Source organism: Lepisma saccharinum, chromosome 30 (genome assembly GCF_977018435.1).
Source record: "Lepisma saccharinum chromosome 30, izLepSacc3.1, whole genome shotgun sequence".
Taxonomy (NCBI): domain Eukaryota; kingdom Metazoa; phylum Arthropoda; class Insecta; order Zygentoma; family Lepismatidae; genus Lepisma; species Lepisma saccharinum.
This window is the reverse complement of record NC_139258.1, coordinates 6,688,321-6,976,678: the sequence shown is the minus strand read 5'-3', so window position 1 is coordinate 6,976,678 and position 288,358 is coordinate 6,688,321. Positions and strand designations below refer to the sequence as shown.

At 38.6% G+C, this 288,358-nt stretch overlaps 3 protein-coding genes across 5 annotated transcripts; 2 read left to right on the top strand and 1 right to left on the bottom strand.

Moving 5' to 3' along the window:
* Positions 1–68,640: 68,640 nt before the first annotated feature.
* LOC145981872 (uncharacterized) lies at positions 68,641–93,028 on the top strand. Of its 2 annotated transcripts, none has more exons than XM_083115331.1 (4): positions 68,641–68,825; positions 71,168–71,256; positions 73,564–73,960; positions 90,663–93,028. In XM_083115331.1, exons 2-4 carry the CDS (start codon positions 71,215–71,217, stop codon positions 93,008–93,010), a joined length of 2,787 nt encoding a protein of 928 aa, XP_082971457.1. In that variant the 5' UTR covers positions 68,641–68,825; positions 71,168–71,214; the 3' UTR covers positions 93,011–93,028. The 2 variants fall into 2 exon arrangements, with proteins under 2 accessions (XP_082971457.1, XP_082971458.1); XM_083115332.1 differs by having other exon boundaries at positions 68,642–68,825; positions 73,694–73,960.
* An 18,288-nt stretch (positions 93,029–111,316) lies between these two features.
* LOC145981718 (uncharacterized) lies at positions 111,317–112,273 on the bottom strand. Its single transcript, XM_083115124.1, has one exon. The coding sequence runs from the start codon at positions 112,271–112,273 to the stop codon at positions 111,317–111,319; it is 957 nt and encodes a 318-aa protein (XP_082971250.1).
* An 11,140-nt stretch (positions 112,274–123,413) lies between these two features.
* Positions 123,414–256,090, top strand: LOC145981752 (uncharacterized). Of its 2 annotated transcripts, XM_083115158.1 has the most exons (21): positions 123,414–123,510; positions 128,958–129,105; positions 132,514–132,595; positions 135,034–135,110; positions 138,417–138,466; positions 139,786–139,840; positions 143,950–144,127; positions 153,355–153,529; positions 165,636–165,768; positions 171,404–171,613; positions 173,204–173,413; positions 184,351–184,911; positions 193,560–193,596; positions 206,777–206,865; positions 210,659–210,783; positions 220,950–221,149; positions 230,635–230,783; positions 233,404–233,444; positions 240,088–240,310; positions 254,330–254,563; positions 255,666–256,090. In XM_083115158.1, the coding sequence occupies exons 2-21, from the start codon at positions 129,007–129,009 to the stop codon at positions 255,726–255,728; spliced, it is 2,991 nt and encodes a 996-aa protein (XP_082971284.1). In that variant the 5' UTR covers positions 123,414–123,510; positions 128,958–129,006; the 3' UTR covers positions 255,729–256,090. The 2 variants fall into 2 exon arrangements, with proteins under 2 accessions (XP_082971284.1, XP_082971285.1); XM_083115159.1 differs by lacking the exons at positions 123,414–123,510; positions 135,034–135,110 and having other exon boundaries at positions 129,051–129,105.
* The last annotated feature ends 32,268 nt before the right edge of the window (positions 256,091–288,358 follow it).

Sequence of the window (288,358 nt, the reverse complement as noted above, 5' to 3'; positions counted from 1 at the left end):
AGAAGAGACTTAAAGACAGGTTAAAGCAACACATGGATGATGTGAGATTGAAGAGAGACAGGAATGCCATATTCAAACATACTAGAGAAACAGGACATGAAGTTGAATGGGATTCGGCTAGGCGAATAGGAAAAGAGAAGAGAGAACTAGTGAGAAAATGGAAGGAGGCCAAAGAAATAGAAAAGAAAGGAGAAGACATCATGAATTGGAATGGAGGAATCAAGATAAACAAAGAATGGAAGAGTGTGTTAGAGAAAGTTGAAAGGATGAAGAAAAGGAATGAAGAAAAAAGAAGTATGAAGAAGGAAGAAAGAAGAGAAAAGAAGAAGACCAGAGGAGGAGGCATTCATCCATAACCAAAAAGGCAGGAGGGGTGGGGGAGTGGTAAGCAGGTGATAATCTTGACCTGCCAATCACCTGTCAGTGTAGTAGACCCATTAGTCAACAACTGTCAGGAGGTGATATGTTTAATTCCTTTGGAGAAATCTTCATAGATAAGGACTGTCACCTTGATTTGTTGTTGTGTGGCTTGTGACCCTGCTATGTGTATGTAATCTTTCTGTATGTAGTTTATTTCATCATTTTAGTTTAGTTCTTCGTCTGAGGAAGACCCTGATACAGGGTCGAAACGTTACGTGTTAAGTGTTTTATCTTAATAAACTGCCTTGGTCAGCAACGTATTGGTTTTATGTAATTTCAGAGTTAATTATTACGTCAACCTTCGTGGCGGAGTTGTTAGTACAACGCGCTACGACGCCAGGAGCCTCCGGTTCGAATCCTGTCCTGGACAAGGGTGTTCTTTGTGAATGTCCAACACTTTCATCATGATTCTCATAGTCGCGATTTGCCAAAAGTGACAAAAGCGACGCTAAATAAGCAAGTCAAGAATTACTATTTTGAGATTATTTGAGTAAATTATATTAAAAGGATTGGAACGGGCTAGCGACGGTAATTGGCAACCTGAATTCTTAAGAGTTGGCAACCTGAATTATTAGGAGTTGACAACCTGAATTCTTAGGAGTTGGCACCTGAATTTGAGGGCGCGCTCAAGACCTGTAAATGGACACTGACTTAGAGAAGTGAAAATAGACATTTGGTATTAAGTTGAAACATCTCAGGGTATTGACTTGTTATCCAAGAAACAATCATATCCCGCATTAGGGAATTACTTGTACTTTTCTTGAAATATTACGTTTTCGAAAATAATTTGTTCTTTTGCTGAAAATTTATCTGCACCTGTATTGAAGAAGCAGAACCAGGCCCGTAGCTAGAGGGGGCAGGGGGGCAACTGCCCCCCTCAAAGCCTGCTTTGTCCCCCCATCCTGTGAAAAATACAGAACACATTCCTACTTGGAATTCTCACTAATCTTTACAATTATATCTTGTATTACTCTAGCAACATAACAAGGACACTTATTGATTTTGTGATTTATTAGGGTGTATGGAATTCCGTATAATGTCGTATAAGGATTGGAAGGAAATATTCCCTTCTAGATTCAGACTTCGGGAAATGATTTCGCAATTTTCAGTATCTATAACAGTTGTAACATTTTGAGTAGTCTTGTATTAAATGTGCCCTAATGTATTTGATGATTTTCTTGAATGTGTTGCTCTGAAGTTTGAACTGCTTAAATTTTTGTTTCCCAAGTATACCTTTTGGTAATAGTGATTCATGTGGTAGAGAGAGGGAGTGGATATTTGATTGTTACTTATCGTTGCTTTTCTGCCACTTCTAGCTAATGGCAACAATGAGTGATGACGTGAAATTGATGAAGAGACATTCATAAACAGTGCCGCAACCACAGGGGGGGATTGTCCCCCCCCCCCCGACCTTGGACGGAAGTCCATTCTAGGGGAAGCAAACATTGAAGTTAAAAAACAAGACTAGAAGAATCTAAGAATAACAGGACAATTGAATACTCATGATGGAATTAGTTTTCACGTGTTCCTTGCATTTTTCTTCCAGGCGGCCAAGGGCACAGAGAGGAAATTGCCCCCCCCCCCGATTTTAAATTTTATGCAAATAAATATACATTTCGTAAAATTTTCTTGCTCGCTCCGCAAGTTCAGAACCAAAGCTTTGGGGTGGCAGAAGTGGCCCTGGGAGCCAAACGATCTATATGAAAAAAAAATGTTAAAGAGAATGCCATGGCGTCCCGTAAAATTACACTGATTAACAAAAAAATAATTTCGGCGGATATCTTGGTATCGAGCACGCGTTCTAAGACAATTGAAGCATGCTGATTCAATATATGCAAACCATTTGTCTGTAACACCCACCATTCTTGAGATATACGACATCAACCATTTATATATGTTTAACATTGTATCAAGGCAAACAACTCACAGACATAGGTTTCACTAGAGCACTTTTTGCTACATAGAGTACTATTGAACATGGCTTTGGCTAAGTAAATAATGCAAATGCATCACATGACACATATACTATATAGTAACATCTAGTTGAAGGTATAATACACATATAAAATACATACATATAGAAAATACTTCCTTAATTTAAGGTGTTTGGTTTGAATATCTTGGGTGTAGAGTTCCGTTTGTGCTGAGCATTTGGCATGTCGCTCTGAAGCGTCCAACAGTAGTCCGCCTACATTGCTGCACTCCACCGACACTGAAAACGTGATTCCATCACCGAGATGTCCTGATGAAAATGTTCACCATGTTCGTCGCTGACTGAATCTAGGTTCTCGGGGAAGAAGTCAAGATGTGAGTCGAGGAGATGAATTTTGAGGGACATGTTGCAACCCAGCTATCTTCTGTACGCACTAATGCACTTCTGCACTACATTAACATAGTCAGCAGATTTATAATTTCCAAGGAAATTGGCTACGCCAGACTTGAATGCCACCCATGCATCTCTTTCAGTGCCACCCACTAAGTCTTGGAAGTGGCTGTCAGCAATGATCTTTCTGATTTGTGGACCTATGAACACACCTTCTTTCACTTTCGCATAACTCAACTCCGGAAACTTGTTGCAAAGGTACCGAAAAGCCTCTGAGTCGTTGTCTAGTGCCTTCACGAAATTCTTCATGAGTCCCAGCTTCAAATGAAGCGGTAGCATGATAACTGTTTCACTCTCAACCAACGGCACACGAAGGACGTTTTTACTTCATGGCTGCATTCTATCTCTGATCAGCCAATTCTTCTTTATGTAGTGGGGTGTAAGGGGTGCTCCTTCCACGTAGTGCACCCAATAGTCAACCTCACTTCCACGAAGTACACCCTGGATTGCAGACTAACGAGGCTCTGGTGACTGGCCCCATGGCCAGTATAATTTAGTTTGTTTTGTCCTTATTTGTACTGAGTGCTCCTTTACAGCATCAGCTTTTAACGAAAGTAAGAAGATTTTATTATTTTATATTTTATACTTTTAGTTATGCAACGTTCCCGATTAATGTGACGGGTGCAAAATAGCCTTAGTGCTGACGCACCCAAAATTTTAAATTCAAATTCAATTCTTTATGTAGTGGTGCTTCCTATCTCTGCTATCCCACTCGCAGATGAAGCAGCAGTACTTCTTCGCCTTCCTTATCCAACCGCGCAAGTTGCGTGCACATGTCAAACATATGAACTGTGCTGCCCACGACTTACCACTATCTACCTTCTAATCAAAGTATAGTTCATATGCTTTCTTCAGAAACTGTGTAAAAGTCTTCCGATGGGATTTCTGTTACACAGCTGCACACGTAGCAAAACAGATCTGGTGAATTTATGCAACCTCTGGACGCCATAATCTACTGTCACTCAAAATAAAAAAGAAACAAATGAAAGTATAGTAGTGCGATCTCGAAAATATTTCGACGTATTACATTAAGCATAACTGTGTTCACAAACGACGAAAAAAAATTCGGTGTTGCACGAAAAATAACTAAAAACGACGATTTTTTATTTTAGGAACGGTATTCCATGGAAAATAAAATTTTGTCGATATCTTCAAAACCTGACGTGATAGTGCAAAATGGTTTTCAGATTTCAAATCAGCATGAAAAACTACATTAGAAAATGTCAACATCATGTAAGATATCTACGGCTTGTTTATCAGTGTTATCTGCGCCCTATTAAAACAATTTATTTCTATGAAACTTAATATGAAATATTAATGATGACACTGTAATCCAAGAAGTCATTGATCAATCAAGGAATTTTTATTTGTTTGTCGGGTGTCAAAGACATGTATTTTAACAATAAAATAATACAATTCATACAACATTTTGTAAAATGGTTACCGTAACCAGTAGGCAAACATTGTCTGTAGTGATGCAAGAGTCTCCTCTTTGAAGGAAGTAGAGTCATGGTGGACTAAGGGACCTGTGTTTTAATGTTTTAGCAAGTACAAAAAAATGTATTACAAATTTTTACACAATTCATCAAAGTGTAGATAATATGTAACCATTATTATTTAATTAATTCGATTTTTCTTGCAACACAATGGTGTTGTTGGATTCTCGTTAGATTCCTTTCTGCGTAAAATCTTGCATGCTGGGAATCATTATGAAGCATGATTTATAAAGGGCTCCCTTAATCAGTTTTGCAGAGAGGCCCAAAGCTGTTGGTACATATTAATCGTCTATTAACATTATCGACCTGTAAATATCAAGTAGATACAGTCCCTATTAGCCTATTTATGTTAAACTTTATATTCTTTGGCAATCTGGAAAGGTAACACTAGGGAACATGATTTTTGCCCCCGTGAAAGTAATGACTGTTTCTAATGTGCTTTGTAGTGTAGTAAGCGAAACTAATACTCAAAATTCTCCTACACGTAAAAATTTTTCATAATGTCAATTTTTAATAAAATAAAATTTAAGGTATAAAGTATACGAACATTGGAAAATAAGGCTAGATGTTTGCCTGGAAAAGAAAGGGAAAGAATTACTTCATTCGAAAAGTTGTTATGTAAATTTATATATAAGAGACCGGTACACCACAGAGAGGAACTAAAAGTTCCAATACCCCCACGCACATAGGTTGTGCAAGCACCAGATGAAGATACCGCAGACGAGCCGTCAACATCAATCGACGTAGAATACCATTGTGACGAACAAGACGATGGTGTGCACCTCATTATGCATGATGAGCTAAGTGATCTTATATGCGATTTATATTTGGCAAAAAAGAAGCAGAGATTCTTGGTTCAAGGCTTCAGCAGTGGAAACTCCTTGCGAAAGACAAAAAATTCCAGTTATCGAAACCGTCACGAACAGTTTTCCAGGTATTTCACAATGAAAGAAAATCTGTGCTTCTGTGTAGATATACATAGTTCGGTGTTCGACATTCAGTACCCGATTGGAGACTGTTCATAGACTCCTCAAAATTAAGTATGAAAGCTGTATTGCTGCATAATGGCAATGTTTTACCATCAATTCCTTTATTCGATGCTCTAAATACGAAGGAAACATACGAAACAATGTCTGCTTTGTTAGCAGCTGTAAATTTTAATAAATATGAATTGGAAATCTGTGCTGATCTCAAGGTCATTGCCTTGCTCACAGGATTACAGGGAGGTTTTACGAAATATTGCTGCTTTTTGTGCCTGTGGGACAGTCGCGACACAAGTCGTCATTTTGTGTAGTTAAAGATTGGGGAATGAGGTATGAATACCAAATTGGATAAAAAATGTGGAATATGTGGCGCTTGTTGATCCAAAGAAGATTCTTCTCCCACCACTACATATTAAATTAGGATTGATGAAGAACATCGTGAAAGCCTTGAATAAAGATGGCAGTGGATTTCGTTACCTCCAAGACCTTTTCTCGAACTAGACAAGCAAAATTGAAGGAAAGTATTTTTGTGGGACCACAAATTAGAAAACTCCTGAAAGACAATTTTTTTTAATCAAAACTCCAAGGCGTCGAGCTGGCAGCGTGGTGTTTCTTCAAAGCTGTGGTGAATGGATTCCTGGGAAACAAAAAAGAAGAGAACTATGAATTTCTAGTTTCAGAGCTACTGAGGTGTTGCAAAGAAATGGGTTGCCGAATGTCTTTAGATATTCATCTTCTACATTCTCATCTTGAATATCTTGAATATTTTCCACAGAATTTAGGTGATGTAAGTGATAAACAGGGGGAAAGGTTCCATCAGGACATTTCTGACATGGAACGTCGTTACCAAGGACAATGGGACCCAGCCATGTTACGGGATTACTGTTGGAATACGAAACGAGAAAGTAGTACTGAATATAAGAGACGTTCATTGAAAGGTAGACATTTTTTACCTATTCTCAAGTAAACGTATGCTTTTGTATTGTTCAAATTTCCTTATCTGCAGCAAGCTAATTACTTTTGACTAGTGGTTGGTTACTAATTTCCTTATAAAATGATACTATATATTATTTACATATACTTACATGATGTGCAATTCATGGCTGTGTACATTTGTTACGCATGTTTCCATGTACACTGAAATCTACCTGTAAAAATAAAATCTTGCGTGTTAGAGCATTTTTTTTGTTATTTTTGAATTCAGCACACTTGTTTCCATAAGAGGCAACTTATTTCGCTCTGGAGGCAAAAAAAAATATTTCATTTGTTCCCTAGTGTAATTATCGAAATATTGCTATTTGATGTTGCTCGAAGTTTTTTTTTTGTTCGTTTGAGTTTCAAGATATCATCTCTTTTCTGTTACCTATCTCTGTGTATCCTGCTATATCTGCTAATGCGTGACAATATATTAAAAAATTGCCCCTCTAGGATTGACTCCCCCCCTCCCCCCAACAAAGAATTCCTGGTTACGGGCCCGAGCAGAACCTTGTATTGAAATCGTATAACCATTTCACAATTATAGTAATAAGAGCGTATAGCCTCCGTCACTTTATGGTGCGTGTAAATACGAACAAACTGCCTGGCAACAAACGCATTATCCGAACCTCTCTCAAAAGCATTTTAATGTATTGCGTGACCTAACAAAGCAAGAGACTATAGATCAATGCCTCAAAACTACTATCACATTTCAATCCATGCGGGACACTCAGTTTGTTCTCAAACACAAATGGAATTACATAATAACATGTTGGGTCAATGTAAACTAATGGCGTGGGATGACCCGTAATGGAGCAGAGTGGTGGCGTATTATTTCATTCCTGTTGTTGCCTTAAATGGAATTGAATGGTTTTGATTCTAGGAAAGGCAGTGTGAGGGTTATTTCTCTTGGAAGTGTATTAGCTACGACCGTGTATATCGAATGAGGACTGTCGACTCAATGTAAGGTATTGTGGAAGCAATAGTGAAATGAATGCATTCATGTACAGTCACAGACAGTTCTGTGTTGTAACAACCCCATTGACTCGTCAGTGGAGTCCAAGGTGGAGTGATTTAAATCAGGTTGATTTAAATCACTTGAAATAAGTAATTTATAGAATAATGTACAGTGGGATCTATGAGTATTACCGTGCAAACTGTCCATGACTATTTTCATTAATATTTCTTTTACATCCTATGTGTTTTAAAGCAATGGATTTTTATGTGTGCTGGTACAGAAGTTGTCAACAGCTTGTTTTGAGTTTTCTTTTAATTCTTGAGGCTCTTATTTGGTCAAATAAAGTGCACGAACATGGTGATGGACAATTTGCACGGTAATCCTCATGGATCCCACTGTACATAAGGATTTTGTAGATATCAGAATGACTTTTTGTGAAAGTACATTAGTCTTGTAATCAGTGCTGGATCTACAAGCCGCAAAACCCTGCAGTGCGGGGGGGGGGGGGGGGGCGGAGACAAGTAAGCATTTAGGGGGCCTCGGCCATTGACATAGTAAAGGGTTTGTATATGCGTATGTAAAAAATGAACGTAGTTACTCAGGGATACAGAAACAAATACAATATATACAGGCACAGACTAAGAAGTAGGCTATATACTTTTTAGTCTGTGATACAAGTAAAGGAAATGTTAAAGTTCCCTGTGCATGGCACCGTGCCATGAAGACACATTTAGGGTATGTGGGGGTAAGCCCTACATATTTTCGATGTCGACCATCTTGGAGGTGATGTGATCAGTACCACACTGCGGCCGCATTTACCCCCCTCCCCGCGTACCATTTGATTTGAGGCTGGGTGGGCCCTACAGCGTTTTCTTGCAGGAACAAAGCCGGGTTTCCTGCATGGCAGTGGTGAAGGTTTATTCAACCTATTAGTGTCATATACAGATATGAGTCATTCCATGCCAAATCAACACAGATATGTGCAATTTTTAACCTGACCATCTTCGATTTTCATGAAATTTGGGGAGTTGAAACTATGCATAGAACTTAGTAACTATGAAAATTTTTAGTCTCGTGCGTCTTGTAATTGTTAAATTATTCAAGGTCAAAGTTTGCAGAAATTGCCTTTTTTGAGCCCGCTTAGCTATACTAAATGTGCTGTAACTCCGCCACTATCTTGCCTAGGAAGCTCAAATAAAGCTTATTGTACAGGGAATTGAATAAGCTTTCCAGTGATATATAACAAGCCTACCTTTGGATAAAATTATAATTTTGTCACGTGACCTTGACTTTTGACAATGAATATCTCAAAACATGTTATCACCAAAAATCGTGAAAAAAATATATTTGGTCCCTCATGCCATACTCTAAAACATATCAAAAAATCATTCTGGAACTGCAATGGGATCAGAAGATACAAAATAATATGTGTAACTATGTGACTGATAAAAGCCCCATTACATGAACTATGAAGTCAAATGTCCCTTAGCACTCCCTACAAAATGTGAAGGAGTTATCCTGGGTATAATTGGTCATAAAAGAAATAGGTTAGGCACAGGGAGATCCCTAGCCGTGTGTGTCAAGCGCAGGTCCGGCATATTGTTGACCGCCATATTGAATTCAACGCAAAAATTTCAAAGGAAAAGGGGTGATGTGATATATCAAATCAGGCTAGAATTTCACGAGAAATGAAGTGACGAAGGTTTATCCAACATATATTTAACCAGCAAAAATTTATTACTGCATGCTTGTAACCATTTTCTCCTTTTCGAGGTGTTAAAAACAAAGCATTGGAATGCTCCTAACGTGTTAGGAACTCATCGAGATCACTCTGACATCTTGGGAGAGAAAGAAGTATACGCACCATTGCATATGATTTTAATCAGCTACATTCACCAAATAGGTGCAGAAAACAAGTGCAGATGTTTTCACCTAATTTTCAAATTAATATTGACATTTTTCATTTGCTTATTAAATTAAACTATTTCCCAGCAGAACGCACACGATAATACTCAAATAACACGCCGCTCGGCGCTACGCACGTATTGAGTTCGTCCCAACCCAAGAGCAAACACCGCTAGGTTGCGGAAGACTTAGCCGGTTGTCATGGCAACGGTGACGTCACCTAGCGTTGGCCTTGAACATGGTGTCGCCCTCTACGTGAATCAGTTCTCTCGTCGGAGAAAACATCGCATCCAGTGCTTGTGGCAAAATCTTCGCGTTCTCGCGAGATCTTGTTCCGCGTGTGTGTTTCGCGTTTCCTATCGTGTGTTGTGTTCATGTGTTGAGCTGTGGTTTCTACAATGAACCCAGTAAATGACTTAGTGTGTAATTTGTTGCAGACACCATTTTCCAGATGGACGGATGAAGACAAAAAAGGCGTTTTAAATTGGGGGGGGGGGGGCACTGGCACTTACTATTTGTTTTCATTGCCTATAAATATACTTCTTCACCTGTTATTTTAGGCACGAGCCGCTACTGGTGAATAGTGAAGAATATTGGGAAAAGTATCTCAAACAATTACGTGACACTTGCTTTGGAATGAAAAATTCTTCAGTGACGAGGATAATTTTTATGTTCACGGTGAAGTTAATAAAAATAATATGCAATACCTGTGATTTGCTCAGTCGAATGGTTGTTGCTGGTAAGCTAATTATGTGGTATAATGTATAGCGAACGGAAATGGTTGGTCCATATTCAACAACGGAACCTTAAATGGTGAGATCTTCTTGGAATTGTTAAGTGAACAGGTTTTTTCACCCTTGCTTACGGGATATGGCACTTTTCGAGAGTTTTGAAACAGGACAGAGTGTGACCACACTATGTGGACATTTTTGCAATTTCTTCATGGTAATTTTCTAGGTAGATTGATGGGCACACGGGGATCTATTAAAAGGCCTGCACATTCCCCAGATCTAACATCTTAGGAGGACTTTTACCTTCAGCAACATTTGAAGAGAATGGTGCATGCACTAAAAGTCCCTGATATTGACCATCTGAGAGAAGGCATAGTTGCTGCTTACGATGTTGTTGCACCTGCTACATTGCCAAATGTTCTATGCGAGTGTGAGAGACGTCAACGAGAGTGCTCACAGGAACATTGACAACATTATAATGTTTATATATCGTAAGTGAAAGATATGTGTATAACTTTTTGCTGGCGTAAGATACGTTGGAAAATCCTTCGTCACTTCATTTCTCGTGAAATTCTAGCCTCGTTTGATATATCACATCACCCTCTTTCCTTTGAAATGTTTGCGTTGAATTCAATATGGCGGTCAACAATATGCCGGACCTGCGCTTGACACACACGGCTAGGGATCTCCCTGTGCCTAACCTATTTCTTTCATGACCAATTATACCAAGGAAACTCCTTCACATTTTGTAGGGAGTGTTAAGGGACATTTGACTCTTCATAGTTCATGTAATGGGGCTTTTATCAGTCACATAGTTACACATATTATTTTGTATCTTCTGATCCCATTGCAGTTCCAGAATGATTTTTTGATATGTTTTAGAGTATGGCATGAGGGACCAAATGTATTTTTTTCACGATTTTTGGTGATGACACGTTTTGAGATATTCAGGGTCAAAAGTCAAGGTCACGTGACAAAATTATATTTTTTATTCAAAGGTAGGCTTGTTATATATCACTGGAAAGCTTATTCAATTCCCTGTACAATAAGCTTTATTTGAGCTTCCTACGCGAAATAGTGGCGGAGTTACAGCAGATTTAGTATAGCTAAGCGGGTTCAAAAAGGGCAATTTATGCTAAGTTTGACCTTGAATAATTTAACAATTACAAGACGCACGAGAGTAAACATTTTCATGGTAACTAAGTTCCATGCATAGTTTCAACTCCCCAAATTTCATGAAAATCGGAGATGATCAGGTCAAAGGCTGTGTTGATTTCGCATGGAATGACTCATATATCACATCACGCCCTTCCAAATTAAAAATTTTGAGTTGCATTCAATATGGCGGCCACCAATATGGCGGACGTCCGCTTGAAACACGCCAATGTGATTCCCCCCATTCGCGATTAAAATTACCACCTGAGCGCTAGTGTCGCTTCCAATATGGCCGCTCTAAGTAGGATAGATCTTTGTTTACATTCAGCAGTAGTACAAAAGAGCAGCGTGTTGTCATGACTGGTATGGTAGAAAACGTTTAAATTACGCATTATTTTTAAATATTGCGAATGCGATGTGAATTCCAGGTACTCTAACAAACGTGAAGCTGTACTGAGAACGAAGCATTTAATTATGATAGGCAAAAATAACACGGAAAATGCAGACGAAACTATGTATACGCACTGGTTGTCCAAAGCAGTGCTGTATCATCTGCACGTCATGTAACTGGGGTTCTCGGAAATTATTTGAAAATAAAGGAATTGAAATTGACCTGTACTTGAAAAGCTGGGACAGGAGAAAATTGCGAACATATCGTTGCAGTTCTTTCTCGAAAGAGAAAGGCTGGTTTAATAATAATATTCACGATTTCATGACCAGGCTATACTCACTGAAAAAGGACATCGTACTGAATGAAACAGTAACATTAGCATATCCACTTTTTTTTCTGGTTACATTTGACATTAATTCATTCTCAAATTATTTTCATCTTCCCTCTTAATCGACTTGCACCTGTTCCAAATTTCACACATACGTAACACCGGTAATACATGGACGCATTGGTTAAGACGCTTCATAATTTTTCGGAAAAAAAAAGCTTTATTTATAAAGTACAATTTAAAACTTTACTTTCATGGAAATATATATTTATCTCTCGATAAATAAAGTAAGCAGACTCGTGCATTCTTCTTAATTTCCTTGCCGAATTACAGTGTTATATCCCCCATACCAATCTTCTGTCAATTACGTTTTCCCTGATTTATTAACAAATTTCATTTTGTTGATTCCACGGGGTGGAAACACATGAAAACTTTTAATTTGTTCTGACCCATAAAACTATTTAGAGCAAAAAAAAAAAAACCTGAACAGTAGACCTTACTTTCTCGCATATTCACCATGCTTTAAATGACTTCAACACAACGTATCCTACTTAGAGTACTTCCTGAAAATCCCGGCAGATGGCATATCGGTTAGTTTTAATCGCGAATAGCCTAACCTGTTTCTATCATGATCAATTGTATCCAGCCTAACTCCTATACTTTTTATAGGGGAGGTTAAGTGGCTTTCTTAATCATCCTCTAGGCCCTTATATGTGACTTTGTCAACATGAGATCAAGAATTACAGATACACACATACATTATATGTGTGTATGTGTGTAAAGGTACGTAGAGTGGGGCCTTTGGTAATATTTTGCCGGGGGAGCAAGATGTGTAGATCCGGCAGTGCTTGTAATCATTTAATAGTGTTTATTAGGTCCTAAGAAAGCAAACAAAATATATTTACTGATGGGATGAAGCTTATACGAAAAGAAATGCAACATGAAAACTGCACACACACACTTGAATTTCTCTTGATTTAAAATTAAATTATTTATAGGCAAAAATAGCAAATGTTTTGTGTAGAATAATATACAAAATACTAACCGTGTATAACCGTCAATAGTGTCATTACACTGGGGAACAAAAAAAAGATTTTATTTTGCGGCATAAAGTTTAATAACAGTTTCAGCACACAAAACAGCTGTGATTGCCAATTGTATGATTGGTTCAGTTGAATTGACTCCAGTTATAAAAATAAACACACCATGGAAAATGTAGGAGGTAAAATTACTCTACGCTTTTCTCGGTAATATCAAAATTTGATAATGGGATCAAATTCCCATAAGAAACTTATTTATTTATTTGCAAATTGTTGCTAGGCAACTTATGAAGCATTGCTAGGCAATATATCGGACACTCAACAAACCTTAAGGAAAAATACCAAAACATAAAAATGGTTTTAGAAAAAAATTGAATATGCTGAACATAAGTGGCTCGTGTGTGTGGATTTGAAGATGGTGATTTATTTTTACTAGGACAGCAAAGTGGGTACACAAAGTATCCCAGTTTCCTATGTTTGTGGTATAGTCGTGCTAGAGAAAAGCATTAGACGATAAAAGTTTGGTCCCCAAGGGAAAATATTAGTGGGAAAAGCTAATATCATTCATGAACCGCTGATAGATAGGGACAAAATCATCCTTCCGCCACTGCATATTAAACTTGGGTTGATAAAACAGTTTGTCAAGGCCTTAGATACAAGTGGTGATTGTTTCAAATATATATGCCACACTTTTTCAGGACTAAGTATTGAAAAATTGAAGGCAGGAATCTTTGACGGACCACCACAAATTCGTACACTTATAAATGATGCAATTTTACAACTTACATGTCTTACATCGAATCTGAGGCCTGGCTGAGCATTGTGTCCGTCGTCAAAAACTTTTGGGGGTATCACAGAGCAGAAAAGTACCCCGATATAGTTGGAAATATGTTGAAAAATGTTGAGAAATTGGGAGCTAAATTGGGAGTGTGAAGATACATTTCCTACATAGCCACATTGACAGATTCCCTGAGAACGTTGGTGATTTTAATGAAGAACGGGGAGAAAGGTTCCATCAGGATATAAGGATAATGGAAGAAAGGTACCAGAGAGTGTGGGATCGCCACGTGATGGCCGACTACTGTTGGAGCTTACAGAGGGATTGTCCTAAAAAGCAATACAGCAGGAAATCGTCTAGAAAACGTTTCACATAGTTTGTTACTTCATTGTGTACATATTTTCTTAATTATTTTGATCATAGGCCTATATAAATTTATTTTTATACGTAATAATGATTGTAATCACAAAACGAAATATTAAATTGTTGTTGGAAGTTGATTTATATGTATGTCTTATGTTTCCGCCATTTTGGTTTAGTTGCATTTATTTCATAAATTAGAGCCAATTCAGGAAATATATTATTATATTATTATTCAGCAGCATGAAATTGCCCTAAATTAGCTCTCAAACACTGTGCCGCAATTTCACTGTTCCCCAGTGTTATCATTAATCTGTAAATAAATGAGGACTAAAAGTGGTAAACGTTGTAAGTGCCAAAAGCGAAAGTGCTGGGATATCGCATCGTTCGGCACATCAGCCCGTAAGAACGTTCACACTAGTGACCTCTTTACACGCCCTTTGAACTACTTAGAGGGCCACCAGCCACATTTCACGTTTACCACATTATCACATTTCACAATTTAACGTCGAAAACGGTGTTTGAATTATTGTGGCACTTGCAGCGTTTACCAACTTTAGTTTTTAAATGTGGCAACTGATATTTTACCAACCATCATTTAAAAAATGCCAAAATTCAGCTACAAAAACTGTAAAAAAAATGTCTTAAGTTACAATTATAGAGTACATCCAGAATGTTTGTTCACTGGAAGAAAACTTACTAAAATTATTATAGTTTCATTAACACATTCAACATACATTTCCATAGTAGGTTCATGTACACAGTATCAGAAACAGAAAATGAATATTTACATACATATTTTTTATTTGCTTTGATCAAACTGTTCAAATATTTTACAGGGCCGGTTGCCAGAAAAAGGCTTCCTATGAAAAACACATATATATATATATATATATGGTACCAAAAAACATGCAGACAATTTTAAGGGTGTTTTTTTTTTAAATTATTAAATCGATTTAAATCAAATATAATCAAAAATGATTTTTAAAAATAAAAATCATTATTTTTATCCACCTTGGTGGAGTCGCTACGACACAGAAATGTCCGTGTCTGTACAAGTGTCTCCAATGTGTTTAGCTAGATTTAAGTTTGACATGAGCAGCAATATGAAGTTCTTGGCAAAATACACAAAAAGATATTCTAAAGACGATGTAGTGTGTGTATATACGCACACACATATTCAAATATATATACATATATGCACACACACAGCAAAAGGGATGAAGTTGATGCTGTAAAATGTATATATAGGCATTTACGAGAGTGTATATGTTAGTGGCCCTTATGTTTTGTAATTTCGGTTGAGTAACATAGGATGTCTCAAAGTCGTCACACGCACAAAGATTTACACAGCTTGGGACACCATAATTATTATTACATCTATCTGACATAAAATTTAATTTTCTCCGTGTTAATAAGGAGGTAATGAACTCTACACTAAAATAATATAAAGGTAAAGCGATATCACGATACAAAAAATATCCCATCGTATTGTAAATGGCGATATCTTGCTCAAGTTATATCATAATTCTAATTCCTGATATCACCAATTTCTAATTACGACGAGAAAAATTTAATTTTAGCATAAATAAATAATGAAGAAAATGGTAAATAGTATTTATTCAATATGCCGATAAGTACATCTTCGTCGCTTCATACTTATGAGAGAATAACAACGATGTATTATTTCTGTAGAGGTCGTACTTTTTTGATCCGTGTCATTCATTTCTACTTGATTACATGTCTTAATATGAATGATAGAATGAAAGAATGTAGGTGCGTATTTACATTTTCTTTCACTTGTTGCCAGGATATTATGTGTCATCAGCGTATAGATTAGATGATGCACAGGAGTATTGAACGGTCTTGTTTGAACAGTCACATCGGAATCCAGAAAGAAAACAGCACGCGTTAAGAAATTGACATTCTGTTCAAGTGACCTTGTAAGCATTCGATAGCTACTAAGTGTCATCTACAAAGTAATTATTATGTTTTGAATTGGGTACATGAGTTTTCGTATTCAAAAAATATCTCCCCAGTCTCTTAAGAACTGCCTTGTAGTCAGATTAGATTGTAAGTGTTATTGACGGCTCTTTATTTTAAGCATGGCCCTAGTGGCCCCAAGCTTGTAATTTTGCAGTTTCATAATGATAAATAAGCAGCTAGAAGTGTGAGATATTTTGGATTACGAGGTAAAGAAAAAAACATGATCAATTTCGTTAAGGTGTTGAAAATTTTGGCAATGAACTGTTACACAAAAGTTACATTAGTTATTATTATTGTGAAAGTTTGTTTTGAACCTACTTTATACACAGTCAGAGGCGTGTCCCGGATTTTTGAAGGTGAGACGAGTTACGTTTATTTTTTTAGTAGTCGACCCTTATTTTGCCATATTTTCATGCCTTTGGCGTTCTTTCGGAAAACTGAGACAAAAGAGAGGTGAATCCCCCATTGGCACGCCACTGTAGTTAATATGATCAGTTTAAAACGCAATCATTGTGAAATGTATCCACGCAGAATATAACCCTCTGCCTCTTGACTATAAGGCAACTATGTCTGCCACCACTCTATCAATAAGGGTTTAGTTTATAACATTCAAACATTATTTTTTGCTGTCTGAGAAATCTCAAGAAAGAAAAAGTAATTAAATGTTTAATTGGTTTTCCTCGGGCAGTGGTTGTTTTATATTAAAAATGCGTACAGGCCCGTACTGCACGTAATTGGATACTTTATAGTTTCGCTCGAAAACATAGGTTTGCAATCTAAACAGCCAAGACCGTCACGACAATTTAAATCTAAACGAACTCGCAAAGTCGTCATATAATAAGAACAGAATGGACAGCAGCACTCAATAAGTCAATAGTGTTTCGAGAAAAGTGAATGACCTGAACTCGGCAACTTTGGCTAGAAATCGCAAAAATACGCGGTGTGAGCCAAAAAAAATTAAGAAGAAGAAGGTTAATGAGACTGTTGCATAGCTAGAGCCAGACCTCGGAAACGATGCGCTTTTGTTTGAAGCCGCGCATAGCCAGGGATCGCGTAGAAATATGGCGGAGCTGCGCATTGTAGCTTGTTATTGTTTTCATATTTATGAAGAAATTACTCGTTCTCAGTTCTGGAGTGGAATATGTAGTTGCATCCTTCTTAGTAAACTTAAAATTTGCAATTTTGTGTGGTGCAATTATTCACAATCTTCAAAATAGTTGACACAAATAGAAATATGAAGGTATGCTCGCCACCATGATAGTATCTCAATCTCTACGAGATTTTTGGCTTCAACTTAACTCATGTTAAGAGACCTACATTTCGAGTCTGGTATCTAGAGGTCTGTGGCTAGAGCATTTTCATGATTTTCAAAACTGGGTGGAAGGGAGTACGTATACTTGTTTCAGTAGGTTTCATGTGACGTCAGAATGCGCACAGCCGCCATGTTTTCAGCCAATTGTATTTGTCGTTTGCAAGGAAATATCCACCACGTAGCGTTCGTTACATCTGCACCAACTGCACGTACGTTTTAAATCACGAATGTCTGTGTTGGTATCTACCGCTAGCCCGCTTGAATTCCATATGCTTCCTAGAACTGGCCTCAATCATGGCTGCTCGATCCCAAAATGCAACAGTTTGTGACGTTGGTGAAACACACCTAAACGCAAATATAAAGCATTTCTTGCACTAATGAATCAAATAAAAGAATTATTCTTGTGGCATCTCATATCAAATGCGTATCTGCACTGGAGAATTTCCCTCCATATGGAAGGAAGCTCACATAATTCCACTAGCAAAGAAGAAGAATACTCAAAGTCTTGATGACCTTAGGCTTGCTGCTTGTTGTCTCCAAAATTATTGAAAAAGTTGTGTGTCAGCAACTTACCAAATTTGTTGATTCGAACAATATATGACCAGAATTACAGTCAGGTTTTCGCAGTAAACCTAGTACAGCCACTGCACTCACAAAAGTAGTAGATGACTTCCTTCATTTCATAGATGAACGGAGTGCAGTCATACCAGTCCTCCTAGACCTCAGCAAAGCCTTCGATAGTGTACGGCATGATCTACTTTTAGCTAAACTCAGATATTATAACTTCAGCCCATTAGCAATCAAGGGGTTCAACTCGTATCTTACAGACAGACACCAGAAAGTACAAATGCCTGGCACTCCACTATCACTTTCAAAATCTGTTCCAATAAAAACTTGGGTGCCTCAGGGATCAATATTGGGGCCATTATTGTTTACTTTATACACAGCAGACTTATCGAAAGCAATACAAACATGTACATACGAGTGACAATGAACTATATGAAATAAAACGGAAATTAGTGACAAACCACGTAGTACACAAACTGTATTGCACATGTAAACGGCACTACAGACATTCGGATTTAGGTTATGACATGTTCGATATGTCTGCATCTCTGGCGATGACGTGGCGTAGACGAAGAGTAAAATTCTGCATGACCCGCTGAAGTGTCGAAACATGGATGCTGTCGATGACCTCCTGAATGGCAGTTTTCAGCTCGGCAATGGTTTTGGGGTTATTTCTGTACACCTTGTCCTTAACATAGCCCCACAAAAATGAGTCATAAGTGTTCAGATCAGGGGAATATGGCGGCGGCCAAGCGAGTCCCCTTCCAGTGCCCTCTGGATATCCCAGAGCCAGAATGCGGTCCCCAAAATACTCCTCCAGGACGTCAAACACTCTCATGGTCCGATGGGGTCGAGCTCCGTCTTGCATGAACCACATCTTGTCGAAATCAGGGTCACTTTGGATAATGGGTATGAAATCATTTTCCAAAACTGTCACGTATCGTGCAGTAGTCACCGGGCCGTCAAGGAATATCGCACCGATTATTCCATAACCGGACATTGCACACCACACCGTCACCCGTTGAGGGTGGAGAGACTTCTCGATTGCGAAATGCGGATTCTCAGTCCCCCAAATGCGCCAATTTTGCTTATTGACGAACCCATCCAAATGAAAGTGGGCTTCGTCGCTAAACCAAACCATATTCACATCAAATAATAGGCCTTCACAAGTGATATACGCTCCTGCACGTTGTACCGTGACAGTTTCACTTGCAAATGGCCGACATCAACACGTTGCGTGCGCATGCGCATACGAATTCCCATCATGCCCTGTGGCCAGCCACGCAGTTTGGACGTCATCACGCGAACCGTTCAGAAATTATGACGGTTTTATTTCATATAGTTCATTAATTGTCACCCTATCTTCTCTATGCTGATGACACACAAATATACCTACCTACCACGCCAATTACAGTTAGACTTGATGTTATGGTCCTCAACGATGAATTGGAAAGAATTTCCACCTGGTGTGATTCCAATGGACTAATATGAAACCCCAACAAATCCACGTACTGTTACTGGGGAACAGACAAACAATTACGAACAACAAGTATAACGACATAGTCTTGAAGATACGTGGGACGTGCATACCGCATAAAACAACATCTAGAAACCGGGGTTTGGTGATTGATAGTTCTCTTACTTGGACAGAACACATCAATGGACTGTGTAGAAAATCATTCTACATTCTCAGAAATTTATATAGGTCTCAAAATTATCTACCAGAAAAAGTTAAACTGAAGCTCGTTGAGCTCTTATTGTGGTCACTCTTTGATTACTGTGATGTAGTTTATGGTCCTGGGGTCTCAGTCAGAGATAAAAGGAAAATTCAGGTGATGCAAAATTCTTGTATACGATTTGCATTGAACATAAGAAAATATGAACATATCCTGCCTCATTTGAACACAAAGGAAATATTAACAATGGACAGAAGAAGGCATCTGCACTATATCACCTTCATAAACAAAATTTTGAAAGTAAGTAAACCAGATTATCTATTTAGAAGACTTAAAATAGCCACTCAAATACACTCACACTCCACGCGAGGGCATAACAAACCTTCTACATGTCATTGCAGTAATGCCTCCTTCAAATCATCATTCTCGGAAAATGCAGTTTCAACCTGGAATAAATTGCCCATAACAATAACTAACCAATCAACACCGCATGTTCTTAAATCCGAAACAAAGGACTATCTACTATGTAAACAGTTAGAATCTAGAAGCACACATGAATAACTATACATCCCACAATGGATTAACGTCAATGTATGAACTTAATATTACTTCATGTCAAATACTTCTCTTCTTGCACCATTAAACATTCACTAAAATATGCAGTGAGCAGTAAGTACTCCTTTAAAATTATATGTATAATTGGGTAGAAAAATCACCCTTGACTAACTTTTACATTTATATTTTCAGAGACAAGTTCAAATGATAGGTGGAAGGAAAGTCACAGTGCTTCTACTTCTCATCATTGTTTCTGTTTCGACTGCAGAAATGAAAGGTTCGCTTAATCCTGTTGTGGACGAACAAGAAATTCAATTACAAATCGTTGCCAGCATCATATGCCATTATTCCCAAGAGAAGAGGAGCGTGTCGTTGATTGCTATTTCCAACCAAGAAACATTTCTCAATACGTTCCAGCAACAAGTACGAAAAGAAAAGTTTTTGTCTCTAGAAATTGCGCAGTTGCCACCTCTGGAAAAGAATTTTCGTTCCTCACTTCAGGAAACTATAATGTTTGTGAGTAAAATGGCTGATGGCGATATATTTGTCATTGTCGCTGATGGAATTAAAGTCTGCAGTGACATGCTTCAAGCTGCTACAAGTCTCGGTCATTTTCACCCAAGGGGGAAGTTCATAATCGTCCTTACGAAGTATGGCGATCATCGTCAACAGGAAAAACTACTCAAGGTTGCTTGGAAAGTGAAACTGTTAGATGTCTCAGTTCTAACATGGAAAGAGTTAAGTTTTAGCAAGCATGAAGTGTCTGTCGCCGATTATGGAGTGGAAATTAGTTCATATAATCCATTTACTGACACCTTTCAAACTTACAATGTTCAATCTGAAAACGTTTCACCTTCCTTGCTTCTATTTCCTAATAAACTGTTGAATCTCCATCAACACCCTGTGTCAACTAGTACACTCAATCACTATCCTTACTTCGTACTGGAATCAATTCAAGGTCAGATCAAGTACTCTGGTTACTGTGGGATGTTGTTCCAAACCCTAGCTTCGCACATGAATTTCACACCTGTGCACAAGATTAAGTACGATGGGTTCGATTATGGAGTTGTCCTTCCCAATGGTTCTGCTACAGGTGTAACTGGAGACGTTGTGCATGACAGAGTCGATATGTCACCTATCGCGTTGTTCATAATGATCGAAAGATATCAGGTAATGGATTACACTGTGACCTTCCGAGTTTCAGAACTGGATTTTCTTCTACCAAGAGTTACCGTTCCTCACTGGAAAATTTTGTTCATGGTCTACACTCGACACGTGTGGCTAGCAATTTTATGTGTATTAGTTATATCTGAGTTTGTTCTTCTTGTTTCTCTGAAAGTCATAAACGAAGATGGCCGCATTCTTAAAGTTAGTAATTCCTGCTTTTACGTGTGGTCTATATTTCTTGCCGTTTCAGTGAACAAGCAACCAAGAAAATGTACATTTCGAATATTGTTTCTGATTCTAGTACTATTCTGCTTAATCATTCAAGCCATTTACCAAGGAACTGTGGTCGAAATGTTAACAATACCACAGTATACAAAAGATTTGAATACCATAGAAGAAATATCAAAGACGAGCCACAGAGTAACAACCCCATTCGATTCGATAGAGAACATGATCATGACATCTACAAACGCACATTTGCAGAACATCAAACCGAGATTGACTAAGTTCTATGGAATTGAGATAACAGTACGAGATATGGTACTCAAACGCGATGTATCGTTAATCGCCGTAAGAGAATATTTACAGACGTTAATTTTTCAACAGGTCTTGCCTCAAGAACGCTCCAATTTGTACGTTGCTTTGGAGCCCATTGGTGTATTCAGTTTAGCATTCGGTGTGAATAAAGGTTCGCCCTATTTGCCAAGAATGAATGCACTTATTTATCGCATTGTCGAAGCGGGTTTCCTTAGAAAGTGGTATGTGGACAGTATTCATGAAGATACTCATGAAAGGGAAATACAAAAACAATTCTCTCTGACTGTATGCGATCTCCAGGCTTCATTCTTTTTACTTGCTATAGGACTAGCGCTTGCTTGTATTTGTTACTTGGTCGAAAAGTGCTCAAGGTTTTGTATATAGAATGTCCTAAAAGTCATCGAAGCACTGGTTACACACAGAATTAGCTTGACAAGACAACTGAACTCCATGAATGGCCTTTCATCATTTATTTAATGTGTGTAGTCCAGTAACAATGAATAAAGTTGTTCTTTACATTTTTATTTTCATTCAACATGTTGACAAACATTGGTGCCGAAGTATACCATCTTCAATAGAGCATAGTCGGCAAAATAAATTAACATAATGCCATGCAAAAACATGTGTTGTTTTATTTTCTTTTAATCTGTAGCTATTCCAGATTCAACTTACCACTGTGGCGCTGCCACTATGATCGCGGGTCTAGTGCGAGGCACATCCAGCTGCTACCAAACGCTAAAATAAATGCTAAGACCTCTAAACCTGGTTGTCATAACTTAACCACATATGCATTATTAGTCCTAATTGTAAGATAGGAATTGCAAGGAGCTGGATGTGCCCCGCACAATACCCCTATTCATAGGCGTGCGAAGACCCTCTGATTAGGGGGGCAAGGGCCTAGATGAAAGTTCAGTCGGGAAAGAAAAACTGTTTTAGTTTCATTGCATTGATGGCTCGTATATACAATTTTTTGCAAAGTGAAAACATTATTGATTTCATATGACGCAAAAAATTTCATGGGGAGCCATGGCATTCTTTTTTACAATTTTATTTATCATTTCGATCGTTTGGAGCCCAGGCCCAACTCCCGCCGCCCCCTAGCCACGGCTCTGAACTTGACAAGGTTGTAAGAAAGCAGATATTGCAAGCAAAGCGAGCAAGAGAATTTTACAAAATATAATTTTATTTGTATAAAATTTTATATCGAGATGGCAACTTCTCCTTTGTGATACCCTGCAGGTGCTCTTGTCCACCTGGAAGAAATTATGCAAGAAAGACGTGAAAAGTAATTCCATCTTGAGTATCCTTATATCCTGCTACTCTTAGTTCTTTTACCCCAATGTTTGTTCCCTAGAATTGATTTCCATCCAAGGTTGGGGAGGGGCAATGCTTATTGACACCCCTGTGGTTGCGCCACTGCACCCTCTTCCCCCGTAGTTGCTTTGAACTTTAATCGGCTTGAAAATACTATATTTTCTTTAAGAGTATAATATAGTTTAATAACGGCGATAAGATTCCTCTACACTAAATTTCTAGGAGAAAGTAATAATGTATGGACGTCTGCTAGGGTGAGCAACGATGGCCACACCTCCCCCTTAGTAATCAAATGTCAACCTATAGCTGGAGGTATAAATTTCACATGTATAATTTGATTTCAGTCACGGAGGACAGCGACTCGACCGAGTGAACGCTTTCTGAAGACAGTATAGAGTCTGTGTTGTGTTGAGTCTGTGAGTGTCCATGGAATTTGTGGATTATAGATAGGAACAAACAAAATAAACTATGGGCGTATGAAGTTTGCAACGTCCTGCTCGAGAAAGGTGCCTACTACACCTACACGAGTACGTCAGCGGGATGCAAGTCTACTAGCTTGGCAACGACCAATCAGTAGTACCAAACGGACTGCAAAGTTTTACCCATTATGCTAACCTTTTCTCCAGCGGTGGCATGAGACTGTCACTCAGGGTTCGGGAAAAAGTACACTGTCTAAAGTTAGAGAAAGTTTTATGACTATAGCTGGATACACTGTAAACGTTGTAAGTTTAATTTATTTCATCTATAATTCACGTTTGCATTTACATGCTGTGATATTGAACATGTCAGTCAAACATTACAATATACTAATACAATGAAATAAAATAATGTACGAGTAATATACAATGAAATGATACCTTACCCTATTACAGTTTTATGCTGTAAGGTATGTAAAAGTTAAAATATACAAAACAGTAATTTTGCCTGTAGTATTATATGGATGTGAAACTTGGTCCCTTACATTGAAAGAGGAACATAAGTTGAGAGTATTTGAAAATAAGATCCTTAGGAAAATCTTTGGACCTAAAAGGGATGAGGAGACAGGTGAGTGGAGAAGGTTACATAATTTAGAACCACATAATTTGTATTCATGTCCAGATATTATTAGAATAATTAAATCAAGAAGACTTAGGTGGGCAGGCCATGTGGCACGAATGGGAGAGGAAAGAGGAGTTTACAGGATTCTTGTTGGGAAACCTGATGGTAAGAGACCTGTAGGAAGGCCAAGACGAAGATGGAGGGACAACGTTGAGATGGACCTAAGGGAAATCGGTAGGGATGGAAAAGAGTATATAGAACTTGCTCAAGATAGGGAAAGATGGAAGGCCTGTGTTGCTGCAGCCATGAACCTTCGGGTTTAAGAAGGCTAGGGAGTTAGTTAGTTAGTTAGCTGTAAGGTATGTACAAGGATTATATATATGATTTTATTTTATTTGTTGTTTTAAGTCCATTTTATGCACAGTAAGGCTAATCGGGACTGGGCCTACAGTTTAAAGTGGGATCCGAACCACTTGTGCCTCCACCGGGTATCGAACCCGGTACCCCTTGATTACAAGGTGAAGACGCTACCAGTGCGCCATTAGGAAGGATTATGTATATGAGGATAACCCAGCCATGGCGAACGCGGAGATCACTAAGAGGATACGGAAGTTGCTATACGACATTTCCGTTGGAGACGGAAGTTGCTAGCGCCATCTAACCGCTTGGACGAAAACTAACAACCCTGTCGAAATTGCCATTAATCCATGATCAAAGGCTAACTCAAAAAACTATCGTATAAATTCAAGGGATGTACAGTGGGATCCATGAGTATTTTCGCGCAAATTGACCACCATCATGTTCGTACACTTTATTTGACCCAATAAGAGCTTCAAGAATTAAAAGAAAAATCAAAACAAGCTGTTGACAACTTCTGCACCAGCATACATAAAATCCATCGCCTAAAAACACATAGGATGTAAGAGAAAAATTAATGTAAATAGTCATGGACAATTTGCACGGTAATACTCATGGATCCCACTGTACATTATAAAGTATATTTGTATTAAATTTATGTAGTACTGCGTTACGTCGTACATATTCAAGCACTTGAAACTTTTAATGAAGTGTTGTAAATATTTTAGACTTTCATGGAAGATTGTGACGTATTTCACTATTCTCAAAGTTGGTTATTGACTAACCTATGGTAACGCATCGTGGAACAAGTTTTTGTTATAAGAGCATTTCGATTTAGTGGGCTATATTTTACTTTTTGAACAAAAATTTAGCTTCATTGTGGATAAATTTAAAGTTTCCGTGATTTTCCTTATTCTATTCCTGGAATGTTTATGAATTCAGTGGTGATTGGTTTTGTGATTAAGCCTGGTGCTGTGAAAGACGTGTTTTATGTCTTATGACAAGCATAGTATAGAATAGGCTAGGAAATGGGTATTCGTGTTTAACGTAGATATCTCATTATAAAACTCTCACATGCGTCTTTTACCTTCTATATGGATTAAATCCCATCCTCTAAGAAGTCTCAAAACACACAGGTTGAGTTTGATCGCTCTAAGCAAAGGTAGATACTCTACATATTTTATGTGCGTGTGTAATTTAAATTCATGTAGAATTAAATTTAAGTTTAGTTGGAAAATAAATATTTCTTGTATCCTACAAATGAGTTTTGGCTGCATACGTGAATAGTTATTTTATTATTTTAAAGGAAACATAGACATATTTACAACATTTTGGAATAGTAAATTATTTTTAATTAATGCCAGTAACAAGAAGACAATGTGCAAGGTCAACGTTGCCGAATCAAATAATAAAAAAAATATATAGTCAACGTTACAAATTCTTACATTTCGACATTATGTGGCTAATTCTGCCTCTATATTTGCATACGATGAAATTTCATTGTTTCTCCGCAGTACAATATTTCTTCTTTGGTAAATGTTCCGCGTTACGGGTAGTTTGTTATTTTAGTGCAAGGGGGAGATATTTCGGTTCTATTATTGTTCATCTCATTGCATATCACGTGGATTGCAATCATTAAACTCCAAGGTAAATAATAGAAAAATCCTGCAATCAAATACACTAATGAACCATCAAGTAAGATTTTTAGTGTAAGAATTAAAATGTTGTTTCTTGTCTTGAATTTTACGAAAGCCAGAAAATAACCCAATATCATATACATATGTTTAGTAAATGTATAAGAAATTAGAATATTTTCCAGATATTTCCTTAGGACAATCCAAGACCAGAATCCACAATTTTAGTTATTCCTTTTTTAAATTTATTACATCCAATAAAAAAAGTCGATTTGCTTTCCAAGTATCGAGCTCAAACATCGATATGCGTATTAATCGATAGTTCATCACTGTTCGAGTGAGTTGTCTTCTCCCGCCAGATGGCTCTGCTTGTACTGGGTATGAATATTCTGTGGTTTATAAAGCCTCAGAAAAGTGTTTGCACAAGTCAATGGAGAATATGCCGAGTGTCCCATCCTGTAATAGATAATCCTTGGTATGTATTCCTATAAGTGATACAGTATATACAAAAGAGTAACACCAGTAATATATGTTGAGGTTACTATATAAAAATAATGTGTATTCTGTAATGGATGAAATATTAAATGAAATATTGATATATATATATTGGGTTGGTGCGAATGAAATGTCCGGCCCAGGCGCGTCATTGCCAAAGGCCAAAAAATCAAAACTACAGTACCTGGTTAATCAAAATAGTCGCCGTCTGCAGCCACACACACTTTTGCCATCGCTCAGCCAACAATTGGATTCCATGGCGAAAGAAGTCTGGAGTCTGCGACGCAAAGAACTCCTGAACGCCATGTTGCACCGCCCGATCATCAGCGAAGGTCTTCCCTATCAGGAAGTGATCGAGATGCCGGAAGAGATGGTAGTAAGGGAGAGAGGTCGGGAGAATATGCTGGATGAGGAAGGGTTTCATATTGCAACTCATGGAGAGCCTGCGCCGTCCTTTGCGCGACATGTGGGCGAGCAGTGTCGTGCAACATGAGAACACCATGTCTGTGGACCATTCCTGGATGCTTGCGGAGAAGTTTGCGGTGCATTTCATGGAGTTCAGCACTGTAACGATCTGCATTGATGGTTTCACCTCGCCTGAGAAAGACATGATGGATCACACCCACCATAGACCACCATACCAGCAACAACACCTTCCGTGTGTGGAGAGGTGGTTTCGGAAACCGTCCTGGACGTTGATCACGATCCAACCATTGTCCTGAACGTTTACGATTGTCATAGCAGATCCATGTTTCATCTGAAGTGACAATCCGATGCAGGAAACCATCCCGGTTATTCCTTACACTCAGAGAACTGCACACCTCCAGACGGTGAGTCTTGTTGACCGATGTCAAATCATGTGGTACCCATGAGTCCAACTTTTTCACTTTACCGATCGCACGGACCCGCCGAACGGCAGTGGTATGGTATATGCCTAACTCGTCTGCAATGGCACGAACACTTTTCCGAGGGTCCGCTTCCACGGCGTTCCTGAGGAGCTCATCCGAACATGATGTTGGTCGATGGCCACGCGGCTCATTTTGCAATGCCGTGTCACCGGAACGAAATCTGACAAACCAGCGGCGAATGGTGCGTTCATTTGCCATTGCTGGCCCAAATACACTGTTAATGTTTTTGGCGGCTTGCTGAGCAGAATGTCCCAGTTTGAATTCGTAAAGAAAAATCACTCGCAATTGTGTGTTCTCCATGGTGCACTTTCAGACGACCCTGTTCAGCAACATACTGCCTCCTGACTGTCTGGGTGCTCCAGCCTGTTTGTTGGACGTATACAGAGTTTATGACGTCAGACACGTGACCTCAGTTAGTCCCTGTGTTGTGTTGTTGAGCTGAGTTTCCCACCAGACGTCAAAGCGGACATTTCATTCGCACCAACCCAATATATATATGAAGGTAATATGACATCATAAAATGATACTAGAAATTGAACTTGATTTTCTAAGTAGGTAAAACAGCATATTTTCCCAGACGATCCAAGGAACTAATATCCCATATAATGACTTTACCGATTTAAGCCCTGACCACAATCTGAAATTTCTCCATCCATAAGTCGTATGAATAGGGTGACCAGACGTCCTCTTTTATCCGGACATGTCCTCCTTTTTAGGTATCTGTTCGGCGTCCGGGCGGATTTTTTAGAAATCTGTAAATGTCCACCTTTTTTGGAAAGAGTACAGCATCGACGAAAGCAAATGTGCTGCATAGAGAATGCTTTAACACATAACGATCATCATATCACTTGGGGCGCGTTAAGTATTCGAGTAATATTCACCTAGCATCTGGGAGCGGAACACGACCACTTTCTCGACTGAGTCATTCGTATTATTCTAACTCGTTGTTCGGCCTCCGAGCGCATTCCAGACTGCTGGAACGCATATAGTCTGTCAAGTTCCTTTCCGATCGATTAATTTGGTTTATTTTACATCGCTTTTCTGCCACTTTTGGCTAATCGCGAAGCTGAGCGATGATATTATGATTTAGATGAAGGGGCATTCACAAAGAACAACCATGCCCAGGCCGGAATTCGAACCCGGGACCCATGTTCTAATCACTTCACGGAGGTCGGCCAGTTCCTTTACAAGTTATACATAGGGACGTTAAGTTTTCGTTTTACTGCAATTCGGTGTTATTTTTCACGGTTTAGGGCAAAATTCGGTGTTATTAATTACTGTTCCTTTTCTTGCTTACGATTTTCACATTGTCTTAGTTCTGGAAAATTGAGTCAAATTTTTGTTTTAATGATAAAACAATTATGGCTGACCTTTGTGAGAAATTACCAATTGGCTTGTGTTTGGAAAACTATTTCATCTCATCAGCCAATAAATATGAAATGTTTTTTGAATGATAACATCCAAATCTTTTTAACACAATCATACACATGACATTTCCTAACAATGCCAGAAAATCCCTCAGCGACCTCAAAATACAGTTTTGTGTACACACACGCGCGCCCTTCACCCCCCAGAAGCACAACAGGTGCTTCTCCCTGAAAATTTTCCAGTTTCTACTAAATTTCCCTTCTGGGAAGACCCCCCCCAAGCGAATTCTATTTCAGGACGAGGTTAAACACTGTCAGTCGTGTCTGCACCAAACTACAATAAATGAAGCGTGATAATCTCTTTTGAATCTCCCTATCCCCAGCTAGACTACAAATGACACAATAGTACTTAAGGCAGTTTTTCTTTAAAAAACAAAGAAGATTTATCCCCAGTTTATATTCCATATTTCGCGGCGTTTTTCGCGTTAATGTATAAAATTCAGTGTTATCTTAAAAATTGCACAATTCGCGTCATTTCGCGATTCCGAAACACCGAAAACGTGCCTCCTTTATCTACCCAAATACATTTTAAAAACTTCATTTTGCTTTCCTAAACTCTTCGGTGTTATTGTTAAAACGAAAAGTTCACGTCCCTAGTTATACATAATATGTGATACAGAAACGTGTAGTGAGAATTTTGATTAAGTAATACTTACTTTTATGAAATAACGAAGCGAAACTGTAAATTCAACAATCATCTTACAAGAAAATATCCAGCTTTTAATGGATGGAAGACACGAATATGAGGTGGGGTGTAATGGGTGACCTTCCACGTAGTACACCCAAATGTCAACCTTACGTCCATTTTAGTACACCCTGGACTGAAGACTAACGAGGCTCTGGCGACTGGCCCCATGGCCAGTATAATTTTGTTTGTATTGTCCTGTTGTCCTTATGTGTGCTGAGTGCCCCTTTACAGCCTCAGCTTTTAACAGAAGTCAGAACATTTTAAGATTTTTAATTATGCAACGTTAGAGTTGTTCTTTGTAATGATAAGGGGCTGGCCCCCGTATAATGTGACGGGAGCAAAATAGCCTAAGTGCTGACGCTCCCACAATTTTAAAATCAAATTCAAATTCAAAATTCAAACGAATATGAGGTAAAGTGTAAGGTGGCGGGCTGTCACTTTCCTCTACTGTTGAAAGAGTGCTGGAAATGTTCGTGGCATTAAAATCATATTTCTTGACACAATCTAAACTACCTTTTTTTTTTTTTTTTGGATATATGTTAAAGCGAAGCTAACTTGTTACATTTTCATTTTTATGGGGATATTTCATTCTAATATCCAAGACTTGGAAATGGAGTAAAATTCTATGCTTCAAATTATATATATTCGTAGTTATGATTTCCATGTGTTAAATAATAGATTAGGAGATTGCTTTCGTTGCTTAAAGGTAAGAGCAAATTATTGAAAAAGATCATCGGAGAAGAAGCTGTGAGCAAAGTGTTGTTGAGATTTCTGCGAGTATATTGATTAAATTATGAGTAATGGCAAATAGTTTGCCATTTTTTGAGGTGTCCTCTTTTTTATGGCTTTGTCCTCCTTTTTCCCTATGCTGTGTCCTCTTTTTTGAATGTGTATGTCTGGTCACGCTACGTATGAATCTGTTGGCACTACTTTGAAACGGCGATCTAAAAAACACCTTTATTGCCATAGCTCTCACTGGGCACTTGAATACAATTTTTCACGTGTACAATCCACCTCGTTTCTCTTTGAAAGAGGCCGACCCTTGACCCCAGGTTTTCATTTTCCACGCAATCATGTACAGCTTCGATCGCATACTACAATTTTCTCATGCACTGTCTTGATGTCACGCCATCACGGTTATTGACACAAATTGAGTAGGGTTTGTTCATTAACAAATCGTTCACTGAGAATGTAAATGTTCTATGTCCAATTTTTCCTTTTTTCAGGAGAGCCCTTTAAAGTTTGACATCATATATATATTGGACCTTTGTCACGACTGTGCTGAAAGTTTGTGCCATTCCAAAGGCTGTTATATTGAAGCTTCTCTAAAAATAATTTGTTGTTTGGATAGGTATTTATGCTGTAATTCATTATCGAAATTTCAGATAGAACAATTTCAGAGTTCCAGTGTTCTATCTACCAGATTTAACACTGCATTCTGGAAACGAGATGGAGATGAAACAATTTCATTAAAACTATGTCATTCGGTAGCAAAGTAAAATAAATAATTCATATTTTGGGAAATCAATCAACTACTTTGGATCCACTATTATTCAAAATTCTTGTCTGTTAACCACAAAAGTAAGAACCGAAGACCACTACCATTGTTAAGCATATCCCACAAGTGACTGAGGTTACAATGTAAGTGGTTTATCTCATACTCTGATGGCACTTGTAGTTGGTGGTTCAGGAACATGTCGGAAGGTTTCATTGGCTGTTGGAGTTTGTATTCTCGTGAATGTTTCCAAATTCTGCACATGGACCAAAAAGACACTCAGTCTCAATATATCAATATTGGTTGTATGTAGGCACCAGACGATTTCAGAGATGAAACAATTACATCCTAAATAGACTACAGCCAAAATACCTCCATTTGTTTACAATTTGGAGATAGAACATTTGCATTCACAATGGACGAAATGTTCTACTGACTTCACTTTCATACTTGGCCACTTTTTTCCCACGATCTGTCATTTTAACAGATGTCAGGCAACTATTACAGTTCATAACGTAACAGACTAAAGCCATGAAAATAATCCAGTCAAGGTCACGCCACCAACCTACAGTGTTGCCAATGTGCAAAAATTTCAACCGACGAAATCAACCAGATACGTAAACGCGCTGTGTCGACTGAGCAGCTTCGAAGAAATGTGGTGACCCTGGAGGGTCAGGGGTGTGGAGGAGGCAAGGGCAAGGTCCGGCCTTGACTGATCTATTTTCGTGGAGAGAGCAATAATATATTCAAAGATGAAAGCACTGCATTAATACACCCATTAAATTTTATCACTACTACAACTAGGAAACAAATCATGGCACTTTTTTTAGATCACTTCGTAATATGTGTCCTCCATACATCTGTAAATAGTCGTGTATCTGTTGAATTTCTCATGGCGAAGTTAAGGCTGTGGTGGGGGCCTTCTATAGACGGTGTTAAAGGCGGCGCTACTGCGGAGCATGCGCACTCGTCTGGTCCCCCTCGAACATCCGGTTATCATTACAGTTCTATGGACGTTAATATGAAAGGGCAAAGTGGAGATTCTTTTACAAGGAAATAGGGTGTCAGCTGTGTAGTATATGGTTGTACAGTTCGATCGGGAACAAATTTATTGAGTTAAGTATCACTTCGTACGTTTCCGAAGGACGTAGAGAGACGAAACCTGTTGATACAAGCAGAACGAAGAAAGGACTGGTACCCGGAAAGGATTTGTACGACTTGCATTTTGTTACAAGCATGTTGATCGCTTATCTGTGTATTGTGTTGTGGTGAAAAGCACGCCTCTTAGTTAGGTTTCAAACCGAAGCGACGCGCGACAGCAGTGGTTCGTACCGAGGTGACAAGCGACACAGGCCCATTTAGTCTATAAATAAGCATTTATCGCTCATGGGAGATCAAGTCACAGGCGGCACAATACACGCCATTGGAAATCTAAGCGACACGTGCAGCTTGTCGTGTCGCTTCGGTTCGAAAAAAATCATTGATCACTGAGGATTCACTTTTAAGTGGCACGGAGATTACACACCGAAGCGACAAGCAACAGCCCCTTTACTCTAAAGGAAACAATTCACCTTGCATACGAATACAACTCTGGGCTGAGTTATCTTCCCAGAGGCAGAGCTGCATGCCACCAGGCGCGTCCCCAGGTTGCGGATAGGAGAACGGCCAGCAGATATGTTGGCTAGCTGGAAACAGTCGCGGACAAGCAGCAGCAGGATTGGAGGAGGCGGGGAGATGCGGAGTGGCAACTGAATCTCAGCAATACTGCAAGACTCCGATGAAAATCCTGCGATGTGGCGAGGAGAGCCGCCACTAAATAAGCTCAGCTACTGCTGCCTTGCAGTTAGGGGAGGGATACCCAAAGGCTAAGGGAAGGAAAACCCTAACAGAAAACCAAGGGCGGGAGGAGCTCAATAGGCATAGAGAAGCCAATCTTCCTAAGGGAAACAACCCTAAGAAAAATCCTGGTCCTCCAAGGTATGGGGGTTGGGCGCGAGGCCAGCACCCTAGCACCATAAAAATACCACCCGCTAGAAATTCTCAACAAGGAAAAGCCGGACAGATTCATGGATGCCGAAAAAAGCATGTGAAAAGGACTAGGAATACGTTAAACATAGGAACTTGGAATGTAATGACACTCCTGAAATCAGGAAAGATGCAAGAATTGTCTGAACAAATAAAGAAAACACAAATTGAAATATTAGCTCTGCAAGAAACCAGATGGAGTGGATGTGGTGTAATAAACAAAAAGGACTATACAGTATTCTATAGTGGTGCAAGAGATAAAAGAAGGCTGGCTGGTACAGGTTTTATTGTGCAAAAAAGAATACAAAATCACATAATAGGATTTGTGCCTTACAACGAAAGATTATGTAAACTGAGAATTAAGGGCAAGGATAACAATATAACCCTAATCAACACATATGCACCAACTGAAGATAAAGAAGAAGAAATAAAAGAAAACTTTTATGAAAATATTCAAAATATGATAGACAGTGTTCCAAAAAGTGATATAATGATTATATTACGAGATTTTAATGCAAAGCTGGGAAAAGAACAAATATATAGTAAAATATCAGGTAGGCACACATTACATGATGTAACAAGTAAGAATGGTGAAATATTATGTGAATTTGCAGCTGCAAATAACCTGATGGTTATGAGAACCCAATTCCAACATAAACGAATACATAAAGGAACGTGGATATCACCTGACCAAAGTACTATTAATCAGATAGACCATGTCTTGATTAACAGCAGCAAAAAGGATTTGATAAATGATGTAAGATCTTTAAGAGGCCCAAATATTGACTCTGACCACATATTGGTGCTAGTAATCCTAAAACAGACTATCCCTGCAATGTATAAGATAAAATCTTCGCCAAAAAGCAAATGGGATAAATCAAACCTACAAAACCCGAAAAAAATGAAGGAATATCGAGCAGTATTACATGAAAAATTGAAAAATCTCCAGGGAAGCAAAGGTGTTAACGAAGATTGGGGTAACATACAAACTGCGATAAATGAGGTAGCTAAAGAAGTTATACAAAAAGAAAGAAATACCCCCGAAAATGAGTGGCGGGATGAAGATTGCAGAAGGATTATTCAAGAAAAGAACAAAGCAAGAAGGAGAACATTGAAACAGAAGTTGCACAAGCTGATATTAAGTGTATGGAATGATGAAAAGTTACCAACTCAATGGAATGAAGGTATAGTGTGCCCAATTTTCAAAAAGGGAGATAGATTAAATTGTGATAATTACAGGCCAATTACACTCCTAAATATTGCATATAAAATACTTGCTATAATACTAAATAAAAGGCTATTGGAATGCACTGAATACAAACTTGACGAATATCAAATGGGATTCCGAGCCAACAGATCAACTATAGATAAATATTCATAGTAAGACAGATTTTTGAAAAAAGCTCTGAATTTAATATTGGACTCTACAACTTGTTTATAGATTTTACCCATGCATTTGACTCAGTGCACAGGAACAAAGTAATAGATGTTTTAAAATCATATGAAGTACCATCTAAACTAATCAGACTAATTATGTTAACCTTAACCAACAATAAAGGAAGAGTCAAAATTAACAGGGAACTGAGTGAAGAATTCGAAGTAGAAGGTGGAGTCAAGCAAGGTGATCCCTTATCTGCAACTCTGTTTAGTATAATGATAGACTCTGCATTGAAACAGATGAAATTGAGAGGAAACATATCAACAAGATTAAAACAATGTATTGCATATGCCGATGACATCCTTATAACAGCAAGGACGAAAAAAACATTAATATAAACATTTGAAGAACTAAAAAGTGAAGCTTTGAAATTGGGGCTCGTAACTAATATGCAGAAAACTAAATATCTCAGATGTGTAAAAGGTAAAAGCAGATTACAAGACCTAATTATAAACGACGAGAGAATAGAAGAAGTGAGATCTTTCAAATATCTTGGATCAGTTGTAAATGGCGACAACACAATTGAAGAAGAAATTAGAGAGAGAATTATTCTAGGTAATAAAGCATACTTTGCCAACTTAGCCCTATTTAGGAGCAAACTAATATCTAAATCTGCGAAACTGAGACTTTATTATAGCATAATAAGACCCATAACCACATATGCATGCGAAACTTGGACCCTCAAAGACTCCTGTAAACAGAAACTCTCAATATTTGAAAGGAAAATCTTAAGAAGAATTTATGGCCCTCTGAAAGAACCTTATGGAAATTGGAGAATACAAACCAACGAAGAACTCAACAAGTTAATCAGGAATGAAAATATCATAAATTTCATAAAATCACAAAGACTAAGATGGTTTGGGCACGTAAATAGAATGTCTGATGAAAGATTAGTAAGAGAAATATATAAATGGAAACCACTTGGGACACGAGCCATAGGCAGGCCAAAGAAACGGTGGGAAGATGAAATAATTCAAGATCTGAAAGACATGAAAGTAAAGTTGGACGAAGAGCATCTAGGATAGGAAAAAATGGAGAGATGTTGTTGAGAAGGCCAAAACTTTCAATACATGAAGTCGTAGCGCCTCAAGAAGAAGATACGAATACAACAGACCGAGGCGACACGATGCATGGTACTGAGAAAACAACAGTCCAGTTCAAGCGACACGTGCATTGGTTCGAAAGGAAGCTTTCAGACTGCAGCGATGTGTGTCTCTTGGAAAACAACATTAAAAAATAAACACCACCTTCCGAATTAAAGAGAGGCGACAAATTGCAGGTGTCGCTTGTCGCTCGGAATGAGCCGATTTATCAATACCGTGCATTGTGTTGATTCTGCCTGTTATTTTCGCAAGCGTGACTGATGAAGGGTTTGCTTTAGATCGAATGCTTCTGTACGAAATTCCGATATCGCTTGTCGCTTCAGTCTGAAAACTCCCTTGTTGTTTGAAGTAAATTCGTGCAAGTGAAAGTAGCATGCCATATCATAGGTTTTCCCTAAATCCCTCAGGCGGAAAGGAGACGTTGAAAGCACATATATTTGCTAGCATTTGTTATGTGTCATTTGATTACTTCTGCAGATTTGTTGGCAAAGATTTACTTAAGCATAATTTGTAATATAATAATATTACTAGTTTTATAAAATTATCTTTCCCTCACTTTTCCATTTACAAAATGATTGAATATATCTAAACTTTCGTACGTTTTGAGTTCGCGTGCGTGTACACGAGATACATGTATGTAGTATGCTATACAATTGGCGGCCACAAAGACACGTCATGTTTCAATAATCTGCTCTGCAGTTGATCATCCGACGGATTCTAGACGTCCACTCCTTCACAGTAGAACTTTAACAATCTTGACTATCGTCGCACAACTGATGAAAACAAACGCCCATTTCTTACTTCGTATGCCGGTGAATCTGCACTGGCAACAACGGGGACTGGCCCAAACCGGAAGTTCCGAGGGGACCGGGCAAGACCTCGCCAATGTTTATGTTTACCTTTTTAACACGGTCTATACTACTTACCATGATTACATCTACAGTTTTCGTTAATACAAGCACATAGAAGGAATGAAACCAATCAGAAATAGCAAGAGAAAAATAAGCACAAGAAAACAAAAAGTACACACAAAAAATATAAACCTAGACGAAGACATGCGTGAACACAGCATACATACGCACATATATACATACATACATACACGCACACCTTATAGCGGAAATGGTCCTGATCGCCTTCTAATCAAGGGATCAAGGGTTCGATTCCCGGTGGAGCCACACGGATTGCAGAGTGGTTCGGATCTCACTTGAAACTTTAGGTCGAGTCCCGATCAGTCTTTCTATGCATAAAGTGGACTTAAAACAAGAAATAAGCATCATCAACAAATAATTTCGGAAATATTCTGGTAATATTGCATTTTAAAATGTTGACAGATGTCAGTGTTCTTTTCTGCATTTCATGTGAATTTTAGATTCAGATTTAGATATTGCTTGCAAAATAAATCCGGTTCCAGAGATTATGTACAACCATGCTGTGAATTAAGGTACAAATCAGCATTTAGAACCAATATCTGACCTATGCATTTGAGCATTTTTCAATCAAACAGCTCAGACATGCAAGTACAAGGCCAATTACAAGAAAATAGAAAGCTGCTTGTAGATCTTCTAGAGTTAAAGCTGTGTCATACTGAAGGGCAATGTCTTGCAGATATTCAAGAAGTGTAAACGTTTCACTGTAAAATTTCCTAAACACACCCGATTCCACAATCCTAAGAATAATTTCATCCACTCTTGGCAAATATGGAGAACCCTTATTGAAACCAAACGTCAAAGAGATAACACCAATCGGTTCTCTGGCTATGTATAATTTCGAACGTACTTCAGGTGAGTTTTGTTCCATAATCATTGTCAGCAGCGATTCTCGTACACCAAGTACTGTTATTCCCCCGCTTAGTACCATGTCACGAACAGTTTTGTCGATTCCATAGAACTTGATCATCCTGTTCTTCATATTCTTAAGATGTTCGTTTCTTGAAACTTTTACCATATCTTCCACTGCGTCAGAAGGAGTTGTCACTTTATACTTAGCACTTGATATTTCCTCTAGGGTGTTCAAATCTTTGAGATATTGTGGTACCGATAGCATTTTGATCACCGTGCCTTGGTACAGGGACTGAACAATTAGACAGAACAATAAGAAACACATGAATATCTGGCGAACAACTAAAGTCTTTGGTACTTTGTTCACTGAAACGCCAACGAATAAAGACCAGACATAAAAAATGGAGTAGGTAATGTCATAAGTCATTTTCTCTTCACTTAAAAATTTGAAACAAATTAAGAAAGTGAATTGAACTATCATTATGATACCTAGAATGCTTAACCACACATTTTCTTCATACACCAAGAAAATAATTTTCCACTGAGGAACTTTTAGTTTTGCCAAAAGACAAGATATCTCTGTCATTGTAATTGCTACTGACATATCTATCACCCGGTACCTTTGGATATTTTCGAATATCGCATTGGGTGTCATATCAGCTCTCTCATGCACCATATCTCCAATCAAACCAGTGGCAGAACCATTGGGAAGGACAAATCCGTAATTGAATGTGTCGTATTTAATCTTGTGCACTGGTGTGAAATTCATATGAGAAGCCAAGGTGTGGAATAATTTCCCAGTGAAACCAGTGTACTTAACTTTCCCATCATTGGAGGATTCTAGTACAATGTAAGGAAAATGATTGTTAGTACTTGTAGAAATAGGATATCTATGAAGATTCATTAGTTTGTTAGGAAATAGATCAAAATGTACTGAACTGTTCTCAGAATTCACGCTGTAAGTTTCCAAAACGTCCACGAATGGGTTATATGAAATAATTTCCATTTCGTATTTGGACCTGTCTTCTTTACCGAATCTTACTTCCTTCCATGAGAGAAGCGAAATATCCAGAAATTTCAATTTCCAGGCTGTCCTGAATAGTTCGTATTGTCCACTGCCATCATAGTTTGTGATAATGATTAGAAATTTCCCTCTTGAGTAAAAATGGCGAAAAAATGTAGCTTTCTCAATTATATCACTGCAGATTTCAGTTCCATCAACGACAATAATGAACACGTCACTCTCGTAAGTATTTCTTAACCATGTTAGTGATTCCTGCACTGTGCGTGAACGGTTTTCTAGCAAGGATGAAGGGTGGACAATATTCAAGGGCAAGGATAATTCTATTTGGAGTTGTTGTACAAATGTCGCAAGGAATTCTTCTCTCTTTGAAAAATATATTACAGTTAATTTACTGCTATGCATAAAATGTCGATTAACAACATCGACAGTGAACTGTAGTGGAAATTTGGATTCGGCCTTCAGAATTTCCAGAAAGTTGTTATCCAAAGCAAGTACAATCTTAGAACGAATAGTCAGAAGTAGAAAATATACGAATTTCTCCTTCGTATGCATTTTATTTTCTTCCTGTAAATAGATAATTATAGGTATGATAGAGAAAGCATTCATCATTTTATTATATTTATTAGTGATATGTTGTAGACAATAAAACTATACAAATATATTGGTTACACAATAATTTAGCAAAATGGTTTAGGAAGTGTGGAGTTCCTACAGTAGCCATTTAATTAAATTAAAAGCATGTGTGAAATTACATAAATGTAGATATTTGTGTGATATAGTAGATGTGTTATTTGTATTAGCGACAACATTAAATTGAATAGCTATTTCAGATTTCAATGCAGGCATGTAAAAATCTTAGATGAATTTGCATGAAAAGGGTTTCAAGATATGTGATGTTCGTCTGCGGTGTTCATCAAGGGCGTTGCAGTCAGAAAGAAATAGATATGTAAGTTGATATGCAACATATATAGATAATACTCAAAATTTTTAAGACGGGCATATTTAAATGGGTAGAATAAACTATACGAGATAACACACACACACACACATATATATATATTGTGGAACGATTCAAGGGAGAGACTGTACAAACGGTAAAATCTCTCGCCAGACATTAGTGCTCGGTCAAGCGACAATTTACAAACACAAGTTAACATTACACAAATAGCGGAAACACATGACGTCAGGAGACACGGCATTCTTCGATACTACCGGGTTCAAGCCCGCCATCGGCTGGCAAATACGGAAGTGCTGTCCAAGCAGCTAGGAAGTATTTGCCAGCAGCTTAAAAGACCTAAGCACCAGAATTCGGGGCGCAGTCAAGTCTCAGAATTCAAGGACCACCAAAAGAATACCAGCTTCCAGGCGAAGACCTCGACACCTTTCAGGTCTCAGCCGGCTCGGGAAACCGAGACGAAGCTTTCGCCTAAAGACAACCGCAGTACGTTCGCGAGTTGACTATCTTCAGCACCACGGCCTGCAACTTGTAGCCGTCGGTCAGACCATCGTCCCGGCGTCTTTTCCAGGGCCGATACTCCAAGACCAGCGTGTGCTTCGTCGCCAGCCACGGGCAAGAAGACCGTGGTCCGTCGAACTCAGGACTCCGTGCTCTGTCGCCTGACGTCCACACTCAACCGCTTGGCCCAGAGGTAAGATGTACGTCGTCTACATCCCTTGAAATCATTCCACTCCCTGCCAGAAACCTGTCAGCGAGATTGTATGGGGACCATAAACGTAACCTAGCTCTACCATCTGACCCCTAAAGCGTTCACAGTAACGATCCCCGTAGTTTAAGTAATTGAAACCAGTGAACGCATCAATATAAGGTGGGTGTGCGCAATTTCGCCATGTTTTCAATTCTGCCAGATACCTGTATTTCCCAACACGTCGGCCTAAGTCGGCAGATGGTGCTAGTGTATAGGTAGGTAGCGCACGCTGATCGTGTTTTGTCTCATTTTGATAGGGAGGAGCTAGACGGAAAAGACAGGCAGCCATTGTGTGTGCGAGACGTAGCGTTGTTATAAGATCGAGAGCAACAAAGTGCGGTCCTTTTGTCCAGGAAGGAGGGTTCGAAGCTATGTAGCAAGTATTGCATTGTGAAGACGAACGCTTTCTGCCTACAATGATATGTGTAGTGTTGTGTCGTATACATTGAGAGTCATATTTTCACCCCATTTGTGTAGTCATTGGAAGTGCTTGCAATTTCGCCATGTATCGCATGCCTACCTTCCTATTTACAAAACTGGACTTGTATCCAAGATGGCGGCTTTCAAGATGGCCGCCGTCAAGGGCACCCCCCCCTTATTACTTCCCCCTAGGCCTAATGTGGTCACACATGGTTGTTATTCATCAATTTCCACTAAAACGATTTTTACAAGGGGTGGTAAGGGACTTTTGGCCCACCCTGTATATTATGTATGTCATTACTATCTATACTTTTTTCATTATATTCATGGGGTGAAAATATGTTTGTTTTGTAGCGCGGTTTGTCCTGTCCCCTCTGTTTACAGTGGGTGGCAAAATTGTGTTCAGGGTGTATGCAATTTCGCCAGTTGCAAGGTTTTTTTCTTTTGTCTTTTGAAGTACCTGATTAATAGCGCATGAACGTGATTTTTTTTCCACACATACCGTAACATATATACTATCAATTTCCAGTACAGACGTTATCATCATACTTATCAGGAATTTGTAACGGTCGTTCAAAGCTTAACGTGGCGAAATTGCGCACACCTACCTTATATATATATATATATATATATATATATATATAAAAACAATTTTTTCAAACCTTTTTAACTTCGATATTGAACCCATGTCGCTTGTTGCACCATTTTAAACAATTTTGGGTGAAAAAATTTGCACTATTACATAACGGTTAAAAATAAGTAACGCAAGTTCAAAACCCTAGAAAAGCAGATGCAGAATTGCAATTATCCGAAAAAAAATAATAGTTAATAATAAATCCTACCACAATTTAGAAGCATAATTTCTAAGTTTAAGCAACGCTTTTTATTATCGTCAATCCGCACGAAAGGGAAGGGGAAGAAAATATAAATTCTTGCAAAATCTGAAATATCGTCAATGTTATTTTAGTCTATTTTTATAGTTTCACATTTAAATATTTCGTAGTTCAAAGTGAGGACCAAGTGCCCCTTGCCACACATTGAGCATGGGCCTGCAGCTAACATTCTAAATGTAATGGGTAGTACGTACAAGCAAACCGTGTGAATGTAATTGAACCCATTTTTCAAACCTTCCTCGGTTTTCCACAACTTCTTCCTACACTCCGAAGGAGCCACGAGTCACCACTGCGGACAATGTCTTCCAGCAGACGACAGACCACAGAGCAACGGTAGCGGTAGCAGGATGCATCTTTTGAGGTGTAGTGACGATGAGTCAGAGTACGAGGTATCTGACCCAGCGGCGGCTCTAAGGGGAGAGCCGTCGTGCATGGCTCTACCCTCAGAAAAAGAAAAAGCACTTGCTTTGCCAAAATATAGTTAAATTAATACATTTACGAACGAGGAAGTTCGAATCTCGGAAGCGTTTCAGCTTACGACCGCTTCAATTCCTGCGCCGCATCCCCAGCTGTTCTCTCACTTGCTCTGGGCCAGCATAGTCTGGCCTGTGCGCAGAGGCATGCGCGGAGGCATGAAAAAGTCTCCGCAGTTAACGAGCGAGGAGGTGGTAGCCCATTGGTAGCCATAAGACAACCAGTCGTGCCAGCTCGCGTCGTGGCACGACGCGAGAGCTTTCGTATTGTGTTGACATAGTTGCAAACTTCACAGAGAAATGACTAATCCTGACCGATTTGTAATACTCGTTGGAGAAGTAATTCTCGAGAAAGATACTTTCCTGCATACTTGGCAAGAACGAACGTAATATCTTCCCCAAATTTATATAACCATTTAGATAGAGGCGTCTAAATAGCCATTCAGACTTATTTGTTATCGATTTCTTCCTTAAGAAAAGATATATCCCTTGCTCTCACGCACACAGACACCCACGTGTTGCAACTGACGTTGACAACATTCAAGACATTTTCTGTACAAAAGAATTACCTAAATATCAAAGGGAATTCGCATCACCAGGGGATTTTTTACTTTAATATTTGTAAAAAAATCACACGGAAAATCTATCAGTATAAGAATTTCACTTGGAGATATAATTAAATTTCTTGCATTGAATTCTAAAAATTGTAGATCTACAGTTCATTTAGCAGATAATCATATTTCAGTTGTTAGTAACACCGATCGTTGATGTACCGTCTGCCGTGCTGGGGTTGCAAATTATAAACAAAGCAAGGCGAGAATACCGTGGTCGACTCGGTGTCTCTAATTGTTCAGTGTTTTTCTTTTTAGTGAAGTGAAAGTGTCCGATGGTGTGTGAAAGGAAGGGTAGTTAGTAAAGATGAGTCAGATTAGAGCACTATTACATACACCGTTTTCCAAGGTACTATACGATATTAAATTAAAAGTTAAACAACTTGGCTGTCCCACGCCAGATTTAAACATCAATTCTATTTAAAAATAGAGGCAGGGGGGGGGGGCAGTTGCACCACCTAATCATGGACATCTGCAGATTTTTCAATGGAGGGACAAGCAACGTATTTTTCCATGGGGTATATTACCCCGACGATAGTGTTGCCCCCTCAAAAATCAACAATTGAATTTGAAATTTTTGCATTAATGTAAATGACTATACTATGACTAAAATCAAATTATACGTGTCAAATATTTTAGCTTCACATACGATTTCTAATGTCATCCTTGCTCCCCCCCTTCCAGATGTACATGTCCATATATTATTATACTTTCACCTAGAAATTTTGTGTAGAGGAATCTTTTCGCTGTTATTAAACGATATTATACTCTTAAAGAAAATAAAGTATTTTCATGCCGATTAAAGCTCAAATCAACTACGGGAGAAGCGGGTGCAGTTGCGCAAGCACAGGGGGGGGGCGGCAATGAGCATTGCCCCTCCCCAACCTTGGACGGAAATCAATTCTAGGGAAGCAAGGGGGCAAACAAAACACACAATTATTCAGAAATGTCCCTTGTACATATGCATGAACGGTAAGCATACTGGTAAACATTTTACGTGCCTTCTTTTTTTGTCAGTGATTATTTGGAAATAGTAGATTTCTTGTTTGCAATGTCACATTCACATCAAGGCCAAAATAAATAACTTGCAATATTTACATATTATTTAGTTGCCATGGCACAGCAAGTTAAGTTATGCATGGTGCATATTTCGTGAAATGTTCTCTTTTGTTGAGGAAAATTGTTATAGCAAACACAAGTTCATTTCCATCTTTAGGCCTCTTTCGAAATGCAATTTTAATATAATTAAATTTATCAAACTTCAAACAGATTACCCTAACCTAGAACAGTAATTTTTATTTATAGATTTATGATCTTGTACTGACTCAATAAAATCTAACTTGCGAAATTACAATGTAACTGTTAATCCCAATACATAACATTTTCGGAGTGCGGACGTAAATACCTAACTAACATTCATTTCTTAAACATATATTTACGTGGTGATCACATTACTTTATTTATTGTTGTTCCTGGGATTTCATATACAAAAAGTCCAAAACAAATGTTTCGGAAGAACGCGCTTACGCACAGCCCACTGTCCACGGTGCAACCAATGAAAACGTTGCATTTCTCGTATCAAAGTATGAGAATAGCAAGGCATCAAAGCAAAACGTCTTTAACATGTCGTTAGTTAACGGTCCTATAAAATCGCTTGAGCGAACATTAAAAGTTTAACAGGCTGCTAAGATTTTAGTGATGCGTTAACTATCAGCTCGTTAAGAACGTTTTAACGATGGTTGAGCGAACCGGGCACAGTAGTATCAGGACAAAAGGACACTCAAGATGATATTAGTTTCAACGTCTTTCTTGCATTATATCTTCCAGACGGCCAAGAGCACAATTTCTACTTTTCATACAGTCTTGTCAAGTTCAGAGCTGTAGCTAAGGGGCAGCGGGAGTTGGCCTGGGCGCTGGACGATCTAAATGAAGAAAATTGTAAAAGAGAATGCCATGGTACCCCATGAAATTTTTTGTGCCATATTAAATCAATATTGTTTTCAGTTTCCAAAAATTTGGATCTAACAATTTTCTTGCTCGCTTCGCTCGCAATTTTCTTCTTTTATGTAATGCATTGTAAATTGCCAGAGAGAAGTTATAATTACTGAGTACTTCAGACTCTTGCTGCTAAACAGATTTGTTTTAAATGCATCAACACAATTATTTGGAAGAAAGGAATCCCGGCATATTTCAGAGACAATATATTTATTCGTCATGTTGCCTCTATGTTGCTGCATATATATATATATATATTGATGGGTATATATATATATGTATATATATATATATATATACATATATATATATACCCATCAATGCAATGAAACTAAATGGCACTCGCTCGTGGTACACCTGGAGGAAATCGCTGTCAAGTTCGAACACAAAAGGGCATAATTACGAATAGTTTATGCAAATAAAATATAACAACACCTTGCAAATTTCTGTGAAATGAGCGAAAATTATGGAATCTTGCTATTTTCAGCGAAAATGTGTTAGTCACATAGAAAAGTGGTAGCTTGAGCAATCATCAACATGTTTGAAAGCATTTGCTACAAGCAATGTTGTAGAATATTGATAAAATACTCGCCTCACAAATATCTTTTTCCAAATATTTAAGGGTCGAGGGTTCAAATCCAAAGCTCTCCAATTTTTTTCTTTCGTTTTTTTTTTTTGCAAGTATGGTATCACATACAATTGAGCATAGAGTTTACTAATTAAGTTGAATAATTTTGTTTCAGAATGTTCGCAAAAATAATTTGGTGTTGAAAATGACGATTGTTTCCAGCAGCTCAATGTATTTTTTTCTTCTACCTGGCACTAACATACATCAATTTGGATCGAAAAAAACCTAAATTGTTGTATTGCAACAGTGCAAAGCCACTATTGTATTGTAAGCATCAAAAAAGACATCGTCTCCATTTAATATCAATAAGAAAACATTGTTGGAATTCATTGTTGAAGGGCACTTATTGTACTGTACCGCGGCGCGTGCCTTTTCCGTCAGGCAGGGTATATATTTCTTTTGGGTGGGGGAATGGGGGGGGCAGTTAACCTCTATATTCCTCAATAAGGTTTTTGAGGGGAGTTCCTTGATATGGAGTAAGTAAATTGTTCGAACAATTTGGAATAAAATTAACATTCTGATCAAGATATCTCTCCAATGAGCATTAAATACTCACTACGTAGGGATACGAAAAATCAGCAACATATGGAACAAATTACATGAATAAAAAAAAACTCGAATACTGACGTCGGAACCCTATACGCTTGCAGTAACTAAACTTTGGGTATATACTGGAATGATTAGGAAAATGTTACACTGCAGTTTCTCTTCCATTGTCAATGAATTGAAAGGCGTAGATATTAAAGTTTCTACATGATTCAATGTCATATTCACCAATTATCCACTAATATCAATAACTAACTAGGAAGATGATGCAGCGTTAAGTTCAGTTACAACACTTTACATTGGCCATGTACCCCCAAAAAGTTCGTTTATACTTACGAAGATATTCTGCATGTCAAGTTGCTGGAACACAGACACAATTACACAAATAAATAAAGACGTACAGTAACTATAAACTCGCGAAAAACTAATTATTTTATAATCGACCAATACGCACAGACGGAACGCAACGCAAACTCACACACTAACTCAAATCCAAATCCTACTCCGTATTACAATGGGAAGAAAGGAGGATCTTTTTGAAAATACGAGGGACTATACTGCAGGAGGCCTTAGAAAGAGCTCTTCGCGGGCTAACAGCAGACGTCGCTCGCACACTATTGCCGATACTCTCGTGTCGTCTGTTCCTCAGCTTAACAAACAGGCCGAGGTAGCAAGAGGCAGAGGTCACTCACCCTTCCGGAAGGGTGCAGCGAGCTAGCTGTGGCAACCGGTCTCGCTCATTCGCGGACCTGATTGGTTCTCGCAGACACACCCCCATATTGTGTCTGCTGCAAGCCCGCGAAGCGATCTTTTTAAGGCCTCATGGATTATAGTTTGTGCAATAAAAAGTGTTGTCAACTGTTCAGGTCGCCGGAACAAGCGCGAAGAAAAGCATTCGAGGGATTTTTTTCTATCTTATTGCTGCAGGCTGGAAGAACGAATAAACTGCCTGCCAAGCGTTGGAAACACTGAACGGTGAACGAGGCAAACATGAATGGGCAGGGCACCTCGTTCACTGCCCAGAAACGGCTACGAATTTTGCGCTACTCTATTGTGAGGGGACCGTCCCTTGGGTTCCTTGCCTATGCTGTAAATGTTTGAATCAGTAAATGACGTCACGTCTTCGGACAGAGCTGAGATTGGACTCTCTCCAACAGGACGGAGAAATATATTAACCTCGCACAGGGTGCATACCCTGTAAGTCTGGTTGCAGCAACGTAGGGGTTGAGGGGATATACCGATCGTCTCTTCAGATGAACTTTTTATGTTAAAATTGTTGTGGGGCAGTGCCCTAGTTGCCCTTTATGTAGCATCGCCACTACCGACAACACTAGATGGTGTATATTGTTACAATGTTGTTTACTACTGTAATGAGATGTAATCATTGCTTGGTTATATCGCCGTAAATCAATTTCGATGATACCCAGTTCTTAAATAACGAAAAATAAGAAATGTGAATGTGGCTGGGAAAGTGCAGATGCACGACATATGATACTGGAGTGCTCAAAATATAATAGAGAAAGAAATATCTTGTATAAAACTTTAAATAATCTAATTCCAACAAATTTGTTAAGTTTGGTTGTTAATCCAGATGGGCGGATTCGTTATAGTTTGTTATCATTTTTAAGGAAGTGTAACATACAATTGTAAAAGGTAAAGTGTTCTTTCTTTTAAAAAATCTAATATCTTATTAAAGATATTAAAGAACATAAACTTGGATTAAAATTTCCCCCTAACTTTTAAAGTTTTTTGGAACCAGGTTTGTAAAAGATAACAACAAAAATAGAATAACTACGCATTTTAATAACTGTTATGAAATATAAACGGATAAAATTAAAACAGATTAGAAAAGCCTCCCCAAGGACATATAATGATACATTTGGAATAAAATGTATTTATTTTATTTATTTACTTAAAGTTTCAGATACAGTACTAAAATACCATTTTATACTGAAACTGTAGTAACAAGAAGAAAATAAAGATAATAATAAAACTAAAAGTAATAACAACAGAACAAGACAATACAAGATGGCAGAGGTAAAAAAGAAATTGTTACACGTACATTCTTAGCGATTGTCGGAAACTGTGTTCTGACAAGAAAATATCGGTATTTACAGCCAGGTTATTATATAAGTGGGGGAGCCTATTGTAAAGAGACCGCTGTAGGAGAGAGAGCCTTGTAGCGGGAATGTGAAAGAGCTTCACGTTGCGGGTTGACCGTGTGGGTACTTGTAGATGAAATTGATTGACAAGGAATTCAGTTTTAATTTTGCCATTAATGATTTTATGCAAAACTTTCATGTCTGCTAGTTCGTGGCGAGTGTGTGGCGTCTGGATCTTCAAAATAGACATAATATCTGTTTTATGGAGGTGTCTGAGAGAAGAAATTCTATGGCGAGCAGAGGAAAGAGCTGAGGACAGAATCAATCCAAATTAGTTTATGTTATAATATTCATTACTGTATAATAATCATCATATCATAATCATGATGAAAATAATGTAGGCTATTATTATTTCTACTGTGCAAGTGTTATCTGTGGCTAGACCCTTATACAAAATCTCCGGGACGTCCAGGCTTATTGAAAAATTGCTTGCTTATGAATAGACATGTAAGACACTAATTTATACTCGTACCTGTGACAACCTGAGGAAAAATATTGGTTCTGACGCTGCAAGTGTATGGACCGACCTTACAAAATAAGGTCAAAGTTACTCAAGGCATGCATATAGCTACTACGGAACGACAGGATCAATCAATACCTATGTAAATATTATATCCATTGCATGTCAGACTTCTCCGTTGTTAGCTAATTAGACATTTGCTGTTCCTTTTGTGACAGTTGCTCAACTAAGATGTTATCCGACATTGTGCAAATTATGTGCATGTATGTTCAGTTTTCTTCATGTGAATTACGAAAACAGAATTTAATATTATGTAATCTTCCATTTGCGTGAGAATAAAGTTGGATACAATGACTCTCCAGTGTATTATAGTTACGATTAAATGCCGTAGACCGCAAGTCTACATGCATTGGCTGCATGTAATTTACGGTAAATTATATTGACTTATGGTTAAAGACAATCATTATTTAAACGCGATAACACGGAAAAATTGTAATTGTTGTAATAAAATGTTCATGTGTCTGCGGTGGGATGTACTACACTAGCAAAGCATAGTTAGTTCTCCTCTTCTTTTAGTTCTTTTTGTTACTTGCTTAATAAACAAACAAACTAACTAACTAAGCAACGACGACAAAGCAACGCAACAACGCAGAATCGCTCCCCGTGACACACCTGTCACCTAATTTAACATTACATGAATTATAATACGGTCAGGATAAGTGCCTACAGTCGAAGTCACCGAGAATAAACCTATGAGGATTTGTTTTCAAGTACCTGAAATGACGTTACATAATACTACGGTGGTTCAGAATATACACATATATTAAAACACATATAAATACACAGTACATCTTGCCCTCTTTCACTCGATCTCTCACTCATACACACATTCCGTGGCATATTGAGACAATATGACAATTACAAAGGTTAGATTAATTAATAAATAAATACTCATGCTATTTCTTGGCTACATTGCCTTTTACAATTTATCGTTTAGGGTTTTAAGTATAATGTGAATAATTGTTCTTTGTGGGAACCCTTTTATCTTTTCAGAAGGTACAAATATATTTCAATGAACTATTGTTTGGCTGTTAATATAAACTCTGATCTATAACGTTGATTAGTCCGCCGGAATAAGGATGTCTAGTTATGCCATAGCACTGATTTAAGTTATGCAATGTTTTGATTTACGCAGATTCGCGGTAGCTTGGCGTCATCTCTCACACACACGCACATGGTTGGATCTTACCTTCGCTGCATTCCCTCTGACCTGGGTCGGGTGAAAGTGGTCCTACAGTTTTGGAAGGCGTCCACACTCCAGCGATGTACTTCGCGGTTATCCTGGTTGGCGAAAATGGATCACTCGGCAATTCCATCTGGCATCATCGGATCCTGGCTTCACTCGTTCACTTCGCTGGCACGTCCATGACGGTACACATACACTGTCGACTCCCTACGACAACTAGCGCAGTAATAGGTCAGTCCTTCGCTGTCACTTGTACGTAGAAACTTGGCTTAGGCGATGAGACGAACGTACGCAATGAGCCATTCGCGGTTTCCCATGGACACACATGGATATCAAATGTTATTAACTTTATTATTGGCCGTTATGCACTTCGGTATTAACTCTGCTATCAATTGTTATTAACTTCTACTCCTTAGGACGTTGTTTCGGACGATTGACACAGGCGGGCGTGTCTGGTGTTATTGTCACATACCACATGTATGTGCACGGATGAGTTGACGGCGAGGGGGAAACTAGCCCCTGGGTCTACTCTGCTCTACTCCATGGCTCTAAACACTCACTCGAGTCAAAAACAAATCCAGACCACGGGTCTGATCGCGAAACGGAGCTAGGTCGCGCGTAGCTCACACTCCGGTGTCGATTCTAGGCAAGACTGTGTCTGGCTATTCCGAATCATCCCTTTTATTCCAGATTTGAACGTGGTGACGCTCTAGCCTCTGTGTTTATTGTTTTTGGTGCTTTGACCGTTTTCCTCCTATCCTGGTCGCAGCTCTGTCCGGTCCTTAACCTCTGGTAGCAGCCCCTCGTGCAGAGATTAGGCTAAATCCTCCGCTATTGTGTCTCTGGCACGGACAGCGAGGGCTATCTCCACAGGGTATCGTCTTCCATTGTATCCAGCGGTAGATCTTTAATAATTCATAACTCCCGTAGTTCTGTTCTGATTATGCTGAAATTCTGGAATCTGTACTTTCATGAGGTGGTCTTTCGCTGGTTAAAATCTCATCCAAATCGGTCCATTGGTTTAGAAGTTGCTCTTTTCCAGCTATTCTCCATATTAATGCATGTAAATCCGGATTCGGGCGAAAAATGGTGGTTGAGCAAGCTACCGTTGGCTAAGGCAGTCGCTAGACACCTTTATTCGCGACGGATTTTAATACTACCAATTGTAATTAATTCTCAATAACGGGCAATTAGATTAATTACCTGTTACTCAATATTTGACCGTTATATTCTCATTTTCTCTCTTTTATTCTACTCTCAACTCCTTTCTTCTCGTCTCCTCCTCTCCTCTCAAACCTCCTCTTCTCTTATCTCTTTCCCTCTTCTCTTCTCCTCTTTGCTCCATTTTCCTCATCTCTCCTCGCATCTTTTCCCTTTCTCCTCATTACTTCTCTATCCACATCTGTCCTATCTTTTCTTCACTCCTTTACTTTTCCTCTTCCCCTTCGCTCTCTCCTTTCCCCTCTCATTTGTTGTCCCCTTTCGTTTCCTCTCTCCTCTTTTCCTTTGTGTAGAAAATCGATTTTCTTTCTTTCAGAAAGTAATTCTTATTTGCTACAAATGTAAATCTGATATTTTTTTAGAGTTTTATACAATAATACTTGGTTTTATTTCTTTCGCGTATTTCATAAATATCTATTGTGCATATGGCAACCCTGAAATTGAGCCTAACTCTACACGCAACCCAACAGCGCCTTACGTAATTTGGGTTGCCTAGTTTAAAATGTCGTTGTCCTAAAACTTTTGAGTGCGACTGTACCTGTCTTCTTTACCGAATCTTACTTCCTTCCATGAGAAAAGCGAAATATCCAGATGTTTCAATTTCCAGGCTGTCCTGAATAGTTCGTATTGTCCACTGCCGTCATAGTTTGTGATAATGATTAGAAATTTGCATTGAAATCGTGAAGGTTGACTTCAAATGCGAGTTGTGGCCTTTTCGGGAATTTCAACAAATTTTGTCCTTAATAAAATAAAAATACCGTGAAAATAAAATATTCTTGTGTTTTAAGCTTATAAAATTAAGTGTACCATATTTACGCAAGTATAACGAGCACGATTTCCAAAATTTTATTCCCAAAAAAAACAACTGGTGGGTGTTATACATGGAATAATTCCAATAGCTGCAGGAAACCACGTGTAAATTCATATTTCTCACGATTTTTCACTTGTTTTGGCGGATATCGAGTTTGAACCTACCGTCATGGAAGCCATAACATATCTATTTGACACATGTGAAATAATGGAAAATAGGGGAGAGTTGCCAAAGTCGGGACACTTTCCAGATACAAATTTATTTACAAAATACAAGCTTTTTAATAATAAAAGTAATGCATACAGCGAACTCTTTGGACATTCTTCTCCACTGATATGAAGTCCCAGTAACTTACGATAATAACAAAAAAAGATATTAGGAAAACCTTTACCATTGTCCATCTTAGGAAGTAGGTTGCTTAAGTTGGGACAAGACATGTCTAAAGATGGGACATCCTGCTCATTCCGAATCATCACACTGAGCACAGAAGTACACATCTTCAGTTGCACCTGAACGGGACATACGACTCCACCTGGTACATCCAATGCATTGGACCCATTCTTCAGTCGAAGTACTATAAGGACCTCCGTACCCCAAACAACGCCATTCCTTTCTTCTGTTGGAACAACGCCTGCCTACTTTCTGCTGCGTACATACCCCAGAAGTTGAGGGTTGGTTAAAATCGATCTTCCTTTTGACATTATTGCGGCTCGCTTTTGCAGTCTTTGTTGTACGAAATTAGTATCATTGATTTGACGTCCCAGGATCTTTGTGCATGTCCCGTCTTAAGAATCCGTCTTCCGTTACACTTGTTCTCACCTTTTACAAATACCCCAGCTGACATGGCGTCACAATGCTTTGTCTACCTTTCTGGAACTACAATCTATGTACGTGCAAGAAATAGTTTCTGTAAGTGTCCTTAGACAGCTGTAAACACATTTTGCATGCTTTAGAAATATTTTACACAATGTGCTTCATAATTATATGTTGCTTTTGTTCTTGTTTTCTTTTCTCGCAGCTCGCCGCTTCTAACGTTGTCCACGCTTCTCTGGAACTCTTCTTACTGAAATCACACAATCGCGAACCGATACAGTTTTTACATCTTATGAGCCGTCCCATCTTAAGATACTCTCCCCTAACTATCTCGAAAATTATTTCCTATCATAGGCGTGCGCAGACCCTCTGATCAGGGAGGGGGGCAAGAGCCTATTGTACGGACGCGATAAGAAGCGGCGTGCAATCAGAACGTGACCAAATTCTGTCTCCTCGTTGGCTGCCATGTGGCTGGGGGGTTTCTACGTTGCCACGTTCGCACAAACACACGGACAGGCTAGTCAGCTGTTGGCAAGCTCGGGCATTCTGGCAAGCATGAAACATTTTATCTTCCTGCTCTACACAGCAACCGAAAACCTTCACTGAAAGAACCTTTGTTGTGTTTTTATTATGGTACATTGCAAGCATCAGCTACCGGCATCTTTTTACTTATGTTGTATCGTATCACAATTACCAACAAAAGAAAATGCGTCTTCTGTTATGAACAACACTGTGGCAAATCGTTCTCCTTTGATTTCATGCCGCCTCTTTGTCACGCCGCGATTGTTGAAGCTTCAGAACGTACAAATGAAATGTATTTCTTGAAAATTATGGCAAATTACGTATAAACAAATTACGTATTGTACAACTTCGTTTCGTTAACACGTTTTTAAATTATATTTTGAGGAACCTACAAAAATTCACCTCCAAAACAGAATTTTACAGAACTGAGTTACTGTATTACGGAGAAGAATTTATCAAGAACAAATCAATTGTGTGTGAATTGATTGATTGAGTTGGTGTTTTAAAGTCCACTTTATGCACACTACGGCTAATCTGGAATGGACATACAGATGGAAGTGGGATCCGAACCACTATGTGCCTCGACAGGGTATCAAACCCAGGACTACTTGATTACAAGGCGACAACACTTACCCTACCACTGTGCCATCGGGGAGGCACATGTGGGTGTGTGAAGTGAGATAATTTGGGAGCTATATGAGAATACAGGCTCTGGAAATACAGAGTTCAATAAATTACAACGAAACGCTTGGCAATTGCTCGATTTCCTTAACATTAATGATACATTTGGTACATGTGTTATTAATGCTTTGAGCTACCTGTACGTAAAAACATAAAAAATGAATGAAAGAACAGAAGTAGTAGTTAAAGAATCAGTTGCTTTTGCTTACCGGCTACCATTGCAGTGGCGCTATCCCAAAATCATCTTCATTGTTGGTTGGTAAAGGAACATCTTCATCTGAGCTGCTACTGTCACTGTTGTCTTCCCGCCCAAGTGAAATTACAAAATCCTCCATTTGCTGTTCTTCAACTCCCTCCTTTTCCCATGCTTCGGAAATAATCTTCCTTGTGTGTTCAATAGCCGAACGCCACCTATCTGCTGTCACATCCCCGATAGCCTGTTCTGTCAATTGCAAAATTTTAGACGGTGTAAAAGGTGGCAAAGTGTTCCTCTGTGCTACCAGCCCTTTGACCTGTGCCCAAATAAGTTCGATTGCATTGTACACACAATGATAAGGCGGGATACGGACCACCGTATGTCCCGCTTCTTCTGCAAGCTTGTCTATTCGATATATGGGGAACTGGGGTTTGTGTAACATAAGGAGCTGCAGTAGTTCAGCCTTCCTCATGTTTCTGTGGGCTCGCAAGATTCCTGAAGTAGGTCAATCCGACAACAGCGCGTCGCTACCAGAGTGGGTGGTCCCACGCCGCTTGCTAGCGCGTCCCGACTGTAGTGTTGCCCACGAGACGAGACTTTGGCCTGTCTCGTCTCGTGCTCGTCTATAGCTCTTTTCAGTTGTTACGGCGTGCGCTCTAGAAGCTGGCAGGGGAAGTGGAGAGCGGGGAAACGACCTATCCAGCGCAACGAGACAGGCCGGTTAGAGAGAGAGACTGCAGCGTTGCCAGAGTAGCGGGAAAGGAGAGTTGAAATCGAAAGAACCATGAAATACAGACGTCCCATTGTTCGCGTATGGCCTAAGAATGCGTATTATCCCCATCTTGTGGTCAGTAGAATACCGATAAGTGTATGATATCAAGTGTATACGTTGTAGGAATTCTTTCCAACTGTACCGAATGGTAGCTAGCATTGTCCATTACAATCACTGCGTCTTTGATGTTCCTTTCGTCAAGCGTATCTAAAAACTGCAAAAAAACACTGAAAACTAATTTACATTCCTGTAGAAAACCAGTGTGACTGGAACCTACGTGACAAACAATAATGCGCCCACCTTTACCCACGGGCACTTTTAAACCCCCTGTACCCTCTTTATTTTGCCAGACTTTCGTTGGAGCGTAATTCTGATGTATGTACGTTTCATCTAAATGAAATACCTATATAGGACAAAGGTTCCTTCTTTTTTAGAAGATGCATTTTTCGCAAAAACGTTACTCTGGCTGTAACTATATCGGCTCTCTCCATCAGAAATCATCTACCGTCGTTGTTCTTTTTGTACATGATCCACATAGACTTCAGTATCCTCCATAATGACGAAACTCCCCACTGAAAGCTTATTTGTGTACGTAAATCAACGAAAACTTGTTCAGTGTTGTATATTCACCCTTTACATAATACCCGAGGATAATTCTTCTTATTATATCTTTATCGCAACCGTCGATTGCCTTTGTGGTACTGTTCCTTTTGATTCGGTTGCGCGGTGATTCAAATGACGTGGAACCCAACGCCTCAAGACTGCCTTCCCTAACAATACGCTGCACAGTTCGCGTACTCACTCCAAAAGCTTCCAACACTCTCGATTGCACTTTGTGCACACTTACCAAGGGACCACTGTTTTCTGCTTCCTTTTGAAAATATCCATGAACCCTACTGATTATTTTCCTGCCTTGGCTACAAACTACTTCTTTCCTGTTCGCCATCGTACGATACTTACTGCGTTAACAAGCACAAAACTCCCTATGGAACAACGAGAGTACAAATAAACGTCACATCACATGCCACATACACGTTTATCGAAGAAACAATGCAGTTAGGCAATACACGACGCGACAACAATTACTCCCATGTATGTTATTCCTACATTCCGGTCATAACAAACAGGAATCAACACTGGGGCAAAACACCATCAGCAACGCGGTGAATTGGCAACACAGCAACGTGCAGAACGAAGTTAGCGCTGCAGCTTCCTCCCGCAACTGCGTAACTCTCGGCTCCACCGCTAGGTGGTCTGTTCTCTGGTTGGTCAGCGGCATGTTCCCCGGTCCCCACTTCCCCTGCCAGCTTCTAGAGCGCACGACGTAAGAACTGAAAAGAGCTATAGTGGAAATGCTGTCTCGTCTCGAAAATATTCGTTTGTCTCATGACTCACGGTCAATCTCGTCTCGTCTCGAATTTTTAAAAGCCTGTCCCGTCTCGTCCCGTGGGCAACACTACAAGAGCCTTGGTGAAAGTTAAGTCGGGGAAGAAAAACCTCATTTTATCTCACTGTTTTAGTTTCATTGCATTGATGGATATATATATATATATATATATATATATATATATAATTCAGCAACATAGAGGCACCATAACGAATAAATAAATTGTCTCTGAAACGTGCCGCGATCCTTTGCCTCCCCAAATTGTGTTGATGCATTTAAGACAAAACTGTTTAGCAGCAAGAGTCTGAAGTACTTGGTAGTTATAACTTCTCTCTCTGGTAGTTTACAATGCATTACAGAAAAGAAGAAAATTGCGAGCGAAGGGAGCAAGAAAATTTTTAGATCCAATTTTTTGCAAACTGAAAACAATGTTGATGTAATATGGCACCAAAAAAACATGGGAAGCCATGGCATTCTGTTTTACAATTTTTCCATTTAGATCGTTCGGTACCCAGGGCCAACTCCTGAAGCTCCCTAACTACGGCTCTGAATTTGACAAGACTGTAAGAAAAGCAGATACTGCGATCGAAGCGAGCAAGAAAATTTTACGAAAGGTATTTTTAATTGTATAAAATTTGATATCAGGAGCAATTTCCCTCGATTATTATAGCAAGTTCGTCATTAAACGAATATATGGTCAATGGAAAAGCACAACTATCATTTTGAAGTTTGGCAATGCATTAAATAATTAATTCTGATAAATTTATTTCTCCTACACCAAACTTAAGATACGTTCTGTGAAACTTACTTTGAGATTCCCTTGCTAGCCTCTGTTATAGCTTATATCTGTGCTCTTAAAATAAAATTGGTCACAATATTAAATAAGATATAATTTTATGTACGCCAAACACAAATGCATTTTCAGTTTCTGGCCGTCTACTAATTATTTAGTGCATTTCCAAACTTGAAAATGATAGTTGTGCTTTTCCATTGATCATATATTCGTTTAATGACGAACTTGCTAAAAGGACCATGTCAGGAAATTTAAGAAAGGAGGAGAAAAATAAGCATCAAAATTAAGGAAAATGTAACCAAAAAAAGGCAAAAACTACTGAAGATGATCTAAAAGCCAAAAGAAGGCCAACAAACGCAAAGAATTAATGTTTTCTGGTTCTAGCTGAAGGCAAAACTGATATCCGGTTTAGCATTGTTTTGTAGGCTCAGAAATTAAGATGATTCTTCATCAATTTCCAAGCCCTAGTCAGCACATTCCTTGTTTGACCAAATATTAGCTGTTGGAATACAACAATTTAATTATTTTTCGATCCAAATTGATGAATGTTAGTGCCAGAAAGAAGAAACAAATACATTGAGCTCCTGGAAACATTCGTCGATTTTAACACCAAATTATTTTTTGCTAACATTCTGAAACAAAATTATTCAACTTAATTAGTAAACTCTATGCTCAATGTATGTGATGCCATACTTGCAAAAAAAAAAAAAAAAAAAAAAAAAAAAAAAAAAAAAAAAAAAAAAAAGGAGGAAAAAAATTGGAGAGCTTTGGATTTGAACCCGCAAAATGCTTTGAAACGTGTTGATGATTGCTCAAGCTACCACTTCTCTATGCGACTAACACATTTTCGCTGAAAATAGCAAGATTCCTTAATTTTCGCTCATTTCACAGTACTTTGCAAAGTGTTGTTATATTTTATTTGCATAAACTATTCGTAATTATGCCCTTTGGTGTTGGAACTTGACAGCGATTTCCTCCAGGTGTACCACGAGCGAGTGCAGTGTTTCCAACCTCACAATAGTTTCTCTGATTCCAATTTTAACACGCCGAATCGCAAGTATTCTCTTAAATTATTCCTCATACTTGAGTTTTCGGTTTTGTTCTCTATTAATATGTTGGGCGAATATAGTTTCTGACTTCATATTACTAAAAATAATGTAAATCTTTCACCACGGGGTTTCTTGCCTAGTAGAGGGACCTGCAGTAAAGTTGGCTACTCTCTGCTCGTTCTCAAGAGCTATGTTGCCAAATTAACGATTTCTGGACTTAGAAAAGTTTCAGGGCGGTCAAGTAACTTTTGGAGAAGTTTACAATATACTCGGAAAAATCTCAACATGCCAACCCAAGAAACTCCAAATATGTAATACAGGGTGGCTCAATAAGTCACTTAACACCCCCAGTACAAGGCCACTGGAAATGGTGATGACCAATCGTTATCAGGCCAAGGGGGAACCACATTGACGCCACCCACACGGTCGGCGGCCATCTTGAATTCAACTTCAGAATTTTAAATGGGACGGGGGTCGTGTGACATATCAAAATGGGCTAGAATTTCACTAGAAATACAATTGTGAAGTTTTTTTTATGTATCTTTAACCAGTAAAAAGTTATGACTGAATTCTTGTACCAATTTGCTCCTTTTCGAGGTGTTAGAAAAATGCCTTAAAATTTGTTTAGCGCATCGGTAATGCATCGAGATCAAAGTGACGTCTAGGGAGAGAAGTTCGCATGCCATTGGACATTATTTTAATCGGATACATCCATGAAGAGCTGCGCATTATGAATGGTTGTCGCGAACAATTTACAGTGTGACGCTTCCATTGAATTAAAAGTCCTTCACAGTGACAAGGCTAATGTTTATGTTTATAAGGAAGTTTATAAACAGAATATATGACCCTTGACATCTGATAACTAACTTTGGACAAAAACTGGTTTATAACGTTCCCATAAGTGTTCTGGTGTTCTTACATATTGAAAAAAAACTCTGTAAAAAGTACCTTCTTCCATAAGCAAGGATGAAAAGAAACTGTTTATTTAACAAATCCAAGTAGCCCTAAGCATTTAAGGTTCCATTGATGGAAAATTGACTAACCAATCGTGTTCCACACAGCACGCCACACCATTAACTTACCAACACTAACCATTCAGCTTTGATCTGTCGAAAATGGGTTATCAGATAAAAAACATCGAATATTCTGTTTATGAACTTCCTTATGAACATAAACATTAGCCTTGTCACTGTGAAGGACTTTTAATTAAATGTAAACGTCACACTGGTAGTTGTTCGCGACAACCATTCATAATGCGCAGCTCTTCATGGATGTATCCGATTAAAATAATGCGCTAAACAAATTTTAAGGCATTTTTCTAACACCTCGAAAAGGAGCAAATTGGTACAAGAATTCAGTCATAACTTTTTACTGGTTAAAGATACGTCGAAAAAACCTTCACCATTGCATTTCTCGTGAAATTCTAGCCCATTTTGATATGTCGCACGACCCCCTTCCCATTTAAAATTCTGAAGTTGAGTTCAAGATGGCGGACATCAAGATGGCCGCCGACCGTGTGGGTGGCGTCAATGTGGTTCCTCCTTGGCCAGGCAATGATTGGTCATCGCCATTTTTACATTCCATGCCGCAGTGGCCTTGTACTGGGGGTGTTAAGTGACTTATTGAGCCACCCTGTAGATAGATTTTGTAAACAAAACCTATTTTGACTACCAGTATAAGTCTTGGTACTCACATACATTAACCCATTTATGTTTATAATTTATATTCATTGTAACATATGCAATAAAATAAACTAAACGGGGAACAGGTAAATTTTGAGCAAACTGACGCCCTGGATTATATATAAAGTCACCAGGGCAAAAAGCGCATTATGCGGGTGGAAGGGGGTATTCTCAGGGGGTCCCCCCTTTTAAAAAATATCCATTCATCAATTTCATCATATCGTCACTCATCTCAATTATCCAAAAGTGGCACAAAAAGCGAAGTAAAATAAAGCAAATCAATCAAGCAATCAACGTACATTTCTGGGGATGTTATGATCTCATTGATTGTCAGGCTTATTGCAGGCCAGACGTTACTGTAAAAAAAAAAGCAACATGAAAATAATATTTGAATCCGAACCACTATGAGTCTCCACCAGGTATCGAACCCAGGACCCCTTGATTACAAGGCGACGACGTTACCACTACGCCATCGAGGAGGAAATTTTTCTTGTTTCGATAGATTATGTAAATGAACGTTTTTCATTATTGCATACGTGTGATGAAATTCTTCCTATTTGAATTCCTACGAATGAAAATCACATAGGCTCACATACCTGCAAAATATGAGGAAAGTAGCTTGTGTTTGGGAATGCGCGTGTATTGGTCCACACTCTGAGGTAACTTGCATGTGGATTTTTGTAATGCTCGGTGTTCCATTTCGAAACTAGAGGAATCAATCCTTGTAACAGTCGTGTCATATATTATTTAGGACGCATGTGCCATGTTTGCGAATTATTTATACGTAGATAGTCAACAAGTAGATAGCAATCGACCGGTCGACCTAACTATTCAATATCATAGAATTTCAAAACAAAGTATATTCACAACAATTCACAATCAACGTGTCTTTGTGGCTACCAGTTGTACAATACCACGGGCAGTACACGCACAACCAACTCAAAACGTACAAAAGTTTAGATATATTCAATTATTTTGTAAATGGAAAAGTGAGGGAAACTGGTGATATTGTTGTGATGTATGCTGAAGTGAATATTTGCCAACAAATCTGCAGAAGTAATGAGTAATACAAATACTAGTAAGTATATGTGCCATCAATTTTGCCTTGGCGCCTGAGGGATTTAGCAGGGAAACCTATCATGCCACTTTTACTTGCACGAATTTAATTCAAACAGTAAGGGAGAATTCACACAGAGAAGACAAGCGACAGCCGACACGTGTCGCTTGGGAACGAGCCAATCAGCAGCAACGTTTCATACCATAGCGTCATGTAGGTCGCAGAAGTATGCGTTCGATTGGTGAAATCCTCATGTGGCACGTTCTGCCTGTCGCATCGGTGTGAATTCTCCCTAAGGAAGGTTTCATACTGAAGCGACAAGCGACATGGGAATTTCACAACGAAGAGACAAGCGACATTCTATCTAAAGCAAACCATTCACAAGGCATGCACAAACAACAGACCAAGACGAAGAGATGCATGATAGTGATAAAACGGCCTACCGATCGACACGCAAACGACAAGCGAGCCGTGCAACTTGTCGTGTCGCTTCGATTCGACAGGTTTTGTTTATAGTGGGGTCGGAACGGTGGAAAATATTTCACTTCCAGCGAAGAACGTGCCCTTTGGGGGGCGGATACTACATAAATTCCCGAACCTAAAACGCTCCAGACCCTAGGTTTTTAAACCCTCGTTTGTCTGTAATGGCATCTTCAAAATGGCGGTCATGAGGAAGATTCTATACCTGAGACCTGTTAGTTTATTGCAGTTATTTATCATTCATGCCATCTTATTTTCACCTAATTTGCAGTTTATAACTGTATTATGATAATAAGAAATTAAAAAGACCCCTTTATCATATACAACCTTGGTGACAATGAAGTTCGACCAGAAAGGAATACGTGATTAAATGCACAGAGGCATAGGCGGTGGAATGGGTGACCCGCAGAAGTGAAGCATGTGTGTAAGAGGAGGCGTGTGAGCAGGCAAGAATCGTGATCCCAGCATGTTGCACTCAAGGTCACGTAAAGACCGAAAACGGGGAACTATACGCGTGACATTGAAGTTCGATTTGATTTGATTTGATTTGATTTGGTGTTTTAAGTCCACTTTGTGCACAGTAAGGCTAATCGGGACTGGACCTACAGTTTAAAGTGGGATCCGAACCACTTGTGCCTCCATCGGGTATCGAACCCGGGACCCCTTGATTACAAGGCGACGACGCTACCACTGCGCCATCGGGGATTGAACTTCGACCAGGCACCAGACCCATACGGATAATTCCAGATAATGGCGCATTCGACGGAAGCATGACGTCACGGACACGATAAGGGAGTCCGCCGTATATAAGCGCGTGCTGTGCACCGAGGAACCGCAGTGCATCATCACCATGGCCAGGGGCAAACCTATTGACAACACCGTGAGGAGAATAGTGGTGGAGTTGCAACGGGATGGACTCAGTGAACGGTAAATAGGGCGCCAACTGAACTTACCCAAGTCAACCGTCCACTGCATCATCAAACACCACCAAAATACGGGTACTACAGAGCCAGGTAAGGCCCCGGTCGAAAACGCCTGCTGAGCGTGCGTGACCTACGGATATTTAGGCGCTATATCCAGACCAACAATCATGTTTCTGTGGCCGAATTACGACTGTGGACTCGAGAACGCTTTCTCATTGAAGTGTCAACCAGAACCATTCGCCGTTACCTACAGCGATGCGGTTACCTAGTGTACAAGGCGAAACGTAAACCCTTCCTTTCCATGTTGAACAAAGGCAATCGACTACGATGGGCACGAATGTACCGGGGATGGACATTTCGGCAGTGGAACAGGGTTTTGTGGACGGACGAATCCATTTTCAATGTTGTGTACGGGAAAATACGGAAAACAGTCATTTGTCGGAAGGAGGAACAGAATGAAGCAAAATGTTACGCACGTCGGGTACAGAAACCTGCGTCAGTGATGGTATGGGGATGCATGACGGCATCTGGGGTTGGCCCACTACACGTCTGTGAGGGCATTGTGAATGCACACGCCTATACACGCATACTGGATCGGCATCTTCCCACAGTGCGAAGGCACCTGTTCCACAGGCGGCGTCTCATCTTTCAACACGACAATGCCAGGCCTCATATAGCGCAGCTGACAAGAGAATGGTTGACTCGCCATCACGTGCGAACTCTGCCATGGCCACCATCGAGTCCCGACCTCTCGCCCATTGAGAATGTGTTGCGTGTTCTTAAGCGACGTGTGCAACAGAGGGGACCCACGACGGTGGCTGCTCTTATCGCCTGCCTGCAGGAGGAATGGCACCGCATCGATGTGGAATACCTTGAACGACTCGTCCGCAGCATGCCCCGACGCATTGCCACAGTTATTCGCCGACGGGGCGGCGTCACACCATGGTAAGCAGGATCCCCTCTAACAGTGGTCGAACTTCAATGTCACGTGTAGATGGACGAAAATGTTTTATTTTGTGTGGACACCATACATTGCTGCGTTGCAGCGGAAATTTATGTTTTCCTTTGTTCCATGTAGCCTGCTGAATAAAATATGTTCATTTGCATGTGTTCTCCTTCTTTCATAACGCACTCCTATATTTGTGACTGGTCGAACTTCATTGTCACTAAGGTTGTAATATTAGATATGGCGGCCAATATGGCCGCGAAAAGTCTAAAAATAAAGTTTACAGCTATTTGACCATGTTTTGGATCAAACCTTATGTTTTGGATGTGTCAGAACTCAACGATAGCATCAAAAATAGTGTCAGACTAAGCCCATGAAATAATAATAGTTCAACTTTTGACAATCTGTATATGTGCAGGGTGTTTCAAAAGTTTGAGCTTCGGGAAATTTCGAACATTTTCCGTCTCGAATGTCTGGATTTAAAAAAATTCCAGCACACCCCTACTTGGCTCAATAAATTTGTTTCCGATCGAACTGTAAGCATATGCTACACAGTTGACACCCCTTTCCCTTGTAAAAGAATCTCCATTTCGCCGTTTCATATTAACGCTCATAGCACCGTCAGCTTAACCGGAAGTTCGAGGGGAACCGGACGAATGCGCATGCTCCGCAGTAGCTCCACCTTTAACAACGTCTATTGTTTTATATGAAGACCACGTTCACTGAATATCTCGTCTGATTCAAATAACGTTGAACGTGACTTAGACACAAGATTTGAACAATACAATCTACATTAGGGCCGGTTGCACCATCGCCACTCAATCTGGCACTTTACAAAGTGCTGGATAACGACAGGCGGGAGATTTAAGCCCGCATCACACGGAACTGGATATCCAGTAGGTATGCCCTAGTTAGCGCTGGACTGGCTACCAATTTGCTAGTTTTCGCCTCACACGATACTTATCACCGTACTTGTCGATAGACTTTTGTTCCCATACGAGGGAAGTTGTAATGGCGGCCGCGTGAGATGTAAACAATGTACGTATCACTTCACAAAAGCCGATAACTATTCCACCGAGAGGAATAACGTTTCGTATAAAACATTATTAGGTACAAAACAATGGCACTGCTTAACTATATATTTTACAACGTTTACTGTACAGCTATGGAAGAATATTTTAGTTGTTTCAAATGTAAACACCGTGCACTCAGCATACATGGTGTCACTCAACGCGCCTTTCATGCTGTATATGTTATACATTGCTGGAGTAACACTCGGAAAGCACAAAAGCGCTCCTTTGTACACTCACAGATTATCTTCACATGGCCAAACTTTGCTCTGATTGGCTGTTCCACAAAATCCAGTCGAGGAAAGCAAGTAGCAATTAGAACATGTCCTATTCCTCCAAACCAGTCAGCCAGGCAGCCATGATTGCTACCTAGAAAGTTAGTTCAGCGCCAACTAGGGCATTCCTACTAGAAATCTAGTTCCGTGTGATAGGGGCTTTAGGCGGCTGTGGTTTGCACCAAGCATTTTTATCCTCCGCCTTGTAAGGTGGAACTTTCTCCTGCTTGCCGTACGACCTGGCAACAGAAACTGGAGAAAGTTGTGTTTTGTTTGTTTATTACTTGCTAATGTCTGCTTGTCAATACCAGATGTGTTTAAAATGAACGAAATATTTATTGCAATAAAATGAAACAGCTGATCGAAGTATGTAATGCATGTGTCTTACTCTCATTTAATATCAAATATATGTTATATGACACAATATAACACGTAATCTTTCGAAGTAGTGAGGAGTTATTCTTACAAACTTTTCAAATTATTTTTCACGTAATGTATTATTATTTATACGTAGATAGTTAACAAGTCGATAGCAATGTACCGGTCAACCTAACTATTCAATATCATAGAATTTCAAAACAAAGTATATTCACAACAATAGGACATAACCTAATACCGTCTCGGAAAACATTGCAGGAACATTGTAATTTCAATCTATACTCTGTCCCAGCTAACTGTGAAGTGGCGAACGAAAAGAAGTCTCTGCGCAAGTAGTGACGCGAGACGGCTCCGCCAATGAACACGTGAGAGGAATGGAATTGCGTGGAGTGGGGGAAAGCGACTGAAGATACCAGCCTTCCCAGCAGCTTGTACTGCTTTGCTCTGGCCAATAGATTTCCTTCGCTTCTCTGACGCTAGTCGCGGCCTTGCTCCACAGTTAGCTGGGACAGGATATAGAGTAGAGTGCCTGTTGAATACCTCGTTCCCCCTCTTCCACCTTTGGATAAAATCCTGCGAATTTTCATGATCATCGCTCTTCTTTCCATGTGCAGTGGGATGCACAAGTATTGTTCGGCAATTTGTCCACGACTATTTTCGTTAATTCTTCCCTTGCAGCAACGGACTCTTGCGTGCTCTGGCGTAGATGTTGTTAACTGCTTGTTCTCTTCCAATTCTCAAGGGCATGCGGTACAGTTTCTTATGGGCTCTTCCCAAGCTCTTCCTTCCGGGTAGTGTTGCCAACTTAGCTCTCTTGGAGCCAGATCTGGCTCTGAACTAGGGCGCCCGTCCCCGTGCCCCACTATGATGCCATCACTGGTTCTGGCCGCATAATTCCCGGCATGTCTTTGTCGGGGAGAAGGGGTTTATGTTCGGGGGTGGAGTCTCCACGGGGAACTTTACTTTGTCTGGCTGGTTTGAATCCTCCAAGTCATCCCGGTGTCGTTTTTGGGTGTTTTTCTCCGCGCTTGACTGAGGGGTTGTTGTGTGGTTAGACTTGTTTGACGGTTGAAGTTGCTCTGTTGTAGCCATGGCAAAAGCCAGGGTTTCGTTCCCATCCATGGCCGTTCGGGCTGTCTACCCGGATGGATGTATACGTAGCACTTGTTCAATTATATCACGCGGTATACAATACCTGTTCACTACACTATCACTTAGGAATATAGTCACGAGAACTATTGAACGTGTACTAGTGATGGGTTACGGCAGTTCCTTTTCGGGAAGCAGTTCACCGGAGCTCGCTCACCGAAAGGAAGCGTTCACAAAAAGTCATTCAAAGGAACTACGAGTCCACGGAGCATGCTTTGCTCTCGGACGAGGCAGTTCCTTCTAGAAAAGCAGTTCACTGGAACTTCCTCGTTGAAGGAGCCGTTCACAGGAAGCGCTACCATACCAACACAGCTCGAAGTTGGCTTCGTTGGGCGGAGGATGGGATGTGGGAGACTGCTTCTGGAGTGGGTGAAAAGAATTAGAGTGGAGGAATCCGCCTTCGCGCACGTATTAAACAGCTAATGTATCGACTGACCGACCGAGGTTCGGGAGCTGCTTTCAGGGGAGGGGTGTGAGTGAATTAAAATACATTTTAATGGATAATTGAACCTTAGCGGACAGAAAGTCCTCATCGGAAAGTCGAAGGCAAGCCTGAACAAAGCGGTGCCGTTAATAAAGGAAAAGTTGGACACGTTATATTCTCCCCTCCTCCATTCCAAAAATGAATTCCTACCTCTTGTTGTCGCAGTGCATTACAGCGCATGGTGATAGATGAGGAAAAATAATTGTAAATATTTTAAACATGGACGTCCGCTGTATTTTTTTCCAGGGAAGGGCAAACAATGTATTTTTACAAGGTGTCAAACGAGGCATATTTTCTTTCAAAATAGTATAATCTCCTAAAAAACTTAAGTTTGAAGTTAGCATGCACCTGTAACACCGTTCTAATAATTAACATAAATTGAGATTGAAATGAAATTATATGGGTAAAATGTACAAATTTTAGGTTGAAATTTATTTTCTAGGGTGGCCGTCGCCCCTCCCCACCTTCCCAGACTTTCATGCAATTAAATGGATACACGGTCAAACAAAACACCCATAAGAGATTGGAAGAAATGACGCTAAACCTTGAACTACGAAGAATAGCATTCGTATTTTTCAAGCACTCTCCGCCTACCGGTTTACGATAATGGAAAAGCACGGAAACGGAACGTTGTCATAAGTTAGATATGATGATCTTCTATCTGTCAAGTTCCTTCTACAGTTCCTTGCAATGCGAGTTGCGAAAACATGCCACAAAAAGGGTTAAAAGTGAATTACTTGCCCATCCCTCCCTCATTGTTGAATTTCTGCAGCATTGCTGTAAACAGAGTGGCGCTCATACCTGTGTACCCACTGCACGAGGATCTGCGTCACGAACTACAGGCTTCCCTGGCCAGAGTTTCAAATATTGTAGTGGAACTATACTCCCATTCTCTTGTGGAACATTCAATTGTAATAACAAAATTTATAACACTGATTAAAAAATGCCGAACCGGAAAAAAGAATGATTTGGATCCATTGCGTGGTCGATTCGGCTCAGGTCTCCCTTATCGCACAACACGAGAGCAACCTTGCGTTCTGGCGTCATAGGAGAATGATTGGGTCCGTTCCGAAAGTCGCACGAGTTTAACGCGTTAAACGAGTTATGGTAACTGGCTGTCCCATAAGTGCTTCCGTGCGTTTCGTGAGTTTCATTATGCTGTCCCAAAAGTCACATTCCGTGCGTTTTGTGCAAGAACGAGATTCACCAAAGCACAGGCCAGGAGGCTGGTTTGTTCGGTGAGATTCGTCTGCTGCTTTCAGATATCGCGCGTGCTGATGGATTCAAACTGCACTAGTTCGGAAAATGTATTACAATTTTAACAGAGAGCAATATGAAGCAACACGCAAAAGATGAGTATGCCTTAACCGTTCTTAGAATGTGATGAAAATGAGTAAGAGTGTCCACAGTAAAGTTTATTTTTGCCATAAGGACATTCCTTCCGCTGGACGCCATGTGGAAACTTCCTCTAAACAAAACGCTGCACCTGCGCTTTCGCCTAGAGTGTCCCATAAGTCTAAAATAACTGGTTTCACCAGATTCACGAGGCCAGTTATTTTCGTTGAATGCGTTCGTTTCGTTAAGACTTTCGAAACGCACCCAATGTTAGGTTAGCATAAATAATAAATTTTTAGTCTATTTATGCTAAGAGAACCAAACCTAACAGGCCTAACCTAACAAGAACAACGTAGGCATTCCTCGTCTCGTCTCGTCTGACGTCAGAACGCAAGATTGCTCTAGTGTTTTGCGATAAGAAGACCCATATCTGCTTTATATTGGGCCCGTTCCGAAAGTCGCACGAGTTTAACGCGTTAAACGAGTTATGGTAACTGGCCGTTCCATAAGTGCTTCCGTGCGTTTCGTGAGTTTCATTATGCTGTCCCAAAAGTCGCATTCCGTGCGTTTCGTGCAAGAACGAGATTCACCAAACGCACGGGTCAGGATGCTGGTTTGTTCCGTGAAAATCGTCTGCTCCTTGCAGACTGGATTCAAACTGCACTAGTTCGGAAAATGTATTATAATTTTAACAGATAGCGATATGAAGCAACATGCACAAGATAAGTATGGTTTGACCGTTCTTAGAATGTGATTAAAATGAGTAACAGTGGCCATAATAGAGTTTATTTTTGCCATAAGGACATTCCTTCCGTTGACGCCATGCAGAAACTTTCTCTAAACAAAACGCTGCGCCTGCGCTTTCGCCTAGTGTGTCCCATAAGTCCGTAAAATAACTGGTTTCACCAGATTCACGAGCCCAGTTATTTTCGTTGAATGCGTTCGTTTCGCGGAACGCACCCATTGATATTCTAACTCGTTGGTCGATACCTCAAACAGAATAATCGACAATATTCAAGTATTTGTACTATCGATCGATAAATCGACTTTAATTGTGAAAATTTGTGTACATTTCCTATTTCACTTAGCCTTCAAAGATATATGTCTTTTTTTGTTTCTGTAACAGTTACATTTCAGTAACCTAAGGAGTACATGATTGTATCGTAAAGTAGTGGAAAGTTTCACTTAGTGTGTCCATAAATTCACAACTGACAACTATGCTGATTTTACGGTAAGGCTAATAGATAATTAGTTTGCATAGAGGCATACTCGCACTGAAATAAAAATAAACTTTTATCATTTTTTTTATGTTCGGATTGTAAAGATACAATAATACACGGTCATTAGTTGATTGTTTTTTTTTTTATATAGATCTGTCCCATATTTATTTTCCTACTTAAGAAGTACATGAAACATGAAATAGTTTCTCCAAAGTTAATCTTTTCCGTGGCTTTAAAAAGTTGCAAATTAGTTTCTCCCAAACCCTGAACTTCACTTCCGATATACTAAGTGTGCCTGCCTTATATATTCTCCAATACAAAGGCGTCCAGAAGGGGGACATGCCCCCTTCCCTGGTAAATGAGTGAGTTTTCGTTTTAAGTTAACATTATCACTGGAAGGCTAATCTCGGGACTGGTCCTATAGTTTAAAGTGGGATCCGAACCACTTGTACCTCCACCGGGCATTTTCTTAGTCCTTACCATTCCCGAATTACAGTGGATTGTGCGTTACTTTTTGAAGTGAGAAATATCCTACTCAAGTATTATATTTTATTCTTACATTGTACAGAGCTCTACCAGTTAAATACATTTTTATAGCTTTGATTTGAATATTTTTCTGAGGGATTAACTTTAATTTGTTTGGTAATTTATTGTAGAATATTGTACCTGCATTTGTCGGAGCTAACTTGGTTATGTTAAATAAGGTTCAGTGTTTTCCTATGAAAAGCTGCTTTTTGTCCATTATTACCTGTTTAGTATTGGGACAACACCTCTCACTCGTTTATTTCATAATTTTTAACATTCATACTTATGTATTGTGCATTGCGAAACATTCTTTTACGTGGGATTTTGCTTTTCTCACGAAAATAATTTCAGTTTTTGACATTAGCAGTAATTATTGTTCTTCCTTCTTTCACTTCCGTAACACACAATATGGCGGGCACAGCATTGCCTGTTTGATATCGGGAAAACACATTTGGTACTATTATAGTATAAGAGAAACACCTATAAATCATATATTTCACACTTTTTTACATTCCTAACATACTATTCTGCATTGCAGAACATTTCCTAAGGTGAAATAATGAATTTCTAATGAAAATAATGTCTATTTGTTACATTGACGAGTACTTACTGTTGTTCCTTATTTCCCACAAACCATCCACGGGTAGCCCCCAAAACCATTGATGTTAGCCCAAAAATTCACAATAGCCTCATGAACCATCACGGGGACGAGGTATGCCTACTAGGTTAGGTTAAGGTCAGGATGGTACGTCCTTACATGTATGGTTGGCAACTCTGCGCTTTCACCACTCGATTTTCCTCCTCTGCCGATATGCGTGGCCCTGCTCTACAGTTAGCTGGGACAGGGTATAGCCCTGAGTTTTGTTTAAACTCCACTTTTTGCACAGATAGGCTGATGGAAATTGGGCTTAAAATTTCAGGAATCCAAACTGCTATTCACCTCCCCCAGGTATCGAACTTGGGACCCCTTGATGATAAGGTGGCAGTGTTACACATGGTGTTATAGAAATTCTATTAATATTTTTTGGTACTATTATCGTATGAGGGAAACACCTACGAATCATATATTTCGGACTTCTTTACATTGCTAACGTGTTATTTTCGAATGTGGAACATTTCCTAAAATGAAATAATGCATATCAATGTCTATTTCTTAGATTTACGAGTACTTACTGTTACTTGTTTCGAATCTGTAACACATTATGGCCGTAATAGCGTACTGGTTTAGGGGGCGTTCTGAGAGTGTTTTGTCGATTTATGCAGTGTTGCAACCTCGTTCACCAGAAAATATCTACTTTCGTGCCCGGATTTGAAATTATGCTAATACGTCGCAAACCATTGACGTTAGCCCCACAAACCATTGACGTTAGCCCCAAAAACCATTTCCATAAGGTTAGGTTAGGTTAAGTTAGGTTAGGCAAGCATAGTTAAAAAAAAATTAAAAATACTCGACACGTGATGATCTAGTGAAAATACGGCAAGACTGAAACACTGGCTACGAGGTTCCATCATCTTAACACACGGAACATTACACTCTCGTGCAGAAAGCAAATGGCGGGAGCAGAAACAGCATGTCGGACAGAGATTTTCGATGAAAACAACACGCATTCACATTAAAATGGATCAAATCTACATTCAGGAACTTCCACAACGCTAAAGAAAATGATTTCCGTAAGTACTTTCTCCTGTAAATTTGAAGGAATCCGTTTCCCTCATACGATGATGTTACCCATTTTTATTTAGTTATGTTGTCCTGAAGTAGCTAGGAAATTAATATAAACTATTTATACCTACGAGTTGTATGTAATAATCTTGTTTTCTTTTTAAGGAAACTCCAAGTGGAACTGTGTGGAGTTGCACAATAAAGAATACATCATGGATGTAGAGGGTGAATCTACGGTGGATATGGTACAAGGGGTTAGTTTCTAGTTATTTAAAATTACCTTGATAATGTTATTGGTACTAGTTTACTATCCTTCAGACAGATTTCTTCATTTCTACAGAAGAAACTACTTACTGTAATAAGTTCCTATAGTATTGTCTAACATCTGGAAGGTGTTTTGTGTGATGTGGGAATGTTTCATAGCGGAAATTCAACCATTGACGCGTAGCCCCACGAACCATTCATACATAGCCCCATGAACCATTTCCGGTAAGGTTAGGTTAGGTTAGGTAGGGTCACGTATAGGTTACAATAGTTAGAAATTGGTTTCGAAAAAAATATGCGTAGCCCCACACAGCATTCTCGCATAGCCCTATGAACCATTGACACATAGCCCCACAAACCATTTGCAGAATCGTACGTTCTTCAGTTACAAAAACACTTTTTTAAAAAAAAAATTGATCAAAAAAATGTGAATACACGTTAAAAAATGATCCGCGAAGCAGATAGGTAAGTACAAATGTCAAAAATTGACGAAACTCAGAAGTTATAGGTGTCCAAAAGATAGTAAACATTTACCATGTTATTATTAGAGGCAGGATTTTAAAGGAAAAAAAATACTCTAAAAAGGACAAAAAAAGAGGGTGAAGTGCCTTTTTTTTTGCACTCAATTAAAATTGCTGTTTTAAATGAGAGCACAATATATACCATTCATTTATAAAAAGGGATACATTAAATCACAGACACTTTGATTAGTCCCCAGACAACACAAAGCCAGGATTATCAAAAAACTAAAACTTAGCGACAATTACAGGGGTATTTATACCCATGTTCTGCAATCTCATGCTGCTGTCTTGCATCTTTTATGACATAATCTTTTAATTTGTTACAAAAAAAGTGGTTGAATATACAGGGTGAGGCAGTCAAACGGGAAGATTTAAAAAATTCACAAAATTAGAGTAAATATTATGTATTTTTTTAACATGAATGTACTGTACATGAGTGGAAATTACTAGTGTACCTGAAAAATGTTCATTTTTTGAATATGGTGTCCTTGGTTTTGCACACATTGTCGGAGTCTCTGAGTAAATCCACCCATGACATTGTGTAGCATCTCCAACGCAATGTTGTGGATCTCTTAAAGAAATAAGTCAGGAGCTGTCAAGTCGGGTGAATGGGCAGACCACGGAATATCGCCGAATCTGCTGATGAGACGACCAGGAAATGCGAGTCTAAGCAAATCCATAGACACTGGCAGTATGACTAGTTGCACCATCTTGCTGGAAGAGTGTTTCTTCATATGGGTCATAGTCATCGAGAGCAGGCAGGAAAAAGGTTATCAACATGTCAGCATAACATCTAGGGTTTTCCATCACCATGTTACTGTGTTTATTTCGAAAAAGTAGGGGCCAATGATTCCATGAGATGATAATGCACACCTCACTGTTACCTTTTCTGAAAGGAATGCACAACATTCTGTTGGAGATGCTACGCAACGTCATGGGTGGATTTACTCTGAGACTCCGACAATGTGTGCAAAACCAAGGATGCCATCTTACTGACACCATAGTTAAAAAAATGAACATTTTTCAGGTACACCAGTAATTTCCACTCATGTACAGTACATTCATGTTCAAAATATACACCCTGTACGTTGGTTAAGTGTCTTCACATATCTTTTTGAATTAACAAATCTTTATACATCCAAAATTATAAATTTTAAACTTACCGTCAGTTCGATACATACAGGTTACTACCTGAACGCAACTTAAATTTCAATTGGTGTTTGTTCGTTTACATCACGATAATTAGTACATGCTTGGCTGCGGTGGCTCAGTCGGTAACGCGTCTGACTACCATGCTAAAGGTCCCGGGTTCGATCCCCGGCCGGTTCAAATCCGGGAACTTTTCTAACGGTGGAAGCGACCCCGGCGCCCACCCAGCGTCGAATAAGATGGGTACCTGGGGGAAACCCTAGGGGGTAAAGGCGGTCAGGGGCATGATGCTGATCCCATCACCCCCACTCACGACCGGATCAAGAAAGTGTGGGGCGTTACCCCCACACCCCCTATACGCCTTCATGGCGTGGTGCTATGCACAGGGGAACACTTTACCTTTTTTTTACCTTAGAACAATCAAATCTGTTTTTAGGCCGTTGATTACAAAATCTTCTAACTTCCATCTTACATTTTGTGTGATTAACTTTATCAAATTGTACAGTCAAAGACACTTCTGGGTTGTAAGAAATTCATTGAAAGTCAAGGTGATTGTTTCAACCCAGAAGTGTCTGTGACTGTACAAAGGCATAACATAATGATGCTGATTTTTCTCTCTCTGTTTAGGGTTGCCCTCATGGAAGTGCTTCGCAGGCAATTCAAAGACCTGCCAGCAATGAAAGAGCCAGCGACTCACACTGTTTCGTATGCAACAAGTCTCTTGACAACGCACCCATTTCTCTTCTTGTCCTTACAGACACCACGAAAATCCACATGTACAAGAAACTGGGTTATATATTGGATAGCCTTAACATTGAGGTGACAGAAAACGAAATCTTGTGTTCGCGGTGTGCACAATTAGTAAACCTTGTGGACCAAATTGAAGTGGAATTAGTTATGCTAAAAAAGTCAATTGTGAACTGTGTGAAGGAGAGATGTGCCGTGCTTGGAACTTCATGTAGGAGAAGGGCAGACAATGCAAATGTGGTTGCTGGTGGCATTGTACCGAAATCTAAGCCCACAGGTAAGAAAATTTCACTTATCAGTTGTGTAATATTATTTATTGTTATTTATCATGGTAAATTTGATGAATGGTATACCATTTGAAATTCTGATTTACTAGGTGTATGTTCCTCATAATCAGGGAATGGATTTACATGTAAATACAAATTTATGTATGAAGCCGAAATCAGTTGTACAGAAGGTCGATCCACGTATATGTGTCCAATTTTTGACTAGCACTTACCTTATGAAAATCCACGGGATCACCATCGGTTGGCCTCAATGTGATCACTGTGTCTCTTGGCAATAGCCCTGCACCGTAACTTCCATTGTAGGAGGCTACGATGAAGTACAGGAAGTGGAATCTTCTGCCATTCCTCCTGACAGGCTTTCCACAGGCCCCGAAGAGTGGTGACACGATGAGAGGAAAGTGCCCATTTCAGTAGACCAAACCCACAGAAATCCATGGCATTCGCATCTGGTGACTTCATCAGTATATCATGAAATGGAATAGCCCGAATGCTGGTGTCTGTCGCCATGTGACAGAAAGTTCTGGGTAGAAGAAGATGTATGTGATGAGACGTTACACCTATAGGCCTCACTGAGGTAATGCTCACGGCTTTTGAAAACCTTCTGGAGGTTTAATTTCTCACACAGGGTGCGGTTCACAGTTGACTGAGCCACGTGGAGACGTGTGGCCATCACACGTTGCATCGGGGGTTTTTCCTGTAGTGCCATTCGATGCAACTTCTGAGGCACTGGTTGCATCACTGCAGTGGGCGCTCACTTCCTCGTCCCCCTGGTGGGCGACTGAATAGCTGGAACCTCGTGTTTTTTATGCCACTTAATTATGTTCTTGATGGTCGTCGAACCCAAGGCACATCCATGTTCTTTGCACTGTTTCGAATTTTTGACACCGAATATTTGGCGTGGAAAAGTGCAACTACGTAGCACTCCCAAAAACGGTTCACCACAGGAGCCATGATGCACACAACACACACTCGTGACAGTGCCATGATACTACAGGTTCTAACCGTCCTCCCATGCTTTTAACCGCTTGGATCGGTCAATTCTGTGCACAGGGGTGACGCTTCAACATCGGACACATATATGCGGATCGACCTTCTGTATAAGGTACATTCAATAAATAACCGGAAATATTTTTTTTTACAGTATCTTTTATTAGAATGGAATAAAACACATGATAATTATTCAACATAGTCCCCCTCAAGTTCAATGCACCTGCGCCAGCGCTCGACAAGCCTTCCAATTCCACGTGCAAAGAATAATTTTGGGCATGTGCGTAACCAGTCATGCACTGCTGCCTGGACTTCATCATCCTTGAACCTTGAGTCACTAAGATCATCTTTAAGTGGGCCAAAAATGTGATAATCTGAAGGTGCCAGATCCGGGGAATACGGGGGGTGGGGTAAGCAGATGAACTTTAGGTCATTGATGGTAGCTAATGTGACTCTAGCAGTGTGTGGTCTCGCATTGTCATGCAGTAACAGGATGCCACTGGACACCAGACCATGTCGCTTTTTCAAAATTGCTGGTTTCAAATTTTCACGCATAAGGTTTGTGTATGTCACACTGTTTACATTTTGACCTCTCGGCATGTAATGTTCAAGAATTGTTCCCTTATGATCCCAAAACAGTCAACATGACTTCTTTCGGCTCTCACCTTCTTGGGTCTTGGAGATGAAGAATGTCGCCACTCCATTGTAGCCCGATTTTGTTCAGGTTTGTAAAAATATACCCAACTTTCATCTCCCGTGACAATACGCTGAAGAAATGCCTCCCCTTCAGCTTCATACTGTCGCAAAAGCTCCCCGCACACATCTATTCGCCTGTCTTCATTTCTGGTGTCAAATGTTTTGGAACCCACCTCACACACACTTTCTTGAACATCAGTACGTCATGAACAATATGGTGGGCTGATCCGACACTAACGTTCATCTTCAATGCAATCTCACTCACTCACCATAATATGCCTGTTTTCCCGTACCAACTCGTCAACTCTCGCAATGTTCTTCTCCGTGAGTGCAGAGACAGAGCGTCTTGGACGTGGTGAATCTTGAACACTTGTTACACCCTGTTTGAACTTCTCGTACACTTGTGTTAGACTCAAACAGCTTTCAACATTTTGCACTGCCATCCAAGGGTGAATTTTGATTGGTTTCAACCCTTCAGCTAACAGAAATCTAATGACACTTCGCTGCTCTAAGTTGGTGTGCGAGGCAGGCGTGCCAGGCCCATCTGTTAATAGTTCTAGGACGCCACCACAAAATAACAAAGAAACGCCAAAGATGGTCGTATTTTCGATTTTTTATGCAACTTTCCCGGTTATATATTGAATGTACCTTGTATTTTGTATTATCTTTGCAGATCGAGGGACATAGACTCGAAAAATTCAGTTTATATTTTCCATATTTGTGCATGTATTAAGTTCTGGCTCATCTCTATATATATAAAAATAGATGTATGTGTGTATATGTGTGTGTTTGTTTGTTCAGCAATAACTCGAATGCCTGGAGCGATTTCAACCAAACTTTGTACGTGTATCATTGCAACCTGGAAAGAAATACTGTGGGGGTAAGACACCCCTGGCACCCATAGGGGTGGGGTGGCAAGGGGTGACATGCAAAAATAATGGAGAACAACTGATATTAAATTCCGCACAAACAGACATCTGTGACTATGCATTCCGCACATAATGTTTTTTGGGTTGTCTAACATTCAGGCTGTGTTGCAAATGGAATCCATAGTTTTCGTGACACTCTCAATGCGGTTCGACTTCAAGTTCATCACATATCGCCATGGGGGTGAGAGGGGTTAAAAAATAAAATGCCACAATTGACCTAGATTAGTGTCGAATTCATAGTTTTCGGAGTCGCTAAGCTAATTGGTGACATTCATGATCACATTTAAAATAATTACATTTGACACTATAAATACGGAGAAACTAGTACTCACTTTTATCCGCGAAGCTGTTTTTTCTTCTTTTTCGATTAATTTCAGTGGCCACTGCCACCATCCTCGTTGGAACTTGCTGCGCTGTTGCTTGGCGTGCGTCTTTTGTTCGTAGTTCTCTGGCTGCCGCTAGGTGCGCCGTGCATCTTGGTGCGTCGTCTGCTATTTCCGGGCGATAACTGCTGCAGTAGTGGAATCCAAGTGTGGTGCGCTTGCCCGCTATCGATGTTTAGTTCGTGCGGGAAGTGCATTATGGCGTGCGTTTCCTTGATTTTGGTGTCTATGAGCGTGTGGGCAGTGTGTTTGACTCGAACCTTTTGAATTTTATGGCTATTGTATTTGATATGTCTAGCAAGACCAGTAGTGGGTTGGGCTTTTTCCGCATCTGCTAGGTGCTGTTGGATTCTTTCATTGACAGATCTGATGGACCTGCCGATGTAATGAGCCTTGCATTCACACTCTGCATCATATACACCTGGGTTGTCAAGGGGAGAGAGGAAGTACCGTTTGTGCTTGTTCAATTTATCAGTTATTTTGGAGTTGGGTTTGTGCGCTACTTTGATGCCAAATGGGAGAAAGGCTTTGGCTATGCGGTTGGAAGTGGTGGGATGGTAGGGGAAGGCAAACCATTTATATTGGTCGCTGGGGGTTGGTTGTGGCTGGGCTGTTTGTGGATGGGTTGATTGTGGTAGGTTAGGGTGTCTGACCTGTATTTCCGCCTTACTGCACCAAGTGGAAAGTTGTGATTCAGTGTAGCCATGTTTCAGGGCTATTTCTGTGATGGTGGCTATCTCCTCTCGTAGATCCACACATTGGCTTTTTGCTTAGGGGGATGGCTGGAGAGAGCATGTATGTACTGGTTGCCTGCATCCGGTTTTCTGTAGACGGTGGTTGTGAATTTGTTAAGTGCAGGGCTGATGGTGATGTCCAGGAAGTTGATTTTACCAAGTTTTTCATGCTCTACGGTGAAGTTGAGCCTGGGGTGGATGCTATTTAGCTTGTTCACTAGGAGGTTGAGTTCTTCTGCCTTTTTGTATACAACTATTGTGTCATCCGCGTACCTTCCATATCGGACGTGTTGTAGTTCTGGAGTGTGGAGTATCTCTTTTTCAGCCAGGTGCATGACGATGTTGGCTAAGGGAGCTGATAGCGGGTTGCCCATCGCAAGGCCCTCGGATTGGTTGTAGAATTTATCTTCAAACTGAAAGTAATTGTGTTTTAGACAAACTTCCAATAGCCTGGTTATCTCTTGTACCTCTAGGGCCGGGATTCTGTTAGTTGTCAGCCATCTTTCAACTGAAAGCAGTGCTAGGTCTATGGGGATTGAACTGTACATATCTACTATATCAATGCTGGGTAATTTTGCACTGTCAGCTTGCACTATTGAAGTTACCAGATTTTTAGCATCGGCACTGTTGCGAACACGTATGTTAGTTTGTGGTTGAATTGAGATATTTTGTTTTTTAGCCAGTTTGTTAGGTGGACTGTGGGGTAATTGAAGCCAGCTATTATAAGTCGCATGGGGATTCCAGGTTTATGAGTTTTAGGAATGCCATAGGCAATGGCAGGTGAAGGGTGGGGGTTGAGGAGGAATTTGTGGTCTTGTTCACTAAGTATGGCACTAGATTTCACTGCTTTTTTCACAATTCTATTGTACCTGTCTGTGGGGTCTTTTTTGATGACACTGTACGGGTCACTGTTTAGTTTGTCTATCACTTTTGTGGAGTAATCACCTTTGTGCATGATTACGAACTGGTTTGTTTTGTCAGACTTTAGACACCAAACATCATTGGTGTTCAGCCATTTGCCAAAATCGGAGAGGACAGAAGAGATTTCTTGGTGCACTGGATTAGGTTTCCTGGTTTCACTGTTGGTCATCACTTTTTGAAAAATTCCTGCTGCGGACGTTCTGATGTTTTCCAAATCTTGGGGTTTGGGAGCAAAACAAGCTGCTTTTTCTGCCGCACATATGAGGTCGAGGGTGGGTGGTTTACTGTTTTGTACATTAAATTTATCACCGTAGGCAAGGAGTTCTTTGAATTTGTTGGGGATTGAGAGATTCGACAGATTTATTATGTTTTTTCCATGTCCGTCATCTGGGTTGATTGCATTCTCACTCGGCCATGTTCCTCCCAAGTGATGAAGTTTGTTGCGTAGAGACCTAGTTTTTTGGTTTTCCAAGATTTGCAGCATGTATTCGATGTTATTCTTTGCATGCTCCCACTTAGCGGGTGGTAGCGTGGTTTCCAGTCTATTTCTTTGTCGTTCGCACGTGTGAGAGAGTCGTCGAATTTCAGCATGTTTGTCAGAGATAACGGCGGAAAGCGCACGTTTTTGTGAAATATGGATAACGTTCCTCATTCTGTAGCTGCTATTTTGCACTTTCCACTGGATGAACTTGGGAAAAACATCGCACCGTTTGCACGCTTTCAAGAAAATTACGTCCAATCGACGCACAAGTAACTTACGTTCGTTCCGTTCGTATTCCCGTAATTTCTTCACACGCGAAGGTTCTGTATTCATAATTGGGAAAAGAGAGACGCGGTAGTATATAAATACGGAGAAACTAGTACTCACTTTTATCCGCGAAGCTGTTTTTTCTTCTTTTTCGATTAATTTCAGTGGCCACTGCCACCATCCTCGTTGGAACTTGCTGCGCTGTTGCTTGGCGCAGCAGTTATATCGCCCGGAAATAGCAGACGACGCACCAAGATGCACGGCGCACCTAGCGGCAGCCAGAGAACTACGAACAAAAGACGCACGCCAAGCAACAGCGCAGCAAGTTCCAACGAGGATGGTGGCAGTGGCCACTGAAATTAATCGAAAAAGAAGAAAAAACAGCTTCGCGGATAAAAGTGAGTACTAGTTTCTCCGTATTTATATACTACCGCGTCTCTCTTTTCCCAATTATGAATTGACACTATAGTTAGAATTCATTATTTTCCTGTCTAATACAAGATTGGGATAAATAAATACCTGGGCAACACTGGGTAATCATTTAGTATTTTAGATATTTCAGTTATTTTTACATATGATTCATATTTCATAACATTTCTCAACATATACTCCATATTCGCGCAACAACTACATGTCCCCTTGTGACCAAAAGAGTTGGGGAAATTTCTTGCGAATAACAGACAAAGTCCGAAGCATGTTAAGCAAACAAAAGTTTATAAACTTTTTTTGTACACTCCAATTGCATTAATTACAAGTTTTCTGTCATCCAAACAATACTGTTTTTTTTTAATTTTACACCTCCCAACTGTTTGCTTTTACTATTGTAAAACACTTCAAATTCTGTTTATTTACAATTGTTGTCAACAATAGAGGACGAGGGCTCAAGCATCGGCTCCTGGTTGTTACAAACCTTATTTTGGCAACGTTGGAAGAGAGTCTCAGTCGAGCTGCCCATTGCTAACCCCACCCTTGCTACTTGTTACAAGCCCGACAGCAACGATTTTGTGGCTCATGTACAGGGTTTGCTTCTGGTTTCTCTTCTAAACAGTCACGGTAATGTAGTTATGGTACCAGTTTCATAGATCGGAGACACATTAAAATCGCATATTTTGTGTTTCGCATGGTTCGTACTTACCAATTGTGTAATGCGGAACATAGTTCAAGGTGCCATTATGCTTTTTACACGAAAACAAACTCAATTTTTCACATTCTGAGTGCTTTTTTTTATTCCCTTCTTCGCTTCCGGAACACACAATATGGCGGGCACATCTTGACTCACGTTGTGGGTATGCAGTGTTTCAACCTTCTTCACCGAAAAATACCTACTATCGTGTTCGTCACCGGTGGAAATTATACATTATGCACGGGTAGCTGACGGATAGCCCCACAAACCATACACGGATAGCCCCACCAACCATTCACGGATAACCCCACCAACCATTCACGGATAGCCCCACAAACCATTCACGGATAGCCCCATGAACCATTTCCGATAAGGTTAGGTTTGGTAATGTTAGGCAAGCATAGTAAAAAAAGAGGTTTGAAACACTGCCAGGGGCGTAGGGCAAGCAAATGAAAGCAATGGCAATTGTGCGTCTGTGAGATATTTCTCTTGAAAAATACATGATTTCCCGGTCAAATATATTCCACGATGAAAGAAAATACCTCGACGAACATTGTAAACCTTGGAGAAACTCATTTCTGTAAGTAGTTTCTTGTGTAAAATTGAACAAATGTGGCTCCGATGTATGAAACTGTTACCGTAGCTATTACTCCGAGAATGTATTTTGTGTAACCTTTGGTGTGTCTTATATTATTAAAAAGGTAATTTTTTACAATTTTATGTTCATATTTAATTCCATATTTTGATGAAAATAAATAAATATCTATTTACATATTTAGCCCATTTTTACTACATATAGGGTGACACAGGGAAGCATACTCATTTTTGAATTAACAGTATGCAGTTAATGTGACACCAAACTTTATTCCTGGATTTTGAATAGGTGTGGGAAGTAATGCCATTTGTGTTACGTAGAAAAAAAATCACATCTGGAAGGTGATGTCCATCTTCCATAATGCAGTTTTCCAGTTGAGAGGTAAGTTGCCCCATACGCGTTCCAATGTCTCCGGAGTGATCTGCACCTCCCTACCTGTCTTCAGTTCGTCTAATGAATGGGGTTTGTCAACGTAAACTCGCTCCTTTAAATACCCCCACATAAAGAAGTCGCACATACTCAGGTCGGGAGATCGAGGAGGCCAAGGCACATCTCCAAACCTGGAAATCAAATGACCAGGAAACAATCACTGTAGCATGTTCATGGAATATCTGGCGGTGTGGGCTGTAGCCCCATCTTGTTCGAACCGCACATCTTGTTCCAAGTTACAGATCTGTAGCTCTGGCAGAAAAAAGGTTTGGATCATGTGCGTGTAAAGATTGGAATTCACTGTTATTGCTACACCCTCCTCCTCAAAAAAAATAGGGACCGATAACGTTACGCTTGGATATCGTGCACCACACTGTCACACAGGGTGAATGCAGAGGTTGTTCATGAAGTTGTCTAGGATTTTCCGGTGCTCAGTACCTGAAGTTTTGCTGGTTGACGAACCCGTTGAGGTGAAAATGCACCTCACTCATGAAGAGAAGCGCATCAGGTTCATCGTGGAGAAAAACTTGCATTCGTACAGCAAAATCTTCCTGCTGGGCATAATCTGTTGCGCGTAATTGCTGCACACAGACGGATGGAATTTCAGATTGGTTTTCAAAATTCTCCTAACCGATTCCCGTCCCAAACGTAATGTTAATGAGTGGCGCCGAACCGAACGTCAGGGACTGCGGACAAATGCTGCTCTCGCTCTCTCCACATTCTCTGGTGTTCTCACCGTACGTTCAGCACCTGGTGGTGTTTTTGGAGTTACAGTGCCTGTGGTTCAAAACTGCTTAACCGATTTTGTGATTGTTTTGCGTGTTGGAACTGCTCCATGCCACGTTACGTGAAATAACCTCTGAGCTGCAACCACAGAGTCGCTGTTTCTCACATAGGCATCATATGTCAACATGCGATGTTCCACCGACCACAACTCCATGCTAACTGCAATAAATAAGTAAATAAATGGCAATAGATCACACATTATATATAGTTTGGTGTACAATTAACCAGGGGTGCCCACAGGTTGCCCCATTGAGATTTTTGGGGATTTTTTCCCTTCAAATAATATTAAATTCAACATTTATATATTTTTGCAAGATATATGTAAACATTTTAAACCTTAAATGCACCAAATTTAATCCATTAGATGAAGAAAAGAAAGTGTTTAAGTATTATCGAAGGGGGGGGTGTCCAACTCTTACATATTAGGCCATAATTGACACGTGGGTTCTGGGGGCGAGTTCTGATTTAAACTTTGGGGGTGACGGTATCCAACTCTAGATCTTAGATTTTGGCGGGTATTTTAGTTAGAGGGAGATTGAGCATTAAATTGAGGGGGGTATCCAGTTCTTCTGTATTACTATTGTCTGTGGAGACAGAATAAATTTTTTGGAAGAGGCAATATCAACTCAACAGTAAGTCTAAAATTGGCATGGAAATTTTGGTGGTAGGATTGAGTGCTAAATTTTAAGGGGGAGATAGAAAGCTCTCAAAAGTGTTAAATCTTAGGTTGTCAAGGGATTTCTGTAGTGGAGAGATAGTTCGAACATTGGAGACTGTATTTAGCGATATGGTATCCACACGTTTTCGACCCCGAACGTACCGAAAGAGAAGCTGGAAAATACTAAATATCTCTGGATCCTAAGAAAGTATTGACACCTAATTAAATTAATATTCTTTAAAGCCTGAAAAGAAATGGCTGTAAAAAATGTCTTGCTTGCTTCGCTCACAATAATTTGTTACGGAATTACATGTTTGGTGCTTTACTGAGGTGAATTTGAAATTTTATACTATAGCTGGATTACAAGACATAAGTGATATTCTCGATATTCATTAATAACATCACTTCTTAAAATATAGTGCTTAGTGTTGGTATACTGCTTAATTTAATTTAAGCATATTATATTATCGCCCTGAGTGTAAGAATTTCTGGCTAGGGTTCTGTAATATCTCATGAAACAATAATTGAATCAGTCATACATATTTGGTTTACATTTTCTAGGTTTATCTTAAGGTGTGTAAACATTTGTTTTAAAAACTCAAACTATAAAATAAATACTATTTATATGCATATTTACATAATTTAATTTACTACATTTAACCAATCAACATGCTAGCTTTAAGTTTTTTTCAAAAATCGAACAATTAAAAAATGTTGACAATTTAACATGGTATTTCATTCAAATAGACATAAATTATTATGTATTCATCCAAACTATTTTGGGGAGATTATGATGAACGATTTTAGGGGCGGTCTTGAGTGCTGGACACCCTTGTTTATGAAGGAGGGGCAGATGAAGTATAGTGTTCAGTAAAGCTAACAAGAAAGTTACTTTTGGTAGATACGCTGTCGTAATTAAATACTTTGTGGGGATTACGATATGATTTGGGGGGGGATGGGCACCCCTGTAATTAACTGTGTAATGTTCATTCAAAAATGAGTACACTTTCCTTTGTCACCCTGTATAAATCTGTTCCCTGCTCATAATATATTAGGTAAACATCTACAGACAAGAAAAACAAATAAATATTTATTTGTCTCTTGTCTTCAGACTGTATATTAGATTCTGTACTGTATCATAGTGAGACCCACACAGCTGTCGATCATCACGCGTCGTGCTTGTGTTTTGTCGATTTGGAGTGGGTATGCAGTGTTTCAATCTTCTTAACTGAAAAATACCTACTTTCGTGATCATTATGTCATCACAAACCATTGATGGATAGCCCCAAAAACCATTCACAATAGCCCCAAAAACCATTCACGATAGCCCCTAAAACCATTCACGATAGCCCCACGAACCATTTCTGGCAAGGTTAGGTTAGGTTGGGTTAGGTTAAGTAAGCATAGTTAAAAAAAATTAAAAAAATATTCTCGTAAAAAAAAGGCACGTTTGGAAACACTGGCGAGACCGCGTGACTTTCGACGCTCGCACCAACTGCAGGTACATAATGGAAACAACTGCATAATGTTGTCGCTTGGCACAAAATGCAAGTTTATTATATCAAAAGTGCTTATTTCTTGTGCAGCATTCTACGGTGAGAAAATACCTCCACGAACTTTCGAAATGCTACAGAAACTCATTTCTGTAAGTAGTTTCTTCTGTAAAAATTAAGAAATGTGTCTCCGATATAACAGACATTTACCAAGATATGATGTGGAAACATGTTGGAATTTCTAATGGAAACCACAGATTTAGCATCACTTTTTGTTAACAGCGATGATGAGGGTGAGTATTGATTGGTTGAAATTGATGACTAGCGCTAGGATTTTCATGACAGCATATTTTTTTTTGGTAAGGGTGATGTGTTCCCCAAACATTTAGAAATTCATATTTTGAAGAAACTAATTAAGTTAAGGTGCTTTTTAAGAGCATATTTTGGCATATTTGGCCTTTTTTGCATGATATAGCATATTTTGATGGATTTTCGGTCATATTCATAGTTTGTAAAATTTTAGGTCTTAAGAGCATATTTTAGTTTGCATATTTTGGTGTTTTTTAGGTCATAAAAATCTTTGCCCTATTGACATTCGAAAAACACTTGTACCCAGGCTGAGACTCAAACCTTTTTTACGAATAGCTTTAAATTATTTGCTTAAATCTGTAAATTTCTTGCATTTTGTTTTTATACAGGGACATGTTGGCTCAACCAATGGGGCTCGAACCTAAAGGCAGAGTTTACTTTATATTAATTATTAAACACAAACACATCTGTATACACTATTTCAGTAGCATTGAAAGGTGGGGATGGGGATGCAAAAATACAGGGTGTTTAAAAAAAATCACCCGATTTCAAAAGGCTATATATTTTTTATTTATCAAACCAGGAATTTGGAATTGCTTGTAAGATACACAGCTATACATACATTTTTACATAAAAAATGTTTATAAGTGCTCAGTGTGACCTCCTTAGGATGCTCGGCATGTCCATACGTTAGGAGAATTCATCCATACAGATTCGAGCATGTCTAGAGTCACTGCTGCTGTGATCCGATTTTGCAGTTCATCCACAATAGTCATTGGAATCAAGCTGTAACTGTGGGAAATGCCAGTTCTCACCATACTGTCACCTAAATTCAGTTGTAACAGATTCACACACTTCAAAGTGCAGTACACAGAAAGCTTTTTGTTGCGACGTCACCATCTTGCTTGAATCTGATGCGAGCGCGGGGGAGTGGAGCATGCTTCTGCTACCTGCCGGCAATCATGTGAAACTCATGAATATCCTCTTCCTAACAGTACATTGTTCGGTGTGTTTTAGCGAACAGTTACCGAGTTAAATGACTTGGAAATCTGATGATTCTTTTTGAAACACGATATATTTTCCTAATTTGTCATTTCTTTAATTTTCTTAGGGATGGGACCAATTAATCAGTACTCTTATCTGTATCAGTCGATATAGGCTTATCGGTAAAATTACCGATTATTTTACCGATCCGATACATCAATAAATATCTCATAAATATATGCCATTTGTAATTTTTATGGATAATCTCCATGCTCTACTTTCTAAAAAAATAAATGTCTAAATGTGCAACGTCTTTTGCACTGCAGTCACCTTGAAACACATTTATTAAGGAGGTCAGTGAACCTTTCAGGTTCTTCAAGGACCATTTCTAATTTTATATCGGATTGGTAGAATATCGGTATCGGTAAATTTTATATTGGTACTTATCGATATTGCACAGAATTTCATATCGGCCCATCCCTAAATTGTCTTCTCTTTTATGTATTCTACTTTTATTTTAATTACATATTTTTGTTTTTCTTGTATGTACGCATTGCGTGCATTGTAGAATTATTTTCCTGTAGTTTACGGTTATTACAAGCATAAGAAAACAGTTTTTCGTTGCAACGTTTCAGGAGAACACACGCTCCCTTCATCAGACATTTATTTTCATTTTGACTAAAGATACAGTTATAACAATGGTTAACATTTTTTTAAACAAAAAGAATCCATTATATAATGGATGTTGTCAATGTTACATTGTTGCAGTATAGCAAATTAACAGTGAAAAGAAGCAGTCTGTTTTATTTTTATTTCAGATAATAAAATTAGATTATTTCTTATTTAAAATTATGAATCCCAAATATCATCAGGTAATTCAAAGTCATCATTGTTTTCACAAAGTCTCTTGATGTTTACTGTTACATTAAATTTTAAAGATGGTGGCTTACTCCATTTGTGAAAATGAAAACTCCATACCGGATCTATGTTACCATTTTCATTATTTAATTTATTCCATTGTTCTTCTGCAATGAACGAAGTTTCCCAGACATTCAACTCTATGTTTCCCGTCAATCTTTTTAAAACCCTTCTCTTTTTAATCAAAAATTGCTAACCATTGTTATAACTGTATCTTTAGTCAAAATGAAAATAAATGTCTGATGATAAGGAGCGTGTGTTCTCCTGAAACGTCACAATGAAAAACTTTTCTTATGCTTGTAATAACCGTAAACTACAGGAAAATAATTACATATTGTTGCATAAAGTTCCCCAATCATATAACACCATCCCATGAATGCACATTTAGCTCACCAGACCACCACATGCCTCCTACATATGGTTATGAATTCTAGTATACCTTACAGTAAAGTAACTACCCCCCCTTTTTTTTCAGGATACAGTTTGAAAACTTTTCCACCAAACCACGATTTACTAATGGCACTAATGTTGTTTGCATTTGTACTTTTGATTTCACAATAGCTAAATGTTTTCTGTTTTTTTGTTTTGATGCATATTGACTTGCCTAAAAGAATGAATGATTCATGTATCCTGAGGCATTAGTGTGCAATATTAATTGTTACTAACATTCTCAGTGAATTCATAGACACATTTTATAGAAAATGCAGGGTGATCCAAAAGTCTTGACATTTTAATTGAAAAGCATTTTATTGACAAAATTGACATTACTGCTGAAAAGTACTCTAGAATAGAACAAGAACTCAGTACATTTCAGTTTGGGAGGGTCTGTAAGTCTAGGCATAGCACCCATATCTCTTGCATAGACCGGAACACGTGTTCCAATATAGCTGGCGTGATATTCGTTGTTGCTGCATCTATTCGCTGTGGCACTTGTTCTATGATGTTGTTCTTTACTTGATGCACCCTACACTTAATAAAACTCCAAACAAAAATGTCTAGGGGAGTCCCATCTTTCAGGGAAGGTGTCAACGAGGTAGTCTCGAACAATTCTGGCAAAATGGGGTGGTGCACAATCTTGCTGGAAAACAACAGTCTTTTATCCCATCCTGAGAACCATTCATTAGCAATATAAGGAAAATGTCGAGAGAGTTTTGAATCACCCTGTGTCTGTACTACAGAAGGGAGATGATCTAATGTATGTAACAAAATGACAGCGTAGTATGAAGCAAAAAAACTACTTTTGTAAAAATGTTTCTAGGGCAATTTTGATAGTCAGTCAAATACATGCCTCAATGGATGAGGATTTTTGAGATGTCAGTTCACAATCTGGACACCTAAGGTTCCAGATTTGAGCCCTGACATGGCTGTTTCTATGTGACTGTCATCTGTAAATTCACATGATCATTTATCCTTATTGTTGCTTAGTAAAATGTGGCCGAAAGATTGTGCGAAATAAGAATAATACTAGTACAAACATGCTTTGCTTTTCTGCTATATCTTTATTTCCAAAATTTGTAATAGGGATGGGACAGATTAATCTGTACTCTATTGGTATTTGCTGATAGAGGCATATTGTTGTATTGGTAAAATTAACTAACAATCCAATATACGAAGGCTGTTCGGAAAGTTCTAAGAATCTGATAGAAAGCAACACAATATCAGAGTGATTGAGGTTTTATTGTTCAACATAATCTCCTCGAAGGTTAATGCGCTTCTGCCAATGGTCTTTCAATGCCTTGACACCAGCAGAATATGTGGATTCGTCCAGGTCTGCAAAATAGCCTGTCACAACCACTTTGCCTTCTTTGGTGGCTCTTTCCACTGCTTGGACTGCTCTTTCATCTCAGGCATGTAGTGATGAACCGAATTTTTGTCCATAGTGACGTAACGCTGCAGAAACTCTTGAGGATTCGTCTGGAGAGCGCCAAACATTCAGTGGAAGTCACTGTGCAAGCACGTTTTTGCTCCGGTGTCGGTACGGCACCCATCTCGCCGAGAGCTTACTCATGCCCAACTCTTCAGTGAGAACGTGGTCAGTCCACTGAGATGCTCACTTCATGAGCTATCTCCCGCACTTTTAATCTTCGGTTAACCAGCACCGTATCGTGGACTTTATTGATTGTTTCTGGTGTGATGGTGGTTGGCGGACATCCACTGTGGGGGTCATCTTCAATGATGTCCTGTCCAAGCTTGAACAGCGTCGTACACTTGCTAACAGTGGCAAATGATGGGCCCAACACTGTCTTCAATTCGGCTTTGGTGGCTGTCACATTTAATCCCTTCTTCACCAGAAACTTGATGACCACACAAACTTCCTTTTGTTCCATGTTGGCATGTCACTTGCACTTTTGCTCCTTCACGTGCCTATGGAAACCAGACTATTGGAAGAGTGGTGTTAAATTTTTCCCTGCATGTTCAGAACAGATGTGATCTTCTAATGCACATTGTTCCGATTGCAACGCCATCTCTGACAAATTCTTAGAACTTTCCAAACAACCCTCGTATCTACAAAATATTATAATTTAGTGCAATATTCTGCCATTTTGTTATATTTTTTTATACAGGGTGCTCGGAAATTCCCATTACAAACTCCTAGGGCTAGTAGAGGGGACTGAGTAGACAATATTTGGAATAGGAACCATGTCCGGAAACATACCGTTTCCGTGCTACAACCATGACAATGTGTCAGATGTACCTGTGTTGGTATGCAACCGGGTAGGCAGTACATGACGTCAGAAGATCACCTGATAACATAAAGTGTAATCATTTATTACAACCATGTCAAATGAGGTGTTACGTAAGGTACAGAATTGAATGACGTGTGGCTCAGTACATAATACAAACAAATTTATTTGGTAACAATGTCAAGGGAACAAAAAAAAACGTACTATTCATAGATCACAATAACACTTGTGTCGACAGTGGAACGCAACAATTTGTTTCTTTCTTCTGCATTGGATGTGTCGCATACGGCACTGCTCAACTACAACAGTGGCTTGATGTGAAGACCACCAACGTCGTTGCACACATTGTACCGACGAATCATGTTCCAGTGTGCTTGCTCCATCACACCTGGTGCCCCGTCAATCTCTTGTGCAGCAATTCCTCTGTCTCTACAAGAGTCTTGTACACCATACTCTTCATACGACCCCGCAAGAAATAGTCCAATGCCGTTAAATCCGGCGATCGTGTGGGCCACGCGGTTGGACCACCTCGGCCTATTCACAAACAGGCACGTGAATGGGGCTCCAGGCAGGATACCGCAGCAGGGTAGACGTCACGTGCCATCAGGTGATCTTCTGATGTCATGTACTGCCTACCCGGTTGCATACCAACACAGGCACATCCGACACATTGCCATGGTTGTAGCACGGAAACGGTACTTTTCCGGACATGGGTTCCTATTCCAAATATTGTCTACTCAGTCCCCTCTACTTGCCCTAGGAGTTTGTAAGGGGAATTTCCGAGCACCCTGTATATAAGCACATAATCTCCATTCACTACAAGTGAATCTTTACATATCCAGCTTCTTTTGCATTGCAATGGTAACATACATTGATTAAGGAAGTCAATGGACCATTTGGAATTTTTGTATCGGCCGTGTAGTCTAAGGCATCGTGCTTTGGGCTCCCGCTACAGGACATGCAGGTTCGAGTCTCCTGGGGGAAGCAGAACAACTTTTCTCCTGAGATTTCGGCCAGTGTATTGTACCAGTGGCCACCAACTATCCTGAGGAAATTGGGGGAACTACAAATTTAATAACATCACCTTGTCTTGGAAATCTACAACAAGACTGGGAGTTCATCACATTGGCCATATGTCACCCTGCTAGATGATTTCTCACCTCGGCAGGTGAGGTTGTTGCAATGTGTTATTATTGTTATTGGTGTAATATTGGTAATTTTTATATTGGTACTTTATCTGTATTTATCAAAATTTCATATCGGTTCAAACTAATTTGTACTGTACATGAAACTGCATTAATATTTTGTATTTCAGGTGTAGAAGACATGTGTGAAAACACAACGGAAATCACTTCTCATGCAGCAGGCAACGGAAATGCAGATCAAGAGATAGATAATTGCAGTGATGTCTACGAAGATTTGACTGATGTTTCTTTCAGCGAAGACAGCAATGGTAATTCTGGAGCAGCAGCTATTGATGACGAATTACACGATACAAGTTTTGAAGCATCGGACTCTCTCGCTTCAGCCCAATGTCAGTTAAGTGACCCGCTTGGATCTATACCAGTTGCGACCAATGGCCACGTTGAAGACGGTGTTGCTGTGGGAAGTTCAGGCTGTGGAAGTGGCAGTGTTGCAATTCAAAATGGTGATATTTCAAATATTAACATGGAGGAAGTAGATGGAGAAACTTCTACCAAAAAGGTGTCGGACGTTTCTACTCAAAGTAGCTTTGATTCATCTGCTAGGTCTCAAAATGATGTGAATACAGAAAAAATCGTGGACGTTTCAGAGCGTAATTTGAATACAAAGTCAGGTTTTCCACCAGAGAATAATACATCATTCGCACCAAGGCCACTTAGCCAGTTACAGTCTGCCCACTCTCAAACTCCAGTTGGAGGTGATTCATCTCGAGTATCGCACCGCGTGCGTAAGCCGTGTGTGATATTAACAGATGCAGTTCTAGCCAACCCTAATTCATTTCATTACCTAGAAACGTTACTAAGTGGATCATTTTCACAAAGCTCAAGCAAGGATTCAGCAAATGAAACCAAAAATGAAAGTGAAAATGGTAGAAATGACTTGTTAGACATTCCTGCAGAGCTGTCCTATGATAGAGATCAAAACTATGACAATGAGGAAGTTTCTAGTAACGTCGACGTAAGTGACAACTATATTATCCAGAACCTTATTGACGTGGATGGCGAATGCACGGTTTCACAAGAATTCATGGAGATTGAAAGTAAGTATGTTCCTCCTGAAGAACTACTCGATATAAACCAAGCATCAGAACTTAACTCTGTTCAAAGTTTCAAGAAGAAAAACGCTGAAGGAAATCCGGGTGCAGTAACAGTATGGACAACAAGCACGAGTCAGCATTCTGCAAGACGAGTGTTTGATCGGAAAGTATCGTGTGTTTACTGTTCACGTGTGATTTCCAAGTTGTCGCCTCACTTGTGCGCTAGGCATAGAAAGGAAAAAGAAGTGAAGGAATTTCTCAGTTATCCTAAAGGAGCCAAGGAAAGGAAGGAAATTCTAAGGAAAATAAAAAGTGCGGGAAATTTTGAACACAACAGGCGGGTAATTGCCGACAACCAAGGGACATTGATTCCTGCGAAACGACCATCAAAGCCGGTGCCTGCCGACAGCTATTATCCGTGTGAGACCTGCTTAGGCTTTTTCTTGAAGAAACACCTGTGGAGGCATTCCAAAGTATGCCAAAGGGGTAGCAGTGAGGTGAGAACCAAATACAGTCGCCATCAGAGCTCGTCTTTGATGTTATTGCCAGTTCCGAAGCATTGCCATAAAGGCTTGGTGGACCACGTCCTGAGCCGTATGCAGAAAGACAAGATTACTGAAGCTGTTAAGAATGACCCAGTGATTTCGTGGTTTGGTGCCAAACTGTATCAAAAAAATGAACATCAACCGTGGGTGTTTAAGTACATCATGCAAAAGCTACGCGTTTTAGGAAGACTTATGATTGCCATAAAGGAACTAGATTCAAATATCAAGACTCTAGCAGACTGTTTCTCGGCTGGAAATTTTGATCTCTTCTTGACATCGGTTCGTAGAGTCTGTGGTTATGATTACTTATCTGAGCAGTATAGATCCCCATCGTTAGCCATCAAAATAGGACATTCTGTTAGAAAATGTATTGTATTATTAAAAGGGCAGATGATTGCTTCGGCAAACAGGGACCTTGGGAAAAGAGTGGATGAGTTTAGAAAAGAGTTTGACGAAAAGTGGACAGACGTTTTCGAACATGCAAACCAATCCATGAAGCGTCAGAGATTAAACAGATTGAATGTTGTTCAGCCGTCGAATCCCGAAGCTGACAAAAATTCTTTCCCCATGTCAACTTCTGGCGACAGTGCAGAACAGAGAGCCACAGAAAATATAGGAAGTAAATTTGTGGGGCTTTCTACAACAGCTGAAATGCGTAGTGTAAGACGGAAGAAACCAGGAAGCAAAATAAAAAGGAGGCCTTGGACCGAGAGTGAGAAGAATGTTATATTACGAGAACTCTCGCATTGGTTTCTAGTTAACAAAGTACCAGGTAAAGATGCTTGCTTGAAATGCATGGAGAATTCCGAAGGTATTCTGAACAAACGGACATGGCAGCAGGTAAAATATTTTGTGTACAACAGTATAAAGAAAACTTAACTCCACCAAGGTGCTCTCATTTTATTCACAATTATTTACATAAAAAAATAATAAAAATCCTCTCATGCTAAATATATGTTATGTATGAATTCAAGATAATATGCCATCGTAAGTGATGAAATTTTAGATTTTCCTAACAGAGGTGGATTTTACGCACACACACCTATATACGAGGAGGTATCAAAACGTTTTGCCTGTTGAGGTATAATTTGTTTAATAATGGAAAGATTGAAACAATGAACATACATATAGTTTGCCTGTAGTGCCCTCTACCCTTCCACACAGTTGCCATCACGTTCGATGCATTTGTGCCAGCGCTTTATCCAACCCTCAAAACCAGTTTGGAAAAATTCCACAGAACACTTCCTGCCCCACCGTTCAGAGAGAGCTGTTTTAACCTCCTGTAGGTCATCGAATCTCGTGCCACGAAGCACAGATTTAGCTCTCAGACTTTATTCCATAGGCATAGCTAGAACTTTATATTTGGGTGTGCACAAAGAATAAAATGAGGCCTTGTACCTTTTTAATAGCATATTTTGCAACACAATCACTTGGCTCTTTAACTGCACTGATGTTTGTAAAGGAATATAAATTCACTAAATGACAGTGATGAAAATTTCTGAATATATGTAGTAGAAAAAATCAAATTACATAGAAATTACACACACACAAAATGTTCATAAATGTTAAAAACAAATACATCAAAATACACGTCATCTATAACAAGAGACGTCTGTCAAAAGGTACAGTGTTCTTAAACTCATCAATAACTTCATTTACATCAATAAACGAAGCTTTTTCCTGTTCCGCAAATAGCAAGAGCAGGGCTTCCAATCTATCCTGCTTCTGACTTGCTCTTAATTTAGTTTTAACTTGGGAAAGCTCTCACGCGTGCAGCTTGTGACAGGTATAGAAGAAAAGCGCTGCAGTACAGAGTAGAATGCAGTAAATATCTTCTTTCTCCAATGACATGAAAAAAATTGAAAAACTATAGACACCCGTTTCATCAGTGATAATGCACACATTTGTACCAAGTAATGACATTTTCAACTTCTTACAAACTGCTGCTCTTATTGAAATATCTGTATTTAATTCTCTTTGATAAAGCAGCCAATTAGGGTGTGCCTAGGCACACCCCGTAGCTACGCCTATGCTTTATGCTATCCCAAGCTCTCAATCATTGCATGTGCTGACCCATAGGACATGTGCACTGCATCAGAAATTTCCTGGATGGTGATGCGTCTGTCTTCTAGAATGAGCTCATCATCCCTGTGGTGGTTGTCGTTGGTCAACGACGTTGATGGCCTACCACTCCTTGTCATGTCCACACTTTCGGTTTCTCTTACTTTGAACTTAACTACTTAAGTGTGAGCTAAGTCTGTGCTTCGTGGCATGATATTCGAGGACCTACAGGGGTTAAAACAGCTTTGAAACGGTGAGGCAGGGAGTGTTCTGTGAGATTTTTCCGAACTGGTTTTGAGGGCTGGGTAAAACGCTGGCACAAATGCATCGAACGTGATGGCAACTGTGTGGAAGGGTAACTGTGAGTAGAGGACGCTACAGGCAAACTATATGTATGTTCATTGTTTCAATCTTTCCATTATTAAACAAATTATACCTCAACAGGCAAAACTTTTTGATAACCCCTCGTACAAAGGTCAGTCAAAAAGTAACACACGACTGTAGCTCGGGAATGGTAAGGACTAGGGAAATGAAATTTTGTAGGTAGAAGCATTGGTCCTTTGGAAATGACACTCAATGTACGATCCATGTGCTTCACTGCACTGCAGCCATCTTTGTTTCCGTGACACGAATGCACGTTCGTAAAACTCTTTAGGTTGGTCTTTACAACACTTTTTCACACATGCAATGAGCTTGTTGTCATCTCCAAACTGTTACCCATGCAGATGAGCCTTCAGTTGTCCAAACAGATAAAAATCCGATGGTGCTAGGTCAGGACTGATTGCAAAAGACAATCTATGGAATGGAGGCATTCCGGATCTCCACGGCGAAAGGTCAAACAACAAATTGATGGCGACATTCTTTTGGGATCACATGGGGTGGATTGCATAGACTTTCTCGAACGTGGAACAACCATTAACAAAAGACGTTATTGTTCATCCTTGGACAAACTGCAGCGTAGCTTATGAACAAAGAGGCCAGAGTTACGCAGAATGGATATCAAGTTGCATCATGATAACGCACAACCGCATGCTGCAATCATGACAGTGGTGCCACAACCTCCATACAGTGCCTATCTGTTTCGACAACTGAAGGCTCATCTGCGTGGGAAACAGTTTGGATATGACAACGAGCTCATTGCGTGTGTGAAAAAGTGGTGTAAAAACCAAAGAATTTTACAAACGTGCATTCGTGTCATGGAAACAAAGATGGCTGCAGTGCAGTGAAGCACATGGATCATACATTGACTGACATTTCCAAAGGCTCAATGCTTCTACCTACAAAATTTCATTTCCCTAGTCTTTACCATTCCCGAGCTACAGTGGATTGTGCATTACTTTTTGACCGATCTTTATACATATGTCAAAAAAGAAAAATGTGTTACTAGGCAAATAAATCAAAACAGAAGGAAATATACTGATTTCACTGCCTAATCCTGGCACCCTCTTTTTTTGTCAGTCCAAAAATGTGTTTATAACATCATCGAATCAGCGTGTCGGATAACAAAAACAATGATAGCAGCGAAGAATCTTAAGATACAGAAGAATAAATTTTGTAAATTTTGCAGTAAATTTTATCAAGTATAATATCTCAATTATAATGCACAAATCAGTAACAACTAACTTGTTATTTTTTTTTCAGACGAGAATAATCTTTGCTAAATTGTCACGAAAAAATAGTGCGTGTCAATTTGGACTATTCAATTTTAACATATACGAGGGTGTACACAAAAGAAACCGGAATTTTTTTTAAAAGCCAAGGATTTTTTTTTTTTTTTTTTTTTTTACACAAAACAACCTTATCACCAAAGTACTCTCCATGACACTTAATACATTTGTCCAATCTGTGATTCCTTTCTTGGAAACTCATCTGTTGTGATGGCTGACAGCTCCTTCCTTGTTTTTTTTTTGTTTTTTTCACCTCTTCTATGTTGTCAAATTGCTGTCCCTTCATGTCCCTCTTCATTCGGGGAAACAAAAAAAGTCGCATGGAGCAGGTCAGGTGAGTAAGGGGCGTTGGGCAAGAGATTCATGCTGTTCTCTTGCATCGGCGATCACAAAAAACGAGGTGCGAGCAAAACTGCTTTTACAAAAAAAAATCAGTGACCAGAGACAACCTTCCCCAGCGAAGCCACTGAGCGTACTGAACTCACAATGAATTCCTCGATGCTTGCCTAGCGGGAAAAATTCGTACTATGTATGCTCCGCCCTGCGCAGCGCTATTCTGGGTTTTTTTGGGTACCCCCTCGTATTCCTAAATATTCCGTGCATCCTAATCTTGCACCAAGGACAATTTACTAATAAATTATTTTTAAATACCAGTAATGCTGGCACATTTGTTTTTGAAAAAGCTTCATATAATGGTTTCTCCCCACTTTTGGCCGCGGTGGCTCAGTCGGTAACGCGTCTGACTACCATGCTCAAGGTCCCGGGTTCGATCCCCGGCCGGTTGAAATCCGGGAACTTTTCTAACGGTGGAAGCGGCCCCGGCGCCCACCCAGCGTCGAATAACATGGGTACCTGGGGGAAACCCTGGGGGGGTAAAGGCGGTCAGGGGCGTGATGCTGATCACATCACCCCCACTCACGACCGGATCAAGAAAGTGTGGGGCGTTACCCCCACACCCCCTATACGCCTTCATGGCGTGGTGCTATGCACAGGGGAACACTTTACCTTTTTTTTTACCACTTTTTTGCAAGAAAAAAAAAAGATGGTGTAAAATCTGTGACGATTATGTGGTGAAATACAATATATCTTACCATGCAAAATGAAAGTCAGTATTTCACAGCCTGATCTCATGCTCACTGTAGAAACAAAGATCTTGTTTGTGTTGTACTACAGTGTAACCAGATGAGGGAAGATTATAGAGAAGAGGCATTGGACAAAAATGCATTTTCACCAGTGTTCCTTTGCTCTGTGTATTTCGAAACATGTAGGAGAAGAGAGATTCGTAGATAATCACAACTTTGAAATTGTGATTGAAGCTTGTGTTGTTGCTGTTTGCTGTGGTTGGCAACAGTGAAGTCAGAGTTTCGGAGGAGAAGTGGTGGTTGTCTTTTTGTAAAGCCACCACAGATGTGGTAGATATCTTCTGAAGATCAACTGTTTTCTGGCAGAACTACAGACCAGCATCATATGCATGTGATTTATGAAGGAAGTTTCTAATAAATACGTGCCTCCCCGATGGCGCAGTGGTAGCGTCGTCAACTTGTAATGAAGGGGTCCCAGGTTCGGTACCCGGTGGAAGCGCATAGTGTAGCCCACTTTAAACTGTAGGTCCAGTCCCGATTAGCCTTCCTGTGAATAAAGTGGACTTAAAACACCAAATCAATCAATCAATCTAACAAATACGTGCGCCATCCGGAAAGTAGTACCAGTTTTTGAATTTTAAAAAAATTAACATATTTTTTTAAAAAAAAACTTTTAATTATTAACAACAAACTTTAAACTACTTCTCAACATAGTCACCATGTACATTTAAGCATTTGTCATAATGTGTGACAAGTTTTTGTAACCCAGCTTCATATTCCTCTGCTGCCAGTCCATTGACAAAAGTAGTCACCCCTTCTTTCAGTTCCTCATCACTGTGAAATGCCTTTCCTCCCAAAAAGTCATTTAGTTTTGTGAAGAGATGAAAATCTGATAGAGCCAAGTCTGGAGTGTAGGGTGCATGGTGAAAATTTCTGAAATCACACTGATTTCATCCAGTGTGATGCACCGATCGTTCTTGATGACTTCATCAACTGCACTCAGCAGTTTCTCCGTAATGACAGACGGACACCCGGAACGTTCATCATCATGGACATCGACACCAGCGCTGAACAGACTGATCAACAATATTTTCTACATAAACCCCCTTTAATTGAAGTTGAATATCACATGGTCGCACGTTCCTGTTGTTGAGAAATCTGATCACAGCCCTAACTTCACAAGTAAACATTCACAGAAACAATAACTACAATGACAATGCTACAAAGCTTCGCACCACTGAAAAGACAGTCAACTGAAGTTGTTTGACCTTGAGTGGCAGCTACTCACGTCACTAGCGCTCCACACAGCACAAACTGGTACTACTTTCCGGATGGCCCTCATATATTGATCTGTCATACATGGACGTCCGCAGGATTTTTTCCAGGGAGGGGCAAGGAAGGTATTTTTTTCCAGGGGGGCAAACCAGGCACATTTTCCCCAAAAATAGTGTTGTTCCCTAAAAAAACATTGCTTAAATTTGAATTTATGGTGTTCATGCAATAATTAACGTATTATTGTGGCTAAAATGAAATTATATGTGTAAAATACATAATTTTTGGTTGACTTTCATTTTCCAGGGTGGGCCACGGCCCTCCCTTGCCCCCCCCTTCCAGACGCCCATGCTGTCATATAAGAACCAGAAAAACATAACTCCAAAAATGCAGTTTTTGGTTTTGTTTAGCATACTCGTATCTCCTCTAAAGAGATGTATTGGGAGTCAGATCGACATATCTTCACTTCTAATCCTTAACAGAAAGGTGCGGTCACGTGTCTCCAACATGGCTCTTTTTAAGGGATAAGACATATTTCTAAGAATACATTGTTTCCTGTCTCCTGTAAACTTGGTAAATTGTCACTCTGCTTCTCACACGATAAATCAATAGTTAAGATTCCAATCAATTTCAAAATGGCAATATTGCAAATTACACAATTTCCAACTGTTTAAAAAGTTTGACATAAATTATAAGTGTCATCTCAAGTAACAAGTGTCGATCACATCTTGGCAAATTCTTCCATAAATAAATGTAATGCCTCTTGTAATCAAGAGGTTCTTAGTTTGATACCCTGTGGGGCCACATAGTGGTTCTGATGTTACTTTAAACTGAGGTCTACTTTTTTAGTTTTTGCTTTAAGTTCACATATGCATAGTGATTGATTGATGGATTTGGTACATTTTACTTTACTTTGGTTATCATCACATGAGGATGAGTAACAATTTGATGAAAGTAACGAAAGGACACGCACCAAGAACACCTGTGCCCAGGATGTGATTCGAACCTAGAAACCTTGACACTCCTTGATTTAACTAATCGACTGGAAGACTCCAAAGTGAGGTCCAGTCCCGATTAGCCTGTCTTTTCGTAAATATTTCAAACTCTGAAATGGTATCGATTTAAATAATATGAAGGTACTGGTACTATGATAACCAAGAACTCAATATGCTGACAAAGGCAGATTTTTTTTTATTTTAAAACATAAAACTAAACATTAAGTTTCAACCTTCTAGCAAGGTCTTCTTCAGACTCTGTACCAAATACAAATGAAATAAGATAAATAAAGAATGGAAGAAGGTGTTGGAAAGAGTGGAGAGGACAAGAGCAAAGGAGGAGAAAAGAAGGAAGAGGAATGAAGAAAGAAAGGATAAGGAAAAAGAGAGTGAAATAAGGAGTCAACCATTTTTCCAGATGAAAGGAAATGTTTATCTAAATCGCCTGTCAGGTGAAACAAGAGTTCACAGGAGAAGGCCACCTGCCGGAACACCTGGAAAAGAATGTTCCAGATAAACAACTTTCTAATAATCTTGTGTCTGGAGGAGAGTGATTTTTGTGTATAGGAGGGTCACTATTTATATTTTGAGCCTAACAATGAAAAAACAGGAATTTGGCATTGAAAACTGCTTTATTGTTTTTCGAAGTATTCTCCTTTATGGTCAATACACTTTTGCATTCGTTCGAACCATTTGTCAAAGCAGTTTTTCCAATCTTCTTGAGACACCTCCATAATATGGTTTTTCAACGCATCAACGGCGTCTTCCGCCGACGAAAATCGTTGTCCACGCAATTCATTCTTGACATTCGGGAACAAGAAGAAGTCATTGGGTGCCAAATCAGGACTGTACGGTGGATGACCCATCAATTCGATTTTTTGACTGTTCATAAAGTCGGTTGTTAGACGAGATGTGTGACAGCTGGCATTGTCTTGATGAAGAATGATCCGACGGTGTTTGTTTGCTTTCCGTATTTGACCGAAGGCCTCTGGCAAACAAATTGTTTTGTACGATTCAGAGTTGACCGTTCTACGTTCCTCTAAAGGCACAGTTGCCACATGACCAGTTGTCCCGAAAAAACAGGCGACCATTTGTTTCGATGTGCTTCGAGCGCGAACAACTTTCGTTGGATTGGGTTCATCTTGAAACACCCATACAGTCGACTGCTGTTTACGTTCCGGCTCATATGCATATATCCATGATTCGTCACCTGTTACAATCTTATATACGTCTTTTGAAGCACCACGATTGTATTTATTGAGCATTTGTTTGCACCAATTGACGCGAGCATCTTTTTGAGTTTTTGTCAAATTGTGTGGGATCCAACGAGAACATACCTTTCTCACAGCTAAATGATCATGTAATATTTTATATATGCTGGTGGAACTAATGCCTATGGTTGCCTCAATCTCACAGTATGTCACAAGACAATCTTTCAGTATTAGGTTTTGTACAGCATCAATGTTTTCTTGAACAACAACTGATTTTGGACGACCTTTGCGAATCTCGTCAGTGAGCGAATGGCGGCCACAATTAAATTCGTTATACCAGCGTTTCACAGTGGCAAAGGATGGGGCTTCATCGCCAAATGTGGAAGTAAGTTGATCGATGCACTCTTGTCTTGATAATCCACGTCGAAAATCGTAAAAAATCATCGCACGAAAATGTTCACGAGTTAATTCCATTTTATTGTTGTCGCGCAATCTCCAAGGCAACATAAACAACACAAATCAAGCTATTGACAAAACATTTGATGTACGTTATGGTCAATAATGCCAGACGATTCCGTGCAAACGTCAAATCACGCCTAACTTCAATCAGTGTTGCCAAGGCTCAAAATATAAATAGTGACCCTCGTATACAAGGTACATTCAATATTTAAGCGGACAAGTTGTATAAAAAATCGAAAATACGACCATGTTTGGTGTTTCTTTGTTATTTTGTGGTGGTGTCCTAGAACTATTAACAGATGGGCCTGACGCGCCTGCCTTGTGAACATGGTGCTGGGAATCAGTTAAACAAGATGGCGGCACCCTTGCAAGTTTGCACCAACTTGGAGCAGCGAAGTGTCATTAGATTTCTGTTAGCTGAAGGGTTGAAACCAATCGAAATTCACTGTCGGATAGCAGTGCAATATGGTGAAAGCTGTTTGAGTCGAACACAAGTGTACAAGTGGGCAGAGAAGTTCAAACAGGGTGTAACAAGTGTTCAAGATTCGCCACGTCCAGGACGCTCTGTCTCTGCACTCACGGAGAAGAACATTGCGAGAGTTGACGAGTTGGTACGGGAAAACAGGCATATTATGGTGAGTGAGTGAGATTGCATTGAAGATGAACGTTAGTGTCGGATCAGCCCACCATATTGTTCATGACGTACTGATGTTCAAGAAAGTGTGTGTGAGGTGGGTTCCAAAACATTTGACACCAGAAATGAAGACAGGCGAATAGATGTGTGCGGGGAGCTTTTGCGACAGTATGAAGCTGAAGGGGAGGCATTTCTTCAGCGTATTGTCACGGGAGATGAAAGTTGGGTATATTTTTACAAACCTGAACAAAATCGGGCTACAATGGAGTGGCGACATTCTTCATCTCCAAGACCCAAGAAGGTGCGAGGTGAAAGAAGTGCTGGTAAGGTCATGTTGACTATGTTTTGGGATCATAAGGGAACAATTCTTGAACATTACGTGCCGAGAGGTCAAAATGTAAACAGTGTGACATACGCATATGCGTGAAAATTTGAAACCAGCAATTTTGAAGAAGCGACGTGGTCTGGTGTCCAGTGGCATCCTGTTACTGCATGACAGCGCAAGACCACACACTGCTCGAGTCGCATTAGCTACCATCAATGACCTAAAGTTGATCTACTTACCCCACCCCCCATATTCCCCAGATCTGGCATCTTCAGATTATCACGTTTTTGGCCCACTTAAAGACGCTCTTAGTGGCTCAAGGTTCGAGGATGAAGAGGAAGTCCAGGCAGCAGTGCATGACTGGTTACGCACATGCCCAAAATAATTCTTGAGGGGGACTACGTTGAATAATTATCATGTGTTGTATTCCATTCGAATAATAGATTCTGTAAAAAAAAAGTATTTCCGTTTATTTATTGAATGTACCTTGTGTATATATCTTCCTGTTTTGTACCTTATTTGTATTTGGTACAGAGTCTGAAGAAGACCTTGCTAGAAGGTTGAAATGTAAAGTTTAGTTTTATGTTTTAAAATAAAATAAAAAAAATTCTGCCTTGGTCAGCATATTGAGTTTTTGGCTTCATAAGGTGTATAAATACCTTTTAACTCTCTAATTATTTAAAGTGTCAAATAGGATATATGTACAAGGCAAAAAGTTCTATGTCCTGTTTCAGTATATGTGCTCCTTTTATCACACGGAGAATGACAAGACGATAATCGATTTTTTCCCGATTTGGGTCAACGTGCCGACATCCACAGCAGCTATCTCATTGTTTATTCTGGCTTTAAGTTCATCAATGTTCATCACTCTTGTAAGGTTCACCATCATTGTTTGTTGTGTTTTGAAGGAACACTTTCCAGGAAGATAGACTTGACTTGGTGGTACGATTCCTGGGCTCCAAATATCACCCGGCAGAACCCCATTGATTTTTTTTCTCTGAGGATATGCGCCAGATATTGTTTTTAGTCAAAAGTGCGACAAAAGGAGTGGATATGGAAGTGTACTGATGCAGGACATAAAACCTCTTGAATTTATCTATCTATCATTGCAACCAGTTAATTTGTATCTTCATTAGTTTCTGATTTATTAATAATTGAAATGTGTCAGACATTTTATGTACACCCTGTATTTCCGAATGGAGGTACTTGTATGCTTCTGTTGCCATTAACTGGTTCATTTTGTTTTATTCTGGCAGAATATCAAAACATACATCTACTTCAGGCGGTAAGATACAGCACAAGTTGAAATATTTTTCACCACGAAGGTCAGACTTATTTCTTCATGCCTGTCTTTGAAATAAATTTCTCTCGCTTTGTCCACAGAATAAGTTTTCGAATGCAACTATCTGCAATATAAAATGTCAGCCTCGAAATTCATTCTGTAGAATAACATGTAACGATCCATTACATTATCCCATATTTGATCTAGTTTTACGAAAAAAATTGCTGGAACCAAGTGGATGTTTGTGTGACCCATTGCATCCTCCCCCCTCCCTAAATAACATTCCTAAGGGTAGTTGAAGTTTTAAAAAAAATTGCGAAATGGTTATATTTTCCCCCCTTTAGAGCTTCTGAGTGAAATATTTCAACTCCTTTAAAGGCCTAAAATAGATATTTCACAAGGATATTAACATTTTCTCAATTTATTCATTGTTTACGATACAAAGAACGGTCTTTTCATGTCAAGTGTGGCTTTTGTAAGTCCTATTTCAGATATGTACTTTGTGTTGATCATGTTCTGAGTCAATGAAACTCATGTACACACCTTCGAAATTATCGAGAACTACACAAATAGCATGAATATAGTTTTCATAAATATTATGATATTGATACAATTGTCTTCAGTGATTCAATTGTTTAAGATCTCTTTGTTTTTAATCAAATTCTACAGTACATTATCAACATGTTAAGCTTTATTGATAAAATGATAATGTTAAGAGTGGTAATACAAAAACAAGTGCCAGAGCTAATTTTAAAACGGTGACCTCAAAAAATGGTATTGCAATCTTTGAATATGATAATAAGATAACATGAATTCTCGTAATAATTATTATCAGATTTTGATGAACTTTCCACATGAAAATCTGTGGTCAAACTTGGATAATGTCTCTCATTGATATTCACTGTTCCAGTCCCGGCTAGGGCGTTTGTTGATTGATCGTTTAGTTCATTTTACGTTGCTATTCTGCCACTTTTGGCTAATCGTGAAAAACGTGCACCACAGAGGGTTATGCTGGCTGTGAGTGCAGATGCCAGAGCAACGTACCTCGCTAGCCTGCAAAATACAGTCAGTCTAGGGTTTACTATGTGGAAGGGAGATTGACATTTTGGTGCCGTCGGAAAGGGTCACCACAGCTAGGGAATCTGTGTTTGTTGTTTCATCTATTTATTTTATCTAGTCATAATTCATTGTCTGTTCTTCTGAGATATACAGCGTGTTTCAAAAAGAATATACGTATTTCGCATGCATATATTTATTAAACTTGAAGACATACGAAGATGAAACTTGACACACATACTTACGAACCTCTCAAGTTAAGATTACAGATGTTCAATATGTCCTCCAGCAGTGACACGAACAATATCACATCGATACTCAAATTCCTCCCATACTCGGGCAAGCATGTCCTTCGTCACTGATGTTACGGCAGTACGGATCCGGTTCTTCAACTCTTCCAGGTTCTGTGGGAGTGGTGGTACATAAACATAGTCTTTAATGAAACCCTACAGGAAGAAGTCACAGGGTGTCAAATCCGGTGACCGTGGAGCCCAGCTGATACATGCTAAGTCGCCAGCTCCTTGACGACCAATCCAACGGTACGGTAGAGTTTCATTCAGATAATCACGCACTTGGCGACTCCTGTGAGGGGGTGCCCCGTCTTGTTGAAAAATGAAGTTGTCTTCGTGCAGCCTCGGAAACAACCAGTTTTGTAACATAGAGAGATACTGCTGACCGTTAACCGTGTTTCCATCAAAGAAGAATGGGCCGTAAACAGATGATCGGGATATCGCGCAAAACACATTCACTTTGGGCGAATCTCGTACATGTTCAATGAATGCATGTGGGTTCTGTAGGCCCCAAATGCGAACATTATGTTTGTTTACCTGACCACTGACATGAAACGCAGCTTCATCACTAAACACGATGTGTTGTGCGAAAGTGTTGTCATTGTCAATAGCATCAAGAATCTCGTTACAAAATGCCACACGTTTGCGTTTGTCATCAGGACGCAGAGCTTGTAACAGCTGTACCTTGTACGGCTTCATAACCAGCCGACGTCTCAAAACACGCCAAATTGTTGTTGTAGGAAGTTGTAACTCCCGACTGGCACGACGAGTTGATTTTGAAGGGCTACGTTGGAAAGCAGTTTGAATTCGTGCAACATTTTCTTCAGGAACACGAAGGCGGCCAGGACTCTTTCCTTTACATACACATCCTGTATCTACAAACTGTCGATACCATCTGCGAATGTTCCACCCATTCGGAGGATCAATTTGGTACCTCAACCTGAAACGTCTTTGCACTGTAATCACGGAATTGCACTTCGCAAACTCAAGAACACAAATTGATTTCTGCTGCGGAGTAGCCATTTCAAACAACTGACGGTTACCAAGCAAAACAGAACACAACTGACATCTAGCGGCTATTATATAAACTAGACTATGTATTCATTTCTCTAATAGCCGAGCCGGGGCGCAGCGATCGATAGTTTGGACAAAATAATACTTTGTAATACGTATATTCTTTTTGAAACACGCTGTATTTCATCATCTCAGAAGAACAGTGTGGAAAACTCAGAGACAGAATAAGAAGAGGTAAAACAAAAGAAGACAATGGCTGAAGTAGTAGAGGAACGTCAGCTGAAGTGGTATGGACATGTAAATAGAATGATAGGAAAGCCAAGCAAGTGATGGAGATGAGGATTGAGCGTAGAATAGGAAGAGGCAGGCCAAGGAACACATAGGAAGACAGAATAGAAAAGATAGGACTGAAATATGGAAAAACTGAGAACGAAATGAGAAGAATGAGTCGAGACCGGACTGAGTGGATGAGATGGAATAGAACGAGATACCTGACGCTTAACGGCATAAGGGAATAAGGAAGAGAAGAAGAAAAAAAAGATCATTTCTCATGGTCGTAGTTAAACTGAACAGATAAGAAAAAACAATGTTAAGCAAACAGACTACAGACACAAAAAAATGTACAATTATACGAAGTGTCAAGATGTTTCGGCTTTCCTAGAAGTCACACTACATCAGTTGTTCTCAACCTTTGTGATCCCGGGACCCGATAAATTGGTTTTCTAAAAATCGATGTCCTGATTCTACTAGCAAGTTTAATTATAAATAGCTTTCTAATTTTGTCAACTTTATACGTTATTAATACCCTTGAAAATTAATACTAATAAATATATTATGGCATAATCAAAAAGTACTGGTTCGATTATGTCTAGACTTGTTGACAAATACAAAATTTGGTTTAAATTAGCTGACAATGATTGAATCTAATGGATTTTTTTTAGGGCTGAACCGACAACAATACTCTTACAGATTCCCACCGATACCGATACTTGAAATACTGGTCAATATTGGTCAAGAATTACATTAGAATATTAAATTAGATGTTGTGAAATCAAAAAATAGATTTTTGTGGAAATAAAAAAATAATTTTCATTTTTTTCATAATTTCCAGGGTAATTAGACTTGCGAAAATGTCGCATGGTATTTTTTCGCACACAGTGAAAGACCAATATGCCGGAAAAGTGTCGGCTGGTATCGGTAGATGAATTCCAACCGATACTTTCCGATACGTATACCACTGGCATCGGTTTAGGCTTAGCCCTACTTTTTTTTCTTCCTCTGGCCAATATCATTAAATTAATTTGGTAAGTTCTGAATTTCATTGGCGTGTTTTTTTTCGTACACATGAAAATTCCAATTAAACAGAACATTTCCTGTTCAGTATATTTGTCGATTAAAATTCCTGCACAAAATGGTGTGGTGCCTGTCGGTCTACCTCCAAATTTGAAGGCAGGAAGCCACGTGCGCCTAGTTAGATAGTTGTGAAAGCATTTCATGTTATCACAGTCGATATAGGACCTGAACGAAAGACCATATCGGTCCAGCAGGTTGCAAACTTGGGCTGCAGGTCCCTTCGCCCTTGTGGCCCTACAGTTGTAATTCAAATTAGGAGGCTGCAAGCTTGGGTGTCGGCAGGGGGGGGGGTCGAACGGGTCGATAGACCCCCCCTGGAAATTGACATAGTTCATTTAAAGATACAAGAACGCCGAAAGTTTGTTTCTCTTATTCTTAGAACAGAAATAAAGTTCATTAGTTAGTGTTCGAACAGAATAATCAAAGTAAAAATGCATTGGATCGAAAACATTGCATGAAAAATACAGCAACAAGGTTGTATTCTACCATTTTATCCAAAGAACAAATGAGGGTTCACACAACAAACTTTATGAAAAAAAAAATCCCCCTAATATTTAAAGCCTTTTCTGGAATGAGACATACAAAAGTTAATATTAGAATGCATTCAGAAACTAACTGCATAAAATTCAAAAGAAATAATGGAAAATAGTTGTGTTGGTATTGACTAGATTGGTGGATCGAGTCTCCCCATTTATATAATAATAATTATTATTATTTCTAATAACATTTATAACTGTGGTAATAACACTTATTATTTTTCTAATATTCAACTTTAATCATTTGCCTGACCCACGCTACAAAAATGTATGGTCTCCTCAGTGACTTTGATTTCTCACCACTGGCAAGAGAGAATTTCCTCCTAACAAAATGCCATCTTTCCAGGTGGTTGCCAGCTCGGTCTGCAAGTCACAAAGTTAATGACCTCTCGCGGCCCGGGGTTGAGAAACCTTGTACTTACAACAAAATATAAACTTACAAAGAAAACAAGCATAATTTAAATCATATGATGCTATTGATTTTCAATTTTCTGTTAACTAGAATTTGAAGAAAGCACAAATTTATATACAAACGTGTCAATAATTAAACAAAAATGATTGGCATACTCAGAGCAAGATTATTGTGCAGTTCTTATGGCAGAGCTTTCTGCTAGTCCAGCAGAGCTTTTATGCACCTATAAATCATTCCTGGTGGTGGTCTCGTCTCATCTCAACCAGATATCTTCTCAGAGCATTCCCTAGAAAGCTGACATCATGTTATGACCCAAGGGATCCAGGTTCGGATCCTGGCATGCATGCATGTTCTTCATGATTAACCCTTCATCAATTTCATCATACTATCGCTCATCCTCTTTGCAGTAATTAGCCAAAAATGGTGTAAATTAACCAAACCAATCAAAATCATTCCTTATCATGTTGAGATCTGGAGAATATATTATCTACTCCATTCGAAGGATGCTTTTAGCCAAGAGATCTGATACAGCCTCAGGATGGTGGAGTACGTCATTGTCCGCAAGAATGAAATCTGGTCCTACAGCTACACTGAACAGGTAAATATGAATTGGACTTGCACCAGTAATGGGGCTTAACTGTAGTTTTTTTTCCAAAAAAAATATTGATCATTGCCACGCTCAAATTACTATCAGCCTAAAATGCAGCTTATAAAGATAAATAAATTAAATATTATATAATACTTGTATTCAATATTTCTCAATGATAATATTCACTCACTGTCAAATTACCTGCAATGGTAGTTATGGAAGAAAATTTAAGAATTAAAATGAAAAGCAGACCTTGATGAAGTGGCTATCACAGCGTTAAACAACGACAGGGTTGTATCCCGGCCTGAGCATGGATATTCTTTGCGAGTATCCCTTGACAATTCATCATATCTCATCCTCATCTTCGCCAAAAGTGGCAGCATAAAAGCGAAATAGAATAAACCAAATTGGTGAAAGTTATGTAACCACATCTGATTTAATCTAGTTGCGGAAATGATAATGCATTAACTAACTCCCTAGCCTTCTTAAACCTAAAGGTTTATGGCTGAAGCAATACAGCCTTCCATCTGTCCCTATGGTCAAGATCACTCCATCCTTACCTATCTCCTTTAAGTCCATCTCAACGTTATCCCTCCTCTTGGTCATTCTCTACAGCAGCCATTCCCAAACTGTGGTCCCTGAGCTCCTGGAGGGCTGCGACGATAGTACAAGGGGTCCACAATAACAATGTAAGTTGTAAGTACTTAAAAGGCAATTATATGCAATTATAAAATTCAGAAATCCCTTCTTGGAAACTGAACCTGAACTGCCTTCCCTTGAGGAAGATCAACTAGTCGAAGTATCTTGTGACTCTTCTTTGAAGACCCTCTTATCACAACACCATGTGTCTGATCAATTTCTGGATTCATGCACATCCCCTATACCCTGCCATTTATAGAAAGGCAATACTGCATTTAATGCCTTTCACAACACACCTGTGTGAGTGTATCTTTTCTACTCTCTCACAAATCAAAACGAAGCACAGAAACAGAGCTTCGAGTGACTACGCTTGAACCAGACCTACAATGCTTGGTCTCTGGAAAACAGCGCCATCCATCCCATTGGTCCAACAACTGTACCAAGTGAATTTTCTCAAGTAAGTTTCCAGATCCAACTGTTGTAATTACGAGAATTAGCCAAGTGTCACATTGTTTTAGAATTTTTATGCATTTAGGAAGTATGTTTATGTAAATGAAGTTTAATTAAACTTTGAAAAGTTTAAAGGAAAGTAAATATTAGGCCTATATTATACGAGGGTGAATCAAATATGAACGAGCCTTGATTGGCTAAGCGTCGGAATGGGTAGCAGGGTGTGATTGGACATGTGCGGCCGGTAGGTGGGGCTGCCGTGAGTTGGGAACCAGAACAGCCGGCGTGTCGCATGCTTCGTTTAGTAGCTCTCACGATGAGTGAGCAGAGTGTGCGCCAGTGTCTTTTGCGCAACGCATAATCATCAAGTTCCTCACCCAGGAAAACGTCAAACCGGCCGAAATTTACCGGAGACTGCAGGCCCAGTTTGGGAATGGTACCCTCTCGTGGGCAAGAGTGAAGGTGTGGTGTAAGGAATTCCAGCAAGGCCGTGAACGTGTTGCAAATGAAGTGCACCCCCGTCGTCCTCGCACCAGTGTGACGAATGACAACATGGCTCGTGTTTGTGAGCTTGTCGAACAGGATCGCCGAGTCACTGTGAAGCAAATTGCGGCAGAACTTGATGTGAGCTATGGAAGTGTCCAATCAATCATCACAAAGCACTTGGGCTTCCGCAAAATCACATCTCGGTGTGTTCCCAAGCTGCTGAATGTTGCTCAAAAAGATGACCGAGTTCGCATTGATCGCCAGCTTCACACTGGTTTTGACGTGGAAGGGGAAGCGTTTTTGCATCGCATCGTTACCTGTTACGAGACATGGGTGCATCATTACACCCCAGCATCCAAGCGTGCCAGCATGGAGTGGAGGAGGAAAGGCGAAGGAAAACCCTTGAAGGCCAAAGTTCGGTTGTCTGCGGGAAAGGTGTTGGCCACGGTGTTTTGTGACTGGAGGGGGATCCTACTGGTGGATTTCTTACACGAACGTCGGACCATCAACGCACCCTACTACTGCGGCCTCCTGGATCAAGTTAAGGTGCAGTATCGACGCAAACGACGAGGCTGTCCCATCCGCCAGGTCTTGTTCCTCCACGACAACGCCAGACAGCCTAAAAGCAGGTGTTACGCGACAGAAACTGGTGGAAATGCACTGGGAACCGCTTCCGCATCCACCGTACAGCCCAGACCTTTCACCATATGATTTTCACCTGTTCGGACCCCTCAAAGAAGCACTTGGGGGGCGAGCGATTTGCGACCAACGATCAGGTGGAAACCTTTTGTGCGCAACTGGTTGGCTACCCGCCCAGCTTCATTCTACGAGAACGGCATCAAGAACCTACCACAACGTTGGGAAAAATGTAACACTAAGGGCGGAGACTATGTAGAAAAATAGGATGTGGCAATGTCTCTGTTTCCTTCCATAAATTTTGTTTCTCCGCACAAGGCTCGTTCATATTTGATTCACCCTCGTATGAATAAAAATCAAACATGGTAACATTACAAAATTCTGTCTTTTGTTTACTGAATTAAGTATTATGTTCTGTGGCTAGGGGTTCCTTGGACATGCATGCGATATGCTGAGGAGCCTCTGACACAAAAAGTTTACGAAACCCTGATCTACAGGTATCTTACCTTTAAGTTTCCCGTCTAAGTCTTCTTCATTTTATCTGGACATGAATACAAATTATGCAATTTTTATGATAATTGCATTGCAATGTGGAAAAAAACGTTTGTTTGCTAGTATTTAATGAATGAAATAACACACAAATTCTCAATTACATGATGTTTAAGTAGAAATGTTTGAAACTGGTAAAAGATAATTGCTTAGGAATTAATGTACCCACATATGAACTTGGCCATCCTCAAATTTCACGCACAAATGGCCAATCATCCTCTGACCACTCGACGGACGATGCCAGCATCAGACGGCTGTTTCCTCCGCAAACTTGGCCAGAGCGCCAAGCATGGTATACCATCACGTAGCTCCCTGCGTCGTTTACATCCTGCACCACGCTGCAATGTCCAGGTCCTTTCCATTGGTCGTTAGAGACAAGGATAGGGTCGCCGTGTTTCTCGTAAGGTCCCAGTGCACCTGTACTCCTTGCCACTCCAACTGCGTACTGGTCGCCACAGAACCCACTTCCGGAATAGAAGAGGTAGAAGTACTCTCCTCGCTGAACGAACCATGGACCTTCGACGAGGTCACCTTCCCAGGGGAGAGTCTCCCGTATGAGCTCGCGCTTCTCGTCGGAGGCGAAGCTGAGGCCATCTTGAGCTAGCTTTCGGGCCCAGATGATGGTAGGTTCCTTCGGGTTCTTTCCATTTCCGTCATCCTTCCAGACGAGGTAGTTGTCACCGTTGTCCGTCAGAAGTGTGGCGTCGATGCTGCCCATGGTGCGGTTCAGAACGAGAGGGGAGTCCGTGGGCTGGTATGGACCGAGAACATTATCGGCTCTTGCCACGCCGATGGCCAGCTGGTTGCTGCCCGTGTCGCGAGACGTGAAGTAGACCAGGAAAGAGTTGTCGACAATGTGGAGCTCTGGAGCCCAGAACTCGTGGTTAGCCTCCGTCCATTGTGGAATTGTCGATTCCGTCAAGACGTACCCTTCGCTCCTCCAGTTCTGGAGATCCGTGGACGAGTGGATGGGGAACTTCTCGTAGGCGGTGCCGCTGGTGGTCACTGCATAGTACACGCCTTCTGAGAGGAGGACTCCAGGATCGGGATTGTTCTGTCTGTCTATGACGGGGTTGGAGAATTGGCGGGCACCCGACCCAGCAATCAGCAATAGAAGCGATAGGAACACCTTGTACACAGGCATGGCTGGAACTAAAACACACGTTCAAGAAAACAAGTATATTTTGTCAGTAGCATTATCGGTTAACTGTCTTATCAGGTTGTGATTAGATCTTTCTTGATTGCCATCCTTGACCAGCATATTTTTAACCTATTATCTGCAAAGCTAAAGAGAGACAAGTGTAAGAATGTCAAGGACGAATAACAAATGTAGATATGCTGGTGATGAATTAACATATTTTATTTTTTTAACCCCGTGGCGCAACAGCCCTTTCGAACCAACGCTTACCAGTAGGGGTGTGCGGGATTCCGTGCAGTCGGGAATACCGAATGGTCATTTTAAAATGTCGTTAATTCTCGACGTTTTATGCATTGTAAATGTCTGAAACTTATCGGAAATCGTTAGTTTTTGTAGCAGCAATGCAAAAACAATCACTTAAGGTGAAAATGACGTGTAGAATTCGAGATTTCCAGAGCTTCGGGAAATTTCGAACGTTTCCCGTCCCGAAAATTTCCCGACTTTGTCAGGAAATGGCAAATTTTTCCCGTCTCGACCCAAACAATTCTGTCCCGCACACCCCTACTTACCAGTCCATGCGCCTACCTACCGACTGCCAGTTTCGCCCCTACACGCCTCAGCAGAGAAAGATCATCCAAATCCAACGGGGTGACGTGTGGTCAGCATGACGAACCCCTAGTCGTCGTCGTAGGTTTCCATATCGTGTTACGCTACTTATTCGTAGCTCCCCAATTTCCTCACGATGGTGGGTGGCAACCGGTCCCATACACAGGCCGAAATCTCAGGAGAAAAGTTGTTACGCTCCCTTCAGGAGACTCGAACCTGCGCGCCTCTCGTAGCCGGAGTCCAAAGCCACGGCGCGAGACAATTTTATTTTTTAAAATGTAAATGAAATTCAATTCACGTGTTAACTTTAGTTAAGATGAAGATCTAACAGTTTACATACAAAACTTTGCCCGATTTTTCACAGTAAATTGTTATTTTATGCCATTCAAAATAGATTTAATATGGTATCAGGTAGGGATGTGACGAAGCTGAAAATTAGTCGATGCCGATGTACTCACCGATAATTTTTGGAACCGATACCGATATTTAACCGATTCCGATACATAAGATTATTAAACAGATATGGGATGTTATTTTCTGCATGACAAAAATAAATTTGCTATGTACATTTCTATTGCATATCATATGTATATACATATATATTCTCAAGAGATGCAAATGTACATTTGCATCTACAAAATGTTATGTGAACCTTTAAGAAGAACATGGATTCTCAAGAGATTTGACATTAGTACACAAGCAGTTCTTTGAAATGCAAAATGAATTCCTGTTCTGCCAGAACTTCAGAAACACGAGATATGGAAGCACTTCAGGAAGTAACCTACTTCTTCTCTTATCGCAAATCTGTTCAGCAACACTGAACACTGAACACTGAATACTGATGCAGCAGGTATGCCCAAGTATCTTCTCAGCACTTGCTTCAAGTTTGAATATTCATTTTTGAATTTCCAATACAACAGCAGATCCTGGTTCAGCAATGTACCAGTTAATGTATAGTTAGGTTAATCCTGTGAATGAGAGTTGCAATAATTTTATTACAAAAACTCTACAATAATGACGAATGATAACCAAATTTTCAATAAATCTTACAAAACTAGAATATAAAACTTATTAGAAGGTAAAAACTCTAGTATAATCTGTACCGGTTTAAATATCGGATTTTTGCCGATACCGATGTGTCAATTTCTGCCGATTTTCATACATCTGTAATCACCTTTGGTCGTTGCTAATTCGGCGGGCAAATTTTGACTCACGTTGTCTATCGTCAGCTGATATGCAGTATCGTCAGCTGATGTACAGTGTTTCCAAACTTATGAACCGATAAATGCCGCACAAACTATTCACAAAAGGTTTTTAAGCGAAAATTGAGGCTAAACTCTACTTTACGTCCTTATCTGCATGGTGAATGCTTCTTTGCGTTCGCGGTGCGCGATCGTGGTGCGGCACCCGGCATCTCTTCGGGTAAGTACCTTTTTCTTTTTACACTTTCTGTTCACGATCACTATCCATTCACGGGGTCGAGGTCAGGGGGTGCTCGTTCGGCGGCGCAGATCGTATGCGCAGTTGTCCGTGGATACATGACGTCATCATCGAGAAGCTCGGCGCGGAAAAGGCTGGTTCCTTATGCAAATATTGAGATATTTGACAACGAATATCTTCTAAAATATAGTAGCAAGGGAAAAGTTACGACTTTTACTATTAAGATTCATCCTTTCTAATCAATTTATCACAAAGTTGATTCAAATGTGTAAAATGGTTTTCAAGAAATCGTGTTACGAAGGAACCCCTGTTTTGTTCTCTCCAGGCTTCGACTGTAAGGTAGTTTTAACTTAAGCGCGTTGGATTTCTTTATGCTCTATGTTTTTAAATAAGATTATTTTGTTCTTGTCAACTGAAATCATGCTTAAATGCTATGGAAAGCTGTGAAAACTATTATCAGAAAACTAACGGAATAAATCTAAAATATCACAGCTTGATTGATATAAAAAATGCGGGATTGCCCATTTTTGTGAAAAAGGCATTATGCGATCTAAAAGCAGAACTTTTTAATATTGTATGTAAATGTAAGGGTGTAATAAACGTGACTGCTTCCCAGGCACGTATCCAAGGGGGGCTTAGGGTGCTCGAGCCCCCCGAAAGTTTTCAGTTTACACTAGATAAAATGAGATTTTTTGTTTCTTGTGGTGTCAAATAAAATAATGAGACGTTAATTTAAGGAGAGAAATAATTATCAAGGCAAGACGGAGAATATTCTATAACCCTGTTATTGGTAACAGCTCGTATCCAAGGTGGGAATCAGGGGGCTCAAGCCCCCCCCCCTTCAGAAAATGTTCAGTTTACGCTAGATAAAATTAGGTTTTTGGCTTCTTGGATAATATGGTGATAATTTGAGAGAGATAATTATCTAGGCAAGACGGAGAATGTTCTATAAGCCTGTTATTGTTAATAGCGCGTATCCAAGGTAGGGATCAGGTGGCTCGAGGCCCTAGCCGCTCCCCAAGGAAATTTTTCAGTTTACACTGATAGAATTAGGTTTTTGGCTTCTTGAATAAAGTGACGATAATTTAAAGAAAGAAATAATTATCGAGACAAGACGGAGAATGTTCTATAACCCTATTATTGTTAATGGCACTTATCCAAGATGGGGATCAGGGGTTCGAGCCCTCCCCTCCTTTAGGAAATTGTTTTGTGTACACTAGATAGGAAAGGAATTCCTGGATACGTGCCTGCTGCTTCCCGTAAAATATCACTGCACTCTCCATTTTTCTCTTCTGTCTTTTCTTTGGCGCCGTCAATAGTTTCAACACGTTGTGTGTTATATATATATATATATATATATATATATATATATATATATATATATGTCACATATTTGTTTTAATTAGTATTCTGCTCGTTCCGCCACCTGAACGCAGCAGCTAGGGCTCAAAGGGCAGTGCAGTTACACCGGAAGAAGGCTCGGAAATGGCAGGCTTCAGAAGTTAACTCATCCAAATTAAATTAAACAGGTATGTGTTCTCTCTAAATTTAAATCATAGTTCACAAATAATTTGATTAAAAGTTTTAAAAGTATCTGTTTTATTTAATAGCGTATTAATTGGTGCATTCTTCTCCAGCATAGCTATAGGCAGTGACCACACTACAGGGGGGGGGGGCAGGAACGCCCCCTATTCTCGTTCGACAATTTCTCTCTCTCTCTCTCTCTCTCTCTCACTCTCTCTCTCTCTCTCTCTCTCTCTCTTATCTGCCCCCAGTAAAACGACAAAAATAAATAAATGAATGAATGCTCTTTTAGCCAAAATATGCCTTTTTGTGTGGTATGTAACGGAATAATAAACATGATTGCCCCGAGAAAATATGATTTACCCCTCCATCTTTACTATTGCGCCGTCACTAGATGCAACATATTTTGATTTCTATTGTTCCCACATATTTATTTTAATTTTAGTATTGTGAATCACATTCCACTGTGTTACCTCACGCAGCCACCCCCCCCCCCCCGCCACACACACACGTACTCACGTACACACGTATTCTTGAGCCATTTTAAAAAAAATCATTTCGCCCCATCTTCTGGACAATGTTTTCCCACTTGAAGCCCTTTGCAGATCTAGATCCGGGGCTATAGCCTTCCCAAGCCACCGTCCCCTCCAAATACTCTCTTGGCCCCATGAAAGAAAGAAAAATATATGTATTTATACGAAATATTAATTTGACTTGGAAGTTTCTTTTTTCGAACAGGAATAACTTTTAAATTTTAATAGCTTATAATTTTACACTAGCAATTTTTAGTAAAGGTTTTGCGTAACCCTAAAAGTACATTTAGAGACTGCAAGGTCAACTCCCGATATTTCAGATATATTAATAATTTTCATCACAACGTCTAGTAATAATTATTTGTTACTTCAATAATCTCCTCGCAAATGTTTCTCGCATATTAAAACATAGATGCCATATGATTGCCATTTTCTGTTTATTTCCTGGTAATACTGACCTCCGTGGCGAAGTGGTTAGCACAACGCTTTACGATGCCAAAGGCCCCCAGGTTCGAATCACCTCCCGGGCATGGGTCTACTTTCCATTCATCAATTTCATCATATCATCACGCATCCTCATCTTTGCGATTAGCCATATGTGACAGATAAGCGAAGTAAAATAAACCAAGTCTATTAATCAATTATTTTTTAAAACTCTTTAATTCTTCTTTAGCATGCCACGTTTTTGTTAAAATTATATTACGATTTGTAAAATGACGAAATTCTAAAGGAGAACACGCAACTTACTTTGTAGCGCATCGGTCAGAAAGTTTCAGGAATATGGATTTTCGAAATACATTTTTTCACATGTACTTTGCCCCCTTTTAAAAGTAGCGCGTTTTCAATTATGTTACTAATCATTAAAAGGATGCCTCAATACCATCTTGGAGGATGACAATTAATATTTTCCCCCTCCTAAAAGTAATAATATACTTTCGCTCTCTGAATCTCCCATAAAAATGCTAGGAGCCGTCTGCTTCAGCCGAGCTCACTCCCTCTCTGGTGACGTCACGCGTTTGTGCAAGATCGGCAATCTTCGGATGGCTTTACCTAATCTCTATCTACCTTGGGTCGAGGTATGCCCACGAGGTTAGGTTAGGCCTGTTAGGTTAGGTTCCATTAGCACTCATTTCACCCCTAAATATGTGCTTCATCATCTAAAAAATTCCTCAGTACGTTCAATTGCGCATATCCGGACAACATCGGTTTTTCTCGATTTACTCCTTCAGGAAATTTTTGCTCGCTTTGGGATTTACGTTGTTGAATTCCTTATAAAATAAGCTTTCCAACGATATATGACACGTATTCCTTATGAAAAGGACGTAAACTAGAGTCTTACCTTACATTGGAAAAAGAAAAACCCGCTCACACGTCATCTTGTCAAACTTCCGCGTGGTTGCTACACTGTGAGGGGGTTACATAACCGAACGCACGGAACATTTGATTCATGTAGTCGACGGTAATGGCGGCACTAGCTATCGTACAATGGAGATGCATGATTGACGAAAAATACCTTATTTACAGGCAAAATACGTTGCAAGATTCTAAAAAACAATTTCCCCGGCTTCAGAAAGTCCTCAAGAACGCAATTCCGTAAGTACTTTCTCGTCTTTTCTCCTGTAAATTTTAAGAAATCCGTCTCCGTCTTATACTATCGTTACCCGAACCCTCTACTATATGTCGAAGGCCGAGGGCTCCCTAAAAACTTACTTTTGTCTCCGCCCCCCCCCCCCCCGCACTGCGGGGTTTTGCGGATTGTAGATCCGACCCAGCTTGTGCCAATAAGGATGAATCCGTGGCGTATTCTCCCATGTTACATGGTTTAACGCCAGTAAACCAACTTTTATCAAATGTAGAAATTGCTTGAGGTTGTCCGACTTCTGCTTTAATTTTACTTGCTTACCTGCATTCGTGTTTTATTTCTACTTTTATCTCATTAATATATAACTATATATACAATAAATAACAATGTTGCGGTAAACCAGGTCAAATTTTCAGAATAAGCCACGGGGATGAATGAAGTTATCCCATGCCCTGGTAGGAAATGGACCAAGAACTTTGTGAGGCATAGGCGCCGACTCCATGGGGCTTGGGGGGCAGAGCCCCCCTAATAATTTTGCTTAAGAGGATCTAATGTATTATTTTGCTTCTCTTGTAAAGGTTACTCTGAATTGTGCTACATGAACTTAACTTTAAATACACATTTGAAATGTTCTAGACCATCAATTTGGGGGGGCTGAGACGGCTAAACCAGCTACTTTGGGGGGGGGCTATGACCAGAGACAGCAAAACACATGACTTATTACTATATACTAGCAGTGGCCGCGTTGGCTCAGTCGGTAACGCGTCTGACTACCATGCTAAAGGTCCCGGGTTCGATCCCCGGCCGGTTCAAATCAGGGAACTTTTCTAACGATGGAAGCGGCCCCGGCGCCCACCCAGCGTCGAATAACATGGGTACCTGGGGGAAACCCTGGTGGGTAAAGGCGGTCAGGGGCGTGATGCTGATCACATCACCCCCACTCACGACCGGATCAAGAAAGTGTGGGGCGTTACCCCCACACCCCCTATACGCCTTAATGGCGTGGTGCTATGCACAGGGGAACACTGTTAAAATTTTGACTAAAAAGAGCTTCAAAAGACGATGTGCTTGAACTAGGGTAGTGGATAGGACGTTTGGGCTACAAATGGCTCTCACATGACAATCAGAACGAGATCATTGATATATTAGGGAGATCTGTTTTGCGCTCCGTGGTAGCAGATATTAAAAGTCGGGAATATTTTGCTATTATGGTTGACGAAACATGTGACATATCTATCCGTAGATAATTAATATTCTGCATTAGAACTGTGAATAAAAATTTTGATATTTTTGAGGAATTCATGGGCTTTTATGATATTCCGAACACTGAGACCAAAACTTAAAAAAGGGAGAGAGTGAGTCATTCATTAATTTATTTCAGTGATCAGAGCCCCCCCACCCCCAATAATTTTGACAAGTCGGCGCCCCTGTTGTGAGGTGAAGTCGTAAGTCAGTCACTCAACTCAATGGATAGATAAGAATCTGTCTCACGTGTCTCCATATTCTCTAGGGCAGTGGTATTCATCCTGGGGTTCTCGTACCCCTGGGGGTACGCGAAGACTTTGTAGGGGGTACGCACAATTTAAAATAATTATAAATAATGAAAACTGTTTCTGACAGAGATAACTTGAAAATGTAATAAAGGGAAGCAAAGAAAATAGACATTTCTTTGTCAACATTTTCCTCGAAGTAAATATTAAAAGGGATCGATTGAGGATTCCATGTTACTCCCCCCACCGACCACTAGACTAAAGGATTCTAACTCTGATTTATTATTATGCTCAGAACTTGTATTATCCTCCATTTCCAAGAATCGCTTTTGTTTACTCTTTGCAACAATGAAATCTTTCAGCTGTGCTCATTGCTAATCGTGCTCCGAATTGTATTTGAATTGTTTGTTTCAAACGCTGACAATAATGGGAGTGTTTGTGAATGTACGTTACGGACTGGAGAAAGAAAGAATGAGAGAGAGAGAAAGGGGAGTTCAGTGTTATTTCGTGACTGTTGTGTGAAGGTGCGGTTTCTTCTCGTCTCTCCCTCTTTATAGTTACGTTCAGTTTCTCGTTATTAGTGTGGTGATTTTACCTTCTGTTGCATCATGGATAAATTCATTATACGTAAATTCAGGGTAACATTATCGTATGAGGGAAACGGATTCCTTCAAATTTACAGGAGAAAGTACTTACGGAAATCATTTCTTTAGCGTTGTGGAAGTTCCCGAATATAGATTTGATCCATTTTAATGTGAATGCGTGTTGTTTTCTGCGAAAATCTCTGTCCGACACGCTGTTTCTGCTCCCGCCATTTGCTTTCTGCATGAGAGTGCAATGTTCCGTGTGTTAAGATGATGCAACCCCGTAGCCAGTGTTTCAGCCTCGCCGTGTTTTCACTAGAACCACGTTTTTTAAATTTTTTTTGGAACGCGTTTACAATACTGGACCACTCTCCAATTGCTATGAAATTTCGCCTACTCACTAATTGAGACCTCCTAATCACCAATCTGCATGTAATAATTGGCGGTCAAGTATGGTAATCGATAAAGAAACGAAATAAACTATGTTTTCTTAACGTAACGTAACCCTACCATAAGAACAGCAGCTCCACGGAACAAGCCATTTTCCCCGAATGGGTGTCACTTATCGCACAACACTGTAGCAACATTGTGTTCTGACGTCGCAGGAGATAGCTTTTTCATGTTAGGCAATACAAGGTAACGCGTCTCTTAGCGAAAATATTAATTTTTCTTTGTATTTATGCTAATGGAACCTAACCTAACCACGTAGGCATTCCTCGTCTGACGTCAATATTCAAGGTTGCAAGATTGTTGTGCGTAAAGGAAGAGCATTAACGAATTGCGAAAGAAAGATGGTTCCGAATTGCTGTGTATGGACAATGAACGTGGTAAGTCGCAAGGTTATTTTACAAGTTCTACACGTAAATGCGACGTATTAGCATAATTTCAAATCCGGGCACGAAAGTAGATATTTTCCGGTGAACGAGGTTGCAACACTGCATATATCGACAAAACACTCTCAGAACGCCCCCTAAACCAGTACGCTATCACGGCCATAATGTGTTACAGATTCGAAACAACAAGTAACAGTAAGTACTCGTAAATAGAAGAAATAGACATTATCTTAGTTAGAAATGCATTATTTCGCCTTAAGAATTGTTCCGCAACACGTTAGCAATGTAAAGAAGTCCGAAATATATGATTCGTAGGTGTTTCCCTCATACGATAATAGTACCAAAATCAGTGAGACAAGTGAAAGTGGCGCTAGTGTTGAACCACCGACAGTGAAAAGTGCTGCAGAATCGGTTTCTCCTCCACCGGATATCAGTGAAAATAGTGTGGTACTATTATAGCAGAGCGTATAGAAGAGAAAGTGTGCGCACTTCGGTTTCTTCCCGTAAGCCAACTGAATAGAGCGGTGCGCCACCGAAACACTGGCAGCACCTTCGCTTGCGACGAGCGTCTTCTGCTTGCAGTGCGGCCGCGCTTTATGTAGAGCGTTGTATTTTGTTGTGCTAGAATAACATTGTGTACTTTTATTAATGACAACGTTGATACGTTATTCAGTTTATGCCCGGTTCGCTCAACCATCTTTAAAACGTTCTTAACGAGTTGATAGTTAACGCATCACTAAAATCTTAGCAGCCTGTTAAACTTTTAATATTCGCTCAAGCGATTTTATAGGCCCGTTAACTAACGACATGTTAGAGACGTTTTGCTTTGATGCCTTGCTATTCTCATACTTTCATACGAGAAATGCAACGTTTTCATTGGTTGCACCGTGGACAGTAGACTGTGCGTAAGCGGATTTGGGCTTTTTTGTATGAAATCCCAGAAACAAAAATAAATAAAGTAATGTGTAACACATAAATATATGTTTAAGAAATGAATGTTAGTTAGGTAATTACGTCCGCACACCGAAAATGTTATGTATTAGGATTAACAGTTACATTGTAATTTCATCACATAATGAATAACCAAACATAATGTAAAGTATTACCGTACTACACATGTATGTTTCATTAAGAAGAAAGCTTAATCCTAAGCTGTTTCTGGTAATGTAGTTTCGTGCATGGACATTGTAAAAGTATGCATATTTGTTTGTAAAACACACTACCACGCATTCGGAAATTATTCTTTGCACGGTACGTTCGTACAAGTGGTGAGGATACTGTCTAACAGTGTACTTGTCCTTTTTACCATTTATGATAAATCAAATATAAAATATAGTATTGTATTATATATTTTTTCTTTGAAAAATATTTGTACGAAACAAAAACACAACCATTCAGAAACGTCCCTTGTACATATGCATGAATGGTAATCATACTGGTAAACATTTTACTTGCCTTCTTTTTTTTGTCAGTGATTATTTGGAAACAGTAGATTTCTTGTTTGCAATGCCACATTCACATCAATCCCAATAGAAGTGACTTGCAATATTTACATATTATTTAATTGCCAGGGCACAGTAAGTTAAGTTATGCATGGTGTACATTTCGTGAAATGTTCTCTTTTGTTGAGGAAAATTATTATAGCAAACACACGTTCATTTCCACCTTTAGGCCTCTTTTGCAATGCCATTTTCATATAATTAAATTTATCAAACTTAAAACAGATTACCCTAACCTAGAACAGTAGTTTTTATTTATATATATTTATGATCTTGTATTGGCAGTCGGTAGGCACTCATTTAAATCTAATTTACGAAATTACAATGTAACTGTTAATCCTAATACATAACATTTTGGTACTAATTTACTATCCTTCGGACACATTTATTTATTTTTACAATTGAAACTCGCTTATATCCGACTCGTCAGTGATTGTGATAAAGGTTTTTAAACAACCGTTCCGATCCCAACTTCGGCTTCCCGACTTTTGGTGAAAGAGAAAGGAGTCGTCTGAGAGAGAGAGAGCCAGGAGGGTCTCCCACCAAGAAGAGAAAGGAGAAGGGAGAGAAAAAAAGAACCTGGGACCTTCTCCTTCTTTCTCCTCTCTCTATCTCTCTCTTGCTTTTTCCTCTTCCTTCTTCTCTCCTCTCTCTTGCTTTTTCCTCTTCCTTCTTCTCTCCTCGCTCTAACTAACTAACTAACTCCCTTTCCTTCTTAAACCCGAAGGTTCATGGCTGCAGCAACACAAGCCTTCCATCTTTCCCTATCTTGAGCAAGTTCTATATACTCTTTTCCATCCTCTCTCGCTCTTGTTTATTCCCCTTGTACTAGCCCCCCCCAACTTTTCTCTTCTTCTTTTGGCATTTCTCAATGGTTGAGTCAGGAGTAAGAATAAGCGTCAATTTTACTCCTGCCACGGAATTCGTCTGCTAACCGACCGAGGATAACGAAGACGAAGAAGCATTCTACAAACAGAAGACGTACAATATGTGAAAAACTGCTTAGCGGCCCAGCGGGTAATCCAAAGTAAAATGTAAATAAATAAAAGACGTACGACAAAACGGGTAACAAACTTTTGCTTTCAGCACCAAATAGGAAAACTTCAAAGAAATTTTTATTTCTACTGCAGTTGTTGTGGTGTAAATTTCTAAGTAAGCATGTTAAATTTTGCCAAATTGTACATAAAAATTTATCGATTTTTTGCTTGTAAAATTATGCAGTATTTGATTTAGGATAAAAGATGTTCAGCAGTTGCTAAAGTTACCTTACTTGCGCGTTATAATTTACCTTCATAACATTACACTAAATGAAATGTTTTGACCTTTTTTATATTACAAGAACTAGTTGGTATATGTATAAATTAAGCGCTGAACACCACATAATTGGCGGTGAATATGGAAATTGGCTGATGTTTTCGTAACGTAGTAAATGTATGGTTCTGATCAAAGAGAATGTTCTGATGTAGGTCCTGAAAACGACAATGATAAATTAATGTTTAATTTGTTTGTTAATATAATATAAACAGGGTACCATACATTTAGTGTGTGAAACGATGATTTTGACGGTAGGCCTAAAATAGTAGGGAAAGTGGGGAGTTTGTACCTAAGGAATCATTGCTGAATGACATATCCAAAATCGTACCACGGGAACCCCCCTTCCAGAGACGGATGGGTTTCAAAATGGCGAACTGTACGTTCCTACTAAAGGCAAAAATAAAGTGCGCTTTTACACAGCGATAATGCTTTTATTTACATTAATGTTTCAAATAAAACAGAGAACTTCCAAATCGAACATATTATGGGTGTGGTTTTGAGTTTTTAAATCCACTTCATACACAAATAGATTAATTGGAACTGAACATGGAATTTAATGTGGGATCTGGAGGACTGACTATATACAGTATGTAACATTCTTATTCGTACACACCGAGTTTCAAAGAAAATGCTTTAATATCTGGAAGGAAATACACTCTTTTGAAATTGTTTCTTTACAATTCAATAACTAATATCATTAGGAACATAAAATCTTACCCAAATTCTGTATAACCAATGACAATAATAAATTAAATGAAACTGAAAGAGAAACATGCCATTTTTTGTACAACTTTTCTATTCGTACACTTAATAATATAAAAGAAAAAAGTATATTCAGAGCAAATTGACTCACAGTTCTAATACATTGATGCGTATCCTTTGGCTTTAATTACTGCTTGACGCCTGTTCTTCATAGAATTAACCAGTTTCTGACATGTTTCAGAGCTTATTTTATTCCACTCGGCTTGCACAACAGTTTTGAACTCTTGTTTGGACTTGACGCCTGCTTTATGGACTCGCCTCTTCAAAATTGCCCATAAATGCTCGCTGGGATTTAAGTCTGGACTTTGAGCTGGTGTTTGTAGTAGTTTGGGCACATTTCATATTAGCCAATTCATGTTAACTCGCGCCTTATGCTTACTGTCATTGTCTTGTTGGAATCAGTAGATAGGCGGCATGTCCATTTTTTGGACACTCGGCTTTACATTGTTCTTCAATATCTTCAAATATGTGATATAATGCACCCTGGAACACATGATTCACTAATTATTTGTGCCTGACATATGCATCCATGATACCATCAATAAACTGGATGGTACCAACACCTTTGGACGACATACAGCCCCAATTCATTAATGACCCACCACCGTGTTTAACTTTTGGAACTGTATTAATGAGATCATTGTCTTTATTTGATTTTCTCCAGACTCTATTTATCTCATCTGACCCGTATATATTAATCTTGGACTCGTCTGACCATATGACACTATCCCAAAATTCCTGGTCCTTGTGGGTGTGCTCTTTCGCGAATGAAAGTCTATTCCTGCGATTCACCATACTTACATACGGCCTTTTTTGTGGTATTCTGCCATGTTATCCATGCTTCCACAAGGCACGTCGGACAGTTTGATCGGACATCATCTTGCCAGCAACATTTTCTACTAACGGTCGTAACTGAGGAACACTTAGTCGGGGCTTTTCTCGCATTCTTTTTAAAAGAAAGCGTTCATTACGTTTATTCAACCTTCTCTCTTTTGGTTTTCTCGGCACATTCTGTGCTGAACCATCCTCTCTAAATTTGTTTACTATGTATTGAACTGTGGAGTGTGATTTATTGACTGTTTGTCCAATTTTTCTTAACGAATAACCTCTAAGGGCCAAATTATAATAACATCCTTCAGATCGGAACTAAATTCCTTCACCTTGCCCATTTCGAACACTCTGATAGATAGACGATAGGCCTACAACAATACTTACGCCAGCATTCCGCTTGACGGGGAGCGCGCCTGCATGTTCAAACTTGTTACGAAGTTGCAAACTGCACGAAATCACCCGAATAGCGGTGGCGCTGTATGCGAGGAAGATTGAAGCTCTTGCCTGTACGAATAACAATGTTGCATGAAACAGCGTGTTTTTCTCTTTTCACTCAAATTATATGCTCTTTTTATACATTTTGAACATACAATTTTATTGACATTTGTTGCTGAAACCTTGATTAACATTAATTTCCAGGTACATATGAAAATGATTATATTTACTAGTAGATATGACATTTTTTCCTCGGAAATTCTATGTGTACGAATAACAATGTTACATACTGTATGTCCCAGCCCTACTGGGTATGAAATCCGAGTGTGTCTGATTGCAAGGTGATGACATTACCTCTAAGCCATTGGGGAGGACCAAAAAAAATCTTGATATAGCTAGTATTATAATCTGCGAGAACATGCAGAAACAGGAGTGGCCCAAGTTCCTTTTGTTTTATTGCGATTTCATCATGATACGAATGCAATTTTTACATAGTTCGATTTCGATGTACATCTGTTAACACATACTGTGGAGTTTTAGCGATTACTTAAGGCTTTGTTCAAGATATGCTTTCGTGGTTAGGTTAGGCAGGTTAGGTTTGGTTCCTTTAGCATTAAAATAAAGCCCCTGAATGCATTCTACTAAGGTTCCGATTTACTTCTACATTCATTAACACGCTTCTACGATATTTACTGTCGCTTGTCAACGGAGAATATGTTGTCCATGAGAAGTGCGTAAGGTAATTTTCAAGTTTTTTTTTCAACATAAATAACTTTTTTCGAGTCCAAACAGTGCTCATTACTTTAAGGAAGGTTCAAATTTCGTGTGACAATGATTTCCAAAATTCTACGATAATTAGTCTTTGTGATACGAGAAATCATAAAACAATCTGAACCGTTACCGTGTGATGTGGGAATGTTTGGAAATTCATGTTCTTTGTTGAAAATTAATTCTCCATTCATGTTCTTTGTTGAAAATTAATTCTCCGACGGACAATAGCGTTTGGCATGTACTCCTTCGTACATCATCATGAGTTGTGATTGTTTTGTTCATGTTCATTGGGAATCCAGTGTTTCACACTGTCTGTGTTTGCAACGAAAGTTAGAAACATGACGCGTCGTGGATGCGTGGTGAAATTCGTACCGGGTGTGGAAAATCCAGTGGATTTTTAAATTTAATTGAACACGGGATCGTGAAGAAGGGAAAGGAATGTCGAAAATATGGCAGTGAATGTAAGCTACTCGTTAGAAGGAATGGGCCGTGGGTATATGCCTAATACGACGTGTCGTGGATGCGTGGTAAAATTCAGGTAAGTTTTCCATATCCTGGAAACAGATTTCTTCAAATTTAAAACTTTGTGGGCAGGTGTCTCCGGCCAACTTCTAACATGCCTTTAACGGGGACTCTATATAGAGAAAGCCGGGTAGCCGGAGCATAACAGAGCGTAGGCTGGGCCGCGGTAGCTGTAGGTCAATTACCCCAGGGGCGGAGCCCGGAATCAGCGGGAAATTTGGGCTCAAAAATTTCAAACTAAAATGATTTTTTATTTTAAATTTCCCATTGATTCCGGGACGAATAGCCCCAAAAACCATTCACGGATAGCGCCACAAAACATTACAATTTTCTTCGTAAAACAATGCAAAAATTTTTTTTTTAAAGTATTAATCAGATGAGCTTTGTTCTCGGGTATTTCTTGGGTTCTGAAGGTTGAAATACTGCGTAACGAATGAAAATCGACAAAAAAACAAGCACGACGTGCGATTATGTAGGAAGGTGTACGCGCCATATTGTGTCTCAGGAAAGCGAGAACACTATGAGATAGAAGTACTCGTAATGTGAAAAATTGCAATTACTTTGATCAAAAAAATGTGAATACACCTTAAAGAATGTTCCGCGAAGCAGGTAGGTAAGTATGAATGTTAAAAAATTGACAAAACGAAGAAGTTATAGGTGTCCGGGGAATAGTAGATTTTTACCGAACTTCATGCTTGGACTCAAATTAACATTAGTTCTGCATCTTTTGTGGGCCATGATCTTGATCACTGGAAAGACTATCAAAGACAATGAAAGCTCTTCCATTTGTTTTCAGAGTGAAATCTACATAAGAGATTGTAATGTTATCATGTTCTTCATTATTATAGCATGAAACGCAATGTAGAAGAGATTCACAGTCCAAAAGGTACTGGTTTGTACACTGACTTTCTTCAGTTTCTTCTACTCGTAACTTGTTGATGTAATTGATTATTATATTACCTAATTAAGACTTATTGGCTTTCCTAAACAAAGTTTGTGATTTGAGTAATATATTAATGAAATGCAAAAGGTTTTCATAGCACATGACATCTTCCAGATTCATGTCACCGCTGGTGGTAACAGTCATCATTCTCTGATAGAGGGGCACCGGTTCGATACACGAGCCAAAATCTCAGGGGAAAAGTATTTACGCTTCCCTGCATGCCTTAGACTGCATTGCCATGGTGCAGGGCAATTAGTGAAATGAAAAGGAAAATGGTAAACAAACCGGATATAAAATGCAAATTTTTATTTGATCTATCATGAGAAATACAGTAATTGTTGTTGTTGAGTTGGGGTTTGAAGTCCACTTTATGCACAGTAAGGCTAATCGGGACTGGACCTACAGTTTAAAGTGGGATCCGAACCACTTGTGCCTCCACCGGGTATCGAACCCGGGACCCCTTGATTACAAGGCGAGGACGCTACCACTGCACCATCAGGTAGGCCCAGAAATACAGTAATATTTTACCATAAAATTTATCTTTAACCCGCCATTTGTTTATTTGTTTAGGATCTGCTGTAAATCGAAAGAATTTTTGCTGCTCAGCCAGTTTACAATCTTCAACTTGCGAGCCCTAGTATGGAATTGTATATCAATGGCTGCACGTAGCATGTCCTGGGATGTTGTTCACTACAAACTCTCTCACCAACACTGTTTGTAGAGGTGGGACTGACTGTGCCGTGTGCACTTTTGTAAATAGCCACTCACCCACTTTATCTTTATATACGTTGGATGTCAACAGTAGAGCGGCCATGTTGTACGAGCTACTATGCTACTGCTCGATCATCACGACACCTTTATGGCATGTTGCTAAGGAACCATTTTGAGTCCCAAAATCCAAATTTTCATTATGCATAAATCTCCACGAAGTTTAGAGTAAAATTCCTGTTATTTACTTACTTACACGTGTAAGTATCTAATATCACTTCAAATATAATTTCTACTTCTTGTTACTTTTCAGATGCAGCGCTTGATATCCTGGGTGCTATTATATAGATTATAGATTGAAGATGGAAACAGAAGACAGTTTTGGTGCCTCTAGCTTAAGTAAGGAATTCACTGATTGGCTAGAAAAGCACAAGGATGCACATGCTTTAAAGTTGATGAAGGTAGGTATTAAGTAAATATTTTTTTTATGTACAATTTAAATGAAGATTTTTTGCTATTGTTATTTCATTTTAGGCATACGTGAAGATTATTTTGTTGAATTCTGAGTAAATTGTAGATCATCTAATTTTTTATTGAATACATAATGACTTTTCCAGTAAGATAAATATTTTCTCAGTTTATTTGAAGATGCGACATTATTTATATAATTTTTTCTAACCTAGTAGTAAGTATTATTGTACCTACAACATAGCACAGTTATGAAAACTATGGACTCTGTAATTGCTGAAAAATTTATATATTGGGCAATTCTCTGAAAAGTGAAACCACGATATCAAATAATAAAATTGCAGTATTCATTTTTAATTAATGGTATTTATGGAGAGTGCAATCTAAACCATCACAAAAAATAGGTGAATATTTAGAAAATATAAATAAAAAAAACATCTGAAAAGTTTAATGTCAATTTACAAGTGAAAATAAACTCTGAAACTTTACCTCACGTACGGATACACTTTTATGGATACATATAATTAGCATATTTGAATTCTTTTTATTTATCAAACATAGTGTTACTTGGCTGCATATTAAATATGGAAATAAAGGAATACCTTTTTTTATAAACTGCAAAACTGGCATTTTTAAAGTTCCCCGTGGCCTTATCACATGCATCACACAAAATATTAACTTTTTCTTGTGCAGCAAGATTTCTTTATAGAAAACATTTCCAACCTAAAATATACTTTCATATACAGCATAAGGTACTGGAGATGTAATTAATCTAATTTCATAGAAGCCACTGAAACACCAGTGCAAATAGTTTGCGTGTCCAATGCATCACACTTCAATGCATGACTTCATGAAACTTGAACTGTCCTATGGAATTAACTAGGAGAGGAGGTCTATTTTTTTTTACAATTTGTCTGGTTGGGTACGGTAACTTTTCAGTCTTCAAAGGCCAATTCCAGTGGTTAGTATCGCCAGCCTTCATCATTATGGATATCTCATATTCATCACGAACCTTTCTCGTAACTTCACTGGGATATTGTTCACCATCATATCTTACTATGACCCAGACACCCACTCTATAGCCTGCACTCACCTTCACATGAATTTCAACGAGGGATAGTCAGAAGAAAATCAAGAAACCCTGTTCATAAAAGTGCATGTCCTGTTTACGGATGAGGATGCATATGGCAACTTCCACTTCTGCTGTTGTTGTAGTGAAATGCTTCCCTTCCAGTTCCTTCTTCAGAACAGGGAAAAAGTGGATGTCACTGGGTGGAAGGTGACTTAGCTGCTCAGCACATCCACCGGACTCGGAAGCAACAGCCCGACTAATGGTGCTAGTCGGCACGCAATTGCTCGAAGGAGCAATCACATGACCACAGTGCCGGCTGCGGTCTCCGAATCAGATGTCTGCGACTGGCAGCATCTGCTTTATTAAATTCTGTACAAACATGCTCACATACAAATTGACAATGTTTGTAAACAATATGAGCTAAATACAGTAAAGAGGGCTCATGGCAAACCCAACGCTTCATGCAGTGTACAACGGCCATGTTATCACACAACAAATACACATTATATTCAACACAAAGTATCAGAGTAGCAATCACTGATAAAAATTCCATTTGAAAAATTGGGAAGATCTGGTTCCAAGTAAACACAAAAATTTCCTTGCGATCTGCTCGAACCCCTGCAATGGACGTAGGCGTGGCATCCGTGTAAACCACTACATCGGTGGTGAAAGTTGACTGGAGACTGAAAGGGAGTCGACTGGCAACCTGGCCACGGTCCACCGCAAGTTGTAGTGAAGCAGGGCATAGGCCAGCGGATAGGTAATGGAAGTGGTGGCCTGTATTCAAGTTAAGAAGCCACACAGTATAAGTTGCACCGGACGCCGCTTGAGAAATCTCGTCGGAATGTTGCGTACCAACATCAGGTATTTAGGTAGGACAGTAATATTACGAGATGCTAAATCCTGAGGCATCCCCACCCGATTGTGGAAGATGGTTGATCTTTGCTGCCACAATGTGGGGTCCAGTTGTCATCCAAGAGGAGGATGCCTGATGCCAGAAGGTTATGAATTTCCCTACCGAAAGTGCCACGTTCCCATTCAGAGCGAACAACAGCTCACACTTCATCCTTTGTCCATGATTGCAACACACCTCTGTTCTCCATACCGGCCAGGCACACACTTTGCAACTCTTTCTGTCTTCAACACAGCAGTATGCCGTCACCCTTTTTAAGGAAAAGGTTGTATGTCAGCAAACAAAAGAAGAACTGTGCCGTTATAACCACAACATATTGCCAAGCCAAAATCTCCACACTTTCCGGAAATACACATAAAACTTTTTTCGCAACAGTTCCCCGTAATTCAGGAGTTGGAACATTCTGAAGGGTATATGAACCTCTACCTGGAATAGATTTTACATTACGTAGTGATTTGATACCTTCAATGGGCTGAGCAGCATTGTAACGTCTCTGTTTCATGAAATTGCTTATTCATTTGTCAAGACAACTTTAGTTTTGAGCATGAGATTTCTTATTACTTCTGAAAACTCTGAAGCAGTCTGCACAATTGCTACATATTTACTTTTGCTCATTACATGAGTACGAATAAGTGATTTTTGCTTGTCTGCCAATTACAACACTGTTCCTTTTCCATGTGAAGTTGCAAAGTACCTCCAGATGAATGTTTTTTCTGTATTTACAACAAAGTTCTTGCAAAGACAAAGCCATGCATCTATTTTTGAATTCTGAAGATGGTCCATCGCATCGGCCATATAACTTCATCAGTATTGGGGATGGTCTCTGATTTTGGATCAATTGCTTCATACAGAGCACAGAAAAAGCAAGCAACAGTATTTTTTTCTTAAACCTTGTTTCTGAGCATGCAAGATATGTTTGACATTCACCCTGGAATGTTGTAGTAGCTATGAACTACGCTACAATCTCACTGCTCCGGAGCACAGGATACAGAAATTTAGTCCTGCATTGTTATCTGCAATAACATTATCCAGACTTTAATAACAGATAGTAGAATATATTTATAAGCAGTGCTCGAAAAATCTTCTTCAAAGCTAGGTGCCAGCTCTGAATCTCAGGTGCCAGGAAATCACCTACTAACAATTGTGCGTACTACAGTGTTTCAAAATTAAGGCAACCCATACTTTGAAAATATATATCTTGAAAACCGTAAGAGGATGAAAGATGGAAGACATGATAAAATTGGTGAAGGTTCACTCACAAGTAACACACGTGTCAAGGCTGGGATTGGACCCCTGGCTTTGGAGTGTATAAGTTAATAGCATAAGTAAATATTGCTGTATTCATTACTGGATGAAAATGTTAATTAGTGTAATAATTTATGTAATCCTAGCTGTGTTATACTTTATTTTTTGTAGAGCGAGATCTGTGAAGATGGGCGTGTTACCCTGAATTGCAGCTGGGGACCCACAAAGGATTTTGTCATTTTTTGTCCACAAGGTAAATATATTTATTCTTGCACTTAGAAGTTTAAAATGTAATTTTAAATGACACTAGTTGCTAAGTGTGTGATTTTTTTAATGTATGAAAATGCTGAATGGCTAATATTCTCCTCCTGGTATGAATTGCATAATACACGTGTATGATTATTAAAGCCTGGATTTATAAGCACAATCAAACAGTAAAATAAGCAAGTTAATAAGCACAAAAAATGAAAAAATAAGCACCAAAATAAGCATAAACAAATACATGAAAATCTGAAAAAATATTTGTTTATTTGATCTCTTACCTTATTCAAAGGAAGGTCATCCTGAGATTTTCTTTTGTGAATCTCCTGCGTCTGTCAGTGAAAATGTTCTTTCCACATCGCATGACGTTACAGGTGCAAATGACACACACTACAGTTCTTCTTCGGTGAATTCCTATTCAATGTCTGTTTCTTCACCAGAAATCTTTTTATAAATTTGACACAGTGTTTTGTAACCAGAATTTTTCTGTAATACCTGAATGAGCTTGTCGGACGCAATTTTAGCAACACCGTGAGTTTCTGAAGACAACGCTACTGAAATTTCATCAATCAGAGAAAGCGAATGTTGCAGCTTCCAACTGTGTTATAATATCAGGTAATTTGTAAAATCGATTATGGATGTACTGTATCTTTTCTTGGATGCGTTTTTAGCAAAACATTCCTGGGCTGTGACAATGCTGGCTGCATCTTCTGCATTTAAGGTATACAAATCTGTTTTCACTTCATAAAAATATTCTGCGTAGTATGACACAGCCTCTAACTATGAACCCCATCGAGTTATAACTGGCTCAGTAGGTAAAGACAAATTTGGAAGCAGTTCACAAAATTTTTGGGTTCCAATCGGTGACTTTACAAAAACTTTCTTCATGCTGGAGACAAGAAGATCCAGGTCTTTATAATGGCTTCTAACAGTTTCAGCGACCCGATGTAAACCGTGAGGAAGGCACATCAGGTGAACTAATTTAGGGTAAAGAACTTTTAATCCAGCTCCCGCTTTAACAATATATGGAGCAGCATCACTGAGAAATAACAATACATTGTCATATCGTACCCCTTCTGGCCACACGAAAGCTAACGAGTCATTGAAAAATTTTGCAAAAGTGGAATGATTTACTCGGTCAAGTATTTGTATGTTAAGAAGAAATGATCTCCTGCCTGCTTTCATAGCACCAACCACAGCACTACACATGCACTGTCCTGCTGCATCATCTGTGGTTTCATCTATAGAAATCAATATGTTTTTGAGCTTCAGTTCATCCCGAATATTACGAATTACATCTTGAAAACACTGGTACATAGTTTTTGCGCAATGTGGATTCATCTGGCACCCTTTTGTTTGTGTATATTTCTAAAAACTTACAAAGCTGCGCATTATTTAATTTCCACAACAGAATGTCGGCACCCACTAATGCTAAACACAAGTCTTTGGAAAATGTATCACTTGAACTCGATTGTTCACCTACATTGCTTGTAATCAGTTGCTGATTTAACTTAGATTTCTTCTTAGAACTTTCCTTGTCGTGTTGTATTAATATGCTGCACAATGTCATATTTCTTCTTTGCAGAAACACTCTTTTCACACAAGGAACGAAATAACACATTGCCGTCCTCACTAAATATATTATTGATCTCATCATTCCAATGCCGTCGTGTGATTGAAATACGATTGAAATATGGCAGATTTGGTTAAAATATGCTATTTTAAATTAAAATCATAAAATAAGCAAGCATAACCATTTTCTGCAGAAGTAAGCATTTATAAGCACTTTCAACCTTAGTTAAATAGCTCATCAATGTATGTAATACGAAGTATAACCTTTCTTCTTACCATTAGAAGACTGGAAAAGAATATGCATTTTGCTTATAAATCCGGGCTCTAATGATTATTGAACATTAGGCACACACAGGAGATGTAGAAATTTTCAGCGAAAAATGCAGGCTCGACCAGGACTTGAACCTGGGTCTCTGGCATACAGTAGCATTGCTCTACCACTGAGTTACCTGAGCCGGCCTTGTGTATTGCAGGTAAAACAGTGATAGCTCTCCGTTGAGTTCCACACATGTTTATAGATGGAATGGCAAATTGTTGAGCACACGGGGGACATAATCTGGGCCAATGGCTTCACATATGTCCTTGATTCTTGTGCGAAGATGAGCAATATCATGTATTTTCATGCTGTACACCAGAGATTTAATATACCCCCAGAAAGGATAATCCATCCGATTCAAATCCAGCGAGCGTGGGGCCCATTCGGCGGCTCCTGTGTGAACAAGAGAAGGAAAAAATAAATGTTTATTCTCTTAATCATTTAATGAAAGTAATTTTTGCAACCCAACAATTGTTGGATTTGTATGTTAGTGCCAATTTCATAAAAGAGATTTTGTTATTCTGAATCTCCCTTTCCAACAGAATATCCAGACTATCACGGCCACTTTTATGTGGAAGCAGATTCCAGTCTGCAGTTTTGGTGTAACGCACTTAACGATGTACGTATTTATATAAATCTTTTTTAGGGTCGAGAATCCATCTTGGTCTGTAATTTGACAATTTAAATAAAAATGATCGGTAGGGAATGGATTTTAAGGTGCAAATTTATGGTCAGTAAAGGGGGGGGGGGAAAGGTTCTGAAAATGTTTTTAAAAAAAGTGGTGATAAAATGTCTTTATGCAATGCTCTCTTTTTCTATGCGTTCTGTATATAATGTGCTCGGACCACAGAGAGAACTGTGGTGCTACATTATCTTATGGCCGCGTGCACCAGCGCCGATTATTTCGAAGTGCAGATGAACGAGATCAAATTTTAATGCACTGTAAATGATCTTGGTTTAAAGATTTGCATTGCACCAACAAAAAAACATCATTCACGATATTCCATTCAACTGATCCGAGATTAATTTGTAAGGTTATACCTGATTGGTTGGCTAAAACAAATTACAATCAAGAACTGCATAGAGTAGTGTCATGTGTTAAAGTATCAACATGTAGGAGAAGAAGGTAATTCGGGCCGCAAACTTCTCTGAATTTGATTATGTACTAATCAACCTTGTCGACGAGTACAAGGATGTAGTAGAGTGTAGAAAAATAATAATATTAAAAAAGAACTAACGGCACAACTCAAAAGGAGGAGATAGCATGGAAATTTCTTCTACGGGACAGAACCTTAGCTCGTAACGCTTTAATGTCTTATGAAATGCATTCCATTTTGATGCTACTGATGTCTGTTCTGTGGTATTTGAATTTTTCATTTCTTAATTCTTATATATTTATATTGTCGTGTTGTGTCCAGTAACATGTATTTTCATAAATTTATACAATAATATTTCCAACACCATGTAGCAATATATGACATTTGTATATGTTTTGTGTTCTGGGGTAGAAAATACTTAGAAACATTACGACTTTGCACCACAGAACCACAAAGTATTATTATTATTATTTTGGCAGTTTTTACACAGTTCTCGAATTATCATCTTTGTACCTCCAAAATCTCTAGCGTTTGCACGCACTTGATATCACTTTCCATTATTTTTCTATTCAAAAACAACTGCCTGCAGTCGAAGCGTCAGTATCGTGAACCAGGATCAGCCACCAAAACAGTGGCGAATGGCCGATCAGAAGATAAACTCGTTTTGATGTTCCTAGATCGCGATCAAGTGTTGAACCATCTTCGTGCAATGGGATTTTCCAGTGATCCTTTCCCGATCCGAGTTTAAATTTTGATATACGTTGGTGCACTCGGCCATTAGGGAATAATACTTTGGGGAACAAGTTTCCCATTTTCTCCTCTACATCCTCGTACGTTTCTCCAACATTGACGGGAAGGCAGTCATCTACGTACAGATTAATCGATAAATCTAAATTTATTAGTGTGATATCACCAATATATAGGTTGAATAATTTTGGGCCAAGTATAGAGCCTTGTGGAATGCCCAAGGACACTGACTGCTTGGTGGAAAGTGAGCATGCTACTTTCGTTGACATTTTTCTATTCGCGAGAAAACTTTCAATCCAGAGAATTGTTTTGCTATTGCAATGAAATCTGTTCTTTAATTTTTGTATTAGCAACTTGTGATGTAATTGTTTTTTGCTTTTCCCCATAAAGAACCGGTGTGTGCATTAGACACGTACATATGCGTAAATACGTTATGTCATTAATTGAGTGTTGGTGTAATATATTCATAAGAGTCTGCCAGCTGCACCTTCTGTCTCAGAATTTAATTTCAAATATACTACCTAGTCTTACCATAAATACTGTTCCAACGTTTGAGGGTGGCTGTACTTCCACCCGTACAAGCGAGAGACGGCAAGAGCGGTAGCGTGAAGCGTGGGTCATTGCTTGTTGAGCTGGTCAAGTGGAAAGGTGTCTGTTGTAAGTGTTGAAGATGGAATGGGGTGAGTACGAAAATCGTGTGGCCGTGGTACAGTTGCACAAGGTAAGCAAATCACCAGGGGAGATTTTCAAAACCCTCCAGAAGCTGAAAATCTCCAATAAATTTGTGTACCGCACTATCCAGCGCTTTGTTGAGACTGGTACTGTTAAAGATCGCCCACGGCAAGGAAGACCACGCACAGTACGAACACCAGAACTTGTGAAAGCAGTGGCGGCACGAGTGCGACGAAATCCTGTACGGAAACAGTCAGTGATGCCTCGTGAGCTAAAGATTTCAAAAATGTCGATGTCTCGTACGTTACGCAGTGACCTGCGATTCCATGCCTACAAACGACGCAAAGGACATCTCTTGACAAGTGAACTGAAGCTCCAGAAGCTCCGGAAATCAAAGCGGTTACTTCAGCGTTACGCGGCAAATGGGCAGCGTCGAATCCTTTTAACTGAAGAAAAAATGTTCAGTGTTGAGGAGACTTTCAATGCCCAAAATGACAGGGTGTATGCCACATCCTCTCGGGAAGCTGCTGACAAGGCCCCCAGGATCCAGAGGGGTCACCATCCTGCATCAGTCATGGTGTGGTGGGGTGTGAGCTAGGAAGGCACAACGGATCTCCATTTTTGTGAAAAGGGGGTCAAAACTTCAGCCAAAGTGTACCAGCAGACAGTGTTTCAGAAACTATGCAAGAATCATACCGACACCATCTTCCATGGAGAGAACTGGAGCTTCCAGCAGGACTCAGCCCCGGCACACAAAGCACGCACCACCCAGCAGTGGTTGGAGGCAAATGTTCCTGACTTCATTTCCACGTCAGATTGACCCTCTGCCAGTCCAGACTTAAACCCTTTGGACTACAAATTGTGGTCCAAGCTTCAGGAGATGGCTTGCAAGAAGAGACATCCCAATATTGACAGTTAAAAGCGGTCTCTTCAGAAGGCAGCTGCGGAGTTTCCACTTGATGTGTTGCGTAATTCCATTGATGCGTGGCCACGAAGACTTCAGAAGTGTGTCAGTGCTAAAGGTGGCCATTTCGAATAATTATTTGTGATTTTGGTTCATAATGCATCCATGCACCTCATGTTATTCTGATATTAAAATATCTCTCACCATTTTGTGTCTATTTACTTACAACTTTGGGACAGTATTTATGGTAGGACTAGGTAGAATACCAATACTGTAAATAACATTGTTTGTAGGACAGGTAGTAATTGGACCATGTGATTTAGTGCAAAATCCTGGCATTTTGTTTGTTATTTAAAATTGATGTGTAATTTATGTATCCATGTTTTGTTCATTTTCTTCTATGAAGCTGAAAGTTTATTTTTTACACAATATTATGTTAATATTTTTTCAGGTAAGGAATTTTGTTCTTGCGATATGTTTAATAATTGTCTTGTTTTCGTTAAAGTACCTTCTGGACTCTGAAAAAGTTCTGTCATTGGATAATGTCTTGTCAAAGTAAGTATTGCATTTGTCTAGTTTTATCTTATTTTAGAAATATTAATACAATATAAGGAGTTCCTTCTCTTATTGGTACTTGATCAGTCTCCATCCACCCTGCCAGAGTGATTGAAGGTCATGGGAACACCCTGTATATGTATGGTTGTACACTGCCTTCCAAAAGTAAAACATCCAATGCAAATTTTTGAAAGCGTATGTGAATTTGAGTGGCTGAAAATCACTCAGGATGTAGATGTCAGTTTTTATGTGTAGCTTCATTTTTGTAAGTAGAGTGAATCATCTGTACCTAGGTGCTTAAATTGTGCTCTTGAAATAGCATAAAAGTGAGGATTTTGTGCAAGAATCATCACACTTTTGTTGAAGATGCCAGCAGTCTGAAGGGTTTGAGGTGCATTTAAAAGCTGATACGATGTGTTTATAACTTGTGTAGGATTAATTTTGATAATATTGAGAGATAATGTTAAAATTATGCCTGAATAGATACGAGGGTTGTTCAAAAAATAAGTTTCCCTTTGTTGTAATATTTTTATTTGGTAATATATACATGCAAACTCTGCGTGCCTAGATAAGTTCAATCCTGTGCCCTGCTACACTCGTCTTACTGCAGTCTGGACTTCCTCATCAGTTTGAAAATGCTGACCTTGTAACTTATTCTTCATGTATGGGAAAAAATGGAAATCACTAGGTGCTAAAACAACCACCCAATTCCCACCAATCTTGTCCTGTGTTTCACCACCTTCTGACCATCTGCACAGACATTACAGTGTCACCGTACACATCCTGTGGATGTCAAGCCATTTGCCCATTCGTACCAAATCACAGCACACACTTCTTCCTGATACCAGTTGTCCAATACACGTGCACCTGCCATGCTGTCCTCCTCTCTAATGGTGCGAGCCTGGCGTTTCACAATGTTCTGTCGTTTCCTTCCCCTCTGCACATGCACCTTCACGTCGGTGGGTGAAATTCCTATTGTTCCTTTGAGGCGACAGGGCTCGTCAACCATGTGCATCAATTATTTTTGTAACAAATTTTATGGCACAGTCAATCTTATTTATTGAACGGTCCTCGTATATTGTTAAGAAGTAGTATTCGGTTCATGGCTGTGGCTAGCAACATAAGCAAGACAGATAGGGTAGTAAGTTTGTTTTTCCATAGATCAGAATGTGAATTCATATCTGTAATAGTGTGCATGAAATACCAGGCTGCTATTTCAGCGGATCCTAATGTAAATTCTTTCCTCTGATTGCTTCTTTATCTCATATGCTTAATATGTATTTTATGCATTATTTTTACACCTTTTTTCTATTTTACAGAGCATGGTCCTTATACTATCCAGAGACTGCCAGTGGGAACATGGGCTCGTCAGATGTAAGTAATAACTTATATTTCAACTTTGCTGGTGTTTTTGAAAATTAATAGAAGTGCACTGTACATATATGCTCTTAAATAAATTTGCACGTGGGACGTGACCTTCATCTTTGCTCATCGCCTGGCAGCATTGTCGCATGGCAGCATTGTCGCATGGCTTTCATCTCGACACCAACAGATGCAGTTCTTTTGATGTCAGTAATTTGGTAAAGTTCACTATTACTATCACCATGAGTGTCACTAATAGTGCTGAAACAAGAGAAAACATCATTTTGTACTGAATTTTTGGAAAGTTTGCCTTGAAAACCGGGAATTATATTTGAATTTTACCATGGTCCTGGGGTGTCCACTCTAACACCTAACGCAGAGGACGATGTTGATAGTGTACAGATTAATCTAGCCTGCCCTTAGTTTTGATATGAGATTCTTGCTGATTTCACTTTGCCAATTTAGGCTGATGTTCATCCATTGGAAATTGGCTTAATTGCATCTCTACTGTTATACGAGGTTCATTTGAAAAAATAGGGCAGATTGAATATAACAAACAATAAATGAAGTGTAGCAAGACTGTATTAGTGGTTACAAGCACTTACATATCCACTTCATATTTCAACATAGTCACCATTATTTTCAAAGCACTTTTGATACTGTTGAACAAGGTGTTTTTAATACCCTCTGCATGGAAGTTTGCCACCTAAGAGTTTAGCTAGTCCAACACTACCAGTTTGAATAACTCAGTTTCTTGAAATCTTTGAAACGCAAGCCAACTCTTGATGTACAGAAAAACATGATAGACACTAGGTGCAGGTTTCAGACTATTCGAGGAGTGATCAAAAAGTTCCGTTCTGCTCCTCTGACTCATCTATAGAGTGAGAGCAGCAGTGTGTGGTCTAGCGTTATCATGAATAAGAACATTTCCCGAGTGCAGACTCCACTTCGTTGGTTTTGTATGGCATGCCTGGTTTGTATTGTGTTTCGCAGTATGCCGGCAATCTGATTGTTTTCCCCGGATCTATGAAATTCCCCAAAGCACACTTTGTTGATTCCAGAAAACAGCTGCCATGACTTTACGTGCAGATGGAATGCACGAAACCATTGCCGTACTTTTCCTTCACTCATTACACTCAGACCCAGACAATTCTCCATGAATTTCGGCTGCATTATGACCTTTGGCATTAAGAAATCGAATCACAGGGTGGAATTAGCTTAAATTTTTAGCCCCAATCCGGAATTAAATACTAAAGGAAAGATTTTTTTCCAGGATTGTTCCCCAATGTTAGAAACTCAAATTCAAACTGCCAAATGTTTGAAGCTTGGGGAAATCATTTTGTACGAGGATCAGTCAATAATTAGTGAAATTAGCGAAAAATTTGTTCCAAGCCGGAATTAAATACTATAGAGAAGATTTATGATAGGAATGTTCATTAATGTTAGGATAACTAAAATCCAAAATGCCAAAAGATGGAAGCATGGGAAAATCATTTTACGTACGAGGGTTGGTCAATACGTATCTGCACTTTGCTGTAATTTTCTTTGGGTTGACCATGCTGCTTTCTGTGTGGGCATGTCAATTGAATGTGTTTAGTGTATATTTGATTTTCACAACCATTTTTTTCTTTTTCTTTTGTTTTACAGGGTAAAAATGGCCGCACCCTCCACACAATCATTCTGCTGCTCCTTCGAGCTTGACACCTGTCTGTCCATTTTTAAACTTCTCAATTCATTCAAAAACATTTCATTGTGCTTAACACTTCTCCAATATTGTGATGCAAGCAAGTGTATTTCGTTCCCTGGCAATCTCATCTCTGTCAGCTGAAGTAATCTTGTTTAAGAGTTGTCAAGCTTCTCTATGTGTTAAGTCACACATTTTGGCATTATGACCGCATTGTTCTCTCATTAGGTCGAAATTCGATTGTGGATGTGTTATGCATTCATCTCTCATCCTTCTCAACTTTGCATCCTCAACACTGTTCATTGTGCTGTTATTCGTCAGTGTCCCATTGTATTTCGTACCGGTCGAATCTCTACTTGTTTATGGAGGTTTTGGGTGCTCGTCATCTCTACAAAGGCAACTTATTGTTCATTAGTACCTACCTCCACTTGCCCTCAATCCCATCTATCTCACCACAGTCTCTGACGAGAGAATGTTGACTGTGTATCGTCTTCATCCTCATGCCACAAGGCCACTCTGTGTGAAGAGATCCTCAGTATTTGGTGTTGATAGTGATCTGCTTGGAACCTTCCGCTTTTCAGTCTCTCCTCACTTACAAATTACCTGCATGACCCATTAACCCATCTCTTAACTTCTCTCCCAAAGGCAGAGACACCTACGTTTTTTTATTATTGTTTTTTATATGGACGGTTGAGTCAATGGGTTGTACCTTGTTGTCAACTCACACAGTCACAGCTTTACTTTCTCCGTGTTCCATCTACATGGCAGAACTGTATGCAGTACTAAAGGTGCTGAACTTTGGTCAAGTTCACACTTGTAGAGAGTTCCCATTTATTCTGATTCCTTGAGTGTGCTCCAAAGTCTGGAACCACTCGCTTCCGGACACCTTTTCGATGGTGCGCATCCTTCTTTGTAAGTGTGGTTGCGCATTAAAGGCAACGAAGCAGCTGCAGCCAAAGTCTTCCACAGTGTTTCCACCTTATATAGGCCAGGGACGTGTTCCGTTATTTCCTCCTTGAGATCTGGCAGAATGGGTTGATTGATTGAGTTGTTGTTTTAAGTCCACTTTATGCACAGTAACGCTAATCTAGACTGGACCTACAGTTTAAAGTGGGATCTGATATACTGTGTGCCTACACCGGGAATCAAACCCGGGACCCCTTGATTACAAGGCAACGATGCTACCACTGTGCCATTGGGGAGGCCCATTTGGCAGGATGGGGTAACAGGGAACAAGCTCCACAATGTCGATCCCATCACCGTCCTCCTGCAGGGAAGGGATAATACTAACTTTGTAACTTTCATAGACATAGGTGTAGCTTGGGACCAAACTTTCGTGAGCAAAATCTAACTTTGAGCTTAACTTGCGGGAGAGGGGGCAGAATTAAAAAGTTTTCAAGTCCATAAAAATATCAGCCAGGACTATTTAGATAAATAACTGTTACATTGGTGATACATGATTACATGATATTTCCATTTCCACATGGACTTAAAACATTTAAAGACATTCGTGTTACAACGTGCCAGCACATAAGTTTCCACTATTTTCAGTGGCGCAAAGTTCAGTTCCCCAAAACAGTCACAATCTTGCTATGTTTGTCAGCTGTACACCATCTCCTAAACTATTCCTCACAAAGCGAAATTGCAAGGCAACACCAACCTATCAGTGATCACGAGATATCACTATCTGTGAACTATTTTGATCATTATTTCCTCATTCCGTCATTAGTTCCATGGGTCAACTGACTTACGCACCACCCTGTATTTCTACAATTCGGACTGTACACTCTATTTCAGCTGCTGCTACAATTCATGAATGAGAAACAACCTTTTGATAAAGCTTTGTGTTCTTCATAACATTCAGGCCTCCCCGATGGCGCAGTGGTAGCGTATTCGCTCTGTAATCAAGAGATCCCGGGTTCGATACCTGGTGGAGGCACACAGTGGTTCGGATCTCACTTTAAACTGTAGGTCCAGTCCCGATTAGCCTTACTGTGCATAAAGTGGACTTAAAACACCAACTCAATCAATCAATCTTCATACTATTCATGGCAAAGCCTATTTAGTCTCTGTTATTGTTCCTTAGATATCTAGATTTGCCCAAGGCATACGGTTTTAGCATTCTGGCTATAAGTTGCCCTGAAGTAGATGAACAACACCTCCAAAGATCATTTCTTTAGTAATTATTTTCCAGTCATATCCTAATTCCACCCTACTACTTCACTCTGGTGGGATTGCGCAATCGCACAGCTATTTTAACACTCTAACTAACGGATGACCAACAGCTGACTGGCAAAAATATGACTACTGGGTCGCCAATGGACTAGTTCATGTTTCTGTGCAAGTGTGAGTCGCTTTTTATAATTGATCGGCCCTTACTTTTGAAATGCACCTCGTACGAAATTTTATTCACAATACACATATTTTCTCTTTTCAGTCGGAAGATATGGAGGATGAGACACCAGAAGCTGAAGAGTATATGGTGGTTGATGGCTTCACAATGGACGGAGATGACTTTGATTTTAATATCTGCCTCAAGAAGAAGCGTTGGCGCCAGAAGGAGGCAGAGCTACGGGCAGCAATGAAGCAGCCAAAGATATCTGACATGTTTGAAGGTTAGTGTCCATATAGTAAAGGAATCTAATAATTACTGTAATAATATATACAGGGTGTCTCACTCGCTTATTGCCCCAAATTTTTGCATATAGAAATCAAGATAATGTTATTTTCTTGTAGTTTACGGTTATTACAAGCATAAGAAAACAGTTTTTCTTTGTGACGTTTCAGGAGAACACACGCTCCTTTCATCAGACATTTATTTTCATTTTGACTAAAGATACAGTTATAACAATGGTTAGTAATTTTTAAACAAAAAGAATCCGTTATATAATGAATGTTGTCAATGTTACATTGTTGTAATATAGCAACTTAACTGTGAAAAAAGCAGTCTGTTGTATTTTTATTTGAGACTTTTTAAATTATGAATCCAAAATATCATCAGGCAATTCAAATTCATCATTGTTTTCACAAAGTCTTTTGATGTTTTCTGTTACATTAAATTTCAAAGATGGTGGCTTACTCCATTTGTGAAAAAGAAAACTCCATACTGGATCTACGTTACCATTTTCATTATTTAATTTATTCCAGTGTTCTTCTGCAATGAACGAAGCTTCCCAGACATTCAACTCTGTGTTTCCCGTTAATCTTTTTAAAACCCTTCTCTTTTTAATCAAATGTTTCTCTTCGATGATATGAGTTGACAAACCTGTTCTTGGGTTTAGATTTATAATGTCCAAATCATGTTCGTGCCATCTTATTGCCATTTTCCTTGCTGTTTGTCCCACATAATCCTTTAAACATGAACAACTTATATTATATATTCCTGTGGTTTCCGCATCTGGTAGAGAGTTTCTCATTTTGAATTCATTAAATTATTAATTATTGCTAAAAATGATAACACCATCATGGACGTATTTAAATTGTTAAATGAATCACATCGTCGCATAAAATTCACTTGTGAACCCATGAATAACAATGTAATTTCTTTCCTTGATCTGCAAATTAAGACAACTGACTCAACAATTCAAACATCAGTCCATAGAAAAAAATTAGCGGGTGAAAAATACATCCATACCAATTCAGAACATTCACGTATAACAATGGATAACATATTTTTAAATTTTTTCCTGAGAGCACAAAGACTCTGTTCTAATAATGAGGATATCAAAAATGAAGAAGAAAGGCTTTTTAATATAGCAAAAGAAAATGGCTTTCACACTAACAGAATAAACCAAATCAAAAAACAAGTAGCAAGAAAACTAAAGGAAAAGAGAAGTACAGACAAAGATGAAAAATCTGTTGAAAAGAAATTTGTGTGCATTCCATTCCACAAGGGATTCTCACATAAAATTGCAAAAATTTTCAGAAGTTTTGATTTCAAAATTGTTTTTAAATCACCAAGAAGTTTGGAAGGTACATTTAATGAATTCAAAATGAGAAACTCTCTACCAGATGCGGAAACCACAGGAATATATAATATAAGTTGTTCATGTTCAAAGGATTATGTGGGACAAACAGCAAGGAAAATGGCAATAAGATGGCACGAACATGATTTGGACATTATAAATCTAAACCCAAGAACAGGTTTGTCAACTCATATCATCGAAGAGAAACATTTGATTAAAAAGAGAAGGGTTTTAAAAAGATTAACGGGAAACACAGAGTTGAATGTCTGGGAAGCTTCGTTCATTGCAGAAGAACACTGGAATAAATTAAATAATGAAAATGGTAACGTAGATCCAGTATGGAGTTTTCTTTTTCACAAATGGAGTAAGCCACCATCTTTGAAATTTAATGTAACAGAAAACATCAAAAGACTTTGTGAAAACAATGATGAATTTGAATTGCCTGATGATATTTTGGATTCATAATTTAAAAAGTCTCAAATAAAAATACAACAGACTGCTTTTTTCACAGTTAAGTTGCTATATTACAACAATGTAACATTGACAACATTCATTATATAACGGATTCTTTTTGTTTAAAAATTACTAACCATTGTTATAACTGTATCTTTAGTCAAAATGAAAATAAATGTCTGATGAAAGGAGCGTGTGTTCTCCTGAAACGTCACAAAGAAAAACTGTTTTCTTATGCTTGTAATAACCGTAAACTACAAGAAAATAATTCTATAATGCAAGCAATGCGTACATACAAGAAAAACTATTAATCAAGATAATTGTTGCAATGTAATAAAATTTGCTACGGACATAAATCCGGGAACTTTTCTAACATTGGAAGCGGCCCCGGTGCCCACCCAGCGTCACATAATATGGGTACCTGGGGGAAACCCTGGGGGGTAAAGGCGGTCAGGGGCGTGATGCTGATCACATCACCCCACTCACGGCCGGGTCAAGAAAGTGTGGGGTGTTACCCCCACACCCCCTATATGCCTTCATGGCATGGTGCTATGCACAGGGGAGCACTTTACCTTTTTTTTTTTTTACATACCTTCGATTGTGTGAAGCATGATGACATCAAAGAAAATGTTGGAAGTGATCACCTCGAGCATCAAGGCATGCCTGTACAGGTCTCTCCATCAACACATCGGAAGGCACATCATCTATTTCCTGCCGAATGTTGTCTTTCAGTTGCAAAAGAGTCTGTGGCTTGTTCTGATACACTTTGCCTATCAGCAAGCCTCATAAGAAGAAGTCCGGTGGGGTAAGATCGGGCGATCTTGGTGGCCAAAGTCCCTTTGAAATGACCCAATTTTCAAAGAAAGACTCAATTTCGTTCATGCTGATGTTGTGACTTTGTTGGTGAGGTCATCAATCTGTTTTTTCACAGGCTGCGCCATTCTTTGTGGCAGTGTTGGACGTTCGTCTCCATTGACATCCAACAATGTTCCTGTTGTTTCAAGTTTCTTCACCAAATATTCAATTGAAGACTTTGCAGTTGGTTTCTGAAATCAAGACTGAACTGTACGAGGGTGGTTCAGCATGCTCCGCCCCTGACATAGAAGGAACCCTCGTAGGAAAACCAAATCACTGTCACTTTTCAACATAGTCCCCTGCAACATTAACACACTTTTCCAATCGGCCTTCCAGTGCTTCAATCCCAGTAGGAAAATAATATTTTGGTTGGTCCTGCAACCAAGCATTCACAACATCCATAACCTCGGAATCGCTGGCAAAATGTTTTCCACGAAGGTGTTTCTTCATGTTCGGGAACAGGTGGAAGTCACTGGGGGCCAGATCTGAAGAATAAGGGGCATGAGGGACAATTTTGAACCCTGCTGCATGAATTGCAGCCACTGCAACTTGGGAGGTGTGGGCGGGAGCATTGTCACAATGGAACAACAAACCACGGGCGAACATTCCACGACGTTTCTCCTTGATGGCGGTACGTAATTCTTCAATTAGGTTTGCAGAATAAACACCTGTGATTGTCTTTCCCTGTTGGAGATAATCTATCAAAAGAATTCCTTCTGCATCCCAGAACACAGATGCCATCACTTTGCCCTTTGATGGTTGAACCTTGAATTTCTTTGGGGGTGGAGAATGGGGGTGTTTCCATTGCATGCTTTGGCGTTTACTTTCGGGATCGAAGTGGTGAACCCACGTTTCATCCATTGTAACAAATCTCTTCAGAAACTTTGGCTTGTCAACCTTTATTGTCCGCAACAGGTTCTGACTTGTCGCACGACGTGTCCTCTTTTGGTTGACCGTCAGCATTCTCGGGATTCAATGTGCAGAGATTTTTTTCATTAACAAATGATGATGAATAATTGAATGCACACTGCCAGTTGAGATGCCACATGTGTCTGCTATATGGCGGACAGTCACTCGCCGGTCTGCCAAAATCATGTCGTGCACTTTTGTAATCATTTCTGCTGTGGTCACCGTTGCAGATGAGCCACCACCATGCTCATCTTCACAGGTCTGCCGACCACATTTAAATTCACGGCACCATATGAAAGGCTAGAGTCTCCAAGAGTTCCCACCATATCTGCATGGATGTCTTTCGGTGTTAGATTTTTCTTGAGTAAATATTTTATCACTGCTCGGACCTCAGATTTTTCCATTGTTTCACATGTGGCTACACTTCTTACTGATCATCAACGTGTAATGAAAAGAGAAATTGTAAATTCTTGAAATATTAGTCTAAAGAATGAACAATGTTACATATAAAATTTCAGGTCTCTACTATCACTGGGAATGGGTCAGGGGCGGAGCATGCTGAACCACCCTCGTAAATTGCCGCTGGCACTGCTTTACGGACTCCGTTTTCCAGTAATTGCCTTTAGTCTTCTGTACTGTTACTGCAAACACAAACACAAACCACATTGGACTCTGTATCAGGTGCTTCACAACAAGAACGCACACCTACAATCTCACAACTGTAACAAGCACGCGTCCGTAAAACCGCATCAAATGGCTGACTTGCGCATGCGCACGCCTAGAATGACCGTGGCACTCATTCTCATGATTTCACCACGCTTCTCACACACCAAGGTATGTCCTTAGCAAATGTTCTTAAATTATAACAATTACTTTGATTTATATAAGCAAAAATCTGGGACCGAGAGCGAGTGAGACACCCCCGTATTTTGTGATAGTATCTGTGTTTTTGCCATTTTTTCTTCCATTTATATCCTTATTTTTTAAAGTATGAGCTGTGTACTTGTGGCACTTGTTTTAAATCAGGATAATGATAGTTTCTGGCGGCAGAGTGGTTAGCACAGTGTGCTACGATGCCAGGGGTCCCAGGTTCAAAACCTGGGCATGGGTGTTCTCTGTGACTATGCCTTCATCAATTTCATCATTTCAACATTCATCCTCATATGCGCGATTAGCCAAAAGTGGTAGAAATGTGAAGTAAAATAATCAAAATGAATCAGCAATAGTTTTCTGCAATATAAATGCTTGACTCTTGAACAAGTGTAAATGAGTGACACTTGCATTGATGAGTCATAACCAGGGTGCCGATTTTTGCCTATTTGCCTCTTTTATTTCTTTGTAGTAAAACATTGGCTTTAATGTTTAAAGTTTTTCATGGTGTTTCTAGTCCGAAAAAGCATTTCTATAGTGCCTATAAATGCCTATTATGAAGGTTAGTGCCTATTGCACAATTTTCTGTTACTTCAGCTTTTTTTACGTGACTTTGGCTCTCCATACACTGAAGAATGTAAGCTTTTATTTATGTTGAACTGATTGAAATCTGGTATTAGCCAGATTTGTGGGTCTCAAGGGATGAAATCATTGGAAATACCAAATGTCGCTTATTAATCAGGATAAGCAAACGGGACAACTTGTTGGCGACTCATACTTGGATGCCAAACCACCTGAAGGCTTGTGGGAGTCAATCAGTACTAATTTGCTTTTGTGTGTGTGTGTGTGTGCGTGTGTGTGTGTGTGCGTGCGTGTGTATGTATGTGTGAGAGAGAGAGAGTGTGAGGGAGGGAGGGAGGAAGTAAGTAAGGAAATATGTAGTCATCTGTGGAGATATCGTGCTCATGTGTTTAAAATTGCCAAAGCACAAAGTGGCCAAAAGAGTATTAATTAAGAAATGGATTGCTGCAGAAGCTTGTTTTACCACCAATTTGATTTTTGTTATTTATGCTCCCTTTTTTCCTCTTTTGGCTAATCGCAACTATAAGAATAAGTGATATGATCATATTGGTAAAGGGACGGACACTCACAAAGAACAACTATGCCTAGGTTGGGATTCGAACATGGGAATCCTGAGGTTGTAGCCATGCTGTACTAACCATTCCACCATGGAGGTCGGCCCCACTGACAAAAAAGAAATATTCTGTCAATCTTGTATGAAGTAGACATATGTTTAACTGTTAAATTGCTTTGCAAAGAAATATTTCATTCCGACATGGGAAATTTATGTAGTACATGTATAGTTTTATATAATGCCCTTTGTCAAAACTCTCAGCAGCTGACGTGATTTCAGACTCCTCTGAAAATGATTTTCTACCTTTCGTGTTATTCGGAAACAAGGATAAATGGTGAACAAGACGTCATCTTACATTACCTCAGTTCTGTATGCAATAATGCCAAGTTTTGTGAAAACCTTAATTTGGTGGGTTTGTGTTGCATGTAGAGAATTAGCGCTTGAAGTTGAAAATGTTAACTGGGGGATATTTGGTCGAGCCTTGGGGACCTGGGAAGATTCTTCTATTGTTTAACATGATAAAAATGAGGGACCCGCGGGGATGCCATTCTCCCGCATTCCCCTCACTTCGAGCATACTAAGTGAAACAATGTTGTTATAATATTTCATGTGCGTACACAGATAAAAGTGTTCATATAGTGGGTTAGATGTGACGTCAGGATGCGCACATATGCCATATTTGCGGCCAATTTTGTTTCTAGTGTGCAAGGAAATATCGTGAAATAACGTGAGCTTCTATTTGAAGCACTGACTACTGCAAATGTACCATCGTAACCAATATGTATTTCATAAAATATTGTAACGCTCTGGGGATACAAACGTTACTTAAAAGGAATCGTACTCGCTAGAACATAACACAACAGAGGTAGATTAAATATGGTTTATTGTGTACTGCATTAAACATTGGTCATGCAGCGTCGTACAACAATCTAAGGCCTGACTCTAGCTAAATAAATGACCAGTTATATTATAGAGAGGAAGGAACGTCGTCTTACCCACTTAACCTCTTAACTGGGTATGACGTAATACTCCGTTCTGGCTCTACTGATTTATAATGGGCATGACGGGATACTACGTTCTCATGTTCTTACTGCTGATATCTGTTGTGTATGACGAGATACTTCGTAAAATTACTTTCTTCTTTGTTTCACCAGATGGCTCTGACTTCCAGACTGTTGTAACCGTTAGAGTTAGCGGGAAGCAACGAACACAGCCCGACGTTCAGTTCTATCGCGTATGCAATAATGGCTCAGGCAAATCGGAAACGACGGCGTGTTTTTCCTGCTGAGGAAATCCGAGATATATTGTAGTTGTAAATCTCGCATATTGTAAAAAGTACAACAAGGACCAATAAAAGAATAAACAATACCTAAATGGTATGCCATGGAGCACAGAAATATTAACTAAAATATTGGTTTACGAAATTCATCAATTTATCAACAAAAATTCCCAGGGCAGATTGGGCTTTCGACGAGGAAATTACCCAGTTAAGAGGTTAAGGTAGAGAGGAGCGAAGTAGACTGGCAGCATCTCGGTGTATCGATGTAGGTGAACTCCCCCTCGGCTGACTGGATTATGAGGACTGGACTCCCAGAATCAACTGCCCTTTTTATATTTGTGCATTTCCTTTGTCTCCCCCTTAGTTCTCCCTTAGGGACACTTGCACTGAGTGGCTTGTGTACTTAGTCCTTTCTAGGAATTAAGGATGTGCAGGTGCCTTTGCACCTTTGAAGGAAGTGATGGGTACTTTCGTACTCATCTGGTGCACCCTTCCCAGAACAGATGCACTTATGACATCCTGTTGTTTTCAAAGTTCATTCCCAGAATCGCCAGGGCCATATGGCACTCCTGGGATCGCAAAAGCCACAATGATATCCTGTTTGGTGGTTTTCCTAGTTCACTTGCACCAACCAGGGGAAGTAGTAGAACCTTGACCAGGTTCCAAGAACTGAGGACGAGATAAGTGTACGTATGTGTGTGTCTTTTTCTTGTCTTTCCTTACTTCGAGACAATGCCAGTATTATGTAACTACCAGGTTTCTGTACGTTACAATATAAAAAACCGTTTACTTACGTTATGTGAGTATGTTCTGTTTGTAAAAGCAACATTTCGGCTTCAATGGCTGCTCGAAGAACTTCCTCCATTCCACAAGAAAGGCAATCTGGTACCAACACAGGTGACTGAGGACAGTGCATTTTTACAGTTTTAAGTTTCAACCTTTATACGTTTTCAGAGGCTTTTAGAAAGGATGAAATGGGTATGGAAAGTTTAATTGAGGCATGGGCAAGTTTTTAACAATTCTTTTACCAATTGAAACCTTTTACCTTATTCCTTGTTCAATGTAAATTGACACGGCATGTAGCAATAATACGTGCCAGAGAAGGAGCCTGAAGGGAGCAGTGGACCCCCGAAACGTTGCTTTTACAAATGGAACAAACTCGCATAACATAAGTAAACTGTTCTTTATATTTTATGAAATACTTATTGTTTACTAAAGTGAGTAATTCGCACCTGTGCAAATATGAATGTACCATCATAAACAAATTTCAAATCTCTTGCCTGTCTGCTTGAATTTCGTGTTTACAAGAACCGGCTTCCATCGTGGCTGCTTGAAGCCACAATTCAGCAGTTTGTGACGAAGGGAAAACACACCTCATGCCAAAAACAATAAAAACTAATTATTTTCTTGTAGTTTACGGTTATTACAAGCATAAGAAAACAGTTTTTCTTTGTGACGTTTCAGGAGAACACACGCTCCTTTCTTGAAACGTCACAAAGAAAAACTGTTTTCTTATGCTTGTAATAACCGTAAACTACAAGAAAATAATTCTATAATGCAAGCAATGCGTACATACAAGAAAAACTAATAAAAACTAAGTGATTTAAATTAGCCAGGTTGTGTTAACCTAGCTTCCCTGCAAATGAGGATGTGAATCCAACTATTGTCAATTCTTTGCGAAACAATTTTTGTGTGTAATTAGTACAATGGTAACATAAGTTCAGTCCAGAGAAATTTTAATTGAAACATCGTTTAAAATAGTTCTTTCGGTTAAAATGGTGCAAGTTGTTTTTCATCACTTGTTAAAAATTGTGCATGCAACTGAGGCATTTGTTCAAATTAGCAAAAGTTCTTTTTTTGAGAATTACTTTAAGTTACGATTCCTCGCAAATGTACTAATAGTTTGTTAGTCATTAGCGCACTTTCATGTATAAACTGAAGTGCCTAACCTAACAATCTGACGAAGCTTTCACCTTCATCCTGGAGTCTTCATCAGGGCTGGTCAGGAGACGGATACAGAGCTACAGCTCCAATGGCTTTTGGTGCCTATAAATCCACTCTACTCGTAACCATCAATTTTTATGCTAGATGCATCCCTGTGAATGTGCACGCATTCCATGGAGGCGTATGGGGCAATGTGGAGGTACAGAGCTCCACATATTATTGATCTCAGCCATAGTTGGGATATAAAAAAGGGAGGTGGGGGAAGTAAACCCGCCTCCACCTGCATACTTTCGAGGGTATGTGCTTAATTAATATCCTGGTACCTTTAAATAAACCCCACTCAATTTATACTGTTAACATGGAAGTGACTTAGTACCACCTTACTTTTATTGTTTTCGATGCTATTTATATGTTGCCATACTGTTATTTCAGGGCCTGTTAATGTTCACCCTCAACAGATCTTTTGCAATTTGGGAGCGTCAGAAACTTTAACAGATAATCTCGTTAGTATAATGCGGACTGCCAAGGAGACAGGAATCAGCGCCGAACCCATTGATGACAACATCTATAAGTGGTCCGTTCGTCTCTCGAAGTTTGACCCAAAGAGGTAAAAATAGTATTTTCTTTCTGCTGAAACGTACTATGGAATTTTTTTCTTGTAAGTACGCGTTGCATGCATTGTAGAATTATTTCTCTTGTAGTCGACTGTTGTTACAAGCATAAAAACACAATTTGTTGCGATGTTTCAGGAGAACACACGTTTGCTTATATAACTGATAACTGTATCTTTAATGAAACTAAAAATAAATGTCTGATGAAGGAAGCGCGTCATCTCCTGAAACGTCACAACAAATTGTGTTTTTATGCTTGTAACAATTGTTGATGACAAGATAAATAATTGTACTAGGGAAACTTATGAAGTTACACAATCTGACAATTAAGTAATTAGACTGATTTTATTGTGTCACACATGTGCATTCTATCTGTGAAATAACGTGTTTGTGGTCCATAATATACAACCTGGCAACACCTCATGAACTTGCGATGGGCATGCTGGAAATTATCCCACCTTGTCGTGAGAGAGGTGTTATTGTGTGGTCACGTTATTGCCATGGAGCTGCACATCAAGTTTCATGAAAACTGCTTCTGGGAAAAACATTTCTTGAATTCCAATATTGTGGAGGACGATATAGTATTCTCGCTACGATCCTCCTAAGGAATGACAAATCTCAGAATGGAAGTTGCTAAATTTTCCAAGAGGCAAGAAAATGCAGCTCCAAAATTCAGAGGTGAAGACAGGGTTTGTGTTTTTTCTTCACAGCAGAAGCATCATTCATTCATTCATTATGTATTTGTTCCAGAAGGTGGAAGTAATTGGTTGTTGCTATTGTAGTGCTCTGAATGATTATGAAAGAGAACTGAACATGTCAGACCTCAGTATCCTGTTCCTAGCACTGGTTCTCCAGGTATTCCTAGTCCAAAAAAAGTGATTGTGTTCAGTCACCCTCTCTACTCACCAGATTTATCCCCGTGGGATTATTTTCTGTTCCTGAAAGTGTTGCTGCTGCTGAAATTATGCATTTTTGATGATCACCGAAACATCCAACAAGTTGTGACATCCAATCTTCTAGTCATACCAATGAAACTTGCTAACGACTCTCTCATTACTTAATTGTCGGACTGTGTAATGTAGCTGATGTAGCTTTATTGTGTAGTAAGTGTTCAACCAAAACTTTTTGAGAGAGGGTCACCAATAAGTGAACCAAACTTAACTGTTTTATGGAACTAAATATAGGTTAAATCTATTGATGAGGTATAATGAGTGAATGTAAGAGAAGAGGCTCATTTAATGCTCTCTTTGCACTGTTCATTAACCTGTCGCCTCCGTCTACTGCCTCTAAGTTATCCCAGGAATGCACTGCATCTCCTGTTGCCTCCGTGCTGAGGTTTTACAGGAGGTGATGAATGTACACCTTGCTGATAGAGGACTGGAAAAGTAATAACCTGTAGTCTGGCAGAAGTATAAAAGATGAAGTCCAGAGAGAAACGACTCTCAATTAACTTGGTAATTCATTCGATACACTTGGTGCGGGATAACGGCGGAGTGTTGGTCAGAGTCGAAGTACGGACTCTGACAAGTTATGGACACAACTTGCATATTCGTCTAGGAAAGGACTCTTCAAGAACATCAGGCAGGTATGATAAGTGTGGAGAGCATTCTCACTCAGTTATAACTCATCTTTTCCTTAATTAACAGGGGCGGGCCCTTTTGCAGTTGTTATGAACCGTAAACCTCTTGCATTATAATTTGCTACATCCTATTGACCCTTGATCCCCGATCTTTATTTGAGTCACACTTCACTATATACTATGCAGAATGTGGTGTTGTTTTGGGTAGATTGAGCATAACATGCTATGAAGCCATGCTTGAACTCTTGTCAGCGGATTAAGGTGGCCCCCATGGCAGAGTGGTAAGCACATCACACTACTATGCCAATGGTCCCGGGCTCGAATCCCATCCTGGGCATGGATCAGTGCCGGATCTACAAATCTTGCCCCTCACCCCCGCAAACTATTACCAAAGGCCACCTGTACCTACCTTCACACACACACATTATATATATATATATATATATATATATATATATATATATATATATATATATATATATACAAATGATAAAGGAGACCGCAAACACTTACCACACGAAGAGAAATAATTCTGTATTTTGCGATCTGAGTCCCATTTTCAAGATAGAAGAAAGAAAGATCGGTGTCACATGGAGTAGAGGCAAAGAATACTGACCGTAGCATCTCTACGATCAGTGTTGCCAGAAACAGTTGATAGATAACGAAAAGTACTTTAACCAGTGTTTATTGTAAGGTGGGTGGGTAGTTTTGGGGAGGAGAGGAAAGGGTTACTGGTTGAGTTCAGGGGGTGAAATATGATTATTGATGTACCGGAGCATGGTGCTGATCACATCACCTCCAAGATGTCCGGCATCGAAAATATGTGGGGCCCTGTCCCCATATAAGCCTCAATGTGCCTTCATGGTACGGGACTACATGCACAGGGAACTTTAACTTTACCTGTGATATTGTATTCGTTTCTGTCCCTCTTAGTAACTATGTGTATTTTTTATATGCTCATATAAGAACCCTCTAATATGTCAATGGCTGAGGGCCCCCTAAAGGCTTACTTGTCTCCGCCCCTCCGCCCCCTACACACACACTGCAGGGTTTTGTGGATTGTAGATCTGGCACTGGCATGGATGTTTGTGACTGTTTATTTATCAATTTCATCACTCATCCCCATTTTCGCAAATTAGCCAAAAGTCGCACGAAAAGCGATGTAAAATAAAGCAAATCAATCAGTCTTGTTGGGCGATTAAAACCTTATCCAACAATGCAAAGATAGCATCGCCGATGGCATAATGGTAACATAATTGCTTACTAATCTTGGAGTCTCAGGTTTGATACCCGGTGAAGGCACAATAGTGATTTAGTTTAGGGTTGAGCTGACACCAATGTCGTTGTTGACATCTGCCCAAACTTTTAGAGCATATTGGTCTTACACAGACTTCGCAGAAATGCTGTGCAACACTTCCACAGTGTCTATTTATCCTGGAAATTATGCAAGAATCACCGTTACATTTCATTAAACCTTTGGACGGCCGAGCAGGTTTACGAGTGTAACCTCGTTCTGGCCCAAGCTTCTCGGCGGGAATTTTAAATTCGAACACTCTTTGGAGGAAAATTGTTATAACTTGGGCACTATGGGAGCAATCTACTTCGGATAACTTTTGTTTTGCAGCTAAAACATCAGCGCATGCAACCATGTACAATTCAGAACGCCGAACTGAGGTTGGGGGGTGGCGTGTCCCCAAATTTCAATGAATGAAAAACCTAAAAATCTGGAGTTTGCCCCCTCTTTTCCCTCTACTTTGGGGAGAGGGTGCAAACTTTAGTATTCTTTTCAAAGAATGGATGTTTCCAAAGAGAATGAAACATGTTTCATGTCCTGGGTGCCATACAAGTTGAATAATAAGCCGAAATGTGAAACTCTGTTTTTTACGAAAAATAGGTAATTTGCATATTGCTCAGAAAATTGTTATAACTCTGGTACTATGGGAGCAATCTACTTCGGATAAGTTTCGTTTTGCAGCTAGAACATCAGAGCATGCAACCGTGTACAATTCAGGATGCCGAACCGAGGAAGGGAGGTTGGGGGTGGCGCACCCTCAAATTTCAATGGGAAAAATCTGGAGTTTGCCCCCTCTACTCCCGCTATTTTGGGGAGAAGGTGCAAACCTTAGTATTCTTTTCAAAGAATGGGCATTTCTCAAGAGAATGAAACATGTTTCATGTTCCTCGGTGCCATACAAGTTGAATAATGAGCCAAAATGTGAAACTCTGTTTTTTACGAAAAATAGGTAATTTGCATATTGCTCAGAAAATTGTTTTAACTGGGGCACTATGGGAGGTATCTACTTTGGATAAGTTTCGTTTTGCAGCTAAAACATAAGAGCATGCAACTGTGTACAATTCAGAACGCTGAACCGAGGAAGAGGGGTTGGGGGTGGCGTGCCCCCCAAATTTCAATGGAAAAAAACCTAAAAATCTGTAGTTTGCCCCCTCTTCTCCTGCTATTTTGGGGAGAAGGCGCAAACGTTAGTATTCTTTTCAAAGAGTGGGCGTTTCTCAAGAGAATGAAACATGTTTCATATTCTTGGGTGCCATACAAGTTGAATAATGAGCCAAAATGTGAAACTGTTCGGAAATGTGGCATGGATGTGTTGCAGAGAGGCTTGTTCCTAGGCTTGCTCCAGACCTGTGTCAGGGTTTCCACCCAAACATAAGAGTATGAAGGTCCAAAAAGCACATCTATTTTGTAATCAGCACCATTATACCATATTGTATCATCGGGCCAGTAAAGTTTAAACCGGTTTTGTATGAGAAAAGTGAATTTTGTGATAACGTAGCATGTAATTTAATATTCTGATGTAATTCTCAAATATTTTAAAGCAAAAATCTTGGTAAAGTGATGCATATAATTAAAATGGAATACTTATACACTTTATGAGCAACTTTTCATTATTGAAATTTTCAAGCATCGGTATTGCTATTGATATCTGTTAAAAGTGGTATTTGTTGAGCCGTAGTTCGGATCCTACTTTAAACTGTAGGTCCAGTCCTGACTAGTTCTTCTGTGCATAAAATTCCACATAGAAACAAACCCAATCAATCAATAAAACTGCAGGCCCAGTCCCAGTTATCCTGCCTGTGCATAAAGTGGACTTGAAAGAAGGTTTAGTGTTACGTTTAGGCCGTTCGCCGGCGTAAACTGCTTGGCTGCAAGAGGTTGTGTGTATGAAGAATGGAATAAATTACTCTCATTGCTCTTTACCAATATTTAATAGAATCGCACAAGTGAGAGGGGGGGGGGGGGAGATCACGCACGAGCCAGCAAGATATCTAAACACTGACAATAATAAACCCAAAGTGTCACCACTGTACCTGATTTCCTTCGAGGTTCCTCGGTTGAGTCACGACGTGGCGCTCTATCGGTCCATTGAAGGTGCCCTCAGTGGGTTCGCCCAAACCTTTTAAATGGACCGACTTAACACTGTCACTCGCAACACACTTCGCGCTTCGCTCCCTCGACCAAGACTCCCTCGGCGACCTCTCGTCACCCGGGGACTGCTGGCGTTTTTGATTACACAGCATTTTATTTCCGGCTCGTGACATGCCACCTCCCCCTGAAAAGAAATGGGATTGGCCAGGGGCAATCACATTTCTTTATTGACAAAAATATTAAGATATGATTAAATATGTACAAAGACCAGTCCCTGAATAAATGATTACACCCCGTATATAACATGATTCGTCGTAGGGCAGTAGGCAAGTAGCCTATGTAGTGCACTGTAGAACGTAACAAATAATAATACACTAATTGAAGTGTAACACTTTTCTGTCATGTATTCCGAAGCGGATGGAACCAAAATTGGGAATTAAGGTAGTCTCAGCGGCATCTCATCGCACGACGTACATGTACGTGACACTGTGAAAACACTTGAATAAATATATCACTGGTAACACTGAACCGAAGATAAGTTAGTAGGTCTCAAATGTTGAAAAGAATACACAAATAAGTTGATTGTAGACAAAATATGTTCGCAAGAAAAGTTCAGGAACAATATTAATTCGATGCGAAATCTGCTTGCCACTTATGGATGACTTCTGGATGTACTCTGGAGAAAAGACTTCACCTTATATATATGAGAAGGTACATTAGTGATGACACAGCAAATGATGATTACTATCAGTGTTTAGTTTGTCATAAAATAAAATTTTGAGCGTGAACAGGAGCAAATGGTAAATTTAATCAGGGTGTAAATAATAAGATTAGATACATAGTATGCATTCGATTATAGCAAAACACAATGAAAAGTCTTCAAAAAAAATAAATGGAGTGAGAGTATCAAATATGTAATACCAGTTAATGTAAATATGTGTCACAAAAATGGCAGATGTAACAATAAGAGGTAGGGACTTGATTTGGTATTTCTGTCCAAATCGTGTGAGTTGTGTGTCGTATCAGTTAAAAAAAATGTGTTTCTGTGTGAGAGTTTGGTCGGTTTTTAACGATGCAGCGCTCTCAGTTCGCTTCATCGATAGCTGGGACACATCTGCACGATAAAAATTTAGAAGTTAAAATGCTGTCATACATTAATTAGATTGGTAATATTGCCGTTTATATGTAAGAATTTATATGAATTGAAGAAATATGAAGAGAAAAGGTGGAGAAGACGTCGGCCCGTACATGCTCTGTAAAGGCATTGTGGCGTGTTGAAGGTAGTTATGAATTATTGAAAAGTCACAAAATGAGAATTGTACAGCGTTGGTGCATAGCGTATTGTCTCCGCCAACAGTGAGAACACGTGAGCTCTCTCCCATATGCAGTAGATATATTCATCGCGTTCGTGCGCTTTGTTTACGTACACAAAATGCTGCCGAAGCAGAAGGTCGTGTTGCTACGGTATCGTCTTCAGAATTCCATCCTACTCTGTGTAAAATCACATCATAAAGTGACGTCACGGTGACAAAGGGTCGGCACAATCTTGTATGAGAAAGAAAAAAAATGTTGCGGCGAGTGCTGTCGCGTGTACGAGATATATTTAATTTTCTTCTTGTTCTGCGAGTTATTGGTGCAGAGAAAAAATAGCAGAATTTATAAGAAGAAGCATAATTTATACGCGTTATTCAGCGAGGTAAAATATATAGTTGAGGAGTTGTTACTATTTCTGTTCGAATTTTCGTCGTGGCGAGGAACTATGAAGGATGATGATGATCGTCTTCGTTAGGAAGTAGCTGTTTTATACTGCCAGTGTTTCAATGTTTCTTGCAGTGTTGTCAACTTCTGATATATAAAGTTCACTAGTTGTGAATTCCTCCAGATAAAGTCCCTCTAGAGTACGAGGGATATAAGCTTGCACTCCTGAATGTAACTTTAAGGCATTCACATTATCTTCCTCTGTACGTGGTTGATCGAGAGTTACCATTTGTGGTGTGTAAAGTTTCATCCTGACCGATGCTGCCTTTTGTTCAAACCGTTTTCCTTGCTTGATCCCTTCAATTCTGTAATGGTTTTTGTCAAGTCGCTCGATTACTGTGAACGGGCCTTCGTACTTGCCTGAAAACGCTTTGGACGTCTTTGATAAGCGTCGATCGTTCCACAAAAGTATTTGATCGCCAGATTTAAACGCTGCTTGAGAATAGCGAGGATCAAGCCGTGCCTTGTCCGTTCTGTGGCGTTTGAGGAGATTATCTTGTGCAAATCGACGCGAAAGCTTCATGTGTTCCAGTCGTTCATAATTGCTCACATGCTGCGGCGGGGTTTGAAAAATCGCATCCGGTAAGGTGCGGGGATGATAACCCATCAGTAAATAAGTAGGTGAGTACCGTGCAGATGAATGCGGCGTGTTGTTGATAGCTGAGACCGCTGTTGGTAAGAAATTGGACCAATTATTGTGTTTGGCATTGACATAAAATTTGATCATTCCTTCCAGCGTTTGTTGCGTTTTTTCAACTAAGCCAAGGCTCTGATGAAATCCTGGGCTGACAAAGCTTAGTTCAATTTGGAATTTGTTGGCCAATTCTTTGAATAAATCTGAAGTTTGACCTGGAAGTTGGTCCACTATGATTTTTTCTGGAAAGCCAAATGGTAATATGATTTTCGTGTACAAAAAATCCGCCAGAACTTCAGCAGTGAGAGAATGTGTCGGTGCGGCTACTACGTAACGCGTGGCTGCGTCAGTGCACGTGATCACGTAGCGATGTCCCTCTGGTCCTGATGTGACATATGGACCGCATTGGTCCAAGGCGATAATTTGGAAAGGTGTCAGAGAAGTCCTTGTTTGTAGTTCGAAGTGCTTCGGTTGGCGGGACTGCTTAAGTCGTGCACACTGTTCACATTCTTTGCATTTCTTGTAGATGAAGGATTTCTGAGAAGGAAAATAATAACGGTCCTTCGCATAGGCATATGTTTTATAGTATCCAAAATGGTTGAGAGCGTGTGGAGAAGAGTGCACTTGTTCGAACCATATATCTTGTAATGCATGTGGGATGCAAGTCAGTAGCCTTTCCTGTTTGTCTGAACTTCGGATCCTTCTGTAAATAATATCATCTAGGAGACGGAATTGCTGGCTGGTTCTGTCATATTTAGGGTCGGCTTCTTTACTTCCAATTAAATGTAGGTAAATATTTTTGAGAAAAGGGTCTGCTTGTTGTTCTTTGGCAAGGTCAAATTCACGTGTTCTCAAAACAGATACAATTTCATCTTCCAGGAGAGGAGAAAAAGCTTCATCTTGGATCCTCGTGTTACGGCTAATGGCGTCCGAGGCACTGTTGTCTGTTCCCTTTAGATGTTGAATGACGAAATCGTAGTCGGACAGAAATTGTGAAAAACGCCAAAGACGGCCTTTGAGGGTAGTTGATTGTCGTAAATTTTGAATACATTTGGAATCGGTGTGTAATATAAATCTTTTGAAAAGGATGTAGTGTCGGAATGCTTTTAAAGCAAAAATTATGCCAGAGAGTTCTAACATGTTTATATCTTGTTCTCTTTCCTTATCATTTAGTATCCTGCTTGCATATGCAATCGGCTTAACATTTCCTTGGGGGTCTTCGTGAGCAATGACAGCCCCTAGAGCTATTTTGCTACTATCCGTGTATATGTGAATAGGAAGAGAGGGATCGTATCTGGCTAATACTGGGCTCGTGATTAGTGAATGCTTTAAAGCATTGAATGCCTCGTTTTGTGCTTCTGTCCATCGAAATTTTCTCTCCTTCTTCAGCAGTTGTGTAAGAACTGATGCGTGTTTGGAAAAATGTGGAGAGTAACGACGGGAAAAATTTGCCAGGCCCAAAAATTGGCGTAAAGTCTTCTTGCTTGTAGGGGTCGGATACGACTTAACAGTTTCTAGCATTTTAGGTGAAATAGCGCATCCTTTCTCGGATAAATGGTGTCCAAGATAGACAATATCATCGTACAGGAATTTTGCCTTTTTAGGAGCCAATTTTAATCCAGCGAGCCTAAGTCTTTCAAAAGTGTGACGCAATATCTTCAAGGAAGTGGATACGTCGTCAGAGACTGCCAGGAGATCATCTGCATAGAAGAACAAATGGCGGTTGTCAACGACGTTGAGGGCTAAATTCAGCGCTATCGCTAACGCTGTTCCCGACGTGACAAATCCTTGTGGGGCATAATTAAAAGCGTAAGTCCCCATCTGCGGCACTTGAAAACTCACTTTTTCACGGCTACTTGGTGTGAGGCGTATCTGAAAATAAGCCGAGAGGATGTCCATAGATGAATAATATTTGAAACCTGCCGCCCTCTCTACAATGTCTATGAGATGAGGTGCCGGAAAACTTATCTTCTTGGCGACGGCGTTGATTCGACGAGCGTCGAAGCAGACGCGGTACGTGTTATTTGGTTTCTTCACAAGCAAAATAGGAGAATTCCAGCGTGGCGCTAAAATAGGAGAAACGACACCCTGTTGTAGCAGTTTCTTGATTTCTTGTTGCATGATTGGAAGTGTATGGGGTGGTATCCTGTGGGGTCGAGTGTACACCGGAGGCGAATCTCCTGTATTGATATCCAGTTCATACAGGGTGCAACTTCCTATATCGTCCTCTTTCCAACTAAAGACATCAGCGAACTCGTGTGTCAGTTCTAGTAGTTTATCTCGGTCTTCTTCACAGACGTTGGGGTTGATGTCGATCTTCGTTTTGTCGAAGTTGTTCCGAGATTCAGAAATGCGCTTTTGGAGTTCTTCAGAATTTTCCTTCAAAAAATGTCGATGTGGCTTCCTATCGTCGCTGTTATTTTCCTTTAGCGGGTTCCAGATAGGTTCCGTCCTTGCCTCGGCAGGACCGTTTGTGTCTCCCGTTTCCTGCTGGCCAATTATTTCCAAGACAGCATCAGCTTTCCCTATCGTCGTGAATGTCGGAATGGTAACTGGATCATTGGAAAAATTTGTAATGAGGACGTGTGGTTCGTGTTCATGCATGAGGGAGGTAGGTATGCAAGTTCCTTTAGGGGATGAAAATCTAGGAATTGGGTTTAATATATGGCTACTGTCGCTGGTTGTGCAATTTATAAGCTGTACTTTTACCACCGCTTGTTCTCTAGGGTTTAGTTTTACTTCCTCCTGTGTTGTGTAGGTGGGTTGGATACACTGTTCTAAATGTTCCGTGGCGATTTTTGATAATTTGTGTACTTGTTCCTGAGCATTCTTCTCTCTTTGCAATTTCCAGGAGCCAAAACGAGTAATTTGCAAGGTTCGTCTACTTGTGTCTATGACGGCTCTATGTGCCGTTAGAAAATCATTTCCCAAAATGTTGAGGTTTCCTGACCCTTCATACAGAAGTGCCGTGTGCAGAAAAGGTTGATCGGCCAATTTGAAGTGTAAGTCGGTTTCGTTTGTTAGTGAAAATTTTGAATTGTTAAAAGCACTTAAGACATGAAATTTCTGTTTTACCTTGATATTTCGAGGTAAGTCTTGCCTGTTCATAACAGTTGTGGTACTACCTGAATCTAAAAGCATTGGTATTTGCTTGTTGCCTACAGTTATGTCAACGAAGAAAAGGTTGTTGATTTTTGTTAGAGGAAGTGTGATTTTCTGAAATTTTTCTGAAATTCCAGCGTTACCTTCCTGTGCACTGGCAAGTAAAGTAACAAGATTACGATTTTGCTTCTGTTTAGGTTTCTTCTTTCTCGCATGTCGTTCTTTCATTTCATCTGTACATTCGGAAAACGAGAACAGCTGTTTGAATTCGCCTTCAAATATCTCTTTGTCAGAATTTGCATGAGTGCAGAACGTAATACAGTCTATTTCATCAGGATGTTCTTCTAAAAATTGCTTCGCACATGAAAGGGCTATTTTGGCTGCGGCTGCTGAGTCGAACCCGAAAGCGCCTGTGGCTAGGTGTGGAAAAGCAATGGATCTTTGGCCTAAAGCTAAGAGTAAATTTAGGCAATTAACATAGCATTTTCGCAAAATTTCAGGGTCCTTGTTGTCTGGAGTGACGGAATGAAAAATATAATTAGCAGATAGATTGTACGCTGGGGTAACTCTGACGTCGCCAGGCTGTGTTTTGTTGAAGATTTGAAGTTCATCGTCCAGTTGCTGTCCGCATGCTCTAGAAAAAGCTAAAGCTACTCCGCCGATAGGTAGAAAATCAGGGTTGCAAGCTGAAACCAAAACATTTGCATCTGCTTTTGTGATATCAGCTGTTATGATGTTAATCTTGCTCGTGTGCGACGACAACCTGTGTCGTACTTTGCTCTCGGTTTCAGCGGGAGCCGTATCGCTCGAACTCTGTTCGGTCGTCTGTGAGCACTGAGCTTCGTGCTGACGAGAGAAAAATTTCTCGACTTCTTTAAGTAATTGAGAGCGCTGAGCGGCATATCCGATGAATTGAACGCCCTTTGCTTGCGAGCTGGAATGTGCTGACTGCCGCCTAGAGTTCAATTCCCTACGTACCTGATTTCTAAGATCGTCGTGATCTTTACGGAGAGCAAGAGTCATGGAGACTAAATTTTGTAAGACAAATACGTTACCCTGTAATGCATCAAAAATGCCTTGTTGATTTTTAGAGAGCTGGTTGTGAACAATTTGTGATTCTGATATATGTGACGTCAAAGCAGGGTCTCTTAGCACTGTGTTAGGCATAGCTCTAACTTGCAAGAACGGATTGTTTGCACTAAAAGAATCGAGGGCGGTGAAATTGTTTCTCGCATGCGAATCCCTGAGAACTTCTTCCGCGGCTTTAATGAGCTCCTCGTTGGGAAATTTTGTGACTTCAGAAAACATAGTGATTGTTTCAATTGACGTGATTATTTTAATTTACTTATTGAAGGGGGGACCGGTAGCTATTTTGCCTATACTACGACAAAACCGGCGCACTAAACCACCATGTTACAAACAAACAGATGTATGTGAAAGGACAGAAAGGGAATTTTCAGTCTGAACTAAGAACAACACCTGAAAGAGAATTACCAGAAGTAAGAGTGGAGGGGTCCCAGATGGGCTGTGATTTAAAGTTTCAGTTGGTGCATAACTACCAAATTATTTATGAAAGTATTTGCATTTGAAGTTGATACTTTATGGTGTTCTATACGTTACCTATAATGTTGCATTTCTTTCCAGTGACCTCGAAGGCGATCTCAGGGCCCTGCAGACGAGATACGGCTACAGTTTCATAGAGCTGCAGCTAGACTTCACTATTGATCTCTATCCATTTTACCCGCCGGTTGTGAAGGTGGTTCGTCCTAGACTTCAGGTATGTGCTACCACTAGATATCAGATTTATTTTATAGAAATGCCTATTTTATTCCCGTTGCGACATGTCCTTTTGGTTTTGGGATTATCGACGCCCGTGAGGGATCGGTATGTTGGAAGCAATGCCGGAGATGGTAATAGTCAATAACCCTATTTACTTAACCTAGGCAAAATGTCCCAAGATAGATTTCTGCAAACGCCTTTATCGCGTGTGCATCCAGCAAATGCTTGATCCACACGCGCACATCGGCGAGCAAAGCCCTGTTGTAGTGGGTTGAACGGATCACGCGTACAATACGTCCGTTAGGTACCAATTTTACCAACAAAGATATGAAAATGCTTAATATCTCTCCCCTGCCAAAAGTACTAAGTCCACCCAAAAAGCAACCCCCAAAATTCAAGAGCTAACATATATGTATATATATCAACGCCTGAAAACAAACAATTTTAATTACACAAAAGGAATACACCATATATTTCAAATACACTCAAGATTACGCAGTGTGCACGTTGCGCGACAAGATAACGTATGGATGGTTACCCAATTTACATTAGTGCATAGCGATGTGTAAACGCAAAGAAAGCACAAGCAAAAATGTTAACAATCGTGACTTTTATTTACTTCAAAACTTGTCACTAAACAATGAAATGTACACATATATGTAAATGTATGTGTATATATATATACCCAACACATCTATCAACAATATTATTGTTCTCTTAAATAACAGACATTAATTTAACCACAATTTATGCGACACCCCTTTTTCGTGCATCTAGTAACATTCGCACATAAAGGTTCACGTATGTTACCAACAACTCGACCAGCGAGCCTGGCATATATATATATATATATATATATATATATATATATATATATATATTACTACAATATTATTCAGGTATAAGAGTTTGGTTACGTATTTTTAACTCATCCAACAATTATTTATATTTTTAAGGATTTATTCATCTGTGTCGCGTTACTTACGCATGAGTATGTAACTTTACTATCACAAAAGCCAACGATTTGACACTACTACTTGGAAGGAAAACTTAACCGAAGGTAAAATTGCAATAAGGGGGGAGGGGGAATTTGACGCACAAGAATTTACGTATGAGGCCTTTTTTTGTTAAATATTCTTTTGCAATACCTCTTCAATATTCCCACCAAGACGAATAATCTACACTATGGCTCAAATGGAAGTTATCTTTGATCAGTTCTCTGTTTAATGACGCATTCACAATCCTATAGCCGACGGGCAAAATCTAGAACAATCATGCGCGTGAATACAGCTTTGACTACAGGATACCCATTTCACAAATCTGGCGAGAGTATGCTTGCAATGGTCGAAAATTTAATATATATGTTGTTTCCGTTTTTAAGGGACAGTCAAAATTTCACCTTTTCGGGCCGTGGTTTCTTTTCAAAAGGGAACGAATGAATTCGTGGTTCAAAAAAAATAACAAAAAGGTCCGAAAGTAGACGTGTACGGCCAGCTGCACTAAGTTCGAGATTTTATGTTCACTTCACTATAGGTCCTTTGTCTGTGGTCGCAATTTTACCAGAACCTTCCGATTCTACGTACCTTAAATGTGTATTACACAATTTGTCTTCGGTGACATGGCGAGTCAATTCACAGTCCGGTATCTAGATCGTCTAAAGCATGCTCCTGTTGCTCACCATGAAAACCACAAATTCTATGATATGGTACTAGAAGATCGGGCTGATAAAAGAGCGACTGCAGCTGCCTGGTGAAAGTATGTCCCTTCAGGTTCCCATCTATGCACGAAGTGGAAGTGTGGGAGGACCAGCAATTTCCGCGTAGTTTTGGGGGAGGTACTGGGTAGTGTCGCCAGGAGGCAGAACTTCTGTGTACAGCAGACAGAGGGAGCTACCCTCTGGCGGCAGACATGAGAACTTCGTTTTTTATTTTCTCAAACGAAAGTTCCTTCTGTAAACTGCGACGGTGCGGGTTTTATATAATATATAATCGCAACGTCACACCGTGACAATATAAAAACGGCTGGTCAGGAGACGGATACAGACCACTGGTTAGATTGTTGATGTGTTTTTTTTTTTTATTTTAGAAGATTGTTATGTCATGCGTAGAAAGCCCATTTCTTACCTCAAAAATTGTCTAATGCCAGGCTCCGTGGCAGAGTGGTTAGCACAGTGCCCTGCTATGCTAGAGGTCCCAGGTGCAAATCCCTTCCTGGTCATATCATCACTCATTCTCATCTTTTGCGATTAGCCAAAAGTTGCAAAGTAAAATAAACCCAGTCAATCAATTAATCAAAAAAAATATCTAAAAGTCTACAAGATAAAAACGAACACTGCACAAACACACTATGCACAAAAATTGCGTTTTGTATGACATTTGAGCCAATATATTAGGTCAGTCAAAAAGTAAATGCAATCTTTTTTTTTTCACAGCAACAATAGAAAACTTACAATGATATCATTTTCCAACATAGTCCCCCTGCACTTCAATACACTTGGTCCAACGTTCCACAAGCTTTCCGATACCCTGAGAAAAAAAGGTTTTCGGTTGAGCAGCAAACCACGTATGCACCGCTTCCTTCACCTGTTGATCTGTGTTGAATCGACGGCCTCTTAAAGCATCTTTAAGTGGACCGAACAGATAGTAATCTGACGGGGCGAGATCGGGACTGTATGCAGGATGCTCTAACACCTCGAAGCCCAGATTCTGAAGAGTTTGAGCGGTGTTGGCGGCGGTATGGGGATGCACGTTGTCATGCTACAAAAGAATGCGTTCTGACAATCGACCTCATCATTTGCTTCAAATTGCAGGTTCCAACTTGTTTGAAAGCATATCACTGTATCGTTCACTGTTCATTGTTGTCCCCTTTTCCACATATTGTTCCATAATTACCCCTTCTGAGTTCCAAAAAGCTGTGAGCCACTTTTCCTGCAGAGTGTTGACGCTTGACTTTTTTTTCACTGAAGATTCAGGGTATTTCCATTCCATGCTCTGGCGTTTGCTCTCAGGTTCGAAGTGATGGGTCCAAGTTTCATCTCCAGTGATGATTCGTTTCAAAAAGGCTTCACCTTCGTTAGCATGTCTGTCCAATAATTGCTGACACATTCTCACACAATTTTGCTTGTTCTCGTCAGTGAGTTCTTTAGGGACCCATCTCGCACAGACTTTATGAAAGTTTAGCCTGTTATGGATAATTTCATATGCAGAACCATGACTAACGTGCATATGGTTTGCCACTTCATCAACAGTCACTTGTCGGTTATTCAGAACCAGCTCACGGACTTGCTCAATGTTGTCATCAGTAGTGGATGTGGCTGGACGACCTGCTCTTTCCTCATCCTTCACGCATGTTCGACCGCTTTTGAACTTTTCAATCCACTGGTAAACACTTCGCAGCGGTAAAACATTGTCACCGTATTGTGCTGAAAGTCTTCTATGGATTTCAGCTCCTGGTACACCTTCAGACCACAAAAAAAGGATTACAGAATGCTGTTCTTCTGTGGTGCACATGGACAGTGGTGCAGCCATGTTTACTTGGCAACACTGCAGAGCGAACTGAAGTGATGATGCTGTAACATGCCACAGGCGAAGACAACGATACTATCTATCGGCTTGCGAGCGCAGAAAGCTGTACAGCCAACCTACGGAAGAAAAGAAAAACATTGCATTTACTTTTTGACTAACCTAATAGGTACTAACGGAGACAAGTTGAAAGGCAGGAGCTACTGTGAAACGAAGGAGATTATATTTTTGTTCTGTTGTGTGTTGTGGTACACTAAATATTTTATCTCGGTTGAAATGTCTCAGCCATAAGGATGGTGCCATTCAGCTCCAGAGAGTACAAGTTGTTCCATGTGTGTGTGTCCTTCCCTCTATTTCACCTAATCATTCTTCATGGTTAAGGCGACTGGATGTTTGGCTGATGCCAGAGCAACTGTTTGTGAAATTGCCTCTCGTTTCGAAAAACTGCTATGATATTCGAAAACCGAAAGAATTCGCATGAATCTTTGTGTGGTTTTGTTTTTCCTACTGCCTTTATATTATCAGTAGTATATGAGGCTTATGTAGTGACAAAACTATTAAGAATATCTGGGCAACAGTGAAAGCAAACAACATGAAAATTCAGGTGAACCCTTTAAAAGGAATTCTAAGTATATGTAATTTTTTAGATTTTGGAATGCAATAGCAGTATTTTTGAAAGAAGAGAAAATTCAAAAACAGCCACCCTAACATTGGCCTAATGTTATGCCAAGTCAAGACACTTTATACAGGGTTAGCCTAAAGGAAATAGACAGTTTAAATGCTTCTTAAATTGAAATTTGTTACATCAGTGCTGTTGTATAGAGACAGTCTTCAAGTTTATCACCTCCACTTTTTGTTTGTCATCGTGACGTCAGCATGACGTGAGCACCCTTGACGTGAGTCGAACAGTATGGCCGCTAGCCAGGTGATTGAATTTGCAAAACTTACTATCGTGCAGGGGAAAAGTCCTGGGAGATGAGAACTGGACTGTGACATTGATATCTGTCGTGTTACAAAGGGGTCACGCATAGAACACTTGTAACTTACCATTGTAAACTTCAGGACGTAGTTGCCCGACCCTGTGGCCGAGTGGTTAGCACATCGCGCTGCGACGCCAAGGGTCCCGGGTTCGAATCCCGGTCGGGCTTGGTTGTTTGTGAATGTCCATTCATCAATTTCATCACTCATCCCCATCTTCGCAAATTAGCCAAGAGGCACAAAACGCGAAGTAAAATAAACTAAATCAAATCAAATCAAATCAATCTTTTAGGCTAACCCTATATATACAAAACAGGGTTCCCACGCATCCTGGAAAACCTGTAATTTTAAAACATTCCTTCCAGGCCTGGAAATGTTATGAAATTTCACATTTTTCCAAGTTGCACCTGGAATTTTGGAGATTGTCCTGGAAATTACTTTGCCCCGTTTTATTTGTATGAATTAAAATAAGTTTTCATTTAAAACAGGTCAGTGTCATGACAGTGGTTTATTTACTTATGTCACGTTGCTGTCTACTGTAGTCATAGTTTTGTGCTAAGTTTTGTGATTGAAGTATAATGCCCTGCATTTTTGTATTATTTTGTATCGCTCAGAGGTAGAAAATATGATGATAATAATAATGGTTTAAAGAAAAGGGTTTGCTATCCTAAATATTCCAAGTTTTTGAAAGATATTATTCTTGTTTATTTGTAATACAAGATGGTATTTTTTTATAAACTTATATATACTTGTGTTAGTTTTTTCTACCTTTGTATTTTTTTGTATTATTGTAAAAATTAAATAACCTTCATTATACTAAGAAATGAAATGTGTGGAAAGGAGCAGGTGTAGGGGAGTTGGGAGCCTGCATTAAGAGAACGTAAAACTTTTTTTTTAATAAAAGAAAATATGTAATGAGTGTATGTTGCCATGGTTACTTTGTACACTTGTCCTGGAGCAATTGTAGAAAATCCTTGAAAAGTCCTGGAAATGTCCTGGAAAAAATTGCATGATTTTGTGTAGGAACCCTGCAAAAGTAAAGAACTAGATATCAGAAAGATGTGGGAAAGACATGATCCTGCAACAATGACGTTTCACTTGAAGCAGTGACAGGAATTGTATAATTTCTTTCAGGGTTCCATGATGTTGTGCGTGTCTAGCTTGAAACTGCTTAAGTTAACGTACTGGAATGCAGCTCGTGATATGAAATCTGTTTTGCAAGAGATTAAGAACTATCTTCAAGCTTGGACCCGATTGGACGTGACAAATGAGCGGAATGATCTCTTGCACTACCCTTCTGGAGCATATCTCGATATAGAGAACGCTCTTCTGCGACTGGCATGGGTATGTACGTTACTATTAAATAAGACTAACATCGATTAATAATTACACATATATTGGTAGTGTAGCTAATGGAGCTGATCACAGTATAACTAGGATGGGAATGGATTAATAAGTTTTGGCTGATGTAAGCATACCAGGTGTGCCGGTTAATAATTCTTAATTGAGAAAGGTAACAAATGCTTTATTCAAAGTATGCACCATCGCTAGCTATACATTTTGCCCATCTGTCCGTCAAATTGTGGATGCCCTACAAGAAAAATCATTCACATTTTGAGGTGATTCAGTCAGCAAGCCATTGTTCGACATCTTCGTAATTGTTGAAGTGTTGCTGGGAAAGTGAGTGAGACATCGATGAAATCAAGTGGTAGTCCGAAGGGGCTAAGTCTGGTGTGTATGGCGGGTGGGGCAAGAATTCCCAGCCAAGTGCAGAAATTGTGTCTCTGATGCCTTTCGCTGTGTGTGATGAGGCATTGTGCTGCAAAATCACTTTTCCATGTCTTGTCACCCAATCTGGATCAATCCAATCAGATATGGTTTGGCGACCAACATTTAACTTCTCTGCCAGTTGTTGTTGCATTTGCGTATCGTCTTCGTCCAACAGTGCTTGCAATTCGGCATCTTGGAATTTTTTCGTCTGGCCTGAGCGATCTTTGTCTTTCAAGTCGAGATCACCACTTTTGAAGCGTTGAAACCAATGCACACACGCGTCTTGTGTTACGACATTGTCACCGTATTCCACAAGGATACGATGGCTTTCACTCGCGTTTTTCTTTTGATTGAACAAGAAAAGCAGCACATGCTCATTATTTGGTTTGAAGGTCAACATGTTTACCACACACAGCCAATATCACGATCACTCGCACTCGGTTGCACATCCACGGCATTTTGACAGGTACTGTCCTGGCAACACACTGACGTAACAGTTGAGACTGTGCACCAACCCTTGCTTCCAGCGCCATCCAGTGACGAAATTAAGAATTATTAACTGGCATACCTGGTATTAGAGTATTGGTAAATTAATTGTAAAATAGCTGGAAAATTCATGGAATTTGTTTTGGCAAAAGATGTGGAAATGATGTACCGCTTAGCATATGTTACTTCCCTATTTCTCAATCAGTCATTTTATAGGGGCATGTAGGGCATCTAACTATCATGCGAGAGACCCAGATTCGATCCTTGGTGGGGAGAACCTTAATTTTTTCCACCTGTTCAAGCGGCATCGTATAAAGTGGGTACCTGGAGGAGTAAAGGTAGCCATGGGCATGGTGTTGATCACATCACCACCTTCGGCCGTGATCAAGAAAGTGTGGGTCCCTGATTCCACACCCCCTATATGCCTGCAAGGCATGGTGCAAAGCACAGGGGAGCACTTTACTTTTTTTATGTAAAGAACTTCATGGTTGTAAAGGATTTATCTGCTACACTTTGTTCCAGGAAATCCAAACTTCTTATTGAAACAATAGACTGTTTTAGAGTATTGAATTGAGATCTAGGATTCCAAAAATTAGTACATCCTCTACCCCATAGCTATGCAGCTATATAGACAGTTTCTTTCAGCAGGTAATGATTAACTGCATGCCTTTGTTTTAGGTGAGTGAAATCCCGTCTCGAGCAAACATGAGGTTCCCTACGTTGGAACAAGAGGCCGCGCCATCTGTCACGGAATCTGTTCCTAAGAGGGCAAAGACAAGTTCGGAGACACAGAAGTCTTTCCCTGCAGGCACCGGTTACAGCACGTGGAAGTCCAAAGGGTGGGATGTCAGAGCTTACGTCGCTGCTCAAAACGAGAAGGACAAGAAGGTTAGTTGTACCTGTGTCAATAATATGAAGGCAAATCGAAAAGTCTTTTATGACAATAAAATTAATATATTGTCATATTAAGATTTGAAATGGTTAGGCTAAGTTCAGAGTTCCACATTTGTGTAATGATAATAGTTTTGGTCATATGATTACTCCAAATTTATTCATATAATGCAATTAAATATGTCTGAAATTACTATTTGAGCTAATTCTAATAAATATAATGTTTAAAAAGACCAATTTGTATATTAGGATAAAATTATAAAATTTTGTAATATTTTGAATTGACATTTATATCAGTTATTTTTTGACTGATAATATAGAAAAAACAATATCTTTAACACATTCGGGTCTGGCCTCATAATACAGCATTTTTACAACTGGACTGCATTTTTTCGTTGTTTTTCAAAAAATCATAGAAAAGATATTTTTAATTTGTTTTTATCTAACACACATTTCTTAAATCTACAAAACTTCCTCTTTTCAATGAACAAAAATTTGTTAAATTTTATTTTCATTTTCAGACATTTTTGAATATTTTTTTCAGCAATGTTTAGTGAAGAAAAAAAAGTACAACATTGTAACAAATAGTTTTTCTTGTATGTACGCATTGCTTGCATTATAGAATTATTTTCTTGTAGTTTACGGTTATTACAAGCATAAGAAAACAGTTTTTCTTTGTGACGTTTCAAGCTAATTCAAGAAGAACAAGTTACACACAACAACAATGAAAGAAGAGAAGCAGTTAATGTCACTGGTAAAATAGAAACTAAGAACATTGACAACAGATTATTTATAAATCTTACGGATATTGAGGTACCTGATGAGTATATACAAATTTTTCAATTCGGAATGAAATTTGCAGTTGGTAGTGCTTATATACACAAAGAAGATTTTGTGATTTCAATAGAAAAAGCACTGAATTTCTTAGATGATGAGGAGGAAAAGAGAAAATTACGAAGTCTCACACATGATGCTCTTGATGAACGGTTAAGTTTTGAATACAACAGAAGAAATAACAGAGGTCCAAAATACACAGAACGGGAGAAAGAGCATATAAGGTTGGGGAAAAAAGTTCATGGCTTCAAGATCTGGTTGAAAGAAAACAACATTTTCTTAATAAAATCAGGCAAGGAAAATAAACCTGTCCTTATCCGAATTAAGGACTATAAAGAAAAAATGGAAGAATGTTTCAAAGTAAACAATTTCACAGAAACCTCTCGAAACCCTATAAATAAAATAATAAATGAGGTAAAGAAAGTAATTGAAAGCAGTATCACGATACCAAGAGAAATGAAGAAAAAACTCATTGTCAAAAATTCAACCCTGCCGATTGCCTTTGGACTACCAAAAACTCACAAACCAGGAACTCCAATACGACCCATCATTGCAACTTTCACACATCCTGCATACAAACTATCCAAATATTTAGTTGAAAGACTCGCTATAATTAAACAACAAACACCATTCAGTGTTAAAAATGCATATGAAGTGAAACAGAAACTAAAAAATATTGTTTGGAATAATGAGTATCGTATTGCAAGTTTTGATGTTGAAAATTTATATCCAAGTGTCCCAATAGAAGGTGCCACAGATGCATTACACAGATGGCTTATTGAGATGAAAGTTAACCCAGTAGAATCATGGGAAATGGTTCGATGGTTTACTGTATGTGCAAATTACAATTACTTTATATTTGATGGCAAAATCTATCAGCAAAGTAATGGTCTATCAATGGGAAACCCAGTATCCGGAATCATCTCCAGCATTTTCCTTCATTACATAGAATCTCCAATTGTTAATGCAATAGGTGCGGATATCAAACTCTACATCAGATATGTAGATGATGTGCTAATTATTGCTAAAAATGATAACACCATCATGGACGTATTTAAATTGTTAAATGAATCACATCGTCGCATAAAATTCACTTGTGAACCCATGAATAACAATGTAATTTCTTTCCTTGATCTGCAAATTAAGACAACTGACTCAACAATTCAAACATCAGTCCATAGAAAAAAATTAGCGGGTGAAAAATACATCCATACCAATTCAGAACATTCACGTATAACAATGGATAACATATTTTTAAATTTTTTCCTGAGAGCACAAAGACTCTGTTCTAATAATGAGGATATCAAAAATGAAGAAGAAAGGCTTTTTAATATAGCAAAAGAAAATGGCTTTCACACTAACAGAATAAACCAAATCAAAAAACAAGTAGCAAGAAAACTAAAGGAAAAGAGAAGTACAGACAAAGATGAAAAATCTGTTGAAAAGAAATTTGTGTGCATTCCATTCCACAAGGGATTCTCACATAAAATTGCAAAAATTTTCAGAAGTTTTGATTTCAAAATTGTTTTTAAATCACCAAGAAGTTTGGAAGGTACATTTAATGAATTCAAAATGAGAAACTCTCTACCAGATGCGGAAACCACAGGAATATATAATATAAGTTGTTCATGTTCAAAGGATTATGTGGGACAAACAGCAAGGAAAATGGCAATAAGATGGCACGAACATGATTTGGACATTATAAATCTAAACCCAAGGACAGGTTTGTCAACTCATATCATCGAAGAGAAACATTTGATTAAAAAGAGAAGGGTTTTAAAAAGATTAACGGGAAACACAGAGTTGAATGTCTGGGAAGCTTCGTTCATTGCAGAAGAACACTGGAATAAATTAAATAATGAAAATGGTAACGTAGATCCAGTATGGAGTTTTCTTTTTCACAAATGGAGTAAGCCACCATCTTTGAAATTTAATGTAACAGAAAACATCAAAAGACTTTGTGAAAACAATGATGAATTTGAATTGCCTGATGATATTTTGGATTCATAATTTAAAAAGTCTCAAATAAAAATACAACAGACTGCTTTTTTCACAGTTAAGTTGCTATATTACAACAATGTAACATTGACAACATTCATTATATAACGGATTCTTTTTGTTTAAAAATTACTAACCATTGTTATAACTGTATCTTTAGTCAAAATGAAAATAAATGTCTGATGAAAGGAGCGTGTGTTCTCCTGAAACGTCACAAAGAAAAACTGTTTTCTTATGCTTGTAATAACCGTAAACTACAAGAAAATAATTGTAACAAATGTTAATATAGAGATATTTTAAGTTCGTAAGCTGGAAATTTCAATAATTAACTACATAAACTATCAATACATCTTTTGAATTTTGCATAAGAATACTTCTCATGTGCACATAACAAAAATTAATTACAAAAATAATTACAAATTACAGGTAATTAGTAGAGGCACATATTTTTGGTAAATAAAAAAGCAAAATTTCGGTACAAAAACTGAGTCAATTTCGGGTTCAAAAGCGGTAAATAAAATGAAATATCGGTGTTATAGCGGTGAAAAATTGGATGAAAAGTGGTATATAAAAAGACATTTTGGTTTTAAAATTGTGAATATAATCCTAAATTTGATTTGAAAACTACACTTATTCCACAGAATTAACATTTCACTTGTAATAGCACATTTATGTAGTTATAAGAGTATTAAGTTTATTTCTGGTAAGGAGTCCATTTTTGCATCGCCAATATTAACAGCAGAATTAATCAATTTTCCGGGAATTGCATAACTCACAGGATACTTCAGACTTCAGAAAGTGTCGCGTCGGTATATAAATGGTAAATTTCGTGTTTAAGAGTTAATTTCGCTTTTTGAAGTTCATTTCGCATTATTTCGTGACAAAACATGGTCACAAAATGCATCTCACACCTTTCAAAAACATGAAAAATTAACACTACAATGTGTTTTTTCAAATTTCGTTTTTTCGTCAAAAACGAAATATGCATGCCCCTAGTAATTAGCTTTTGTATGAAAAAGTGGCTGGAGGACAGGACCACATGATGTATCAGCTGGTTCTGCGTCATCTGTAAAAATTAAACAAATAAATAACCTAAATAAATAAAATAAATTTTCATTTGAAATACACTATACAAAATAAACTGCTCACAAAAAGTTTTGCATCACCAAAGAAAACTGTATTCCTGGGAAGAAAATAAACATACAATTGCTCAATCAGTACAAGAAAGAAGAAAACGTGGAAGACATGGGAATGGCATGAAAAAGAACGTTCACACTAATCCAAAAAAGAAGAAAATGACACACTGCTGAAGTAGCAAAGGGAAACAAATGGCACAACAATGCTATCTGCCTATTTGTTATGTCAGACAGGATGTTTACCACCTGGTATGTCCCCCTCGAGCTGCAATGAGGTCTTCAACACGCCGGGGCATGCTCACAATGAGATGATGAAGGTCATCCTGTGGTAAACGATCCCATTCCTCCTGTGCTGCCAAAAGAAGCTCATGTGGAGAGTCTGGGAGCACAGGACTGTGTGCCATTGCATTCCTCAACATGGCCCAAGCATGCTCGATACAATTCATGTCTGGTCTTCCTGGCGGCCAGGGCATTCTGTTAATTTGGGCCTGCTACAGATAATCTTGCACCACCCCTACACGATGTGGCCGGGCATTATCATCCATGAACACAAGAGTTGGACCAATGTTCCGACGGTATGGTTCCACAGTTATTTGTAGGATGTCTCTGATGAAACGCGGTCCTGTCAGTGTCCCTTGAATTGCAATCAGGGGCGTTCGGCGGCCGTGCATAATCCCTGCCCAAACCATAATGCCACCTCCCTGGAATGGATGAACAGGTTGCACATGACGAAGTCTCTCCCGCGGTCCTACGCCTCTCCACACTCTCACACGTCTCGAATCAGGCCTCAGACAAAGCCTACATTCATCTGTAAAGAGTACACACGACCAATCTGCAGGTCCCCAATGCACATGTTCGCGTGCCCACACCAAACGATCAAGCTGTTGGTTTGCACTTAGAGGTTGCCGACGCGTGGGTCTTCGGCAACGTAAGCCTCTTGCTCGCAGTCTATTGCGAACAGTCTGGGTCGAAACACGTACGCCTGAGGCTTGTTGGAGGTCATTTTGCAACTCATTTGCGGTCCTTGTATTGTGCCGCAGGGCTGTGATTCCTAGCAAACGGTCCTGGGCTGGTGTTGTTACCCGTGGTCGACCTGAACGGTGGCGATCTGCTACTGTCCCACTGTCTGTGTACCTTCTCCATGTTCTGCTTACATCGCTCTGTGCGATTCCCATCGTCGCGGCTACCGCCCGTTGTGACATCCCACTCTGCACGAAGGCGATAACCCTTGCCCGATCGAACTGCGATATTGTACGCCTGGGCATGTCTACAACGCACCTTCACTACTTGAGTCTCTCTACGTAAGTGGGAGATATAGCCTTGACCATTGCCACCCACAATACTGAGATGTTCGAACACACAAATATGCTCAGCTGGTCGTGGCTGTCGTCTGAAGAGCGAGTTATGCGGGGTTGAATGGGTATCTTGCACAGCACAGTGTGCTTTCTCACAGCTGGCCCAGTGGGACATGTTGCGATTGTTCTTTCTATCATTTCTTGGGTGATGCAAAACTTTTTGTGAGCAGTTTAATAAATGGAAAAACTAAAAATACATCAGTGCATGTAGGAGAATCAAGCAAGAGGCAAGATGAATAGACCCCAGAAAATTACCTCTTCTCACTTCATTCATAAAACACTAGAGTTTGCAACACTGTTTATATTGTCAACAATTAATTATTACAAATATAACCTACCTTCCAAATCTTCAAATTCATCTGCATCATCAAAATCGTCGCTAACTTCAAACTCTGAGGCGGAATTTCCGCTATGCAGTCTTGATCTAACGACGCCATTCTAAACAATGCAACGTACATCAACCCGAACACAAACAGTCCCAGGTGTGAGATAAAAATAGCACATTAGTCACCTAGCGGTCGTAATTTCAACAGAGCGGCTTGAATGAACACGCACATGAGACGAAGTACGAACATAGCCCGTAGTTAATTGGCAAAGCGATTGCGTACTGCAGGACGGACAAAGCGATTGCATACTGCAGGACCGGCTATGCCCATCATTCGTCCACATTGACTTTAAGTGCCCTGCGGGCTATGCCCGTCGTGAGACCCCAATGTGTTAAACATATGTATTCTTTCAAACTAGCAAGATAAGAAACATTCAAATTTATAATTAAAGGTATTGAAATTGTGTGCATTTGCTGGCATCAAGGTTTATATACAAAGGTCAACTCTTTAAGATTGTTTAGTGTATAAATATGATGTCATTCGTTGGAATTTTGTAACAACATGCAAGAAACTGTAATTGTAATTGCTAGATCAGAATATTCTTATATACATTGCAAGATAGCTGTAACAGAGTAAATATGTACATTTACTTCACAAACATTCAGGTTGTTAAGCACTTAGTGACAATCACATTAAAAACAATTGAAGATGACACATGCTAAAAATCTTTCTTGAACTAATCACTCTGATACTAGTGGTCTGTGACATTTAAAAAAAATGGCATGATTGAATCGGGATAAGTACAAATATAGAAATTTGTAATGGATATTTGTACAATTATTGATATGTTTAAAGAAATATACTTTACAAGTTAATCTTAAATAGTTTGTTTAAACTACAAAGAGGCATTTTTTCACATAACTAAGTCTTGAAAGTACTTTGATAATGGCATAATCTTTAAAAAGGGTTTGGAACTTGTGAAATAACCCAAAGATGTGTGAAAAGTGCGAAGTTTAATTTGAAGCAGGGAATTGTTATCTGCTTTCATCTGCATTATCAGCAAGTATATGAATAATGCAATACCTCAAATTAAAGTTTTGTGGAATAAGACATATAGTGATATAAATATCTTCTACATTTTGGATGTGATTTACCCAAATGTTGATTTTTGAAAATTGAAGGATGGAAGCCATCTTGTAGAAAACCTGGATGAAGAAATTGACATATTGATTATACTGAAATTAGATATGATGCATGCTAAAATATACGAAAAAGACTTACTCTTCTTTAAGAGGGAATTTCAAAGAAACATTTTCTTTATTTAAATTACATTTGTATGTTATAAATGGTCTTGTTAACCAATGCATAATTTGATGTTGTAACTTTTGTTTTCCTTTATCAATATACTCGTATTTAGCATAATAATACTTATGACTGTTTCAGCATAAAATAAATGCTATTCCTTAGCGAATGTAAGCTAGTATTTCCTTTTCAGCATATATCTGTAACTTCCTACTGTGTTAACACATTATTTTGAATTCTGATTGGTTACTATCACACCAGACAGATAAATAGGTAAGATAATGTACTGGTCAGGACTTCAGATTTAACCAAGGGCATTTACCAAAGTGAGAGAGATTTACATAATTGGTTGACCACGCTGTCTTCTCTATCACGTCCTTTTCTGTTCGTAATACTTTTCACACCACTAGTTTTGAGATGACGCTGTTGTAGAATTTGGCCGGTTGATCTTGAAACCACCGCTGGTCTTCGCTTGTTTGTCACAAATCAACCTTTGTCCTGCCAGGAACGTCTTCAGGGGAACGAACACGTGGAAATCACTGTGAGCAAGGTCTGGTCTATATGGTGCATGCTCAAGAATCTCGTGGTCTGGCGTTATCGTGGAGGATAATCACATTGTCCACATCGAGAATCCCGTGGCGTTTTTTCCTGATGGCAGCTCGCAGATGTGAGAGTGTGCCACAATAGCTGTCAGCATTGATGGTGCCATCTTGTGGTATGAAATCCAGCTGGAGTGGTCCTTGGCAATCCACACTTCTCTAAGTGAAATACTTGTCCCCATACGTCGGCTGCATTTCCCTAAGGATCTTGATGGGCGTTCGTTCCTTGCTCCATACAAAGCTAATAACACTTCGCTGCTCATACAACGTGTACATGTTGAGTTCTACAGCCATCTTTCGAAATAACAGCAGTGCCATGCCGAGGAGCAGCTGAAAGTTAATGCTGTACCTTTCCAAGAAGAACCTATGTATATCTCAGTTTCTCAATCACATTAATATTTCAGCTGGAAAGAAAATAGGGGTAATGACTTTTCGATTTGCCCTCGTATAATTCATAAATGTTCTCTGATTGAAATTCATGCCAATACAGTGGAACCCCGATTTTCCGTTCCCGGATTTAACATTTTCCTGCATTATGCATTCAATTTTTATGGTCCCACCATAGCTAAATGTTATAAAGTTTTCCTCGATTTTACATTTTCCTGCATTTTAAGTTTTTTCAGCTTGGTCCCCTGGAAAACATAAAATCGAGATTTCACTGTATATCCATTTCCTAAGTATCTGCGCTATGTATTCTAAATATAATATTTGTATTAGGTCAGTGCAGGATGTTAGGAATGACAAGAGACAGCTCAGTATCAGCCAATGTAGGCATATTGCTGTATTGGTTTATCATTAAAATTGCCGATAATTTTACTGATCTGATATATCTATAAATATCCTGATTTTTTTTTGTACCATTCTGTTGTTATATTTATAAATATATACTTCATTTATCGTGGTTTTGTAAAATGAATGTCTAAATGTGCAGTTCCTTTTTAATTGGTCTAGAAATGTATTTTGGAATTGCCTGGAAAATATGGAAAGTAAAGTAATAAAAGACAACAATATCGATAATTATCTTCCACCAACAAGATTACATGGCTTTGACTTCCCTTTTTTTTACCCTTTTTCAGCCCACATTCCCTTTTTTTCCCCCCCTTTTGGAAAAATATCTTCCTTGGTTTCTTTATTGACAAGATAAATATTTTGTGCGACTTTATTTTCCCTAAACAAAACATTTAACAGTTGTCTCATTTGGTGCAGCTTCCCTCCATGATTGTTGGAAGTACGTTGCAGCGATGGTTGCAACAGTCCAATCTGGGCTTAAGTAGTAACAAACGCATTGAAAGCCTGTTGAGTTGAAAATGTACTTATCTGCTAGATTAAGACTTTTATTGTGAAGTTTTTTAGAATAATTTTAACTTAACTGTGACGCCAGTATTGATTGTCATTGAAATGGCGAAGCCTGGTACAAGCGGCACCAAGCTATGAAATGTGGTAAGCTGTTGCAAGGAAGATTTCATTGAAACAGATGGTAACGCTGTTCTTTATATTCATATAAAGGAAAATAAAAATCTGACCATAGTTTATTTTTGCACTCTACTAAATATTATTTTAAATGAAAGTACAATATATACCATTAGTATAAAAAGGTACACGTAGAGGCACATATTTTTGTTAAATAAAAAAGCAAAATTTTGGTACAAAAACTGAGTTTCTTTCAGGTTCAAAAGCGGTAAATAAAATAAAATTTCGGTGTTATATCGGTGAAAAATTGGATGAAAAGTGGTATATAAAAAGATGTTTTGATTTCAAAATTGTGAATATAATTCTAAAATTGATTTAAAAGCTACACTCATTACACAAAATTAACATTTCACTTGCAATAGCACATTTATGTAGTTATCAGACTATTAAGTTTACTTCTGTATAAAGGAGTCCATTTTTGCTTCTCCAATATTAACAACAGAATTAATCAATTTTCTGTGAATTTGCGTATCTCACAGGATAATTCAGACCTCGGAAGGTGTCGCATCGTTAAATAAACCCTAAATTTCGTGTTTAAGAGTTAATTTTGCATTTTGCAATTCATTTTCCATTATTTTGTGACAAAACATGGTAGCAAAATGCATCTCACACCTTTCAAAAACATGAAAAATTAACACTACAATGTGTTTTTTGACATTTTGTTTTTTCGTCAAAAACGAAATATGCATTCCCCTAGGGATACATTAAATTTCTTGCATTTTTTATCTTACTTCATACGAAATTTAATGTAGCCCTTTTCGTTTATACCATATTTACACGTGTATAATGCGCACCCTGGTTTTTGATGGGTAAAAGTGACAAAACAATTATATCTTGTATATAATGTGCAGTATAATTCAGGTTCAAGAAATGGCTGTCTTGGTTGTAGGTTGTAAAGCTGTTGCTATGCTGATCAAAAGTGAATAACATCATACCTATTCAATGAGTCAGCTGTTGCTATATGGACCAAGAGGAGAATATCCTCTTGTGTAAACAAGCAAAGTAAAAAATCATGGGAAATGGCCTTCAAATTTTTATACATGGTTTTGCTCATTCCTTCTTTACTTTTTAAAAATTAACTTCAAAATGTATACTTTTACTGTGACTAACGTAACATTTATACGAGACACATTCAGGGCCCTCAAACTAGTCGTTAGCAGCACAAGATTTATTCCATTAATTAAACACTCCATACATATCATATTATTTGGCCAGTAACACATTTTAATTCTTATTTTCTTTTTCCTTATCTTGTCTTTCATCCAAAGTACCATAAAAATCAGAACGTTTTTTCATTTTGTGATTAACTGATTAGTGTCGCCATCTTGAATGTAATACTGTTGTCACATTCAGAAACTGCATAATTTAAGCTTGATTTAACATGATAGGATTGTGTAAACATGAAAAATGAACGCAAGTCTCACAAAATCATGGAATGACCATTTTCATGTTTGCTGCCAGAATTATTCCATGCTTATTACACACTACAGTTTTTGGGGGCAAAAAATTTATAAAAATGTGTGCATTATACATGAGTAAATACGGTAAATGGTATATATTGTGCTTTCATTTAATAAACTATAGTCTTTTTGTTTTCCTTTTTTTTTTCTTTTCGGCAATAATTTTCCCTTTTTTGTACTTTTTAGAGTAAAATTTTTCCTTTTAAAATGCTGTCTCTAGTCATGAAGTCATCATTGGTCTTTTGCCCGACCCTGTGGCCGAGTGGTTAGCACATCGCGCTGCGACGCCAAGGGTCCCGGGTTCGAATCCCGGTCGGGTATGGTTGTTTGTGAATGTCCATTTTCATCCATTTCATCATTTCATCACTCATCCCCATCTTCGCAAATTAGCCAAGAGGCACAAAACGCGAAGTAAAATAAACTAAATCAATCAATCAATCATTGGTCTTTTCAGATAGAATCCGTGTTGAAAATGATTATAGAGGAGCTTCAGAAACACAGGAAGCAACAAAGAATGGTTCCGGATGTTCAGTTCCAAAGATTCCAGAAGAACACTCTGCAGCTTGACGACACTTACACAAGTTTCACGTTTCCTTCGACCAGTTCCGTCAATAAAGACAGTAGCAACGAATCAGTTGCAAAAGACTCGGAAGCGGACATGTCCTTCTCTGAAGAAAGGCTGGAACAAAGGCTGGAGGCCGTTTCGTTGTCTGCAGAAACAAGGCACCGTCCATTCGGTAGTGTGTGTTCAGTGAGTGATGTTAATACGACCAACTGTGATATTCCCTTGTCTGTGAAGTCCCACTCGTCTAACAACTTGGGGCAAGAACCAAATGTCGACCAAGGTTTGGTAGATTCCGGTGTCGACACAACGCACGGTGCATCTTCCTCGGTGGTAAGCCCAGTGGATCCTATTGATGACCTTTTTGGTGTGCTGGAGGCTTCGTCGCTTGTGCCTTTCCTGGAGATAAAGCTGGATGTTGATTCTTTCTTAGAGATTTCCCAGCATGCATCGGTAAGTTGTGGTTTAATTTCATTCTAAATATAGGGTTTATTTGGGTGCTTATCATGTATTGCTAGAAGTTAGGTGAAGGTATGCTGTGAATGCATGGGGGAATGTGGAGGTATGGCTCCACAGATTCTCCATCTTGGCCATTTGTGGCAGGATGTGATCAGCACCACACTCTAGCCACCTTTATCCCTGAAGGTTGCTTCTGGGTACCTATTTATTAGATGCTGGGCCAACCTCTGTGGCAGAGTGGTGAGCATACTACGACGACGGGAGTCCTAGCACAGCCGTGGCATTCTTTTCGAGTGTCCCTTCATCAATTTCATCATATGAGGGAGAGTCAGTTGAAAACCTTCATTTGTTTTTGTTCCTTACCTAGTAGATTTCTGTATGTGGAGTTGCACACGTTTGCTGCATTTTAGCACGGACCTATTTCTGATCTACACATATTTTCAAGTTTGAGTTAGTGCCTTACCTTATGAAGAGTAAGTCTTTGAGGTTGTAACGAACTTGAGTGTTTAAGGTTTTATATTTGTAAAATATTAAGCTTTTTAAATGTTACTTAATTCTAATAATGTGCAAGATATCACAGACAACTTTAGTTAAATTGGTACAGTTGTGGTTGGAACTTGTATATGTGTTTGGAAATACGTCATAATCTGTTTGTGTTGACGTCACTTTCCCATCTCAGCAGAGGAAGTGAACCCGCCTGAATGTTTTTATCGGATGACAGACTGAGTTGAAAAACAGGTGAAGGTGAGGAATCAACAGGAACGTGTAAACGGTTAATGGAATGCCAGAATAGTTTTATTGGTTGGCATTAATTTCGTTTCTTTCTAGCGATACTCGAAAATAATAATTAGATACAGAAACTTTCGTGTATTTACGTTTGTCTTGTCTAACATTAATTCTATATGTATTTGTGTTTAGTGATTGTGATTTGATATGCTATAGAAATGTTCTTTACGTCTCTTCAGGCAAAACAAAGAAACATAAGTAAATCTGTACATTCCTTGTAAGTCCACATACGATAGGAAATATAAGTGATTATAAAACTGCGTTTAACTTTCAAAACCATGTTGTGTTTCTTTTCTACCCCACATGCCCTGATAAGTGATAAAAAGTCTCATGTTCCCCACAAAAGGAGCAGCGGACTAACTTTATGACGGGAGGATGTTGCAAGGTCCACGTTCACTCACATATGAGTAGAGCCCGGATTTTTATGTAATATCAAAGTACAAAATATGTACATAAATATGTAACAATAATTGATAAAATATGTACCTAAATATGTAGAATATGTAATAGTAGTAATAGAGTGTCCAAGCAATTTCAAGAATTCTGCTAGGTATTTATTTTATTTGAACATATTCAACGTAATTTTAAATCCTAAGTTGTTCAAATTAAAATGTGTATCAAATTTATAAACTCGCAACAACATGCACATATTTAAGAAACCAATTTTGTCAACTATTAATTACTTTTCACATCGCAAATTATTGCAGAATATGTAATTATGTACGAGAGCTCTTCGTAACTTTCGAGAAAAAAAAAAAGCAGCAGCAGCACGTACAGGAAAAACAATTGAATGAAATACATAACTACTTTTGTACTTTTTGTACTAGGGAACATATTGTATAACTCGCTACGTACAGGAAAGTAGCTTTCTTGTCCATCGGTGCCAAGTCTGTAGGTGCTTTGCCTAAACCTAAAAGCAAAACGAAAATATGTAACCAGAAGGGAGAGGGGAGAGAAACTCCAGTATCTTTCGATAAATACCAGTGCCAGTATTTTTTTTTTAATTTGTCTTCAGCCTGTCTTTCAACTTGTAGCCCAGTAAATATGAGGTTGCGAGCTGAAATAATTTATAAAAAGCTATTTTTTCAGGTTTTGCTCTTTGTTACTTCCCAAATGAAATCCCAAAAGTCCCCTAAAATCTCATGTGCACATCACCTCCAAAATGGCGGACAAAGATGGCAGCCAGGCTTGCAACACATGTTGTCCTTTTTTCTTTAATAACTTTCGATAATTTAAAGCTAAGTCATTCCTGTTTCACTATTTTACACAAGAAATGTTGGAGAATCAGATTATGTATTAAAATATCTGGAAAATACGTATTTAACGATACTAACAACAAAAATGTTACTTTATTATTCCCATACAATTTCATTTCTCCACCTTTAAATATAAATATCTATAAAATTGAGAGAATAATGAAAAATATTCGAAATGGAATTCGTAGAAATTTTATCTGACTGCAAAATGATGCTCTTGAAAATAAAATTTAGCTTACGATAAAGCACCATACATGCATAAAAGTAACTTAATGTTATTCATACTGAAATATTAAAACTTACATGTAATAATCTTGAGAATGATCCACCTCCAGCTTTCCTTTGTTACAAAAAGCTTCAGAATCATCTGCAACTGGCATGTTGGAACAAGAATTTCCTTGACAGTAGTAACGAAATTTTGAACACACCAGTCTGACCTTTCTGCATTCATATCTATCATCACAGCCTTTCTGTGTTGTGATCTTGCACTGGCACGATATCAGGTTGAGCATTGTCAGGAACAGCTGGTAAGTTTGTTGTAACTGGAAACAATTTACCTTGTCTTGAGTACCACCCCCATTCTGTTGGTTCCAAATTATTCCCTAACCATTGCTGCACTTGAAGATAAACACGGAGACTGTGTTGGGAAGCAGCTGCACTTGTTGGAGATAATATTGCTAAATTGAATGATGAAGATAGTTTCCTAGCCACTGTTTTGTTGTACAAATTATATCCGAGTTTATCTAAAGAAACATTGTTCTTTCCTCCATATAACTTCACAATAAATCTTTCTCCTACTTCAATTGCTGTTTGAGGATCTAGATCAGAGTTGGTAACGCTGTGTCTACTTTAGAGAGTTCTGGATCTTTCTGAAGAATCTTGAATACAGTCTGCTTTCCTTTGTTGAATAAAGCAGATGTCGTGTCACATCCTGTGACGGCATGGAAGAACAGAAAACTGTCTTTAAGTGACTCTAGGCTTCTCTGAATATTGCAAATGTGGAAGCATTTGCCTTTACTTTTGTTCGTTTGTGGCCTCATAAAATACATTGTAGTGTTTGGATGTCCTGGGCAATTAAAATCGACAGCAAGTCAGAGTCACTTCCTACAACAGGAACAGAAATATTTTCGTCACCAATTCTAATCGCAGTGGCAGCAATCAGAGAATCTGCATCTCTTTGAGCTTGGTACACTGTGATAACTACAGAGTAAAAGTGAATCTTAAGCATGTCAATCAAGCGAGTTTTACTTTCGGAGTTATGTAAGAAGTGTGCTTGATCAGTTGTTAGCTTCATATTTTCCTCGAATGCAATCGTAGCAGACATCTTTGACATCGTTCTCCTATGCCGTTCAACATCTTTGGTATTATTGCCTGTTGCATACCCATCAAAAACTACTGCTTCACAGGGTGAAAAATGATTCTGTACATATGTAACATATTTTTTTACAAATTTCCGCGTATGTGTCAACATCAGACCAAATGACAGTGCGAAGTAGGAAGCCACCATCTACAATAGAAGTTAATTCTGATGGTGGTAGTACACAGGGTTTGATAGCCTCTACAGTATCCATAACTACAGATTTTCTGTTTTTTCTCATTGAAATGTCATCAAATAAAGATGGAGGGTAAAGCGCTAGTTCATATTTAAAATATTCCGGCAGTTCTTGATGTGACTGCAGCACAGCAGCAATCCGACTGAATAGCTGAAGTGGGTTGATGCTAATAGCTTCATTCCGAATGTTAATTGTATTGTGTGTTGCAGATATTGGCACGACTTTCTCTTTTCTCCTGAAAACTATACTTCCAAATATTTTACCCCTCATTTGAGACAATGATTTTGACCCAATCTCTTCCACCCTATCACAATTAACTTTGACGCCAGATACTAACCTGGTTGCAATATTGATGAGGTGCTCCTTTTGGTTGCTCCGTTCGAAGGGGTTGTGAAGACTGAACCAATCAGAAAGCTTTGTGATGTCTTCATCATCTCTAGCTTGGCGGGAAGGTCTAAGTTCTACATGCTGTTCCGATGATGACAACCATTTTAAACAGAAGTTTTCTAACCTCCATGGTTATAGGAAATGACAAAAGCCAGCGAGCCAATGTGGAAATTGTAATACCTTGGCCATGACTCAAGCCTCCTGAAACTTTCATCGCACTCATCAAACTTTGCTGAATTACCATATCTGCTGCAGTTCCACTTCAAAAATAGTCTTTCGAAGAAGGTTCCAGTCTCCAGTACGCTCTGCTCGAACATAAAACATTATCAGTCTTACTTGTTCTAGGTACTGCAGCCACAATTTTGCTGTTTGGTCTTTATCTTCAATTTGCACCTTTATCTCAGCTAGATCTGCTATTAGTTTTTTCATGTCTGGATGATCCTTGAGGTCATTTAAAGTCTTAATACCTGATATCAAATCTTCACAACTAGAACGTATTCTACTTTCCTTATCCTCACCACCTAAATTACAATACTTCCACAGCTGCTGGTAGACTTCTATGTACGTCAAAAAATGTGCTCTTGCGTATGCAGTTCCATTTAACATGTGAACAACAGTATTTCGCGCATACAACAAACCAAGTTCTTCAAGGCCACTAACTGACATAATGTGTCCAATGGTACCTAAATATGACATTAATAGGCGAAATCCTCCCAGTTTGACTACTACTTTAGCTACATCACTGTCTGGGTCAGCTGATGCGACAATTCCTACAGCCTTCCAATAAAGAGGGTGGTCAATGTTAACAATACAGGAACCCTGTTCCGTTTTCGTACTTTCTTCGCAAGCAAAGAGAAGAGAAGTATAAATCGTACTGAGGTTTGATGCTTCTATTTTTACACACACCTTTCGACACAGTTTATGAGTTCATTTTTTGAAGCACCAAGAATCCTAGTGTTTGTTTTCCGAATGTGATCACAACGAAAATTTTTCGTTACTTGCTCTTTAAGAGCTAATGCATGTTACTGAAAGCGGGTTACCTTGCAGTAGTATGAATGATGTGAATGATATGATACCAACGAACTACACATATTAAGCCTACCAAGCAATATTATTGGAGAGAATAATCTTTAAGAACTTCCTCCTATGTGATAAAAAAAAGAAAATGAGTGGGCCTCTTAAAAAGTGCAAAATGCATAGCTGGGTGAACAACAAACAACTTCACTCGTGTCTCGTTAAATAGTCCCTTATCACTTTATTGTAAGCTAAATTTTATTTCCAAGAGCATCGTTTTGCAGCCAGATAAAATCTCTACGGATTCCATTTCGAATATTTTTCATTATTCTCTCAATTTTATAGATATTTATATTTAAAGGTGGAGGAATGAAATTGTATGGGAATAATAAAGTAACATTTTTGTTGTTAGTATCGTTAAATATGTATTTTCCAGATATTTTAATACATAATCTGATTCTCCAACATTTCTTGTGTAAAATAGTAAAAACAGGAATGACTTAGCTTTAAATTACCGAAAGTTATTAAAGAAAAAAGGACAACATGTGTTGCAAGCCCGGTCGCCATCTTTGTCCGCCATTTTGGATGTGATGTGCACATGAGATTTTAGGGGACTTTTGGGATTTCATTTGGGAAGTAACAAAGAGCAAACCCTGAAAAAATTAGCTTTCTTAAAATTATTTCAGCTCAACACCATTTTCGGTCCTTCATTTACTGGGCTATTGGCAGTCACTTTTAATATAGGAAGAAGGATCAAGATATGAAAAAATTGCCGAAATGTGTTGTTTTATGTAAAGTAAATTAGCAAATATGTAAAATATGTAATATCCTGGAATATATGTAAAAATATGTAACATAAATTTATGCAAAATTATGTCAGTTACATAATTCGTTGGCATTTTTGTGTTCAAGGTATGTATCTAGAAAGGAATAGAGTATGTAGTTACATACAAATCCTAGCTCTACTTATGAGACACTGCGAAGGCCATTCCACCCATCCGCTTGTGAACTGAAGCCACTGTCGAATATTCTCTTCCATTAGTAAACTTGCTGGTGTGGTAAACATGCACGGAGATACTGATTTTTCATTGCCTCTTCACTGGGAGCAAGTACCTAGTCATATCATAAATTCTGTTACAAAGTTTAGACAGGGATGGCAACACTGGTTGGCAAGATAACCCCGCAATGTTGGATCAAACAACAACCAGTATCATTGTGTGTTTGGCTGTGGTAGCGGAAAGGTGAATTTCACTGCGAGTCGAATGGAGTGGGGTGTATATGAGAACCGTGTGGCGGTAATCGCACTGCATAAAGTTGGCAAATCACCATCGGACATTTTCAACACCCTGAAAAAACTGAATATCAGCAGGATGTTCGTGCATCGGACCATCTACTGATACTGTGACACAGGGACAATTGAGTACCGCAGCAGGACCCAGAAGCTCGTGAAAGCAGTGGTGGGGCAGATTCGACAAAATCCTGTCGGGAAACAAGCAGTGATGGCTCGAGAGCTGAACATTTTGAAAATGTCGATGTCGTGTGTGCTCCGAAGTGACCTAGGACTCCGTGCTTATCGGCGAAGTACTGGTCACTTCCTCCCTCCACAGCTTAAGGTCCAGAGAGAGCAGAAAACAAAAATACTCCTTCAGTGTTACGCAAATGGCGGCCACAGGAAGATCACTTTTACGGACGAAAAATTCTTCTCGATTGAAGAGTCTTACAATTGTCAAAACGACCATGTTTATGCCTCGACATTCCAGGAAGCTTGTGACAACTTGCCATGGATCCTCAGAGGCCATCATCCTGCCTCAGTGATGGTTTGGTGGGGAGTTTCGTACAATGGCACAACTGACCTCCACTTCTGTGAACATGGTGTGAAAACATCTGCAAAAGTGTACCAAGCAACAGTGTTGGAGCCACTTGTGAAATCATTGACCCGCATCATGTTCATCAATGAGCCGTGGAGCTTCCAGCAGGACTCAGCACCGGCCCACAAGGCAAAGACCACATAGGGGTGGCTTCAGAGGAATGTGCCTGCTTTCATTGCTCCGGCTGATTAGCTCTCTAGCAGCCCCGACAGCCCATTGGACTACAGGTTGTGGTCCGTTTTGGAGGGCATGTTCTGTAGGAAGAGGCATCCAAACCATGCAAGTCTTGAGCGTTCTCTTGTGAAGGCAGTGGCAGAATTTCCCCTCGAGACTGTGCCTGCTGCGAACGATGACTGGCCTCCAAGACTTTGGGCCTGTGTGAAGGCCAGAGGTGGCCATTTTGAACAGTCATTGGTGCTCTGTGTTGGCAAGACCTGTACTTTTGTAACATCCAAATATTAATACATTAGCTTGCTCACTGTGCCTGTAGTTCATTATTAACTTCGTAACAGAATTTTTGATATGACTAGGTATATATAGAAGATGCCATTTTTAAAACAACATAAATGTAGTTTTGAAACTCATTTGATTAGTGTTGCAGCCTTGAGGTTATTTTGTAAATAACAGTTGATACCTCATGTAAATTTGAGCTGTATACAGTTTGCCTTGCATTTTCTATTGGACTTTGAAGGTTTCTTTTGACTCTCCCTTGTATCATCACTCATCTTCATCAGTGTGATTAGTCAAAAATGGCGGAAAAGTGATGATAAATAACAAAAATCAAAACTGGAGGAGTATAAAATTATGTGGCTGGGTGAACCCCAGAGCTGCCAATAAGAACGATATGATTTTACAATGAAAAAAATAAAAACGTTTTCGGATACAACCAAACTTTTTATATTATTTTGAAACATAGTTTATGACATTATGTTTTGAACAACACATCATTTAAGTGTCCACCTTGACTTTGTGCAATGTCACGAATGCAGCATTCGATGTTCAATCTAAATGCATGGTGTGTTTCCACAGACTATAGATTTCAAATAACCACACAAAAAGCAATCTAAAGGAGTTAAATCACAACTTCTTGGAGGCCAACTAACAGTTGAATTTCTTGAAATTATCCTTTCACCAAACTGTTCTTGCAATTCTTCAATAGTGGCATTAGCAGTGTGACATGTGGCACCGTCTTGTTGGAACCACATGTCCTCCAATTCAATTCATCTAAATTTAGCCACAAAAACCTGTTAACATCAATCGGTACCACTCACCAGTCACTGTAACTGCATCTCCTACCTCGTTTTGAAAAAAAAAAAAAAATGGTCCGATGATGCCACCATGCCATAAACCACACCATACAGTGACCTTTTGCGAATGCAAGGGCTTCTCGTGAATCTCTTGTGCATTGTTTTCACACCAAAAATAACAATTTTGTTTGTTAACATATCCACTTAACCAGAAATGAGGTTCATCTGAGAAGATAATTTTTGGCCCAAAATTAAGATCCGTTTCAAGTTCAATATAACGTCTATTTTCATAAAATTTTTGGATAATAACCAAACGTTCTTGAAGCGTGTATTTAGCCATGATGAATTGTCACAGTATGCTAAACACAAATGACAACAAGTGACAGTTATAACATTTGAAGCATAGTTGCCAGATCATTTCAAAATCATATCATTCTTATTGGATAACCCTTTATTAGTTTCTTTGGCATTATTTCATACTTATATTTTTTAAATACAGGTAAATCTAATAAAGGTTTCCTTTTCCTTCAGGTGTACAGATGTGTGGTGGATATCGTCTATGAACTTGGTAAGAATTTTATAACCTATTTTGTGAACATTGCACAAATAGTTTTTCAAATCCTTGTAGGATTTTTTGTTTTCATTTTGTCATTCTTCCACCTATTCAAGCTTCTGATTTGAAATTTTTCAATATCCCATGTGGTTACATACAAGACTGAAATTTTCAGCAAAAAATGCAGGCTCGACCAGGACTCGAACCCAGGTGTCTGGCGTACCGTGTCATTGCTCTAACCATTGAGCTACCGAGCCGGCCTGGCCTCCCCTGATTTTTCGCTATCGCTGTTTTACCTACGTGGAATCGTCTCTGGCAGTGCTACCACAACGGGATCTGTTGCCTTTGAAACAGAGTAGACTTCAACGTTGATGAGTTCCTCCCAGCGTAGAGATGTCTATAACACATTGAGAAACATTACTCACGGTTGTATAGTTCAGTACTTTTAACTTTATAATGACCGACGCTAATAAGGCCACATATTGAGAGCTCTCAACACTTAAACAAGACACTACCAAAATCACTGAGCACTTATATTCTTCAACTTCTGGTTAGCACTTCCTCTTCATTCCTCCTGTCTGTATCCTTAAATAGTTGCGGTAGAAGCCACCACTTGCCGATCCATCACACTACAAGTCTTTCCTTCTTTCAAACTATGAGTTCTCTTTTGGGCTCGAACTATCCATGCCCTTTTGTGTTTCGCGGTGACAAAATCTAAGAATTGTCAACAGCTTGAATGACTGCAAACTTTTCATTTTTTTTCGGCAACGTGCCGAACCTCAACCGCAAAGACGAGACGCCATAACTCTCTTCCACTGACTGCACTCTTGTGCACCAAAATCTAGCACAGTCTACTTTTTAAGAGGGGAGTGAAGTCTTTTTCATCCTCATTCGTTCCGGAGGAAATCGCAAGTCCTACAACAATCTGTTATAAAGTTCCACCACTTGTGTGGTGAAAATAACAAAGTGGGCTTTTAGAAAGGACAGTGTTGTATTTGGCAACTGTTCACAACAACAGCATCTTCAGCTGGCGTAGTTTTTTCTCATCTTTTCGCACGATTCACTCAAAATTGTGTAACCGTTTCAGAACAGAATAGGTGGAAAATTTGTGTTCATAGATAAAATAATAAATCAACTTTAACTTCCTGTGAAAGGAAATTACTGATGGCCTTAGTTAGACCCATCGTATTGGCTGCTCAGAAATCCATCATTGTGAGACTTACTTAATATTGTGGAATTGAGCAGAATGTCAGAATATAATCAGCATACACCCGCCGCAAAATGACTTCGGACCTCACTAACGTTTTCTAGCAGACTCTGGTGCATTTCTTTAAGTTCTGACGCTGTCAGTAGAGGGTTTTTCTTTATTTCTCTCATTAGGAGAGCGTCTGTAGATTTGGTTGTTTTTCTTTGCCTCCCACCACGGAGTTTGTGCTTTGGAATGACAGTCGAAGGCAGTCCTCTGGCGGCTGCCAATACCTTCATTATGGTTGATTTTGCACGACCTGTTTGTTTGCATATAGTCTTTATCGGGACGTTTTTACTTCCCTGGCTTTTTCCACACTACTACAGTACTTTCCTGGCATTTCACAAATACACCTGTACAGTAGTCAATACAGTAGAAAAATATCCAACACAAAGTGCACCACATGAAAACAAAACAATTTATCACACACACTACAGCAGAAAGTCACTCTTTCTGTGTCAACTAACAATACGAAATGAAATGAACTTGCTTACTAGCAGTAATACACTGTTGTGTATTACATTATTACAAACAACATTAAATGCAAGGCTACAAAGTGATAGACTGCTTACTACGACGATTTCACATGAGGTTCGAAGTTATTTCGCGGCGGGTGTATTTAAACTTTTGAGGGAGTGCATGTTTAAAATGTTCTCAAAGGTGTTTCTTTTCTTCAATAGTTTAGTTAATCTAGAATTTTAAAATTTAGCTTTAAAGTATGTTCAGCGCTTTTTTCAATATTCCTTATTTTAAGAATAGGGGATTGTAGAACCCTAGATAAAATACAGGTAGTCCAGCAATTAATTTGCAGTTCAGAACTTGTAAAAGAGCATTTGCATCCACTGAGAATGTAAATGTTCTATGTCCAAATTTCCATTTTTTTTTCAGTAGATCCCTTTAAAGTTTGACATGATATATTTATTGAACCTTTGTCACCATTGCAAGTTTGTACCATTGCAAAGGCTGATATATTGAAGTGCCTCTAAAAAGAAGAAGTTGTTAAGTTTGTTACTTATGCTGTAATTAATAATTGAAATTTTAAATAGAACAATAGCACGCAACACTAGCTTTGTGAGAGTGCCCACTGCATTCTGGAGACGAGATGGAGATGAAACAATTTCATGATAAATTTGTCATTCTGTAGCAAAGTAAAATATGTAATTCATATTTTGGGAATCAGTCAACTACTTTGATTCCACTATTATCCAAATTTTTTGTCTTTTAGCAACAAAAGTAAGAACCGAAGACCATTACTATTCTTAAGCAACTCCCACAAGTGACTGAGGTTAAAATGCAAATGGTTTATCTCATACTCTGCTGACACTTGTGGTTTCTTAAGGAAATTGTCATAAGATTTCCTTAACAAACCACAAGTGTCAGAAGAGTATCTATCTGCACAAGGACCAAAAGAGACTCTCAGTATATCAATATTGGTTGTATCAGACAGTAACAGAGATGACAAGGTGTCCTGGGTTCGATACTCAGTGGAGGCACATATTGGTTCAGATCCCACTTTAAACTGTAGGTCCAGTCCCGATTAGCCTTACTGTGCATTAAGTGGACTTAACAGTTGGGCTGAAAAGTTCGTAGGCTAACATAGTAAAAAATATTATTTTGACAAAATTCGATTTTATTATTCAATATAGTTGCCTTCGAGGGCAATACAACGATTATAGCGGTCATACAATTTTTGGATGCCATTTTTATAGTACGATTTCTCTTTAGCCTCAAAATAGGCCTCAGTTTCGGCGATTACCTCTTCATCAGTGCTAAATTTCTTTCCAGCGAGCATTCTTTTAAGGTCTGCAAACAGGAAAAAGTCACTGGGGGCCAGATCTGGAGAATATGGTGGATGGGGAAGCAATTCGTAGTCTAATTCATATAATTTTGCCATCGTTTTCATTGATTTGTGACACGGTGCATTGTCTTGATGAAACAGCACTTTTTTGCACAGCTTTCGCATGTTCAAATATTCATGCACAATATGTCCAACACGTTCCTTTGATATTTTTAAAGTCTCAGCTATCTCGATCAACTTCACTTTACCATCATTTAAATTTATTTAGTGGACTTTTTTGATGTTTTTGTCGGTAACAGCCTCTTTGGGGCATCCACTGCGTGCATCGTCTTCGATGCTCATTTCGCCTCGTTTAAATTTAGCAAACCACTTCTCAACGGTTGATTTTCCTAGTGCAGAGTCCGAATAATGTTTATCAAGCCAAGTCTTGGCTTCAACAGTATTTTTTTTTCGCCAAAAAGCAATGCTTTATTAACACACGAAATTCTTTTTTATCCATTTTTTCACAATAACAAAAGCTGCTTCACTCACAATGCTATATCTCACGAACTAATTATCCGGCAGCTGTGAAATTTATACACATATCTTTTGAAGTACTAAGTAAAAATCACATGGATTTAATTCTAGTAACGCCATCTATGAGTCAGCCTATGAACTTTTCAGCCCAACTGTTAAAACACCAACTCAATCAATCAATTGGTAGCACAGATGAAACAATTACATCCTAGAGAGACCACAGCCATAATATCCTAATTCGTTTACAATTTGAAGACAGAACATTTGCATTCTCAATGGTAGGGTTGCCAGATGTTCTCTTTTACTCTGATATGTCCTCTTTTTCGGGTCCAAATATGGTTTGGTCAGGTTTTTACAAAAATGGGGTAATGTCCTCCTTTTGTTTCAACTTCAAGATTTGTAACAACATTTTATATTTGTACTTGGTACAGTCAATAAATAACCAGATTAATGCTGTGAAAAAGCGAAATAAAGTGACAGAGTGATGAAACTTACGGGATATGTAGCCCAGGCTGGGGTACGCCACATGTCTGAGACGAGTTCCAGATCTCGTCGCTAGGTGGCAGCACTGGCAGGGAAGGAAGGTTGTGTATGTGTAATTTGCCTCCAAGGTGCCAGTCAGTCATTCGGTGAGATGAGTCAGGGCGTTCACACTGTCAGGTGCCACAAAGGAAGTTCAGGGATCCGTGATACAGTTTTTGACGGCAGAAGGCAACACCATAGTGAAGGTGTTCATGAACAGGGACGGCGACAGGGGTGGGCACGGGTGGGCAAGCGCCCACCCAAAAATTCCTGTGCCCACCCGATTGCCCACCCAAACAAATTCACTAAGTACATATACTTAGAGATATGTGAATGTTGCAATAAATAAGTGTATTCTGGTGTTCATTACATGTATATTTTACTAACGAATATTATCTATACTGGAAATGTTCACATATCATCATCCCATAAAAAGCTGATTTAACTTTGTTATTAGAAAGCAGAATGAATTACTAGAGGTCTTGAAACAAGACAACTGTGACCAATTGAATACTTCTATGATTAGAAAAAGCTAGTGGGCTTAGGAGGCAAAATTATGCAGGGTATGGTCAAAATGAGATCGGGGTTTAGGGTGACCTTGAGGGCTGCAGCTCCGGGCCTTCACTGGTGGAAAAACTGCTTTGAAAAGTAACACATACAGAAAAAATTAGGTACTTCGGATGCGATGAAAAATATGTAGAAATATGTATAACTAACCACCTCATGTAGCTTGGCGAAAAGTTATAACTGAAAGTGTGGAGGGGATTGGGGTGGGGTCTTGGTGATGTAAGCTCTGGGGCTTCACATATATAAATCCCGGCCTGCGTATGATTAAAATAATATTTAAATAAACAAATAAAAACCTCAGCGTTGCTTCCTCCAGCAACACAATAAATTATTTCGACTTTTTAATTAGGTCTACACAGTGGCGGCGAATGGGTTCCAAAACCAGGAGGGCAAAGACAGTATATTTCCCTTTGTAGATAAGGCTTAGCAGAGCGGGGGCAAAAGTGGCGAAAAGTGGGGGGCAACTGCCCCCTGATCGCCGCCACTGGGTCTACATTGAAATTCCAGAAGTGTTTCTGTCTTTATTTCGTTACAATCTTTATATTTATATTTTACATTAGCCTGTCATTTCCAAATATCTACATGGTATACAAAATAACAACTTTGTATTCGTTCTACTAATAAATACTAATAAGAAGCAGTCACAATAACCACTACAATACAGAGTTATATTAATTTTGATGTAACTGTTATGTGGGTTTGAAAAAAGCAACAGAATTATTGAATTGATAATGGGTGGCTAATTCTATTTAGAAATCCTGGTTCCAGACATAAATTTTGCCTATCAGTTACGTAATCATGCGATTTTTCTTGTGATTAACTTACGTAGAATTAGAAAAAGCGGTTGGAAGGAAAGCTTTGTTTTAAGGGCTTTGTTTTGAGAATGGTTTGAACTTTAGAAGCATCAGAGGTTTAGCCGAAAAGGTCAACAGAATCTGTAGATGCCGATGAAGTAAAGAAGAAAAGGTACATCACGAAGTATCCATAAGAAAATTTTGTTTATTTGTTTTTAAGTCGAATTTTATGCTCCGATAGGCTAATCGGGAATAAACCTACAGTTTAATGTGGAGTCCGAACCAGTGTGCAATATGCAGATGCTTCCACCAGGGGAGGGGGTAGTAGAAACCAGAACCTCTTCATTATAAGGCGACAACGTTATGCCATTTGAGAAAAATAAATATACAGAAAGAAATGACAGGGAACGTGTTATATTATCACCATAAAAGATGCGTTCGTTTAAGAGGGTGTATTGCCAGAGATAAATATTTGAGAATTTCGGAAAACAAAGTTATTGTTCACGGAGTTAACTGCCTTGAACCGACAATGAAACACTGTGAAATTGAAAGCACCACCTCAACTTTCGAAGTGGTATGAACTAATGAAACTCCACTTTTGGAAGAGTAAGTTGTTGATGATTCGACTGATTTGTTCTATGTGAAATCACTTTTCTGCTAATTTTGGCTAATGACGACAATGAGGTTCAATGGTGATTAGATGAACGTAACGAAAAGGGGGGGGGGCAAATACACATAGTCATTGAAAATACAACCCCCCCAAATTATTATTTTAACTGAAGTTCCAGGCGCCAGAGACTCGTTCGCCTGCAGGATTAAAGTTTCCAGGGTATACTGGGTAGTATAGAGGTTGACATTTGAGCGCTTTCGAAAAGGTCAAGCCAAACAATCCAAGTCGTCTGTGAAAAGGAGATGAATTACAGGGTATAGTGATCAATTTCGATGAATTCCTTGTGTCCAAAATCACATTCTACAAAATGTAAACTATTTGTTACCTCAGTGCATGTGTTCATCTAACCATACGCGTGTTACTTCTCCCGCATGAGTAACGAAGACTTACTTCAGAAAACGAATAACAACTTAGCTGACAGATTTTTCAGTGTTACTTGATTATTACTTTTGGGCAATATTTTTTCAAAATAGCCTTTCATAAGCCTGGGGATACTTTATGCAGAATGAACAAATAATTGTTTCTTCCATGTATGTGTGTACATTCTCAATAATACATTAATTTTAATCCAAATATCCAGTGCCACTTTTTGTAACCGCACAGTCCTCTTAATGCTAAGACTTTTCGACCAAAAAAAGTAAACTGTCCTTTCCCCCAAGTTTTGGCACCCGATAGCCGTTACTGCATTCAGATACATTTGTCAGTTGCAATAACTTTGTAAGCCAAGTTTCAGTCAAAAAACTCATATGATGAAAGTAATATGATCAGGAACATGCATTTAAATTACGAAAAAGTATTTTAATCCTTCACCATTGTCTACCATCACAATTTCTATCACTGTCGTGGTCCTAATATATAAAGTGTAGTAGGTATGTGCCTTGTATTTTTGCACTTGGACAAAATGAGATGCAACCAATTCAAATTTATTTCACTACATTGACGAGAAGGAAAGAATGTGATTAGAATGTATGGCTGCGCACACACAAACACTTCCTTGAAGGAGACAAAGTAGTGGAACAAGATGCAAGAATAGATTAGTAAAGAAAGAGGGAAGACACCAAACACACACACGTGTGTGTGCATGGCAGTTAAGAGAAACATTTGAAGAATGGAATGAGAGAAAGTGAAAGGAGGTTACAAGCTGAGAAAGAAAGCTATAAAAAGGCATTAGGGAGTAAAACAGAAAAGATGAAAAGCAAAGGGAAAACAAGTGAAGGGAAATCGGGAGTGTAAGAGAGAAGGGTATACATATGCATGTAGTATGTCGTACATATGTGTCTTACATGCATATATATATACACACACACACACGTATATGGCTTACATTTATAACTGCCCACCCAAATCTATTAATATACACCTTCTGCCCACCCGGTCGAAAATTTCTGGCGCCGTCCCTGTTCATGAACAATAGCGTATGCTGTACCATGACTAATGCCGAGTTCGGTTGCAATCTGGTTCAGACTAATCTCCTGACACTCCCCTATGAGATCATCAACGGCATAAATGGACTCATCTGTAATGGCATACTCCCCTGCGTTGTTGAGGCACTGACACTGTGAACGCCATGACTCACCTCACTGAATGACTGGCACCTTGGAAGCAAATTGCACATACACAACCTCCCTTCCCTGCCAGTGCTGCCACCTAGCGATGCGGTCTGGAACTCGTCCCGCAGACTTGTAGCGTACCCCAGGCTGGCCTACATGTCCCGTAAGTTTCTTCGCTCTGTCACTTTATTTAACTTTTTCACGGCATTAATCCGGTTATTTATTGACCGTACCGAATAAATAACTGTTAATATTGTGTCAGTGTTCAATTGCAAATTAAGGAAATACAGTACTCTCAGTTGAAAGCGCAAAGATAAGAAAAAAAGAAAAAATGCTGGACGTTTGAGTATTTTCTGTTGTTGCCACCAGGGCACTTGAGGGGGGCTAGAAGGGAACAGGATGTGTGACATAAGTTTCTAACAATAGGTAAGAATATCAGAATTCAAAAATATTATATAATTTTATAATGTTTATAGTATATCACTTCTGCAAAATCTTTTGTGAAATCTAAAAATGTCCTCTTTTTTAAAGTTTGTCATCTGGTAACTCTACTCAATAGACAATATGTATATATGAATATGTATCAATGTCGTACAATCAAGTTTATTTTGTAACAGTACTACGAGGAGTGTCCCATAAGTAGCGAGCCTAAGCTAGAAGGGAACAGGATGTGACCCCAATAGCAACCTACTTTTCTATGTAGTCTCCCTGCAGGTCCACACACTTCTGCGAACGCTTCTGCAGTGCTTTTATCCCAGTCTCGTAAAAGCTTTCCTCAAGGCTTGCAAAATAGTCATCCACAGCAGTGATGACGTCATCATCACACTGATAATGCACACCGCCCAAAGCTTTTTTCAGGTTAGGGAAGATGAAAGTCTGATGGAGCAAGATCAGGTGAATAAAAGGGATGTTCCAACAATTGGAACCCACAATGATGGATGGTTGCCATCGCAAGAAGCGATGTGGGAACACGTGCATTGTCCTGATGCAGAATCACTCCGTCATCCAGTCACTTAGTCTTCAAACCACCCCATAATTGCCTCACCAGGGAAGCATAATGCTCTTCGGTCATGGTGTTTCCCTTTTGGAGATGATCAACCAGCAAAACACCCTTAGAGTCCCAGAAGACTGTCGTCGTCACTTTCCCAGCAGAAGGACTAGACTTTGCCTTCTTTGGGGTGGGGGAGCTGGGGTGTTTCCACTGTTTTGATGTCTACCCATCTCTTCACTGTGGCAGAGGATGGAGCATCCTCTCCTAAGGTTGTCACCATATCCTCATGGATTTCCTTGGGACTCAACCTCTTTGTCAACAGATACTTGATCACTGATCGTGTCTCTTCTCTCTTCATTTTTCTGATGTTATGCACTTAGCACACTTCTGGTTCCTTCAAAGACGAATAGAATGGTTAGAACTGGACACCGCTTTCCATATACACTTACATAGATTTGCTATTTCAAATTCAAATTATTTTTCAGATTGAACTATAGGAACTCTATAAGGCTCACTACTTATGGAACACCCCTCGTACAGAAACATTTACTTATAACTGAACAGTAAAAAAAAAAAAAAAAAAAAAAAGGTAAAGTGCTCCCCTGTGCATAGCACCACGCCATGAAGGCGTATAGGGGGTGTGGGGGTAACGCCCCACACTTTCTTGATCCGGTCGTGAGTGGGGGTGATGTGATCAGCATCACGCTCATGACCGCCTTTACCCCCCAGGGTTTCCCCCAGGTACCCATGTTATTCGACGCTGGGTGGGCGCCGGGGCCGCTTCCATCGTTAGAAAAGTTCCCGGATTTGAACCGGCCGGGGATCGAACCCGGGACCTTTAGCATGGTAGTCAGACGCGTTACCGACTGAGCCACCGCAGCCACCTATAACTGAACAGTTAGAATCACATTTCATATGTTAAATTTATTTTTCCTAAAGTTGTTGCCTTTTACTAATGTCTGTTCATTAAACTTTGTTTTAAAATATGGCAGTGTAGGACAGATTTCTTGAATTTATAAAAATATCATATAAATGGACATTTCCACTTTGACATGAAAAACGTTTTAAATCCATTCATTTTATGGATAATGACACAAACATGAGATGTGCAAAATATCTCGCGATATTTGTTTCGGTTCTCGAGAAACAAGCCTTCAAACACCACTGAAATTCACTGATTTGAAAACGTCCTCTGCACAGACTAGGGATCCTCTGATGTCATCACTTAGAAATGCGTGCATTCAGGGCTTCTGCTCATCCTGTTAACTTAGCATCAGCCATGAAAGCGAAAGCAAAGTCACTTGTTTCTGTGTAACAGAAGTATCTTATAACTTCCAGTGCACAAGTGTGTGCTCTGTTTCTTGGAGATGAATTAATGTCCTAAAAGTATTGCAGTATTTACTATACTTCACCAACTTGGTACAGGGTTTTCTCATTAGGCTGACAAAGCAAAACGTGTAACAGTCAATGGCTGAACACATGAACAGCCTTGTTCATTGCGAATGCATAGGTTGGTTCTGACTGGCAAGAACTTATTCTTATAGGAATGCTTTTTCTGGAATTACAATTATTTTCATCATAATATTTTCTTCTCAAATTTTAAAATAACAACACGTTTAGAACACTGGTTTACATGCCGATTTCTGCAATATAAGAGGTGATACAGTAAAAAAAAGTATGGGGAGTTTTTAAATTTCCTGTAGTAAATGACAGTTTTCTTCAATTAATATATATATATATATATATATATTTTTACATCGCTTTTCCGTCACTTTGTTTAACCGAAACGATGAGAACGCATGGTTAATTTAGTATGTATCTTCTCTAACATCACATTGATTCCCACTTTTGGCTAATCGTGACAATGAAGATGAATTACTACAAGGAGTATTCGAAGAAGAACCTCCCCAACACACACACACACCACCACCACCAACAACAACCAGCACAATCTAAGTATCATCCAACCTGCCCACAATACGAGACAAAACTTTTGGCCTGTCCCGTCTCATTTTGAAAACATTCGCTTGTCCCGTCTCCTTTTATGAGATGAAACGGGAAATGTCCCATCTCATGAGCAACAGTAACTTAACAATAGAAACATCCCCCTAGCTGTCCCCAAAGTCTCAAGCAAACATCCCCCCATGTAACAACATCCAGTTCAATGAAATGTCACTCACAAGAAAACAGTCATGCCCAGGTCGAGAGTCAAACCTGGAACATGCGACTATCTTAGAGAATTCATGAATTTTGTGAATAATAATTGCAACGCCAGTTCATTCATGGTAATTCTAAATCTGCTGTTTGGTTTGCATATATAAGCAGGATAATATCCAGTTTTCGAGGGCTCGTAGTGATCAAACGAGAAGTCAAACAAACAAACAAAAAAAAATCATTAAGAAATTTTTTTTTTTTGTTTGTTTTTTGTATTTATAATCTCTGTGGCACTGTGAAAGTTTGTACGATAAGCCTTTGCATATGTTGTTAATTTTATATTTTTCGAGACTTGAGACAAGAACGACAATTGCTCTCCGAAATCAAGACTGATGTTTATAAATCGAGAGGAGATTGTCAATGAGACATTTACAAATAAACACGAGACAGACATTTACAACTCTCAACAAGAACGAAACCAAGGCTGCCATGTCTCGTCTCGATAGGATCGTTGGTGGTGAAGTTGTGAACCAAGCAATTAATGTGTTCGGGGTAAAGAGATGAGGCAGCTTTTTTCGCAGTACAAAATTCAAAATATATCGTACCATTTCAGTATGGGATATAATGTTATACACATGGACGTGTATATAGTTCACGTAAGGGGGGGTCAAATTTTGGTATGATTAGGATTGCTTTATTTCGTAAGTGAAATCCAGGACACTGCTGGCTGGAAGCTTGTTGGGCAGGCAGGGGGGAGGGGGTGCTGGACCCGACAAAGTTGTTTATGTAGTCACGAAGTCACAATACTTGGTATTGAAACTTTTCTATTCATCTTGTGTCACTGCAGTTTTGAAAAACAAATTTCTTTAAGATGACTTGAAGGGGAAAAATTAACTGATTTGACAGTCTTAATGCAGTTTCTTATTGCAGAAATTCTGAAACTATCAGGAAATTGCAGACATTGGTCTGCAGTCCCATCTGGTGTGTGGAATTATGAAATTTCCTTCTCATTTGTATCCCATCCTATACGTCTCTAATTTAAGAGAATGAAATAAGTCCGAAGGATTTTTTTATGAACAAGCGGATAGAACAAGGAAACTGGTAATTTTAGTGAACCAAAAAAAGAGAGGAGTTGGACCCTTTGAATCCCCCTTAAATACGCCCATGTTTATACACATTATTTCCTTGAAATAATTATACGTAAACTAAGTATTGATATGTACTGTGCAACTGATGTAATCTTCTCAGTGTATTTTCTCTTATCTGCACAACAATATATTTGACCATAATTTGCGTAACAGAAATGAAACACAAACTGAAATTGCTTTATGGAAAAGAAAGTTAAATAGGCTTTATAAATAAAGTGAAGAATGTAAAAGTTCTTATTTTACACTACATAGGTTAAGGTAAATTTCGGTTACAAGCAATTTTACAAGCAATATTTTTTACATGACTTGAGAACATGCATGCAGCAGAACCCTTTCATTTATTTTGCACGTGAGCAGCAGGGATATTTCATAGAAGGACGATCATTACAAAGCATAGTTTTCCTTTCCGCTATCACTCCTTCTTCCATTATTTAAATCTGTACAGATTTGTAAAACTGCTGCACGTGTTCGGTTACCCTAGACTACCCCCAGTATACTGGACGCTCGAAGCAGACGACAAACTAGCTCTCTCTAAGTGTTTTCAGCGCAACGCTAGCCTCGCAACTTTGGAAGTCTCGTTTTTGCCTTAAACTGAACGCAGAGAAACACGAGAATTTTCAGGGGTCATTTTTCCAGGGTGTAGCTTTTAAAATTGTTGTAAAAACTATTGAGTGGAAATGTTCATTACAAGTTTTCAATTTTATATAAACATCTAAATTGAAAATGTAATAAATATAATGAAAAAAGTAGTTTTGGTAGAAGCAATCAAATTTATCCAAGAAATCATGATTTAATAAAAAATCTTTTTTTAAAAAAAATTACAAAAAAAATCAACAACCCTAGATAAAAGACAATGGTGGAGTCTCTTGATTTTTTTTTAGATGTGTGTTGATAGTTTCCATGGTTATTTATCGAATTGATAAAAGAACAATAAATGTTTATGCATTACAGATTTTTTACAAAAAAAATAACCTACTTATTTTTTTAACAATTAATTTATTTTTCTTTCTTTCTTCTGGGCATTGGTTAAATAACATAGCCACATGTCGGTCACACCTGCTACTTAACTTACCTCTGAGAATCAATAATTTTATATAGGTACATAGTTTATTGATGTGAGCGAGATTTTCATGTCTGTCCGTTTGAAATTTATATCAAAACTAACTTGTAAGAATTGTTTCCAGTGTCAGTTTTCATTACAAATCATGGCAAAGTTGTGATGTCTTTTCTTCCCTGCAGCTTCTGTGCCGAAACTGGTTCCCTTGCTATGGAATTTACCCAAGCAGAACGTTTCCCTCTTTAGCCGGATTGTCAAAGTGGAGAAGCAGGTAACATATATGTGTGTGTGTGTGTGTGTGTGACTTGATAGACATTTTAGTTAGGATTTGCTTTCTGCAAGCAACTTCAGTTGATTCATTTCAATACGGAAAGCGACTGAAGCCGATTTCAAATATGCTCGTCGCTGTTGATGTCACCCTCAAAGAAAATATATTACCAGAACATGCTGCCATCTAGTGTCTGGAATTTGAACTGTTTTCCAAAGAAACCACTCGCTTTGATTCTGAACAAATCGAAGAGCATGTCCCGCCATGTGTATGTAAACAGCAATGGTGGGAAGGATCATTTGCCTACTAAGTGGAATCTCAATTTGACATTTTCCCGCATTGCACATACAATCTTGACGGTCCCAACGGAGCAAAATGTTGTAAAATTTACCCCGATTTGACATTTTCGTGCATTTTATATTTCTTCAGTTTAGTCCTGTGAAAAACGTAATTGTATTTGTGTATTATTGGATTACAGTGGATCCTCGATTTTACGTTTTTTAGGGGACCAAGCTGAGAAAGCTTAAAATGCAGGAAAATGTTAAATCTGGGAATGTGAAATTGTGGTTCCACCGTATTTACATTTAGTTGTGGAATATGAAAGCAATTTTATAAGAAATACTACATAATCGAATAATAACTAAAATTAAATGGTGTGACTCAGCTGTTAACATATGCAGATGATGTAGACTTACTGGGGGATGATGTAAATACAATTAAGAATAATGCTAAAGTATTTTTCAAAGCCGCTAAAAGAGATAGGGTTGGAAGTTAGCAAGGAGAAAACTAAATATATGCTTACAGGCCGAAACCAAGTGTCAGGTAATAATCAAAATCTAATTCTTGATAACAACTCGTTTCAACCAGTTTCCAAATTCAAGTATTGGGTTGGTGCGAATGAAATTGTCGGTCCCAGGTGCGTCATTGCCAAAGGCCAAAAGAATCAAAACTACAATACCTGCTTAATCAAAATAGTCACTGTCTGCAGCCACACACTTTTGCCAACAATTGGATTCCATGGTGAAAGAAGTCTGGAGTCTGCGACGCAAAGAACTCTTCAACGCATTTTGCACCACCCGTCTTTCCCGTCAGGAACTGATCGAGATGCTGGAAGAGATGGTAGTCAGTGAGAGAGAGAGAGGTCGGGAGAATATGCTGGATGAAGAAGGGTTTCCTATTGCAACTCATGGAGAGCCTGCACCATCCTTTGCGCGACATGTGCGCGAGCATTGTCGTGCAACATGAGGACACCATGTCTATGGACCATTGCTGGATGCTTGCGGAGAAGTTTGCGGTGCATTTCATGGAGTTCAGCACTGTAACGATCTGCGTTGATGGTTTCACCTCACCTGAGAAAGACATGATTGATCACACCCACCATATACCACCATACCAGCAACAACACCTTCCATGGGTGGTGAAGTGGTTTTGGAAACCGTCCTGGATGTTGACCACGATCCAACCATTGTCCTGATCGTTTACGATTGTCATAGCAGATCCATTTTTCATCTGAAGTGACAATCCAATACATAAAACCATCCTGGTTATTCCTTACACTCGGAGAACTGCACACCTCCAGACGGCGAGTCTTGTTGGCTGGTGTCAAATCATGAGGTACCCATGAGTCCAACTTTTCCACTTTACTGATCGCACAGAGCTGCCGAACGACAGTGGTATGTTGTATGCCTAACTCGTCTGCAATGGCACGAACACTTTTCCGAGGATCCACTTCCACGGCGTTCCTGAGAAGCTCATCTGAACATGATGTTGGTCGATGGCCACGGGGCTCATTTTGCAATGCTGTGTCACCGGAACGAAATTTGACAAACCAGCGGCGAATGGTGCGTTCATTTGCCATTCCTGGCCCAAATGCACTGTTAATGTTTTTGGCGACTTGCTGAGCAGAATGTCCCAGTTTGAATTTGTAAAGAAAATTCACTCGCAATTGTGTGTTCTCCATGGTGCACTTTCAGATGACCCTGTTCAGCAACACACTGCCTCCTGACTGTCTGGGTACTTCAGCCTGTTTGCTGGACGTATACAGAGTTTATGACGTTAGACCTGTGACCTCAGTCAATCCCTGTGTTGTGTTGTTGAGGTCAGTTTTCTACCTCACGTCAGAGTGGACATTTCTTTCACACCAACCGAATACTTAGGAGTAATACTAACAAATGAAAATGATATTAAAGAGGAAATAAAAAGCAGGTTAAATTCAGGAAATGCATGTTACTTTTCTCTTCATAAACTTTTGTCTTCTCATTTAATATCTAAGAAACTAAAAATTAAAATATACAAAAGAGCAATTTTGCCTGTAGTATTATATGGATGTGAAACTTGGTCCCTTACATTGAAAGAGGAACATAAATTGAGAGTATTTGAAAATAAAATCCTTAGGAAAATATTTGGGCCTAAAAGGGATGAGGAGATAGGTGAGTGGAGAAGGTTACATAATTTAGAAGGACATAATTTGTATTCATGTCCAGATATTATTAGAATGATTAAATTAAGAAGACTTAGGTGGGTGGGCAGGCCATGTGGCACGAATGGGAGAGGAAAGAGGAGTTTACAGGATTCTTGTTGGGAAACCTGATGGTAATAGACCAGTATGAAGACCAAGATGAAGATATGGACCTAAAGGAAATTGGTATGGATGGAAAAGAGTATATAGATCTTGCTCAGGATAGGGACAGATGAAAGGCCCGTGTTACTGCAGCCATGAACCTTTGGGTTTAAGAAGGCGAGAGAGTTAGTTAGGTTGTTTTTTTTAGCATAATAGAAGAGGGCAGGTAAATGCTGGTGTTTAATTCCAGTTAATTTGTTCAACAAGAATGCTGCTAAAAAAAAAAAAAACTACATTTTCCAATACAGATTGTTCAGAAAATTCTACACTTAAGGTGTTAAACATTGTAGCAGTTTACAATAATTCAGAGTAGTTACAGTGTCACCCTCATTTTACATTCCTAGATTTTTTTTTTGGAATGTTAATTTTTGTATCATATACAGGATGTTCCATTCAAACCTGCCACATTTCAATTTATCATTGCTAAAAGGTTATGAAACTTAATGGAATGTGAGTGAAACTAGACGAAAGAGAAACTCAAAGAATTTTATTGCATGAAGCACTAAACACGAATACACCTCTACACTGAACTCTAATACACATCTATGCGTGCACCGTTGTAGCACGAATAATATCCAATCTGAGAACCTCCAGATTGTTTATTAACACTTTCAGTTGCCAAAATCTTCACACACCATGCCTTAATGGTTTTCCCATCAGGTGCTTCACCTCCATATTCTCTCCGGTAATTTCTTTGCTCTGTAATGATTGATTTGGTCTCTGCATACCAGAATACAGATTGTGCGCGCTGGTGCAGAGTCGCCATTGTGCTTTATGTGATTGTGGCGCTGCATAGTGAGAGATTGGTGAACTTCGAGGTCATACAATAAAATTCTTTGAGTGTAGTACCACTCGCATTCCATTATGTTTCATAACCTTTCAGCAATGATCAATTGTAATGTGGGAGGTTTGAACGGAACACGCTGTATTATTCTTCATGGTTTCAGATTTTACATTTTCCTGCATTTGAAGTTTTTATTTGAATTACCTCAAAAATGTGAAAATATATTAAATATGACCAAAAAAAATTGAAATATGCTTAATTTGGTACAAATGTCCAAATATGCACATATAATGCCAGGACAATGAACTGTAATTTGTTTTTCATGTGTTTCAGGAACCTGTGAAAATTCTAGGTCTATCGAAAATAGTATTTTTTCTATTCCTTATTTGCAGGCAAGTATTTTGCTACGAAGGATAGCCAGCACTGCTGCCAATGGAAGCATTCCAACTGCTGCAGGCTCAGGATTGGCCGTTCCAAACTCAAATCCAACAGAACCACCCGAACAGAAGTTAGCAAGGTAAGACTATGATTAGAGTACATTTACAACTACGTCATTCCATGTCAAATAAACCAATAAAAAATATTTTTGAACCTTTATGATTCGGATTTGTAAGATTTCTTGTTTATTCCTTGTACATATCAAGAGGACAAAAACTGCCAAATTTCACATTTTTTGGTCAGTTAGGTTTTGAGTTATGGACTTTCAAAATAGCAAAAATCCCAAGATTTGACTACATTTTGAAATCTTTAAACAGCTGTTGATCAAAAACTATTTGACCTAGAGAGCTGAAATTGGTGTCATTCCATAGTTGTGCTATTTCAAATGGGAACCAAGTTTGGTTGAAATTGCTCCAGGCGTTCGAGAGTTAGGTCATTTTTGACATTGTACTTTTCACCCCCTCTCATCCCCCCCCCTCTTCAATGCCAATTGGTGATGAACTTGGAGTTGAGCGGCATTGGGAGTGTCACTATTCATCTTAGCGACCCCGAAAACTATGGTTTTTACACTAATATCAATCGTTTTCAATTATTTTTACATGTCACCCCTTTCCCACCCCCCACCCCTAGGGGTGCCAGGGGTGTCTTATCCCCACAGTATTTTTTCTAGATTGCAATTGATATGTGCACCAAGTTTGGTTGAAATTGCTCCAGGCGTTTGAGAGTTATGCTGGAACAAACATACACACATACATCCATTTATATACAGGGTAGGGTGTCTCACCTAACTCTGAGACCTAAAAAAATTTTGAAATGAAACAAAATGTGAAAAATCGAGTTGCGCAGGAATGTACCCATGTCAGGGGCTCACACAATGGGAGGGTATGTACAATCCAGAAAATTAAAAAAAAAATATCACTTTCAACTCAAAGTTACATTTTTTTTAATGTAACATGAATGTGTTTCTAGCAAACCGAAAACTGTAGGTACAATTCGCGAGAACAGAATTTGTTTCACTTTCCGAAACAAAATTACGAGTGCCCTATAGCTCAACTAATTGTCATGTTTGTAACTTACATCCAGCACAGAAAACACACTCACAAATCATCAGTAACATCTTATCTGATGAAACTGTGTGACTTCAGCAGATTTTCAAAGTGACCACCGGTTGCATTAATACACTTGTGGAGACTGTGAACAAGCGAGCGTTGCACAGGTGTAGTGTTTCTACAGATATTGCCACACACGCTGCAGTAATACGCTGTTCCATATTCTCTGGTGTCGTTGGGACTTCCTGATAGACTCTTATCATTGACTGTGCCCCAGAGAAAGTAGTCTAATGGCGGCAAGTGGAGGGACCGTCCTATCCACGGATTTGGAAACTTTGCATCCACAACTTCTCTGGAAACACGTGTGAAGTGTGCAGGGCACTCATCATGCTGGAACCACATTGATAGAAGGGTTTCCAATGCCACGTCCTCCATGAGAAGGGGTAGAGTGTCTTGAAGAAATGATGCGTATCGCTGTCCATTTAAATGTTCCCTGATAAAAATAGGGACCTACAATGCGGTTGCCAATGGTACCGCACCAAACATTGACACTCCACTGTCGTTGATGAGCAACCTCGCAAAGCCAGTGGGATTTTGCATGGGCCAGTAGTGTATGTTCCTCAAATTCACATTACCGTGATTTGTAAATGAAGCTTTATCCGTAAACAAAATATTACTTAGGAATGCATTATTATCTTGCAAGTGCAAAACGACAGAATGCAATGTGGGCTTGGAAGTAAATCCCGTACAGTTCCTGGTGCAGTGACATATGGTACGGATGAAACTTAAGTCTTTGCAAAATTCTCCACACTACTGCGGCTTATTCCAGAACCACGTTCAATCTGTTGTACACTCACCTGCGGATTGTGAGCTACATCACCCAGAACAGCGATTTCATTTCCGTTGTTAGCTGCTGTGTTTATACGTTGAAGCTTTCTGGAGCCCAGCTTCATGTTTCGACTAGACTTGTGCAGATGTTGGCAATGGTACGAGGTGAAGGGCACCGTCGATCTGGGTAGCGTTCAGCGTACAATGTCACAGCTGTGGTTGCATTTCTGTGACATTGGCCGTAAATTAACCTTTTGGAGAGCAAGCTCATTTCAACAGGTAAGCCCCTTGGGATCGGGCCAATTTTTAGCAAAATGCAGTTTCATTTAGATGACTGTAGATCGAAGGCTAATTGCCCTAAAAAGATTAATAATATACCATTGTACATGGAATCAACCACAGAATCGGACTATATAAAATTTATGCACATTGAGCATATCCATGGAGGGGAGGGGGGCAGAACCCAGAAAGTTCCAAAATTTCTGAAAAAAAGGGGTTTGCCCCGTGGACAACAAAGTACTGGACATTGTCGGTACCGGGAAAATTCTTTCGAAACTACCAGCAACCAGCAACGACACTTTCCCCAACTCAAGGTTCAAGCGGATTATTGTTGTAGAAAAAAATAACCTATGTTCGTACCAAATATTTCCTTACAAATAAAGCTGGCTTTTTCCCACTTTTTTATGGAACATTAAGACCTGCAAGAGTCCTTTCGATGCAATATGTGTGTTAACAATAGTATACAAGAACAAAACCGCAATTTCAGCAAATATTGGGGACGTTATGATGTCATAACTACGAACCTGACCAATTTTCTTTATAAAGATACTTAGGCAGTTGGGGCTTACAGGCAACTATCTTTTAAAATATAGTTGGTCTCTTAAAGGTTATAATAATGTTTAGTTTTTGTTCATTACTGAAGACTGGCATATCTATGTACCAGACGAAATGAGACAACACAGTCGTAACAACTAGAGAGGGTTCCAAATACCAATACGGCAAGTAATAGCTGAGAATAGAAACTGTCAAATATGTTAGAGTACATACGATTTTCCTGTTTGACACTTACAGCAGTACAACACGCCTGGTCGGGAGACACTATTAAACAAACTGAGACGTGACCTGTGATGTGTTCTTTTCTTTAACCCTCGCAGGAAGTACAGTAGCACGACAGACTGTGTTCACGCTGCCAACCTTTAAATATTTCATTATCTCTGCAGATATTTGGTGTAGGAAGGTGAGACCAATTCTGTTATCCATAATTTTAGCTCTACTTTTCATTTCGCATGAAAAATCATGCATATTCCATAAAAAAATGAACTTCATGTTGGATACAATAATTTCTGAATTTTCTGTATTGTGCATATCCTCTCATTTTGTGAGCGCCTGACGTGGGTACATTTCCATGCAAGTAGATTTTCCATATTTTGTTTCGTGTCGAAAATATTTCAGGTCTCAAAGTTAGATGAGACACCCTATATAAATTTCCACTGTAAAATATACACTATATAGATTTCCACTGTAAAATATACAATAAATAGGGCTAAAGTAATTGGACACTTTACAGAAAGGTCTGAAAATTTATTTGAAAATACCTGGAGAGGTCTGGGATTTTCTTTCGTGAGATGAGATGGAACTTTGAGATATAAGTTTTTCATGTTTAAACTTGCTAATTCAAATTCATTTGTGATTGTTTTCTTGATTTTCTTAACCACTTGAACAAAAAGTAATATGTTTTGTATGTCATACCATTTGTAAAATAGGGCCTCCTCGAAGGCATAGTGGCAACGTCGTCATCTTGTAATCAAGGGATCACAGGTTCGTTACCCAGTGGAGGTGCATAGTGGTTCAGATCCCACTTTAACCTATAGGTGCAGTCCCGATTATCCTATTTGTGCATAAACTGGTCTTAGAAACAATAGGGTGTCTACTCACTGGGGATTCCTTGAATTTTGGTAATTATGCATGAATTATTGGCTCCAGGAATTATGCATGAATTTTTCTCCATAGACGTGAAAAACTTTTATTAATCCAAATCCCATAGAATATGTGCATAATTTATGACTGCCCTTGCAACGTTTTTCTTTTTTCAACGAGACTTCTTTTAGAAAGGTAAAATTAAAGTTGCAAGGACCTTGAAACATATACACCGGCTGCGCAGAGCCGTTTACAACATTTTAAGAAAAAGATGAAACTTTAACAAAGAGGGCGACGTTGCATAGTTTACCCATGAATGCTAGCTGGGTTCAGCAGTAGGCAAGAAATCTAAAATTTATCTCAGGACTTGCTGGGTGGAAACAACAGAATTCGAATTATCATGTTTATTACAAGCCAAAAATGAGGTATGCACAAATTAAGGACTAAATTACCTTTCAATGCCCTTAAAGGGGAAAACATATGCTCTTACAATATATATATATCAGCTTTCCACTTTTAACTTTTGCATTTGACTGCAGTGACACCTGACAGTATAATGGGGTTCATATTAAGCTTAACCTGCGACAGCATCCTTCTAACCTCTATTAAACACATTCCTAGGCTCTGAGATTATTTAGGCTCTGGCTCTTTTTAAATATTCCTTAGTTAATAGAAACGCACTATATACAAGCTCCCAATACTTATAAAAGGGGCTAAGTTATGGGATTGAATCGGATGGGGGAATAAGAATGAGAGGGGTCTGTTGGTGTGCCTGTAGTCAGGAACGGACAGAGAAGAAGAAACAGAATGTCCATCGGTGCACCTGTACTCAGCAACGGATGAGGGAATAAGTATGCCTGTTGGTGCACCTGGATTCAGGAACGGACAGAAGAAAAGGAAAAGAATGTCCGTTGGTGCACCTGTACTCGGGAACGGACAGAGAAGAAGAAGAAACAGAACATCCGTCGGTGTGCCTGTACTCAGGAATGGACGGGGTAATAAGAAAGAGAGGGGTCCTTTGGTGCACCTATACTCAGGAACGGACAGAGAAGAAGAAACAGAATATCCGTTGGTGCACCTGTATTCAGGAACGGACGGGGGAATAAGAAAGAGAGGGGTCCGTTGGTGCACCTGTACTCAGGAACAGACAGAGAAGAAGAAACAGAATCTCCGTCAGTGCACCTGTACTCAGGAACAGATGGGGGGAATAAGAATGCCCGTTGGTATGCCTGTATTCAGGAACGGACGAAGAATGAAAGGGGGGGGGTCTGTTGGAGCACCCATAGTTGGGAACGAATGGGAAGATCTGGCTGGGGGAATTCATCCAGGATTTGAACCCGGGAACCAGACCTTGAAGGGGGACTCATCTATATTAGGAACCTGGTTGAGGAAGTTCATCTGGGACTTGCATCTCAGGAACCAGGTCCTTCGCAGTTGGCATCCCACAGTCAACCTAACTTTGTGACCCTGAGCATCTACTGATATAAGAGTGCCGCTCTGATCATGTGGCCAAAATCAAAACTATAGGTACAAATATTTACGAGTTTCCAACCAAAACTCTTTAAATTACCCTTTTCACCACCTAAAATAACCATATTGTAAAACAAAAAGCATTTGCTACATTATAAAACAACAATAGGAATAAAAGAGATAAGACAAGCCAGAGAGCTGTCCATCAACAATTAACCGAGACAATCTGTTAGATTTTTCTTAGGCTAACAAACTCAAGTAATACCAACAGCGCATTTGCTTCAGAATGCAAGAACCGTGGGTTTGTTGCACCCTGAAACAAGTTTTTCAAAGTTTAGCTTTTATTTTTATCAAGGAAGGAAAAGAAAAGCAAGCTGCATGGAAAATAAAACAAAATTCTCTCAATCCGTTTACTTTGTTAGCATCCTATGCAGAACAATCTATCTGACAGGTGAAAGATTATTGCAAGACAAGGTATCGTGAAGTTGATTACCAGGTGTGCCGGTTAATAATTCTTAATTTCGTCGCTGGATGGCGCTGGAAGCAAGGGTTGGTGCACAGTCTCAACTGTTACGTCAGTGTGTTGCCAGGACAGTACCTGTCAAAATGCCGTGGATGTGCAACCGAGTGCGAGTGATCATGATTTTAGGTTTGTGTGGGAAACATGTTGACCTGCAAACCAAATAAGGAACATGTGCGGCACTTCCTGCTTTTCTTGTTCAGTCAAAAGAAAAGCACGAGAGAAAGCCATCGTATCCTTGTGGAAACGTACGGTGACAATGTCCTAATGCAAGACACATATGTGCATTGGTTTCGACGATTCAAAAGTGGTGATTTCGACTTGAAAGACAAAGATCGCCCTGGCCAGCCGAAAAAATTCCAAGATGCCGAATTGCAAGCACTGTTGGACGAAGACAATACGCAAATGCAACAACAACTGGCAGAGAAGTTAAATGTTACTCGCCAAACCATATCTGATCATCATGCCATGGGAAAGTTCCAGACGGCAGGAAAATGGGTCCCACATCATCTGAACAACAGACAAATGGAAAAGCGAAAAATGGTGTGTGAAGTGTTGCTTTCTCGGCATGAAAGAAAGTCTTTCTTGCATCGGATAGTGACTGGGGACGAAAAATGGATCTACTTCGAGAACCCAAAATGCAAAAAGTCATGGGTTGACCCAGGACAACCTTCAACCGAATCGCTTCGGAAGGAAGACAATGCTGTGCATTTGGTGGGATCAGAATGGTGTGGTGTACCATGAGGTTCTGAAACCAGGTAAAACAGTGAATGTCGTTCGCTACCGTCAACAACTCATCAATTTGAACCATGCATTGATCGAAAAGCACCCAAATTGGGCAACAAGACATGGAAAAGTAATTTGCAGCACGACAACGCCTCATCACACACTGTGAAAGGCATCCGAGATACCATTTCTGCACTTGGCTGGGAATTCTTGCCCCACCCGCCATACTCACCAGACTTAGCCCCTTCTGACTATCACTTGTTTTCATCGATGTCTCACTCACCTTCCCAGCAACACTTCAACAGTTACGAAGATGTCAAACAATGGCTTACTGACTGGATCAACTCAAAATGTGAACGATTTTTTTTCTGGAAGGGCATCCACAATTTGACAGACAGATGGGCATAATGTATAGCTACAGATGGCATCTACTTTGAATAAAGCATTTGTTACCATTCTCCCCAGATACACTTGTTTTCTTTCGGATCAATTAAGAATTATTAACTGGCACACCTGGCAGTTAAATTTTTGTTTGAAATTCTTATACAATTAACAATTTTTCGTAGATTAGTATAACCCGTAACATTTGAGACGTGTGTTTGTAGATGTCTTTCGAGTGAATATTTGAAATGAAAAATATAAACTCCAGACCTTAACTATTAACAGAATTAACAATTTTAATATATATACCATTGAGTTGAATTATTGAATTAGAATTTTAAAAAATCGACACACAAATATATTGTTAATATACAAGGGTTGGATAAAAAGTAATGGCAACACTGGTATAATTGGTACTTGAATGTATTGGCAGAGGAGCACGTGTTACATTCCTTCAAAGTAATCGCCCCTCATCTCTACGACCTTCTGTCACACGTATGGAAGGCGTCGTACACCGTCAGCACGTCCATCTCTGTCGATGTCCCGCAGTGACCGCCCTATAGCACGTATGATGGCTTCGCGCGTGTCGTAGTGCTTCCCGCCCAGTGGTTCCTTCATTTTGACAAAACGGTCGTAATCACACGGTCTCATACCGGTGAATACGGCGGATGTTCCAGTACCTCCCACTACCAGTTATGCAGGAGCGCCGTCACATTGTTCGCAGTGTGACACCTTGCATTGTCAAGCAGGATGATGGGACACCGTGCCGTCGCTTCGTTCTTAATGCGAGAAGAAGGTGGTGTTGCAAGAAGGTGCAGAAGTAGGCTGCGTTGACCGTCTGCCTGAGAGACGTTGTTCTTCTTGCCTAAACATATTGTTAGGGCGCTTGCACTCTGCTTCAGAGCACTGCTGTTTGTGACTGAATAACATACAATCGCTCCCACTCACTGTACTTCCTCGTCTGACATTCCTTTATGAGCCACGAAACGCTTGTGGTGCTGTGACTCACCCCTTTCACGGGACAGCAGTGTTGCCATTACTTTTTATCCAACCCTTGTATTTATGTGTGTGGAAGCGGCCCCGGCGCCCACCCATCATCGAATAACATGGGTACCTGGGGGAAACCCTGGGGGGGGGGGTAAAGACGGTCAGGGGCGTGATGCTGATCACATCACCCCGACTCACTACGGGATCAAGAAAGTGTGGGCCGATACCCCCACATCCCCTATACACCTTCATGGCATGGTGCTAAGCACAGGGGAGCACTTTACCTTTTTATTTGTGTGTATATGTGTGGCTGTTGAGAGGTAACACGTAAGGTTGAAATATAGAGAAAACATCTGTTTTTATTCTTGAATTTTTGGAAAATTTGCCTTGAATACCGTGAGTTATGCTTGAATTTTATCATGGTCCTGGAGTGGCCACAACAACTCAACACTTGTAAATTCCGGTAGAGTCTGCATCATGTAAAATTATTACAGCTGAGCAGATACCACTTTGAACCGATACAGATACCGATGCTGATACTCTTACCGATACTACAGCGCCTTGAATAACGTAGTGTGGAAAACGACCCAAGAAACTGGTTCCCCGAGACGATGACAAGTAGATGGCAGTGCGATCGACACAGCGGCTAATTTTGTTATGAAAGTAATGCGGCTTAGTTAGTTTTTGGAATATATTGTGTAGATTTGTTTCTCTAGAAAGGCGGTAAGTGAATTGATGGAAACAGTTATATTTGTGGAGTGATTTGCAGTCACGAAATGGTATTAATTTACACAGAAAAGTAACATAAATACGTTTTATGTGCAACGCAACACGAGCATCAACATATCGCATGTGAGGCTGGACGTCAAACGTTGGATTGTGTACACAAGTTTATTTTGTATACTAATAAAATTGAAATAGTGTCATGAAGGGAAAAAAATGTTTCGTGGCGTACATATTATGAAGTCATTTTCCCGAAATGCAGATATTCGAAAGAATTTAATTTCATATTCCATGGAGTTAAAATAGCCGATTACGATGTACCTTGTCATCTCTATCAACAAATTGCTTTACATTCGTGTCGATTGGTAAGTAGAACTTTGGTATTAAGGACTGTGCATTTTTACTCGTGACTTGGCTGTAAAATGTCTACCTTGTACTTGATGAAAATAAACCGCAAATTAATTAAATTAATTAATAATAAAATTAATTAATTAATTAATTAAAATAAACGAGTATTGTCTGTGTGAATTTCCATAAAAATAATATTTGTGACAATGACAATATTAATGAACCTTTCAGGATAATGCATACACAATACTAATTCTCGCAGCAATTGTCATGTTACGTGTTACAATCCATACCTATGTTTTCTTCTGTATTGTTAATAAAAAAACTCAAGGAGAGGTCATGATAGACGGTTCATAATATTCTTTAATATTTTCGCAACTACTGTACCAAATATCATAACAATTTTCTGATGCAAAGAAATGTTACAAAGAAAAGAATCAGACGTTGCAGCAAAAACCCCATTTACTTCCATTATAAGCAGTCGAGCGCTGTACCCCGGTGTCAACACCAGCGCCTCTAGCGGATTTCATTTTCGAGTGGAACCAGCGAGAGAGAGCAAAACCATGCCGTTTTCCACACTACGTTATTCTAGGCGCTGTACCGATACCAATACTTGAAAATTGCAATAATAAAAATTTCTTCAAAACATTGATCAATATTGGTGTGTACATTTTCTTCTCCAATTACTTGCATCAATTTACGAATAAATTTACTTTAGAATATTCAAGAATTGCATCAGAATATTAAAATTGATACTATGTAATCACAAAATATAGTTTTTCATGCAAAATTAGTACAAAATAAAAAGGAAGTTTTAATTTTGCATAATTTCCAGGATAATTAGACTCTGCGAGAGTGTCATCCTTTGCCTCTGGCTAGGTCAGCATAGAAGTCAAGCCTCTCCATTTTTTCCTGGTCTTCCACCACTCCTCTCTTTCCATTGTGTTCCTAACATTCTCCACTATCTGCTCTTTCCACCAACATATTGGTCTGCCCTTTAATGTTACTCCCACTCCTTGTGCATTGGAACCTCTTACTGGTAGTCTTTCTGCATCCATCCTCTTCATGTGTCAGAACCATCTCATCTGTGCCTGATCTATCCTCTCCTGAAGCTTAAAAATTTCATCTCCACTGCCTACATCTTTCTTTTGTCTGTCTCTGCCATTGTCTGTCCAAGTCTCTGCTCCGTATGTAATTATTGGCACTATATCGGTATTGGCCAAAATTTCATATCGGGTCATCCCTAAATATGAAACACCTCCAAGTAGTGCATTTGTTCACTTTGATCTGTTGCAGGGACTACTGTGATGTTTATGAGAAGATCAACGAAGCCCTGAAGGCTGGTGGGTTCTTTGCTGAGAGCAGGAAGGGCCAAGATGGTTCCACTGAGATGGATGCAGAGCTTCCTGTAGCAGCTGACAACTCAGATGAAGCTTTGGCTGCCAGGTACAAGGAGATCCTTAAGGAATACCAATTTTTAAGCTGTAACATAGAAGGTTAGTACTTGCTTCCTAATTTCTAATCAAAGTACAAGCACGATAGCAGGTTGTGATTATTTTGTTGTCAATATTACAATGTCCAATTTATTTACTATTAAACAATGTAATACGAGGGCAAATCAAAAAGTCTTTGCCCCTTATTTTTTTCACTCGAAATATTAGTGTAATTGAGAAACCGAGATATACATTCAATATAATAGGTTTTTCTTGGAATAGCCCAGCATTAACTCTCGGCTGCTCCACAGGACGGCGTGTGACTAATTTCAAATTGTGAAATGTATAATGTGTGAAAGAAAATGAAAGAAATGTAATAGTATGCTGTTTTGTTGCTTAGCAACCAGTTGTTAAAAACAAGATAACAAGGACGTTTTTGTGTATAGTTCAAATCACTTCAAATCGAGAATAAGTTGATGTATTTATTTAGTGCAAATAATAAGTATACTCATCAGAGAACGGTGTGATTTAGCACTATATACTTTGCTCTGAAGTGGAGAAGTGATAGTTAATCAGTTAGCTTGCATAAATTGTTGCAAGCCTCTACGGCACTAACAGAAAAGTGGCAACCATGTGATAGGACTCTGAAAGTTAGTAGTTCTTCGGATAAACGATGTGAAATAATAATCTCAGTAGGCCTGGGATTAAAGCGGATTCTAACTGGCTTTCATATTCCGGTATTTAAGTGCGTGTAAGTTTTTATCGTTAATGCAAAATGTCTTTCAGAGATTCATCTAAATCTCATAGTAAAATGAAGAATGCTACGCAATACGAGGGCACATATCTATCGACATTCACAGATGTGCAAGATCAAGAAGTTAATTCTGATGATAAGACTGACACCAGTACTTTTTCTATGACAAAGGAATCCTGAGTGTAAACGAATACACTCATTTATGGATTTATGGCTCGGTCCGTATTTAGTTAAAGAAATCGAGGATAACTGTTGTGAACTTTTGTCCTTAGATGGAAAAGGAACCATGCAAACACATAATGTATCCAATATAAAGAAATTCAATTGTAGTCAGCAAAGAATAGATGAATTATGTAAACTTTTGTAACTTAAAAGGATTTCTACAATTCTTTATATTAACTGATGTTAATATGTTTTAATAATTGCTATATTGTTTTCAGTATTTTCTATATTAATTAATGGCAATATTATGTCATATGGAAGTTCTTTTTTTTTGCAATGTTATGTTATTCCAAAATTTTAAAATCAATTATTTAAATTTTTCTCCGAAGGAGGGAGAATGTTGTGACTGATTTCAAATTGTGAAATGTATAATCACTTCTTATGTGTGAAAGGAAACAAAAGAAATATAATAGTATGCTGTTTTGTTGCTTAGCAACCAGTTGTTAAAAGCAAATGAATGAGATAAGAAGGACGTTTTTGTGTGTAGTTCAAATCACTACAAATCAAGAATGAGTTAATGTTTTTATTTAGTGCAAATAATAAGCTCATGCAAAATAATCTAACACGGTTATTTTTAGTGTTTTTTTTATTTGATTTTATCTGCGACGTTTCGTCCTGGTTTCCCAGAACTTTTTCAAGCTACACATACAACAACACATCACTAGTCACTCTACACTTTTAAGGAATTAATGTGTGTCCTTATTTCTTCCTAGGTAAACTGGTTTTTCCACCTTGCAGGTGGCATAACTGGCTGTTTCTCCCCCTCCACTCCATCCTGTAACCTACTCTTCTTGTCTTCCCTCCCCTCTTTCTCCTGGCACTGACCTCCCCTTCCTCCTTGAACTGATCTGGTAAGGTGAAATCTTCCATTTTTGTACAGAAAATTGAAGGTTGCTCTGGAACATGCTCTCCACATGCTTTTTTTATTAGTTCTATCCATTTTATTCCAATTTCCCCTTCGTTTTTGTTAATTTTCTCTCCCCTGTTTATCCATATGTGCTTTGTCTCTGCCATTTTCCCTCTTCTCTTTCATTTTTACTTTCTTAATCTTGTTCCCATTTGTCAACATCTGCTCACTCAATGCTGTTCTTGGATCTTCCTCTTTAATGTCTCTCCTATGTTCTTTAATTCTTTCGTTGATGCTTCTCCTTGTCTCTCCTATGTACTTGCTTGTACATCCACCACATTCTACTTCATATACCCCTGTCGTTGCCAATTCATCACTCTCCTTGTCTCCTTTGTACTCATTAAACCATTTCTCAATGCTCTTTGGTGGCTTGAAAGCAGTTCTTAATCCATACTTTGCATAGATGTTTCTTACCTTTTTCTTCATCTTTCTTCTGAATGGCACACTCACATACTTCTCTTCCTGTGCATTCTTATCCTCTTCTTCTTTTTCTTTATTGTTTGTCTCTTTTTTTCATTTTCTTCTCTGTTCTTCTTATGTGAATTATATCCCCTGCTTTGTATCCATTTTCCTGTGCTGCCTGCATTATCCACTTCATTTCTCTGTCACAGCTAGTTTTGTTGTTGCATAATCTCGTTTCTCTCCATACAAAATTCTCCCAAACGTTGTCTTGGTTCTCCTTTCATAATAATAATAATAATAAGTATAATGATCAGAGAATGATGAAATGAGTATTGCAATTGCAGCACATGCGGGCCATGATTATTCACAGTTTTAAAGTTTTAACATTTCAAGGAGCAGTTTCTAATTGGGGAAACAGCATGGTAGTATGATGTGCACCCGTAATGGGTTTTAGATTTTTATTGTTTTTTAACCACACACCTTTACCAATCCTATATCCTGTACCTATGGAGAGTTCCACGTGGTTATGATTTATACATAACCTACACGTGAGCAGCCTGAGGAAGGGAGCAGTTGCGTCCCAAAACGTCGCAGGAGTTACCTAGATACTCGCAAAACGTAAGTTATTAATATATTTATATCAGAGAATGGTGTTGTGATTTAGAACAATATATATTACTGTTATTTGTATAATTTGCTGTGAAGTGGAGAAGTGAATGTTAATCAGTTAGAGCATAATATAAATTGCCGCAACCCTCTGCGACACTAGCAGGTGCTGCAGTCAGTTTGCAAAGATGGCTGTAGTGCTCATCACGTCCACGTTGTATGAGCAACGAAGTGTTACTCGTTTTCTATGGAGCAAGGGGCGAACGCCCATCGAGATCCATAGGGAAATGCAGCTGGCGTATGGGGACAAGTGTGTCGCTTTTAGAAGTATGCGGTGGTGGTGGCGAGAGTTCGAAAATGGCCGAGAAGACCTTCGGGGCATCCTCATCCACCTCGGAAAATGCCCTTCAGATGCACAGGCCGATCCACTTCCATCATTGCATCCACATGGGCAATGTTTTCTGTTGTGTTCACGATATCGTTCATGAATCTTTGGGGTATCCTGGGAGGACAGAGGTTGATTTGCGACGACGAAGCAAATACCGTTGTCCGGCGGTGGTTCCACGATCAACCAGCCAAATTATACAACAGCACCATCTCCAAACTAGTGGTGCGATAGGACAAATACCTGAACCATGTTACTATGTGGAAAAATAGTGCAAGGTACATAGAACAATTCCTATATTGTGATATCTCTACATGCTTATTATTTCGGCAGAAGAAAAATAAAGGCAAAGACTTTTTGGTTTGCCCTCGTACAAATTAGCGATGGGGAAGATTAATCGGTCAGTATCGTGCAATATTGGTGTTTCGGTTTATTGGTAAAGTTACTGATAATTTTACTGATTCGATATATCTATAAATATCTTACAATTAGTGTACAATTAGTGCAATTCTGTGCCATGCTGTTATATTTTTTATGGATATAAACATATAATTCCCATTTTGCACTTTTTTTAACACTAGAACAGTGGGAGGGGTCAAAATCAACCCTGCCTTCACGGTTTCTTTAATAACTATCCCGTTTTTCTGTTTTTTCCTCCAAATTTTCTGACTTTTCATAATTCTTTGCCCTTTTTAACATGGTATATTGAAATCTACAAAATATAATTTATTTCATGTTATACCCTGTTATATATTGCTTGGAAGTTAAGTATGCAGCATGGGCTGAAGTAGCCATAAATTCAAACTATATATGTTGTTGTTGTCATGGTTAATTGTAGATTTATTATATATGTTTTATGGAGTTAAATATAGAAATGTTCGAACTCGTGTGTTTAATTGAATATTAAACAGATTGTGTTAGTAATACACAATAGTATTATACGAGGGAGAATCAAATGAAAACCGCAATTAATGTTTTTCCACTATTTTAATGCAGGGATAATGTTTGATTGTGCATTATTTTTCTATATAGTCCCCTCCCAGTTCAATGCACTTACGCCATCGGATAGGTAGTGCTTCGATACCGCGTGAGAAAAATTCTTTTGGTTGACTGTGTAGCCACTCGTGCACCGCCGATTGGACGTCTTCATCAGACTTGAACCTCTGCCCTCCAAGATGCTCCTTTAATGGACCAAAGATGTGGAAATCTGATGGTGCCAAATCTGGTGAGTATGGCGGATGTGGTAGGCACTTGAAGCATAGGTCATCGATGGTTTTCATGGTTGCACAAGCAGAATGAGGACGGGCATTATCATGTTGAAGCAAAACACCTGCACTCAGCAATCCCCTTCGCTTTGTGCGTATCGCTAGCCTCAAATGGTTCTTGAGAAGGTCGGTATAGGTGGCACTAGTCACTGTCATACGCGGGGGCATGTAGTGTTCCAGAATAGGACCTTTCTTATCCCAGAATAAAGTCAACATGACTTTCCCTGCAGAGGGTTGGCTGCGAAACTTCTTTGGTTTCGGCGAAGACGAATGTCGCCATTCTTTGCTTGCACGTTTCGTCTCCGGTTGGAAATGGTGCACCCAACTTTCATCCCCGGTGACAATGTGAGCTAGAAAATCCTCACCCTCCTCTTCATAATGCCTCAGCAGCTCTTGACATGCGTCAACCCGACGGACTTTCAGTTCCTGCGTCAGCTGTCGAGGAACCCACCTGGCGGACACTTTTCTGTAGCGGAGTTCGTCATGCACTATGTGTTGTACTGAACCGAAGCTCATATTCAGTAAGGAAGCCATTTCAGCCAGGGTGACACGCCGGTTTTCCTGAATAAGCCGATCTGCTGCGGCTATGGACTCCTCTGTCACAACTCGCTGAGCCTGACCCGGACGGGGAGCATCAGTCAATAAAGTCGTACCTTCTGCGAATTTCTTGCACCAATCGTAGACTTGCCGCTGTGACAGACAGGCGTCCCCATACTTCGTCTGCATTCTCCGATGAATATCAACCGGTTTCACACCTTCACTCCATAAAAATCGAATAACTCCACGCTGTTCCTGCTTGGTGCAACTGCGTAGTGGTGCCGCCATCTTGAATCAGCTGTTACTCACATCCAACCCCACCTACCGGCACTGCTTCGTACTACTAGCTCGGAGAGACGTCAAGGACTGTGTCTGCAAGTTTCCAAACGCCTAGAAAGAAAAAAAGATTTTTAATGGCACTTTTGCGGTTTTCATTTGATTCTCCCTTGTATTTAAAAAGTATAAAGAACACAATGTACCCCTAGAATAGCGGAAGGGGTCAATTTGACCCCTGTAATGCTTCATTTATGTGTAATGTAATATCAGCGTTAGGTTGCAGTTATTGTGTCATCTTGTCTTTAGCATGTTCCCACTTGTCACCGTTTGCATGTCGTCATGTAGGTAGTGTTCTTGGATGTCTCCGAACATGTGGCATCAAGTAGCAGTTTCTCGTGGTGAAATTTTGCTTAATCTGGAGTGTTCAGTTGTTAATTATTATAGTTTATATTTGTAATCAAATTATAATAATTAAAATACAGAAAAATAATGTAAATTCAAAATGTTTCTATTCTAAAATTATCAGAATTTTTAAATTCATTTCTTATGAGTCAAAATGACCCATTCCACTATTCTAGTGGGTATCAGATGATTTGCCGTTCTAGTGTTAAAGTAAATGTCGTTGCAAAAGATTAATTCATATGTTAACATACATTTATAAAGGAGGTCAATGGACCGTTGGGAATTTTATGTCGGATCAGTAGAATATCAGTTATCGGTATCAGTAAATTTTATTTCAGTACTTTCTTGGTATCGCCAAGAATTTCATATTGGTCCATCTTTAATACAAGTTCTAATTTAATTGAAACCCAATTGTGTGGGAAATATAGTCTTGTTGGTGGCCAAGGGATGTTGCCACTGATGTTCAGAATTTGAGTCCTAACCTAGGCTTCAGTGTTCCTTTTGAATCATTATGTACCCTCAATTGGATCAATTTCTTTTATGCTGACTTCCATGATGCAGTTGTGAATGCACCATGCTGTGATTTCAAGGGTTCGAGGAGTGTAAGGGGAGGGGGTGGGGTAACCTTCTGGTAAGGCACCCAAGACACCCTCCCCATTAATGTTTAGAGATTAAAAATTGAAATCAGCAATCACATAGTAATATTAATAACTATTATTATTATTATTTGCACATGCTCATAAATACAGAAAACCTCAGTCAAACAAAGTAATAAATTTAATGAGTAAATAAGAAGGCAATAAGAAAAAGTAAGATTATTGATATGAAATTGTCTATCTGGTGAAAACAATATGGAATATGAAAATTTTCATAATAATATTTAAGACTAGTTTTGACCAACTGTGTTTTTACAGTAATATTAAAAGTTCCATTTTCTCAAGCCAAATTGGCATTTTAAATTATGGTTCAATTTACTTGTTTGTGCATTGAAAGGAAGTTGAATAATTTTCATATTTCAAAGAAATTGAACCTAATGTGTGAGCTCATAAAATTTCTTGTTTCAACTTTCACCCAGAATTCTCTGGGCTTCACAGACAGCCTGGCTAGTTTCAAATATGTACTCCTGAGAGGAACTTCGGTTTTATGTTTTTGGGGATGATGAAGGTAAAATACAAAACTTGGAATGTGGCAAAATGTAAAACCCGTGATTTTTATCCTTTGGAACCATGAAAAATTAGTACAGGGTGTTCCATAAATATTTGAGGGGTTACAAAAATTTATTGCAAGTAAACTATTGAACTTTCGTTAATCAAACGAATCCAGAATGAACGAGGAACTCAAACAATTTTTTTAACACCTACAAATGTTCAATGTATGCACCACGGGTGACATGGCACGCATCAACATGATAGGAACATAAACAGTTTATGCGTGCATGTTTCGTTAAGCCGAGAGTTCATATCCCTGCCGTTAGGTGACACTCATATCACCCACATCACTCACAGTGTTTTGTTTCCAAGATCTTACACCGTGTGACTTCTTTTTGCAGGGTTTCATCAAAGGCAGGGTACGAGGGTCATTTGGAAAGTAACTCCCATTTGGGTATAAAAGAAACACCACGACATTGTGAGAGTTTTTATTATATACAACTGAAAGAGACAACTCTAAGCTATTTTTCTACATAAGCACTGTTTCTGTTGAGACACTTATCATATCGGCAAACAAGCTTTACAATACCCATGTCAAAGAAATCTGTCGCCTGTGCATTCAGCCATGCAATAACACCGTCCTTGAGCTCCTGGTCATTGTTGAAGCGCTGTGCCCATAGCCATTTCTTCATTTGTCTAAAGAGGTGATAATCGCTAGGGGCCAAATCTGGGCTGTTAGGAGGGTGGTCAAACAATTCCCACTGAAAATGTTGGAGAATGTCCTTGGTTCGAGCAGCAGTATGCGAGCGAGTGTTCATGCAGGAGAACAGTGCCAGAACTCAACATGCCACATCGCCTGTTTTGAATTGCTCGTTGCAATTTCTTCAAGGTTTCACAATACACTTGGGCATTGATTGTTGTGCCTCATTCCAGGAACTCCACCAACAGTATCCCTTTTCTGTCCCAAAACACAGTTGCTCAAGGAAAGTGTTACTGCATGGCTGAATGCACAGGCGATAGATTTATTTGACATGGGTATTGTAAATGTTGTTCGCCGATATAAGTGTCTCAGCAGAAACGGTGCTTATGTAAAAAAATATCTTAAGAGTTGTCTCTTTTAGTTGTATATAATAAAAACTCTCACAATGTCCTGGTGTTTCTTCTATACCCAAATGGAAGTTACTTTCCGAATGACCCTCGTATTTGTCTCGTTGATGCCACTTGATATCGTAGCCCTAATGGAGCGTATCATCACAGTCATAAGACACTGTCGACAGGCCCATGTTGATGCGAGTGTTGGAAGAAGTAGACCTCGTGCTGATGCGTGCTGTGCAGCCCATGGTGCATACATTGAACATTTGTATTAAAAAACTGTTTGCGTTCCTCGTTCCTTCTGGACTGGTTTCATTAACGTAAATTCAATACTTTACTTGCAATAAATATTTGTAACTCCTCAATTATTTTTAAAACACCTGGTATATAATGCAGGAAAATGGAAAATCTTGGAATGTAAAATAGAGGTTCTGTGTACGTATAAATTACTTGTATATAATTAGGGTGACCAGCCACATACATTCAAAGAAGAGGACAGAGCATGGCGAAAATGGAGGGCAAAGCCATAAGAAAGAGGACACCGCAAAAAAGAAAAATCACAACCCATTTGTCATCACTCTTAATTTAATAAAAAAATCTTATCTTACCGACACTTTTCTCGCAGATACTTCTCCAATGATATTTTCCAATAATTTCCTCTTACCCTAATCTATTCTTTAACACCTGAGAATAATAACTAAGAATATCTATAATTTGAGATTGAGTTTTGGTGTTTCGTTCACTTTATGCACACAACTGCTAACTGGGACTGGACCTACAGTTTAAAGTGCAATCCGAACCACTATGTGCCGCCAGTCTATAATTGAGTTTTGCTTTTTTTTCCAATTCTTGGATTTTAGAATGAAAAATCCCCATAGGTGAATGCAAAGCTTTGCTTAACTACTTCCAGAACACTGAATTAAAATTTTAAGTAGTTTAGATTGGAACAAGAAATATGATTTTAATGCCAAGAATATTTCTACCACTCTTTCAACAGCAGGGAAGAATGACAATTTTGCTCTTTTCCTCATATTTGTTTCTTCCATTCTTAAAAGCTACATATTTTCTTACGAGATCATTGTTGAATTTACACTTTCACTTCGTTATTTCACAAAAGTAAATATTAGTTAATTCTCACTACACTTACCTGCATGGAGTATGTATAACTCGAAAAGAAATGCACAAACTTCATGCGTTCCCCGCTCAGAGAGCTATGCAACGAGTTAGATTAATACTAATGACTCATTCGGGCAAAGTGATCGTGGTTCAGCTCTCAAATGCTCAGTGAGCATTGCTCGAATCCTTAACGTGCCCCAAGTGATATACTTCAGACATAAAATAACACATGATATTAATAGGTGTGGAAGCACATTTTCAATGATGGATACTATACTCTTTCGAAAAGGAGGACATTTACAGATTTTTAAAAAATCCACCTGGATGCCGGACAGATACCTAAAAAGGAGGACATGTCCGGATAAAAGAGGATGTCTGGTCACCCTATGTATAATGGCAAAAAAAAGTAATAAGTTATGTCTGTCTTGATTTGCAGTTGATGGTGCGAATGCTCATTTCTATAGCAACAAATTCAAAAAGGCTTTGATGCCCAAGTCCAGCCAGAATATGAGGATTGCTCAAGAAATGACTGCCCTGTCAAGCTCTCTTCCTCTTGACTTTGCATCTGGAATATTTGTTCGCACAGTAAGTCTGAAATTCTAATCTCATAGTGAACTTTTATAGGGTTAACTTCTAGTAGTGGTAAAATAATATGCATGTCAAGAATACTAATACTGCGGTATTCCAGCTCTACGTGTGTGATATTCATCATAAAATACAAGATTGTAGACACAATATTTGATTAAAATATTCGTAATGAACTGATTTCATAGAATTTTGAAGTATTTCGTGGTATCTGATAACTAGAGCCAGACATACTGTATTTTTATGGGGAATAAGAGATCACGATTGCAGTAAAAAACTGGCCATATTTGTGAATCAAAAGCAGTAAATATGATGGCATTTGGGTATTAAAAATGGTGAATGGAAACCTAAATTTAAAATCTATATTTATTACATAAAATGTTCATTTCGCTTCTAATTGCAGTTTATTCGTATGTATGTAAAAATTATCATTACAGTGTGTTATTTCACATTCTGTGTTTTCGTCAAGAACGAAATATGCATGCCCCTACTGATAACTAATAATAAAAAACTTGAGTATGATGACGGCCTGAATACATGAAAAGCACGTGCTACCTGGGTGAAGCTTTAATAATGTAGCAAAGTTTAACTTCATTTGTCTGCAGAGGATATAGGCTACAGATGCTAATAATTTTTGTTGGTGAAATATGCAAGTTGTATGCATTCACAAACATTTAAAGCTTAATGCAATTAAAAAGAGTAATAATTTCCAGATTCATTCATTTTGTTATTTACTTGGAGTAAGGTCACTTCACGTGGAATGCCCCTTGTACTCATTTTCAGAGAGAATGTAAATGGCTGAGGAAAAAAGTGGTATGATATCAGGGTAGATAAAACCCACGAAACCGATGCAGTAATCACGCTTTTTCCAGTTCTCGCACATTTCACACCAAGAAAGTCATCTCGTTCTCCCTGGCCCTTAGAGGCCGATGCCTCAACACCTCACCCACCTCCCGACGGAACCACAAAACCTTCACCTACACATTGCTTGGTCTACCATGGTTGTCCTTCCACCCTGGTCACAAAACAAATATCCACAGCTGCCTGACACACTCCCACCAAGAAACCTGACACCAACACCCCTGTAATTGTCACCAAACTAAATCCCATTTCCACGTCTCTTCCTCATTCCCAACCATTTCCCCTTCTCCACACACACCACACTCATAATTTTCGATGTGCCTGGCTAGAGAACCAGTTTCTTCCATGCTACCTGTATGTGAACCTGACAACTTACAGGTCAAACACTTATTTCCATTTCCGCCATCACCTGAAGATGTGAGCCAAGGCAACGAAAATGTAAACTTTTCCATTATCTGGTGAGTGTTCACGCTTTTCCACCTCTTCCTGTATATGTAATTAGAAGAGGAATATGGTGATTAGTATTATGAATATTGTTAATAAAATAAATATGTATTTGAATACATGTACAATATGCAGGGCTTTTCACGGTTGAGTTGTCCGTGGAGTGGCAGTGAGAGAGCATCTGTTGGCATTTAGACCCACGACTGTATGCTGACCTTAACACTGGATGCGTGAGTGCTTCAGTATCCAGATAGCTGTGTCCAGTTTGCACGTGTTTGTGAAGTGTTAAGGTGTTAACAAGTGTTTTAGATTGCTTACGTTTTACTGGTGCTTTCGTGCAGTCTAATTGTAGCATATCCACTCGGTTTCAGAAATATTGACCCTGGCAGACCTTGCCAGCTCCTGCTCAGAAATGTGTAGGATAAGCCTTTTACAGGGAATGATAAGAACACTGGCATTTGGTTAGAGGTGACGAGAGGCCAAGGGTTTAAATAGGTGAGCATGAGAGCGACACGAGGTCTTTTTCTTGGAATCATAGGAGAAGCAGGAGCTATTGGTCTGTTTTCTAAACCGATCAGGGTAAGCTAGCCTACACCCTTATCTGCCATTCGCATTGCTCAGTTCAGTATAAAACCTAACCATGAGTCTATATTAATGTTAAGTTAGATACTTGTACCTGGCCCGTTCAAGGCTGTCTCTGCCAATTAATCGGGAGGGGCAAGTTACATCCCTATTTAAGATCCCCGCGTTCATGATGGAACGCTACATAATAATGCCACACTATACGTACAATTTAAGATGACATATTTTTATGTACGACTCTTACGTCATTACAAAATTTCCCGTTGCCTTGCCATGAAACAGACATTTCCATGACATCTGCATGGCAATCTATGAAGCTTTTAAACCTGAAGCCATACATTAGAAGAATTGAAAGAAAATATCAAGAGCAATTGAAGAAATTTCGGAAGAGGAACTGATACGTGCTTGTGTATAAATATGCCGTAAATGTGTGGCTTCAGTAGGGCAACTTTTCCAACGTCTCTTGTAACAAGGTACTTGCTCATTTTAATTGCAACGGTCAATGTATTTGTAAGAGCTTATTTCATTACATAGTTAGTGGTTCCAGTTACGTGAATGTTGCATCCAGTTTTCCGGCAGATGCGCTCCCTCTCACTGACCAGCATGTTAGCCTCTACTCCACAGACAACTTGAGTGTGAAAGGCACTGCATGCGTTTGTAATTATTATTATACAGCATTATTGAATTAGAGGTGTTTTATTGAAGATTAATATCAATATATCTTTTCTTGTAGGATGATTCCAAGTACACTCTGTTAAGAGCTCTCATTATCGGGTAAGTGTTTGTTTCACTAGAGTAATAGTGTTTTATTTAGATGTCAAAATAGTTTCTTAAATGGGCCCAATTAACTATCATATTCAAAACTGATGCTGAATTCAGGAGGTGGTAGACAAGAGGTTGGTAAGAAATTGAATGGTGTTTCTAATTTACATCTAACAGTTGGGCTGAAAAGTTCGTAGGCTGACTCATAGATGGCGTTACTAGAATTAAATCCATGTGATTTTTACTTAGTACTAACCTTCAAAAGATACGTGTATAAATTTCACAGCTGCCGGATAATTAGTTCGTGAGATATAGCATTGTGAGTGAAGCAGCTTTTGTTATTGTGAAAAAATGGATAAAAAATAATTTCGTGTGTTAATAAAGCATTGCTTTTTGGCGAAAAAAAAAATACTGTTGAAGCCAAGGCTTGGCTTGATAAACATTATTCGGACTCTGCACCAGGAAAATCAACCGTTGAGAAGTGGTTTGCTAAATTTAAACGAGGCGAAATGAGCATCGAAGACGATGCATGCAGTGGACGCCCCAAAGAGGCTGTTACCGACGAAAACATCAAAAAAGTCCACAAAATAATTTTAAATGATCGTAAAGTGAAGTTGATCGAGATAGCTGAGATTATTACATAGCGTTGTTGGAGCGTTTAAAGGATGAAATCACGAAAAAACGGCCCCATTTGAAGAAGAAAAAAGTGCTGTTTCATCAAGACAATGCACCGTGTCACAAATCAATGAAAACGATGGCAAAATTATATGAATTAGACTACGAATTGCTTCCCCATCCACCATATTCTCCAGATCTGGCCCCCAGTGACTTTTTCCTGTTTGCAGACCTTAAAAGAATGCTCGCTGGAAAGAAATTTAGCACTGATGAAGAGGTAATCGCCGAAACTGAGGCCTATTTTGAGGCTAAAGAGAAATCGTACTATAAAAATGGCATCCAAAAATTGTATGACCGCTATAATCGTTGTATCGCCCTCGAAGGCAACTATATTGAATAATAAAATCGAATTTTGTCAAAAAAATATTTTTTACTATGTTAGCCTACGAACTTTTCAGCCCAACTGTTATGTAGGCTTACAGCAAAGATTTACCAATTGGATGACCACGATTTTTCTAAAGTTTAACACGTTCGCTGCTGATCGGTATCATAATGGTGTCTCGCCATATGTGGGTGATGGCTTTTGGCACTTCGTTTGCGTTCGTGCAGAGTTCGTTCTCGCTGGAAACCAACGTGCCAATTTTACCACTGCCTTTGTGAGAGTGCATATACAGGGTGGCGACAGACCTGGAAAACCGGGAAAAGTCAGGGAATTTGAGGTGTCAAAAAAAGTCAGGGAAATGTCAGGGAATTTCGTTTTGATTCACTTTTTATTAGTTATTTTAAGATATCGTTATGGAACTCTGCACTGGAACAGGAAATCTTGTTGCTAAATTTTGGCCTCAACTTTTAGGTCCCTTTTATGCACAACACAACCACAGCGCGAAACGAGTGATGGCAGGAGAGAGAGAGATTTCCGGAGGGGCAGAAAAATGTGTTAAGCCTCTAAATATTACACGGAAAAATGCATTGAATTATATATTTTTTTCTTGTCCGTGTGGGAGTAGTAAGGGGACAGAACTGTCAACAGATGGAGGAGATGGGAGCGGGTGGCGCTGTCAGATAGTCGTCGGATGTCGTAGTAAGGCATTTTGTTGGACAAACTGAAGGAACATGGAAACAAACAGGCTCCATTGATACATACAATTTTTGTCGAATATCGCCACTGGACAAAGTATCTCACTACAACATGCGACAGAAATTGCATGCATGGCACTCTAATGGGACTAATTTTTGTTGGATGTATAAGCAGTGCTTACGAAGGTTTTCTTCATCCTGACGTATTACTGGTTTCGCACAAGTTAACATACGTTTACAATGACATTGCACTATTCTTAGATATAAAGAATAATCCAACAAAACGGGATATATATTGCATACTATCACGAAAAAGTTAAACAAATCTGCATTGGTGAACATTATATAAATTTGACAAGTGCATTCTCCCAACTTCAAATTTACTGCAACGAAATTAACGCCACTCTCTGTCCTGTCTGTTTAAACTCGTCAGAGATGGTCATTAATCTCTCACTGAGTGAAGTTCATGTCCAATATTATGAAATGATATACGTAAATATTTTAATATATTTACTCGAATCATTCAATCATAAAAGCATATCACTTTCTTCAAGAATTGACTTTTCTCTGCCAGCTCTGCTAAATTTTCACTTTTCATCTACTGATTTATACGAGGGGTGCCCAAAAAGTAATTTCCAATTAGTAGGGACCTTGATTTTTCGCAAACGCGAAAACCGAGAACAATGTTTATTGCTGCGAAGTTGTGTTTATGAATGTGCAGTGATGTCTGGACACATTTTTTGCCCGTTCGAAATATCGAAATAACGCACATTTGGCATAAAAATGCGAATTCTTAGCGTTCTTCATGATTTTTTAAAAAAAGGTCCTAAAACAAAGAAGCATTCCATGAAATCCAACATTCTTGCCTTTTCTAGGCTTAAAGAAACAATATGTGCCATACTGTGTACATAGAACGTGCAAGTTTTCCAACATTTTATTCAAGAGTAAAGTTTAATGCTTGTTATACATGGAATAATTCTGACAGCCACATTAAATCATGTATTTCCCACGATTTTTTCAACTTCTATCAAAACAATTTGCATCACAGAGCAAAGTGGCAGTGTTCTAACATATCTAGTGCCATCTACCGTCACACGGAAGCCGCATCTTCAGTATTTGTCGCGCGAGGTGTGTTTTGAATTACCAAGCTAAGTGCACACCATCGGCATTTGTCTAGCGAGAAATAACAAAGCTTAGTCATTGGGGCGTCTGACTACCATGCGGGGGAGAACCGGGATCTTTTCCACCTGTTCAAACTGTTCCTGCGCTCACCCAGCGTCGTATCAAGCGGGTACCTGGAGGAAACTTTGGGGGGGGGGGGGGTAAAGGTAGTCAGGAGTGTGGTGCTAATCATATCACCCCCACCTTCGGCCGTGATCAAGAAGGTGTGGGGCCTTAACTTCACACCCCCTAGATGCCTTCATGGCTTGGTGCTAAGCACAGGGAGCACTTTACTTTTACTTTCTCAAAAATCTGTTCCAATATATCAAACTGTCACGAAAATACGTAGACCATGTGACCTACAATTTAATATAATCGTTTAAAAGCACAATGGAAGTATGAAGTATACGTTTTGGCATATTTGGCAGAAAAATTTTCTAAAACAAAAACCAAATTTTGGGAAACGTAACACTAACAATCCAAAAAAAGATAATGACATTTTTTGGTGCCATAATATATCGGTATCTGTCACGTGAGAATGCTTGTTTTAAAGTTTTTGGGTGCGTTGCCACTTATGGTCATTATGCACCCTTCAGTATATATGGGGAAAATTCCCTTCTCTATAACCCTTACCTTAAAATTAAAATGGGATTATGGAAAATAACTTTCCCAAAAAACTTCCAAGATATCGAAGTCTCACGAAGAGGCGTAGGCCATGTGACTTACAATTTGAAACCGTAGTTTAAAAACACCATGAAGGTATAATTTCAGGTATTTGCCAGAAAATGTGCTAAAATGAAAATGTGAATTTTGGGAAAAATAACTTCGAATAGTAAGAAATAAATAAAAGAAAATACACCAATTTGAAAAAAAATAACAAAAAAATTAAAGTCCTTACCGATTAGGCATAAAAGAAAACAAATATATCAGTAATAATTTATTGCATTAGTAACAGTGACTCCTAACCTAATTTTCGGCATAATTACCACCGTTGTTCTGGCATTTGTCGTAGCATAGCACTAAATTTTGTATGACCATGGCACATGTGTCTGACAGCAGAGACTGGAACTATCTCTACCGCAGTGTAGCTGTCAAATTCTTGCCCTGCCAGAAACCTCTTCAGTAGAACAAAGAGATGAGAGTCGGTACATGCAAGGCCAGGGCTGTACAGGGAGTGGTCCAAGATCTCTCACCTGAAGTGATGCAAAGGGCCCCTGTGTACTCAACTGTATGGGGTTGTGCACATTCGATTGGCCTTCCGTGAATTGTCTGGACCATCGTCTGACCATACTATTACTCACGACGTCCGGTCTGCACACCTCACACGATTGCTGGTGGCTATGTGCCAAATTCTGAGCTTGCAAAAATCTGATTACTACACGTGGGCTACAAGGCTACATCGCAGTCGGAGGGAGACTGTATGAGAGCTACAATTTTTAACCTACAACTGTCGTAAAACGGCTGCCTTGTGACTGTACCAGATTACAGCTATATGCCACTTCTTCCTGCCCGCATGTGTGTGTCGCTCTCCGGCCACTAGTGCTGCGTACAGGCACCATTGGAGCTTCTTTCAGGATGCCCCTCGTATATGAACTTTCCTGTTTTAATATTTGATTAGCTAAGTCAGGTACCTATACAATGCAATTCTATAAATTCCTTGGGTTAAATTTCAAACACCTTCATACCCTTTTCGTCAGCAATAATGGTTGCATGTTGCCAGTTTCACAGTACTTCACTTGAATATACTGTACTGAATCAGACATCCCATTGATAATGTAAGGAAATATGCCACTTCCTTTTGTACAATTCAATTGTTTCACTTATATGCAAGAGTTAAGTTGTTTGCTTTACAGAGAAGAGAGTAGCTTTATGCATCGAAAAATGAGTGCGCACTCATGGTTCTTGCAAGCAGAGGTTTCCAAATCTCAGTGGAAATATCAACATATAATACCAAGAATGGATAAGGTGACTCATAAATTACAAACTGTATTTCTTAATCAATCACTCTTCACTCTTATCTCATTTAGTCGTAACTTCAAAAATAATAAAATATTTTATTTTAAACTTATACTGCGTATGATAAAATTTCGTCATCCTTTCCTAGCTTGTGAATTGTAATAATTTTCCAGATTCACTATTTTGCAGTATGAATTCAAATCATAGAGAATAGAGAAATTAAGTCAATTTCATAGAAGATAATATTGGTACTTAACAAATCCATACCTGGATCTGTATGAGTTTATTATTTCCACTTGCAAAAATACCGATTTAATGTAGTTTGCAATTGTCAGGGAAAAATGTAAATTTTGTCCTGGAAAACCTGGAAAAGTCAGGGAATTTCATTTCTGCTCGTTTGTAGCCACCCTGATATAGTGGCAGAGGTTGCTTTGCTTTTCTTAACTCGTTTATCCGTTTGTATGTGCTGTGGCTCCAGTCTTCAATATGAGTGATAGAACCTTACTGTAATTTTAATAGAAATATTTTATGTTGTAAATATGCATAATTTTTATCCCTGAAAATTCATAGAAAAAGATATGATATGAAAAAGGTACTCTATCAAAGCGTTCAAAGATTAATATGAAACAGGGATGTACCTGTGAAATGCAAGAAGGTAATATATAACACATACTATGTGCCAATAATTACTTATGGAGCAGAGACTTGGACAATGACAGAGAGAGACAGGATAAAGATGCAGGCAGTGGAGATGAAATTTTTAAGGAGTATATTGGGGAAGACTAGAAGGGATAGAATTAGGAATGAGGAGATCCGACAGACAGGGGGGGTGGTGAAGCTTCAGGACAGAATAGATCAGGCACAGATGAGATGGTTTTGACACATGAAGAGGATGGGTGCAGAAAGACTACCAATAAGAGCTTAGAATGCACAAGGAATGGGAGTAACAGTAAAGGGGAGACCAAGATGTTGGTGGAAAGAGCAGATAGTGGAGAATGTTAGGAACACCGTGGAGAGAGAGGAGTGGTGGAAGACCAGGAAAAAGGCTCTGAGTGAGTTTCCACGTCCAGTAAGTTGCGAGAACCAGAAACTGCTCCCTCACCCCCACTGACCTTTCCTCGTGGCAAAAATGGGAAAGAGAGGTCTGTGCAATGGATGATTGTAGAGGAAAGAAAACTTAGCACTGCCCTTATGTTCTCTTGAGAATAACAATCTTCCGATGGCATAGGAAAACATATGAACAGAAAAAGAACATGCTCAATATTTCATTTTCAGTTGAAAATGTCAAAATATCCATTTGATTAGATGTAACTTCAAGTTGAAGTTGCCTCTCGATAAGAAATATATGGAATCATCTAAATACTTACTCATCATATTTTCACAGATCATATCTGGCTTAATAATCAACTTTAAAAACCACTTTTAATTCCAACATGAGTAGAAATGCATGCTCTTGTTTACCTCTGTCGTTTTTTAAATAGCAGTTTACATTTCCAAGTTATTGAAATAAATATCCACCTGGTGCGAAACTGTCCCTCGGTGCCTTAATATTAATGTTTAGTGCGTGCAATTATTTTATGGTGTGTGTAGTCCCAAATGAAAAAGAAAAATAAATGTGTAAAAAATTTCAGCACATGGGGTGAGTACACACATTCTCATCATGAGTGAAAGTGTTAAGATACGTTCTAACACCATGCAAGATAATAGAATTAAATAGTTCCAGTTTCAAAATTCTTTGCAAGTTTCAGATCTATTTCCAGTGGTAATGTCAGGGATTTAAAAATGTTGAACCAATTCATGTAGCACACCAACCTCTGAAATATTTATTTTATTTCTTTATTTACAGACCTGAAGGAACTCCTTACTCTGGAGGCTGTTTTCAGTTCGATATATATTTCCCATCAACGTATCCGTCGAGTCCACCATTGGTTCACCTTTGCACCACTGGCCATGGACGTGTACGATTCAACCCTAATTTGTATTCTAACGGGAAAGTGTGCCTCTCCCTTCTGGGAACGTGGAAAGGTGTCCAGGGAGAACAGTGGACGGAGACATCAACATTGCTCCAGGTAATGCCCTTGGGTTATTTTTAATATTTTGTAAAAGTAATAAAGAATAGAGATTTCCTTGATTTTACATTTTTAGCATTCTTTGCTATAGCCAAATTTGCCATGTATTCATTCTGCATTTTTAAGTTTTTTCGGTTTGGTCCCATGAAAAATCTAAAATCAATTTCTACTGTATTCTCTTTTCTCTAATCTATGCAATTACAGACATGTAAATATAGAGAACCACAACACACAACAAATGATAAAAAAATTAACAATTTGTACAAGCTTTCGGTACCATCTTGGAGTCATCATCAGGACTGGTCGACAGATTGGTACGGTAATGTTCTACACAGATCGAAATCTCAGAAGAAAAGTTGTTATGCTTCCCCAAAGATACTCGAACCAGAGTGAAACATATTTATTGACCTTTAGAATGTATACACACATACATATTCATACACATATACATACACATATACATATCTAAAGGGGGAAACCTCCCGAAGTAGCCCGCCTCCACCCGCGTACTTTCGAGGGTATGCTCTCAATGTCCTGGTACCTTTAAATAAACCAGGACGTCAGTTTCGTGGATTTAAACGGTTCCCCCGCCTTTTTATCCTACTTCTTCTCATCTTTATTTTCATACATAAAATATAATTACAAAAAAAAAATAATAATAATAAAATACATGGAGATTCTATACATAGCTACATTTAATAATTTTTAGTTTGTATTATTTTAATAGACCGTTCTGGTGACCGGAACAAGTCTTAAAGATGTCTTGGAAATTTACTGTGCATTTGTATGATTGGTAGTTAATTAAACTTGTTAATAGTAGTTATGGATTAGTTTATGTTAGTTTATTGGTTAGTTTTAGTTATCGTATAGATAGTACTATAGGAAATGCTATGTACAGGAGGGACAACCATTCTGGTATCCAGAACTGTTTTAAGCTTGAGGGGAGAGTATGATGGGGTGAGAGCTTAGATTGGGGTGAGTGATTGCTTGGATTAGTCTGCACGGACGCAAGTTCCCTGTCTGGTTTCCAGATCAGGCTTTATTGTAGTGTGTGGGGAGAATTTGCTATTTGGATAAAGTTAAATGCACTGAAATACTGGGCTAGTTCATTAATTTAGTGGATGTCGATTCCTAATATATACTTACTATAAGAGGTTTTGTAGTTCCTTATTTATCTCGCCGTTGTTGCATTTATGTGTTGAGGACACACGCCCGATAAGATACCGGCGTCAGCACTCCTTGTCAACTTGGTTATGCGACATGAAGCTGACTCTGCATTCCACGGGAGCGACAGTGGCCGTGCGAGGTTCAATGTCCGTGCAGACTGAGGCTGCTATGAGATCTCAGAATGAAATCACAGCCGCACAATTTAACGTGAATTAACGGGTACTAAGTTTTGATAGAATGCTAATTATGCGGAAACTGTAATTGTTAGATATGTAATAGATAAATAAATATGACATAAAATACGCAAATAATTATATGTAGACTTGATAATAATAATAATAATAATAAAAAATTAAAAAAAAGGGAAAAGATAAACAAACTTTTATATTAGATTATATTAATTAATAATAAGTATATAAATATATGTTCATGGTTTTTACTACACTTACATTGTTAAAAAATTAATTTTAATTTAATTTGTTTGTTCGAAATTTCCTTTTATATTAAGTCTCTTTGGTGCCTACTGGATTCCAGCAGATTCCAAGTCTAGCAATTTTCAAGTTAAATTTTTAAGAGTTTATGGCCCCTCATCTTGGATGTATTATTAAAGAAACTTTAGTCACGATTTAATGTGGGGTTCTGATATTACTTTTAAAGTTGTTGTTTTTGTTGTTTTTTTCGTTATTATGCTATTGTATTATTTTATCCCTAGAGATGGTTTTTATGTCATTTTCATCTTCGACGACTTCTCTCCAGGCAACCTTCATGGCTTTCTCCAGGCTGATTGGACGGGGGTAACCCTCTCCTGGCGGCGGCTCCTCGTCTCCCAGTGGACACTCTGAAGTTTCTCCTTCGGGTTGAATCTTCCAGTGCCGACTCCTCTTCTTCCTGTGGTATCTGCTCCCGACGCGATTGTGACGGTCTCCGGGGAGGGCATGTGGGGACTTGGTTTCGTATCCTGCTGCTTCTGCGGGGCTCCTGTTGAGGAGGGGGGGCTGGTGGGCGCCGGGTTTCCGGTTCCGTCAGGTACCTCCGCAACTCGATATTGGACACTAAATCTGCGAGGTCGCATAACTTCTTTAAATGTTCACTCCTTATCAGTTCGAAGATGTTGTTATTCGGCAGGTCTCTTCTGGCCAATACTATCTGTTCATCAGAGGTGGGGCAGGAAAAAACTCTATGTTCTGGCGTGTCTCTTTCCATCCGGCAGTCTCGGCATACGTCGGTTTCCCTTTTACCTATTTTTGTGAGGTAACTCCCGTATGGTCCGTGCCCTGTTAGAAGATGTATCAGCCCTCTGGATGGCGTGACGTCCCTGTTAAAGACGTTCTCCAGCGTGCAGGGGAGGAAGTTATACAGTCTTCTACCCTTCTCACACTCGTCCCATTCTCGCTGCCAGTCTCGATGAATCTTCGCCTTGATCTCCTGGACGGTGGGGAGGAATTCTCCCATTTGTTCGGTTATCTCCCTCTCGCCCATGTTTGAAGTGATAAGTCATTGCCCTCAGCTTAATTTGATAATCAATTGGCAAAGTTCCCATCATGACAAACAGCGCTTCCGACGAAGTAGTTTTAAAAGCCCCGGTAACTCTGAGAATTACTTTCCTGTAAGATGATCTTAGCTTACGAACGTACGTTATTTTACGCAATGACGACGAGGCCCACGCCGATGCCCAGTAAGTGATGATTGAAAAGTAGATGGACACTAGATAAGTTTTAATAACTGACGGAGGAACTCTGCAGCTGTTGGATGCAATGGTAGCTATTTTGTTCGTGAGAGCTTCCCCTTTGGAGGTTATGTTCTCAACGTGGCTTTTGAAAAGTAAGCCCTCTTCCAGCGTCACTCCCAAGTATTTAATCTCAGTTACCCTTTTTATTGATTTGCCTTTCATTCTTATTAATGGATTCCGATGTTGGCTAAATTTTCCTTTCAAAACTATGTATTTGGTCTTTGTATCCGATAATTTTAATTTAGCTTTATCACACCATTGTGTCAATTTTTGTAACGCGGTGGTAGTATTTTTCTCGATTTCTGCTCTTGAGTTTCCTGTGGTGATAATTATCAGATCATCGGCGTAGGCTACTTCCAGTGTTTCTTGCAAGGTCTTGATGCAAGGTTCGAAGTTTACGTTCCATAGATGGGGTCCCAAAACGGAACCCTGTGGGCAACCCTTTGTCATTGTTTTAGCGATATCTTGGTCCGGAATATGTAGGGTGACCTTTCTATCCCTGAAATAGTTCTCCAGAATTCTATACAGGGTGCCCGGGCATTTCATTTCTCTGAGAGTACAGAGTAAGTGAGGCCACCACAGATTATCAAACGCCCCAGTTATATCTGCCAATGTTGCCACCACATATTTGTTTTCGTTCGAAGCGACCGTGTTTAATAAAGTATTTACTGCATCCTCCGTGCATCTTCCTTTTGTGAAGCCGTATTGGAGTCCTGTATTTGGTTTCAAAGCAAGGAATTCTAATAATCTTTTTGTTATCATTTTTTCAAAGACCTTTCCCAGAACATTTATGAGACAGATTGGGCGGTACGATCTCGACTACGTTTCGTCACGATCAGCATCCTTTTGTATTATAATAACGTTAGCCTCCTTCCAGGGCGTGGGAAATTTTTGAACTTCCAAGCATCTGTTAAAAAAGGACGTTAGGTTTGGAATGAGCTTCTGCGCCGCCATCTGGATTATTTCTGCTGGAATATTATCTGGACCCAGCGATTTTTTTCTTTTCAACGTCATTATCTGGAGAGCTACTTCTTCCTCCGCGAAAGGCAGAATTGGATCGTTGTTGTAAGTCTCCTGGAGTTTCAATCTTGTATTTGTGTGGTAGTCGTCCTCATTCTCCATCGCATCGTCCGGCAGGAGTCCATGCAGTAATTGTTCTGCCGTCTCTCGCAAATCTACTGTGTGTGTTCCATCTTCCTTCTCTAGTGTTGAGAGAGCTTTTCCTAATTTAATTTTCCCAGACACGATTTTATACGGCAGTCCCCATTTATCAATTGTTAATTTGTTTGTAACGAAATTTTTCCAGTGTTTACATTTGTAGGATCTTAGTTCATTTTCATATCTTTTTTTGGCCGCCCTGTATAATTCCAAGTTTTTAATTCTCATTTCATTAATGTTTGTTTTTTGATAAATTTTCCGTGTTTTTCTCATGAATGCTCTGAGCTTAGTTAGCTTTTTGTTCCACGGCTTGTTGTTATGTTTAATCTGTTTTTTAGGGGTTGCAATTTCTATTGCATTTTGTATAGTTTCTGTCACCGCTCTTGCCCATTCGTTTATCGTTTTCGTGGAGTCCGCCTGTTGGGGGAGGTGTATTGATTCAATTAAAAGTTGTTGATTTGTTCTTCCCCAGTCATATCTTATTTTTGGTGATCTTTTTTCTTCAGTTGAATTTTTGGATATTTTAAAAGTAATCACATTGTGATCGCTGGTAGTTTTCATGTCATTCACTTTCCATTCTTTTACTTTTCCCAGTAATCTATTGTTGGACAAAGTTACGTCGATGTTACTGGATGCCCCCGCCCTGCCTCTATAAGTTGGAGGATTGTCTGGTAGATTCTCCACAAACAGATTATTTCCTGCCACGAATTCCTCCACCAGCTCCCCGTTGGGATTCGTCTCACGCCCGTGCCACCACGGGGAGGAGGAATTCGCATCCATCGTTATTAGGAGACCTTTGTTGCTATAGACGTTGCACGCGTCGCCCATTTTTTCCAGAAACTGTTCGATATTATGGCTATATTGGCAATAGCAGTTTATAATTATGAATGATAAATTTTCCAAGGATAATTCTACACAGTTAATGTGACTGGTAGAAAATTGAGCGATTTTAATTGGTACAATCTCTCTGTTTAGAATAACTATTGCAGATTTGGCATTTTGATGATGCATTATGATTCTCGCCCCTATCGGTGCAGATGGAATTTTGTTTTTAAAAATATATGGTTCCTGCAAGGCCAGAATATCCGGGTTTTTTTTTTTAGCGAAGTCAAAAATTTCCGCGGTTGACAGTTTTGCCCCCATTAGGTTTGCCTGTGCAACGCTTACGTACCTTTCCATTAAGGGTGTCTCGCTATCTGAAAGCACTGCGGCCATTCTGTTCTTGGGATAAACACCACCCTCCCGTGAGCCCTCGCGAAGTCTGAGTAAATTTCGTTTATATCCAGGGAGACGCCTCGGCGAGCAAAAACTGTTTCCAACAATGACGATAATTCCTCCGTTTCAGTAGGAATATTGTTAGACTTTAGAGTTATCATGTCGACCGCCTCCGGGTACGGGAAGGTGATAGATTTTCCCTTTTCGTGCTTATTTCTAATCAAAATCCTCAAAGCCGTGACCAAATTTTCTTTTTCCTCGAGCCTGCTTAGTCTCAGCGCTTCTTCAAAGTTGTTGTAGATTTTTGCTGGATTTATTTTACATTTCTCTTCGACGACCAGACCCGAAGGCGGTTCAGCACTCGCCGGAGAGAATGGCGGATGAAGAGTCTGCGGTTTACTGAAATTACTATACTTGATCTCCGGATGAAAGGCACGGGCGTTCGGATTTAATTTCGTCGTTTTCTTCTCTGACATGTTAGTGTAAGTGGGGCCTGCGTCGCTCACTCCTCGATGTTGATCTCTCTCTGTGCTTGTTACTATTATTTCCTCTTGTATCCCACTTTCAATTTCGTTTTCAATTTCGTTATTGAGCGGGAAGGGTGGTTCGGGAACTACTGGGTATCTAAAGAGTCTTTCATTAAGAGGCGAATCTGGGGGGGTTACAAAGGGGTTGTGCAGAGTTATGCCATCAGGTAAATAGGTAAAAACACTTGGGGGAAGGTTGGGTATTTTTGAGCTAAGTAGAGGCTGTGATGGCTGTACTGGTGTTTTAATGTGGTTCGAATCTAGATATATTTTGTTCTTTAATATGAAGTTTATGGTTCTTTCATTTCCCTGCGTCGTGAAGGGAGAAGATTCTATATGTTCGAAAAACGTTTCTGGTAGTTTTATGTTTTGATAATTGTCCATTTTATTCTTCTCAATTTTGGCTAGCAGTAGCTTAATTTCCTTTATTTTCCTTTCCCTGTAAGCTGCCGCTCTAGCCGCGTCGCGGCGAAGACGGCTGGGAGTTTTCCTATTTTTGTTTTTCTTTGTCATTCCAAAATTCACAGTCGATTTACAATCCATAATCTGTCCTTTCTATTAACCTTTGTAACTGTAACTTGTAAGTGGGGCAGTCCTTGCCATTACATTCTTTTTTTCTTTTCATGCAAGGAATGCATATCTTTGGACCATCTTTTTTAGGACATTGCTCCTCCTTAGAATGGCTTTCCAGGCCACACTGGGCGCAGATTTCCTTTCCTTTACAAAACCGGCTCAAATGTCCATAGTCGCAACATTTATTACACTTTGGGATGACAATGTAATCTTTAAGGGATAAGGACAGGAATGCGACGAAGATTTTTTCATTTTTCAAAAGGATTTTTCTTAAATCTGGAGCCACCTCGAAAACACAGTGGCAGGTTGCCCTATTTCGTGGACCAGTCTTGAACTTCAAGTGAAACTTTTTAATGAACTCCTCCCAGGACATCTTGTCTTTTAAGTTTAATAAATATATCTCCTCGTACAGATCAGTTTCTTCCTTTTGTGCAGGGACTTCGTACAGTATTAATAATGGGTGCCTTTTTTTGGGGAGCTCTGCCCTGATTTTATGTTTGGCTAGTTCCCCATGGTTAATTCTTTTGTCCGCCTCCTCTTTTGTATCTGTCTCCACAATCAGCATTTTGTTGGTTTGTCTCATTTGTTTAATCCTTATCCCGTCTCTGATGGGATTTATCACTTTTGTGAATGTTTCTTGAACCTTTTTTGCATCTTTATTTCTGTTCTCATCTGAAATGAAGACAGTGTATTTCAAATTTTGAACAGTTTTTTGAATTTGAGCTGCCCTTCCTGTTTGCACGATAGCTGGTGACGCCTCTGTTTGTGCGTAGGATGGTTTAGCGTTACCTTCTGTCTTTGCTGCACTTTGAAGTAAGTCGCAGGCGGTTTTTAACGATTTGTTTTCAGCCACCGTCTCTTGATGAACCTGACCCATTTTGGCTACTATTTCGAGGATTGTTGATTTATTTTCAGGAGGAATGTTTCTATCTTTAGCTATAATGGTATTTAATTCGAGGGACAGCTTGATAAACAAGCCCAGTTGGATATCAGCTGTATCTGGAATATTATCCATTGCAACGTTCATTGTATCTTGACCAGCAGGAACACCAGCACTTGGGGAAGGGGGGGTCTGGGAGCCGTCACTCCTCACTAAGTTTTTTCTCTTCCTGGGATCCTCTAGAGTTTCTGGAGATCGTTTCCTTTTATCGTTCATAGCATTACACACGAGTAAGTTCAAACCGGATCGGTCCGAAACCGGGCCTCCTATTACAAACGAGGGAGTGTCATTCTGTTGTGATTTCTGACTTTGGGATGTATGATGCTTCGAGCCCCCTTCTTGGGGCATTTGCAGTTTTTTCACTTTAGTAAAATTCAGAATTTATCGTCCTGGTTCAATAAACCGTATCGCATAACAGCACGCGGCTGTTTTGCTGACTGTTCAAAGTGCTTCGCGTTAGCTTCCTCGAACGTGGGAAGATATGGAGGGCAGTTCACATAAGTAAAAAGTGTGTAAAAACACAGTACTTACCAGAATTCTCTGGGAGAGTATCCCTCCACCCTTCACCAACACACCAACACTCACACACACTCACATATACTCATTCCCAGTACACTGAAACGCATAAGTAGCCGTTATCTCGGAACGAAAAGGCGCAGAAACGCGGAGGTCGCGCACGTACGTCTGCTTTCCTTCGCGTCACTCTCGAACCAGAGTGCATCCTGTAGCCCAAGCCCAAAGCCTGATACTTTAGACCGCAAGGTACAGTACTGCAATGAGCAATCAGCAAATAGTTCACACGGCCAACGCTAGATGGCATACAGAATTGATAGGTCTTCTGCTCGAGCGAAAAATGCTCGAACAACGGAATACACTCGAACCCTATTAGTACAGGTATTTCCGTCGTTTGTCTATGGTAGTGGGTCTTCAAATATGGATCGTGAAGTAAAAGACGAAGTGAAATGGAAAAATAAGTGAACACAGTCATCATCTTAGTGTTAAAATGTAGTTTTGTATATCGTACTGAGATTTGTGAAAATGATATATGGATAAAAGCAAGGAGGGCCAAAAGGGCTAAATAAAAATCAAAGAAGGAGAAAGGAAATACTCAGCGGACAGTGGAAAAATTCAGAATTTTCACTAACTTTGTCGTAGCATCTTCAGTGTGTGTACAAAAGCACAAAATGACCACCTTTGACCTGCACATAGGACCTAAGTCTCTGTGACCACTCATCAGTTGCATTATGCCTGTATCGAAGGAAAAATCTTAAACTGCCTGGTTCAAAGTGCCAATACTGCATTATATTTTCTTGCAAATCATGTCTTGAAGTACAGACCACAATTTCTAGTCCACAGAGCTGAGACCTGCACTGCCAGACAATCCATCTGAAGGGGAAAGAAATAAAGTTGAGCACATTTGTCTCAAGCCACTGCTGGGTTGTTTGAGCAATATGAACTGGTGCACAATCCTGCTGAAAACTCTATTCCTGGCAGTGGAATAATATTGCTGAGATCCTTGACCATTGTCTACTGGTACACTTGGGCTGATGTTCTTGCCCCTTTCTTGCAGAAAAGGAGCTCTGTGATTCTATCATAATGCCTCATTTCCTACCACACCACGATTGAAGTAGAATGTGGCCCCCTACTAACTTCTTGTGACATACAACCTGTCATCTCTGCAAGTTGAAAGCTGCCTCCATGATAATTCTTATGTACCAATTTATGCTTAATGATCCGGTAGGCATTTTGCCTTTATGCTTTCTGAGGCTAGAAAGTGGTCTGTACGTTGTTTGTATGCTTTCAGTCCTAGGTCGCTTTGCAACATACAAGACATTGACATTTTGGAACCTGTCAGTTCACAGACCATCACTGATGCTTCCGTACACTGATTTTTCCAGTGCCACTGAAATGCTGGACAGTACGATACTTAAATCACTTGGGAGGTTTGAAGCTTCTAGAGAATCTTTCAAATTTCAACTGACTTCCCTACCTTACAGGCTGATGAACAGCCACGTGGTTTTCGTAACCACCCCATTCCATTATGAAAGCTAAAGACAATGTTCTATCACTTCTGAAGGTCAATTAGCAATGACTTTGAACACCATGTGATGAGCTACCTCCCAAAGTTTGTGACGATGTTTGAAATTTATTTTATTATTTTGTGTGCTGTAAAAAAGTTTGAAAATTACCCCAAAAAGTCTTACTCCTTAATTAAGTGCATAAAGTAATGATTTTAATCTTTAATTTGTTTTGTTATTGGCTGATACTGATAAAGTACTACACAAAATTTACTAATAAGCCTACTGATCTGATATAAAATTGCAAGTGCTCCTTGAATGTTTGATGAATGGTTCATTCAGCTCCTTACTTAATGTATACAACTGGGTGGGTGATTGTAGTGGGTTTTGCCTTTGAAAAGGAACTATCTATTCAGACATTTACTTTGCAAAACCATGACATTAATTACATGTTCTTATTCATAAAATAAATAACAAGATGGCAGAATATTGCACTAAGTTACTGATTGTTTATAAATATATTAGATTGGTAATATTACTGATAAAACAGATGAACCATGGGCTATTGAAAAATATATTTAGAATAGTAATGTATGGGGTATTGAGTACTACTCTGAAAAAATTTACTGATTCTGGAAATCTCAGGGAAAATGCAGTTAGAGTTTATGTGGGAACCCAGCATACAGAAGTGGTAGAATATTTGTCTTTAGCTTTCATAATGGAATGGGGTGACTATGAAAACTATGTGGCTGTTATAGCAGTTTGTAAGATATAACATTATGAATCTGTAACGTGGAAGTCAAACAACCACTATTTGTCGCATAAGATTTAGTGGAAAAGAATACACAATGATGGACCAAAGAATAATAAAAGCACAAAAAGCACAATTTTTTAAAACATAAATTGTGTTGCTGGTTATTAACGAGATATGATTGTGACAATTTTCCAACATAACCAGGGACCATATTATACACCCATAAAAATGGCATTAAATACAGTGGTGTGCAAAACCTAAGGACGAGATAGATAAAGTAACATAAAATATTTCGTAGTCGGTGCAAATGAATGAAAGCCCGGCAGCATGTTGCCAGAGGTTGACTACACATGCACAGGGACCAAGAAGTTGCATGGCATGATGCCAGCGTGACCATTGCGCCGAATGGGTCAGCGCCAACAACACGAAGCAGTTGAATGAATGGGACGAGACAGTGTGTGTCAGTCAGAGGGCTGTTAAGGTGCATTGTGGTGGTGTTACTCACAACAACATGGCCCGGAGACAACATTTGGATGCGTTCACATGGGGAAGAATCATCGGGAAACTGGAAGAAGGACGAAGTGTGACGAGTGTGGCCCAGGAGTTTGGGATTGCCCACAGCATTGTTTCACGTGCATGGAGAGCGTTGCGAACCACAGGCACTGTTGTGCAAAGCAGAGGTGGTGGTCGACCACGGTCAACTACAGCAGCGGACGACCGCTACATTGTGCAACAGGCACGCAGGGACCAACGTCAAACAGCGGGTGGAATTGCAAACACATTTAACAGGACCGCGATTCGTCCAATCTCACGATCCACAGTGACACGTCGACTGCATGGGTGTGGTCTCTTTGTCCGACAGCCATTACATTGTGTTTCGTTGACACCCGTGCATCGGCGGCACCGTTTGTGGTGGTGCCAAGAACATCAGGACTGGACTGAGGAGTAGTGGGGTCGCGTTCTCTTCTCAGACGAGAGCAGATTCAGTTCGAGTAGTGATTCTGGACATACGCTCGTCTGGCGAGAGGTGGGAACACGCAATGAAACTAGGAACATTGTCGAGCATGATCGTTTTGGTGGTGCAGGTGTTCTTGTGTGGGGAGGCATAATGTTGCATGCGTATACCGACCTCCAAATTTTTGAACGCGGTACAGTCACCGGTCAACGTTATTGTGACACTGTTCTCCTTCCCCACGTGCGTCTTTTCAGAGGTGCAGTCGGCCCCGAATTCATCTTTATGGATGATATTGCGCGACCGCATAGAACAGCGCAAGTGGCGGAGCTCTTGGAACGAGAGGATATTTGGCGTATGGACTGGCCTGCCCGTTCCCCCAACTTGAATCCCATCGAGCACGTGTGGGATGCAATGGGGAGACGTCTTGCAGCACGTCCGTATGCACCAACAACCATCCAACAGTTGACAACAGCGCTGGTGGAGGCATGGACTACTATACCACAAGAACTCATTACCAACCTTGTGAGCAGCATGGGAGCACGTTGCAGAGCATGCATCGCTGTCCGTGGTGATCACACACCCTTCTAAGGACCATTTCATTACTTCTGTAATGTCACGGGGCCATCATGAGTCGCAGTGCCTTCCGTGTAATTTCCGGTCTATGCGTAAAAATGTCATTTTCTGTTCTGATCATCACGTGTTTTTCTCTGTTCTTTCCTGTATCATACTGTAACATTACTTTGTATGTATGGTTCAAGTTTCACCGATCTATGTCGCTTGTAACTGACACAGCATGCGAAACTTACTTTCGTCCTTAGGTTTTGCACACCAGTGTATATCAATAAGTACACAAATTCTTTGGACGTTTTCTCAGTTTCTATAGGACTGTCATCTTTCTCCTTCCAATTATTTTAATAGTTAAATTACTACTTTCATGAAGAAAATCACCCAAACTAGTTGTAATACACTATCTACCAAAAAGTAATTGGGCACCTGTACAAAATGGTTGTCTGGTGGTGCGAACCCTGTTAGAACCTCCTGCAGCCACCTCTTGCTGCTATAACAGCAGCCACCCTGTCAGGCATGCTCTCGACTAGTTTGTAGAGGACGTCCATCGGAATGCGTCGCCATTCCTCTTGCAAGATCTCACTCAGTTGGACAATGGAATTTGGCCGCATCTCCCGAGACCTTAACCGCCAGACCAATGCATCGCAAAGGTGTTCTATGGGATTGAGATCAGGACTCTGTGCAGGCCAGAACAATCGGTGAACATTGTTGTCGGCATACCACTGCATAGTAGCCTCCGAAACATGGCACCTATCGTTGTCATCCTGGAAGTAACAGGGGTCCATTCCGTAAAAACACCACAAGGTTGGGAGCATTTCATTGTCTAGTATTGCATAGTATGCCTGTGAGTTCATTGTGCCATGAACAACCACCAGTGGTCCCACACCATAGTACGAGAAACAACCCCACACCATTACTCCATCACCACCAAATTTCCTGGCAGGCACTATACACTCTGGTAGAAGCCGTTCCCTGGGTAGCCGCCACACCCATACACGTACATCAGACCGAAACAATGTGAATCTCGACTCATCACTCCACAGAACCGCTTTCCACTGCTCCAGTGTCCAGTTGCAACGGTCCAAACACCACTTGAGACGCTGAGCTTTATTCACCTTGGTGATATGCAGCTTATGTGCCGCTGCTCTTCCGGAATATCCGACATGGTGGGCCTCTGTTCGCAATGTTCCCATGGAAACTAACTCCCCTGTTGCTGCCGTAAACTCCTGTCTGATGGTAGCCATCGGCTGTGTCCTGTTTTTGACAATTTCACATTTTAGGGTTCTCCGATCTCTGTTAGTCAGTTTTTTTGGATGCCCGGAACGTTCACCATTGTCACAATGTCCATGCACCTTCCACTTACAAAGCACAAATGCTATTGTTGATTTGGGCCTGTTTAACTTTGCAGCTATGGCCCGGCTAGACAGCCCACTGAGGTGGCAGCCCACAATTATGCCCTTATCAAAGTCTGATAGCTCTGCACTACGCGCCATCTCTTTCACAAGTGGTTCTCTTGCTCATGGAACAAGATGAAGGCAACACGAATCACATTAGATACTAAATGTATCAAATTAGATACTATATTAACCACCATCATAGGTGGCCAATTACTTTTTGGTAGATAGTGTATTTAGCTGCAATCCATCTACAGACATCATTGCAAAAAGTTATTGTATTTTTATTATGTCTAAGAATAAAATCCGCTCATAGTGCATATCTTCATCATCTGATCACCATTCCCTTATTTGTACTAAAGTGACAAAATGATCCTTCACTAGGTTATACAGTAGAATTGTCCGCAAAAACTAACATAAGTGTATAAAGATCACAGTGTCCAGGCTGTGCAGTGCAAAAATGTTTTCGGTTATCAAAAATGAAAGCTCTGTTTGAGCATGTGAAAAAACTATTTTAAATACCTGAAATGTATTACATGTTTAGAGCAGGTCGTTGGTTTATGAAAGGGAGGGTTTTCTCTATCATAAAGACCTGCAAGAGTTGAGTTTTGGAATGTCCTTGACTCAACTAGTGCCCATGACCAGACAAGTAGACTATTTTTTACTGCTGACACAAAGAACGGGGGAAATGAAGCAGACAAGTTTGAAACGAACAATTACATAAAAACTATAAAACTTTACCAGAGTAATCCACCTCAAGTGAAATGGATAAATCCGTTGAGAGCATATGAATTTTCCTTAAGGAGAAAAACATGCAAATATGCACCTTTACCCTCCAGGGTTATCCCTAGGTACCCATTGATTTGAGGCTGGGCGAGTCCCAGAGCCACTTTATGGAGGGACAAGAGCAGAAAAATTTCGACCTTAGATCACCCACACCGGGAATTGATCCCGGTCTGCGTGGCAGTCAGATGCCTTACCGAATAGACCGTAAGATCTTAATTGAATAATTTTCTTTCTAGGTTCTCATTTCCATCCAGTCTCTCATCTTTGTCGAACAACCATACTTCAACAAGCCTGGGTATGAAAGTAGCCTGGGAACTCCTATGGGAAAGAAAGCAAGTGAGCAGTACAACAAGGATGTCATTGTTCACACTGTAAAGTACGCTATGCTTGAGCAGATGATAAGACCTAGCTCTGGGTTTGAAGATGTAATCAAGAGGCACTTCCAACTGAAGAAAGATCACATTTTGAAGGTGAGATATAGTGCAGTTTCTGCAATTCAAATCCTACCATGAACTTCAGTGATTACTTTGTAGACAGTATGAGGAATGTCAGCTGAAAGTTGTGAATTGAACAAATATGAATTCCCACATATGACTTAGATGAATGTCTCCCATAGGAATAAAATTTCCATTCAATAATTTAATGAACTTACTTAATTGCGAAACGTTTGAGAATATGTAGATAACAGCAAAAGCTAACTACATGAAAATTCACGTCAATGTTCTAGGAGGAATTCTAATTCCTCTTCAAATGGAGACGAAAATTTGAAAAAAAAAAATCACCCTTACGGCTGCCAAAGGTCCAGCCGAACCTTACGTGCGAAGTTTTGTAAAAGAATATTAAAGTAATGTGACCATTCCCCATTCAGGGCAAAGTGTGAAGCATTAATTTTTACATGAATAATTAGGTATTAATAATTAAAGTAAGTCTAAATCTCATTAAAGTACAGCTTCAGTTCTCATCTTTTTACTTTATTAAGAGTTTTTAATTAAATAATCTATTTTCTTCATTTACAACTACAGCTAAGTAGGGGTCCAGAAAAAGTCAAGAATTTTGAATTTGTTATTTTGGTAGACACCCTGTATTAGGGTTGAGCCGATGCTGATGTATTGGTATCGGAAAGTATTGGTTGCAATTTATTTATCGATACGAGACTATACTTTTCTGGCATTTTAGCCGCAAAAATGTAGTGTGACACTTTCACAGGGTCTAATTATCCTGCAAACTATGCAAAATTCAAATATTTTTTAAAGCTTTGAACCAGTTTTGCATAAAAAGATGGCTTTTTTCACATAACATGTATTTTAATATTGTTCACAAAGTTCTTGGTAAATTGATACTAACTGGAGTTGAATTCTTACACACTAATAGTGATCAGTATTTTGAACAAGTACAAATTGTTTCATTTTTCAAGTATTGGTATCAGTGGGAATTGGTGAGGGTATTGGTTCAAAGTGGTATTGGCTTAGCCTTATACATATCTTTCATACGAGTTCTGATAAATGCTACTCATTGCAATTCTTTTTTAAGTAGGTTGTATAGATTGTTTTTTTTAAATATTTATTTTTGCAGGAGATTAGAGATAACGTCAAGAAGTATAAACTAAATCACTTCAGAAACTGTTTCAAGATTTAGTTGAAATTTTTGAGGAACTCGAACCTATTCAGGGTGGAGATTCCCCTGATGGTCCAGGCTCCACAACATAGTCGTCAAAGAGTCTTTTTGTTTTCATTACCCTTCAATATTTTTCCAAATGTTCAGTGCATTTTGCTAAAATCAGACTGTGATAAAACTGTATAAAAGTTATTCCAATTCTTTATTAATTGTTAAAATCACAATATTTTTAGTTCATATGTAAGATAATTATATAGCTTTATTGTACATTATAGAGTAACTAAACTTAACTGTCAAGCAAAGACTGCACCTTTGTATAAAAATTGTTTATTAAATAATTGTGATATATTGTGCTATTCGTCAACAATGTGAATAAAAGTTCATCCGTGTGTATAATTATGGAAGGTTTTCTTACTATGTTTTTTTTTTCTGCCTACGCATGCTGTTTTGTTTTCAGCAGTCATAAAGGAAAGAATTTGCCTGAAGGTAAAATAAGAAAGCATTCTGTACTAGGGATGGCCAGATCCGGATCCGGTTGGTTCCAGATCCTTAGGATCCGGATCCTAAAATTTTTCGGATCCGGATCCGCGGATCCGGAATTTTCAGATCCGGTACTTTCGGATCCGGATCCGGAATTTTCAGATCCGGATCTGGTACTTTCGGATCCGGATCCGGTACTTTCCGATCCAGATCCGCGGATCCGGAATTTTCAGATCCGGATCCAGAACTTTCGGATCTGGATCCAGAACTTTCGGATCCGGTACTTTCAGATCCGGATCAGGTACTTTCGGATCCGGTACTTTCAGATCCGGATCAGGTACTTTCGGATCCGGTACTTTCAGATCCGGATCAGGTACTTTCGGATCCGGATCCGGTACTTTTGGATTCGGATCCGGATCCATTTTGCAATCCCACATGCGCTTCTTTGGAAAGTAAGAATGTGCTTATAACATATTGTTACTTGCTAATATACATATATATATAATATGCATACACACATATATATATAGTGTGTGTGCGCGCGTGAGCGATTTGTAATTAATTAATACACTTACTAGGGAGGTCTAAGTCTCCCCCTCCGATTTCCATGAAACTTGGCAGGTGTATAGAGGCCCCCCTCAAAAGTCAAGATGAGGAGAAATTGAAGTGGGGATCTGACCCCGAAACCACGTAAATATGGCATAGGAAGAAACAGGGGGCATAGGGCCTCTCTATACACCTGTCAAATGTCATGGGAATCGGAGGGGGACACAGGGGTCAGATCCTTACTTCAATTTGTCCTCATCTTGACATTTGAGGGGATTTTGCCCCCTGAAACAGTTTTTAGCTGAAACAAAAAAACACGTAATTCTTCCTTCGGGCCTCTCTATACACCTGCCACGTTTCATGGAAATCGGAGGGGAACACAGGGGTCAGATCCCCACTTCAATTTGTCCTCATCTTGACATTTGAGAGGAGGGTGCCCCCCTAGAACAATTTTTTTGCCGAAACAAAAAAAACACGTATTTCTTCATTTGGGCCCGTTTATACACACACCTGCCAAGTTTCATGGAAATCTGAGGGGGACACAGGGGTCAGATCCTGACTTCAATTTGTCCTCATCTTGACATTTGAGGGGGTTTTGCCCCCTAAAACCGTTTTTTAGCTAAAACAAAAAAACACCTAATTCTTCCTTTGGGCCCCACTATACTGCCAAGTTTCATGGAAATCGGAGGGGGACACTTAGATAACCTCCCTTGTTAGTCTTACACTTTGTAATTATTTAACACTATATTATAATGTTTTATTTTAATTTGTAAAACTGTAACTGTAGAACAATTGTATAATTTTTGTATAACATTTCTATCTTGTTATATGTGTTAAAGGTTTCATCCTGGAATGGAATGTCTCACATTTATGTGTGTTTTCATTTCCAATACATTCGAATGAATACATATTCGTTTCAATGGCATTTACAAAATCACCTCGGACATTTGTGCACGAGTGTGTTAGCCGATGCGTAGCAAAGTATTTTAGGAACAACACTTGAAAAAAATTCTTGTAGGACTAACGAAAAATTTCTTTGTAATCGAAGATCATAATACCTTTTAAGGTGTGGTAATATTATAATGTGATTGAGATACGAAACTCTCGGATCCGGATCCAGATCCAAAACTTTCGGACCCGGATCCGAAATTTTCGGATCCGGAACCCTGGTATCCGGATCCAGATCCGAAACTTCAGACCCGGATCCGCGGATCCGGAACTCTCGGATCCGGATCCAGATCCGAAACTTTCAGACCCGGATCCGCGGATCCGGAACTCTCGAATCTGGATCCAGATCCGGAACTTTCAGATCCGGATCCAGATCTGGAACTTTCAGATCCGGATCCAGATCCGAAACTTTCAGACCCGGATCCAGATCCGTAACTTTTGGATCTGGATCCGGATCCGTTTGGCCATCCCTATTCTGTACTTAGTGTCATATTGAAGGGGGAGAGATAGTAACAATAGTGGAACGGCTACTTCATGTAATGCTAATGTACATTGCTTAGAAGTGTACGTGCCTTTATTGGCTAGCTCTGAACCTTCTATATACTGAGCTTATCAAAGGCTAGGTATTTTTTTTTCAAAGACTGCATGTGCAATATATAATGTAAAATACCATTTTTCCATCATTCGGTTTTTTTTTTTTCAGTCGCAAGTAAACATTCCATACTAGGTAAGATCAAAGGTAAGATTCCGCCTGCATACATCACCATACCATAAAGGCACATTTAGGGAATTTGGGGGAAGGGGCCCTCACCCGCACTACATATTCTCAATCTCGGCCATTATGGAGGTGATGGGATCTGCACCATGTTGTGGCTGCCTTTACCCTCCAAGGTTGTCCCCAGATACACACTGATTTGAGGCTGGGTGACCCACTTTATGCAGGGATTAGGCTGGTAAAATTGAGAGCTCAGAATGCCTATCCCAGTATTCTATTCAGTTATCTATCTCTTTATTACTTATAACATGATATTCTAAAAGCTTTGTTAAGTAGCTAAAATGCTGTGACCTTCTTATGTACATGTTTAAATACAGGAATTGTCCTAACGTCTTGGTCTGAAAATGCTTGATAAGTCAGGGATTTTTTTTTTTTTCACAAAATTGTGGACATCCTGATTTAGGATCCCTATTTTATATGCATGACTGAACACCCTAAAAGCCTGCTCAACCCTGATCCCCTGCACTATGGGGTGTTGTAGTATATACGTGGTGTACACCAAAAGTACGTGCCATTTCGTTCTAATTTTCAAGAAAAATTAAATACAATGAAATAACCTGTGTTTATTTTTCAACAAACTCTCCCTCTTTAATGATACATAGTTGCCATCGCTCAGTCCATTTTGTGTAGCATGTGGCATAGTCATATTTGGAGGTATGTTTTAGATACTGGAAAACAGCACTTCCCAGGGATGATCTATTGGCAAAATGGTGTCCACGAAGATAATTCTTGAGGTTTGGGAACAACCAGAAGTCACTCAGGGCTAAATCTGGTGAGTATGGTGGATGTGTCAGAAGTTCAATACCGTGGTCAGCCAAGAATGAGGTCACAACATTAGCACGATGTGGCGGTGCATTGTCCATGTGGAGAATGAAATTGCCATTAGCCATTTGTGGTTTTTTCATAGTCAATTTCGGCAAAAATTCTGTAGCCAAAAGTTTACGAAACTAATTGTATGACCTTTGGGAACTGGATGAGACAATATCACTCCCTGGGAATCCCAGAAGATTGCGTATAGCACTTTGCCATTTGATGCAACCTGACGAAATTTTTTCGGGGGTGGTGAATCCGTGTGTTTCCACTGCATCGACTGTCTTTTTGTTTCTGGATTGAATAATGGAATGTGTTTCATCCATTGTCACAATACTGTCCAAAAAATTGTGTCCCTCCCTTCTGAATCGTGTCACATTTGCAACACTTCAAGTGGAAATTCCATTTCCCCAGGCAGTATCAGAAACACGTCTTACTCCTTCAGGCACTGTCACTCAACTACTGCCACCTAGCACACAAAACTGACACTGCTTGAAGACGAAGGATGGAAGTCTCTGATGCCATAGTTATTTCCCTGAAAAGAGAAGAAATGTTGACTTCAGAACAAAACGGCACGTACTTTTGGTGTGCACCTCGTAGATCCAGCACTGACACAGATGAAAACTGTTTGACCCACCACTGCATAGAACAGTGAAAACAATTTTACTCATCAGGTTTACCCCCAAAAATGCTGGTTTGGTTGCCTTTTAATCATTCATGGGTTACATGAGAAGGATTACACCGAGCACGGTGCCAGAGACCAGGTTTTTAAAATATGCTAAAATAATTGTCTAAAATGCCAAATCCTCAGTTATTACAATTAGATAGTTTCTTTCAACTATTTAGATTCTATAAAACTATAAAAGTTTACATTCTATAAAATTATAATTGGCACTCTTCTTTAGTCGGGCACGGAATGGCAGACTGGATTTTTCAGTAAAAACTAGGTACGCCTATAGTTGCACATGGACTCTGGCAGCAAGGGGCCCTCCCTAGTAGCTCGAAGATCTTACAAACACTGAAAAGACAATCATGGTGTAAAAGAGGAGGGTTAGAAACTCAGCTAGACAGAGGGAGGGTGTTGTCAAAAGTATCATTGATAAATAACACCATTAATCCTTAACCCAAACCATCGGTCTGACACACCCCCTGAACATTTAATCGGGCTCATGTGGCTACACTGTTGTGCTCTCCACCCTGAAACTATCAGTACCTTTCCCACACAATGTTTACTGCTGAACGAGTCAAACTGTATTAATGACTTATTGAGTACCGATTGACATGGTAGCTTTTTGTGAGGATACAGGGTCTGAGAGACCACGTAGTTCAGGCTATGTCGGAATCGCCCTGGTCTGTAATACCGCATGGTTCCAGTTGTGTACATTTGTGAAGAGTGTTTGTTTCTTTCATAGTATTGTGAACAGTGTTCCCATGGCCCAAGTTTTGCAAACTAGCTACCTATGAATTCCATGTTCAAATTTGTACTTTTAATTTAGATATGGGCATCTTTTTACAGTAGAAAGATAAATGAAAGCTGTGAAATAAAATAAATGCAGCCAAGTAATATATTTACATTGATTTGAAACACTTTGGGGGAAAAGCCACGGAAAAAAACTCATTTTTTTCCCGAAAAAAGCTGTTGTTTTTTTTCGACCACTTCCAACTCTACGTTTTATGACAGGAGATATACTATGTGGCATGGATTCCACAAGATGTCTGGAGTATTACACAGGTATTGATAACCATACTGAGTCCAATGCAGCCTTCAGTGCTGGGATTGACATGATGTCTACTGGAGCTTAATGTGTTGTTCCATATATTCCCAGATATGCTCTATCGGATTTAAATTGGTTGAATTTGTAGGCCATACCACATGTTGGAAGTCAAATGAGTGTTCCTGAAACCAATCCTGCCCGATGACATGTTGCATTATCATCTTGAAAAATTCATAGAACCATCGGGAAAAATGCAGCATAGTAGGATGTACTATGTCTGCTAGGAGACTACGATAGGAATGACCAGGCAGTGGTGCTCTCATCTTCCATGGGCCCAAGTTCTTGCCATGTGAACATTCTACCATACAGCCACTGCCACCGGCTTGCACCCTTGTCATTGTTCAAGATGGAAGAATAATTTTGTGTTGGTTAGGCCAAACCCTCGCACAACAATTCACAGCAAACCTTCTTCCAGTCTTCCACACTCCAATTTGCATGTTCTTTGCACCACATGTGTCGTTTGCACTTATACTTTCATCTCAAAAGTGGGTGGAGAGGGCATCGTCTGCTGGCGTATCCCATACGTGACAGTGTGCGACAAATGGTTGTGGTAGATACGGTCCCTGGTTGATTTGTGTTGTACTCGGTATGACGGTATGGGTCATAATTGCACTCCCAAGAGGAGAGATTCTTTTTTTTTTTAAGCTTTCAGGGACTGAATTAATTAAGAATTATTAGTGTATTGATATCTTAATTCAATTGCCTCGTTCATCCATTCAATGCACTCTTAAGAAAGTTCACAAGAAGTGTCACTAGCTCTCAATCATTAACAGTACTGATTCTGAATTTTCTCACAAGATGGCATTCCAATGTTCTTGGAAAGACATCGCATTCATCTCTCATAAAGCAATCTATAAACTGCATTACCTTTAAAGAAATCACTTGACAATTGAATACTTAATGTATTAATTTTGTCATTAATTCTTAACACACCACCTTTAGTGAATAAAGTTTGTTAACAGTTAATATAGTTCTGCAACTATACAAGCTGCAGAAGTTGAGTGTGTGTGAGGAACGGAAATGGATACTGAAATGCAAAGGGGATGGAGGAATAAGGATACCTGGGGAAACGAAAAAAAAACCGTACGTGGGTGTACGTTGCACGTTTGCTAGGAAGGAGAAATGGATCTTTGAAGATAGTAGAGTGCATGTGCACTAACTGTCCGGGAACGAGACGTAAGTTGATTCTGGTGCTGATTCCACCCATGAAGGATGACAGGAGTGAGTTTTGTTCAGCTGCCATTTATGCATTGCTTGTCCCAGCAATGGATCCGTAAGTAGGGAACGTTCATGTTTTTTCTACCTAAGTGAACTCTGGAATATTTTCACAAAAATTATACTTGGATTATTTCCTCAAAAGTGTACAGTAGTATTACTGCATAGTTTTGTAAACATGTTGCATTTGCTAGCAAGCGTGTGCTTCATGACATTGATGTAAATTTGTATAATGCTACTCAAACCACGTCGTCTGAGCAAAATGGTGATGACGCCATATGCAAAATAATTTGTATTCTTGCATAAGAAAGACTTGATTTAAGTCAGAACTGCTGAAGAAGTCAATGCCACTTCGCCGAAGAAGGTCTTGGTTTTAGCATTTGCCTTGACGCAAGGTGCTTTGTCGTGAACTAACAAAAGGTTATTTCCCACCCTGTACAGTAACTTGAAGGGGGAAAATTTGTGTCTGTCACGTGACTTGATAACTACGAGCAAAAAAGAAAGAAAATGGGAACTGTATGTTGAATGTTCTTTCATTGTACAGCCAGGTTGTATTCATTGTATGATAATAAGGCCTATTAGTACAATTCAAGATAATATTATTCACTTTCATTTTCACTTTGGTTTATTTTTTCTTTACCTGAGTTTTATATATATATATATATAAATCAAAGAAGGTAAAAGGAAACACTCACCGGACAGTAGAAAAATTCAAAATTTTCGCTAATTTCATAGCATCATCGGTGTGAGAAGAAACAGAAGACGGAACCGGTTGTCCGATTGTACACACACTGTATATATAAATGTTGTTATAACTTTCAGAAACATTAATAAATATATGTTCAATGTTTATCAACACATTTATGGCTTATTTTGTTTACATTTAGGTACTGAAAATCTAATTTGAAATTAAGTATCCGAAATATGGGCACTTGACCCTACTCATTGAACAAGAATAGAATCTATGTCATACCTTTAAACAGCCTGCTCACCTCTTGGGTTGAGGGCCCTCCCCCCCCGTAGATCCACAAAGATTGCTGTAAACCTTGGAAAGTAGGCGCCACAGCTCTTTCGGCAAGGTTTCAGATTAGTTGTTGGATCTATAACCTCCTCCCGCACCACCCACACAGGCTGTGAAATTTTGCGATGCAGACTTGTACTACATCCCTCTCCCACCAAACTCCATACGATGCAGTACTGCACTACATCCCCACCCGACCATTCCAGCTCCCTCCAAGTATCCCTCCCTATTTGCTTTATCCTTTCCCCTTTTACACTCACAATAACTTGTATTACCGCTTCGTTTTCAAGTCAACCGAAACACATTTGTTCCTTTTTTGTTCGATTTTCATGTGTTGGAATAAAAGTGCGAAACTAATTTCTGAAGTTTATAAGTACATCCTAAAGAAATACTTTTGCTACTTTAGCCCCTTCGTACTTACTTCTGGCTCCTCCGTAATACTGAGGAACGATGGCTATTAACCTGCATAATTGGGCTCTCCTATGTTTATGTTATTAATTCAGTAAATGAAGACCCAGGGGGAAAAACGATGAATGTCGATTTTTCGCCCATTTTCAGATCGCAGTGCCATCTGATAGTTCAGAAGCTGTACTATAAGAATGAGAATGGCCTTGGTTGGGAAACGGTGAGAAGTGCCTGAAAAACGCATTATTATTTTTGGATATATATTCACGTATATATGAATAGAAATACTTGTTTTTCATTTCCTGGCAAATCGTCTCGAATGAACATTCATAGTTTTTTCCCCCTGGCCCTTCAAATATTATTGTCATCATAAATGACTGTTACTAACAATCTAAGTTACTTTAATTTTTTTAAAAAAATAATGAAATATGTAAACGGTCACAGAAGATAAGACAACAACTTCCAGATTGACACTAGTTAAGAGTAGTAGGGTCAAGTGCCCATATTTCGGATAGGTTCCTAATTTCGGATACCAAGAAATTTCCACCTTAGAACAGCAGCGCCGAAGTGCAGACAGTGCCAACTAACACGCTACTTCGTCCCAAAGTTTCACCCTTGTGCGTGACCTTGAGCAATCTTTCTTAAGTGTGTGGCTGATAATTCTGACTTTTCCGGAGTTTTGATGTAATATTTCACCATTCAAACTTAAGGCCTACAAATGGAAGTTTAGTATTTACTCACTTCTGTCTAAATTTTATATAATCTTGAGAGATTCAGCAAACATTATTACGTAGTTTCAGTCACATTATTTCAGAGGGGGAACGCAGAGAATCGCCATATTGAATATGCGACTGGGGGTGCGTTCCGAAAGTCTTAACGAAACGAACGCATTCAACGAAAATAACTGGGCTCGTGAATCTGGTGAAACCAGTTATTTTACAGACTTATGGGACACGCTAGGCGAAAGCGCAGGCGCAGCGTTTTGTTTAGAGAAAGTTTCCGCATGGCGTCAGCGGAAGGAATGTCCTTATGGCAAAAATAAACTATATTATGGCTACTGTTACTCATTTTAATCACATTCTAAAAATGATCAAGGCATACTTATCTTGTGCATGTTGCTTCATATCGCTATCTGTTAAAATTATAATACATTTTCCGAACTAGTGCAGTTTGAATCCATCAGCACGCGCTTTGTCTGCAAGGAGCAGACGATTTTCACGGAACAAACCAGCATCCTGGCCCGTGCGTTTGGTGAATCTCGTTCTTGCACGAAACGCACGGAATGCGACTTTTGGGACAGCATAATGAAACTCACGAAACGCACGGAAGCACTTATGGAACGGCCAGTTACCATAACTCGTTTAACGCGTTAAACTCGTGCGACTTTCGGAACGGGTCCTGGGTTTCCCAATTTTGGATGCTACACGAGTACCTAATTTCGACTATCCGAAATTGTGCACCCTTTCCAAATACTCATTAGTAACCCTATCCGAAATTAGGAAGTACCCGTCAGACTAAAAATATGCATACAATTCTTTGTTTCATAAAATATACCAAGTATTTCTTATAAATGTTGTTATAACTTTCAGAAACATTAATAAATATATGTTCAATGTTTATCAACACATTTATGGCTTATTTTGTTTACATTTAGGTACTGAAAATCTAATTTGAAATTAAGTATCCGAAATATGGGCACTTGACCCTACTCATTGAACAAGAATAGAATCTATGTCATACCTTTAAACAGCCTGCTCACCTCTTGGGTTGAGGGCCCTCCCCCCCGTAGATCCACAAAGATTGCTGTAAACCTTGGAAAGTAGGCGCCACAGCTCTTTCGGCAAGGTTTCAGATTAGTTGTTGGATCTATAACCTCCTCCCGCACCACCCACACAGGCTGTGAAATTTTGCGATGCAGACTTGTACTACATCCCTCTCCCACCAAACTCCATACGATGCAGTACTGCACTACATCCCCACCCGACCATTCCAGCTCCCTCCAAGTATCCCTCCCTATTTGCTTTATCCTTTCCCCTTGTACACTGACAATAACTTATATTACCGCTTCGTTTTCAAGTCAACCTAAACACATTTGTTCTTTCTGTAATTTTTGATGCGTGAGTTTTTCTAGACCTCGATTTTTAGGAAGAAGGTTGGTTGTATCAACCTCCAATGGTGGCACCTTGAAAGATATCCCGGGTTCATTCTCTGCTCGAGGCACATTGCACAGTGGTTTAGACCCCAGTTGCCTGTCTGTCCCTTTCCTATTTAGCCTATCTGTGCCTAAGTACGTGTGTACTCGAGATCTGTGGAAGACATGAAGTACAGTGCAATGAGTAATATTGCAATGCAAAATTTCCCATTCCAGTAAAGGCACACTTCCAATTCTTATGAATCAACAGATTTTAAGATAAATGAAAAGAGTTGACAATTGGCATGGTGATACTTTTCAACAATGCAGTATTCGAGGGTATTCAAGCATATTATCTGTAAGTCCTAGTCTGCTTTCGATATCTTTGAAACTACATGAGCAATACAAATACAACTAGTTTACCGATAGATCTACTATATGGTCGCGGCATAATATCATTAACGATCACAAGCGACCTGCTAATATCTCTGAAAGTATAATAATAATAATAATAATAATAATATATCTTTATTGAGCGGGCGAGGTTCAGCGTACGCTGTTCTCCCACCTAACCCTTGTCAGAATACAGTCTACAGTTACAAACGGTATATATATCCCATAAGAAAAAAAGAAAGAAAAACAAAAATAATAATAATAATAATACAAACAATAGTAAATAAGTAAGAAAAAATGCATGGATAATTTGAAATCAAATAAGAACTGTAAAGATACAATTAATGAGTATATGTATACACAAAAAGAAAAAATACATAAAACTAAATTCTAAATACAATTTTAAGTATATATATATATATATATATATATATATATATATATATATATATATATAGGCACACACACATGCACACACAAATGCATATTTGTTAATGTTTGAAGGCTGCAAGAATAGAAATATTTGACATGAAGTAATATCAAATTCTTACATTGACATTAATACATTGTGGGATGTATTTTTATTCGTGTGTGCTTCTAGATTCAAACTGTTTACATAGTAGATAGTCCTTTGCTGTGGATTTAAGAGCATGCAGTGTTGATTGGTTAGTTATTGTTATGGGCAATTTATTCCAGGTTGAAACTGCATTTACCGAGAATGATGATTTGAAGGAGGCGGTACTGTGATGACATGTAAAAAGTTTGTTATGCCCTCGCGTGAAGTGTGAGTGTATTTGAGTGCCTACTTTAAGTTTTCTAAATAGATAATCTGGTTTACTTACTTTCAAAATTTTGTTTATGAAGGTGATATAGTGCAGATGCCTTCTTCTGTCCATTGTTAATATTTTCTTTGTGTTCAAATGAGGCAGGATATGTTCATATTTCCTTATGTTCAATGCAAATCGTATACAAGAATTTTGCATCACCTGAATTTTCCTTTTATCTCTGACTGAGACCCCAGGACCATAAACTACATCACAGTAATCAAAGAGTGACCACAATAAGAGCTCAACGAGCTTCAGTTTAACTTTTTCTGGTAGATAATTTTGAGACCTATATAAATTTCTGAGAATGTAGAATGATTTTCTACACAGTCCATTGATGTGTTCTGTCCAAGTGAGAGAACTATCAATCACCAAACCCAGGTTTTTAGATGTTGTTTTATGCGGTATGCACGTCCCACGTATCTTCAAGACTATGTCGTTATACTTGTCGTTCGTAATTGTTTGTCTGTTCCCCAGTAGCATGTATGTGGATTTTTTGGGATTTAATATCAGTGCATTGGAGTCACACCAGGTGGAAATTCTTTTTAATTCATCGTTGAGGACCATAACATCACGTCTAACTGTAATTGGCGTGGTAGGTAGGTATATCTGTGTGTCATCAGCATAGAAATGATATGTACATGTTTGTATTGCTCTCGATAAGTCTGCTGTGTATAAAGTAAACAGTAGTGGCCCCAATATTGATCCCTGAGGCACCCCAGTTTTTATTGGCACAGATTTTGAAAATGATAGTGGAGTGCCAGGCATTTGTACTTTCTGGTGTCTGTCTGTAAGATAGGAGTTGAACCACTTGATTGCTAATGGGCTGAAGTTATAATATCTGAGTTTAGCTAAAAGTAGATCATGCCGTACACTATCGAAGGCTTTGCTGAGGTCTAAGAGGACTAGTATGACTGCACTCCGTTCATCCATGAAATGAAGGAAGTCATCTACTTCTTTTGTGAGTGCAGTGGCTGTACTATGTTTACTGCGAAAACCTGACTGTAATTTTGGTAAAATATTGTTCGCATCAACAAATTTGGTGAGTTGCTGACACACTACTTTTTCAATAATTTTGGAGACAACAGGCAGCAAGCTTATTGGTCTGAGGTCATCAAGACTTTGAATATTCTTCTTCTTTGCTAGTGGGATTACATGAGCTTCCTTCCATACGGAGGGAAATTCTCCAGTGCAAATAGAGAAATTGATGATTTGTGTTAGTGCAGGTAGTACAAAGGGAAGCGATAACTTTAACATTTTAACTGTGATTTTATCAGCTCCAGCTGCATTTGAGTGTATACTATGTATTGCCTTATATATGTCAAGTTCTGTTATTGTTTTAATTGTGAAACATAAATCTGTGGTATTCTCATTCCTGTTTGTCATGAAGTAATTGTACTGTTCTTGGATAAGTGTTTCAGAAAAATTGAGATTCTGTGTTACACTAACAAAATGGTTGTTTATAACATCTGCATCCCTAAGATTAGATGGAAGGGCATCAATATTATTTGTAGTTTTATCAACAATACCTAAATCTTTTAATTTTTGCCAGGTACCACGTGTGTTCATATTTCTGCTATTTATATGGGATGTGAAATATGCTTTCTTTTCCTGCCTTGTAATTGACGTTGTGAAGTTACGCAGATCCTTGTATTGTAGCCAGTCGTGTGGGTTATTTGTTCGTTTAAATTTACGTAAGGCATTATCCCTGAGTTTCATTACTAGTTTTACATTATCTGTGATCCATGGAGTATATTTTTTACCTACCCTTGCCGTTTTAGTAGGTGCATGAATTTCAAAGACGCTGATGATTTTTGAATTAAAATAGTTTATTTTGTCTTCAATATCATGGATAGGTTTCAGCAATTCCCAATCTACGGCTTTCATATCATTTTCGAATTTATCACTATCAAAATTAGAAAAGTCACGATATGTAATGTATTTCATCTGCTTTATGGGCTTCTCACAAACCAACGATACATATGTGAGACAGTGATCAGAGGTGCCTATAGGGTTTTCAACATTCGACCTGTGAACAAGTTCAGTATTATCTATTGCTATGAAGTCTAAGAGTGTTCTACTATTTGCTGTGATTCGAGTGGGTTTGTCGATTATTTGAGTCAGGCCAAATGTGTTAAAAATTGCTTTTAAATACATGGTGTCTGATTCACGTTTTAAGAAGTCACAGTTTGTGTCACCCATCAGCAATAGGGTGTCTACACAAGGGTATAGCTCAGAGAGTAGATTTTCTACAATGGAGAGTTTTGTGTACGCTATGTTTGGTGCTCTATATATAATACACACACCTATTCTTTTACTATTATTATTTACAATAATACTGATATATTCAACATCACTGCCATTGTCCAAGTCATTATAACCTACAATGCGAAAGTTCAGTTCTGTTTTCATGTAAATGGCAATGCCCCCTCCGGTTTTATGCATCCGATCAATTTTCACGATCTGATACCCTGGTAGGTTGATAGATGCCATTGGCGTGTAGGCATCAGTCCAGGTTTCAGAGATTGCGACAATATCAAAATCATGCAGTAATGTAACACACTGTAGTTCATCAATTTTTGGTACAAGAGACCGCACATTACAATGAGCGACGCTAAAATTGCCACTTGGCTGCGTTAGACACTCTGGATTTGTCGTTTTACCTTTTAGTTTGAAGAAGCATTTGCTTTCTTTAGTAGTTTTTCTTTCACTTTTGTTACGACTTACCATAAAAAATCTTCATTCCATTTTTGGGGCACACGCTTTACCCTTTCTGAGGATCTTAATGTACGAGGTGTATTTATCTTTGAACTCTGAATTTTTTCTACACCACTACCACCATTAACACTATTGCATCCATTTGGCACTTTATGATATATTTCCATATAATGATCATCACCACTGCCTGCATCTGGCATTTCTTGAAACATTTCTGTATCACTATCACCACTGTTGCATGTAATTAGCACTGTGTTGTATTCCACGTTCACTGTAGAGGGGGTTTGTTTCCAAGGGAGAGGGATGGTAGAACAGTCTGTATGATCTTCATTTACTATATCCATGATCCTTTGACAAATGCGATTTTTCCCTCTTCTGTTAAAGTGCAAGCCGTGCTGCGTGTGGAGTGCCCTGTGGAGTATCAAATGTAAAGATCTATTTCAATGCTAACTTAACATTACTGTTACAATTACCAAATGCGTTCGATTCCCGTTTAGGCACATAGTGGTTCGGATCCCACTTAAAGCTGTATGTCCAGTCCCGATTAGCCTTACTGTGCATAAAATGGACTTACTGGCTGTTTCTTTGCGTTCGCGTAGCTCCATTTACTTGTAGTACCACATTCATGAAATCACAAAAAAACATTATAGGAATTTTGTACTATTTTTGTACAATTTTGTACACCAAATCAAAAATTTTGTACAAGTCAAATAACCGAGAAAAATCAAAATCAAAAGTGGTACTACAAGTAAATGCTGTAGTACCACATTCTAGAATTCAAAAATAAACAGTGCAGGAATTTTGTACTATTTTTGTACAATTTTGTACACCAAATCAAAAATTTTGTACAAGTCAAATAACCGAGAAAAATCAAAATCAAAAGTGGTACTACAAGTAAATGCTTTAGTACATTTTCGAGAATCCGAAAATAAACAGTGCAGAAATTTTGTACTATTTTTGTACAATTTTGTACACCAAATCAAAAATTTTGTACAAGTCAAATAACCGAGAAAAATCAAAATCAAAAGTGGTACTAGAAGTAAATGCTTTAGTACATTTTTGAGAATCCGAAAATAAACAGTGCAGGAATTTTGTACTATTTTTGTACAATTTTGTACACCAAATCAAAAATTTTGTACAAGTCAAATAACCGAGAAAAATCAAAATCAAAAGTGGTACTACAAGTAAATGCTGTAGTACCACTTTCTAGAATTAAAAAATAAACAGTGCAGGAATTTTGTACTATTTTTGTACAATTTTGTACACCAAATCAAAAGTTTTGTACAAGTCAAATAATCGAGAAAAATCAAAATCAAAAGTGGTACTACAAGTAAATGCTTTAGTACATTTTTGAGAATCCGAAAATAAACAGTGCAGGAATTTTGTACTATTTTTGTACAATTTTGTACACCAAATCAAAAATTTTGTACAAGTCAAATAACCGAGAAAAATCAAAATCAAAAGTGGTACTACAAGTAAATGCTTTAGTACATTTTTGAGAATCCGAAAATAAACAGTGCAGGAATTTTGTACTATTTTTGTACAATTTTGTACACCAAATCAAAAATTTTGTACAAGTCAAATAACCGAGAAAAATCAAAATCAAAAGTGGTACTACAAGTAAATGCTTTAGTACATTTTCGAGAATCCGAAAATAAACACTGCAGGAATTTTGTACTATTTTTGTACAATTTTGTACACCAAATCAAAAGTTTTGTACAAGTCAAATAACCGAGAAAAATCAAAATCAAAAGTGGTACTACAAGTAAATGCTTTAGTACATTTTCGAGAATCCGAAAATAAACAGTGCAGGAATTTTGTACTATTTTTGTACAATTTTGTACACCAAATCAAAAATTTTGTACAAGTCAAATAACCGAGAAAAATCAAAATCAAAAGTGGTACTACAAGTAAATGCTTTAGTACATTTTCGAGAATCCGAAAATAAACAGTGCAGGAAGTTTGTACTATTTTTGTACAATTTTGTACACCAAATCAAAAATTTCGAACAAGTCAAATAACCGAGAAAAATCAAAATCAAAAGTGGTACTACAAGTAAATGCTTTAGTACATTTTCGAGAATCCGAAAATAAACAGTGCAGGAATTTTGTACTATTTTTGTACAATTTTGTACACCAAATCAAAAATTTTGTACAAGTCAAATAACCGAGAAAAATCAAAATCAAAAATGGTACTAAAAGTAAATGCTTTAGTACATTTTAGAGAAACCGAATATAAACAGTGCAGGAATTTTGTACTATTTTTGTACAATTTTGTACACCAAATCAAAAATTTTGTACAAGTCAAATAACCGAGAAAAATCAAAATCAAAAGTGGTACTACAAGTAAATGCTTTAGTACATTTTCGAGAATCCGAAAATAAACAGTGCAGGAATTTTGTACTATTTTTGTACAATTTTGTACACCAAATCAAAAATTTTGTACAAGTCAAATAACCGAGAAAAATCAAAATCAAAAGTGGTACTACAAGTAAATGCTTTAGTACATTTTCGAGAATCCGAAAATAAACAGTGCAGGAATTTTGTACTATTTTTGTACAATTTTGTACACCAAATCAAAAATTTTGTACAAGTCAAATAACCGAGAAAAATCAAAATCAAAAGTGGTACTACAAGTAAATGCTTTAGTACATTTTCGAGAATCCGAAAATAAACAGTGCAGGAATTTTGTACTATTTTTGTACAATTTTGTACACCAAATCAAAAATTTTGTACAAGTCAAATAACCGAGAAAAATCAAAATCAAAAGTGGTACTACAAGTATATGCTTTAGTACATTTTCGAGAATCCGAAAATAAACAGTGCAGGAATTTTGTACTATTTTTGTACAATTTTGTACACCAAATCAAAAATTTTGTACAAGTCAAATAACCGAGAAAAATCAAAATCAAAAGTTGTACTACAAGTAAATGCTGTAGTACCACTTTCTAGAATTAAAAAATAAACAGTGCAGGAATTTTGTACTATTTTTGTACAATTTTGTACACCAAATCAAAAGTTTTGTACAAGTCAAATAACCGAGAAAAATCAAAATCAAAAGTGGTACTCCAAGTAAATGCTTTAGTACATTTTCGAGAATCCGAAAATAAACAGTGCAGGAATTTTGTACTATTTTTGTACAATTTTGTACACAAAATCAAAATTTTTGTACAAGTCAAATAACCGAGAGAGATCAAAATCAAAAGTGGCAGTACAAGTAGATGCATTAGTACATTTTAGAGAATCCGAAAATAAACAGTGCAGGAATTTTGTACTATTTTTGTACAATTTTGTACACCAAATCAAAAATTTTGTACAAGTCAAATAACCGAGAAAAATCAAAATCAAAAATGGTACTACAAGTAAATGCTGTAGTACCACTTTCTAGAATTAAAAAATAAACAGTGCAGGAATTTTGTACTATTTTTGTACAATTTTGTACACCAAATCAAAAATTTTGTACAAGTCAAATAACCGAGAAAAATCAAAATCAAAAGTGGTACTACAAGTAAATGCTTTAGTACATTTTCGAGAATCCGAAAATAAACAGTGCAGGAATTTTGTACTATTTTTGTACAATTTTGTACTATTTTTGTACAATTTTGTACACCAAATCAAAAATTTTGTACAAGTCAAATAACCGAGAAAAATCAAAATCAAAAGTGGTACTACAAGTAAATGCTTTAGTACATTTTCGAGAATCCGAAAATAAACAGTGCAGGAATTTTGTACTATTTTTGTACAATTTTGTACACCAAATCAAAAATTTTGTACAAGTCAAATAACCGAGAAAAATCAAAATCAAAAGTGGTACTACAAGTAAATGCTTTAGTACATTTTCGAGAATCCGAAAATAAACAGTGCAGGAATTTTGTACTATTTTTGTACAATTTTGTACACCAAATCAAAAATTTTGTACAAGTCAAATAACCGAGAAAAATCAAAATCAAAAGTGGTACTACAAGTAAATGCTTTAGTACATTTTCGAGAATCCGAAAATAAACAGTGCAGGAATTTTGTACTATTTTTGTACAATTTTGTACACCAAATCAAAAATTTTGTACAAGTCAAATAACCGAGAAAAATCAAAATCAAAAGTTGTACTACAAGTAAATGCTGTAGTACCACTTTCTAGAATTAAAAAATAAACAGTGCAGGAATTTTGTACTATTTTTGTACAATTTTGTACACCAAATCAAAAGTTTTGTACAAGTCAAATAACCGAGAAAAATCAAAATCAAAAGTGGTACTACAAGTAAATGCTTTAGTACATTTTCGAGAATCCGAAAATAAACAGTGCAGGAATTTTGTACTATTTTTGTACAATTTTGTACACAAAATCAAAATTTTTGTACAAGTCAAATAACCGAGAGAGATCAAAATCAAAAGTGGCAGTACAAGTAGATGCTTTAGTACATTTTCGAGAATCCGAAAATAAACAGTGCAGGAATTTTGTACTATTTTTGTACAATTTTGTACACCAAATCAAAAATTTTGTACAATCAAATAACCGAGAAAAATCAAAATCGAAAATGGTACTACAAGTAAATGCTGTAGTACCACTTTCTAGAATTAAAAAATAAACAGTGCAGGAATTTTGTACTATTTTTGTACAATTTTGTACACCAAATCAAAAATTTTGTACAAGTCAAATAACCGAGAAAAATCAAAATCAAAAGTGGTACTACAAGTAAATGCTTTAGTACATTTTCGAGAATCCGAAAATAAACAGTGCAGGAATTTTGTACTATTTTTGTACAATTTTGTACACCAAATCAAAAATTTTGTACAAGTCAAATAACCGAGAAAAATCAAAATCAAAAGTGGTACTACAAGTAAATGCTTTAGTACATTTTCGAGAATCCGAAAATAAACAGTGCAGGAATTTTGTACAATTTTTGTACAATTTTGTACACCAAATCAAAAATTTTGTACAAGTCAAATAACCGAGAAAAATCAAAATCAAAAGTGGTACTACAAGTAAATGCTTTAGTTCATTTTCGAGAATCCGAAAATAAACAGTGCAGGAATTTTGTACTATTTTTGTACAATTTTGTACACCAAATCAAAAATTTTGTACAAGTCAAATAACCGAGAAAAATCAAAATCAAAAGTTGTACTACAAGTAAATGCTGTAGTACCACTTTCTAGAATTAAAAAATAAACAGTGCAGGAATTTTGTACTATTTTTGTACAATTTTGTACACCAAATCAAAAGTTTTGTACAAGTCAAATAACCGAGAAAAATCAAAATCAAAATCAAAAGTGGTACTCCAAGTAAATGCTTTAGTACATTTTCGAGAATCCGAAAATAAACAGTGCAGGAATTTTGTACTATTTTTGTACAATTTTGTACACAAAATCAAAATTTTTGTACAAGTCAAATAACCGAGAGAGATCAAAATCAAAAGTGGCAGTACAAGTAGATGCTTTAGTACATTTTAGAGAATCCGAAAATAAACAGTGCAGGAATTTTGTACTATTTTTGTACAATTTTGTACAACAAATCAAAAATTTTGTACAAGTCAAATAACCGAGAAAAATCAAAATCAAAAGTGGTACTACAAGTAAATGCTTTAGTACATTTTAGAGAAACCGAATATAAACAGTGCAGGAATTTTGTACTATTTTTGTACAATTTTGTACACCAAATCAAAAATTTTGTACAAGTCAAATAACCGAGAAAAATCAAAATCAAAAGTGGTACTACAAGTAAATGCTTTAGTACATTTTCGAGAATCCGAAAATAAACAGTGCAGGAATTTTGTACTATTTTTGTACAATTTTGTACACCAAATCAAAAATTTTGTACAAGTCAAATAACCGAGAAAAATCAAAAGTGATACTACAAGTAAATGCTTTAGTACATTTTCGAGAATCCGAAAATAAACAGTGCAGGAATTTTGTACTATTTTTGTACAATTTTGTACACCAAATCGAAAATTTTGTACAAGTCAAATAACCGAGAAAAATCAAAATCAAAAGTGGTACTACAAGTAAATGCTTTAGTACATTTTTGAGAATCCGAAAATAAACAGTGCAGGAATTTTGTACTATTTTTGTACAATTTTGTACACCAAATCAAAAATTTTGTACAAGTCAAATAACCGAGAAAAATCAAAATCAAAAGTGGTACTCCAAGTAAATGCTTTAGTACATTTTCGAGAATCCGAAAATAAACAGTGCAGGAATTTTGTACTATTTTTGTACAATTTTGTACACCAAATCAAAAGTTTTGTACAAGTCAAATAATCGAGAAAAATCAAAATCAAAAGTGGTACTACAAGTAAATGCTTTAGTACATTTTCGAGAATCCGAAAATAAACAGTGCAGGAATTTTGAACTATTTTTGTACAATTTTGTACACCAAATCAAAAATTTTGTACAAGTCAAATAACCGAGAAAAATCAAAATCAAAAGTGGTACTACAAGTAAATGCTTTAGTACATTTTTGAGAATCCGAAAATAAACAGTGCAGGAATTTTGTACTATTTTTGTACAATTTTGTACACCAAATCAAAAATTTTGTACAAGTCAAATAACCGAGAAAAATCAAAATCAAAAGTGGTACTACAAGTAAATGCTTTAGTACATTTTCGAGAATCCGAAAATAAACACTGCAGGAATTTTGTACTATTTTTGTACAATTTTGTACACCAAATCAAAAGTTTTGTACAAGTCAAATAACCGAGAAAAATCAAAATCAAAAGTGGTACTACAAGTAAATGCTTTAGTACATTTTCGAGAATCCGAAAATAAACAGTGCAGGAATTTTGTACTATTTTTGTACAATTTTGTACACCAAATCAAAAATTTTGTACAAGTCAAATAACCGAGAAAAATCAAAATCAAAAGTGGTACTACAAGTAAATGCTTTAGTACATTTTCGAGAATCCGAAAATAAACAGTGCAGGAAGTTTGTACTATTTTTGTACAATTTTGTACACCAAATCAAAAATTTCGAACAAGTCAAATAACCGAGAAAAATCAAAATCAAAAGTGGTACTACAAGTAAATGCTTTAGTACATTTTCGAGAATCCGAAAATAAACAGTGCAGGAATTTTGTACTATTTTTGTACAATTTTGTACACCAAATCAAAAATTTTGTACAAGTCAAATAACCGAGAAAAATCAAAATCAAAAATGGTACTAAAAGTAAATGCTTTAGTACATTTTAGAGAAACCGAATATAAACAGTGCAGGAATTTTGTACTATTTTTGTACAATTTTGTACACCAAATCAAAAATTTTGTACAAGTCAAATAACCGAGAGAGATCAAAATCAAAAGTGGCAGTACAAGTAGATGCATTAGTACATTTTAGAGAATCCGAAAATAAACAGTGCAGGAATTTTGTACTATTTTTGTACAATTTTGTACACCAAATCAAAAATTTTGTACAAGTCAAATAACCGAGAAAAATCAAAATCAAAAATGGTACTACAAGTAAATGCTGTAGTACCACTTTCTAGAATTAAAAAATAAACAGTGCAGGAATTTTGTACTATTTTTGTACAATTTTGTACACCAAATCAAAAATTTTGTACAAGTCAAATAACCGAGAAAAATCAAAATCAAAAGTGGTACTACAAGTAAATGCTTTAGTACATTTTCGAGAATCCGAAAATAAACAGTGCAGGAATTTTGTACTATTTTTGTACAATTTTGTACTATTTTTGTACAATTTTGTACACCAAATCAAAAATTTTGTACAAGTCAAATAACCGAGAAAAATCAAAATCAAAAGTGGTACTACAAGTAAATGCTTTAGTACATTTTCGAGAATCCGAAAATAAACAGTGCAGGAATTTTGTACTATTTTTGTACAATTTTGTACACCAAATCAAAAATTTTGTACAAGTCAAATAACCGAGAAAAATCAAAATCAAAAGTAGTACTACAAGTAAATGCTTTAGTACATTTTCGAGAATCCGAAAATAAACAGTGCAGGAATTTTGTTCTATTTTTGTACAATTTTGTACACCAAATCAAAAATTTTGTACAAGTCAAATAACCGAGAAAAATCAAAATCAAAAGTGGTACTACAAGTAAATGCTTTAGTACATTTTCGAGAATCCGAAAATAAACAGTGCAGGAATTTTGTACTATTTTTGTACAATTTTGTACACCAAATCAAAAATTTTGTACAAGTCAAATAACCGAGAAAAATCAAAATCAAAAGTTGTACTACAAGTAAATGCTGTAGTACCACTTTCTAGAATTAAAAAATAAACAGTGCAGGAATTTTGTACTATTTTTGTACAATTTTGTACACCAAATCAAAAATTTTGTACAAGTCAAATAACCGAGAAAAATCAAAATCAAAAGTGGTACTACAAGTAAATGCTTTAGTACATTTTCGAGAATCCGAAAATAAACAGTGCAGGAATTTTGTACTATTTTTGTACAATTTTGTACACCAAATCAAAAATTTTGTACAAGTCAAATAACCGAGAAAAATCAAAATCAAAAGTGGTACTACAAGTAAATGCTTTAGTACATTTTCGAGAATCCGAAAATAAACAGTGCAGGAATTTTGTACAATTTTTGTACAATTTTGTACACCAAATCAAAAATTTTGTACAAGTCAAATAACCGAGAAAAATCAAAATCAAAAGTGGTACTACAAGTAAATGCTTTAGTTCATTTTCGAGAATCCGAAAATAAACAGTGCAGGAATTTTGTACTATTTTTGTACAATTTTGTACACCAAATCAAAAATTTTGTACAAGTCAAATAACCGAGAAAAATCAAAATCAAAAGTTGTACTACAAGTAAATGCTGTAGTACCACTTTCTAGAATTAAAAAATAAACAGTGCAGGAATTTTGTACTATTTTTGTACAATTTTGTACACCAAATCAAAAGTTTTGTACAAGTCAAATAACCGAGAAAAATCAAAATCAAAATCAAAAGTGGTACTCCAAGTAAATGCTTTAGTACATTTTCGAGAATCCGAAAATAAACAGTGCAGGAATTTTGTACTATTTTTGTACAATTTTGTACACAAAATCAAAATTTTTGTACAAGTCAAATAACCGAGAGAGATCAAAATCAAAAGTGGCAGTACAAGTAGATGCTTTAGTACATTTTAGAGAATCCGAAAATAAACAGTGCAGGAATTTTGTACTATTTTTGTACAATTTTGTACAACAAATCAAAAATTTTGTACAAGTCAAATAACCGAGAAAAATCAAAATCAAAAGTGGTACTACAAGTAAATGCTTTAGTACATTTTAGAGAAACCGAATATAAACAGTGCAGGAATTTTGTACTATTTTTGTACAATTTTGTACACCAAATCAAAAATTTTGTACAAGTCAAATAACCGAGAAAAATCAAAATCAAAAGTGGTACTACAAGTAAATGCTTTAGTACATTTTCGAGAATCCGAAAATAAACAGTGCAGGAATTTTGTACTATTTTTGTACAATTTTGTACACCAAATCAAAAATTTTGTACAAGTCAAATAACCGAGAAAAATCAAAAGTGATACTACAAGTAAATGCTTTAGTACATTTTCGAGAATCCGAAAATAAACAGTGCAGGAATTTTGTACTATTTTTGTACAATTTTGTACACCAAATCGAAAATTTTGTACAAGTCAAATAACCGAGAAAAATCAAAATCAAAAGTGGTACTACAAGTAAATGCTTTAGTACATTTTTGAGAATCCGAAAATAAACAGTGCAGGAATTTTGTACTATTTTTGTACAATTTTGTACACCAAATCAAAAATTTTGTACAAGTCAAATAACCGAGAAAAATCAAAATCAAAAGTGGTACTCCAAGTAAATGCTTTAGTACATTTTCGAGAATCCGAAAATAAACAGTGCAGGAATTTTGTACTATTTTTGTACAATTTTGTACACCAAATCAAAAGTTTTGTACAAGTCAAATAATCGAGAAAAATCAAAATCAAAAGTGGTACTACAAGTAAATGCTTTAGTACATTTTCGAGAATCCGAAAATAAACAGTGCAGGAATTTTGAACTATTTTTGTACAATTTTGTACACCAAATCAAAAATTTTGTACAAGTCAAATAACCGAGAAAAATCAAAATCAAAAGTGGTACTACAAGTAAATGCTTTAGTACATTTTTGAGAATCCGAAAATAAACAGTGCAGGAATTTTGTACTATTTTTGTACAATTTTGTACACCAAATCAAAAATTTTGTACAAGTCAAATAACCGAGAAAAATCAAAATCAAAAGTGGTACTACAAGTAAATGCTTTAGTACATTTTCGAGAATCCGAAAATAAACACTGCAGGAATTTTGTACTATTTTTGTACAATTTTGTACACCAAATCAAAAGTTTTGTACAAGTCAAATAACCGAGAAAAATCAAAATCAAAAGTGGTACTACAAGTAAATGCTTTAGTACATTTTCGAGAATCCGAAAATAAACAGTGCAGGAATTTTGTACTATTTTTGTACAATTTTGTACACCAAATCAAAAATTTTGTACAAGTCAAATAACCGAGAAAAATCAAAATCAAAAGTGGTACTACAAGTAAATGCTTTAGTACATTTTCGAGAATCCGAAAATAAACAGTGCAGGAAGTTTGTACTATTTTTGTACAATTTTGTACACCAAATCAAAAATTTCGAACAAGTCAAATAACCGAGAAAAATCAAAATCAAAAGTGGTACTACAAGTAAATGCTTTAGTACATTTTCGAGAATCCGAAAATAAACAGTGCAGGAATTTTGTACTATTTTTGTACAATTTTGTACACCAAATCAAAAATTTTGTACAAGTCAAATAACCGAGAAAAATCAAAATCAAAAATGGTACTAAAAGTAAATGCTTTAGTACATTTTAGAGAAACCGAATATAAACAGTGCAGGAATTTTGTACTATTTTTGTACAATTTTGTACACCAAATCAAAAATTTTGTACAAGTCAAATAACCGAGAGAGATCAAAATCAAAAGTGGCAGTACAAGTAGATGCATTAGTACATTTTAGAGAATCCGAAAATAAACAGTGCAGGAATTTTGTACTATTTTTGTACAATTTTGTACACCAAATCAAAAATTTTGTACAAGTCAAATAACCGAGAAAAATCAAAATCAAAAATGGTACTACAAGTAAATGCTGTAGTACCACTTTCTAGAATTAAAAAATAAACAGTGCAGGAATTTTGTACTATTTTTGTACAATTTTGTACACCAAATCAAAAATTTTGTACAAGTCAAATAACCGAGAAAAATCAAAATCAAAAGTGGTACTACAAGTAAATGCTTTAGTACATTTTCGAGAATCCGAAAATAAACAGTGCAGGAATTTTGTACTATTTTTGTACAATTTTGTACTATTTTTGTACAATTTTGTACACCAAATCAAAAATTTTGTACAAGTCAAATAACCGAGAAAAATCAAAATCAAAAGTGGTACTACAAGTAAATGCTTTAGTACATTTTCGAGAATCCGAAAATAAACAGTGCAGGAATTTTGTACTATTTTTGTACAATTTTGTACACCAAATCAAAAATTTTGTACAAGTCAAATAACCGAGAAAAATCAAAATCAAAAGTAGTACTACAAGTAAATGCTTTAGTACATTTTCGAGAATCCGAAAATAAACAGTGCAGGAATTTTGTACTATTTTTGTACAATTTTGTACACCAAATCAAAAATTTTGTACAAGTCAAATAACCGAGAAAAATCAAAATCAAAAGTGGTACTACAAGTAAATGCTTTAGTACATTTTCGAGAATCCGAAAATAAACAGTGCAGGAATTTTGTACTATTTTTGTACAATTTTGTACACCAAATCAAAAATTTTGTACAAGTCAAATAACCGAGAAAAATCAAAATCAAAAGTTGTACTACAAGTAAATGCTGTAGTACCACTTTCTAGAATTAAAAAATAAACAGTGCAGGAATTTTGTACTATTTTTGTACAATTTTGTACACCAAATCAAAAGTTTTGTACAAGTCAAATAACCGAGAAAAATCAAAATCAAAAGTGGTACTCCAAGTAAATGCTTTAGTACATTTTCGAGAATCCGAAAATAAACAGCGCAGGAATTTTGTACTATTTTTGTACAATTTTGTACACAAAATCAAAATTTTTGTACAAGTCAAATAACCGAGAGAGGTCAAGATCAAAAGTGGCAGTACAAGTAGATGCTTTAGTACATTTTCGAGAATCCGAAAATAAACAGTGCAGGAATTTTGTACTATTTTTGTACAATTTTGTACACCAAATCAAAAATTTTGTACAAGTCAAATAACCGAGAAAAATCAAAATCGAAAATGGTACTACAAGTAAATGCTGTAGTACCACTTTCTAGAATTAAAAAATAAACAGTGCAGGAATTTTGTACTATTTTTGTACAATTTTGTACACCAAATCAAAAATTTTGTACAAGTCAAATAACCGAGAAAAATCAAAATCAAAAGTGGTACTACAAGTAAATGCTTTAGTACATTTTCGAGAATCCGAAAATAAACAGTGCAGGAATTTTGTACTATTTTTGTACAATTTTGTACACCAAATCAAAAATTTTGTACAAGTCAAATAACCGAGAAAAATCAAAATCAAAAGTGGTACTACAAGTAAATGCTTTAGTACATTTTCGAGAATCCGAAAATAAACAGTGCAGGAATTTTGTACAATTTTTGTACAATTTTGTACACCAAATCAAAAATTTTGTACAAGTCAAATAACCGAGAAAAATCAAAATCAAAAGTGGTACTACAAGTAAATGCTTTAGTTCATTTTCGAGAATCCGAAAATAAACAGTGCAGGAATTTTGTACTATTTTTGTACAATTTTGTACACCAAATCAAAAATTTTGTACAAGTCAAATAACTGAGAAAAATCAAAATCAAAAGTTGTACTACAAGTAAATGCTGTAGTACCACTTTCTAGAATTAAAAAATAAACAGTGCAGGAATTTTGTACTATTTTTGTACAATTTTGTACACCAAATCAAAAGTTTTGTACAAGTCAAATAACCGAGAAAAATCAAAATCAAAATCAAAAGTGGTACTCCAAGTAAATGCTTTAGTACATTTTCGAGAATCCGAAAATAAACAGTGCAGGAATTTTGTACTATTTTTGTACAATTTTGTACACAAAATCAAAATTTTTGTACAAGTCAAATAACCGAGAGAGATCAAAATCAAAAGTGGCAGTACAAGTAGATGCTTTAGTACATTTTAGAGAATCCGAAAATAAACAGTGCAGGAATTTTGTACTATTTTTGTACAATTTTGTACACCAAATCAAAAATTTTGTACAAGTCAAATAACCGAGAAAAATCAAAATCAAAAGTGGTACTACAAGTAAATGCTTTAGTACATTTTAGAGAAACCGAATATAAACAGTGCAGGAATTTTGTACTATTTTTGTACAATTTTGTACACCAAATCAAAAATTTTGTACAAGTCAAATAACCGAGAAAAATCAAAATCAAAAGTGGTACTACAAGTAAATGCTTTAGTACATTTTCGAGAATCCGAAAATAAACAGTGCAGGAATTTTGTACTATTTTTGTACAATTTTGTACACCAAATCAAAAATTTTGTACAAGTCAAATAACCGAGAAAAATCAAAAGTGATACTACAAGTAAATGCTTTAGTACATTTTCGAGAATCCGAAAATAAACAGTGCAGGAATTTTGTACTATTTTTGTACAATTTTGTACACCAAATCGAAAATTTTGTACAAGTCAAATAACCGAGAAAAATCAAAATCAAAAGTGGTACTACAAGTAAATGCTTTAGTACATTTTCGAGAATCCGAAAATAAACAGTGCAGGAATTTTGTACTATTTTTGTACAATTTTGTACACCAAATCAAAAATTTTGTACAAGTCAAATAACCGAGAAAAATCAAAATCAAAAGTGGTACTCCAAGTAAATGCTTTAGTACATTTTCGAGAATCCGAAAATAAACAGTGCAGGAATTTTGTACTATTTTTGTACAATTTTGTACACCAAATCAAAAGTTTTGTACAAGTCAAATAATCGAGAAAAATCAAAATCAAAAGTGGTACTACAAGTAAATGCTTTAGTACATTTTCGAGAATCCGAAAATAAACAGTGCAGGAATTTTGAACTATTTTTGTACAATTTTGTACACCAAATCAAAAATTTTGTACAAGTCAAATAACCGAGAAAAATCAAAATCAAAAGTGGTACTACAAGTAAATGCTTTAGTACATTTTTGAGAATCCGAAAATAAACAGTGCAGGAATTTTGTACTATTTTTGTACAATTTTGTACACCAAATCAAAAATTTTGTACAAGTCAAATAACCGAGAAAAATCAAAATCAAAAGTGGTACTACAAGTAAATGCTTTAGTACATTTTCGAGAATCCGAAAATAAACACTGCAGGAATTTTGTACTATTTTTGTACAATTTTGTACACCAAATCAAAAGTTTTGTACAAGTCAAATAACCGAGAAAAATCAAAATCAAAAGTGGTACTACAAGTAAATGCTTTAGTACATTTTCGAGAATCCGAAAATAAACAGTGCAGGAATTTTGTACTATTTTTGTACAATTTTGTACACCAAATCAAAAATTTTGTACAAGTCAAATAACCGAGAAAAATCAAAATCAAAAGTGGTACTACAAGTAAATGCTTTAGTACATTTTCGAGAATCCGAAAATAAACAGTGCAGGAAGTTTGTACTATTTTTGTACAATTTTGTACACCAAATCAAAAATTTCGAACAAGTCAAATAACCGAGAAAAATCAAAATCAAAAGTGGTACTACAAGTAAATGCTTTAGTACATTTTCGAGAATCCGAAAATAAACAGTGCAGGAATTTTGTACTATTTTTGTACAATTTTGTACACCAAATCAAAAATTTTGTACAAGTCAAATAACCGAGAAAAATCAAAATCAAAAATGGTACTAAAAGTAAATGCTTTAGTACATTTTAGAGAAACCGAATATAAACAGTGCAGGAATTTTGTACTATTTTTGTACAATTTTGTACACCAAATCAAAAATTTTGTACAAGTCAAATAACCGAGAAAAATCAAAATCAAAAGTGGTACTACAAGTAAATGCTTTAGTACATTTTCGAGAATCCGAAAATAAACAGTGCAGGAATTTTGTACTATTTTTGTACAATTTTGTACACCAAATCAAAAATTTTGTACAAGTCAAATAACCGAGAAAAATCAAAATCAAAAGTGGTACTACAAGTAAATGCTTTAGTACATTTTCGAGAATCCGAAAATAAACAGTGCAGGAATTTTGTACTATTTTTGTACAATTTTGTACACCAAATCAAAAATTTTGTACAAGTCAAATAACCGAGAAAAATCAAAATCAAAAGTGGTACTACAAGTAAATGCTTTAGTACATTTTCGAGAATCCGAAAATAAACAGTGCAGGAATTTTGTACTATTTTTGTACAATTTTGTACACCAAATCAAAAATTTTGTACAAGTCAAATAACCGAGAAAAATCAAAATCAAAAGTGGTACTACAAGTAAATGCTTTAGTACATTTTCGAGAATCCGAAAATAAACAGTGCAGGAATTTTGTACTATTTTTGTACAATTTTGTACACCAAATCAAAAATTTTGTACAAGTCAAATAACCGAGAAAAATCAAAATCAAAAGTTGTACTACAAGTAAATGCTGTAGTACCACTTTCTAGAATTAAAAAATAAACAGTGCAGGAATTTTGTACTATTTTTGTACAATTTTGTACACCAAATCAAAAGTTTTGTACAAGTCAAATAACCGAGAAAAATCAAAATCAAAAGTGGTACTCCAAGTAAATGCTTTAGTACATTTTCGAGAATCCGAAAATAAACAGTGCAGGAATTTTGTACTATTTTTGTACAATTTTGTACACAAAATCAAAATTTTTGTACAAGTCAAATAACCGAGAGAGATCAAAATCAAAAGTGGCAGTACAAGTAGATGCATTAGTACATTTTAGAGAATCCGAAAATAAACAGTGCAGGAATTTTGTACTATTTTTGTACAATTTTGTACACCAAATCAAAAATTTTGTGCAAGTCAAATAACCGAGAAAAATCAAAATCAAAAATGGTACTACAAGTAAATGCTGTAGTACCACTTTCTAGAATTAAAAAATAAACAGTGCAGGAATTTTGTACTATTTTTGTACAATTTTGTACACCAAATCAAAAATTTTGTACAAGTCAAATAACCGAGAAAAATCAAAATCAAAAGTGGTACTACAAGTAAATGCTTTAGTACATTTTCGAGAATCCGAAAATAAACAGTGCAGGAATTTTGTACTATTTTTGTACAATTTTGTACTATTTTTGTACAATTTTGTACACCAAATCAAAAATTTTGTACAAGTCAAATAACCGAGAAAAATCAAAATCAAAAGTGGTACTACAAGTAAATGCTTTAGTACATTTTCGAGAATCCGAAAATAAACAGTGCAGGAATTTTGTACTATTTTTGTACAATTTTGTACACCAAATCAAAAATTTTGTACAAGTCAAATAACCGAGAAAAATCAAAATCAAAAGTGGTACTACAAGTAAATGCTTTAGTACATTTTCGAGAATCCGAAAATAAACAGTGCAGGAATTTTGTACTATTTTTGTACAATTTTGTACACCAAATCAAAAATTTTGTACAAGTCAAATAACCGAGAAAAATCAAAATCAAAAGTGGTACTACAAGTAAATGCTTTAGTACATTTTCGAGAATCCGAAAATAAACAGTGCAGGAATTTTGTACTATTTTTGTACAATTTTGTACACCAAATCAAAAATTTTGTACAAGTCAAATAACCGAGAAAAATCAAAATCAAAAGTGGTACTACAAGTAAATGCTTTAGTACATTTTCGAGAATCCGAAAATAAACAGTGCAGGAATTTTGTACTATTTTTGTACAATTTTGTACACCAAATCAAAAATTTTGTACAAGTCAAATAACCGAGAAAAATCAAAATCAAAAGTTGTACTACAAGTAAATGCTTAAGTACCACTTTCTAGAATTAAAAAATAAACAGTGCAGGAATTTTGTACTATTTTTGTACAATTTTGTACACCAAATCAAAAGTTTTGTACAAGTCAAATAACCGAGAAAAATCAAAATCAAAAGTGGTACTCCAAGTAAATGCTTTAGTACATTTTCGAGAATCCGAAAATAAACAGTGCAGGAATTTTGTACTATTTTTGTACAATTTTGTACACAAAATCAAAATTTTTGTACAAGTCAAATAACCGAGAGAGATCAAAATCAAAAGTGGCAGTACAAGTAGATGCTTTAGTACATTTTCGAGAATCCGAAAATAAACAGTGCAGGAATTTTGTACTATTTTTGTACAATTTTGTACACCAAATCAAAAATTTTGTACAAGTCAAATAACCGAGAAAAATCAAAATCAAAAATGGTACTACAAGTAAATGCTGTAGTACCACTTTCTAGAATTAAAAAATAAACAGTGCAGGAATTTTGTACTATTTTTGTACAATTTTGTACACCAAATCAAAAATTTTGTACAAGTCAAATAACCGAGAAAAATCAAAATCAAAAGTTGTACTACAAGTAAATGCTGTAGTACCACTTTCTAGAATTAAAAAATAAACAGTGCAGGAATTTTGTACTATTTTTGTACAATTTTGTACACCAAATCAAAAGTTTTGTACAAGTCAAATAACCGAGAAAAATCAAAATCAAAAGTGGTACTACAAGTAAATGCTTTAGTACATTTTCGAGAATCCGAAAATAAACAGTGCAGGAATTTTGTACTATTTTTGTACAATTTTGTACACCAAATCAAAAATTTTGTACAAGTCAAATAACCGAGAAAAATCAAAATCAAAAGTGGTACTACAAGTAAATGCTTTAGTACATTTTCGAGAATCTGAAAATAAACAGTGCAGGAATTTGTACAATTTTTGTACAATTTTGTACACCAAATCAAAAATTTTGTACAAGTCAAATAACCGAGAAAAATCAAAATCAAAAGTGGTACTACAAGTAATTGCTTTAGTTCATTTTCGAGAATCCGAAAATAAACAGTGCAGGAATTTTGTACTATTTTTGTACAATTTTGTACACCAAATCAAAAATTTTGTACAAGTCAAATAACCGAGAAAAATCAAAATCAAAAGTTGTACTACAAGTAAATGCTGTAGTACCACTTTCTAGAATTAAAAAATAAACAGTGCAGGAATTTTGTACTATTTTTGTACAATTTTGTACACCAAATCAAAAGTTTTGTACAAGTCAAATAACCGAGAAAAATCAAAATCAAAAGTGGTACTACAAGTAAATGCTTTAGTACATTTTCGAGAATCCGAAAATAAACAGTGCAGGAATTTTGTACTATTTTTGTACAATTTTGTACACAAAATCAAAATTTTTGTACAAGTCAAATAACCGAGAGAGATCAAAATCAAAAGTGGCAGTACAAGTAGATGCTTTAGTACATTTTGGAGAATCCGAAAATAAACAGTGCAGGAATTTTGTACTATTTTTGTACAATTTTGTACAACAAATCAAAAATTTTGTACAAGTCAAATAACCGAGAAAAATCAAAATCAAAAGTGGTACTACAAGTAAATGCTTTAGTACATTTTAGAGAAACCGAATATAAACAGTGCAGGAATTTTGTACTATTTTTGTACA

What these genes read in the sequence shown, in the direction of transcription:
- LOC145981872 (XM_083115331.1), top strand. Translation starts at nt 71,215, where the DNA reads ATGGATGTAGAGGGTGAATCTACGGTGGATATGGTACAAGGG. An exon ending in CGGTGGATATGGTACAAGGG is followed by an intron (nt 71,257 to 73,563) that starts GTTAGTTTCTAG and finishes CTCTCTGTTTAG; the next exon opens with GGTTGCCCTCATGGAAGTGC. An exon ending in ACCGAAATCTAAGCCCACAG is followed by an intron (nt 73,961 to 90,662) that starts GTAAGAAAATTT and finishes TTTGTATTTCAG; the next exon opens with GTGTAGAAGACATGTGTGAA.
- LOC145981718 (XM_083115124.1), bottom strand. Translation starts at nt 112,273, where the DNA reads ATGCCTGTGTACAAGGTGTTCCTATCGCTTCTATTGCTGATTGCTGGG.
- LOC145981752 (XM_083115158.1), top strand. Translation starts at nt 129,007, where the DNA reads ATGGAAACAGAAGACAGTTTTGGTGCCTCTAGCTTAAGTAAGGAATTC. An exon ending in GATATCTGACATGTTTGAAG is followed by an intron (nt 144,128 to 153,354) that starts GTTAGTGTCCAT and finishes CTGTTATTTCAG; the next exon opens with GGCCTGTTAATGTTCACCCT. An exon ending in AGATTTCCCAGCATGCATCG is followed by an intron (nt 184,912 to 193,559) that starts GTAAGTTGTGGT and finishes CTTTTCCTTCAG; the next exon opens with GTGTACAGATGTGTGGTGGA.